General features: G+C 41.6%; 1 protein-coding gene across 1 annotated transcript; it reads left to right on the top strand.

The window, feature by feature from the left end:
• Positions 1-91,825: 91,825 nt before the first annotated feature.
• On the top strand, positions 91,826-212,182 carry LOC109870713 (melanophilin). Its single transcript, XM_020461325.2, has 15 exons — positions 91,826-91,902; positions 109,252-109,423; positions 130,007-130,228; positions 135,168-135,307; positions 137,286-137,327; positions 144,834-144,889; positions 152,313-152,411; positions 163,352-163,523; positions 164,553-164,791; positions 178,491-178,574; positions 180,392-180,676; positions 189,785-189,931; positions 205,889-205,960; positions 206,330-206,378; positions 209,709-212,182. The coding sequence occupies exons 2-15, from the start codon at positions 109,296-109,298 to the stop codon at positions 209,756-209,758; spliced, it is 1,785 nt and encodes a 594-aa protein (XP_020316914.1). The 5' UTR covers positions 91,826-91,902; positions 109,252-109,295; the 3' UTR covers positions 209,759-212,182.
• The last annotated feature ends 1,291 nt before the right edge of the window (positions 212,183-213,473 follow it).

Genomic DNA, 213,473 nt, shown 5'->3' with positions numbered 1-213,473 from the left:
TGGCATGTGGTTTTAATGTGACGTACCCCTAGCGATTCCCTCTCATTTAGCCATGCTAAATGGAATGACAAGGCTCTTTGAAACTTGGGACAGAGTCTTACCTCTGGGTCTTGGTTCAGCTGGTTCTCGCTCTGTAACAGAGAGAGGGTGAGAGGGATAGGGAGAGAGAAGAAGAGAGAATAAACAAGTCCCGTGCTGTGAAAATCATTCCAGGGCCATTGACTGTGCACAACATCTCAGAATGTGGATGGATGATTTGTTGGTCTGCCAAGACCTTGGTTTGGAGACCCCACAAATTAGATGATTACACTTGCTTAGTGTCAAGATGTTCTTCAGGAATGTGCAAGACAGTGTTGAGCACTAATGAAATAGTTTGGCACCAGATGGAAATGCAATACTGCTGCTAGTGAAAGTCTGCTAAAATAACCATACAATGCCATGGAACTAATTAAAATACAGTCATATACTGGTACACAAGTCCCCGATAATGCTTTGTAAAGTTTTTGTTGCAACTTCTTGAAACGACCTGTGCAGAACCTCCAGGGCCCCATTTTGACAATTTAAAAAAGACTGCAATACTCCAAATACTATTTTATAATTTATTCTAACCTCTAATTCTGGGAAGTTTATGCAGGCTGCCAATAATTCATGCAAGGTAAAAGTGCATATACAAAATACATGATATAATGTAACTGCTTTAATTTCACTCTGAACTGAATTTAAGCAATTCACAACATCCCAAAAATGTACGAAATGTTAAAATCTAAGCCAATGAGAAGAATGGCTGCAGAAAAAAAGCCTAAAAGAGTAGCTGTAAGTAGAGGCCGCAGCTGTCACAACGCCTGAAGTGGTGGGTGCGGAGTCAAACGCAGAGAGCAGAGGATACTGGGAAACCGGACTTTGTTTCGGTTTCCAATGCCAACGCCCGTAACAACAGGCGAAATAATCACCAAAATGTCCAACCCAACACAGGGCACAAACGGACAGGAACACTACACGCACAACCTGACTAACAGAAAACAAGCCCACACAAAAACAGGCGGGCCTAACGGGCTTAAATAGTACTGAATCAAAAACAAAATAAGATGCAACTAATAAGACAAAACAAACAGAAAAGGAAAAGGGGATCGGTGGCAGCTAGTAGACCAGTGACGACGAAAGCCGAGCGCCGGCCAAACAGGCAGGGGACCAGCCACCACCGGCCTGAGGAGAGACACATGAAACGAGGGGTTAATATGATAGTAAGAAGGAAACTGTAACCTATTACACACCTTGTTTATCCTCCTCAGGACTTTAAATGGCCCCACACACTGCGGCCCCAGCTTCCGGCAGGGCAGGCGGGGGCAGGCGAAGGTTTCGGGTCGAGAGCCAGACCCGGACCCCGGTGCGAACACGGGGGCCTCACTGCGTGAGGCCTCCTCTCAGCATTCCTCTTGTGCCGTCCACCAGCTTGTTTCAGTGATTCCTGGATGGCTCTCCAGGTCTCCTTCGAGCGTTGCACCCATTCCTCCACTGCAGCAGCTTCGGTCTGGCTCTGATGCCATGGGGCCAGGACCGGCTGGTAGCCCAACACGCACTGGAATGGTGACATGTTAGTGGAGGAGTGGCGGAGGGAATTCTGAGCCACCTCCGCCCATGGGACGTACCTCGCCCATTCACCAGGCCGGTCCTGGCAATACGACCGCAGAAACCTACCCACATCTTTGTTCACTCTCTCCACCTGCCCATTACTCCCGGGGTGAAAAACCGAGGTCAGGCTGATCGAGACCCTCAGACGTTCCATGAACGCCCTCCAAACTCTGGACGTGAACTGGGGACCACAATCAGAAACGATGTCCTCAGGCACCCCGTAGTGCCAGAAGACGTGGGCAAACAGGGCCTCTGCAGTCTGTAGGGCTGTAGGGAGACCAGGCAACGGGATGAGACAACAGGACATAGACAACCGATCCACAACGACCAGGATCGTGGTGTTTCCCTGAGACGGGGGAAGGTCGGTGAGAAAATCCACCGACAAATGCGACCACGGCCGTTGCGGAACGGGGAGGGGCTGTAACGGGGAGGGGCTGTAACATTGGACTAGTAACCGGAAGGTTGCAAGTTCAAATCCCCGAGCTGACAAGGTACAAATCTGTCATTCTGCCCCTGAACAGGCAGTTAACCCACTGTTCCTAGGCCGTCATTGAAAATAAGAATTTGTTCTTAACTGACTTGCCTAGTTAAATAAAAGGGCAAATAAAAATAAAATAGGCAGGTGTCGAGGAGCCTTGCTCTGAGCGCACACCGAGCAGGAGGAGGCATAAAACCTCATGTCCTTGGCCAAAGTGGGCCACCAGTACCTCACCCTAAGACGCCGCACTGTCCTCTCATTACCAGGATGACCCGAAGAGGGTAATGTATGGGCCCATCGAATCCAACGATCACGGACACCAAGCAGCAGGTACTGAACACCCACTGGACACTGAGGAGGTGCAGGTTCCAACCGTAATGCCCGCTCGATCTCCGCGTCCACCTCCCATACCACCGGTGCTGCCAGACATGAAGCTGGAAGGATGGGAGTAGGATCGATGGACCGCTCCTCGGTGTCATAGAGACAGGACAGCGCGTCAGCCTTAGTATTAAGGGAACCTGGCCTATAGGAGATCATGAAACGAAATTGGGTAAAAATCATGGCCCACCGGGCCTGACGCGGATTCAATCTCCTAACTGCCCGGATATACTCGAGATTTCAATGGTCAGTCCAGATGAGGAAAGGGTGCTTAGCCCCCTCAAGCCAGAGCCTTGACCAGAGCTAACAACTCCCGGTCCCCCACGTCATAGTTCTGCTCCGCCGGACCGAGCTTCCTCAAGAAGAAGGCGCAGGGGTGGAGCTTCGGTGGCATACCCGAGCGCTGTGATAGCACGGCTCAGGCAGTTAACCCAACCCCAGCCTCGGACGCGTCCACCTCCACTATGAACACCAAAGAGGGGTCCGAATGAGACAGCACGGGAGCGTCGGTGAACAGTTCCATCAGACGACTGAAGGCTCTGCCCGCCCCTGCCTCCGCTGACCAGCGCAAGCGCACCGGCTCCCCCTTCAGCAGTGAGGTAATGGGAGCAGCCACCTGACCAAAACCCCAGATAAAGCTCTGGTAGTAATTTGCAAACCCTAAAAACCACTGCACCTCATTTACCGTGGTCGGAGTCGGCCAATTATGCACGGCTGTAACGCGGTCACACTCCATCACCACCCCAGAGGTGGAAATGCGATAACCCAGGAAGAAAACGGCTTGTTTGGAGAACACAAATTTCTCAGCCTTGACGTACAGGTCATGCTCCAGCAGTCGCCCAAGTACCCTACACACCAGAGACGCATGTGCGGCACATGTGGCAGAATAGATCAGTATATCATCGATATACACCACCACACCCTGCCCGTGCAGGTCTCTGAGAATCTCGTCTACGAAATATTGGAAGACTGGAGCATTCTTCGACCCATACGGCATGACGAGGTACTCATAATGGCCAGATGTGGTACTAAACGCGGTCTTCCACTCATCTCCCTCCCAGATACGCACCAAATTATACGCACTCCTAAGGTCCAGTTTTGTGAAAAAAACGCGCCCCTTGAAATGATTCCACCACCGTGGCAATGAAAGGTAGCGGGTAACTAAACCCCACTGTAATGAAATTTAGACCTCTATAATCAATGCACAGACGCAGACCTCCCTCCTTTTTCTTCACAAAATAGAAGCTCGAAGAGACGGGTGACGTGGAGGGCCAAATGTACCCCTGTCCCAGAGATTCAGTGACATATAGCCACTCTCTCCTCCTGGGACAACGGGTACACGTGACTCCTGTGAAGTGCAGCGTTTACCAGGAGGTTTATCACGCAATCCCCTCGTCGATGAGGTGGTAATTGGGTCGCCGGTGGAGGGCTCTCTCCAAGGGTGGTCAAAGGAGTGTTCAGGTAGGTGCATAGAAGTTTCCATCTGTGCGACGACGGTGGAGAGTCCAGACCAGGTTTCCACTGTGCGCATTCCCTCTGAATATGCAGATTTGGCGAAAAGCGATAGCCAAATCGGCATATTCAGAGGGAATGCGCACAGTGGAAACCTGGTCTGGACTCTCCACCGTCGTCGCACAGATGGAAACTTCTATGCACCTACCTGAACACTCCTTTGACCACCCTTGGAGAGAGCCCTGTCTCCATGAAATCTCAGGATTGTGATTAATCAGCCAGGGAATCCTTAGCACCACTGGAAATGCAGGTGAATCAATAAGGAAGAGACTAATCCGCTACTTAGGATCAGCCTGCGTTACCTTGTCCAGTGGAACCGTGGCCTACCTGACCTTAAGGGTCGGCTATCTAAGGAGTGCACGGGGAAGGGTTGGTCTAGCGGCACCAGGGGAATCCCTAGCCTTAACGCGACCAGCGCCTTATGCTGTAGAGAGGGAGAAAACTCAGAGAAAGAAATTAGTAGGAACATATGACCAACAGGGAGCTCTGGGTTAGTCTGGTGCTGACTCACCTGGGGTGAACGAGGAGTGCTCTGCCTGCCCTCCCGACTCCCAGACGACCTCCTACAGCACCGATCGGTAGTGTGTCCTCTCCGACCACACCTGGTGCAGGAGGAGCATCCTCCTCTGGTCCCCCTCGATGTGGCCTCCCCTAACTCCATGGAGATTGGAGTCGGAGGGCCGGGAGGTGGAACCAACAGGGCCCGTTCTGGACGCCCGCGGGCAGCCAGCAGGTTGTCTAGTCGGATCAACATGTCAATGAGTTCACCGAGGGACAGGGTGGCGTCCCGACATGCTAGCTCCCTGCGGACGTCCTCCCGGAGGCTATAGCGATAGTGGTCAATCAGGGCCCTGTCGTTCCACCCCTCCCCAGTGGCCAAGGTCCGGATCTCCAGCGCAAAGTCCTGTGCGCTCCTCGTCTCCTGTTGCAGGTGAAACAGCCGTTCACCTGCCGCTCGGCCTTCCGGTGGGTGATCAAACACGGCCCGGAACCGGCGGGTGAACTCGGGGTAGTGGTCCCTCGCTGAGTCTGGGCCATTCCATACTGCGTTGGCCCACTCCAGGGCTCGACCTGTCAGACAGGAGACGAGGACGCTCACCTCCCCCGAGGGAGTCGGACGAACGGTAGCCAGGTACAGCTCAGGCTGTAGTAAGGACCCCTGGCACCCAGACGCCGTTCCATCGTACTGCCTGGGGAGCGTCAGACGCAGAACACCGGATCCGAACGCCGTAGGAGGGGTAGGTGGTGCTGGCGGAGGAGGAGCTGGGGGTGAGGTAGGGAGGCCACTCCTCTCCCATCGGTCCATCCTCTCCATCATTTGGTCCATTGCCGACCCGATACGGTGGAGAATGGCCGTATGATGGAGGACTCGCACCTCCATGGATGGGAGAGGAGGGGCAGCTGCTCCTGCTGACTCCATAGTATGGTGCGGGCTTCTGTCACAATGCCTGGAGTGGTGGGTGCAGAGTCAAACGCAGAGAGCAGAGGATACTGGGGAAATCAGACTTTATTTCGGTTTCCAATGCCAACACCCAAAACAACTGGCGAAATAATCACCAAAATGTCCAAGCCAACACAGGGCACAAACAGACAGGAACACTACACGCACAACCTGACTAACAGAAAACAAGCCCGCACAAAAACAGGCAGGCCTAACAGGCTTGAATAGTACTGAATCAAAAACAAAATAAGACACAGGTGCAACCAATAAGACAAAACAAACAGAAAGGGAAAAGGGGACCGCCGAGTGCCGCCCCAACCGGCAGGGGAGCCACCTTCGGTGGGAGTCGTGACAGCAGCATGTTTCTGAATATGAGCAAACCCAGGCGTTCTCCCAGTTGTCACTGCACTGTTAAATTAACATTTGTTCTTCACATTCATTTTAACATTGCTGAAAAGTTCTACAAGCTATAAGCTAAGAAAAATAAGAAATTCCCTACTCCAGCAGGCAAAATCAGGCACATATCGTGATGTAACTTTCTGGTTGTTAACTGGTTTTCTGGTTGAGAGGACGTCACCAAATTACCAACCCGATAAAGACATAATTTTCTGGTTGCTTAAAAGACATTTACAAAACATAGATTTACAACCAGTATAAAACCTGACCATGACGTCATGAGATCATTACAATCTGTTTTGCCTGCTGGGACTATGCTAACTGCCTGGAAACCTTCAAAGTCTGTCTACTCTAGAGTGCTCCATGATGTGTCTGGGTCCCTGTGCTGTGCTGCAGCCTGTCTGTAAGGTTTTACTAGCACCCCCCAATATGTCCTGCATTGCGTTACACTGTTATGATGGTGCTAGGCAACAGCTTCCCAGAAATGTTGTCGTATCCCACTGAGTTACAAGCTGTGTTAAATTCAGACACAACATGCATATTTGAGTGTGCTATACAGCTAGCTAAACTGAAAATTTTACAATAATGAGGGGTGGCTACATTCTTATAAATTATTTCAACTTTTTTGTTGATTATAAATTGTTAAAGTGCAGTTCAATGTATTAACTGTCCGTGACTTTCCATGTATGCTGTAAAATAGGCCTAGTTGAAAGTCGGTGTTTAATTAAATTCTTCCTGGTTCATCATCTATCACAGCCAATGTTGTCACCATATATTGCATTACCGACAACCATATTTCTATATTAAGATAGAAAATACTAATGTGAAGTTCGTGGCCTAATTGGTGCCCCATGTCTCTCTACATAAAGACCAAAAGGTCTCGGAGCAAAAGGAAACATGTCTTACAGATTTCACGGCTCCGATGTGGCAAGCACTAATGATTGTTGCACACTATTGTTGTTGCACGTCTCCCTCACAACTTTAAGCAACTGACCACATGTCAAAGCAGAGCTCAGCTGACATCTGTGCAAAGCTTCTCATTCAACGCATGCCACCTAAGTGACTTAATTTGGGTGGATAAAAGCATTCTGAGGGTATACACATGGTGCTTTTCAGCTCGTTGCGTTCTATAATGAGAGCCAGCTTTCAGATGTAATACTAACAAGCAGGTTGCTGACACAATGCAGACTATGGGACTGATTATTTTCAACTCTACAATGGACAAGGATGCCATTTTATTTAGCATCCAGAGGATTCTCATCCTGATGATTCTATGGGTGTGGTTCAAATGGTGTTCATTGCCTATATGGAAATTATGAAATGGAAATGTTGTTCTTATTCCTAGTCAAGCCGCAAAGATATGCTCAGTGTGCTAGTTTATTTTCTATTCATAAGCAACAGCATACTGTCTCTGTCATAACCAAAGTATTCACGCTAGTCTTCCTGTTGGTGCCTCTCCTTGCCTTCCCCCATAAACACATTATCAAAAGGAAAAAACTGTTCAATGACCGCCTTTTGGCTTTCAACGGGAAATGTATGTGTCAGTTATACCAACATGTGTATTGCCCGTTGGAGTGGAAATGAATAAAAAGGTGGATATGGGGTTGTCTCAGTGTGCTCACAGCATGTCTGAAATATCTTGGCCACTGGAGAAAGTATTAAGTACAGCAGTTATGATGGACAGAAGGCTCTGCAAATTGACACATTTAAAGTATCCAACTTGGTTCCATCCTTTCTCTTTAAAGCTCTTTTATCTCATGCTCGTGCTTATCATAATGTGTTAACTTCTGATCGTAAAGAACACATCCTTATAAGCCAGTGGAAAAAATGAATACTCTGATAAATTAGGCTATCCAATTCACCACTCAGCTACAATGCCCTCCGTAATTGTCTTCTTTTGGCTCTATACTTCACATTTTTGGATTTGAAATCAAACAATAAATATGAGGTAAAAGTGCAAATTCTCAGCTTAATTATAGGGAATTTTCATTAATATCGGGTGAACTGTTTAGAAATTACATCACTTTGTGTACATAGTCCCCCAATTTTAGGGGAGCAAAGGTATTGGGACAAATTCTCTTATGTGTATTTTATTTTTATTAGGATCTCTTTTAGTCCTCATTTGGACTAATCATCCAAGAGTCCTTAAACATTAAAATACAATTTATAATAAGACCACATTTTCACATATAACACATAACACACTGTTACAAACAGACAATACACTGACATATTGATCAGATAAATACTCTTGAAGTCTGAAAATATAGATCAATTCCTTCATCTATCATAGTCCCGCACAACCTTCCAATTGATTAGATTTAAATGGTTCTAAAGCATTGTTTGAATGTATATATTGAAAGGTTTCTTGTTTTCTCAGGTAAATTATTCAGTTTCTTTATTGCTCTAAATCAAAATGTTATTTTGCCTATTTCTCTTTTATGTCTGGATAACACAGATGGTGGACAATCTATTCCTGGTATTTACTGAATATCTGTATCTTTTTAACTGAATACTGTTGTGAATAGAGTTTGGCAGTTTTAAATAGTGTTCATTGTTAAATAAAATAACCATGGTTTTTTTCAATTATCTTGTTGATTGATGACCAACCAAGAGCATTGAGCATGACTACAACAGAAGAACCATATACCCACCATAAAACAATCCTTGCTGCTTTGTTCTGTGCAATCTGCAGCCTCCTACATTAACTTGCTGATGCTTAGGTTGATTGCTTAAGAATCTTTCCCTGCAAATATTTAGCTATCCTTCTGATCATTCATGCATTTTGTTTTTTACATAGATGAGTTGTTTGAGACGACCATGATAAGCAGTTGTCCAGCTGCACCCTTAGTAGTTTGATTTCTGCCACTTACCCAATTTGTACTCCCCCCATACTTAATTGTATCCCATGCTATGTTGGCCATTTCCTGGTGGAACAGACCAACAACCTTGGTTTTCAAAACAAGTTTGTTCCGACAAACCCACTCCCTGATATTTCCCAGATCTACTTGTAGAGCTTGCTGTACCTGTTGAACCGATTGTCTTGCTGTATAATTTGTAGTATCATCTGCAAAATTAGCTTGAGTTTCAGACAAGGCATAAGGAAGGTCGTTGGTATATATTAAGTAAAGAAGTGGCACAAGGCAGCTTCCCTGCGGTATTCCACAGTTTAAAGCATGAGGGGAAGAAAACGACCCCTTGACTGTTTCCTGTCAGTTAGATATGACTGTACCCAATTAAATGCTGCCTCCTTAAACCCATGATGCAATAATTGTGTCAAAATTATTTCATGATCCACTAAATCAAATGCTGCACTAATATAAAATACATGTACACCCACAAACCTTCCATTATCCAGAGCATTAAGGCTCTGGTCAGTCATGTCAACGAATGCAGTGGTAGAGGAATGTTTTTGCGATAAGCATGCTGATTGGCTGTAATCAGAACATTCTTTTCCATGTACTCCCATATTTGTCTACTCACAATTCTCCAATATCTTACTGAGTGAAGGGAGTAGACTGATTGGTCAACTATTGGCAGGAATAATGGGTTATTTGCTATCTTTTGGGATAGGACACAGTTTAGCATGCTTCCATACATTTGCAAATATACCCTTTTCCAGTGGTGCTGCAATCTTGGGAGCAGCAAATCAATGTACCAAATATTTACCATTGGGTAATAATTTAAATTGGGTAATAACACCTCTTCTACTGACACCATTTGAAGACTAGAAGAGCACGTTTTTTTGCTCATAATATGATCATCAATCCATTGAACAATAGTTTGTTTGGAAGAATGGGTGTTTACATTATCGCTCAGTAAATTACTTTTTCCTTTGTAAAAAAATAGCAAAATGATTGTCAATATCAGCTGGTTCTGTAACTGTTCTCCCGTCAACCTCCACACTAGGTGGCCATGATGAAATAGATATAACAAGTAAGTCCTTAACTGTATTCCATACCATTTTAGAATCATTTTTGCGATCAATATAAGCATTTTTATGTTGTGTTCTATAATTCTGTTAACCTGTTTGGGATAGGGGGCAGCATTTTCATGTTTGGATGAAAAGTGTGCTCAGAGTAAACTGCCTGCTACTCAGTCCTGCCTGCTATTAGTAGATTTGGATGGAAAACACTCTGTGAGTATGACAGAATATGTATGTCTGTGAGTAACAGAACTCATATGGCAGAAAAAATCCAAACAGGAAGTGGGAAATCTGAGGTTTGTAGTTTTTCAACTCTTGGCCTATCAAATACACACGGGGTCAAATTGCACTTCCTAAGGATTCCACTAGATGTCAACAGTCTTTAGAACCTTGTTTGATGCTTCTACTGTGAAGGAGGGTGAATGAGGGATCTTTGAGTCAGTGGTCTGGCAGAGCGCCACGAGCTGGTGACGAGCATTCACGTGAGATTGCATTTCTGAAGACAAAGGAATTCTCAAGTTGGAACATTATTGAAGATGTATGTTAAAGCATCCTAAAGATTGATTCTATACCTCGTTTCACATGTTTCTACAGACTGCAGAGGAACTATTTGACTTTTCATCTGCTCCTAGTGATCGCTCGTCATGAATTTGGATTACTGGGCAGAGTGCGCTAACAAAAAGGAGGTATTTGGACATAAAGATGAACTTTATCGAACAAAACAAACATTTATTGTGGAACTGGGATTCCTGGGAGTGCATTCTGATGAAGATCGTGAAAGGTAAGTGAATATTTATAATGCTATTTCTGACTTCTGTTGACTCCAACATGGCGGTCATCTGTTTGGCTTGATTTGTTGTCTGAGCGCCGTACTCAGATTATTGCATGGTTTGCTTTTTCCGTAAAGTTTTTTTGAAATCTGACACAGCGGTTGCATTACGGAGAAGTATATCTTTAACCAGTTATGCATTAGGGGGCGCTATTAAAATTTTTGGATGAAAAACGTTCCCGTTTTAAACAAGATATTTTGTCACGAAAAGATGCTTGACTATGCATATAATTGACAGATTTGGAAAGAAAACAATCTGACTTTTCCAAATCTGCAAAGATATTATCTGTGAGTGCCACAGAACTGATGCTACAGGTGAAACCAAGATGAAATTTCAAACAGGAAATGCCCCAGATTTTGGAGGCTCTTTGTTCCAATGTCTCCTTATATGGCTGTGAATGCGCAAGGAATGGGCCTACACTTTCTGTCGTTTCCCCAAGGTGTCTGCAGCATTGTGACGTATTTGTAGGCATATCATTGGAAGATTGACCATAAGAGACTACATTTACCAGGTGTCTGCTCGGTGTCCTCCGTCGAAACTATTTGCGTAATCTCCAGGTGCGTGCATGTTTCCATTTTGAAGAGAGGAGAAACTAAACTGCCACGAGTGACTTATCATTGAATAGATATATGAAAAACACCTTCAGGATTGATTCTAAACAACGTTTGCCATGTTTCTGTCGATATTATGGAGTTAATTTGGAAAAAAGTTTGCGTTTTAATGACTGAATTTTGGGGGTTTTTCTCAGCCAAACGTGATGAACAAAACGGAGCGATTTCTCCTACACAAATAATATTTTTGGAAAAACTGAACATTTGCTATCTAACTGAGAGTCTCCTCATTGAAAACATCCGAAGTTCTTCAAAGGTAAATTATTTTATTTGAATGCTTTTCTTGTTTTTGTGAAAATGTTGCCTGCTGAATGCTAGGCTTAATGCTATGCTAGCTATCAATACTCTTACACAAATGCTTGTTTTGCTATGGTTGAAAAGCATATTTTGAAAATCTGAGATGACAGTGTTGTTAACAAAAGGCTAAGCTTGAGAGCCAATATATTTATTTCATTTCATTTGTGATTTTCATGAATAGTTAACGTTGCGTTATGGTAATGAGCTTGAGGCTATAATTACACTCCCGGATACAGGTTTTTTTCTTAGCCAAAAGTGATGAACAAAACGGAGCGATTTCTCCTACACAAATAATATTTTTGGAAAAACTGAACATTTGCTATCTAACTGAGAGTCTCCTCATTGAAAACATCCGAAGTTCTTCAAAGGTAAATGATTTTATTTGAATGCTTTTCTTGTTTTTGTGAAAATGTTGCCTGCTGAATGCTAGGCTTAATGCTATGCTAGCTATCAATACTCTTACACAAATGCTTGTTTTGCTATGGTTGAAAAGCATATTTTGAAAATCTGAGATGACAGTGTTGTTAACAAAAGGCTAAGCTTGAGAGCCAATATATTTATTTCATTTCATTTGTGATTTTCATGAATAGTTAACGTTGTGTTATGGTAATGAGCTTGAGGCTATAATTACACTCCCGGATACAGGTTTTTTTCTTAGCCAAAAGTGATGAACAAAACGGAGCGATTTCTCCTACACAAATAATATTTTTGGAAAAACTGAACATTTGCTATCTAACTGAGAGTCTCCTCATTGAAAACATCCGAAGTTCTTCAAAGGTAAATGATTTTATTTGAATGCTTTTCTTGTTTTTGTGAAAATGTTGCCTGCTGAATGCTAGGCTTAATGCTATGCTAGCTATCAATACTCTTACACAAATGCTTGTTTTGCTATGGTTGAAAAGCATATTTTGAAAATCTGAGATGACAGTGTTGTTAACAAAAGGCTAAGCTTGAGAGCCAATATATTTATTTCACTTCATTTGCGATTTTCATTAATATTATGCTCAGTTATGCTAATGAGCTTGAGGCTATACTTAAGATCCCGGATACGGGATTGCTCGTCGCAACAGGTTATTAATTATGTGAATAACAGCTGTGTCTTTTTATCAATGTTTATTATGAGTATCTCTGTAAATTGATGTGGCTCTCTGCAAAATCACTGGATGTTTTGGAAGCAAAACATTACTGAACGTAAAGTGCCAATGTAAACTGAGATTTCTTTATATAAATATGCACTTTATTAAACAAAACATACATGTATTGTGTAACATGATGTCCTATGAGTGTCATCTGATGAAGATCATCAAGGTTAGTGATTCATTTTACCTATATTTCTGCTTTTTGTGACTCCTCTCTTTTGCTGGAAAAATGGCTGTGTGGGTTTTTGTGACTTGGCTTTGACCTAACATAATCATATGTTGTGCTTTCGCTGTAAAGCCTTTTTGAAATCGGACACAATGGGTAGATTAACTTCTTAGAGACAGGGGGCAGCATTTCCACTTTTGGATAAATAGCGTGCACAATTTCAACTTCCTGCTACTCATGCCAGGAATATATTATATGCATATGATTAGTAGGTGTGGACAGAAAACACTCTGAAGTTTCTAAAACTGGTTCAATCATGTCTGTGACTATAACAGAATTTATGTAGCAGGCAAAACCACAAGGAAAAACTGTCCAGACTACCTTTGCTTATGCTCAAGGACAGTTGGAAAGAAGTGCAGAAGGTGACAAGACCTATTATGACAAAAAGGCCTCACACCAGGCGTTTGAGGTCAGGGATAAGGTGTGGTACTACATATACACCAAACCCGCGGACGTCGCAACAAAGTTCCTGCCCCACTGGACGGGGCCACAACTGATGTTTTCCTCTGACAGTTCCCTCAGTTGTCTTTGCCAAGGGAAATTAGATAACGCCCATTTTACAGTTCCTACGACTTCCACAGGATGTCACCAGTCTTTGGAATTGGGTTGAAGTTAATCATTGGTGAAACGAAGAAGAGGCAGATCCTGGAACAACGTTACACTGTTGAGAGTTACGCAAGAGGGAAAAAGGGGCATGTTTTGTTTACTTTCTCTATCGAATACAGTTTGCCCCGTCTACAATTTGATCGATTATTAACGTTTAAAAATACCTAAAGTAGTTTGAAATATTTTGGCAAAGTTTATAGGCAACTTTTGAAATGTTTTGTAGTGACGTTGTGTTTTGGAAAGCTGTTTTTTTCCAGATCAAACCTGCTTTATAAATGGACATTTTGGGTATACATGGACGGAATTAATCGTGATGTTTATGGGACATATTGGAGTGCCAACAAAGAAGCTCGTCAAAGGTAATGCATGTTTTATATTTTATTTCAGCGTTTTGTGTAGCGCTAGCTACGCTAATTATTTGGTTTACAACTCGTTCAGGTGGTTCAGGGGGGGTGCATGCTATCAGATAATAGCTTCTCATGCTTTCGCCGAAAAGCATTTAAAAAATCTGACATGTTGGCTGGATTCACAACGAGTGTAGCTTTAATTGAGTACCCTGCATGTGTGATTTAATGAAAGTTTGAGTTTTATCACGTTTTATTTGAATTTGGCGTATGCATTTCCCGAGGCTATTGGCCACTTGAGACGCTAGCGTCTCACTATCCCTAAGAGGTTTAACAAGAAGTGTCTCTTTCATTTGGTGTATTGCACCAAAATGTATCAAAGCTAGATATAAAAATAAATAAAAAATTGAATTTCGCACGCTGCCTTTTCAGAGGAATGTTGTCGAGGGGTGCTCGTTTTCTACCAGCATGTTAAATGTGCAACCAGAGGGGAAAAAAACTCAAGACCACCTTTACTCCACACTCAGAGACATGTACAAAGCTCTCCCTCACCTTCCATTTGGCAAATCTGACCATGATTCTTACAAGCAAAAACTAAAGCAGAAAGCACCAGTGACTCAGTCAATAAAGAAGTGGCCACAGGACTCTTTTGCTAGCACAGACTGGAATATGTTCCGGGATTCTTCTGATGGGATTCTTCTGACCACATCAGTCACTGGCTTCATCAATAAGTGCATCGATGATGTTGACCCACAGTGACCATACGTACATAACCCAACCAGAAGCCATGGATTACAGGGCAACATCCGCACTGAGCTAAATGGTAGAGCTGCTGCTTTCAAGGAGCGGGACTCTAACCGGAAGCTTATAAGAAATTCCACTATGCCCTCCGACGAAGCCTCAACCAGGCAAAGCATCAATACAGGACAACGCTCGAGGGATGTGGCAGGGCTTGCAAACTATTACAAACTAAAAAGGGAAGCACAGCCGAGAGCTGCCCAGTGACATGAGCCTTCCATATGAGCTAAATTACTTATATGCTTGCTTCAAACCATCACTACTTCCCAGAGAACGTGTGTCTTGAAATGCCGAGATTTTGTAGATGGCTGTTCTTACCGCCATCTAGACCACTTGCAAGCTGGGGTGGGATTGGTATGGCACAATGATATTCCGTGCAAACCACTTCAATTTCAGCTTGGCAACAAGAACAGCCAGTTTGCAGAAGTGGCTGGCGTGCTGATCACCCTGCAAACGGCGGTGAAACACAAATTGTCAGAACTGGTGATCTGCACCGATTCAAACTACATGAGACTCTTCTTATGCCACTTGCCATTTTGGAAACAAAAGCACATGACTACTTCAAGTGGTAAAGGGGTGAAAAACAAAGAGCTCATCCTAGCTTGTGATGACCTCATCACCAAACCAGACATACAGGTGTATTGGAAGAAAGTCGCATAGCCATGTAGCACCACAGAAAACGTCTTTGCACAAACATATTGTGTTGCTAACGCATTAATTCCTGAATAGCGATCTGGTAGCAATGCAACACCAAGATGTGTCCCGCGCCACTTTGATGGCGTTCCTGTTGGATCCTGTCAACCACCCAGTGTCCGAACTGGCTTTGGCAGGTTCACACGACTTGCGTTCGCTGTACGCAACTAAACAGCACCTCACACTTGTAGATGACCTATGTTTCAGAAACCAACACCGCTCAAAGGTGGGTGGTTCCTAAAACACAGAGGGGGATGATGATAGCCCATGCACACGACGAGCCATGTGGAGGCCATAGGGGGGTCAAGGCTGTGTGTCAAGGCTGTGTGTCAAGGCAATGTGAAACATTGCGACAAGTGGCCTACTGGCCTCATTTGGAACAAGACGTGGCACAATACGTGCAGGGGTGTCTAGTTTGCTGCCACTTTCAACCCTACTAGCCACTTCACAGAGCACCCCTGCAACGCATGGGTGTGTCTTACCCCTGGAGCTCGATCCAGATTGACTGGGTCGGCCCAGTTGAAAGGTCAGCCAGAGGCGACAAGTATCTCCTCACAGTGACTTGCGCATTCACAAAGTGGGTGGAGTGCCTGCCGGCGACTAATGACACAGCGGAAACCACGGCCGTTCTCTTGCTAAACCACATTTCCAGTTGTTTCGGCCTGCCAGGAGAAACCGTGGACAGCAACAGAGGAACCCACTTTTCGGCAGCTGTAATGACCAAACTGTGGAGGCTTCTGGGAATCAAAGCTAAACTCCACATCGCATACCTCCCTAGGAGCTCGGGCAGGGTAGGAAGGAGCAACCAAACAATCGTCAGAATCTTGAGGAAGTATGTGGCAGCCAACAACAAAGATTGGGACCTCAAACTCCCATTGATACTGATGGCGATCAGAGCCACACGCAACAGGCTACAGGAATAACACCCTTCGAGATGATGACGGGCCGGCAAATGACGCTTCCACTGCATCTCCTGTACCAACCGGGAGATGTCGCCGCAGCCACCGCCTACACGGCTCATCAATACGTGACCGACCTGCGGAACCATCTCCAGACTACCTTTGCTTATGCTCAAGGACAGTTGGAAAGAAGTGCAGAAGGTGACAAGACCTATTACGACAAAAAGGCCTCACACCAGGCGTTTGAGGTCAGGGATAAGGTGTGGTACTACATCTCTGATTATCTCTGATTATGCATTTCTGTAGGATGGAGTTCCTTTGGCTGATCCTGGCACTCTGCGCCCTGGTCAAAACCAACCCGGCAGACGTAATCACGAACGGACCCCCTACGGGAATCGTTCTCCGCGACGACCCAGGACTCCTCATAACTAACTGCAGAGTACACACACAGAGGGTGTATGTCCGCCTAGATGCAGAGAATGTGTACCGCCAACACATTCCACCTGCGGCACATTTGATTTGGGCCGGGACTGACTGGACCAGCCAGGCAATTAAGCACGCCCAGCTAGACACTGCCCATATGTTAGCCCAACTCCAAAAGTTCACAGTAGCCCAGTCAGAACTAGCCGAGCCCAGGCGAGAGATACGATTCGTCTGGGCGCTACTATCGATAGGGGCAGCTGCAGGGTCACTATTTACCCTAGGTACCACTGCCGTTAACGCAGTCAGTCTAGCCACAGTCAAGAAGAATGTTAGGAAGATTACTGAAGAGATGCCACTTATCCAGCAGCAGATGAAGGCACAGGCCCTCAGGTTGCAACATGTGGGAAAGTCTATCCAGGACACTATTCTGGTGGTCAACACACACGCTACTCTCCTGAACAAAACTATCCTGTTTGTAGGAAAGCTAGCAGAGGTCATGAACCATGACTATGCCCATGTCCAATTGGTTTGATTGTTACTGGAGGATTTTCTCTGTGAAAGTAGCTCTTCTATGGACCACTTGGCCATGAATAGAATCCCCTCATATCTAGTGCCCCTCTCAATGGTGCACAACATATTGACCTCAGCTACTTCAACCACGATAAGGCCATTACAGTCACATTTGGACAATAGTCTGGGGTCGGCCATCCCAATACACGTTGCTGTTGATCGTTGTGAAGTGGGATTTCTACTGACGCTGCCGGTTGTTGAACTGGAGAATATCTACAGATTGAAAACAGTTCTCAATGTAGGATTTTGGCGCGACAGTACCCACTTAAAGATTGCCACGCCCCCAGTTGTAGCTTACCAGGAAAACAACACAGATTTCTATCTCACCCCTAAACTGTTAATGTGTACTCTAACCAAAGATGTCCACTACCAATGTCCTAGCAAACCAGGGATAGCACTGAGCATCTTTGTGGTATTAAAGATATCACCAGCCAAGAACGCTGTAGAGCCAAACTAACAGCCAGGGATGGGGCCACCACCGCACAAGTGGAGGTGGTAGGGAACCGATGGTTGGTCAACACACCGTTCGTGTCCGCCACTATGACTTACGAACGCCATGACTCCATTACCCAATTGAACCTCCCCAACCAGACTGTTTTTGTTAAGGTACCAAAGGGGGCGATTATTCACATAGACGACCTCGCTCTATACCAACTTCCCGATGACAGGATAGACACAGAGATTGAAATGCCAGACGCTTTTGCTAAACGTTCCCTTGAGTTACCACAAACCATTCAAAACCAAATCCAGTACGAGGGACCCATGACTGTTGATCTTAGCGTATGGGATGAGGCACTTTTAGTTGACCCGGTTGACTACAGACCAAAAGATTGGTCTGTCGCCCGCTCTTGGACGGTGCCGGACAGTATCCTGACTGTTACCTTGATCCTTGGTCTTATTTCACCTGTGTACGTAGTAGGTGCACACGTGCCAAGGAAGACCTAATGAGGTCTTATACTAGGATCACCTGTGGAACGGAAGCGATCCCGATTTTTGTAAAATTGGCAATAGCTCCTGAAACCCCCTAAGGGGGCCCAGTCCCAGCCTCCTCTCCCGAACTCGTTAGGTCAGCCCAGTAATGTGCCCAATGTAAGCTTTGACCTTCAGGGGCCAAGTGCCTTAACTACCCATCTGCAAGTAGGATCACCCTAGACATGACCTTAGAGACAGTGCCATGATAGAGTCATTTAGCCAAGACCTTGGACATATATAGAACACAGTCCAAATTAGATGATTAAGGTGTGGTAGACACATTTTGTATACTTTTATGTTTTTATTCCATTATTTTTCATTTAATTTCCTTTGACACTTAGGAAGCAGTAGAGCCCAATGCCGCTCGTTTGGGGAGGAAATGTAATGATGTATTGCCTGAGTTTTGTGCGTTATTAACGCCTGCCAAGTTACTGCCTAGGTCCACTAGCCGGGATAACCGGACAACGGGCCGGAACACAGAGCCACTGCCGGACCTCCCAGGTCCATTCTGGTGGTGGTCCGCAGCTTGCAGAAATCCTACCAGGGTGAACCACCAAAACGGGAGGGGGACTGCTATGATGATCCACAAACCAGGATATCCGATGTTCATTCTTATGGTGGGTTGCAACATGCAGAATCATTCCAAGTTGAACCTGCCAGAGGGGGACTGTCATGACTGTCCTGATCAGGTCTGGTTACAGGAGACCACAACCCTACAGATTATCTCTCAACACCAACAGAGGAGGAGAGATCTAGGGGTCTGAAGATGTGGGGTTTTTATGAACCCTCACGCCCCTGGTAAATCTCAGGCCACAGACAAATTCCTTTGTCCTGTTACTATGGAGAACCAGCCTCAGAACATTAAACATGAAATAAAGGGACTTAGGAACAATGGTTTCCGTCAGCCACAATGGTGGTCATGACGATAGATGGAATATGAAAATGTATGTCATTTTTGTTTTGTTATTAAAGGTTAATAGATGACGTTATTACGAAAACATTGTAACGTGAAGAGTTTTCCGAGTATATGTTTGATGTTTATACATTGTACATTGTATGGAAAATATCCAAATCAAAGAGAATGTTTTGGGGAAGATGAAATGTGAAGTTGTCTAAAATTGGATTTGAGTGTGTCATCTGCATAGCAGTGAAAGTTAACATTATGTTTTCGAATGACATCCCCAAGAGGTAAAATATATAGTGCAAACTATAGTGGTCCTAAAACGGAACCTTGAGAAACACCGAAACAGTTGATTTGTCAGAGGACAAACAATTCACTGACCATAGTTTGCTTTTTATGTTTCTATGTTTTGTTTGGTCAAGGTGTGATCTGAGTGGGCATTCTATGTTGTGTGTCTAGTTTGTCTGTTTCTGTGTTTTGGCCTGATATGGTTCTCAATCAGAGGCAGGTGTTAGTCATTGTCTCTGATTGGGAACCATATTTAGGTAACCTGTTTGGTGTTGGGTTTTGTGGGTGATTGTCTCCTGTGTCAGTGTTTGTACCACACGGGACTGGTTTCGGGTTTTCACATTTATTGTTTTGTAGTTTGTTCATGTAGTATAGTTTTTCTTATTAAAAAACCATGAACTTCAACCACGCTGCATATTGGTCCACCTCTCCTTCGACGGAAGAACCCCGTTACAATGGTGTAGAGTACAATATATACATGAGATGAGTAATGTAGGATATGTAAACAAAAGTGGCGTTATTTAAAGTGACTAGTGATACCTTTATTAAGTCTGTTGATTTAAGTGGCCAGAGATTTGAGTCTGTATGTTGGCAGCAGCCTCTCTATGTTAGTGATGGCCGTTTAACAGTGTGATGGCATTGAGATAGAAGCTGTTTTTCAGTCTCTCGGTCACAGCTTTGACGCACCTGTACTGACCTTGCCTTCTGGATGATAGCAGGGTGAACAGGCAGTAGCTTGGGTGGTTGTTGTCCTTGATGATCTTTTTGGCCTTCCTTTGACATCGGGTGCTGTAGGTGTCCTGTAGGGCAAGTAGTTTGCCCCCGGTGATGCATTGTGCAGACTGCACTATCATCTGGAGAGCTTTGCGGTTGAGGGCGGTGCACTTGCCATACCAGGCGGTGATACATTCCAACAGGATGCTCTCGATTGTGTATCTGTAAAAGCCTGTGAGTGTATTAGATGACAAGACAAATTTCATAAGCCTGCTGAGGTTGAAGAGGCGCTGTTGCGCCTTCTTCACTATGCTGTCTGTGTGGGTGGACCATTTCAGTTTGTATTTCAGTTTGTCCGTGATGTGTACACCGAGTAACTTAACTTTCCACCTCCTCCACTACTGTCCCGTGGATGGGGGTGTGCTCCCTCTGGTGTTTCCTGAAGTCCACAATCATCTCCTTTGTTTTGCTGAAGTTGAGTGAGAGGTTATTTTCCCTCACCTCCTCCCTGTAGGCAGTCTCGTCATTGTTGGTAATCATGCCTACCATTGTAGTGTCGTCTGCAAACTTGATGATTGAGCTGGAAGCATGCATGGCCACGCAGTCATGGGTGAACAAGGAGTACAGGAGAGGGCTGAGAACACACCCTTGTGGGGCCACAGTGTTGAGGATCAGCGGGGTGGAGATATTCTTTCCTACCTGACCACCTGGGGGTGGCCCGTCAGAAAGTCCAGGACCCAGTAGCACAGGGCAGGGTCGAGACCCAGGGTCTCGAGCTTAATGACTAGTTTGGATGGAACTATGGTGTTAAATGCTGAGCTGTAGTCAATGAACAGAATTCTTACACAGGTAGTCCAGATGGGATAGGGCAGTGTGCAGTGTAATTGAATTGTCAGTGGACCTATTGGGGCGGAAAGCATATTGGAGTGGGTCTAGGGTATCAGGTAGGGTGGAAGTGATATGGTCCTTGACTAGTCTCTCAAAGCACTTCATGATGACAGAAGTGAGTGCAATGGGGCGATAGTCATTTAGTTCAGTTGCCTTAGCTTTCTTGGGAACAGGAAGAATGGTGGCCATCTTGAATCATGTGGGGACAACAGACTGGGATAGGGATTGGTTGAATATGTTCGTAACCACACCAGCCAGCTAGTCTGGCTTGCTCTGAGGACACAGCTAGGAATGCTGTCTGGGACGGCAGCCTTGCGAGGGTTAACACATTTAAATGTTTTACTCATGTTGGCCACGGAGAAGGAGAGCCCACAGGAGGCTTTGGTAGCGGGCCGTGTCAGTGGCACTGTATTGTCCTCAAAGCGAGCAAAGTAGTTGTTTAATTTGTCTGGGAGCAAGATGTCAGTGTCAGCAATGGGGCTGGTTACCTTTTTGTAGTCCGTGATTGACTGTAGACCCTGCCACATACGTCTTGTGTTTGAGCCTTTGAATTGTGACTCTACTGACGCTTTGCTTGTTTGATTGACTTGCGGAGGGAATAGCTGCACTGTTCATGTTCGGTCGTGTTTCCGGTCACCTTGCCATGATTTAAAGCAATGGTTTGCGCTTTCAGTTTTGTGCGAATACTGCCATCAATCCACGGTTTCTGGTTAGGGAAGGTTTTAATGGTTACAGCGGGAAGAACTCCTGTCTATAGGCTTGGAGCAACCAAATGGAGGCATGGTCAGATTTGGCAAAGGCAATCACGGAAGTTCGAGTAGCAGTGATCCAGAAAGTTAGCAGCAGCTTTGGGGTTTTAGGCTGGGTTTCTGTATAGCACTTTGTGACCTCTGCTTATGTAAAAAGGGCTTTATAAATACATTTGATTTAAATTCATTGTGAATAAGGATGAGTGAGAAAGTTACAGAAGCACAAATATCACACCCCCCAAAAATGTAAACATTCCCAGTTATTGTAATGGTGAGAGTTTAGCATGTCTTGGGGTATGATATTTGTATCTTTATTTTTCACAATTTATTCAGGATTATCTGTAATCATAGTATCATCCACATTAATGTAGAAGTGTTAAGAAACATATTATATTCTTATTTTTAAAAAGTGACATTATTTACCATTCATTTCTATTGGGCACAAAATAATCATTGAACAACCAAAACAAAGATCTAATTTATTCAACAAATGTGCAGAATCAAAAGCTTGATGTAGTCATTGTGTGCTATGAATATGGGACCAAATGCTTAGCTTTTTACTACTTTAATACATATAAGTGAATTTGTCCCAATACTTTTGCTCCCCTAAAAGGGGGGGGGGGGGGGGGGGGGGGGGGCGCGGCTATGTACAAAAAATTATGTCATTTCTAGACTGTTCACCCGATATGGATTAAAATACCCTCAAATCAAATGTAACCTCATAGTCATTCTTTGATTTCAAATTCAAACTTCTGAAGTATAGAGCCAAAAGAAGAAGAAATGCTTCACTGTCCCAATAATTATGGACGGCACTGCATTTAGATGAAGTCGGCCTAAATTTCAGGTTCTGTTTCTCTCTTGTTTATCTCATGCCCTGCTTATCATAATGTGTTATATTGTGTGATCCTAAAGAACAAATCTCTATAAACCAGAGTAAAAAGTGAATACACTCTTCTACACTGTGTTAGCCTATCCAGATCACTCGGCTATTTAGAGGAAGTGTGCCTACATTCCAGCTGCAGTGCAAGGTATTTACCTCAGATTTAATAGTTATTACTAAACATGCATCCTTTGCTTTGTGGTCTCTCTAATACCACAGTTTCTCCACAACAAGCAACATTGCCATACTCACACAAGGTCATACGAATCTGACAGGGCTAGTGCATTAAAGGTGGTTCTGGCACCACATCACACCAATGTATGTGATGTCACAGGCAATTATGGTCTTTTATTCGATTGATGTGTGTTGATTTTGTGCCTTCTTGCAGTGTAGACTTTACTTTTTGTTCACAGTCAGCTGGCCAAGCTGCAGCCTCTCGGGAATCAACAAAAATGACCCTTATATAGCTGTTTTCTCTTCTGTGGATTTGGGGCAAATTTACGATTTTCCCATGAGCTTCCTTAACTTTGGCCTTGCCTGAGACCTTGTTGAGCCATAGACTCTTAGAAAAAAAGGTGGTATCAACAACCTGAAAGGGTTCTTCAGCTGTCCCCAAAGGATAATATTTTCTTTGCAGGTAGAACATTTTTGGGTTCCATGTAGAACGCTTTCTACAGAAGGTTGAACCAAAAAGTGTTCTATGTTGTAACAAAAAGGGTTCTACCCGGAACCAAAAAAGGATTATCCTATGGGGAAAGCCATAGAACCCCTTTGGAACCCTTTTTTTTCTGAGAGTGTAGAGTCTGCGATTCTATAAGCAACAAAGCCGCCTCCCCACCATTTATTTTGATATACAGCTAAGGGATGGGGCTAAGGAAATCTATCCCCTTTCAAATTCAGTGCTCTAGATGCAGGGACTGACAATCCATTACATCCAAATGATAGTTTTAACCATGTTTTGAAACTAGATATGTTTTACAAACAATGGAGTAAAACAAGCTTATATTTGGGATTCTGATGGAATAACAGTTGCACTTTGCTCATGAGGTATTTATATGTTATATTCTTTAAGAATCAGTAGTTATATATTAGTAATTAGATTTTTTGATGTACCAATTCAAGACTGTAGCTTTAAAGTAGAGAACATTATGAAAGTATCTCTCCGCGGATCCAAGCTGCAACCACTCATGAAATAACAACATTTACCGTTAATTTGTTTGAACTGTTCTGATATCTTCTTTGGATCTTGGGGCAAATGTAAGACATTCCCATGGTCTTCCTCACATTTGGCCTCACCTGAGGCCATTTGATCAAGCTGGAAAGGACTAAAAGTCAGTGTGCACTAAAGTAGGGGCAATCCCTGTGAGTTCAGATGTCACATATTGCATTTTAGCTTGCTAGCTTGTTCAAAGATATGAACCCTGTACAACCCTTTAGGGCTCTCCTGAACTTTGAGGCCCCAACTGGGGAAAGGAGTGATGAGGCCCACTGCAGTAGAGGTGGATTCTCACGGGACACATTAACAGCTGACTCTCAACACACTGCTCAATGCCACATTTTGAAAAGATGGCTTCCCCCGCCCCCCTCTGAAAAACAGATGAAGTCATACAATTATTTTCCCACTCATTTTTTTTTGCACATTCTCAATGTTTCTGTCTTCCTGCCTCTCAACCTCAGTCTCTCAGTTCTGAGGAGAGAACGATCAGCTCTCAGGAAAAGGAAAGATACACAGAAAGATATGTTTTGGATTAATGAAGTGAGAGAGAGAGAGAGCGAAAGAGAGAGACAAACAGAGAGAGATCGCATTTTGTAAGGAAAGTGGTACACTAACTCTGACCAAATTATGAGGTCTCTATGGTGGTAAAACATAGAGGGCTAATCACCACAGCATAGGGAAAACTTTGCTTGTTGTGGAGAGACCAGCAATGTGGAACGCTCCACATGCGTTCCACATGCACAGCAGTAAAATGGTCCATTAATTTATGTGGTTTGTATGTTATGTTCTGTGGTTTGTATGGTATGTTCCTGTAGGTTTCAACACATTAAAAAGGCTCATATGCTGTTGTTTCCGCAACCACCAACTGAATAAATGCCTATGAGTCAGAGGTACCTGGGGGGAGGGGGTTCCAAGTTGAAAATTCCAACAATATGTAAGAGGGTGACATGACATGATAGACACTACCGTTCAAAAGTTTTGGGTCACTTAGAAATGTCCTTGTTTTTGAAAGAAAAGCACATTTTTTGGTCCATTAAAATAACATCAAATTGATCAGAAATACAGTGTAGACATTGTTAATGTTGTAAATTACTATTGTAGCTGGAAAAGGCAGATTTTAAATGGAATATCTAAATAGGCGTACAGAGGTCAATTATCAGCAAACATCACTCCTGTGTTCCAATGGCATGTTGTGTGTTTTTTTTAAAGGGTGGATCAGCTTAATATTGCGGAAATATTGTTGCTTCCATCAATTATTTTCTGCCTCATTCCAATCCCCCATCAGTGTAGAGTCCCAAACCCTACCACCCTTCCCCCAATTGGAGTAAACTAATAATCAATAACACTTAAGCTTCTACCTACAGTATATACATCTTAGACACATTTTACAGACACAATCTATTTTATAATAGTTATTTTTTGTTTGTTTTTAGTCCTTCCTCTATTTCCATCCAGTTCTATTTGTAATTGTGCTATTTCACAAAATTTCAGGAACCTATATACATTTTACAGACCCAGTAAGTTTTACATTGGTTCTCTTGTTATTAGTACCACCCTTCAGGTCCATTCAACCCCTCCCATCTATCTCTCAACACCATCCATTTTGGATTTCTACTTGCCAGATATTTTCAACTGCGCTGTGATGCTTGACAAAAGTACTGAACCTTTCTATTCTCATAGCTTCTAGAGATTGTAAATGAAAAATAAACATTTTTGCTAAAATAATTATTATATTATTGATTGGTTGACTATGGCTTTTCAAATCACCCAGTATTGCTATCTGCAGTGTTAGTTCTAGGCAAATGTTGCAATTCTTCAGCCATGGACAGTACCAAAATATATGATCTAATGACTCTGCCTCCTCACAGCAAAATCTGCAGAGCTGGGAAGATTGTATCCCCCATATATATAACATTCTATTGGCTGCAAGAATTTTGTATAGTAATTTAAATTGAAAAATGTGAAGTTTTGAATCGGGCGTTGTTTTGCGTATCAATTCATAAACCATGTGCCATTGAATGGGTACATCGAAAATCTCTTCCCAATTATTTTGCAGTTTTTTGGTCCTTAAATGAAATTGGTATATGTTTTTATTCATCACACTTTTCTTTAAAACATTTATGTACTTTAATACAGGGCAGATATACAAGTTCCTTACTTCTACTTGCCTCTTCCATTTTTGTGGTATTGCTGCAATTAGTTGGTTGTAATTTTGGGTAGAGCAGACATTTCCATATGTGTCACAACTCCGACCGAAGGTGGCTCCCCTTCCCGTTCGGGTGGCGCTCGGCGGTCGTCGTCGCCGGCCTACTAGCTGCCACTGATTATTTTCTCTCCCTCCTTATGTGTTTATTGATTACACCTGTTTTGAGTTGGTTGTAATTAGTTGGGCTTTATTAGTCAGCCGGCCCGCCCGTTTCTTTGTGCGGGATTGTTTATTGTAACCCTGGTGTTTGATACAGACGAACGTGTTGGTGTATGTTCGTATATAGTGCTGGACTGTTGTCGTTCCCCGTGTCTGGGGCATTTTGGTTTTGAGCACACAGTGTTTTGTGGGGTGGCCGTGGTTCACCGTGTGTACATTAAAAGAGCACTATATTGAACTCTGTTTCCCTGCACCTGACTTCACACTCACGACACCCAGTACGTTACAATATATCTGTGTTAGCTACATGTGTGACATAACTCCACCAGTCCTATTTATGATATCATTAACAAAAATACCTTTTTATAACATTTCTTTAAAAAATACATTTTTTATCAATTACTATATTTGACTTTAACCACAATATTTGTTGTATTATTTGTTCTGTCTTTTCAGGTGGATTAACCTGAAATTGCAACCAAATTTCTAAGGCTTGTTTAAAACATATTTTGGAGATAATTCAAACAACCTGAAGTGAGCAGGTGTAATCTGAATAAAGGGAAAAGGCCATTATTGAACAAAGGATGAGACATTCCTACCAATTTACTAGAGAACTAGTTTGTGTGACTGATGCCTTTAGTGAGAAGTCTAATGCTTTAATATTTAATCATTTCTGCCCTCGAAATCATATTCGTTATATAAATAGGTCCTTTTATTTTTGTCTGGCTTGCCATTCCAAGTTAAATGTAATATTTTTTGTGCATATAATTTAAAAAGCATGTCACTAGGTGTAGGCAAAACCATAAGCAAATAGGTCAAGTGTGATGACTAATGAGTTAATCAGGATGATTTTTCCACAAATAGACAGGTATTTTCCTTACCATGGTAGCAATATTTTATCTATTTTTGCTAACTTTCTATAAAAACGTATTGAAGTGAGAATTTCTTTCTTTTGGGGTTTGTATACCGAGTATGTCCACATCTCTGTCAGACCATTTAATTGATAAACTACACGGTAATGTTACATTTGCATTGTTTTGTGATCCAATGCGTAATATTGGTCATAATTTGATTTGAATCCAGAGAGGATAGCAAAAGTATCTAGATCCTCTATGAGGCCGTGGAGAGATTCTAATTGTGGTTTAAAAGAAAACTTGAATCTTCAGCGTGCAATGACACCTTAGTTTTTAAGCCATGGATTTCTAATACCTTAATATTACTGTTTGATCAAATTTTAACAGCTAACATTTTGATGGCAATAATAAATAGATATGCCAATAGTGGACAACCTTGTTTTACTCTAGATAGTTTTAAACTTTCTGAGATGTAGCCATTATTTATTATTTTACACCTAGAGTTACTATACATAACTGTAACCTATTTTATAAGATATTCCCCAAACTTGAAATATTCTAGGCATTTAAATATAAACTCCAGTCGTACTTTATCAAAAGCCTTTTCAAAATCAGCTATGAAAACAAGGCCTGGTGTCCCTGATATTTCATAGTATTCTATTGTTTCCAGTACTTGTCTTATATTATCTCCAATGTATCGTCCATGTAAAAAACCTGTCTGAGTAGGATGAATAATATCTGACAATACTTTTTAAATTCTATGCGCCAAGCATTTTGCTCAGATTTTTTCATCATATCACTGAAGTGCAAGAGGTCACCAATTTTTTTTAATGGACTGGATCTTTATATATACCACTTGGGTCCTGTTTCAGTAATAATGATATCAGACCTTCTTGTTGCGTGTCTGATAATCTATTGATAATCCAAGTTTATCATTTTAAAAGGCTAATTGATCATTAGAAAACCCTTTTGCAATTTTTTACCACAGCTGAAAACTGCAATTTTATTGCTTCTTTAGACTAGTTGAGTATCTGGAGCATCAGCATTTGTGGGTTCGATTACAGGCTCAAAATGGCTAGAAACAAAGAACTTTCTTCTGAAACGGGTCAGTCTATTCTTGTTTTGAGAAATGAAGGCTATTCAATGTGAGAAATTGGCAAGAAACTGAAGATCTCGTACAACACTGTGTACTACTCCCTTCACAGAACAGCGCAAACTGGCTCTAACCAGAATAGAACGTGGAGTGGGAGGCCCTGGTGCACAACTGAGCAAGAGGACAAGTACATTAGAGTGTCTAGTTTAATAAACAGACGCCTCACAAGTCCTCAACAGGCAGCTTCATGAAATATTACCTGCAAAAAAACAGTCTCAACGTCAACAGTGAAGAGGCGACTCAAGGATTCTGGCCTTATAAGCAGAGTTCCTTTGTTCAGTGTCTGTTTTCTTGTGCCCATCTTAATATTTTCTTTTTATTGGCCAGTCTGAGATATGGCTTTTTCTTTGCAACTCTGCTAAGAAGGCCAGCATCCTGGAGTCGCCTCTTCACTGTTGAGACTGGAGTTCTTAATGTTTTGTATACTCAGTGTATGTCACATAAGGAGGGGCTGCACATCATGTTACCACATCCATTGGGTTTAAGCAGAGGGCACTATTTTGAAGCCAGGTGGGAATTTAACAAACACTCCCTCACCACTGTTAATTTCCCTAAATCCACTCAACTTAAATGGCCAAGATACATCTGAACAAGCTTGTGACACCCGGGCTTCAGCATGAATATGTCGCACTGTGGTATGATTCAGTACCCTTTGAGCCTTTGCCTCTATAAACCAGTAGATTAGGAGTTTCATTTGTTGGGACTAGGAGTGTGCCAAAACAGAAGCTCACCTCACATCTTGATGGGTGGGTAAGGGTAGTGCGAGCTGGGATGGGAATAGCTCCCAAGGACGTATAGTTACAAATAAACTTTTTCAATTTTCAGCAAACTTAACATGTGTAAATAGTTGCATGAACATAACAAGATTCAACAACTGAGACATAAACAAAACAAGTTCCACAGATATGTGACTAACAGAAATGGAATAATGTGTCCCTGAAAAAAGGGGGGGGTCAAAATCCAAAGTAACAGTCATTATCTTGTGTGGCCAAAGCTGTGTGGCCAAAGCTCTTCACTAAGCTAAGGACCCTGGGACTAAATACCTCACCCTGCAACTGGATCTTGGACTTCCTGATGGGCCGCTCCCATGTGGTAAGGGTAGGTAACCACACATCCATAATGCTGATCCTCAACACGGAGGCCCCTCAGGGGTGCATGCTCAGTCCCCTCCTGTACTCCCTGTTCATTCATGACTGCATGGCCAAGCACGATTCCAACACCATCATCAAGTTTGACGATGACACAACAGTGATAGGCTTGATCACCAACAACGATGAGACAGCCTATAGGGAGGAAGTCTGAGACCTGGCCGTGTGGTGCCAGGACAACAATCTCTCCCTCAACGTGATCAAGACTAAGGAGATGATTGTGGACTACAGGAAAATGAGGACCGAGCACGCCCCGTTCTCATCGGCGGGGCTACAGTGGAGCAGGGTGGGAACTTCAAGTTCCTTGGTGTCCACTTCACCAACAAAAGATCATGGTCCAAACACACTAAGACAGTGGTGAAGAGGGCACGACAAAGCCTATTCCCCCTTGGGAGACTGAATAGATTTGGCAAGGGTCCCCAGATCCTGAAAAGGTTCTACATCTGCACCATCGAGAGCATCCTGGTTGCATCACTCCCTAGTATGGCAACTGCTCGGGGTCTGACTGCAAGGCACTACAGTGGGTAGTGCGTATGGTCCAGTACATCACTGGGGCCAAGCTTCCCGCCATCCAGGACCTCTATACCAGGCGGTGTCAGAGGAAGGCCCGAAAATATTCAAACTCTAGCCACCCTAGTCATAGACCGCATGGCACGCGGTAATGGAGCGCCAAGTCTAGGTCCAAAAGGCTTCTTAACAGCTTCTACTCCCAAGCCGTAAGACTCCTGAACAGCTAATCAAAGGGCTACCCAGACCCCTATTTTACGCTGCTGCTACTGTCTATTTATTATATATGCATAGTCACTTAAACTCTGCCTACATGTACATATTACCTCAATTACCTCGACTAGCTGTACTGGTACCCCCTGTATATAGCCTCGCTATTGCTATTGTTATTTTACTGCTGCTGTTTAATTATTTTTACTTTTATTTTATTTTTTACTTAACACGTTTTTCTTCCTAACTTCTTAAAGCAATGTTTGTTAAGGACTTCTATGTAAGCATTTCACTGTAAGGTCTGCACCTGTTGTATTCGGCGCAGGTGACAAATAAAATGTATGTATTTGATTCGACCAGCTAGCTAGCATAGCTTGGTGATAGCTGCAGCTGGCTATCCTATTTAGATGATATTGCTCTGTCAAATCAGTTATCGCACGATAGCAAGAGCCAATGTCTGCAATGTGTTTCATTTGACACTTGTTCGACAACACTTTGCTACGAAAGAAGCTTACAACATTTCATCAAGTCATGTAAATACATGTTACTGCGTAAACGGTATCAACTGCGAGTTGGATGCCCGGTCTTGAGTCAGCTCTCTGGGTGAAATTCTGTCTTCAAGTCTCCAGTGGGTGATGAAGTCCCTTCCATCGATGTAATGTTTTACAGGTTATGGACAGGTGCAGTCAGTGTAGCAGGAGGGGTGGAGTTCCTGACACTCCATCCTGGATATGACAGAGTTTGTCTCATGGGTCCAGCAGGCAGAGATCAATAACTACAGGCAGATGTGAGGTACAGGAGGATGTCACTCTTCTCATACTGAGTAGCCTACAAAGAAATATGAGAAGAATGCAATTGCTGAACTTTTGTAGATATTCTAAACAATGTGTTTTAATAATTTTGAAGTGTAACAGTTCCATGTAGAATAAACAATCCTTCACATAATAATGTAGAGGCACTGTTCTGCTAATATAACAATGTGCAAATATTACTCGTCTTTCATCATTTACTGTCATTCACAGCCGATACAGATACTGTACCTATCAACATTTTGTTTGGTGGTGCTGGGACTACCTTGCCAAACATGTCAGTCGTGAGACCTTCTTGTATGGTGTCCAGTATCTGCCCACCATTGATAGTACCATTCGATTTAATAATTAAAAAGTTATAGATGTGACTTGCATAATTATAATGCTGATTTCAAGGTCTCTCCCTATTCAGACATCAGTATCAACCTCTTTCCATCAGAGGACTCCCATGAGCAAAGCTTCTCTCCTGTCCTCCATCTGTTGAAAAATTAGGTATAGTTGATGAATGACACATAAAATGGGTATTGTTATCTTGTCCATGTATATTCAGTTTGTCTGTCTGGAAATTCTGTATATTGTGTCAGCACTATTTCACTGAGTCAAATTTCTCTACATGTAAAATTATTTGGAGAATAAAGGTGATTCAGATATTACTCAACACTTGTGATGTCCTGTCTTAATAGTAATCACGTTTTGTCCCTTCTGAGGTGTTTGCCAGCGCAAGTAGATCAGCTACAGGCCACTCTCGTCACAGATACTTGTCATGAAGGTGCCTGACCTACAGATCCAACCCAGCTTCTATCACAGAGAAAGAGAGGGAGGGATGAGAGAGAGAAACTGTCACCATACAGTCATGGAAGCCAACAGTATATACACGGTTGAACATCAGATATTATGATTCCCAGCTAATTCACAAGGGACATGTGGTTGGCATTAGTCAGCCTGGCCCAGGAGTAGTCCATTGTAGCACCATGGGATGGTAGGTCCCTTCTTACAACATACAAGACACAAACAGAACTGATTACATTGTCAATGGGGGTTATGTCCTCCATTAATCTAAAACATGACTGGTGTCTGGCCAATGCCTCCTTATCTGGTGATCTGTCATCATTATTGTTGCCCTAGAATATACACTATAATGTTGTTGCTTGTTGGCATCTTTTGGGGGGTTAGCTAATTAACTATTTAGTGTCCTTGATTATTTAGCAGGGATCTTACAGTAGTTAAAACTTCTTCAGGATTGGTGGGTCCCCTGCGGGATGGTTGCGCTAACATGGGCTAATGCGAATAGCATGAGGTTGTAAGTAACAAGGACATTTGCCAGGACATAGACATATCTGATATTGGCAGAAAGCTTGAATTCTTGTTAATCTAACTGCACTGTCCAATGTACAGTAGCTATTACAGTGAAATAATACCATGCTATTGTTTGAGGAGAATGCACAGTTTTGAATATGAAAAGAAAGTTATTAGTGAACAAATTAGGCACATTTGGGCAGTCAACATTTTGAACAGAAATGCAATGATTCATTGGATCAGTCAACAACTTTGCACATACACTGCTGGCCAATATCTAAATTGCACCTGGGCTGGAATAATACATGATGGCCTTTCTCTTACATTTCAAAGATGATGAAACTGTTTTTTTTTCTTTGCATTATCTTTTACCAAATCTAATGTGTTATATTCTCCTACATTCCTTTCACATTTCTACGAACTTCCGTGTTTCCTTTCAAATGGTACCAAGAAAATGCATATCCTTGCTGCAGGGCCTGAGCTACAGGCAGTTAGATTTGGGGATGTCATTTTAGACGAAAATTGAAAAAAATAGGCCAATCCTTTTAACTCATCACACTTACTGTAAGGGATCTTGTGTTGACACTGCCAGGATACAGTTGTGAGAAGTATGTATGGAAGTGATGCAATATGTTACAAAGTAATGTGCAGTAATGTGGTATGCAGTTTGGTGAGCCCATGACTGTTATACTCTCCAGTGTTTAATCTGTCCTCCTCAATGAGACTACTTCCTGACTGGGGAGTCTGCTGTCTCCATTATACACTGGAAATGGTCTCTTTGGGCACGTTCCCCTTATAACAACATCCGGAATATGGGGTGTGTGTGTGCTTTTTCTTTTCCTATCCTTGTGGGGACCAGACGTGGGGACGTTTATCTGGTTCCCACAAGGAAAAAGGCTATTTTAGGTTTAGGGGTTAGGTTTAGGGTTAGAATTAGGGTTAGGAGATAAGGTCAGGTTAAGGGTTAGGGAAAATATGATGTTTAACGGGAATCAACTGTTTGGTCCCCACTGGGATAGTAAAACAAACGAGTGTGTGTTTGTGTGTGCGTCTGTCTGTGTGTGTTTGTGTGTGTGTTGACTGACACTGATAGCCCACAGTCCAGGGAGGAGTTCTCACAGGGACAAAGTGTGCTGAAACATAGACAAAATCATAACTGATTCAAGCACGGACCCCTGAAAGCGTGGAAATGGCAAACACAGCTGACAGGTTTTACACTGTGTGTGTAAGTGTGTGTACATGTGTGAGGGGATGCTAAGTTACAAGCCACAGGAGATTACAAAACTATACAGGCGATTTCCATCGCAGGGCCAACCCAAACCCCCAGTACAACCTTAAAATGCCATTGGTGGAGCACTCAGCTCATCATACGGTAGATCTGTTTAACTTAACTGTAATTATATGTGGGTTTGTTATCATTTCGTTAAAGATCAGAGATTGTTGGGAAGCGAACTGCACAAGCTCTAAACCAGAGAGTCATCAAGGCAAACAAATATGCAACTAGACATGTTCCCAACTTATCTATGATATTGTATTTTCTGAGAGAGGGGAGGAATTACGTGGTCTTTCAATTGAAGAGGCGGTCCACTACTGTCAACCATAAAGAGGAAAGAATGGGGCTTTGATGCATATAGATTGTCCTTGAACCCCCTAAAATGAAAGACAAGCTCATAAAAAAACATTTACAGTGCCTTCACACACCTTGACTCTTTCCACATTTTGAATTTAAAATGGATTAAATGGAGATTTGTTTATCACTGGCCTAAACACAATATCCCATAATGTCAAAGCGGAATTATGTTTGTAGACATTTTTACAACTTAAAAATGAAAAGCTGAAATGTCAATAAGTATTCAACCCCTTTGTTTTGGCAAGCCTAAATAAGTTCAGGAGTGAAAATCTGCTCAACAAGTCACATAATAAGTTGCATGGACTCACTCTGTGTGCAATGATAAAGCTTGTCTGTCGAAACGTTGGATATTAGATTATTAAATTATTGCATCTGAGCTCCTAGAGTGTGCCATTCTCCTTTTCTTTTTTCAATATGATTTTTGAATGACTACTTCATCTGTGTAACCCACGCATACAATTATCTGTAAGGCCCCTCAGTCGAGCAGTGAATTTCAAACACAGATTCAAGCACAATGACCAGGAATGAGTTCCAATGCCTCGCAAAGAAGGGTATTGGTAGATAGTTAAACACAAAAATCAGACATTGAATATCCCTTTGAGGGTGGTGAAGTTATTAACTACACTTTGGATGGTGTATCAATACACCCAGTCACTACAAAGATAATACCCCTCTAACTCAGTTGCCGTAGAGGAAACTGTTCAGGGATTTCGGCATGGTGACTTTAAAACAGTTACAGAGTTTAATGTCTGTGATAGGAAAATCTGAGGATGGATCATCAACACTATAGCTACTCCACAATACAAACCTAATTGGAAGAATGTAAAGAAAGAAGCCTGAACAGAATAAAAATAGTTCAAAACATGCATCATGTCTGCAACAAGGCACTAAATGAATACTGCAAAAAATGTGGCAAAGAAATTCACTTATTTTCCTGAATACATAGTGTTATGTTTGGTGCAAATCCATACATAGCTGAATACAAAGCTGAACACCGCAGCTCAATCAGGTGTAAGAACACTGACTATGCAGTAGCAGCTGACTTTGTGGAAGCTAACCACCCTATCTCCTCCCTCAAATACACAGGCATTGAGCATGTTACTCTACCATGGAGAGGAGGTAGCATTGGTATTCTACTACTACAGTGTGCATCCTACTGGATTTCCTATCGTAAAACAGGAAATCCTATTTCTCTTGGAAACAATTAAATATATATGTGAAATTAAATGAAACAATAATGTATGTTGATGGTAATATTATGTACAATATCTAATCATGTTTCCATGATAGCAATAGCCTAATGCATTCTATGTGCTGTAAACAATTGTCCTTTAAGAGTTTCACTCAATTAATTCTGATCAATATAATAATTATGACACACCCTCACTATTGTAATTGGTTACACTAATTGTTGCATGTTGCATTTATATTTTTGTTCAGTAAAAATCTGCTTGAAAATCTATGGCAATACTTGAAAATGGTTGTCTAGCAATGATCAACAATCAATTTTTCATTATGGGGTGTAGATGGGTGAGAGACTTGTTTTTATTTGATCAATTTTGAAATCAGGCAACAAAATGTGGAATAATTCAAGGGGTATGAATACTTTCTGAAGGCACTGTAAATGTTCCATTATCCAGTAATGTTAATGATTCACTTACTATATTTAGTTAAAATCCTTTTGGAATTCCAACGGTCGTAAATTTGACGGAAGGAAAACCAAAGCTAGCCCATCATATGCATCTTTAAGCAAATAACAATGAAGTCTCACAATGACTGTGAATCTCCAAAACTTCTCTTAGTAGGAGTAAATGCTACAGAGCTTAGTGTAGGTGAAACTGACCAGTTTGCTATTTTAATGGCATCCTGTCGTCTCTAGGGTGCCCAAGTAAGGGAGGAATGTTTAAAAGAAAAATACTAAATGGGAAGCAGACATCCCTGACAGCCATCCAAATTTAAAAAGAGAGAAGGCGGAATAAAAAAGAAAGCTCTTGGGCCCAAGAGGACGAATAAGCTTGAAATGTGCTGCGCACATGGGAAGCACAGGCACAGCTGCAAGCCATCTCTCAGTGAACCCATTTCCTTTGATTCCCCTCATTCTTAAAGGGATTAAACATTGATATTTTGGAAAGACACCAGGCCCTCCAGATGATCCGCGGCGGTGGACAGATGAGTGACTCATCTGGGTCTCACACCTGGAAGTCAGAGTTAGTCTATAGAAACAGTCCTTTCGCTTTCAAAATCTGGGTTTGCTTTTGAACTCAAAATTACTGCATTCAGTTAGTGGGTTTGATTGAGGTGTGTGCATGGGTACGCTGGCAATGTCAACACAAGAGCCCTTACAGTAAGTGTGATGAGTTAAAAGGATCAGACCCTTTTTTAACATGTTCACCTAAAATGACATCCCCAAATCTAACTGCATGTTGCTCAAGACCTGAAGCAAGGATATGCACATTCTTGATACGATTTGAAAGGAAACACTGTGAAGTTTGTGGAAATGTGACATTAATCTAGGAGAATATAACACATTAATGGCTGTGACAGGAAAACCACCTTTGAAATGCAAGAGAAAGGCCAATATATGACTAGGGATCTAGGCGCAATATTGATTTTGGACACTGGATGGAAGCAGTGTATGTGCAAAGTTTTAGACTGATCCAATGAACCATTGTAGTTATGTTCAAAATGTTGTATCAAGACTGCCCAAATGTGCCTAATTGGTTTATTAATACATTTTCAAGTTCAAAACTGTGTACTCTCCTCAAACAATAACATGGTATTATTTCACTGTAATAGCTTACTGTAATTTGGACAGTGCAGTTAGATTAACAAGAACTTAAACTTTCTGCCAATATCAGATATGTCTATGTCCTGGGAAATGCTTTTCTTACTTACAACCTCAAGCTAATCACATTAGCCTACGTTAGCTCAACCATCCTGCGGGGGAGGACACCGATTCTTTAGAGGTTTAAAGAGGGGCTGCCATGAAGGCAACTCGTAATTACACTATGGGTGCAGGTGAGATTTTCATAACGCATAAGCAATTCATAACATCTGACATGATCATTGAACAGACTTCATTAAGCTTTTAAATTGATGGCTTTGATGATCTGCTTCCAATGTGCCTACCAGACTGGTTGAACATATTAGTTTGTTTGAAAGAGCGATTAACTTTTTTGTTTACATAATAACAAGTGACAAGACCGTGATCAACTTGGCGTTGATGACTCATTTGGATCCCACAGCAACTTCTATCTGTTGTTAGTTACTGAGTCCAGCACATAAACTCTCCAATACTGGAGTACCAAGTGTGAATCACCAGTATATGGGGGTTCATAGAGAGGAAACGGAAACCTGTTGGTCTCAAAAGGAATGCATTTCACTCCTCCACTGTGGCGCCTTCTTTTTCCCCACTAATGTCACTAATCCTTGGTTCTGGACGACTGTCAGTAGCACCTGTATTTTTTTCAACGTTTTTTTGCTGTATATTTCAAGGGTTTGCATGACCAATTTAGCTGCAGAAAAGCCCAAAGAATGTGTTCCACCAACTGCTAGGTTACAGTCTGGAACCAATGGCCCACTGATAATGGATGTCCGTACTGATGCCTTGCATCCAGCCAGTTGTTGGCATCCGTTCAAAACTGTGATTGATCAGATTTGTTGTAATGGGTAAACAGTACAAACCAGGGTCAATAGTGGCAGACAAAGTTAGCAAGACGCAGCCATCACCTTATATGAAGCAAGGGTGGCCCCCAAATCAAAACATTGAAGGCCCTTTCTAAAAGAAAAACTCTTTAGTCTTAGCCACAGACAGTGCCAACTCAAACAATGTTACGTCACCAGCGGCCATATGAACCTGAAGCATCATCATAGGGTTATTTTTGAAAGTTACACCGTTTCATCATCCCATCAAAGGGGATCACACCCACTGGGCACCGACATCAGTTCAACGTCTATTTTTGATTTACATGTGGTTGAGTTGTCATCTAATGTGAATTCAACATGAAATCAACAAAAAAAATCACCATGGCATTGGAATTAGGTTCAAATTCCTTACATGGATGACTTTTTGCAAATCCGATCAGTTTTCCACATTTTTTTCTAAAAATGTTGTGGAAACAACGTTGATTGAACCAGTTTTTACCCAGTGGGCAATGTGTTTCGATAAATTCACACATGTGCAAGAAGCCTGCATGCATGTACGCACAAACGCACCCACACACATCCGTACACACATGCACGGACACACACACACGCACACATACAGATGGGCACAATCTGGCCCTAATTGCATCCCATTTCGTATGTGAAGAGCAGGAATTGAAAACATGCTTCATACTCTTGATCCAGGATTGTTTTCAGATTTTGAACATTAAAACCCAGAGGTGGGACCAAGTCATTATTATTAGAGTCACAAGCAACTCTGAAATCATGAGGTCTGAGTCTCGAGTCAAGTCCAAGTCGTGCATTCTAAGAATAAAAATAAATAAGCAAATCTAAACATGCAATGACTTCTTCAACTTTGTCTAATTATTGAGACTATCAGAAAGCCCTTTTCGTTATTTTGATTATCTAGGCCTAATTGTAAAATAGGGACCTTGTAGCAGTCGTAAGGGCATGAAATCAGTAGAAGGCAAGGTATGTTGACGTGCTCAGAGTGTAGATTTATTTACAGGTTTTGGTGATCCAATGGTGAAAGCGCCAAATCAAACAAAATATACAAATAGATATACCAAATATACACGACAATAGCACAAAAGCAATAGCCTCTATATCAGGCTTAACCTGTCCAATCTGAAAGGACACAGGTAGAGGACAAGACTGCACAGCCTCCCCTTGAGGCAATTACAACCTATAAATTGGTCCTGAATTAGTATATTTGTCTTAATACAAACTTAATGATTACTAATGATATTTCATCACCATTCATACAATGCCTTGTAAAAGTATTCATTCCTCTTGGTTTTTTTCCTATTTTGTTGCATTACAACCTTTATCTGGATTTAATTAATATAATGGACATACACAAAATAGTCCAAATTGGTGAAGTGAAATGAAAATAAATATTTTTAAAAATTAATTGAAAAGTGGTGCGTGTATATGTATTCACCCCTTTTGCTATGAAGCCCCTAAATAAGATCTGGTGCAACAAATTACCTTCAGAAGTCACATAATTAGTTAAATAAAGTCCACCTGTGTGCAATCTAAGTGTCACATGATCTCAGTATATATACAGTACACCTGTTCTGAAAGGCCCGAGAGTCTGCAACACCACTAAGAAAGGGGCACCACCAAGTAAGCAGCACCATGAAAACCAAGGAGCTCTCCAAATAGGTCAGGGACAAAGTTGTGGAGAAGTACAGATCATGGTTGGGTTATAAAAAATATCCAAAACTTTGAACATCCCACAGAGCACCATTTAAATCCTTTAATAAAAAATGGAAAGAATATGGCACCACAACAAACTTGCCAAGAGAGGGCCGCCCACCAAAACTCACGGACCAGGCAAGGAGGGCAGTAATCAGAGGCAACAAAGAGACCAAAGATAACCCTGAAGAGCTGCAAAGCTCCACAGTGGATATTGGAGTATCTGTCCATAGGACAACTTTATGCCACAGAGCTGGGCTTTACGGAAGAGTGACCAGAAAAAAGCCATTGCTTAAAGAAAACAATAAGCAAAAACATTTGGTGTTCGCCAAATGGCGTGTGAGAGACTCCCTAAACGTATGGAAAAAGGTACTCTGGTCAGATGAGACTAAAATTGAGCTTTTTTGGACATCAAGGAAAGCGCTACTTCTGGTGCAAACCCAACACCTCTCATCACCCCGAGTACACCATCCCAGCATCATGCTGTGGGGATGTTTTTCATTGGCAGGGACTGGGAAACTGATCAGAATTGAGGGAATGATGGATGGCGCTAAATACAGGGAAATTCTTGAGGGAGACCTGTTTCAGTCTTCCAGAGATTTGAGACTGGGACGGAGGTTCACCTTCCACCAGGACAATGATCCTAAGCATACTGCTAAAGCAACACTCGAGTGGTTTAAGGGGGAACATTTAAATGTCTTGCAATGGCCTAGTCAAAGCTCATACCTCAATCCAATTGAGAATCTGTGGTGTGACTTAAATTGCTGTACACCAGCGGAACACATCCAACTTGAAGGAGCTGGAGCAGTTTTGCCTTGAAGAATGGGCTCGGTGGCTAGATGTGCCAAGCTATTAGAGAAATACTCCAAGAGACTTGCAGCTGTAATTGCTAGAAAAGGTGGCTCTACAAAGTATTGACTTTGGGGGAGTGAATAGTTATGCATGCTCCAAAAAATCTTGTTTGTTCTTCAATTTACAATTTTACTTACAGGTTGTAAGGCAACAAAATAGGAAAAATGCTAAGGGGGGGGGGGTGAATACTTTCACAAGCCACTGTACATGAAAATGTTTCTCTTATTCAGTTTACTGACTCTGTTCAAAAGGCCATTCCTGTGCACGTGACTTTCCCCACAGTCCCGTTAGGGTGATTTCTGAGCTTCTCAGCTGCCTATAACAGCCTCCTTGATTCCACCAATCAGAGTGCCTGAATGCATATTTGGAGTTGTGGGTTTACTGTTGTGGGTTTTATGCTGTTAGCAATGCTCAGTCACCTATAGTTACCTTCTTACATTTATAACTGCGCATACAGTACTGTTTGTAACATGCAGCTAATGTACGTGTATATTTCAGATATAACATCTGCATGTTTTTTTATATTTTCTGTGCCAACATTGCCTTAATTGCATGAGTATTTATGCATAATATGTTAGTTTATTGTATAGCCTTAAGTTTATGCACATGCTATCACTGCACATTCATAGTTCGCGCTAGTACTATGCCATGGCGAGTTTCTAGAACCTAATAGATATTTCAGATATGGGTCTTGGAGCTAGTACATGAGCAAAGTAATTTACAACCATGTGGCGCCAGGACAGTTTAGATAAGATCTCCACCAGTCTGGATAGAGAGGGCCATAAATCTAGCCTGTCAGAGTAATTAGTTTCTCCCTCTCACCAGAGAGAGGTTTATATACATATGTTTTTGTTGATGTGTATATGCTGCTATGTTAATATAATTTTAATTCCTGTTATATATTCCAATTGCATGTACAAATATATTGTCATATGTACTGTATACTGAACAAAAATCTAAACACAACATGTAAAGTGTTGGTCCCATGTTTCTTGAACTGAAATAAAATATCCCAGAAACGTTCCATAAAAAGCATAAAAAGCTTATTTCTCCAAAATGTTGTGCTCAAATTTGTTCATAATAAAAGGCCACTCTAACTTGTGTTGTTTGACAAAACTACACAATGCCTCAGATGTCTCAAGTTTTGATGGATCGTGCAATTGGCATGCTGACTGCAGGAATGTCCACCAGAGCTGTTGCCAGATAATTCAATGTTAATTTCTCGACCATAAGAATCTGTACTGCCAACGTCGTTTTAGAGAATTTGGCTGTACTTCTAACCGGCCTCACAACCGCAGACCACGTGTATAGCGTTGCGTGGGCGGGAGGTTTGCTGATGTCAACGTTGGTGACGGTGGGGTTATGGTATGGGTAGGTATAAGCTACGGACAATGAACACAATTTAATTTTATCAATGGCAATTTGAATGCACAGGGATACCGTGACAAGATCCTGAGGCCTTGTCGTGCCAATCATCTGCCAACATCACCTCATGTTTCACAATGATAATGCACGGCCCCATGTCACAAAGATCTGTACACAATTCCTGGAAGCATAAAATGTCCCTTTAGAACCACAAGTGGAAATGTGAACAAAGGAAACCATACATTGAATTAAATAAACTTCTACCTCATGAGTCTTGTGAACATTCACGTGCACAAAAAACACATTGCGCCCACTCAAGAGGGAAAGAAATGGGAAATTAAAATGTATCGTATAACTTGTTATAGCTGCAAACCCGATATCGGGATAAGTGTCGTCAACAACCGCTGAATAGCATAGCGCTACATACAATAAATATTACTATAAATATTTATATTCCTGAAATCACAAGTGCAATATAGGAAAACACAGATTAGCCTTTTGTTAATCCGCCTGTCGTGTCAGATTTTGAAATTATGCTTTACAGCGAAAGCAATCCAAGCGTTTGTGTAAATTTATTGATCGCACGATAAAACATTTGTTTTATCTGGTAGCTTTTCATCAGGTAGCTCAGTCACGAAAATCAGAAATGCAATCAAATGAATCGTTTACCTTTGATGATCTTCGGATGTGTTCACTCACGAGACTCCCAGTTACACAACAAATGTTCCTTTTGTTCCATAAAGATTATTTTTTAGATCCAAAATACCTCCGTATGTTTGTCGCGTTATGTTCAGAAATCACACGAAAGAGCGGTCATGACGACAAAAATTCCAAATAGTTTCCATAATGTCCACAGAAACATGTCAAAGTTTTTAATAATCAATCCTCAGGTTCTTTTTGAAATATATAATCGATAATATATCAACCGCAAATGTCTTTCACAGTAGGAGAGGAAAAAGCAATACCTATCCAAATTCTGTTGAGCGAGCAAAACTCATGTGACCACTTGACGCGATGTTATCGTTCTGGCTCATTTTCCAAAATAAAAGCTTGAAACTATGTCTGAAGACTGTTGACACCTTGAGGAAGCGATAGGAAAAGGAATCTGGTTCATATCCCTTTAAATCCAGCAAAGGGGGCTATGGAACATGGAGTTTTCAAAATAGAAGCCACTTCCTGTTTTGATTTTCCTCAGGGTTTCGCCTGCAATATCAGTTCTGTTATACTCACAGACAATATTTTTACAGTTTTGGAAACTTTAGAGTGTTTTCTATCCAATACTAATAATAATATGCATATATTAGCAACTGAGACTGAGGAGCTGGCTGTTTTCACCTTTTCATCCAAGCTACTCAATACTGCCCCTGCAGCCATAAAAAGATAACACGAAAGAGTTTTGCAATAAAAGGTACGGATGGAATGATGAAACGCTAGCAATTATTGTAGGATTATATGGAATACAGTATATACTGAACAAAAATATAAACTCAACATGTAACAATTTCTAACATTTTATTGAGTTACAGTTCATATAAAGAAATCAGTCAATTGAAATAAATTCATTAGGCCCTAATATATGCATTTCACATGACTGGGCAGGGGCCCAGCCATTAGTGGACCTGGGAAGGCATAGACCCACCCATGTGAGAGCCAGACCCAGACAATTTTCCCCTCAAAAGGTCTTTATTTCAGACAGGTATACTCATCAACAACTGCTCCTCCCCCTCCTCAGATGATCCCGAAGGGGAAGAAGCTGGATGTGGAGGTCCTGTGCTGGTGTGGTTACACGTGGTCTCCAGTGGCCGGTTGGATGTACTGCCAAATTCTCAAGAATGACGTTGGAGGCGGCTTATGGAAGAGAAATTAACATTTAATTCTCTGGCAACAGCTCTGGCATTGTGTTGTAAAAAACTGCACATTTTAGAGTGGCCTTTTCTTGTCCCCAGCACAAGGTGCACCTGCGTAATGATCATGCTGTTTAATCAGCTCGTTGATATGTCAGGTGTATGGATTATCTTGGCAAAGTATAAATGTTTACTTACAGGTTGGAAACAAATTTGTGCACAAAATTTGATAGAAAACACTTAACATGTTCCGTTTATATTTTTGTTCAGTATAGATCTACCACATATGCATTTAAACGTGTGAAAGCAACAGCAAACATTTCAACAAGAGAACAAAGCACAATCCACTGGTGGGAGTTTGGAGAGTGCAGGTGGAGAGACGTGCCTATGCATCATCTTAGGCAAGGTAATAATTCATTTTAACAACAAATTCCAAATGGAAGCTTAAATTTATAGCAATTTTGACGTGACAAAAGACAAATAGGCCTGTGCTAGTACTTGTTGCTTGATGCCCCATTGCTGGTGAGCTGAAGACAGCTTGGCTGTCGAAATGTTGGTAATTACATTTTTGCATCTGAGCTCCTAGAGTGTGCGGCTCTCTTTTATTTTCGAGTGTGCAAAGTAAACAGTTCATATTCTTGATCACCAAACAATTTGTGGAACTGCAGATTTAATATGGCAATCCTCTCTTTCCTATAATTTGATGTTTGTGCTGCACCCGACCCTATAGCTGTACAGCAAATCAGCAATCTAATCCCTAGCTCACCCAACCTGTGATGATTGACAGTTTGCTGGTCCAATCACAGGGTCAAGTGTGAGTTTCACAAGTATTTTTTTCTTCCTAGGGCGGCGCTGCGTCTCCTCGGTGCTTTCAAGACAATATCTGCGGAAAAAAACAAGGTCAAATCACGACATTGGCGATCTTCATGTCAGAAAGTCAGAGCTCTAGAAAGAGTTGGATGACCGTTCAAAAACAAAATCCAGTTGGAGTTCGTTTTTTTTTGTTGAGTTCCCAGTTGTTCTGAATGAGGCATCAGTCTCTGGCTGTGTGGGGAGTAATTCACAGAGACTGCAGACTTTGTGCCAGGAAATTATTGAGAAAGCATTTCAAAACCTGCCCAGATCATTTCATGTTATCAATCTCAAGTGGAAATGTTATGTTTGTGCTTTTCTATTTACCAATTTTTGTGTTCATGCAAGTGACTGATTGAATAAATCCTTACTATCAGTATATACAATTTGGCAGTATGGCCAGACCCTTGTTTTGAGAATGAAAACAAAACCTGTTTTCCTTGAAGTTTCAAGGTCTCAGCTTTGAGAGAAGAAGCCTCGTGAGGTATTGGTCTGTCACTTGCATGACCCTGTATTGGTCGGTCACATGAATGAAAAAAACGTTAATGATCAATTAATTATGAATAATGACTAAGCTAAATCATGCAAATATTACTTTCGGTGTAAGCAGTACTTAAGAGAACTAACGGGATTGCCCCTTTAGAGCTCCTGATCGACATGTGTACTTGTTGCATTGAGTTGGTTGGAACCTCTCCAGTGTGCTCATAATAAAGAATTATTCATTTAGGATTGACTTTGTGTCCCTGTGTAGAATTTCCACAACAATTTGGCATCAACGAACAGGATGATTGATTCTGCCTGCGGAGCATTCCAGTGGGGGTCTGCGAGGAAAGCCAGTGGCGCATTTGATGAAGCATTCCCATCAGATGGAAATTCCCATCTGACCAAAAGAGGATGAGACCCGCCCAGACCAGACCCTTATTGTGAGCTGCCCAGGAGGAGACACATCATCCGTGAACAATTGAGGGACACGGCAACTGATTTCAGCAAATCAATTTAAATGAATTTGTATGAAAATAGAAAAAATATATAAAACCAATAAAACTAAACATAAAAATAGAGGAGTACCACTAGTCCAATGTCAAGTAATATCACAAAGTGAATGTGGATGTAAGGTGTGTGAGTGTAGTGTATGTGAATGTTGTGTGAGTATGGAAAGTATTAAGCTGATTGAAATTGGTATAATAACAGAATTGAAATCACTTAACTAAGAAATATTAGTTAAGTGATTGAAATGTGGATAATAAGCTGATTGGAATTTGGATAAAAAGTACTGAGTGAATGTGTGAAATTGTGTGTGTTATTCCAAATGCTGCAAGACTATACAATCTATAGGGAACATAGTATTTATGACTATATAAACTACTGAGACTATAGATACGTGGACTATTGATACTATATGGTATAGATACTGTAGAGACTATGGCGACTGTTGAGACTATAGAGAAACCGCGGCAGTGATACATATGACAGCAGAAGGCTGGAGCTAGTCTTATAGAGAAGACTAGAGTGAGGACAAGTAATGGTGCCATGGAAAGCCCCACTGACAACTGTCTGTAGGCATTTATTAGAGACATGTCTACATGGTCTGCAGCCACTGATAATAGCACACGTTGCAATTCCATATGTATAAAAAGGCACATATGGTGCATAGGAAGTAACGACAGGAGAATTGTTGAAGATGCACATGGGGTAATAAGGGAGATTACCAAGTGTGCTTGGGAATAGTGCTCAGTGAATGTGGATGTGAGAGTTGTGTGAGCGTGAAAGAGGTGCGTTTCTGAAAGAATACCCCAACCAGTTCTGTGAGTTTTTTCATCTACAATGATATCTACGGTTATTATATATTTACATGAAGTAGCAGCAAGCTAGTCTTAAGAGAAGGCTAGAGTGAGGGCAGGATGCCTCACTGATAATTGTCTGTAGGCATTTAAAAGACAAGTGTCTACGTGGTCGGAGAATCACTGGAACTGTTGAAGATACATATGGGGAATGCCTAAGAAGTGTCTGCGTGTGTCTGCAGCTTCTACTAATTGCACGTGTGTAAAAATAGTCTGTGGTCTGAGAACCACTTATAATAGCACAAAGTGTTATTGTAGGCATTTAGAGTGTTTGAAGATGCACATGACTGGTGTGGATGTCTGTAGGCATTGATGATCTATAACATTATAAAGGGATTCTGTATAGAGATTTGAAAGAAGAGAGGCCTATTCCTGAATATGCTGATAAGTAAAACACTAAAGTGAAAATTTAAAACCCTGTATGAATAGAACACTGGTGTAGAGAAGGAATGTGTGTGATGTAACACAAATGTATAATGGGTTACTAGAGTTAAAGTAACATAATATTTAGTATAATGGGTTCCTAGAGATCTGATGAAGTAACAATACAATATATATATATATATTGCATCAGTCATGGACAGAAACTTCTGAGACACAGTATTAATGATGAACACCCGGAGGTTCACTGGTAAGACACATTTGCCTCGGGATCCATTTGCCTCGGGATCCCAGTTGGTATTCTGTGCCCACTCGTGGTATTTCTCTTTGGTTACACATCCTTGGAATAGCAGAACAGCATAACGGTCCGGACAGCCATTGCTGTGCCTGGTGGGCAGTTGGTCAAGTTCTGTTGTCAGAAGAGGAATGGAAATGTCACGGTGAACCGACGACCTGACGAACCCGCCAGGTAGGTTGACTCTGCCTTTTATCATTATTTTATTAACAATAGCATAAAGATGCCAAGATTAGTTACATTGTTTTAGTTTGAATGTTTCCCTAGTCAGTGCCATTATTAGTGAACTGCCCCTTAAAGTGTTTCCAGTGTGGCGTTGTGGGGGTCTAAATTAATAATAATAATAATTGCTTTGTTTAAAAAATAACAATATTTTGGAGATGATTTCATTTTCAAATAAGGTAAAATTAGTGATAAAAAGGCCATTCTTGAACATGGGGTGAGACATTGTCGCCACTCTGTTATTTAGAATGATTTATTTCTGTTTTTAGAGGGAGAGAAATCAAAAACGTACAATCTTCTCATGGGTCTCCCAGTTGAGGGCAACACAAGTATTGAGCCGGCATCAGTAGTAACATAGCTTGCACTGCTATGCAGTGTCTTAGACCGTTGCACCACTCAGGCACTGTATAATGAGCCCGGTCGGGAGTGGCCTACAGTACTACTGTAAGAGCAAAATATTAATGATACTATCATTCTGTATATGCATGGGTTTATCAAAACTTCTTGCCCAAGATGCAGTAAACTCGATTAAGATTATAATTTTTTTAGGACTGATAAAGATGTTTATTTTCTTTCTTCCAGGATTTATGGAAGGTCCGCTACCAAGTTTTTCTTATGTTTGCCAATGGTTCTGTGTCTCTCCCTTTGAGGGGCTTCCTTAGGCAGGTGCCTTAGGAGAGCAGTTATTGTCACTGTGTACTGTCCAGTGTAAAAGTGTCTGGATCCAGCTGTTGAGGGAGCTCCCATATTTGTTTGTTTCTAACCTACTGACCTCTGTTCTTACTTCCTGGTGAGACCTGATCACCCTCACTACAAAGATTAGAGACATTGGTGAGATTTAAATGGGCTATGTAAACACTAATAATTAGAAAAAGTTTATAATTTAGCAATAGTCCTATGTGTGATTCGTACCACGAGAAGGACAAAGAGAGAGAGGGTTCTGCTCCTGAATGATGAACACCTGTCTCTAGACAATTCCTTGAATTACCTTATGGGATACAAATACATGAAGATGGAGACATCAAGGTTTGTAATTCAAATTGTATTTTTTATTTTTATTTAACCTGTTGTTACTACCCCCTACTTTTTCGAACATTCTGTTAAAAATCACGCAACATTTCAGCGCCCTGCTACTCATGCCAGGAATATAGTATATGCATATGATTAGTATGTGTGGATAGAAAACACTCAGACGTTTATAAAACTGGTTAAATCACGGCTGTGACTATAACAGAACGTGCGTTTCATCGAAAAGTGCAGGAAAATCTGATCACTGAAAATGGGAAAATATATCCATGCGCCACTTGAACCCATTGTTAAACGTGAACCACATTAAATGGGGCCGAGGTTGCAATACCTACAGCTTCCACACAATGTCACCAGTCTTGTCATTTGCCTACGATTTGTTTCTTGGTCAAACGGACACGAGGCAGCACATTTCTTCCGGTCTCCGACCGGATATTTTGGTTGAGATTTACCCTGACATTATTTCCAGAAGTACAGCTATAGAATATACATCGCCTCGTGATCAATTTGATCGCTTATTAACGTTTACTAATACCTAAAGTTGCATTACAAAAGTATTTCGAAGTGTTTTGTGAAAGTTTATCGTCAACTTTTTTAATAAAAAAAAATGACGTTAAGTTATAAAACGCTATTTTTTTCCTTGATCACACAGTCTTCATAGATCGATACCTAGGCTATATATGGACCGATTTAATCAAAAAAAAGACCCAATAGTGATGTTTATGGGACATCTAGGAGTGCCAACAAAGGAGATGGTCAAAGGTAATGAATGTTTTATATTTTATTTGTGCGTTTTGTGTAGCGCCGACTATGCTAATTATTTTGTTTACGTCCCCTGCGGGTCTTTTGGGGTGTTACATGCTATCAGATAATAGCTTCTCATGCTTTCGCCGAAAAGCATTTAAAAAATCTGACTTGTTGCCTGGATTCACAATGAGTGTAGCTTTAATTTGCATTTCCAGATGTCTAGATGGGACGCCTGCGTGTCGGGTAGGAGCAAGAAGTTTTAACCTGTTGCGACTCTAGCGGCAGTATTTTCATTTTTGGAAGAATTTTTTTTATATAACAGGATATTTTGTCAGGACAAGATGCTAGAATATGCATATAATTGACAGCTTTGGAAAGAAAACATTCTAACGTTTCCAAAACTGTAAAGATATTGTCTGTGAGTATAACACAACTGATGTTGCAGGCGAAAGCCTGAGAAAAATCCAATGCGGAAGTTCCCCAGGTTTTGATTGCGCTGCATTCCAATAAGTCCCTATTCAGCTGTGAATGTGCCATCAACGAGCTTACGCTTTCTACGTATTCCCTAAGGTGTCTACAGCATTGTGGCATACTTTTACGCATTTTTGTTGAAGAATAGCCGTAGGCGGCCACATTGCGTAAGTGGTCACATGGTGGCTCCGAGAGAGTCTCTCGCGTAGAATACAGAGGTAGCCATTACTCCAATCGGTCCTACTGAAAAACGAATTGTCCCGACGGATATATTATCGAATAGATATTAGAAAAACACCTTGAGGATTGATTCTAAACAATGTTTGCCATGTTTCTGTCGATATTATGGAGCTAATTTGGAATCTTTTTCGCAGTTTTCATGACTGCAATTTCCGGTCGATTTCTCAGCCAAACGTGAAGAACAAATGGAGCTATTTCGCCTACAAAAATAATATTTTGGGAAAAAATGAACTTTGGCTATCTACCTGGGAGTCTCGTGAGTGAAAACATCCGAAGTTTATCGAAGGTAAACGAAGGTTGCTTTTCTGATTTGTGACAAGTTTGCCTGCTGCTAGCAAGGCATAATGCTATGCTAGGCTATCGATAAACTTACACAAATGCTAGTCTAGCTTTAGGTTTAAAACATATTTAGAAAATCTGAGATGACAGGGTGATTAACAAAAGGCTCAGCTGTGTCTCAATATATTTAATTTGTGATTTTCATGAATAGGAATATTTTCTAGGGATATTTATGTCCGTTGCGTTATGCTAATTAGTGTCAGGCGATGATTACGCTCCCGGATCCGGGATGGGGAGTCACAAGAAGTTTTAACAGGCAGTGTTGTTGTTTTTTTGGATGCATGAATCACAATGTGAGTCATGTGTCCAAAGGGGGAATTACCAGTCCCCTGGTGCCCTTTGGTAAATATGCAAATCGATTTTCTTCACATGCCTGCCTGTATAAAAGGAAAAAATATATGTTGGTAATGGTTGACCAGTAATCCAAAGGGATTGAAGTTTTCCCCACCTCTAGTTTATATGAAGAAGTGTATTGCTGTTGTTGTGTTGTTTGTTTGTTTTTGTCTTGCTTCAATACAAATCTCATTAGATTGGGTCTGCTGGATGGTTGGGATTTCTCCCTAAGGATTAGCATTCTGACTCCCTGACCCTGTAACTCTGCGGTGAGATGGCTTCTGCTCTTACACCTTTTTTAAAACTTTTGTAGTCAAGTGGATCTCTCTCTCTCTCAACGGGCACAGTAGTAATAAAAATGGACTTGAAATACTGCAGTTTACAATGCTGCCTATAACACTTAATGTGCTATTACCGTAATATCAAAATTCCCCTGCGGTAGAACTTCATTGCCCCCTAGCGGTCATACAACGCACAATATGATTCCACGTGAAATTGAATGAGATTAAGATTTTTTTTCCATTTTTCACATCCCTATTATGAACGAAGCACTACACTTAGGTTTGTACCTGTTTAGATCTCTCATAAACCAATGAAAATTTTGTCATGAAACTTAAGTCATAAGTAGTGTAGTACCACTATCATCCACCTGACAGTATATTACATACTATTGAGAAGAACAGCATTCACCCGTTTCGACTGGTATGTTTTGAGTTTTATTCGATAAGAATAAATACATTAAAATGGCCTAGTTCCCGATTTTCATGGCACCAGTGATAACTTCTGTGATAAACTTTATGTAGAATGATGCAACACATACTTCATGTTGGGTAGGCTAATATAAAATCAGTCTAAACTGGTGTTGTTTATTTTTATTTACTTTTTATATAGATGAAAGGATTACTTATGCATTAGAAAATTCAAACAGTCAATAGTCAGGGAATAATCAAGATCAGTCCAAAAATCATTATTCCACTTTTTCTCTTTGAAACAAATTCAGTTGGATTTACAATGTTTCTTTGGTGAAAAACCACTTCAACAAAAAAGCTTTCTAACACAGCCAAACACGTGATGGACACATTTTTCCATATCCATTTGGGTTTGGAGGCCGTTTCTGGAATATTCCTCTGAGCTTTCCCATGGCCAACCCCAGGCACTATTACACCTCTTCCTGCATTGCATCAATGAGGATCATGACCGCACCTCCCCCAAAGACAACCCGTGCATGATGAGGAGACATCACAAAGCAGTTTTAACAGTTTGGTGAACTCAATATGTCAGTACCGCAATGTATTAGCCAGCTAACTTAGTGGCACGGAGGTATTGTGAAACAATAAAACTGTTGTTTTTGATTGTTTACATTGTTTTAGCTCGCTTACTCATTAACCCTGATTCATTTACCCCCTGGTAGGCCTAACATTGACAGAAAACCTTTTGTAAGACATTTCTTAATGTAGATTTGCATGAACCTTTCGTACATTTTGTAAAACCACCCGTCCAAGTAACTTTTTGGGCTCTTGCATAAAACGAGGCTGGGACATACAGTTTTTCCAACAGTAATTGCTGTACTGTAACTAGCGTCTGGTGTATCATACTCTCTCGTTGCTAAGTGAAGCTGCGCAGCCTCCCACCCCTGGTGGTTCTTTGACTCTCCAATCGGACTGAACAATGCCCACCATTGAAATCTCAATGGTGTCTTTAATGGTGTCTTTAATTGGCAGCTGGAAATCATTAATGCTGAGCCTGGTAGCCATAGCAACTCCACAATAACTTTGTCATCCATATTCATGAACTAAAAATATATTTTAAGCCCGGTGCAATGGAACTAAGATGGAAAAATCAGACTTTGTTCGGTGCAGCCCGTGCACAGTGACTAAACAGTCTAAACAGCCTTGAAAAGAGGCCCTTCAGTGTTTCAGCATGTTTTGTAGCTGAGTCACTCGCCTTTTCCACCCCTGGTTGCTATTTACCTTTAGGAGTTATAATTTCCATGATTTGGATAAATGGGGCAACTGGAGTACATCTGGTAACCATTTTGTTCATGAGGCTTATAAGCTTGTTCTCTCTTCTTCTGTATGTCATGTTAGGGTACTGTACTGTAAAAGGAGGGAAGACAGAGTTTGCTCCCTCAGGAGAAATTGATGATGAATTGTACTGGATGTTTCCAAACCTCTTCTGGTTTTCAAAAGTGAAATAAGCTGCTTCATCACAATATTGTGTTATTATTTAATTATTGAAGTAAACAACAATTTATTCAAAATCAACCAACACGACACAGAATGAAGTTCCATTGAACTTGTCACATGAAAGACTTTACAGTGGAGAAGACGAGAAGTTGATTCAGCACTTGTGGCCATTGTGAACTTCAGATCACTGATATCAACATCTAGGACTCACCATCCCATACAAATATATACACTAAAAGTATCTCATTCCAAAATCATGGGCTCACAAACTATTTCTGTATGGACCTCGCCTGGTGCACGGGGGCCTTGTCATGCTGAAACAGGAAAGGGCCTTCCCCAAACTGTTGCCACAAAGTTGGAAGCACAGAATTGTCTATAATGTCATTGAATGCTTTAGCATTAAGGTTTCCCTTCACTGGAACAAAGCAGCCTAGCCATGAAAAACAGCCCCAGACCATTATTCCTCCACCACTTTTTCACTGCTCCAGAGTCCAACGGCGGTGAGCTTTACACCACTCCAGCACTCCAGCCGACGCTTGGGATTGTGCATGGTGATCTTAGGCCTGTGTGCGGCTGCTCGGCCGTGGAAACCAATTCCATTAAGCTCCTGCAGTTTTTGTTCTGACGTTGATTCCAGAGGCAGTGTTGCAACCAAGGACAGACAATTTTTACACGCTACGCGGTTCAGCACTCGCCGGTCCCGTTCTGTGAGCTTGTGTGGCCCACCACTTTGCTGCTGAGCCATTGTTGCTCCTAGACTTTCCACTTCACAATAACAGCACTTACGGTCGACCGAGGCAGGTCTAGCAGGGCAGACATTTGACAAACTGACTTGTTGGACAGGTGGCATCTTATGACAGTGTCACATTGAAAGTCACTGAGCTCTTCAGTAAGGCCATTCTACTGCCAATGTTTGTCTATGGAGATTGATGGCTGTGTGCTCGATTTCATACATCTGTCAGCAAAGGGTGTGGTGAAATAGCCTAATCCACTCATTTCAAGGGGTGTCCACATACACTATATATATAAAAAAGTATGTATCAAAATATTTGCTACTGAAACTCTGATATTACATATTGATCCTGGCAGAAATGGTTTACACTTGGCTTTCGAGCTAAATTAAATGGTGTCTTCAAGACCTTGGACCTCCTGCAATTTTACTGGTTTACTGCACTGGGCGAGTGTTACTTGTGTGTGTGTGTGTGTGTGTGTGTGTGTGTGTGTGTGTGTGTGTGTGTGTGTGTGTGTGTGTGTGTGTGTGTAAAAGAGAGAATGGTTACAACATTGTACAACTGACAGAAACGGGCTGAATTGCGATTACAATTTACATGAAAGCAAATATTATACCCCACACTTTTCACAAAAATGGTTTGCTCCTACAGACAGTGAGTCTGGTGTCCATCGCTATATAAATCAGTCAGACAGGCATCGAGGCATTCAGTTACTGTTCAATTGAACATTAGAATGGGCAAAACATGTGACCTAAGCAACTTTGAGTGTGGTATGATCGTCAGTGCCAGGCACGCCGGTTCTAGTATCTCAGAAACGGACAGCTTCCTGGGCATTTCATGCACTACAGTATCTACGGTTGATGGTGGGACGAACAAAAATGTCTGGTGGGCAAAAACAGCTTGTTGATGAGAGGTCGAAGGAGAATGGCAAAAATCGTGCAAGGTAACAGGCGGGCCACAAATAGGCAAATAACAGCACAGTACAACAGTGGTGTTCAGAATAGCATCACGGAACGCACAACTCGTCAGTCCTTGTCACGAATGGGCTATTGCAGCAGACAACTACACCAGGTTCCACTCCTATTAGCTAAACACAAGTAAAAGCAGCTCCAGTGGGAATGTGACAATTGTGACCCGATTCATTAAACTAGGCGTATGTCGACAAGTCATGACTTTACAGGAGAGCCGTTTGAACGTAAAAAAATATTTTTTAAATCAAAATGTGTTTTTTGGCGGAAATGCCTTCTTGAACATGTGAACTTACATGTGCCTTAATAACACACTTGTATGCCTTCTGTAAATACAAATAAAATTGTTAAATTATGAGCCTTGTTGGTTAAGCCACAGAAAAAAATAGCCACCTTCCCACTAACCATGATTGGCTAAGATAATGAGTGGGCTAGACATGCTGAGAGAGGAGTTCGGATTGGTCTCCTATATTGAAGGCTTCTGTCTATTTGAGCTCATCAGTCTGTGTTGGTAATCCTGTCAAATGCGACTTTAAAAAAAATGTATTGTGTAGTGGAGCTGCTTAAGTGTTGCTCTCCACTTTCTGGAGGATCAAGTTTTGAAATCAGTGGAATTAGAGTATGATAGCTAAAGAGATGGAGGAAACACCTGTCTCTGGATTACATCTTCAAACTAAGGACGTGGCATGACATTCCTGATAGGGAGACACGTCCATCATGCATGATGATGTACAGTGCCTTGCGAAGGTTTCGGCCCCCTTGAACTTTGCGACCTTTTGCCACATTTCAGGCTTCAAACATAAAGATATAAAACTGTATTTTTTTGTGAAGAATCAACAACAAGTGGGACACAATCATGAAGTGGAACGACATTTATTGGATATTTCAAACTTTTTTAACAAATCAAAAACTGAAAAATTGGGCGTGCAAAATTATTCAGCCCCCTTAAGTTAATACTTTGTAGCGCCACCTTTTGCTGCGATTACAGCTGTAAGTCGCTTGGGGTATGTCTCTATCAGTTTTGCACATCGAGAGACTGAAATGTTTTCCCATTCCTCCTTGCAAAACAGCTCGAGCTCAGTGAGGTTGGATGGAGAGCATTTGTGAACAGCAGTTTTCAGTTCTTTCCACAGATTCTCCATTGGATTCAGGTCTGGACTTTGACTTGGATATGGATATGTTTATTTTTGAACCATTCCATTGTAGATTTTGCTTTATGTTTTGGATCATTGTCTTGTTGGAAGACAAACCTCCGTCCCAGTCTCAGGTCTTTTGCAGACTCCATCAGGTTTTCTTCCAGAATGGTCCTGTATTTGGCTCCATCCATCTTCCCATCAATTTTAACCATCTTCCCTGTCCCTGCTGAAGAAAAGCAGGCCCAAACCATGATGCTGCCACCACCATGTTTGACAGTGGGGATGGTGTGTTCAGGGTGATTAGCTGTGTTGCTTTTACGCCAAACATAACGTTTTGCATTGTTGCCAAAAAGTTCCATTTTGGTTTCATCTGACCAGAGCGCCTTCTTCCACATGTTTGGTGTGTCTCCCAGGTGGCTTGTGGCAAACTACGACACTTTTTATGGATATCTTTAAGAAATGGCTTTCTTCTTGCCACTCTTCCATAAAGGCCAGATTTGTGCAATATACGACTGATTGTTGTCCTATGGACAGAGTCTCCCACCTCAGCTGTAGATCTCTGCAGTTCATCCAGAGTGATCATGGGCCTCTTGGCTGCATCTCTGATCAGTCTTCTCCTTGTATGAGCTGAAAGTTTAGAGGGACGGCCAGGTCTTGGTAGATTTGCAGTGGTCTGATACTCCTTCCATTTCAATATTATCGCTTGCACAGTGCTCCTTGGGATGTTTAAAGCTTGGGAAATCTTTTTGTATCCAAATCCGGCTTTAAACTTCTTCACAACAGTATCTCGGACCTGCCTGGTGTGTTCCTTGTTCTTCATGATGCTCTCTGCGCTTTTAACGGACCTCTGAGACTATCACAGTGCAGGTGCATTTATACGGAGCCCTGATTACACACAGGTCGATTGTATTTATCATCATTAGTCATTTAGGTCAACATTGGATCATTCTGAGATCCTCACTGAACTTCTGGAGAGAGTTTGCTGCACTGAAAGTAAAGGGGCTGAATAATTTTGCACGCCCAATTTTTCAGTTTTTGATTTGTTAAAAAAGTTTGAAATATCCAATAAATGTCGTTCCACTTCATGATTGTGTCCCACTTGTTGTTGATTCTTCACAAAAAAATACAGTTTTATATCTTTAAGTTTGAAGCCTGAAATGTGGCAAAAGGTCGCAAAGTTCAATGGGGCCGAATACTTTCGCAAGGCACTGTATACAGGTAAGATTGTTGAATGTTAGCTAGCTATATTTTCAGATATTACAGATATTTCTAATTTTCACAGAAAGTGGTTTAATTTCAAGCTAAAGTGTACTGTTAGCTAGCTAACATTATCTGGCTGGTGATGTTATTATTCGTATCCCAGAGCCGTTTGTTAGCTGGCTGGCCCGTGACGTGTGGGATCTTGTTCATTGTTTGTCTTAAACTAAAGTGTATTGTTACCTAGCTAACGTTATCTGGCTGGCTCCCTAGTGGACATTATTATTAAAGCGTAATGAAATTGTTGCCAGTAGAGCTGGTTAGGCTGTTTTCATGTTAGCCAGAGGTAAACAAATCATTGGACAGAGCGTGAAGTGTGCCCTCCGAGAGCGAAACTAGATGGGTGGGGCTAAAGGGTGTGAACGATGCTGAATGAGTGCAGACAAAGAAGAGCTCTTCACCAGATACCAACACATTCATTGGCGTATTTCTCAAAAGTTAATCAACTTTCAAAGCAGAATTACTTTCCCATTGTTCCTCAAATGCAGTGTGTGCGCTACCATTTTGTAGCTCGGAGTCTCTACTTTTATCCAATGTAAGAAACTCCTTTTCACATTTTGCTACATAAGACCGAATCCAGGTTGTGAGTCACAAATGAGGAGTGGAAAAACATAGCCTGATCCGACAAATCTCGGTTCCTGTTGCGTCATGCAGATGGCAGAGTCAGGATTTGGGGTAAGCAGAATGAGTCCATGGCACCATCCTGCCTTGTGTCAATGGTACAGGCTTCTGGCGGTGGTATAATGATGTGGGGAATGTTTTCCTGGCACTTGTGCAGCCCTTGATACCAATTGAGAGAAATGTCAATGTCCCGAAGAAGTCAGGCTGTTCTGGAGCAATGTAACTAGCTAGTAATGTTCATCATACACACGCCAGGAGCTCTTTTTAAGGACGCCTTACTGTCTCGGACATTCACCTTTTCTCTGTAGTAGCTGCTCCTAGGTATCTAGTCCCCCATGGCCGAAAGCGTACCACCCACTTCACAAGAGAGCTGCAGTCTGAAAGTGCATTTTGATTACCTCCAGCTGGTTCTCAGTAGGGCTGTTATGATGACTGTATTACCGCCACATTGGCAGTAAGGAGTCATAACCACAGTCAGATTCCACGTGATGGTTTAGTCATGGTAACAAGGCTTCTCCAAAACGGTGCTCTGATGCCTCTGATGGTCATTAGTAGCCTACCAAAGTCACTATTGCGCTGCGAGAAAAGCGTCCTCCATTTGTTATTCAAGTGCATATGGATGAAATATTTTTTTACCCTCCCACTGTTCCAACAGGTACATGATAATTGACCATTCTAAATCAAAACTAATTTCACACATATTATTTAGTATATGTAAAGGCAAGATTAAGTTGAGAATAGTCAGAATGGTAAGAATATTATTATATTATTTTTTTGCAACTTTTTCCAATCATAGTCACATGCATCATGTTGCCTGGCCCATAAAGCCTATATGTTTTGCCAAGGTTTGTATCACAACTAAAGTGGCCAAATAACTCAAAACAGCCTATAGGCCAAAGACCCCTGAAACATGCTTGGAGAGCCCATAGCCTACAGAGCTTAGTGAAACGTGTTCTTATAAGTCGAGTCATTGCACAATTGCATGTGTAAACCAGTTTTGATTGGCCACTATTTAAAAGCTTATCTCAGCTTTCTCGTACTGCTATATTTATTTCTAAATTCTTAAAAATTAAGCACATTAATTGGCTTTACAAATGTTGTAGCCTACCTGGCATATTAAAAAAGTAACTGCACATAACTTCCATTCGCTATTGAAGTACAGGCTATGGATTACATTTTTTTAAAGAGCCTTTCTAAATAAAAAATAATTCCACTCTTTATTGTAAAGACCAGTTGGAGAAATTAGAGAATACTGGTTGAGAAAATGGTCAAATTGTGAATCAGAGACTGATTAAGTGTGTGCAGCGGGCATTCATACACATTTTTTCAGGCTGGCTGTCGCATCAGCCAGCCTTAGAATATATTAGAAATCAAAACATATAACCTAACGTTTGTATCAAAACTAAAGTTGCATAAATAACTCTAAATAAACCATATATACATGGACCTGTTTCTTTGTTAACTGTTCAACACAGAATTAAAAAAAAAATCATCATCTGTCGCATCAGGCAGCCTTAGAATATATTAGAAATCAAAACATATAACCTAATGTTTGTATCAAAACTAAAGTTGCATAAATAACTCTAAATAAACCATATATACATGGACCTGTTTCTTTGTTAACTGTTCATCAAAAAATAGCCGCATGTGCACGCACTCCCTCGAAAATAGTTTGCGGAAATATATCCATTGTCATTTCTTCAGCTATGTTCCATTATTGATCTTACTATACAATAGTGTAAAATAATGCCACAGGAATTATAAGCAAATATTGCCTGCTAAATGAACTAGTGTAGCTCACTGCCATAGGGCATAGACAGTTGAGGTCCTAACATAATGACGACTCAGAATATGCTATTCTGTTCTTCTGAAATAGGGTAGGTTTCTTTAGACCTGCTTAAAATAAATAATGGATTTATTGTGATGGTGTAGGCTATATTAAATGTATTTATTAGACTTTTTAAAATGTAGATGTTCCAAAAGGTCAGCATCAGTGGCTTGTAGGCTATGCGTGGAAGACGGAGATGCTATGTTATGCTGAACAAAAATATAAATGCAACATGCAACAATTTCAACAATTTTACTGAGTTACAGTTCATTTAAGGAAATCAGTCAATTGCAATAAATAAATTAAAATTAGGCCCTAATCTATGGATTTCACATGACTGGGCAGGGGCGCAGCCAATCAGAATGAGTTTTCCCCCACAAAAGGGCTTTATTAAAGACAAAAATACTCCTCGGTTTCATCAGCTGTACAGGTGGTGGTCTCAGACAGTCCCTCCGGTGAAGAAGTCGAATGTGGAGGTCCTGAGCTGGAGTGGTTACACGTGGTCTGTGGTTGTGAGGCCGGTTGGACGTACTGCCAAATTCTCTAAAATGACGTTGGAGGTGGCTTACGGTAGAGAAATGAACAGTTAATTATCTGGCAACAGCTCTGGTGGACATTCCTGCAGTCAGCATGCCAATTGCATGCTCACTCAAAACTTTAGACATCTGTGGCATTGTGTTGTGTGACAAAACTTCACTCTTCAGCGTGGCCTTTTATTGTGCCAAGCACAAGGTGCACCTGTGTAATGATCATGCTGTTTAATCCGCTTTTTGATATCCATACCTGTCAGGTGGATTGATTATCTTGGCAAAGGAGAAATGCTCACTAACAGGAAGTAAACCAATTTGTGAGAAGGGAGAAATAAGAGAAATAAGCGTTTCAATGCGCATGGAACATTTCTGGGATATTTTATTTCAGCTCATGAAACATGGGACCAACACTTCACATTTTGCAATTATATATTTTTTTAGTATAATTAAAAGTAAATTACAGTGAGACCGGCAGTTATTTGAATGACAATCACCGCCTGATAAAATGTCATGACTGTCACAGCCCTAGTTCTGAGCACATTCAACGGCTAAAAATAGCACACAAAACACATTTAACATGCAGGCTCTATAAGATAACATTCCAACATTTCACTATGACAGGGCCTTTAAAATAGATCAAGACAGCTCTCTTACTCTGTTGATCTGTGCTTTTGGTGTAAGACTGGAATGCATTATAGGTGGGCTCTTACCTTTCACCACGGCAATTATCAATTGGAAATTGGGAACTATATGTCATTACAGTCCACTAATGAACATTATTGTTATTAATCACTTGAAATTAAGCTAAGCTTAAGCTTCAATAAAGTGAGGGAAGGGAAGTGCAACTATAGTTTTCCTTCACAGAAAATACATTAGTGCAACACATTTTACAGAAAATTGCTTAATGCTCATCAGATGATAACATACAGTTGAAGTCGGAAGTTTACATATACCTTAGCCAATTACATTTAATCATAGTAAAAATTCCCTGTCTTATTTTAAGAATGTGAAATGTCAGCATAATAGTAGAGATAATTATTTCTTTCAGCTTTTATTTCTGTCATCACATTCCCAGTGGGTTTATACTCAATTAGTATTTGATAGCATTGCCTTTAAATTGTTTAACTTGGGTCAAACGTTTTGTGTAGCCTTCCATAAGCTTCCCATACAAAGTTGGGTGAATTTTGGCCAATTCCTCCTGACAGAGCTGGTGTAACCGAGTCAGGTTTGTAGGCCTCCTTGCTAGCACATGTTTTTTCAGTTCTACCCATAAATGTTCTAGGGGTTTGAGGTCAGGGCTTTGATGGCCACTCCAATATCTTGACTTTGTTGTCCTTAAGCCATTTTCCCACAACTTTGGAAGTATGCTTGGGGCCACTGTCCATTTGGAAGACGCATTTGCGACCAACCTGATGTCTTGAGATGTTGCTTCAATATATCCACATAATTTTACCTCCTCATGATGCCATCTATTTTGTGAAGTGCACCAGTCCCTCCTGCAGCAAAGCACCCCAACAATATGATGCTGCCACCCCCGTGCTTCACGGTTGGAATGGTGTTCTTCAGCTTGCAAGCCTCCCCCTTTTTCCTCCTAACATAACGATCGTCATTATGGCCAAACAGTTCTATTTTTTGATTCATCAGACCAGAGGACATTTCTCCAAAAAGTACAATCTTTGTCCCCATGTGCAGTTGCAAACCGTAGTCTGGGTTTTTTATGGCGGTTTTGAAGCGGTGGCCTCTTCCTTTCTGAGTTGCCTCCCAAGGATGAACCAGACTTGTGGAGGTCTACAATTTTTTCTGAGGTCTTGGCTGATTTCTTTTGATTTTCCCATGATGTCAAGCAAAGAGGCACTGAGTTTGAAGGTAGGTCTTGAAATACATCCACAGGTACACCTCCAATTGACTCAAATTATGTCAATTAGCCTATCAGAAGCCATGACATCCTTTTCTGGAATTTTCCAAGCTGTTTAAAGGCACAGTCAACTTAGTGTATGTAACTTCTGACCCACTGGAATTGTGATACAGTGAATTATAAGTTAAATGATCTGTCTGTAAACAATTGTTGGTAAAATTACTTGTGTCATGCACAAAGTAGATGTCCTAACTGACTTGCCAAAACTATAGTTTGTTAACAAGACATTTGTGGAGTGGTTGAAAAATGTGTTTTAATGACTGCAGCCTAAGTGTATGTAAACTTCAGACTTCAGATGTATAACTTTATGTGCTTGATTGCCTGTCTTTGCAATTAGTTTATTTAGGCTGAGCTTGTTATCATATGTAGCTAGCAGCCTCCATTGAAATTTGCCATTACTTGTTCTAATTTTGTTAGCATCCTGGTAATAGACGTCCAATGGGCTTTTTTGTTGTTGCTTTTTTTGGCGCCCCCTTGTGTAGTAAGCCGGTAGTAACGTATAGCCTGGTATGAGAGGACAGAATTATGTTATGAAAATCTGGATACTGCCCAACCCTACTGGCAAGTAAGCATTTAACTAGGGGTCCATTTGAAGAAAACAAAATCTATTCCACTCACTCTTTCACAGTCTCAACGGCTCACAAACACATGTGCACAGACACATACATGCACGCAGGCACACAGTAAACCAACTTCATATGCTCTCATCTATAGCAGCGCTCACTCTCACTCAGAAACAGAGCTGTTCAGTTCAAATAGTATCATTTGTAGGAGCAAAAAAGTTGCCACTCCTATGTTCTCATGCAAAACCAAATGACTTGCACAAGGAAACTAAACTAGTATTCATATTGCTTTGTCCTCCAAGGTTTGGAACATGTGATGTTGCAAATTGTCCCTTGAGTAAGACAGTAGTCAAACAGATTCTATAAAACGTTTGTCACTTTCTCAAGACTGCTGTAATTGAGTAAAAATGTGCCGTTAATAGCCAGCAGTGCCTAGCTGGGTGTGTGAAAGGAAAAGCCACCCAACACCAAGCTCCATAACTTTAAAGGAGGGATTCCCATAAAAACGACTATTTCTACCATCTCGAGACAAACGCTCCCCTATGCATCAAACCAAGAATTCTGGAATGTTGGTTGCTAACAGTGTTATTAAGTCTATGGTTTACTGACAGTCAGCAACAGCAGTAAAACCAAGCCATATCTATCCTACTAACAAGGAAATCACAACCGTATGAGACTTATATTGTCAAACATTTGTCTTCAAAAATGTCTTCATCATTTAAAGGCCTATTGTATATTAGCAGGTGAATGGACATCTGTGGATGACATCATCACCACCAGCGGCGTGTTTCTGATGTGAACACGGATGTTGATCTGACGTGGGACAGCCAAGCCAGACCAAGTGCTCAGTCAAACTGTGAGAAATATACACAATTTCACTGTGGGATGTCCCTTTAATAGAGGAGGACTTTAATGATGTGAGGCTTGGTGCACTGCCCGACTTTGGGACCCAGTGAAGGAATGTGACCATTTCCTGCTGTTTTTGCTGACATTGATAGGCATCGCTTTCTGGTTTATCACTACGCAGCAGAGAAACCAGGCCCTCTTCCTGCTTTCAGTGATTACCCGGAGAAGGGTTCCAACATTTCAAGGGCAGAGCAGGAAATAACTCATTAACAACTCCACAGGGGTAACCTAGATGATCATTAAGCATTTCAAGAAGTAATTTTCAGTACTGTATAATTGGCATATTAGTGCATTATGTGTGCAGGGTGAGTGTACTGCAACAACCACACAAGCTATAATAGGCATTGTTGTACTGTGAATCCAAGTTAAGTCAAAAATAAAAGTCTGCCAGCTAACAATACCTTCAGTCTTTGTGGTTAGGCACATTTACATGCTGTATGATGTCAAATGCAAAATTCAAAACAATTCTAAAACTAATCTCAGGGCCTTCAAGGCCCCCCTCTACTATACTTAAACCCAAACTCACTTTATATAATGTTTACATACCCTACATTACTCATCTCTTATATAAATACTGTACTCTATGCCATCGCTCATCCATATATTTATATGTACATTTTCTTATTCATCCCTTTACAATGTAGTTGTTGTGAAACTGTTAGATGACTTGTTAGATATTACTCCATTGTCGGAACTAAAAGCACAAGCATTTCGCTACACTCGCATTAACATCTGCTAACCATGTGTATGTGACCAATACAATTTGAATTGATTTTTACTCCAAACTCTTGTGCATTGCAATTGCATTGCTGGAGAATGCATTATTTTGGAGACAAGATTGATTTACATTTCTACCAGATCAACATTTTCATACAGAGTGCTCATCTTACCAATAGGGGGAGACCTAAAGCAGACCTACAACCAATGCCTACAATCCAATGTACCTCTGTATAATTCAATGACAAATGTGCACTGTTGAGTTATTGGCCATTGCAGTTCAGAACACCAGTAAGCCATTTGGTGTATTTATGTACAGTACCAGTCAAAGGTTTGGACACACCTACTCATTCAAAGGTATTTATTTTTTATTTTTACTATTTTCAACATTGTAGAATAATAGTGAAGACATCAAAACAATAAAATAACACAATAATCATGTCGTAACCAAAAAAGTGTTAAACAAATCAACATACACTACCGTTCAAAAGTTTGGGGGTCACTTAAAAATGTCATGTTTTTGAAAGAAAAGCAAATTTTTTGTCCATTAAAAGAACATTAAATTGATCAGAAATACAGTGTAGACATTGTTAATGTTGTAAATGATTGACTATTGTAGCTGGAAACGGCAGATTGTTTATGAAATATTTACATAGGCGTACAGAGGCCCATTATCAGCAACTATCACTCCTGTGTTCCAATGGCACGTTGTGTTAGCTAATCCAAGTTTATAATTTTAAAAGGCTAATTGATCATTAGAAAACCCTTTGCAATTATGTTAGCACAGCTGAAAACTGTTGTTCTGATTAAAGAAGCAATAAAACTGTCCTTCTTTAGACTAGTTGAGTATCTGGAGCATCAGCATTTGTGGGTTTGCTTACAGGCTCAAAATGGCTAGACACAAAGACCTTTCTTCTGAAACTTGTCAGTCTATTCTTGTTCTGAGAAAAGAAGGCTATTCCATGCAAGTAATTGCCAAGAAACTGACGATCTCATACAGCGCTGTGTACTACTCCCTTCACAGAACAGTGCAAACTGTCTCTAACCAGAAGAGAAAGAGGACTGGGAGGTCCTCTGAGCAAGAGGACAACTGAGCAAGAGGACAAGTACATTAGAGTGTCTAGTTTGAGAAACAGATGCCTCATGTCACGTTCTGACCCTAGTTCTTGTGTTATTTCTTTGTTTTAGTTGGTCAGGACGTGAGTTGGGTGGGTATTCTATGTTTTGTGTTTCTAGGTTGGGTTTCTTGTTTGGCCTGATATGGTTCTCAATCAGAGGCAGGTGTTAGTCATTGTCTCTGATTGGGAACCATATTTAGGTAGAATGTCATCTGTTGGGGATTGTGGGTGGTTATTTTCAGTCTTTGTGTGTCTGCACCAGATAGAACTGTTTCGGTTGTCACGTTGTTGTTTTGTGTTTTTGAAGTGGTCAGTTTTCCATTAAAAAGATTAACACGCTTTGCGCTGCGCTTTGGTCCTCTCTATCTCCAGACGACAACCGTTACATCTCACAAGTCCTCAACTGGCAGCTTCATTAAATAGTGCCCACAAAACATCAGTCTCAACATCAACAGTGAAGAAGTGATTCTGGGATGCTGGGCTTCTAGGCAGAGTTGCAAAGAAAAAGCCATATCTCAGACTCGCCAATAATGTAAAAGATTGAGATGGGCAAAAGAACACACACTGGACAGAGGAATTCTGCCTAGGAGGCCAGCATCTTGGAGTCGCCTCTTCACTGTTGACATTGAGGCTGGTGTTTTGCGGATACTATTTTGTGACCCACTACACAGGAGAGCCGTTTGAACGTAAAACATATATTTTTAAAATCAAAATGTGTTTTTCTTTTGGCAGAAATGCCTTCTCGAACATGTGAACTTTCTTGTGCCTTAATAACAAACTTGTATGCATCTGTAAATACGAATACAACTGTTAAATTACGAGCTTTGTTGGTTAATTCACAGAAAAATGTAGCAACCTTCCCACTAGCCATGATTGGCTGAGATAATGAGTGGGCTGGACATGAGGAGAGAGGATTGGTCTGCCATTTTGAAGGCTTCTGTCTATTGGAGCTTGTCAGTCTGTGTTAGTAATCATGTCAAACGCTGCTTTAAAAAAAATGTATTGTGTAGTGGAGCTGAATAAGTGTTGCTCTCCGTTTTATGGAGGGTCAAGTTTTGAAATCAGTGGAATTAGAATTTGATAGTTAAAGAGATCGAGCAAACACCTCTCTCTGGAATACATCTTCAAACTAAGGGCAAACGTGGTATGGCATTCCAGACAGGGAGAGGCATCCATGATGTATGTTGATGTATGCAGGTTAGATAGTCCAGCGTTAGGTAGCTACATTTTCAGATATTACACGTTTCTAATTTTGACAAAGTGGTTTCATTTCAAGGTAAAGTGTAGTGTTGGCTCCCTAGCTTTGTTTCCCAGAGCTGTTTACTTTTATAGTTAGTCTAATGTTAGGTAGCCATCATTGGACCTGGTTGGTTGACTCCCAGCACTGTGGCATTGTTGGCACTTTGTTCATTGTTGTTTAAGTAGCTAACATTAGCTGGCTGGCTCATTAGCTAAATTGTTGTCAGCAGAGCTGGTTAGGCTGTTTTCATGTTATCCAGAGGTAAGCAAATCATCGGCCAGAGGGTCAAGTGTGCGCTCCGTGAATGAAACGAGATGGGTGGTGCTAAAGCTTAAGAGGGTGTGAGCGATGCTGAATGGGTGTAGACAAAGTAGAGATACCACTAGATATCAAAACATTCATTGGCAATTTTCTCAAAAGTGAGTTTACAAGTTGATCAACTTTCAAAGCAGAATTCATTTCCCATTGTTCCTCAAATGCAGTGTATGATATACCACTTTGTAGCTCGGAGTCTCTACTTTTATCCACTGTAAAAAAAAATATATAAAAAAAACACCATTTCACATTTTGCTACAAAAGTCACATTTGAACTACTGTTTACACTTATGGTATCCAGCCAATCTCAACTGGATATCGTTGTCTCTTTCAATTTAACAAGAAAGTTAAATTGCCGAACAAACCTTCTCATGTTGATCATTTGGATAAGGTCCAAATTGATTTGTTTCAACCAATGAGACATTTGTGACTCTTCCACATGAACCTAGATACAGCGATGCTTTCAGGATAATTAAAGTTTAATTCCCAGAGCCTATACAGGTGCGATTAATCAGTAACATTGATTCATCAATTAAATTGCTATTGCAAATTCATTCACGTCCAACTCTCACATTACTGATCTAGTATTGATGGTTCATTAACGTATATAAATAGATTAAAATAGTTTTCAGCTTCCAATGACTCAAAACCCAAACTTAAAAAAATTTAAATAATGTGCAAGCTATCATGTCCCCATTCCCCTGCTAATTAGTGAACCTTCACCCATAAAAGTATTGATCGCTGACCCCAGCAGCGATAAAACCCTAACTATGCCATTAGCGGAAATCCAGCAGAAATTGCGACAAACGCTCTCTAAATTCAACCATCGGGTGCAGCTCTTGAAAAGGTTCTCTTCAGTTTAGCCCTGATGTATGGTCTCTATCAGAGATTGACATGGGTGCAGAATCGCAGTGCACAGCAGACGCACGAGCAAGAAACGGTTCATATGAAGGGAAACTGCAGAAGAAAAAAAACATTCTGCTAGGCGAGGAACTCCGTTTGAAAATTGAACAATTAAAAGTAATTGCAGCAAATACTTATGACGAAGATTTTGTGCTTGATCTTGATCAACAACAAAATCGTTATCTACAGGAACAACTTGATTTAGCCAAAACTAAATATGAAGAAGTCCACGCCAAACTAGATATATCGGACGAGTTATCTACAAAAAGGAGTGCACAACTTGATTATATGCATGCTGTTTTGATGAACGTTACTCAAAGAAATAATATTCTAGTCCAAATGCTGCAGACCAAAGACAATCAGTTAATGAACACACTGACCAAGTTGGATGACAAATCAGCAGAACTTATTGAAGTCACTGACCAAATGAATGATGAGTGAACTCAGGTGATGAAGATGGAAATGTTAATTTCTTAGCAAGTGGAGGAAATCTCATCACTGAACTTCTTGCTCCGTGCTCAAGACCTCAACCTGCAAACCAGTACACAAAGGTACACAAAGGAGGGAAGACGACAGAAGGTTTCAGACTTTGCCTCTCTCAGGTGTCCCTCAGTGTTCTACTCTTGGCCATTCGGCACAGAGTAATATGCTTGGCTTCTCCTCTTGGCCTTTCGGGCCTCAATTTCCCCACAGGATGAAGCCACCACTCTCCGCCCACTTGGCACGGAACACTGTGACAAAATCGTCAAAAACGTCTGCACCTTTGAACCCGTACCAGGTAAGCCAAACAGCACTGAGACATAAAGGATGTCTTGGATGGGTAACCAAATGCTACTGGTTCTGACAGGCACCTGTTGATGTGAACGGCGAATAAACACATGACCAGGTTCATTCCTCTACAACAGCAAAACCTGCAAAAACAACTACGCTAAACTTGCCACAGCTTTGAAAATAGAATTCAGTGGTTCTGAGACTCGCTGTCAAACAAGCTCGGAATGAAGACTCATAAGCTTACAATCATAGGCTTCGTTCAGCCAACTTTGGCCTACTCACTGAAACAGGAATGGAAGAGCTATTGTAATTCAAACAAATGTGTCTGTCGAACATGTATCTCAACTTCATTACCTACTTGGGCCCTACAGCCCACACTGGTTTGCAAATCTCAGAACTCAGAGAATTTTGGAGCACAGTTTTGAGGCATCAAAAGTGTGCAGCACTGAATGCCTGATATCCTGGTTTTGAAGTTTAACTGCAGCATTCACTCCAGTTAGAGGGTGCATTATCCGGTATTGGAACATTGAGAGATGACGCCCACAACGGTTTCTACCACAAAACCAAAATACCAATACCCACCGCGGTCAAAATAACAAAAGTACGTTGCCAGCGAAATGACTACCATCACAATCAACCTGATCAATACGATCCTGCACCCAACCCACACAAAGTGTCAGAACACAAGGGTAAAAAGCGCCACAAAGAGTTTGACGATGATCAAAACGTAGACCGATGCTCTCTAGATGTTCTTCTACATGAAGTACTAAAGCAATAAAATGTTGATAAAGGGGAAAAAGACAAGTTACTATGACTAGATGTGGAATTGCCGGACAAGACATCCGCCAGATTTAGCACCCGTTGCCTTCACCATGAACACAAATGACATATCACGTAGTTGCGAACAACCACTCCACTTTGTGGGGAATATGACCAAAAAACAGAACTCAAACAGCCCATACCTGAAAACAGTCCTGGAGGACTGCTTATCCTGTGATGCGCTAATTATTTCAGGCGCGACAATGTCGCTAATTTCTGAAACGTTTTTCAATTAACTCAAAAGTGCTTTGAAGCCAGCTAAACGTTGGTTAAAAACAGAACGATGCAACACTACACTTTGAGGTTTCACTCAGACTACCTCACCTTGAGACTCATGCTGAAACTACACTTCCAGCACATATTGCTTGTTCACCCTGTGTATGTTACCAGCCTCGAATCTGAACCCCTGCGATTCGGAGCAGACTTGATGGATCGTTTACCTTCACTAATGGAAAACCAACCAAGTATGGTCACAGGTCACAGTGCCGTCTCCACTGACCACACCATCTTCTCATGACGCTTGATGCAATGCAGTCCTCCATGAGGGGTATCTGTCGCCAGCACCCTTTGGGAAAAATGCATTTTGAAACCTCTTGGTGAAGAATCTGACCCAAGGAGATATTACGATATCTCGTCACATTTAATCAGCAAACCTGATTGACCATTATTTTCATGATTTCGAGCCAGCTGTCTCTGTGAATGAGAAACCTCCATCCTCCTTGGAGTCATGCAATGCTGTAGCTGACATTAACCTCTCTTGTCTTTCGGACACTTCTGCAAGTACTGTGGCCATTTTAGGAATAAAAGCATCGATAAGCAGAGTGGACTGTGCTTCCATTGATACGTGTTCCACTTTGAGGGGGACTGAAACCTCTTACAATGAAACTAACGCCAGTCCCGCAACTGACCCAATGACTCCCACGAGACCACGTACAACACTGTACGAAGTCGTCCGAGCAGGAAACAAATCTAGTTGTCAACTTCCCTACAAGAACAGGGATGAGTGGACAAGCTCCTCGACGGGGATAACCTTAGAATACATCTGAGATATCACTGTTGTGTACCACACTGGTCGTAAAAATCCAGTACTCTTTCCACCTCCAAAATCAAATGGTAACAATAATCATTCCTTGCATTGTGTAGTCTCAACTACAATGCAACTAGTATAATGCTATAATCATGTATTCCAGTAGGATAACATTTCAGGATAAACAGGTAGGATAGCTGGTCCCTTTGGGTAGCAGTACCAATGCCAGCAACAGTCAGCCCAGGTATCATCAGTAAGAAAGTTAGAGACCTAACAGGTCAAATTGGGGCGGCCTTCTGAGAATTCCGAGGTGAATGCGTAAACCCCCAATGCCATCCGTTCTATTGGCCAACGTGCAATAATTGGAAAATAAAATTGATGGCCTACGATCAAGATTATCCTACCAACGGGACATTTAAAACGGTAATATCTTGTGTTTCACCGAGTCGCAGCTGAACAACTACACGGATAATATAGACCTGGAGGAACTTTCCATGAACCGGCAAAACAGAAAAGCTTAATCTGGTAAGACGTTGGGGGTGTGCAACCAGAGGAAAAAGTGCATTAACTTCTCTAGGGTCGGAATTTTGGATGAAAAGCATGCCCAAATTAAACGGCCTGCTACTCGGGCCCAGAAGATATGGTATGTATATAACTGGTAGATATGGATTGAAAACACTCTAAAGTTTCCAAAACTGTTAAAATGGTGTCTGTGAGTATAACAGAACTGATTTGGCAGGCGAAAACCTGAGAAAAATCCATTCAGGAAGTTTCTTTGGGGGGTTTTGTAGTTTTCTATTCAATGCCATTACAGTATCCATTGATTTAGGACTCAATTTGCAGTTCCTATGCCTTCCACTAGATGTCAACAGTCTTTAGAAATTGTTTCAGGCTTGTATTCTTATAAATGAGGGAGTAAGACCAGTCTGAATGGGTGGACCCTGACGTGTCACAGAGCTTTTTCATGCGTAATCCCGAGAGTGCATTTCTTGTTTCTTGTTTTATATTGACGACGTTATTGTCCAGTTGAAATATTAGGCTAAAAACAACCTGAGGATTGAATATAAACATCGTTTGACATGTTTCTATGAACTTTACGGATACATTTTTGATTTTTTTGTCTGTCTGTTTTGACTGCGTTTGAGCCTGTGGATTACTGAAGAAAACATGCAAACAAAACTGAGGTTTTTGGATATAAACAGACTTTATCAAACTAAAGGAACATTTATTGAGTGCAACCATCTGCTGATCATCAATGGTAAGGGATTCATTTTATCTCTATTTCTGAGTTTTTTAACGCTTCTGCTTGGCTGGTTACTGTTTGATAATTTGTCAACTGGGCTATGTTCTCAAAAAATCGTAAGGTATGCTTTCTCCGTAAAGCATTTTTAAAATCTGATTGGTTGGGATTCACAAGAAGTTCATCTTTAAGCCTATGTAAAATATGTTTTGTTTACTGAATTGTTATAATGAGTATTTCTGTATTTGAATTTGGCGCTCTGCAATCTCACTGGATGTTGGCCAGATGGGATGCTAACGTCCCACATACCCTACAGAGGTTAACAACGTTGTCCTCACAGTGACCTTAAGTACATATCCCAACCAGAAGCCATGGATTACAGGCAACATCTGCATTGAGCTGAAGGCTAGAGCTGCCGCTTTCTAGGAGCGGGATACTAATCCGGACACTTATAGGAAATCCCGCTATGCCCTCAGATGAACCATCAAACAAGCAAAGCGTCAATAGATTATTAAGATTGAATCCTACTACACTGGCTCTGATGCTCGTAGGATGTGGAAGGGCTTGAAAACTATTGCGGACTACAAAGGGAAACCCAGACGCGAGCTGCCCAGTGACGCGAGCCTACCAGATGAGATAAATGCCTTTTATGATCGCTTTGAGGCAGGCAACCCTGAAGCATGCGCGCACCAGCTTTTCCGGACAACCGTTTGATATTGCTCTCGTTAGCCAATGTGAGCAAGACCTTTAAACAGGTCAACATTCACAAAGCCGCGGGGTTTGACAGATTACCAGGACGTGTACTCAAAGCATGCACGGACCAACTGGCAAGTGTCTTCACTGACATTTTCAACCTCTCCCTGACCAAGTCTGTAATACCTACAAGTTTCAAGCAGAACACCATAGTCCCTGTGCCCAAGGAAGCGAAGGTCACCTGACTAAATGATTCCCGCCCCGTAGCACTCACGTCGGTAGCCATGAAGTGCTTTGAAAGGCTGGTCATGGCTCATATAAACAGCATCCTCCCGGATACCCTAGACCCACTCCAATTTGTATACCGCCCCAGCAGATTCACAGATGACGCAATCTCACTCCAAGCTGCTCTTTCTCACCTGGATAAAAGGAACACCTATGTGAGAATGGTATTCATTGACAATAGTTCCCATGAAGCTCATAACTTTATTTATTTTATACCTTTATTTAACGAGGCAAGTCAGTTAACCATTCTAGGGTACGTGGGACAGTAGCGTCCCACCTGTCAACAGCCAGTGAAACTGCAGGGCGCCAAATTCAAAACAACAGAAATCCCATCATTAAAATTCCTCAATTACACATGTATTTTACACCATTTTAAAGATACACTTGTTGTAATTCCAGCCACAGTGTCCGATTTAAAAAAGGCGAAAGGAAACCAGGTCAGAGCCAAGTCACAGAAAAACACAGCCATTTTTCCAGCCAAAGAGGAGTCACAAAAATCAGAAATATAGATCAAATGAATCACTAACCTTTGATTGTCTTCATCAGATGACACTCATAGGACATCATGTTACACAATACATGTATGTTTTGTTCGGTAAAGTTCATATTTATATCCAAAAATCTGAGTTTACATTGGCACGTTATGTTCAGTAGTTCCAAAACATCTGGTGATTTTGCAGAGAGCCACATCAATTCACAGAAATACTCATAATAAACATTGATAAACGATACACGTGTTATTCACATAATTAAATATATAATTCTCCTTAATGCAACCGCTGTGTCAGATTTCAAAAAAACATTACGGAAAAAGCAAACCGCTAGTTATCAAAGTAAGTGGCTGAATTAATAAGGTGATGGGGAATTATATTGTGTTGGCTTTCTACCATGTTTGAGAAGTTGAAGTCTTTTGGATGAGTTGTCTGTACAGCTGCCACTGCTATTTTTTTTATTTCCTTGGGTTTTTTCTTCTCTCGGGTTCTCAGCCGTCTGCTCCACCCCCATCTTCTCTGAGCAGAGTAGACAGGCCATTGCCCTTGCGACTCCAGGATCCACATGTGTACACATGCTGCTACAGACCTAGTACTGTTCATTTGCACAATGTCACTTGTAAATGTGACCCGTTTCAGGAAGCTAGGCATATGTCACACGTCACTACCTCACAGGAGAGGCATTTTAATGTAAACAATATTTTTGGGAACATGTGAACTTTAATGTGCATTATTAACAAACTGGTATGCCATCTGTAAATACGAATAAAATTGTTAAATTACAATCCTAGTTGGTATAACCAAGGAAAAGGTAAGGAACCTTCCCGCTAGCCATGATTGGCTGAGATAATGGATGGGCTGGGCATGCCGAGAGATGAGTTCAGATTGGTCTGCCATGTAGTATGCTTCTGAGCTGCTCAGTATGTGTAGATAATCTTTGCTACCGTGGCTTTTTTGAAAGATATCTTGGAGAACTGCAAAAGTGTTGCTACTGCTCTCAACAACGTAGCTGGCGTGAATTTAGCAGGCGCTATCAACAAAGATAAGTGGGAAAAAGTTATGATGAACTACTTTCTGGTGGACGATCATACCTTGCTGACTCTCTCTGACTGTAAATTAATCTTACGATAAAGAAATCCCTGATATTAGGTAAAAACATTTTAATTGAACCAGACATTGTAGTCTTCTGATGACAGTAATGGGGAAGAAACAGTGATACGAATAATATTACTATCTCAGAAATCCATTTGCCTTGCTAGTTATAGCCTAATGTTAGCCAGCTAGCTAACATTGAACCTAGTTGGTTAGCTTTAGCTTCCTGCAGATTCATACTGCAGCATTTCATGCATGGTGACTAGTTATGACAATCCGTTTGTACTGCATGGGCTGGGATTATGGTTCATTATTTAGCTAGCTGCTTGTCTAAATAAAAGACTCTACTTTGCCATATGATTGCATGACCCATCAAATTAGCGATGTGTTTGGGATTGTTTACGGCCCTCTATTGTATTTCATAAACTTGTGTACATGTCTAGACAATAGTGTCCCATCCACTTAGCTCGATGTGGCGGGGGGTGGTTTTCTTTCACAGGAACCATCAATTTAGACAAGCGTGTCTGGGTAAGCATCATCTAATAATTATACTGAACAAAAATACAAAACGCAACATGCAACAATTTCACTGAGTTACAATTCATAAAAGGAAATCAGTCAATTGAAATAAATGTATTAGGCCCTAATCTATGGATTTCACATGACTGGGCAGGGGTGCATAGGCCCACTCATTTGGCAGCCAAGCCCACTCGCTGGGGAGCCAGGCCCAGCCAATCGGAATGAGCCCCCCCCACACACAGGTGAAGTAGCCGGATGTGATATCCTGGCCTGGCGTGGTTACACGTGGTCTGCGGTTGTACTACCAAATTCTCTAAAACAATGTTGGAGGCAGCATATGGTAGAGAAATGAACTTTACATTTTCTGACAACAGCTCTGGTGGACATTCCTGTAGTCAGCATGTCAATTGCATGCTCCCACAAAACTTGAGACATCTGTGGCATTGTGTTATTTTTTTTGTCAAAGGTGGAATTTTGAAGTGGAATTTTAAGTTCCCCAGGACAAGGTGCACCTGTGTAATGTTCATGCTGTTTAATCAGCTTCTTGATATGCCACACCGGTCAGGTGGATGAATTATAATGGCAAAGGAGAAATGCTAACTAATGTTGTGCACAACATTTGAGAGAAATAAGCTTTTTGTGCGTATGGAATGTTTCTGGGAGAGAACAAAAATGGTGCTTTTCTATTTTTGCTCAGTGTATAAAATATTTATACAATATTTTTATCTGGACACTTTCTATTTTTGATATTGCTAAAATGAAAATATGCTAGTAACCATTTCACTATGCCATTTACACCTTCTGTATCCTGTGCATGTGACAAATAAATCTTGATTTGATATAGTGTGTATTTACCAGAGACGGTAATGTGAAGAACAACATGACCTGCCTCACAGTTAGATTAGGATTTAGGCCAAGGACTAGATACTGTATTTTACCTGGAGATTTTCCCTTATTGTAGGCTACTACTTTCACCACTTTTAGTCTTGACATTTTGGTTGTTAACTACACTACCTTATTCACTCTGTTTAGCACATGGCCTCACATATGAATCCTTAAAGTGATGGTTGGGGCTAAGGCTTAAGAGGGTGTGAAAAATGCTGAATAGGTGAAGACAAAGAAGATCTCTCCAGTAAGTGTACCAAAACATTCAGACATTTTGTAAAAAATTACGTTACAAGTTGATCAACTTTCAAAGCAGAACTACTTTCCCATTGTTCCTCAACTGCAGTGTTTGATATACCATTTTGTAGCTCTGAGTCTGTACTTTTATCCAATGTAAATGAACACAATTTCAAATGTTCCAACATAAGACTAAATCGAAGTGGTCGGTCACATATGATGGTGCGTAGGACCCAACCACACATGCTGTAATGTGATTTGTAATATATGAGACGTTTGCTGCTTTGAACCCAGTCGTGCATACAGTAAACGTGCCAAAGAGTGTCTGACCCAAAGGCCGAGTGTAATATGAATGGCCACCACATGCATGCGTGTCACTAGAAACGTGCCAACTAAAGTAGATATTGATACTGTAGCTATGGTAAGGAGCCATTGCTGAGGTGATGTCAAATAGATTGGGTCTATCATGTGAGGTGTATTTGTGTCACAACTTCCGCCTGAAGTCGGCTCCTCTCCTTGTTCAGGCGGCGTTCGGGGGTCGACGTCACCGGCTTCCTAGCCATCCCCGCTCCAATTTTCATTGATCCATTTGTTTTGTCTTGTTCCCTGCACACCTGGTTTACATTCCCCATTTGTTTTGGCAGGGTATGATTCTCAATCAGGGACAGCTGCCCATCATTGTCTCTGATTGGGAATCATACTTAGGTAGCCCTTTTTCTCTCCTTTCAGTGTGGTTTGTTAACTTTGTTTGTGGCACTTAGCCCTGTAAAAAAAATGGGCGGGGGCACACAGGGAGATTGTCGGAGTTTAGACCTGAGCCAACTCCCCGTGCTTACCGTGGGGAGCATGTGACTGGTCAGGCACCGTGTTATGGGGGTGATGCACACGGTGTCTCGAGTGAGCATTCACAGGCCGGTGTGCTCTGTGCCAGCGTCCCGCATTTGCCAGGTGGAAGTGGGCATTCAGCCAGAACGGGTCGTGCCAGCTCTACGCTCGAGACCTCCAGTGCGCCTCCCGGCCCAGTGTATCCGATGCCCGCCCCACGCGCCAGGCCTCCTGTGTGTCTCTTCGGCCCGGTGAGTCCTGTGCCTGCTTCAAGGACCAGGCCTCCTGTGTGTCTCCCCAGCCCGGTGAGTCCTGTGCCGGCTGCACGAACGAGGCCTCCAGTGATGATCCATGGCAAGAAGCCTCCAGTGATGATCCATGGCAAGAAGCCTCCAGTGATGATCCATGGCACGAAGCCTCCAGTGATGATCCATGGCACGAAGCCTCCAGTGAGGAGTCATGGCACGAAGCCTTCAACAACGGCCTCCAGTCCGGAGCCTCCAGTGACGGTCTCCAGTCCGGGGCCTCCAGCGACGGCCTCCAGTCCGGGGCCCGCAACTAGGGTGCCCAGTGCGGGGCCCGCAACTAGGGTGCCCAGTGCGGGGCCCGCAACTAGGGTGCCCAGTCCGGGGCCCGCAACTAGGGTGCCCAGTCCGGGGCCCGCAACTAGGGTGCCCAGTCCGGGGCCCGCAACTAGGGTCCCCAGTCCGGGGCCCGCAACTAGGGTCCCCAGTCCGGGGCCCGCAACTAGGGTGCCCAGTCCGGGGCCCGCAACTAGGGTGCCCAGTCCAGGGCCCGCAACTAGGGTCCCCAGTCCGGGGCCCGCAAGGAGGGTCCCCAGTCCGGGGCCCGCAACGAGGGTCCCCACACCAGAGGCGCCACCAAAGCGGGGTGAGCCAGAGGTGGAGCGGGGTCTACGTCTTGCACCTGAGCTGCCACCGCGGATAGATGCCCACCTGTACCCTCCCCTATAGGTTCAGGTTTTGCGGACGGAGTCCGCACCTTTGGGGGGGGGGGGGGTACTGTCACGCCCTGACTCTAGATCCATTTTATTTCTCTAGTTAGGTCAGGGTGTGTGGTGGGTGGGCATTCTATTTTTTCTTTTCTATGTTTCTTTATTTCTATGTTTTGGCCGGGTATGGTTCTCAATCAGGGACAGTTGTCTATCGTTGTCTTTGATTAGGAATCATACTTAGGTAGCCCTTTTTCCCTCCTTTCAGTGTGGGTGGTTAACTTTGTTTGTGGCACTTAGCTCTGTAAGCTTCACGGTTGTTTCTTTCGTTTGTTGTTTTGTTGGCGACATTTTTTAATAAAATAAAATGTACTCTCACCACGCTGCACTTTGGTCCACTTATTTTGACTGCCGTGACACAATCAACCTGTGCCTTATTTTTAACCAAATGTAATTGTGTTATTGTGACATGGTAGGAACCAGATTTTAGTTAAGTGTTTCCTAGGGGACCCATTGTATGTTCTCTTAGCTACTTCATGCTTTGCATATTCCTCTTTGATTTAGAAGATACTGTTGCACAAACAACACGCTGATTTAAGTCTACACCATCACTGGTATTATCGGACTGTATAGGTAATTACATTTGCTCCGACTCAGTACATTTATTATTAGCTAGCTAACCAGTTAACATGAGATTAGCATTCGCAGCTAACAGAATTTAGGCCCAACTTGCTAAGAAAAGACAAACTAGCAGTTTGTAGATGTAAGAAACACAAACTAATAGTGTAATTATAGAACACTAGTGGATTTAAATTGAGACAATGTGAAAACAGCATCGTTGTCATCAACATTTTGTTGAATGTGCTGCATTGACCATGCAGACTGAACGCAAGTCTCTCAGGGTTGAGGAACAACAAATGCACTCCTTGAGTGACAGGGGGAGAGGCTAGGTCTGTGTGGAAAACTGCATAGGGAGAGAGCAGAACATTAATCACTGCGTCAACCACCCAGTACTATGCCCTATGTACAGTGCATTTGGAAAGTATGAAGACCCCTTCCCTTTTTCTACATTTTGTTACTTTATGGCTTAAATAAAAATAAATGTCAGACTACACACAATACCCCATAATGACAAAGGGAAAATTGAATTTACCACAGGTGGACTCCAATCAAGTTGTAGAAACATCTCAAGGATGATCAATGGAAACAGGATGCACCTGATCTCAATTACAAGTCTCATAGCAAAGGGTCTGAATACTTATGTAAATAAGGTATCTGTTTTTATTTGTAATAAATGTGAAAAATGTCAAACTGTTTTCGCTTTGTCATTATGGGGTATAGTGTGTGGATTGATGAGGAACACTTTTTATTTACTCCATCGTAGAATAAGGCTGTGGAAAAAGTCAAGGGTTCTGAATTACTTTCCAAAGGCACTGTATATACAGTGGGGCAAAAAAGTATTTAGTCAGCTACCAATTGTGCAAGTTCTCTCACTTAAAAAGATGAGAGAGACCTGTAATTTTCATCATAGGTACACTTCAACTATGACAGACAAAATTAGGAAAAAAGAATCCAGAAATATCACATTGTAGGATTTTTTAATGTATTTATTTGCAAATTATGGTGGAAAATAAGTATTTGGTCACCTACAAACAAGCAAGATTTCTGGCTCTCACAGACCTGTAACTTCTTCTCTAAGAGGCTCCTCTGTCCTCCACTCGTTACCTGTATTAATGGCACCTGTTTGAACTTGTTATCAGTATAAAAGACACCTGTCCACAACCTCAAACAGTCACACTCCAAACTCCACTATGGCCAAGACCAAAGAGCTGTCAAAGGACACCAGAAACAAAATTGTAGACCTGCACCAGGCTGGGAAGACTGAATCTGCAATAGGTAAGCAGCATGGTTTGAAGAAATCAACTGTGGGAGCAATTATTAGAAAATGGAAGACATACAAGACCACTGATAATCTCCCTCGATCTGGGGCTCCACGCAAGATCTCACCCCGTGGGATGAAAATGATCACAAGAACGGTGAGCAAAAATCCCAGAACCACACGGGGGGACCTAGAATGACCTGCAGAGAGCTGGGACCAAAGTAACAAAGCCTACCATCAGTAACACACTACGCCGCCAGGGACTCAAATCCTGCAGTGCCAGACGTGTCCCCCTGCTTAAGCCAGTACATGTCCAGGCCCGTCTGAAGTTTGCTAGAGAGCATTTGGATGATCCAGAAGAAGATTGGGAGAATGTCATATGGTCAGATGAAACCAAAATAGAACTTTTTGGTAAAAACTAAACTCGTCGTGTTTGGAGGACAAAGAATGCTGAGTTGCATCCAAAGAACACCATACCTACTGTGAAGCATGGGGGTGGAAACATTGTGCTTTGCTTTGGGGCTGTTTTTCTGCAAAGGGACCAGGACGACTGATCCGTGTAAAGGAACTTTTGTTATTGACCAAATACTTATTTTCCACCATAATTTGCAAATAAATTCATTAAAAATCCTACAATGTGTTTTTCTGGATTTTCTTTCTTCTAATTTTGTCTGTCATAGTTGAAGTGTACCTATGATGAAAATTACAGGCCTCTCTCAAGGCCTCTCTCATCTTTTTAAGTGGGAGAACTTGCACAATTGGTGTCTGAATAAATACTTCTTGCCCCACTGTATTTATATTCCGGACTCTGACTTTGCTCATCCTAATATGCCTATATTTCTTAAATCCATTATTTTACTTTTTAAAATGGTCATGTAATGGTTTGTATTGTTAGATATCACACAATGGGTGGGTCTAATCCTGAATGCTGATTGTTTAAAACCGCATTCCAGCCAAATCAAATCAAATTTTATTTGTCACATACACATGGTTAGCAGATGTTAGTGCGAGTGTAGCGAAATGCTTGTGCTTCTAGTTCCGACAATGCAGTAATAACCAACAAGTAATCTAGCTAACAATTCCAAAACTACTACCTTATAGACACAAGTGTAAGGGGATAAAGAATATGTACATAAAGATATATGAATGAGTGATGGTACAGAGCGGCATAGGCAAGATACAGTAGATGGTATTGAGTGCAGTATATGCATATGAGATGAGTATGTAAACAAAGTGGCATAGTTAAAGTGGCTAGTGATACATGTATTACATAAGGATGCAGTAGATGATATAGAGTACAGTATATACGTATACATATGAGATGAATAATGTAGGGTATGTAAACATTATATTAGGTAGCATTGTTTAAAGTGGCTAGTGATATATTTTACATCAATTCCCATCAATTCCCATTATTAAAGTGGCTGGAGTTGAGTCAGTGTGTTGGCAGCAGCCACTCAATGTTAGTGGTGGCTGTTTAACAGTCTGATTGATGGCCTTGAGATAGAAGCTGTTTTTCAGTCTCTCGGTCCCAGCTTTGATGCACCTGTACTGACCTCGCCTTCTGGATGATAGCGGGGTGAACAGGCAGTGGCTCGGGTGGTTGCTGTCCTTGATGGTCTTTATGGCCTTCCTGTGACATCGGGTGGTGTAGGTGTCCTGGAGGGCAGGTAGTTTGCCCCCGGTGATGCGTTGTGCAGACCTCACTACCCTCTGGAGAGCCTTACAGTTGTGGGCGGAGCAGTTGCTGTACCAGGCAGTGATACAGCCCAACAGGATGCTCTCGATTGTGCATCTGTAGAAGTTTGTGAGTGCTTTTGGTGACAAGCCGAATTTCTTCAGCCTCCTGAGGTTGAAGAGGCGCTGCTGCGCCTTCTTCACGATGCTGTCTGTGTGGGTGGACCAATTCAGTTTGTCTGTGATGTGTACGCCGAGGAACTTAAAACTTACTACCCTCTCCACTACTGTTCCATCGATGTGGATAGGGGGGTGTTCCCTCTGCTGTTTCCTGAAGTCCACAATCATCTCCTTAGTTTTGTTGACGTTGAGTGTGAGGTTATTTTCCTGACACCACACTCCGAGGGCCCTCACCTCCTCCCTGTAGGCTGTCTCGTCGTTGTTGGTAATCAAGCCTACCACTGTTGTGTCGTCCACAAACTTGATTGAGTTGAGGCGTGCGTGGCCACGCAGTCGTGGGTGAACAGGGAGTACAGGAGAGGGCTCAGAACGCACCCTTGTGGGGCCCCAGTGTTGAGGATCAGCGGGGTGGAGATGTTGTTGCCTACCCTCACCACCTGGGTGCGGCCCGTCAGGAAGTCCAGTACCCAGTTGCACAGCGCGGGGTCGAGACCCAGGGTCTCGAGCTTGATGACGAGTTTGGAGGATACTATGGTGTTAAATGTCGAGCTGTAGTCGATGAACAGCATTCTCACATAGGTATTCCTCTTGTCCAGATGGGTTAGGGCAGTGTGCAGTGTGGTTGAGATTGCATCGTCTGTGGACCTATTTGGGCGGTAAGCAAATTGGAGTCGGTCTAGGGTGTCAGGTAGGGTGGAGGTGATATGGTCCTTGATTAGTCTCTCAAAGCACTTCATGATGACGGAAGTGAGTGCTACGGGGCGGTAGTCGTTTAGCTCAGTTACCTTAGCTTTCTTGGGAACAGGAACCATGTTGGCCCTCTTGAAGCATGTGGGAACAGCAGACTGGGATAAGGATTGATTGAATATGTCCGTAAACATATCAGCCAGCTGGTCTGCGCATGCTCTGAGGGTGCGGCTGGGGATGCCGTCTGGGCCTGCAGCCTTGGGAGGGTTAACACGTTTAAATGTTTTACTCACCTCGGCTGCAGTGAAGGAGAGTCCGCATGTTTTGGTTGCGGGTCGTGTCAGTGGCACTGTATTGTCCTCAAAGCGGGCAAAAAGTTATTTAGTCTGCCTGGGAGCAAGACATCCTGGTCCGTGACTGGGCTGGTTTTCTTTTTGTAATCCGTGATTGACTGTAGACCCTGCCACATACCTCTTGTGTCTGAGCCGTTGAATTGCGATTCTACTTTGTCTCTATACTGACGCTTAGCTTGTTTGATTGCCTTGAGGAGGGAATAGCTACACTGTTTGTATTCGGTCATGTTTGATTAAAAGCAGTGGTTCGCGCTTTCAGTTTCATGCGAATGCTGCTATCAATCCACGGTTTCTGGTTTGGGAATGTTTTAATCGTTGCTATGGGAACGACAACTCGCTCACCGAATCAGCGTATTCGTCAATGTTGTTCTTTGACGCAATACGAAACATATCCCAGTCCACGTGATGGAAGCAGTCTTGGAGCATGGAATCAGATTAGTCGGACCAGCGTTGAACAGACCTCAGCGCGGGAGCTTCTTGTTTTAGCTTCTGTCTGTAGGCAGGGAGCAACAAAATGGAGTCATGGTCAGCTTTTCCAAAAGGAGGGTGGGGGAGGGCCTTATATGCGTCGCGGAAGTTAGAATAGCAATGATCCAAGGTTTTACCAGCCCTGGTTGCGCAATTGATATTGTGATACAATTTAGGGAGTCTGGTTTTCAGATTAGCCTTGTTAAAATCCCCAGCTACAATGAATGCAGCCTCAGGATATGTGGTTTCCAGTTTGCAAAGAGTCAAATAAAGTTTGTTCAGAGCCATCGATGTGTCTGCTTGGGGGGGAATATATACGGCTGTGATTATAATCGAAGAGAATTCCCTTGGTAGATAATGCGGTCAACATTTGATTGTGAGGAATTCTAAAATCGGGTGAACAGAAGGACTTGAGTTCCTGTATGTTGTTGTGACCACACCACGTTTCGTTAACCATAAAGCATACGCCCCGCCCCTCTTCTTACCAGAAAGATGTTTGTTTCTGTCGACGCGATGCGTGGAGAAACCAGCTGGCTGCATCGACTCCGATAGCGTCTCTCGAGTGAGCCATGTTTACAGTCCATGATGTCCCTCTGGAATGCTACCCTTGCTTGGATTTCATCAACCTTGTTGTCAAGAGACTGGACATTGGCGAGAAGTATGCTAGGGAGTGGTGCGCGATGTGTCCGTCTCCGGAGTCTGACCAGAAGACCGCTTCGTTTCCATCTTTTACAAAGTCGTTGTTTTGGGTCGCTGGCTGGGATCCATTCCGTTATCCTGGGTGGAAGGCAGAACACAGGATCCGCTTCGGGAAAGTCATATTCTTGGTCGTACTGATGGTGAGTTGACGCTGCTCTTATATTGTAGTTCTTCTCGACTGTATGTAATGAAACCTAAGATGACCTGGGGTACCAATGTAAGAAATAACACGTGAAAAAAAAACGGCATAGTTTCCTAGGAACACGAAGCGAGGCGGCCATCTTTGTCGGCGCCGGAAGGCGCCGGAAGGTCCAGTTATGATTGGAGTCACCTCGTTAGACCTCTTGGTCCAGTGCATCAATTGGAAAGAACATGTTGGGAGAGCTACACCTCACGTTAGCTGTGGTGTAATTTACAGCTCAACCGCTTTAGTTAGCCAAAGGAAGCCTGAGGTTTGAGTTTTCCCCTGTTTGTTTTGCTCCATATTAGTTTTACTCCCTATCCTACGACATATTTTGTCTTGTGGGAACTTAACAAAATTGGAGCTCGTCTGGGATATTGTTTCCAATTAGTATGGTAGTCACTATAATCACCTACTCTGAAGCTCTACTGTGCCCTGGTATGACTGTTTAAATAATGCTTTCATTGTAGAGCTTCTGCCACTGACAACCAACATTGTGGTTATAAGATTGGTGAAATCGGTTTGAAAATTGCATAAGTACACAGGATTTTGGTTTGGAAGCATTTGTGGAAAACCCTACTTGGGAAATACGAGATGAATGTACGAATACGAATCCGATCATTATTGCAAAGCATTATGACGGTGTGACTGCTCAAGGAGTTGCTTGATGCTGCTTTGGCGGAGAAGGAAATCCTTCAGGAGAGTGAAGCTGATGAAAAGGGCGCTTCGGGTAGTAGGGTAAACCCCATTAGACGTGCAATTGCGGGAGTTAAAACTAAAGGCAAAATTAGAGCAACTGAAATTAGAGATTGAGTACAGGAAAAGGGAACTTGAGTAAGAGCACATAGAAAAGGAATGTGAAGTATGTGACTAGCCAGAATAGTACAAGAAGAACGTGCAGCAAAGGAGAAAGAACCTGAGCATAAACCATTCGATTAAAAGAGAGATCTGGTAGCATTACAACGAGATATATCTGTACAATTTTCCGAATCCAGTCAGGCCATCCTGCACCTTCAATAGAGTTTGACCTTGGTTCGACCAAGATATTTTGCTCTGTTTGAGTGGATTGCCACATCCCTAAAATGGCTACGCAATATCTGGTCACTGCTCCTCCAATGTGTTCTTTTGGGAAACAATTACCACTTGCCGCTTAATCTCTTGATCAGAGTTATATATAACACTTGAAGTTGCTGTCCTTGGGGATTATGAGTTGGTCCCAGAGGCATACAGGCAAAAGTTCCGTAAATTGCGAAAGACAGTCGCACAGTCATGTTTAATACGCAAGGAAACAAGCTTCTCTTTTTGATCGATGGTGTCCATCTCAAGAAGTCAAGGACCTTGTGGATTTAAAGACACTCTTGAGCAGTTCAAGAGTGGCCTTCACAAAAGGGTTGCTACCTTCATTCATGAGCAGAAGGATCTCACTCTTGAGAAAGCTGCAGTCCCTGCAGATGAGTTTATGTTGACTCATAAATCTACCTTAAAAAAAGCACCAAGTACTTATCCCTACACAAAACACTATCCAGAAAAGTAACTTCCCACGACGAGATTTCAGTCTTTTTCCTCAAAGGCAAGGTTTGGCATCGTATTCACCATTTTGTTATTACTAGCGTGACAAAGGCAGACTCTTTCTACTGACTCTGAAAAACACCAAAAGAAAGATGCCCAAGGTCCCTGCTTATCTGCATGAACGTGCCTTAGGCATGCTGCAAGGAGGCATGAGGACTGCAGATGTGGCCAGGGAAATAAATGAGGCTTCTACTATGTTGTGGGGCTGAATAAGAGCTGAATGGTCACGCGCATTTCATATGATATCAACCTGCGTTCCATGGCTTCTCTAGACACAAAGGAATTCGCCGGTTGGAACTTTATTGAAGATTTATGTTAAAAACACCATAAAGATTGATTCTATACTTAGTTTGAAATATTTCTTCAACCTGTAATATAACTTTTTGAAGTTTTTGTCCGAAGTTATGCTGGACCTGCACGAGCATTTTGATGTGTGTACCTAATGCCCTAACAAAAGTAGCTACTTAGACATAAATAGTGGACATTATCGAACAAATCAAGCATTTATTGTGGAACTAGGATTCCTGGGAGTGCATTCTGATGAAGATCATCAAAGGTAAGGGAATATTTATAATGTGATTTCTGGTTCCTGTTGACTCCAACATGGCGGAAAATTGTATTTATTTTCTGAGTGCCGTCTCATATTATTGCATGGTTTGCCTTTTCCTTAAAGTAAAAAAAAAAAATTACACAGCAGTTGCATTAAGGAGAGGTATATCTATAATTCCATGTGTATAACTTGTATTATCATCTACATTTATGATGAGTATTTCTGTTGATTCGATGTGGCTATGCAATATCACTGGATGTTTTTGGAACTAGTGAACGTAACGCGCCAATGTAAACTCCGATTTTTGGATATAACTATGAACTTTATCAAACAAAACATACATGTATTGTGTAACATGAAGTCCTATGAGTGTCGTCCGATGAAGATTATCAAAGGTTACTGATACATTTTATCTCTATTTGTGCTTTGTGACTCCTCTCTTTGGCTGGAAAAATGGCCGTGTTTTTCAGTGGCTTGGTGATGACCTAACATAATCGTTTGTGGTGCTTTCGCTGTAAAGCCTATTTGAAATCGGACACTGTGGTGGGATTAACAACAAGATTACCTTTAAAACGGTATAAAATACATGTATGTTTGAGGAATTTTAATTATGAGATTTCGCCCTGCACTTTCACTGGCTGTTGTCATATCATGCCGTTAACGGGATTTTCGGGCAAACAATGTAAGCAATTATACATAATAAAAAAACGAATACTGCATAGTTTTCTAATGACTAGAAAGAAGCAAGGTAACCCTCTCTGACGGTGCCATCTTGCTCAGTAAGTGCACTACGTCATCATGAACAGCCTTTTATACGCAAGACAGTTTGATGGAAACACATCTCTGGTGGGAAAATGCGCATTTAAGTTTAGGCAGATTTGTGAAAATTCGCATGAAAATCTGTCTGCGATTGGATGGAAGCCTAGCGATTGTCCTAAATTGAAACAAAAAAAACTGAGCCCTCCAGCCCATTCAAATTCTTAGAGTTTATTGATGCACCCATGCATCAATCTAATTAACATAATAATAAAACATCCTCATCAAAATCCGCCAGTTTAAGCTAAAGATATGTTTTTATTGCATGGGCTGTGTCTCAAATACCGCATACGCCTATGTCGGGCTTCAATATCTGCGGTAGAAAGTGTCTGTTTGGGTCTGGTTTATCTACTAAACACGATTTTGGATCAGATTTGTATGAACCCTTTGTTTCAGATGGGTCCGTGTCTCTGCGGAGTGGTGATGCTGTTAAGCAGCCTGTGAAGATACTGCGGGACACTGGGGCAGCCCAACACTTCAGCAACTGATTACAGTGTGTTAGTTCAAGGTGTGGAGATGGGCTGCATGGATGTTCCTTTGTGTAATGTGGAACTTGAGTCTGATCTTGTTTCTGGTCCTGTGGTCTTTGGAGTGAGGCCTAGCCTACCTTTGAAGGGGGATGAATTCATTTGTCAATGATTGCTGTTTGGAAGGATGTGCTAAATCTTGTCGTTTATAAGGTACCCAGAGTAGAGCAACCTGATGGGTTATCAGAGATATTCCCTAGAGCAGTGGTTCCCAAACTTCTTATAGTCCCGTACCCCTTCAAACATTCAACCTCCAGCTGCGTACCCCCTCTAGCACCAGGGTCAGCACACTCTCAAATGTTGTTTTTTGTCATCATTGTAAGCTTGCAATACACACACTAGACAAAACATTTATTAAACATAATGAGTGTGAGTTTTGGCACAACCCGGCTTGAGTATCAAGTTGAGTATCTGGAGCATCAGCATTTGTGGGTTTGATTACAGGCTCAAAATAGCCAGAAACAAAGACCTTTCTTCTGAAAATCGTCAGTCTATTCTTACAATAGTCATTTACAACATTAACAATGTCTACACTGTATTTCGGATCAATTTGATGTTACTTTAAAGAACCAAAAATGTGCTTTTCTTTAAAAAACAAGGACATTTCTAAGTGACCCCAAACTTTTGAATGGTAGTGTATACCTGCACTTTCTATTTGTCTGTTGCCAGTTCATCTTGTCTTTGTTAGGTCGTACCAGCATGTTTTTTCCTGTTCCTTAAGTTTTTGTTTTTAGTCTTCCCGGTTCTGACCCTTCTGCCTGTCCTGAGCCTGCCTGCCGTGAAGCGCCTGCCGTGAAGCACCTGCGTGATTCTCCTGGATTACGAACCTCAGCCTGCCCTCAACCTGCCCTTTGCCTGCCCCGTGTTATAATAAACATTCAAGTTATCCAGCTCCTTTGTCTGCATCTGGGTCTTATCCTGAGCTGTGATAATTTAACTGAATCCATCTAATCTGCTAAAGCCATGACATAATTTTATGGAATTTTCCGAACTGTTTAAAAGGCACAGTCAACTTTATTATTGTTATTTTTTTCCCCCCGTTTTCTCCCCAATTTTGTGGTATCCAATTGTTTTAGTAGCTACTATCTTGTCTCATCGCTACAACTCCCGTACGGGCTCGTGAGAGACAAAGGTTGAAAGTCATGCGTCCTCCGATACACAACCCAACCAAGCCGCACTGCTTCTTAACACAGCGCGCATCCAACCCGGAAGCCAGCCGCACCAATGTGTTGGAGGAAACACTGTGCACCTGGCAACCTTTGTTAGTGCGCCCAGCCCGCCACAGGAGTCGCTGGTGCGCGATGAGACAAGGATATCCCTACCGGCCAACGCCTCCCTAACCCGGGCGACGCTAATTGTGCGTCGCCCCATGGACTTCCCGGTCGCAGCCGGTTATGAAAGAGCCTGGGCACGAACCCAGTCTCTGGTGTCGCAGCTGGCACTGCAGTACAGCGCCCTTAACCACTGTGCCACCCGGGAGGCAGGCACAGTCAACTTAGTGTATGTAAACTTCTGACCCACTGGAATTGTGATACAGTGAATTATAAGTGAAATAATCTGTCTGTAAACAATTGTTGGAAAAATTACTTGTCATGCACAAAGTAGATGACCTAACAGACTTGCCAAAACAATGTTTTTTTTTACAAGAAATTTGTAGAGTGGTTGAAAAATGAGTAGTAATGACTCCAAATTAAGTGTATGTAAACTTCCGACTTCAACTGTATGTGTGGTCCTGACTTTGGTAAACCTCCGGAGTTGACCTTTCCTTTGGTAAACCTCCGGAGTTGACCTTTCCTTTGAAAACCCCAAAGGTGAGTGAGTTCGGGGGACCTCTGAAAGAAGAGAGAGTCCCTAAATGGTCCTTAATTAAAAGTAAAAAATAACAACAAAAAAACTTTGTCTCGGAAGCAGCTGATTGTGGAGATATGTCCAGAAGAGGCGTTTGATTAAGTTTGTGTGGGTTGCTTTGACATAGATGTGTTTCTGATGACGAAATTCCTACGCCACTTCTGGTCAAGATGATTGGCCCAGTGTATCTTAAGTTGTTGTTACAGTTACACTCTGACAAGAGATACTGATGTTGGCTCACAATGGTAGTATGGCACGCCATCTTGGGGTCAACAATACATATGACCGTATCTTGAGTAAATAATTCTGTCCAGGTCTGAAAAAATATGTTGGGGTTTACCCTAAATCCTGTCATGTTTGTCAACTGACAGGTAAACAAAAACAAAATGTGCCGGTTGCACCTTTGCAACCTATAACTGCTTTTGACTAAACTTTCAGCAGGGCTCTGGTGGACTAAGTTGGTCCTTTGCCCAAATTTCAAGAGTGGTAAGCAATTTATCTTAGCCATCATGTGTTCTTCCACTCATTTCCCCAAAGCCATTGCTCCCTGTATTGTTAAGGCCCTTGTGAAATAATTTTTAATGTTCGGGCTTCCGCAGTGCAGTCAGACCATGATTCAAAAGGTCTTCAAGCAAGTGTTACAGCAGTTGGCAGTTACCCATTGCCCCTTTAGTACCTTCCACCCAGACTCTCTTGAGAGATTTCATCAGACTTTGAAGTCGATGTTGAAAGCTTACTGCTTTGAGTTAGAAAAAGACTGGAACTCCATTGAGAGTTTGTTGCAGGACAACACCTCAAAGCAAATCTGTTGGAGCATGTTTGCAAAACTTTTTATACAGATTGCACCACCTCTGTGAGTTTGCCAGTAAGAATATGGAAAAAAGTCTGGTATGATTTAAAGTTGCACTTTCGATGTGGGTGACCCAGTCCTAATTTTGTTGCTCGTTCTGCGGTCACCGTTGTAAGCTCTCTTTTCAGGCCCTTACCTCAAGTAAATCAGAATGACTTCATCACGCAGAAAAAAACACAGCTGCTTCATGTCAACATGTTGAAGCCATACTTATCCCATTGATTCTTGGGGATGGTTTGCTGCTACCGGGCATTTTGAGAATGTTGCCCCACTTATGGATTTGACCAATCCCAAAGTCACTTTCCGTTGGACTGTTAAGTGGTTATTGAAAAGTCGAAGGCCCTTTTAGTCTCAGCACCGGTGCAGGTGCTGTGATCCTACAGCAGGACAACAGCGATTCTGAGCACCCTGTGGGGTACGTTTGAAGAACTTGGCCTCCTACCAAAAACACTAATCAACCATTGAGAAAGAAGCCTTTGCTTTGATACTGGCTCCTCAGCACGTTGAGCTTTGTGTTGGGCCTCTACCCCGCTATGTCACGTTCGTCATAACGAGGAGACCAAGGCGCAGCGTGATAGGAATACATTCTTATTTTATTAACAAAGAACACTAAACAAACTAACAAAACAAACGTGACGCTATAAAGAACGAGTGCTGACATGCAACTACACATAGACAATAACCCACAAAACCAAAATGGAAAATAGCACCCTAAATAGGATCCCCGATCAGAGACAACGATAAACAGCTGCCTCTGACAACAATAAACAGCTGCCTCTGATTGGGAACCAATTCAGGCCACCATAGACCTACATTTACCTAGACAAACCAAAACCCCATAGATGTACAAAAAAATGTTATTAAATAGTACCCTCAAAACACCAGTCTCAATGTCAACAGTGAAGAGGCGACTCCGGGTTGCTGGCCTCTTGTAAGGGATTTCCTCCTCTTCTTCCGAAGAGGAGAGGTGAGAAGGATTGGAGGACCAATATGCGGCGTGGTAAGTGTCCATGGTTCTTTTAATAAGAAATACTACACATGAACACGACTGAAATACCAAAACAATAAACTTGGAACGAACGAAACCCAAAACAGTACCGTGTGGTGAAAAACACAGACACGGAAACAAACACCAACAAAACAAACAGTGAAACCCAGGCTACCTAAGTATGATTCTCAATCAGAGACAACTAATGACACCAGCCTCAAATTGAGAACCATACTAGGCCGAAACATAGAAATCCCCAAATCATAGAAAAACAAACATAGACTCCCCACCCCAACTCACGCCCTGACCATACTAAATAATGACAAAAACTACGGAAATAAAGGTCAGAAAGTGACACCTCTAGGCAGAGTTGCAACGAAAAAGCCATATCTCAGACTGGACAATGAAAATAAAAGATTAAGACGGGCAAAAGAACACAGCCACTGGACAGAGGAACTCTGCCTAGAGATAGCTAAAATCATATTGATGGTGAGGGCCTTTAGGTAACAGCTTTTTAAGGGAAGGTGGTCAGTTCGGTCATCTGGCTGGTCTTGTAAGATAGGAGAGGGGTGGAAAAGGGGCCCTAACCATTTGCTAGTGCACCTCACATGCTCCTCACATGCCCGTCCTACATCGTGCGCAAGTTGATTTTGTTCACCCACACTAGAAGTGATCATGACACACAGGTTGAAATATCAACACAAACTCTGAACTAATTATTAATTTGGGGACAGGTCAAAAAGCATTAAACATTTATGGCAAATTAGGTAACTAGCTTGCTGTTGCTAGCTAATTTGTCCTGGTATATAAACATTTGGTTGTTATTTTACCTGAAATGCACAAGGTCCTCTACTCTGACAACTAATCCACAGATAAAACGGTAAACCAAATTAGTTTTTCGTCATATCTCCTCCTTCAGGCTTCTTTTTCTTCTTTGAACTTCATATGGCGGTTGGCAAACAACTTTACAGCATTACTACAACTGACCGGAGTGTGGACTTAAGTTCATATTTCAATCACCCACGTGGGTGTATGCTCCTAAAAACCAGTGAGGAGATGGGAGAGGCAGGACCTGCACCGCTTTGGTCCTGATCGCCTTAATGATGAAGTGTCTTCCAGTTACACCTTGAAACACCCCACAGTAGGCAGTCACGTAAATACTAGTGGTGAGATGTTGAAGTTCAAGTGTTCTAGATTTCCACGAGACCTGTCATTATAACCTGGAAAGTGAGGATCTGTTGAGAGAGCTATTGTTTTGCCTTTCAGCTGTGTACTGAGTGTTTTTCTTAAGTTAATTTGAGAGAAAGTAACAGGAAGTCCTCCTGCTTTCCCTAATACCTTGCCTCCATATGTTATATGTCCTGAAATGCCAATGAGGGAAACATTCAAAACACTTTGACACATTGTATTGAAGCACAATCACTAATACCACACACTCACTCACACTCAGACTTGAAAAAGAGATGTCAATCTCAATTGTGATTTCCTTGGTTACATAAAGGATAATTACAAGTTTTGAAAAAAATATACTCATGGCCCAAATATATTTTGATATTTTTGGCCATATTGTCTAAACTGAATCAATATGAATAACTTTTTAGGAAGTTTTTCATATTATTTATATTTATTTAAGGCTTATTACGGCTTAATAGGGCCTACCTTTTATGTCGACAATAGAGACAAATCCAAATAGCAATCAACATCATACAAATTCACGTAAGGATTTAGTGAGTATTATTGAGCCTGACCTTTTGAAGTTAGTGCAGGGAGGCGGAGACTTTCTTCTCTCTTGTTAACAAGACATGTGATTAACATTTCTGGATTTGCGCCCTATGCAGTCGGTCTGTCAAGTTCTCTCAAGGGAATGTGCCACAGGGAAGGCTACGAACGAAGTTAGCGCGCAGGTCAAGGTAAGTGTAATATTTTACAGCGTTACTGTGCTAATAATAGGCTACATTACCGCTTTGTAGAAGTATAGGCCTATAGTAATGGCCCTGGAGTAAAATAGGTTAATACCTTTTGCCTTCTACATTCCCAAATGTAACATGAGGGATGGCGTGATATGGTCCCTGTTTTGAGTCCTCTCAGTATTCCTTTTGCAAGTGCAACTTTGATCATTTCTCCATAGTTTTTTAAAAGTTTTTTTTTATATAGCTGTGCATTCTTGCCAATAAATATTAATTCACTGATTAACGTAGTTTATGCGGCATTGAGCCAAATTGTATTTTGAGAGATTGAGTATAGTTTATAATGACTCATTTCCCATAAGTGCAAATATATGTTCACCTCAAGTTTTGCAAACTCATGCTTTTTGCAAATAGTGAATAGTGAGCACATTTAGCTTATACACCTGTTACATTCTGCTGCAAGGCCCAGTGTGGAAACCATTATTATTGGTGTGACAAAGTATGCTTGTTTCCCCTCACACAATTACTTGTCTGTCTGTCTGTGGGCATGAGTGCAAGTTGCCTCATTTTCAGCTTATCTCAATACATGTATTGTGATGCCTGGGTCTGGGAAAATGTGCACAGGCTAAATTGCATGGAGTCCAGACAGACTGGCTATAATCTGCTCCACTGGAGAGTGATGTGATGGTTCTGAGTTGTGCCAACGCTAGGTCACATGATAGTGCTGGCGCAGCAGACAGAGGAACCTTTCACCACAAACAGAATCATGGAGGAAAATACTATTTAAAAAATATAGAGGAATGAGGTGTGATTATGATTAGTGTTGGACACCAATATTGATACATATATGATATGACTGAAGCATGTTGTGATATCGTTTAATACTTATTTTACCCACCTTCTACAATCTTTTCAAAAAAATAAATAAAAAAATGCGGCGCTAGGCGGATAGCTAAGTAATAGCATGGGTTCATCAATGCGACCAGCTTGCTAGTTCACCCAAATTACAAAATTACATTAGTTTCCTTACCCTTTAAGCAGTCTTTCGACAAAGTATGACAGCTATCCATGCTATTGTTTCGTTACCCTGGCACCGTTTCCACATGCTAACATTTTAGAATTTGTAGCACAAATTCCATTTATGTCATGTGACCGATAATAGCATTTTATTTTGCACATCAGATCCAAATCACCTAAAAGTGTCCACAATTGATTGTGAAGCTCAACAAAGACACTTATAGATGAACATGATGTAATATAGACATTTCTGCTAATATATTGAAAATGAAATACAGAAATATCTTATTTATATAAGTGTTCACATCCCTGAATCAATACATGTTAGAATCACCTTTGGCAGGGAGTAAGCAACTCCAGTGTAGATTTGGCCTTGTGTTTTAGGTTATTGTCCTGCTGAAAGGTGAATTTCTCCCAGTGTCTGTTGGAAAGCAGACTGAAGCATGTTTTCCGCTATGATTTTGCCTGTGCTTAGCTCTATTTTGTTTATTTAAAAAATACACTCACTAGGGCCTCTTGATTGACACAGCGTTTTAAGGCACTGCATCGCACTGCTAGAGGTGTCACTACAGACCCGGGTTTGATCCCAGGCTGTCGCAACCGGCCGTGATTGGGAGTCCTATAGGGCGGCGCACAATTGGCCCAGAATCATCCGGGTTAGGGAAGGGTTTGGCCGGGGGGGCTTTACTTGGCTCATCGCGCTCTAGCGACTTCTTGTGGCTGGCCGAGCGCCTGCAGGCTGACCTAGGTCATCAGTTGAATGACCTAGGTCACATTGGTGCGGCTGGCGTACGGATTAAGTGGGCGGGTGTTAAGAAGATCGGTTTGGTGGGTCATGTTTCGGAGGACGTATCACTCGATTTTCGCCTTCCAAACCCGTTTGGGAGACAAGATGGAAATTGGGGATAAAAACATCCATAGACCTTTTCGATGACAAGCATACCCATAACATGATCCAGCCACCACCATGTTTGAAGAGTGGTACTCGGTGACGTGTTGTGTTGGTTTTGCCCCAAACAAAATGCTTTGCATTCAAATTTCTTTGCAGTTTTACTTTAGTGCCTTATTCCAAACAGGATGCATGCTTTGGAATATTTGTATTCTATACAGGCTTCCTTCTTTTCACGCTGTCATTTGGGTTAGTATTGTGGAGTAACCACAATGTTGTTGATCCATCCTCAATTTTCACTTGTCACATCCATAAAACTCTGTAACTGTTTTAAAGTCACGATTGGCCCCATTGTGATATCCCTAAGTGGTTTCCTTCTGCTCCGACAACTGAGTTAGGAAGGACACCTGTATTTTTGTAGTGACTGGGTTATTGATACACCATCCATAGTGTAATTAATTACTTCACAATGGTCAAAGGGATATTCAAAGTCTCTTTTTTTTTACCCATATACCAATAGGTGCCCTTCTTTGCGAGGCATTGGAAAACCTCCAGGGTCTTTGTGGTTGAATCTGTGTTTGAAATTCACTGCTTGACATTCACTGCTCAACTGAATTTCCTTGCAGATAGAGGTCGTCCGATTAATCGCAATGGCCGTATTTTTGGGCGCCGATTTGCACATTTTTTTATTTGATTTGTTATACCTTTATTTAACTAGGCAAGTCAGTTAAGAACACATTCTTATTTTCAATGACGGCCTAGGAACGGTGGGTTAACTGCCTTGTTCAGGGGCAGAATGACAGATTTTCACCTTGTCAGCTCAGGGGACCCAATCTTACAACCTAACAGTTAACTAGTCCAACGCAATAACGACCTGCCTCTCTCTCGTTGCACTCCACAAGGAGACTGCCTGTTACGAGAATGCAGTAAACCAAGGTAAGTTGCTAGCTAGCATTGAACGTATCTTATAAAAAGCAATCAGTCATAATCACTAGTTAACTACACAAAATTGATGATATTACTAGATATTATCTAGCGTGTCCTGCGTCGCATATAATAATAAAGGGGCTGAATAATTTTGCACGCCCAATCTTTCAGTTTTTGATTTGTTAAAAAAGTTTGAAATATCCAATAAATGTCGTTCCACTTCATGATTGTGTCCCACTTGTTGTTGATTCTTCACAAAAAAATACAGTTTTATATCTTTATGTTTGAACCCTGAAATGTGGCAAAAGGTCAAAGTTCAAGGGGGCTGAATACTTTCGCAAGGCACTGTACTTATAATAAACATTGATAAAAGATACAAGTGTTATGTGTGGAATTCTAAATATACTTCTCCTTAATGCAACCGCTGTGTCAGATTTCAAAAAAGATTTTGGGATAAAGCACACCATGCAATATCTGAGTTCAGCGCTCAGACACAAAAACAAGCCATACAGATACCCGCCATGTTGTGGAGTCAACATTAGTCAGAAATAGCATAATAAATATTCACTTACCTTTGATGATCTTGATCAGAATGCACTCCCAGGAATCTCAGTTCCACAATAAATGTTTGTTTTGTTCGATAAAGTCCATAATTTGTCAAATACCTCCTTTTTGTTTGCGCGTTTAGCCCATTAATCCAAATGCATAATGCACTTGTTCAGACGAATTGTCAAAAAAGTTAAATTACGTAGAAACATGTCAAATGATGTATAGAATCAATCTAGGATGTTTTTAACATAAATCTTACAATAATGTTCCAACCTGAGAATTTCTTTGTCTTTAGAAATGCAATGGAACGCAGCTACCTCTCACAAGCGTGATCAGCTCATGGCCTTCAGTTAGACCTCTGGTTGAAACAGCTTTCATTCTCTCCTCCTTCACAGTAGAAGCCTCAAACAAGGTTCTAAAGACTATTGGCATCGAGTGGAAGCCTTAGGAAGTGCAATCGTACCAAATTTACACTGTATCTTAGATAGGCAAAGAGTTGAAAAACTACAAACCTCAGATACCTCAGGTTTTTGCCTGCCATATGAGTTCTGTTATACTCACAGACATCATTCAAACAGTTTTAGAAACGACAGAGGGTTTTCTATCCAAATCCACTAATAATATGCATATTGTAACTTCTGGGCCTGAGTAGCAGGCAGTTTAAACTGGGCACCTTATTCATCCAAGCTATTCAATACTGCCCCCCCAGCCATAAGAAGGTAAATAAAGGTAAAACAAATATTATTTAAAAAGCATGCGTGGACCAACTGGCAAGTGTTTTCACTGACATTTTCAACCTGGCCGAGTCTGTAATACCTACATGTTTCAAGCAGACCACCACCAGTCCCTGTGCCCAAGGAAGCGAAGGTTTTTAAATGTTTTTTTAAATTGAACCATTATTTAACTCGGCAAGTCAGTTAAGAACAAATTCTTACTTACAATGACGGCCTACCGGGGAACAGAGGGTTAACTGCCTTGTTCATGGGCAGAACAACACCTTGTCAGCTGGGGTATTGAATTCAGTAACCTTTCGGTTACTGGCCCAACACTCTAACCACTACCACCTGCCGCCCCTAAAGGTAGGTAACCTGCCTAAATGATAACTGCCCTGTAGCACTCACATCGGTAGCAAAGACAAGCTTTGAAAGGCTGGTCATGGGTCACATCACCAGCATCATGCCGGATACCCTTGACCCACTCAAATTCGCATACCGCCCCAACAAATCCACAGATGACGCAATCTCAATCGCATTCCACACTGCCCTTTTCCACCTGGACAAAATAAACACCTATGTGAGAATGCTGTTCATTGATTACAGGTCAGCGTTCAACACCATAGTGCCCACAAAGCTCATCACTAAGCTAAGAAACCTGGGACTAAACACCTCCCTCTGCAACTGGATTCTGAACTTCCTGACGGGCGCCTCCCAGGTCATAAGGATATAGGCACCAACACATCCGCCACGCCGATCCTCCACACTGGGGCCCCTCAGGCGTGCATGCTTAGTCCCCTCCTGTACTCCCTCTTCACCCATGACTGCGTGGCAAAACACAATTCCCAATACCGTCATTAAGTTAGTTGACAACACAACTAGGCTAGTGGTAGGGGACTACAGGAAAAGGCGGGCCGAACAGGCCCCCATTAACATTGACGTGGCTGTAGTGGAGCGGGTCGAGAGTTTCGAGTTCTATGGTGTTCACATCACCAACAAACTATCATGGTCTAAACACACCAAGACAGTTGTGAAGAGGGCACGACAACACCTTTTCCCCCGTAGGAGACTGAAAAGATTTGGCATGGATCCTCAGATCCTCAAAAAGTTCTACAGCTGCACAATCGAGAGCATCCTGACCGGTTGCATCACCACCTGGTATGGCAACTGTGCGGCATCTGACCGTAAGGAGCTACAGTGGGTAGTACAGCCCAGTACATCACTGGGGCCAAGCTTCCTGCCATCCAGGACCTATATAGTAGGCACTGTCAGAGGAAAGCTCAAAACATTGTCAAAGACTCCAGTCACCCAAGTCATAGATTGTTCTCTCTGCTACCGCACTGCAAGCTTTACCGGAGCGCCAAGTCTAGCCATAAGACTGCTCAACAATTAATCAAATGGCCACCCCTACTACTTGCACTCACCCCCCTCCTATATTTGCTATTACACTGCTGCTACTCTCTGTTTATTATCTATACATGGTCATTTCACCCCTACCTACATGTACAAATTACCTCGACTAACCTGTACCCCCACACATTCACTCGGTACCGGTACCCCCTGTATATAGCCTCATTATTGTCATTTTATTGTGGTGCTTTTAAGTTTTTTACTTTTCTTTATTTGGTAAATATTTTCCTCTCTGGTACATGTGGGACGCTAACGTCCCACCTCGACAACAGCCAGTGAAATTGCAGGGCGCCAAATTCAAAACAACAGAAATCCCATAATTAAAATTCCTCAAACATACAAGTATTTCACACCATTTTAAAGATAAACTTCTTGTAAATCCAGCCACAGTGTCCGATTTCAAATAGTCTTCACGGCGAAAGCACACCAAACGATTATGTTAGGTCAGCACCTAGTCACAGAAAACAATACAGCCATTTTCCAGCCAAGGAGAGGGCTCATAAATGTCAGAAATGGCGATTAAATTAATCACTAACCTTTGATCTTCATAAGATGGCACTCACAGGACTTCATGTTACACAATAAATGTGTGTTTTGTTCGATAAAGTTAATCTTTATGTCCAAAAACCTCATTTGATATGGGTGTGTTATGTTCAGAAATGCATTGTGTAAAACAAACATCCAGTGAAAGTGCAGAGAGCCACATCAAATAACAGAAATACTCATCATAAACATTGTTAAAAGATACAAGTGTTAAACATACGAATACAGATAAACTTCTCCTTAATGCAATCGCTGTGTCAGATTTGAAAAATGCTTTATGGCGAAAGCACACTTTGCGATTTATTTTAGGTCAGCACCAAGCCACAGAAATCCATATAGCCATTCTCCAACCAAGGAGAGTGTCACAAAAGTCAGAAATGGCATTAAAATTAATCACTTACCTTATCTTCATCTGGTGGCACTCCCAGGTCTCCATGTTAGACAATAAGTAATAATAAGTTTGTTTTGGTCGATAAAGTAAATCTTTATTTCTAAGTACCTCCGCTTTGTTGGTGCGTTTTGTCCAGAATGTAGTCCAGATGAAAAGTTTTTAAAAAGTACAATAAAAGTTAGTAGAAACATGCCAAACGATGTTTAAAATCAAGCCTCCGGTTGTTTTTGTCATAAATAATCAATAATATTTCAACCGCACAAAAGCTTTGTCAATAGGAAAGGAGAAACAAGAAAGGCGCGTTCCGGATCAGGCTCATGGCTGATGAATGGATATTTCCACTTGGCCACTGATTGAAAGTGCTGTATCTCCCTCATTTTTCAAAGAAAAAGCATGAAACATTGCCTAAAGACTGCTCACATGTTGAGGAGGCCATAAAGCTCATGAACTGGGTCCTACGTCTTTGTATGGTGGATAGGCTTTCAATGGAAAAACAGCCTTTCAAAATAATCGTACTTCCTGGTTGGATTTTCCTCAGGTTTTCACCTGTCATATCAGTCCTGTTATACTCACATACATTATTTTAACAGTGTTGGAAACTTTAGAGTGTTTTCTATCCAACTCTACTAATTATCTGCATATCCTATCTTCTGGGCCTGAGTAGCAGGCAGTTTAATTTGGGCACACTTTTCATCCAAAATTCCGAATGCTGCCCCCTACCCTAGTGAAGTTAACTCTTTCTTGAACTGCACTGTTGACTAAGGGCTTGTCAGTAAGCATTTCACGGTAAGGTCTAATACCTGTTGTATTCGGCACATGTGGCAATGTTTTGTTTGATTATCTACACTATACTTGCTTGTTTTGTCACATAAACTATTCTAATTTTAGCAACCAGGAAATGGCGGAGTGATTTCCCCATAGTGCATCTTTACAGGACATTTATTGTCCTTCTCTGCTTCAGTTTCATCCACCTGATGTAATGGTGATGAATGTAAATGGTAACTTAAAAGATTACTGCAGTAAAAGTCATGATGAAATTGGTGCCTCTTTGGTTAAATCAGCACTGGATTTGTACCATATCCTGACAACTTCTGAATCCAGATTTGTATTTTAGACATACACAACCGTTCAAAAGTTTGGGGGCACTTAGAAATGTCCTTATTTTTTAAAGAAAAGCATATTTTTTGTCCATTAAAATAACATCAAATTGATCAGAAATACAGTCTAGACATTATTAACGTTGTAAATGACTATTGTAGCTGGAAACTACAGATTTTTGATGGAATATAGAGGCCAATTATCAGCAACCATCACTCCAGTGTTCCAATTGCACGTTGTGTTAGCTAATCAAATTTGATCATTTTAAAAGGCTAATCGATCATTAGAAAACTCTTTGCAATTATGTTAGCACAGCTGAAAACTTTTGTTCTGATTAAAGAAGCAATAAAACTGGCCTTCAGACTAGTTTATTACAGTCTCAAAATTGCCAGAAACAAAGACTTTCTTTTGAAACTCATTAGGCTATTCTTGTTCATAGAAATGAAGGCTATTCCATCTCGTAAAACGCTGTGTACTAATCCCTTGACAGAACAGAGCAAACTGGCCCTAACCAGAATAGAAAAAGGAGTGGGAGGCCCCGGTGCACAACTGAGCAAGAGGATAAGTACATTAGTATCTAGTTTGAGAAACAGATGCCTCAAGTCCTTAACTTGCAGATTCATTAAATAGTAACCGCAAAACACCAGTCTCAACATCAACAGTGAAGAGGCGACTCCGGGATGCTGGCCTCTAGGCAGAGTTCCTTTGTCTTGTGTCTGTGTTCTTTTGACCATCTTAATCTTTTATTTTTATAGGCCAGTCTGAGATATGGCTTTTTCTTTGCAAACCTGCCTAGAAGGCCAGCATCCGAAACATGCCCAAACCCCCGCTTCTTTACACCCGCTCGCTTAACCTTGAAGACAGCAGCACCAATATGGTGGAGGAAACACCGTTCAACTGATGGCGCAGCCTGCAGGTGCTTGGCCTGCCACAAGGAGTCGCTAGAGCGCAATGAGCCAAGTAAAGCCCCCCCTGCTAAACCCTCCCCTAACCCGGACGACATTGGGACAATTGTGCACCGCCCTATGGGACTCCCGATCATGGAGCCAGGGATCTAACCTGGATCTGTAGTGATGCTTCTGACAGCTACACATGGCTACGCATGTATCATATTGAAATTATACTGTGCAGGAGACTTAAACTGTAAAAAGTACAATAAACTATTTAGAATACCAAACATTCATTAGATACTTAAGCAATGCTGTATTCCCTCTTTTGCAAAATTTATTCAAATAAATGTACATTGTCTTTCATGAATAAGCCATTATAAATTATATACAGTGGGGCCAAAAAGTATTTAGTCAGCCACCAATTGTGCAAGTTCTCCCACTTAAAAAGATGAGAGAGGCCTGTAATTTTCATCATAGGTACACTTCAACTATGACAGACAAAATCAGAAAAAAAATCCAGAAAATCACATAGTAGGATTTTTAAATTAATTTATTTGCAAATTATGGTGGAAAATAAGTATTTGGTCACCTACAAACAAGCAAGATTTCTGGCTCTCACAGACCTGTAACTTCTTCTTTAAGAGGCTCCTCTGTCCTCCACTTGTTACCTGTATTAATGGCACCTGTTTGAACTTGTTATCAGTTTAAAAGACACCTGTCCACAACCTCAAACAGTCATACTCCAAACTCCACTATGGCCAAGACCAAAGAGCTGTCAAAGGACACCAGAAACAAAATTGTAGACCTGCACCAGGCTGGGAAGACTGAATCTGCAATAGGTAAGCAGCTTGGTTTGAAGAAATCAACTGTGGGAGCAATTATTAGGAAATGGAAGACATACAAGACCACTGATAATCTCCCTCGATCTGTGGCTCCACGCAAGATCTCACCCCGTGGGGTCAAAATGATCACAAACACGGTGAGCAAAAATCCCAGAACCTAGTGAATGACCTGCAGAGAGCTGGGACCAAAGTAACAAAGCCTACCATCAGTAACACACTACGCCGCCAGGGACTCAAATCCTGCAGTGCCAGACGTGTCCCCCTTCTTAAGCCAGTACATGTCCAGGCCCGTCTGAAGTTTGCTAGAGAGCATTTGGATGATCCAGAAGAAGATTGGGAGAATGTCATATGGTCAGATGAAACCAAAATATAACTTTTTGGTAAAAACTCAACTCGTCCTGTTTGGAGGACAAAGCATGCTGACTTGCATCCAAAGAACACCATATCTACTGTGAAGCATGGGGGTGGAAACATCATGCTTTGGGGCTGTTTTTCTGCAAAGGGACATGGGCGACTGATCCGTGTAAAGGAAAGAATGAATGGGGCCATGTATCGTGAGATTTTGAGTGAAAACCTCCTTCCATCAGCAAGGGCATTGAAGATGAAACATGGCTGGGTCTTTCAGCATGACAATGATCCCAAACACACCGCCCGGGCAACGAAGGAGTGGCCTATAGCCAGTCTCCAGATCTCAACCCCATAGAAAATCTTTGGAGGGAGTTGAAGGTCCGTGTTGCCCAGCAACAGCCCCAAAACATCACTGCTCTAGAGGAGATCTGCATGGAGGAATGGGCCAAAATACCAGCAACAGTGTGTGAAAAACTTGTGAAGACTTACAGAAAACGTTTGACCTCTGTCATTGCCAACAAAGGGTATATAACAAAGTATTGCGATAAACTTTTGTTATTGACCAAATACTTATTTTCCACCATAATTTGTAAATAAATTCATTAAAAGTCCTACAATTTGATTTTTTTTTTCTCATTTTGTCCGTCATAGTTGAAGTGTACTTATGATGAAAATTACAGGCCTCTCTCATCTTTTTAAGTGGGAGAACTTGCATAATTGGTGGCTGACTAAATACTTTTTTGCCCCACTGTATGTTTTTAAATGCTGAAATGCTTATTTAGCCTAATAAAACCTACATATACTATAAATAACTAGTTTATTATAGTATTAGCCTACTGTCTGTTCACTCCTCAGATGAAATTAATTACCCAATTCCTTGGAGGCCTTACACTGCTGTAGTCCAGAACGTTGCTATTAAACTCCGATTTTTTTACACAATCTGTGGGGATTTATCACCACCTTTAATGGTAGCAATTAAAAAATACTGTCAACTATATGACTGGTTTGGCATGGGGATACAGTGGATATGTGTGGTTATACAACGGGTGTGTCTAATCCTGGATGCTGATTGGTTAAAACCACATTCCAGCTGGTGTTTCCTCCACAAGTTACCACTGTAAGTCTATGATGTTGAAATGCCTATTTACTCTGTTCCATCTGACTGCACAATCCAATGTCTCATCAGCTCAGCCAGACAATTCATATACTAGAGCTACGCTGTAAAAAGCATGAGGACATTTCTTTTAGACTAGCATTTGGGTTTCAACAGCGGAGATCTGTAATAACATTGTTGTCTGTCTATCTGACATTTGCAACATTGTTTCAATATTGAAATTCGATCTCCAGCTGTACTATGGTAATGAACGTGTCAGGAGGCAGGATGAGACAGACAAGCTTTTCTCAGCCAATCAAAATCATGAATGAGCATCATTTTTATGTATATATACAATGAAATGCCAATAGAAAAACACGAAATGCAGCTAGTTTGCTGTCATTCCAGCTTCAGTTTGAAGTGATTGTGTTAGCTGTGTAGTTGACTATCTCTTCTGAACAGTGGCCTGGTGAGAGAGCAAATGTTCTATGCCAGGTGAAATCACACATCAATAGCTCATTGTTATGGATGTTTCCCAGAAAAGCACTAGAAAACAGTTAAATAAACACAAATGCAGCTACTTTGATGTTATTATGGCTGCACTGTCTGACATGACTGTGTCAGCCAAAGTTGGCTAGCTAGCAAGTAAGGGATGATAACGTTGCCAGCCATCATGGCAATGGAACATTTAGAACGAACACATCTCAACCTAAATTTTTCTGAGGAGTCTGCGTGAATCAGACCTTCATGGTCGAGTGTCTGCAAAGAAACCACTACTAAAGGACACCAGTAAGAAGAAGAGACTTGCTTGGGCCAACAAACTCGAGCAATGGACATTTAGATCGGTGGGAATCTGTCCTTGGGTCTGATGAGTCCAAATTTTTGATTTTTGGTTCCAACCGCCATGTTTTTGCGAGACGCAGAGTAGGTGAACAGATGTGTGGTTCCCACTGTGAAGCATCGAGGAGGAGGTGTGATGGTGTGGGAGTGCTTTGCTGGTGACACTGTCTGTGATTTATTTAGAATTCAAGGCACACTTAACCAGCATGGCTACCACAGCATTCTGCAGTGATTCACCATCCCATCTGGTTTGCGCTTAGTGGGACTATCATACATTTTTCAACAGGACAATGACCCAAAACACATCTCCAGGCTGTGTAACCCAATTGACATGGTTTGAGATGAGTTGGACCAGAGAGTGAAGGAAAAACAGCCAACAAGTGCTCAGCATATGTGGGAACTACTTCAAGACTGTTGGAAAAGCATTCCTCATGAAGCTGTTTGAGAGAATGCTAAGAGTGTACAAAGCTGTCATCAAGGCAAAGGTTGGCTACTTTGAAGAATCCAAAATATAACATCACTTTTTTGGTTTCTACATTTCTATATATGTGTTATTTCATAGTTTTTATGTCTTCACTATTATTCTACAATGGAGAAAAACCCCTGAATGAGTAGGTGTGTCCAAACTTTTGACTGGTACTGTATGTCAATCAATATTTTAATATGTAACAACACGGTGCCAATATTTTCTCTAAACACCGGCTTCCCGGGCATTATCACTTAAACACATGAGGCTGCACTGGATTGGGAGAAGGCAACTTAGCAAGACTTGTAAACTAAGTGTTGGATTGCTTGAATGATTATGCTTTTGACAATTACAAAAACAATTACTACCCACCTCCCTACTGAACATTAAACTCAAGATGAATACATTTCCTTTGTCATTCACAAATGGATTTGAATAACATTGCAACACAATATTAATAACATAAATATGATTGCATTCAAAGCATATCAAATGTGTACATTTCCGGTGGGGCTATCTCACCCTCACCAAGTGATGAGGAAAAGGGAAATATAGGATGGGTAGACCTAATGTTGCAGTATTCTAGAGTGTGACAGGTTCCCCTGATAATATGTATTTTATGTACCTTGTTTACGTTGGCTGTTTTGCATTTAGTCAGTCCAAGGAACTGCTTCAGGTAAAATAGAAGCAAAGTGGACAAAAATGAAAGAGCCCCCAAGTCCTCCACCCAATTTGGGTTATTTGGTAACCCAGCGCTGGGTAAATATTGCGTGAATAACCCAACATGTTGGGTTGTTGGAATTACTCAAACATAGGTTAATTTAACCATCAGTTGGGTATTTTTTACTTTTATGCTTGGTTGACCTAGCAGCTATGTCTTTTTGAATGTAAACCTTAGGTTATTTTCAGGAGAAGTGTCTTATTAGGGGTGTGGCTTTCAGATAGATCTAATTGGCCACCCATGAGAGTAAATGTGACCGACCGGCTAAAATCGGCCTTATGTAGAAAAATCTGAAATTGTGTTGGATAAATGTAGACACTCAGAGCTAGGGTTGGACATTTTGGGGAATATTCAGAGGGGGAAACTTTCCGTGTGATTTAACGGGAATATATGAGAATTAACGGGAATATGGGAATTAACAGAAATATATGTAAATTAATATTAATACCATTTAAATGTAGATGTTTTTTGCATTGGATATTACCATATCATATGGAGACAGAAATGGGTGTGATGTGAGGGTAGGACTCCTCCACTTTGGAACAAGCCACCTTCATGTTCACAGCATTGTCTATCACCAGTGCAAATCTGTGGTCCAAGGTCATTGATGACTGCCTTCAGCTCATCTGCAATGTAGAGACCAGTGTGTCTGTTGTCCCTTGTGTCTGTCCGTGTCTGTGCTCTTGTAGAATACTGGTTGAGGGGTGAAGATGATGTAGTTAATTATTCCTTGCCCACGAACATTCGACCACCCATCAGAGATGATTGCAATACAGTCTGCTTTCTCTATGATTTGCTTGACCTTCACTTGAACTCTGTTGAACTCTTGATCCAGCAAATGAGTAGATAAAGCATGTCTTGTTGGAGGTGTGTATGCTGGGCAAAGAACATTCAGAAATCTCTTCCAATAAACATTTCCTCTGAGCACCAGAGGTGAACCAGTTGCATACACAGCTCAAGCAAGACATTCATCAGTATTTCTCTGACTACATTCCTCCATTGAGTAAAACAAACTACTTATTCCAGGAGGACCATGAGCTGTTGCTATCGATAAGGTGTCTGACTCATCATGTTCACCTCGAATAGAAGTAGAGGGACTTTTGTCAGAGGTTGCATGTTGTGAGCGCTGAGGGAACTTTATGGACTTGGCCAGATGATTCTGCAGATTTGTTGCATTCTTCACATATGATTAGGCACAGTATTTGCAAATGTACACAGCTTTTTCTTCTACATTAGGTGCAGTGAAATGTCTCTACACATCAGATAGTGCCTGTGGCATTTTCCTGTAAATACTTGAAAAAAAGAGTAAAAAAATCAAATACAATTCCATGTACAGATAAATAGTTAAATTAATTAACTCATTTGTAAGATAAATGTTTTAAAATGAAACATGCATGGAAACAGGTGAATTACCACTCCTCAGTTAGCAGGCTCAAGCAAGCTAAAACCCACATGGTAGCAAAAACGAACTAGCATAAATTGTTAAGTTAGAAATTATTGAAACTTTTTTTAAACTTTTTATTTTTATCTAAAATCAAGTTTATTTGTCACGTGCGCTGAATACAACAGGTGGAGACCTTACAGTAAAATGCTTACTTACAGGCTCTAACCAATAGTGCAAAAAAGCTATTAGGTGAACAATAGGTAAAGACATAAAAACAACAGTAAAAAGACAGTGAAAAACAGTAGCGAGGCTATATCCAGTGGTGAGGCTAGAAAAGTAGCAAGGCTACATACAAACACCGGTTAGTCAGGCTAATTGAGGTAGTATGTACATGTAGATATTGTTAAATTGACTGCATATATGATGAACAGAGAGTAGCAGTAGCGTAAATAGGGGTTGGCGGGTGGTGGGTGGCGGGACACAATGCAGATAGCCCGGTTAGCCAATGTGCAGGAGCACTGGTTGATCGGGCCAATTGAGGTAGTATGTACATATGTATAGTTAACAGATAAACAGAGAGTAGCAGCAGCGTAAAAGAGGTGTTGGGGGCACACAATGCAAATAGTCCGGGTAGCCATTTGATTACCCGTTCAGGAGTCTTATGGCTTGGGGGTAAAAACTGTTGAGAAGCCTTTTTGCCCTAGACTTGGCACTCCGGTACCACTTGCCATGCGGTAGTAGAGAGAACAGTCTATGGCTGGGGTCTTTGACCATTTTCAGGGCCTTCCTCTGACACTGCCTGGTGTGGAGGTCCTGGATGGCAGGCAGCTTAGCCCCAGTGATGTACTGGGTCGTACGCATTACCCTCTGTAGTGCCTTGCGGTCGGAGGCCGAGCAATTGCCGTACCAGGTAGTGATGCAACCAGTCAAGATGCTCTCAATGTTGCAGCTTGGCAAGTCAGTTAAGATCAAATTCTTATTTTTAATGACACCCTAGGAAAAGTGGGTTCACTGCCTTGTTCAGGGGCAGAACAACATTTTTTTTACCTTCTCAGCTCAGGGATTCGATCTTGCAATTTCTTGCAAAAAACTATTTACTAGCAAACAAAAAATGATGTATGTCATATAAAATATATTCACCCCACCCAGTATTGTAATCAAAAGCATGTAGTCCTTGGCTCAGACAGTGTAGTAGTGTGGGCTCAATAGCATCTCATTAGTGTGCAAGATCTTGAGAATCAGCTGTACATGTGATGGAAAAGTGCACTGCACATGTGATGGAAGAATGCACTGTGCATGCAGAGGGTTGCAATTCCATTGAATGGAGGATAGTTTAACCAAAATGTGCCACAAGACCTAGAATTGCCTTATGTGTATCCCACATAAAATGGTTCACTATTGTAAGCTAACTTTTTTTATGAATTTGAGCTAAATTCCCAGGCTTTACTGCCCATGGAAATTTCTGGAAAAATTCAGTCAATTTATCGGACAGTTTCTGACCCTTTGCAACCCTACACAGAGCAACCAAATGTTATATCATACACTACAGTTGAGGAACAATGGGAAGTAATTTTGCTTTGAAAGTTGATAAACTTGTAAACTCACTTTTGAGAAAATTGTCTTTGAATGTGTTGGTACTACTACTGGAGAGCCCTTCTTTGTCTACACCCATTCAGGATCTCTTAAACTTTATCCCCACCCATCTCTTTAAGGGTTGATCCGGGCGTTCTGTACACACAGCAGTCAATCACCCAAGCTAACTTGCTAGCTACTTCCAGACACAAATGAGAGAACAGCACACTGAACTTGCCCTAGCAGAGCTGGTTAGGCTGTTATGTTATCCAGAGCGTTGGTGACTGCAACTGTGCTGTCAGATTGTCCGTTAGTAAATTCAGAGCATTTCACTCTCAGAGAGTTCAGAGCGTGCAATGGACACACAATTCTGCACACTGGCACACTCAGACAATATAATTTTTTTTAAACATGTAGCTAGGAAGGTAAACAATGAACCATAATCCCAACTCATGATGTTACTACCCTGCATGAATCTGCAGGTAGCTAACCAACCAGGTTCAATATTAGCTAGCTTAGTCAAGCTAATTTCTTTGAGAAACAAAGAATAAGGTCATACACATAACATTAGCTAGCTAGCTAGCGAGCCAGCCAGCTAACGTTAACTTGAAATGACTACTTTCTGTCAATTTGAAATGTGTAATATTTGGAAATGTAGCTAGCTAGACTATATTACACATATACATCATGGATGGATGCGTCTCCTGTGCCAAAAAATGTATTTTGATAAAAGTAAAAAAAGTTTACGTTCAAACGGCACTCCTGTGAAGAAGTTACCTGCGACATACGCCTAGTTTCCTGAAACGGGTCACAAATGTCATTCCCATTCATCATGTTAAGTTTACATATAGCAAATGTAAAATGTTAAGCTTTTTACACATTCTTCTAGAATTTGAAGATAATTTATTACATGTTATAATAAGGTGGTATCTAGCCCAACAATGGGATTTACATAGGCTTTAAGGGACCTCGTACATTTCTGTAAGCCTCATTGATCAACAAAAATGTCAATGTTCAACCTTAATGTGACAACTATACAACAGAACAGATGAACAGGAATGACATTTACTCTCACAAGTGGGTAAAAAGAATAATCTGAAAGCTACACCCCTACTAAACTACATGACCAGTCTTCTGATCTGACACGCTAGGTCATATCTCAATAACCCAGCACCAATAACCCAGTATCAACAATGGAACCTTTCTATCTAGAAAACAACCCAACTAAGTGACCCAACGCCTGCAAACCAGCTGTTGGGTCAACCAAACAACCCATAATATTTTAGTGGACTGCATTCCCTTACCTCCCTCATGTTGTTTTGTCCGTTACACTGACTGCAAGCTTTTGTATTACTTTTGTTGCAAGATAAAAACAGACATTTTCATGACAAGAAGTGAATTGCAGCAAAGCAAAGCTTGCAATTATCTTCCTTCTAAAATTGCTATAGCTTTACTACTCCATTCAGCTGTATCAAACATTGACTTTGGAACATCAACTGTAGTGTTTTATGTAGTAGTTATTAGGGGATTTGGCTTTTCTTCGTTGAGTTGTTGACACTGTTGTTTTGTATTATAATGGTTTTGAGTAAACATTTGTCTTGTATCTTTCTGTTGCACTATGGTGGCAATCTAACTGGTTTTCTCTCCCACTTCTTGCAGTCCAATATAAAGCAGTGAATGGTCCCCGGGTGCCCAAGGTGAACATGATGCCTACCACCGCTGTGGGGAAGAAGCTGGATCTCTCCACACTGACAGAGGAGGAGGCCCAGCACGTGTTTCAAGTCGTCCAGAGAGACTTTGACTTGAGGAAGAAAGAGGAGGACAGACTGGGGTAGGCATCCTTTTCATTTGATATATTATTGATCCTTTTGTTTTTCCTTTTATTTGAACATAGAGGTTTGTTGGTTCACAAAAAAACACATCTCTACTTTGTTGAAATTAAAGCAAAAATTACCAAGAGCTGGACTCATACAAAGGCAGGGGCCTCTTATATGTTTCAATTTAAGAAGTTTGTTGTTGCCAAATTATTTGTTTGATTTCAGTATGTTATATTGAAGTAGTATGCAAATATTATGCATATTTCTATATATTTGCTATTTATCACTATTCTGTCTACCAGTGACTGATCTCTCCTAAGAATTAACAATGTCATATCTTAGTAACAATCTAATTGAGTTACCGGATAGGTTGAAATGTCAGAGGTTTACTGCTCTGAAATTTGGAACAGCAACTTTAAAGATCACTTACCATGCAGGATCAATCAGTTATTCTTTATTCATTTCATGTCATTATTTTGATACATTTGACTATATATCGGAGTCTATAGACATTACATAAAATTTGAATAGGGATTATCATTCGACTTTGTTGAGGGAATCATTCCTTTCTACCCAGAGAATAGCAGAGTTGGGTCCAGCTGACAAAGGCTACTTTTGAATATATCCACCATTGAATTTACACTGTGTGACCACGTGGATTAATAGTGTAGATTAGTGCAGATCAGGATATTTAGTTGGTTCAGACGACTCTCCAGGAGACGTGTTAATCCGTCTCATTTTAATTGCAGTTTTCTGTAGACTGGGATTAGAACTGACCTCAAGGTTCACATCAGAGTCAAATGCATTATACAGTACATACTGTACATACTTGTTGTTCCTTTAACTCCGTCTGATGATGTCAACCAAGTGTGTTAGACTAACGTGAAATTAACTAAAACCTTGATGCCTGTGATGGCCTTTGATTTCAGGCAAGACCAAAACTGAATTCTTCAAATCCAGTTTGATTTCCATGTTGATACAATGTTAACAAGACGTTAAAGCAATGTCCTTTCAACCTGTTTGTACCCAGTGGGTAGGTATGATAGTGAACAATGATAGAGGGCCTTTATATATCTAAGCTCTACTGGGATGCCTGGTAGTGAGCCACAGATCACATGACCTGTACTGTAGCCCAGGCGTGTAATGCCAGATAATTGGCACATTCCTGATGCCCCAGTGTGTTTTTCTCTGGTAGAGATGGAGTCTACAAGTCAGCTGACTGGGCAGTTCATGATATTATTCCATAAAGGCAAGGTTGCATGATACAATTGTGGTTTGACACTCACATTTGTTGTATGGTTTGGCGTTAATTAAACAAAATATGTCAAACACCTTAGAACATTTGACAAAAATGCCCTCATAAAAAGCTAATCAATTGGTAAAAAATAGATATTTTTTAAAACTTGTGGTAAGATGCATTGATTCTCATAGGAGTCAGGTCAGAGCTAGCAATGTTATGAAGAGCATTGACTCTCCCTTCTCACGCTGTGTGGGTTTCTAGGTAATGAGTCTCAGGACTATCTGTGCCATGCAGGAGTCAGCAGACGATGTGGACTATGTCCAGACTCCGGGATGCACTGCTCGACCTAGCCCGGCCATCACATGACTCTCTGGAGCGCCTCTGATGGTAGGGAGAGATAAGCATGATGGGATGAGGATAATGGGACCTTCCCTGGCTGTGTCATGGATTTAGTTCTGCTGGGTCAATATCTTGCTCATCCAATATGCAGAATTGGACAAAGTTCCATGTAACCGCTGGTCCAGGGTCAGATTTATTTTGATCCTCGTAATGGTGAAGGTTAGGATCTGGGGTTGAATAATCGGTTAGTCAGTAGTTTTGAATCTAATGAGCTACTAATTGCATGAATTTGTTACTCAAAGGGATGCACAGTGCTTATGATGTGTTCAAACGCCATGCAAGATGGATTTATGCAACGGGTTTATGCAACAGTATTGACCTACCTTAGATTTTGCTTAATGCCTTACCTTTGTTTCTTTACCTCTACCAATATGCAGTATGCAGATCCTAAACCAACCACTTGGATTTACACTTTTTGACATCACATCTAAGCCTCTGATGGAGTATATACCATGTTGGATTCCTACGTGACTCCAGTTGATCAGCAAACAATCAATCCTGATCATCCGTGGATCACTATCACTTAGTAGCCTAATATAATTGTAGACAACATGCTATGTCTGATCACACCAGAGAGGTATCCTACAAAGCAAGCTAGATCTACTCAGGGTTTTCTAAAGCTAACCAGCTTCACATTCCAGCTCCGGCTTCATCCATACTATGACAGTGGATATTGCTCGTCCGCCTGCCTCTGACTCTAGCAGGTTTGTAACTGTGCGTGCATGTTGCACATTGCTAGTCGAACACCAAACTCTTCATTGAGACAATGTCGAAACGTTAATCCAAGGGAGAATCAGTGCCACATTTTCATTTGTGCAGGCTATGGTGTGAAATAGGCTTTTAGAAGTGCTGTCTTTATTTTATTACTTATCATCTTTGGTGTACTTATCAATGCACAAGCACATCGATACAATTATTTTATTAAGTCATACAAAAGTGTTACTGTGCGTGAAGTTTAAAATACATTGTCATTGGATATATTTTAATACTAAAACATTTTAACACAATTATTTTATTTATTAATAAAATATTCAATCAGTCGTCTTCCTCAAATGACGCAATCTTTGCAAGAGGGAGGGAATCTGATTTCATTGATCCTTAATTTATGGTTTAGTCATTTCATTCAGGATTAAGTGGAGTTCAGTGTCGTTTAAAATGAGCATGGCCTTATTTCTATTACAGCATATTGGATGACTCATTCATATTCCATTCACCCAGTTCAATGTAACAGCAATAGGTTTAGGCTACTACATGATACTCAAATTTTCCCTATACCCATCATTAGGTTGCTACAATCTAGCCTATGAATGAAAATATACAACGCAGGTGAACACAGGTCGAGAGACTAATTTGATGTGCTTTCTAAATGTTCCATTGCCATACTGGCTGGAAACGTTCTTGTCCCTAGCTTGCTAACTAGCCAACTACAGCTAACTTACAGTCACATCAAACAGTGCAGACAGAATAACAACAGTAGCTGCATTTGCATTTGTTTTAGCTGTTTTCTAGTGATATATCCATACAATGAGCTAATGAGGGCAGGCGATTTCGCATAGAAAATGTGCTCTCTCGTCAGGAGAGTGTTGTATTATAGGAGCTAGTCAATAACACAGTTTACACAAACAATAATGTAATTATTAGTCCAACAGTTGCAAACAAGAGTTTCTATTGGACAAATTCAGGTCTTTTTTATCCCCGTTTTGTTCCGTTTGCTTCCGTTTTAAGAAATGTTTTTCAACAGAATCGGAATGAATACACCCCTGATCACGCGTAAACAGTTTCCTTTCAAAACAGCCACATTGTGTTCCTTCTTTTCCCTTCGCTTGCGGTCTTCAATGCACGACAAATCAAAACTGTAGTTTTGGCAAGTCGGTTAGGACATCTACTTTGTGCATGACACAAGTAATTTTTCCAACAATTGTTTACAGACAGATTATTTCACTGTATCACAATTCCAGTGGGTCAGAAGTTTGCATACACTAAGTTGACTGCCTTTAAACAGCTTGGAAAATTCCAGAAAATCATGTCATGACTTTAGAAGCTTCTGATAGGTTAATTGACATTATTTGAGTCAATTGGAGGTGTACCTGTGGATGTATTTCAAGGCCTACCTTCAAACTCAATGCCTCTGCTTGACATCATGGGAAAATCAAAAGAAATCTGCCAAGACCTCAGAAACAAAATGTAGACCCCCACAAGGTCCATCCTTGGGATGAATTTCCAAACGCCTGAAGATACCACGTTCATCTGTACAAACAATAGTATGCAAATATAAACACCATGGGACCACGGAGCCGTCGTACCGCTCAGGAAGGAGGCTCGTTCTGTCTCCTAGAGATGAACGTACTTTGGTGCGAAAAAAGTGCAAATCAATCCCAGAACAACAGCAAAGGACCGTGTGAAGATTCTGAAGGAAACGGGAACAAAGGTATCTATTCTACCCTGCCTTTCTAAGGTCTTCGAAAGCCAAGATAACAAACAGATTACCGACCAGTTCGAATCTCACCGTACCTTCTCCGTTATGCAATCTGGTTTCAGAGCTGGTCATGGGTGCACCTCAGCCATGCTCAAGGTCCTAAACGATATCATAACCGGTAATGATAAGAGACATTACTGTGCAGCTGTATTCATCGACCTGACTAAGACTTTCGACTCTGTCAATCACAAACATTTTATTGGCAAACTCAACAGCCTTGGTTTCTCAAATGACTGCCTCGCCTGGTTCACCAACTACTTCTCTGATAGAGTTCAGTGTGTCAAATAGGAGGGCCTGTTGTCCGGACCTCTGGCAGTCTCTATGGGGGTCCACAGGGTTCAATTCTCGGGCCAACTCTCTTCTCTGTATACATCAATGGTGTCGCTCTTGCTGCTGGTGTTTCTTTGATCCACCTGTACGCAGATGACACCATTCTGTATACCTCCGGCCCTTCCTTGGACACCGTGTTAACAAACCTCCAAACGAGCTTCAATGCCATACAACTCTCCTTCAGTGGCCTCCAACTGCTCTTAAATGCAAGTAAAACCTAATGCATGCTCTTCAACCGATCGCTGTCCGCACCCGCCCAACTAGCATCGCTACTCTAGGCGGTTCCAACTTAGAATATGTGGATAACTATAAATACCTAGATGTCTGGCTAGACTGTAAACTCACCTTCCAGACTCACATTAAGTCTGCCGATAAGAATGCGCTGATTGACAGAGTCGAAAGCCTTGGCCAGGTCGATGAAGACGGCTGCACAGTACTGTCTTTTATCGATGACGGTTATGATATCGTTTAGGGAATAGGGTGCCATTTTGGACGCAGTCCTTGTTTTTATTCCTCTATGTGAAATGTCCTTGTTACGTAACCCATTGTAAATGGATTAGCTGCTGGTTCCCATGTGTTCATAATGAATAAAAAGTTATATTTAACATGATAAATGCCATGTCTGGTTTTTAAATTTGCATGTCACGTATATTTTAATTTAAGCATTTAAATGATTGGAATTCTTCGGTAGTAACATGTAGGATGATTAATCACAGATATATTGATGTTCTACAGGTGTTTGCGAATGCCTGGGTTGTGCGTGTGTGCACACATATGAACTGTACATGTGCCTTTGTGCATATGGCCTTATTGGTGTGTATGGTTGGGTTTGAGAGAGAGAGACAGAAAAGCAAGGAACATAGCAGAGAAAGAAGCACCAGTTTGGCACACGCCCTGCCCTTTGGTCAGAAATCTAACCTGATCTAATCAACCAATCATTCCTGGCATACTCAGAGCTCTTTTGCTGATTTGCAGAAATCCCCCAAGTTCCCCGATGCCATGATGCTGACCTCTGCTGCTCCACATGTCTCTATAACTTAATATAGACAAAATACAAAAATACACAGATGCACAGTAGCAATAAAACAGGACTAACGGTCCATTTTGTGTCCAGATTAAACTCCCATGTATCCATATTCAGTGTGGTTGTTTGTTGTGGTTAGAAAGCTTTAGCTACAGTCACAGCTATACAGTGGCCCTAAGCATGCTTGGTTGCAGTTGCTGATGGTCTATGTTGTCTAGGCCATGAGTGTCTCTATGGCTCTGTAATGTACGTGGAATTTTCTTTCCTTTGTAGAGAGGAACACAGCCATGTCACAGTCACAAGGCCAATTTTAGCCAGACTATTTCAATCTCTGAATGAAAAACAAGATTCTCTCTCTCTCTCCTCTCCCCTCTCCTGGTCTGTATCTTTCCCAAAACACAAACAACTCACTGTCTCCTCTTCCTTTCCAAATTCTGCCACACACTTTGCCAACGTCTTGATCCAGCTATTTATTCTCTGTGTTCTATGTTAAAGTTAAAGCTGTTTTTGTCATGATGCTTGTTGTTGATTAAGTCCATTAACTAGTGGAATCTGGACACATTGTTACTCATGTGGATTCAATCAGTTTTAGGCCTAGTCTCTTAGCACTGAATAAGACATCGAAAAATGGCGTTTGAGAGATTGGTGTACTGGTGTACCTCTGCTCTCTTTGTGAAAATAGTCTATTGTGAAGAATATTAACCACAAATCATGGAGCTTATAACAATGGAGCTTATTCATCACTGGCTTACTGTCCTTAACCCTCTAAGGTCGGTGTCCGTGCCCCGCGGAAATCTAATTAGCATAATAAGAACATTAGAGTCCATCAGCTCGAGATATGTTTTTTTTTGTTGCATTGGATGCATCTGCAGTGAAAGAGCTAGAGCGATGTATGTCAGACCATCCCGAAAAAATCTGTCTTCTCACAAAATTGTCTGTAGTGTCCTAACGGTTTGTCCTACAAAACGAATATGACCCCTCTGTGTAAAGGTGACTCTCACGAACACCTACTTGTCTGTTGTTTGGTTATAGGAAGCCCACAGGCCTCACAAGACTCGTCTAAAAGTCCCCCAGTACCAGTCAAAACAATTATGGAAGTATACAGTATATGGAGGCGGTTTAGTGACAATTACAGTGGGGCAAAACAAGTATTTAGTCAGCCACCAATTGTGCAAGTTCTCCCACTTAAAAAGATGAGAGAGGCCTGTGATTTTCATCATAGGTACACTTCAACTATGACAGACAAAATGAGAAAAAAAATCCTGAAAATCACATTGTAGGATTTTTAATGAATTTATTTGCAAATTATGGTGGAAAATAAGTATTTTGTCACCTACAAACAAACAAGATTCCTGGCTCTCACAGACCTGTAACTTCTTCTTTAAGAGGCTCCTCTGTCCTCCACTCATTACCTGTATTAATGGCACCTGTTTGAACTTGTTATCAGTATAAAAGACACCTGTCCACAACCTCAAACAGTCACACTCCAAACTCCACTATGGCAGAGACCAAAGACCTGTCAAAGGACACCAGAAACAAAATTGTAGACCTGCACCAGGCTGGGAAGACTGAATCTGCAATAGGTAAGCAGCTTGGTTTGAAGAAATCAACTGTGGGAACAATTATTAGGAAATGGAAGACATATAAGACCACTGATAATCTCCCTCGATCTGGGGCTCCACGCAAGATCTCACCCCGTGGGGTCAAAATGATCACAAGAACGGTGAGCAAAAATTCCAGAACCACATGGGGGACCTAGTGAATGACCTGCAGAGAGCTGGGACCAAAGTAACAAAGCCTACCATCAGTAACACACTACGCCGCCAGGGACTCAAATCCTGCAGTGCCAGACGTGTCCCCCTGCTTAAGCCAGTACATGTCCAAGCCCGTCTGAAGTTTGCTAGAGAGCATTTGGATGATCCAGAAGAAGATTGGGAGAATGTCATATGGTCAGATGAAACCAAAATATAACTTTTTGGTAAAAACTCAACTCGTCGTGTTTGGAGGATGAAGAAAGCTGAGTTACATCCAAAGAACACCATACCTACTGTGAAGCATGGGGGTGGAAACATCATGCTTCGGGGCTGTTTTTCTGCAAATGGACCAGGACGACTGATACGTGTAAAGTAAAGAATGAATGGGGCCATGTATCGTGAGATTTTGAGTGAAATCCTCCTTCCATCAGCAAGGGCATTGAAGATGAAACATGGCTGGGTCTTTCAGCATGACAATGATCACAAACACACCGCCCGGGCAACGAAGGAGTGGCTTCATAAGAAGCATTTCAAGGTCCTGGAGTGGCCTAGCCAGTCTCCAGATCTCAACCCCATAGAAAATCTTTGCAGGGAGTTGAAAGTCCGTGTTGCCCAGCAACAGCCCCAAAACATCACTGCTCTAGAGGAGATCTGCATGGAGGAATGGGCCAAAATACCAGCAACAGTGTGTGAAAACCTTGTGAAGACTTACAGAAAACGTTTGACCTCTGTCATTGCCAACACAGGGTATATAACAAAGTATTGAGATCAACTTTTGTTATTGACCAAATACTTATTTTCCACCATAATTTGCAAATAAATTCATTAAAAAATCCTACAATGTGATTTTCTAGATTTTTTTCTCATTTTGTCTGTCATAGTTGAAGTGTACCTATGATGAAAATTACAGGCCTCTCTCATCTTTTTAAGTGGGAGAACTTGCACAATTGGTGGCTGACTAAATCTTTTTTTGCCCCACTGTATATGGGGTTAAATAAAAAATAACTAACACATTTCCTGATATTTCTTATAGCTTTCAAATATAAACTCAGCAAAAAAAGAAATGTCCTCTCACTGTCAACTGCATTTATTTTCAGCAAACTTAACGTGTAAATATTTGTATGATCATAACAAGATTCAACAACTGAGACATAAACTGAACAAGTTCCACAAACATGTGACTAACATAAATGGAATAATGTGTCCCTGAACAAAGGGGGGTCAAAATCAAAAGTAACAGTCAGGTTCTATTGTGGCCACCAGCTGCATTAGGTACTGCAGTGCCTCTCCTCCTCATGGACTGCACCAGATTTGCCAGTTCTTGCTGTGAGATGTTACTGCACTTTCTGGGGGAAATGGCCCTAGCCCTCACCCTCCGATCCAACAGGTCCCTCAATGGAATTGAGATCCGGGCTCTTCGCTGGCCATGGCAGAACACTGACATTCCTGTCTTGCAGGAACTCATGCACAGAATGAGCAGTTGGCTGGTGGCATTGTCATGCTGGAGGGTCATGTTAGGATAAGCCTGCAGGAAGGGTACCACATGAGGGAGGAGGATGTCTTCCCTATAACGCACAGTGTTGAGATTGCCTGCAATGACACAAGTTCAGTCCGATGATGCTGACACACCGCCCCAGACCACGACGTACTCTCAACCTCCAAATCGATCCCGCTCCAGAGTACAGGCCTCGGTGTAACGCAAATTTATTTGACGATAAACGTGAATCCGGCCATTACCCTTGGTGAGACAAAACCGCGACTCGTCAGTGAAGACTTTTTGCCAGTCCTGTATGGATCAGCGACAGTGGGTTTGTGCCCATAGGCGACGTTGTTGCCGGTGATGTCTGGTGAGGACCTACCTTACAACAGGCCTACAAGCCCTCAGTCCAGCCTCTCTCAGCCCATTGCGGACAGTCTGAGCACTGATGGAGGGATTGTGTGTTTCTGGTGTAACTCGGGCAGTTGTTGTTTCCATCATGTACCTGTCCCGCAGATGTGATGTTCGGATATACCGATCCTGTGCAGGTGTTGTTACACGTGGTTTTCCACTGCGAGGACGATCAGCTGTCCGTCCTGTCTTCCTGTAGCGCTGTCTTAGTCGTTTCACAGTACGGACATTGCAATTTATTGCAATTTTATGGCCACATCTGCAGTCCTCATGCCTCCTTGCAGCATGCCTAAGGCACGTTCACGTATTTGAGCAGGGACCCTGGGCATCTTTCTTTTGGTGTTTTTCAGAGTCAGTAGACAGGCCTCTTTAGTGTCCGACATTTTCCTAACTGTGACCTTAATTGCCTACCGTCTGTAAGCTGTTAGTGTCTTAACGACCGTTCCACAAGTGCATGTACATTAATTGTTTATGGTTCATTGAACAAGTATGGGAAACCGTGTTAAACCCTTTACAATGAAGATATGTGAAGTTGTTTGGATTGTTATGAATTATCTTTCTTTTTTTGCTGAGTTTAGGATAGACACTTCAGAACAACCCTTCTTGCGATTTGTTTTTTGGCCAGACTGTTTTCCATGTAGTGAATCTGTTATTCAATGCGTTTGTAAGTGCTCATAGCATTAAGGCCAAATAATACATGTTTTCTTAAAATATTTTATATATATATGCTTCCATTTATACACGTCGTTGACAAACGTCAAGGTTATGTCAGCACGGAAAACAAAATGATTGATAGGCTACAGTCAGATAAACCTATTTTTTGCATCATTTTTCATCTGAACACTGTAAAAGGTTATTTTAATTAAAGTGGAACTGCATTTTAACTACTTTGAAGATGAAACAAACAGACAATCATAATATCAGTAAAACATATAAAATCCCAGTTTATGCTACAAAACCAAGGTTTTAAAAATAGGTCCTATTTGATTCAAAATAGCATAATGTAGAGTAAGGCATTGTTGGCAGATTAGATGGATTCAGTTAAATTATCACAGCTCAGGATAAGACCCAGACGCAGACAAAGGAGCTGGATAATTTGAATCTCAGAATGTTTATTATAACACGGGGCAGGCAAAGGGCAGGTTGAGGGCAGGCTGAGGTTCGTAATCCAGGAGAATCACGCAGGTGCTTCACGGCAGGCGCTTCACGGCAGGCAGGCTCAGGACAGGCAGAAGGGTCAGAACCGGGAAGACTAAAAACAAAAACTTAAAGAACAGGAAAAAACATGCTGGTACGACCTAACAAAGACAAGATGAACTGGCAACAGACAAATAGAAAGTGCAGGTATACACTACCATTCAAAAGTTTGGGGTCACTTAGAAATGTCCTTGTTTTTTAAAGAAAAGCACATTTTTGGTTCTTTAAAATAACATCAAATTGATCCGAAATACAGTGTAGACATTGTTAATGTTGTAAATGACTATTGTAAGAATAGACTGACGATTTTCAGAAGAAAGGTCTTTGTTTCTAGCTATTTTGAGCCTGTAATCAAACCCACAAACGCTCCAGATACTCAACTTGTCTAAAGAAGGCCCATTTTATTGCTTCTTTAATCAGAACAACAGTTTTCAGCTGTGCTAACAAAATTGCAAAATGGTTTTCTAATTATCAATTAGCCTTTTTAAAATGATTAACTTGAATTAGCTAACACAACGTGCTATTGGAACACAGGAGTGATGGTTGCTCATAATGGGCCTCTGTACGCCCATGTAGATATACCATTAAAAATCAGCCGTTTCAGGCTACAATAGTCATTTACAACATTAACAATGTCTACACTGTATTTCAATGGACAAAAAATGTGTTTTTCTTTCAAAAACAAGGACATTTCCCATTGACCCCAAACTTTTGAACAGTAGTGTAAATACACTGGGGATAATGGGGAAAATGGGAGACACCTGGTGGGGGTGTGTGGACAAGCACAGGTCTACAGATCATGGTGTGACTTCAACGAATTAATAATGTCATTTATATTATACATTTCTTGGTCATCCAACAAATATTGCTATCAGGTTGTAAATCACACCTGGCCTGGTACATTGTTTGCTCCCGCCACCCATTTGGGATGCACTGTTTCAGTTTTAATGCCTCAATATTTTGGACAAAAACACATGAATGTAACCAAGGCTGGGAATGTTAAAACAATCAAACTGCAAGAGCAATGATCACTAGTCAGTCATAACGGTGTTAATAGGCTAGTTTATCTGTTCAGGTGGGCCTTCATGCTTTTGAAAACAAAGCAATGGAGGGGTGCTCAACAAAAATCACAAGAATGGCTTACGAAGAAAAGGCTAGCTTATCTACGGTTGAAGTCAGAAGTTTACACACACTTAGGTTGGAGTCATTAAAACTTGTTTTTCAACCACTCCACACATGTCTTGTTAACAAACTATAGTTTTGGCAAGTCTGTTTTCTATTTCTATAGTTTTGGCAAGTCGGACATCTATTTTGTGCATGACACAAGTCATTAAACCAACAATTGTTTACAGATTTTTTCACTCTATCACAATTCCAGTGGGTCAGAAGTTTACATAAACTAAGTTGACTGTGCCTTTAAACAGCTTGGAAAAATTCCAGGAAATTATGTCATGACTTTAGTAGCTTCTGATAGGCTGATTGACATCATTTGAGTCAATTGGAGGTGTCCCTGTGGATGTATTGCAAGGCCTACCTTCAAACTCAGTGCCTCTTTGCTTGACATCATGGGAAAATCAAAAGAAATCAGCCAAGACCTCAGATTTTGTTTTTTAGACCTCCACAAGTCTGGTTAATCCTTGGGAGCAATTTCCAAACACCTGAAGGTACCACATTCATCTGTACAAACGATAGTACGCAAGTATAAACACCATGGGACCACGCAGCCGTCATTCCGCTCAGGAAGGAGACGCGTTCTGTCTCCTAGAGATGAACGTACTTTGGTGCGAAAAGTGTAAATCAATCCCAGAACAACAGCAAAGGACCTTGTGAAGATGCTGGAGGAAACAAGTACAAAAGTATCTATATCCACAGTAAAACGAGTCCTACGTCGACATAACCTGAAAGGCCGCTCAGCAAGGAAGAAACCACTGCTCCAAAACCACCATAAAAAAACAGTCTACGGTTTGCAACTGCACATGAGGACAAAGATTGTACCTTTTGGAGAAATGTCCTCTGGTTTGATGAAACAAAAATAGAACTGCTTGGCCATAATTACCATTTGGCTTTCAAGCCGAAGAACACCATCCCAACCGTGAAGCACAGGGGTGGCAGCATCATGTTCTGGGGGTGCTTTGCTGCAGGAGGGACCGGTGCTCATCACAACATAGATGGCATCATGAGGCAGTAAAATTATGTGGATATATTGAAACAACATCTCAAGACATCAGTCAGGAAGTTAAAGCTTGGTCGCAAATGCGTCTTCCAAATGGACAATGACCCCAAGCATACTTCCAAAGTTGTGGCAAAATGGCTTAAGGACAACAAAGTCAAGGTATTGGAGTGGCCATCACAAAGCCCTGACCTCAATCCCATAGAACATTTTTGGGCAGAACTGAAAAAGCATGTGCGAGCAAGGATGCCTATAAACCTGACTCAGTTACACCAGCTCTGTCAGGATTAATGGGACAAAATTCACCTAACTTATTGTGGGAAGCTTGTGGAAGGCTACCCAAAATGTTTGACCCAGGTTAAACAATTTAAAGGCAACGCTACCAAATACTAATTGAGTGTTTGTAAACTTCTGACCCACTGGGAATGTGATGAAAGAAATACAAGCTGAAATGAATAATTATCTTTACTAATTTTCTGACATTTCACATTTTTTAAATAAAGTGGTGATCCTAGCTGACCTAAAACAGGGAATTTTTACTAGGATTAAATGTCAGGAATTATGAAAAAATGTGATTAAATGTATTTGGCTAAGGTGTATGTAAAATTCCAACTTCAACTGTATTTATGTAGCTATTTATTTAGCAAGCTAAAAACAAGGAGCCTAGTGTTACCTATCTGCTGGGAGGATGTTGTCATTGGAAGAGTGGATGATTTGCCAACTTCTCACCCCCATATTATTTTTATGTGGCTACAGCTAGAGATCCAGGTGTCGTTTGGTTAACTAGCAAGAAATGTGAATGACTTTGTTAGCATGCTATTGCTGACTGTTTACATAACTCTTAGTTGTCAATCAAGTGTATTTGGCATCAATCAAATGGGTTCCCATTCAGTCGTCAAAATGTGGTTTTGGACAAGCATGCATTGGCAGACAAGCTGCTGACGGGTGAGCAGGTTATTATTCCCCATTGTTTATAACTGTAAACACACAGTCCAGTTCAAAGTGAATAATGATAGGCCCGTGTAGGTAGCTGAATGTGTCGCTAGAAAATGTTACCAATTAAAGTCGCTGGAGAGGTCTGAAAACCCACTAAATATTGTTGGTAACACTGCCCATGTGGCAAAGGGCTTATTTGCATATAGGCCTGCTGTAGCTCTGATTGGCAATGGCACACCGGTCTGTTTCGACTCCGGTCCTAGACAAGACAGATGTATAATTTACTGAAGTGTCTATTAACTGTCCAAACGCACGGCTGCGTTTCCACTCTTTTATTTCTATAGAAGTTTCACAAATGGCTTACTCTACGTCATTCCCAAACATTCTATGAATTTAATAACATTTTTAAATTACCCTATCTATTTGCTTGCTTGTCAGATGTTTTTTAAAGGCTTCATATTCTTCCTGGGGGTGTATATTGAGCTGATTTTAAAAAGATTTCATGTTGCTAAAACGCTGTCAGTTCCACTTTTAAACTCAGGCCATAACCCTCATTAGAGGTTCATTTGCATTTGAGAGGGGTTACATTTTCTTAGGCCCATCTGTCAGCTGTATTTTTTTATATTTTACCCTTATTTTACCAGGTTAGTTGACTTAGAACACGTTCTCTCATTTACAGCAACTACCTGGGGCATAGTTACAGGAGAGAGGAGGGGGGATGAATGAGCCAATTGTAAACTGGGGATAATCTGTATACCAAAACAAGTGGCGGGATGGCCATTTGGTTGTTTTTTGAATCCCAGAATGAAGCTTTAATTTAATAATATTATAATAACTGATTGCATTTATATATAGGAGAGGTGAGGTGTGATACTATGTGACAATTAGGAACGAAGGGGTAAGTGGCCATGATGGAAATGGGGCTAAATTGGGAATTTAGCCAGGACACCGGTGTTAACACCTTACGATAAACACTCTTACTCTTGTATATATGCATTCACATTGATCCGCGCATTATGTAACTGTAATGTTGAAACCGGTCCATTTAGCAGAACTGTTTGGCCAAAGATTTATCAAATCAAGCTGAGGTTTTTGGGATCGAAAGGGAAAATGGCTCTTAATGCTTAGTAGTCTGCTCTGAACCGTGGGTTGCTTTTCCGTCTCTGGAAACTATTATGTTATGGTTTTATAATTCTCTCTTCTCTCTCTCACTCCCCTTAACTTAATGTGGGCTATGAAGGATGTGTGGGGGGAGGGGGACTGGTGTTGATGGGCATCCAGGAGATATCCTTGTATGGGAACAGTCTGCTATATTGGATCTTCCCAGAATGTGGATGTCTGGCTCCCATGCCAGGACACCCAAGGAGTGCCAGCTAAGCAGAACTTTCTGGTTTAAGGTCATAATCAATTTAGTTTAATGTAATCCTACGGACATGCTAATCCTGTGTATTTTATGAAACCTCTCAAATATCTGTCTACTTGTAAAGTTATTTAATTTTTAGAACCCTTACACAGACTCAAACTTGGCTCAATCTGTCTACACTAAAGATCACATTGAAAAGAAAAACATAAATATCTACTGTATCTATTGCAGGCTACAATTGAAGTACAAAAAGATCATGTGCAAAACATGTTTTTTTGTTTGCACAAAATAAAATTCCAAGTTAAATTGCTTTTATTGACATAGCATATTAATGACAAAGATGATTTTGATCATACATATTTTTTTACATTTAAGAACATGTTAACACTTGCACATGTCACATCTAGCCTTCATTGTAAGGTATTTTTTCCAGGTGCGTATCTTCCGGATCTCTAACCAGAGGGGTCTTGAATGGAACCTTGAGAGACGATGCTGCCACACGCCTCCATGCAACTAGCTAGGACTTTGCCCATGGTGCGGATATCCTCGCTATTCAAATCAGGAAGGCACAGGATATATACCAAGTCCCTGGGATTTGGGCTTTCAGAGGAGGACAGATTTAACAGATATAAAATGTATATCACATTGCTAATGCCTCACAGCTGTACTGCTGTTTCTCTGAGGCACCATCTTGCTGACCTGGGCATAGCTACTAAGCAGTAGCCTTCCTATTCTGACTCCTGAGAACCGTGCACAGTTCGAAAAGCATGACCCCATATCATGGCATAAGTCTGTTAACCAGGGGTGTATTCAGTGAAAGGTTCAGAACCTTGCAGACCTGGGATATCTATAGTTTTAAATTAAATTTAAAAAATGGGAGAACAAATATTTACTTTGGAGGTGACTACTACTATTTGACTAACGATCTCAGAAAGTAACTACTTTTTAAAAAACTATTTGAATACATATCTGAGAAAGGTACTACTTAAAAAAACATTTGAAACAGATCTCAGGAAGCGACAACATTTCAGAAACTGTTGGATTGGCTGTGTTCAACTAATGCAAAAGGCAAACTGTCCAAACAGATCCTCAAGGAAGGTGGATCCTTTTAAATATGCTATTGGACCAAAAACAGATTTAGCTAATTCATCTATATGGTCCAAATAATGATGATCCACAATTCTTAGAAAATATCTATATAATAATCTATTGAGCTCACAAGCAACAAATTACTCAATTATTATGGTGGGAGATTATAATACGGTTTTAAGTACCACAATGGACAGTAAAGGAAATCACACTAAAACCTATCACCGTCATACAATTAGGGAAATTACAAATATCATGGACACATTAGAACTAGTGCCTTCGGAAAGTATTCAGACTCCTTGACTTTTTCCACATGTTGTTAGGTTGCAGCCTTATTCTAAAATTGATTTAAAAAATGTTTTTGTCAGGTCAGGCACAGCAATTGTCAAGTCTCTCCAGAGATGTTCAAGTCTGGGCTCTGGCTGGACTTGCTGAGGATTTTTTAAATGTATTTAACCCATTTTAGCAGCACGGCCAGTCCACCTGGCCGTGCTGCTGCTCCAGTTTAAACTGTTCTGCCTTATTATTATTGGACCATGCTGGTCATTTATGAACATTTGAACATCTTGGCCATGTACTGTTATAATCTCCACCCGGCACAGCCAGAAGAGGACTGGCCACCCCACATAGCCTGGTTCCTCTCTAGGTTTCTTCCTAGGTTTTGGCCTTTCTAGGGAGTTTTTCCTAGCCACCGTGCTTCTACACCTGCATTGCTTGCTGTTTGGGGTTTTAGGCTGGGTTTCTGTACAGCACTTTGAGATATCAGCTGATATACGAAGGGCTATATAAATACATTTGATTTGATTTGATTTTAGGACAAGGCAGTAACTTAACAAAATGTGGAAAGAGTGAATGGGGTCTGAAAACTTTCCGAAGGCACTGTATGGAGGCTTAAAAATCCTGACCTAGTGAGATATTCAATACCAGTCCTAAGTTTGGACACACCTACGCATTCAATGGTTTTTCTTTATTTTTACTGTTTTCTACATTGTAGAATAATAGTGAAGACATCAAAACTATGAAATAACACATATGTAATCATGTAGTAACCAAAAAAGTTTTAAACAAATCCAAATATATTTTGTATTTGAGATTCTTCAAAGTAGCCACCCTTTGCCTTTGACAGCTTTGCACACTCTTGGCAATCTCTCAAACCAGCTTCACCTAGAACGCTTTTCCAACAGTCTTGAATGAGTTCCCACATATACTGAGCACTTGTTGGCTACTTATTCTTCACTCTGTGGTCCAACTCATCCCAAACCATGTCAATTGGGTTGAAGTCAGGTGATTGTGGAGGCCAGGTCATCTGATGCAGAATGCCATCACTCTACTTCTTGGTCAAATAGCCCTTACACAGCCTGGAGGTGTTCTGGGTCATTGTCCTGTTGAAAAACAAATGATAGTCCCACTAAACTCAAACCAGATGGGATGGCGTATCACTGCAGAATCCTGTGGTAGCCATGCTGGTTAAGTGTGCCTTGAATTCGAAATAAATCAGACAGTGTCACCAGCAAAGAACCCCCACACAATCACACCCCCTCCTCTGTGCTTCACGGTGGGAACCACACATGCAGAGATAATCTGTTCACCTACTGCGTCTCACAAAGACATGGCGGTTTGGAACCAAAAATCTAATTTGGACTCATCAGACCAAAGGACAGATTTCCACCGGTCTAATGTCCATTGCTCGTGTTTCTTGGCCCAAGCATGTCTCTTCTTATTATTGGTGTCCCTTAGCAGTGGTTTCTTTGCAGCAATTTGAATGTGAAGACCTGATTTATATGAATTCACACTACTTGTTTCTAAACCTTGTAAATTATTGCATTTGTTTTAGCATCTACTGTATACAGTTTAAACGTTTGCATTTTATGTACGATTACAAATTTTCCATGCTTACACATTACTGCTCTTCCATTTAATTCAATCACTAAAACGTTTTATCAATGTCTTTGATGTACACATTCAGTGTTTATATGATTTGCTGGTCTCCAATTTTATCCCTGATGTCCTTACACAGCTCTCTGGTCTTGGCCATTGTGGAGAGGTTGGAGTCTGTTTGAGTGTGTGGACAGGTGTCTTTTATACAGGTAACGAGTTCAAACAGGTGCAGTTAATACAGGTAATGAGTGGAGAACAGGAGGGATTCTTAAAGAAAACTAACAAGTCTGTGAGAGACAGAATTCTTACTGGTTGGTAAGTGATCAAATACTTATGACATGCAATTACATGCAAATTAATTACTTAAAAATCATACAATGTGATTTTCAGGATTTTTGTTTTAGATTCCGTCTCTCACAGTTGAAGTGTACCTATGATAAAAAATTACATACCTCTACATGCTTTGTAAGTAGGTAAGCCTGCAAAATTAGCAGTGTATCAAATAATTGTTCTCCCCACTGTATTATTGGGTCCTTGAGATCAAGGACAATTTGAGTTTATGTAATGTACCATTGAAGTCGGAAGTTTACATACACTAAGGTTGGGGTCATTTAAACTATTTTTTCAAAAAGGCTTGGTGGCAAATGGGTCTTCCCAAATGGACAATGACTCCAAGCATATTTCCAAAGTTGTGGCAAAATGGCTTAAGGACAACAAAAGCAAGGTATTAGAGTGGCCATCACAAAGCCCTGACCTCAATCCTATAGAAAATGTGTGGGCAGAACTGAAAAAGTATGTGCGAGCAAGGAGGCCTACAAACCTGACTCAGTTACACCAGCTCTGTCAGGAGGAATGGGCCAAAATTCACCCAACTTATTTTGGGAAGCTTGTGGAAGGCTACACAAAACGTTTGACCCATGTTAAACAATTTAAAGGCAGTGCTACCAAATACCAATTGAGTGTATGTAAATTTCTGACCCACTGGGAATGTGATTGAAGAAATAAAAGCTGAAATAAATTATTCTCTCTGCTATTATTTTGACATTTCACATTCTTAAAATAAAGTGGTGGTCCTATCTGACCTAAGACAGGGAATTTTTACTAGGATTAAATGTCAGGAATTGTGAACAACTGAGTTTAAATGTATTTGGCTAAGGTGTATGTGAACTTCCGACTTCAACTGTATGTCCAATGTTAGATTTCAGCCATTATGCATACATGGAACTTTTCTGTCAGATTCTACTAACTCTACATGTCCAGTGCAGTTAAGGTACTGTGTCAATATGCATGGAAACCTCCATGTTTCCAGCTGCTACCGAGAACTCCCATGCAGCCAGCAGCCAGTTGTGAACGAATCGGCTTAATGCATGTTAGAGCTAAACAAGTTAGCTAAAAGTCCGTTTTCAATCAAGAAGCACATTATGACATTTACCATTCCCTTACCATGGATTGTAAATATGCTACGTTTGTCTTTTATTGTTACAAGCAAGCAAGGCTTTGATATTTGGCAAAAAATAAATAAACATATGGTACCGCTTAATGGAAGCAATAATGCTTAGGTTTTCATCTGCAAAGTGATAGCTTTTTAGCCTTTGGGCTAGTCATGTTGCTGTTTATGAGATGGCTCACATGGCCTCATGGACTTGTTTCCCGGGGCCATGTTTGCAGCTTATGTAAAATATATGTAACCACAGATATGAGCCGTGCCTCTCGGGCTTCATAGAAAGCCTTTATAGATACCAGTGCACCTTCATTACTTTGGATAGCCCGAGGATACGCCTGCCTTGGTCCATCCCTGAACATATTACAGGATAGGAAAGGGACTGATTGCCGGCTTACAGAAAAATTGGGCCATTGTCTCCTGTGACTGGTATAGAATAATCAATCTACTGTCTGTCCTATCTACTGTCAGTTTGTCCCTCCATTGGCCTTTCCTATGTCTATTCTTCTGTCTTTACTTCTGTCTGTCTGTCCATCCATCCATCCACTACAGCAGGGTTCCCCAACTGTGAATTTTGCCCGCAGGTGATTTTATTTGGCCCCATAAGTTTTCTGGGCCCCAAAAATTATAGCTTTTTTGGGGGTGTGAAACCTATGATCTCTTATTGATGTCACTTGTTAGATCCACTTCAATCAGTGTAGATAAAGGGGAGGATACATCTTAAACAAGGATTTTTAAGCCTGGAAACAATTGAGACATGGATTTTGAATGTGTGCCATTCAGAGGGTGAATGCGCAAGACAAAGTATTTAAGTGCCTTTGAACGGGTGTGGTAGTAGCTGCCAGGTACACCGGTTTGTGTCAAGAACTGCAACACTACTCGGGTTTTAACGCTCAACAGATTCCTGGGTGTATCAAGAATGGTGCATCACCCAAACGACATGCAGCCAACTTGACACAACTATGGGAAGCATTGGAATCAAAATGGGCGAGCATTCCTGTCCCAGTGCCCAGCTGTAGAATGCTTTCGACACCTTGTAGAGTCCATGCCCCGAACAAATTGAAGCTGTTCTGAGGTCAAAAGCAGTGGTGCAGCTCAATATTAGGAAGTTGTTCCTAATGTTTGGTATACTCATTCTATGTGATTGTATACAAATTCAAGCAAGGTTTGAAATTATTATGTTTTAGTCTAATATTATATCTGTTTAGGCTTCTTGCGGTCAATTTGCAGACTACAAATTATTTGTAACTATTTTCCGTCCCCCTGACCATCCTCTCAAGAATAAATCAGCTCTCGGCTGATTCTAGTTGATAATCCCTGCACTCTATAGCCTCTCTGCCAAGCTATCCATCATCTTCTGTTTATATTTATCTGTCAATCAATTTATCCATCCATCCTTGTGTATTTTGCAGGGAGCTAAAGACGCAGCTAGAGAAGGAGGACACCAAGAGAGAGCTGTTGGGCACTGGGACCAGCCTGACAGAGTCCCACTGCATCCGCTGCTTGCAGCCCTTCAAGTTCCTTGTCAACAGCAAGCGCCAGTGTCTGGATTGCCAGCTGTACGCCTGCAAGGCCTGCAGCCGCTACAACAAGAAGGAGCGAGGATGGGTATGCGACCCCTGCCACATGTCCAGGTGAGCTGGAGAAACATACTAATACTAACATCTCGGTATAACAAACTTCACGCTAAAATATGCTGACATGCTAGGGCCTGAAGCCTCTACAACAAAAAGTATGTCAGCTGGGTGTGCGACTCCTGCCATATGACCAGGTGAACTGAACAAACATGCTAAGGTTAGGACATTAGCACAACAACTGTAATGCTAATATATAGTGCCTTCAGAAAGTATCCACATCCCTTGACTTTTTCCACATGTTGTTGTGTTACAGTCTGAATTTGAAATGGATTGTTTGTAGAATTTTCTTGAAATGAATTAAAAATGAAAAGCTGAAAATGAAAAGCACTTATTCTACCTCTTTGAAATGGCAAACCTAAATAAGTTCCGGAGCTCAAATTTGTTTAACAAGTCACATAATAATGTGTATGGACTAACTCTGTGTAATAGTGTGTACCGTGATTTTTGAATAACTACCTCATCTCTGTGTCCCACATACACAACTATATGTAAGGTCCCAGTGAATTTCGAACACAGATTCAACTACAAAGACCAGGGAGGTTTTCCAATTCCTCGCAAAGAGGGGCACCTATTGTTAAGATGGGTGAAAATAAAAAAGCAGACATGAAATATCCCTTTGAGCATGGTGAAGTTATTAATTACACATTGGATGGCGGATCAATACACCCAGTCACTACAAAGATTCAGACGTCCTTCCTAACTCAGTTGCCGGAGAGGAAGGAAACCACTCAGGGATTTCATCATGAGGCCAATGGTGACTTTAAAACAGTTACGGAGTTGAATAGCTGTGAAGGGAGAAAACTGATGATGGATCAACAACATTGTGGTTACTCCCCAAAACGAACCTAAATGACAGTGTGAAAAGAAGGAAGCCTGTACAGAATAAAACATATTCCAAAATATGCATCATGTTTGCAATAAGGCACTAAAGTTTAAACATCATGCTTGTGGCAAATCCAACACAACACATCAATGAGTACCACACTTCATAATTTCAAGCATGGTGGTGACTGCACCATGTTATACAGTTGAAGTTGGAAGTCTACAAACACCTTAGCCAAATACATTTAAAATCAGTTTTTCACAATTCCTGACATTTAATCCTAGTAACAATTCCCTGTCTTAGGTCAGTTGGGATCACCACTTTATTTTAAGACTGTGAAATGTCAGAATAATAGGAGAGAATGATTTATTTCAGCTTGTATTTCTTTCATCACTTTCCCAGTGGGTCACAAGTTTACATACATTCAATTAGTATTTGGTAGCATTGCCTTTAAATTGTTTAACTTGGGTCAAGCCTTTTGTGTAGCCTTCCACAAGCTTCCCACAATAAGTTGGGTGAATTTTGTACCATTCCGCCTGACAGAGCTGGTGTAACTGAGTCACGTTTATAGGCCTCCTTGCTCGCACACATCAATATATCCACATAACTTTACCCTCCTCATGATGCCATCTATTTTTTGTGAAGTGCACCAGTCCCTCCTGCAGCAAAGCACCCTCACAACATGATGCTGCCACCCCCGTGCTTCACGGGTTTGGATGGTGTTCTTCGGCTTGCAAGCCTCCCCTTTTTACTCCAAACATAACGATGGTCATTATGGCCAAACGGTTCTATTTTTGTTTCATCAGACCAGAGGACATTTCTCCAAAAAGTATGATCTTTGTCCCCATGTGCAGTTGCAAACCGTAGTCTGATTTTTTTATGGCTTTGGAGTAGTGGCTTCTTTCTTGCTGAGCGGCCTTTCAGCTTATGTCGATATAGGACTCGTTTTACTGTGGATATAGATACTTTTGTACCTGTTTCCTCCAGCATCTTCACAAGGTCCTTTGCTGTTGTTCCGGGATTGATTTGCACTTTTCGCACCAATGTATCTTCATAGGAAGATACATTGGAAGATACATCTTCATAGCAGACAGAAGGCGTCTCCTTCCTGAGCGGTATGATGGCTGCGTGGTCCCATGTTGTTTATACTTGCGTACTATTGTTTGTACAGATGACCGTGGTACCTACAGGCATTTGAAAATTGCTCCCAAGGATGAACCAGACCTGTGGAGGTCTACAATTTTAAGCTAGTTTTAATGACTCCAACCTGAGTGTATGTAAACTTCCGATTTCAACTGTATGTATGCTTGAAATTTGCAAGGACTAAACAAAATTAAAGATATCAACAGAATAGAGCTAAGCACAGGCAAAATCCTAAAGGAAAACCTGGTTCAGTCTACTTGCCAACAGACACTACTGATATTTGTTCCCATAGTAATTTATTTTGGATCCATAACTAAATCAACATTGCATTTTGAAAGAGTATTTGTATCATTATTTTATTAATGAAAGCATAAAGGTGCTGATGAAGAAATACAGTACTGTACAGTATATGCTTTTATATTTGGATTATAAAGCATTTAAAGCATTTTGAAAATATAAGCCACCTGCATTTGTTTATTAGGCTACTGTGCAGTCTGACAAGTAAACATGGGGAAGTGCCTAATTCCTTTCATAAGGGAGAGCAGGCCATGTCCAGACTTTCTTGGTGACCTCAAGTACCTTCAATAATGGCTGTACTAGAGAATGCGGGCACGCGGGAGACCGGGGTTCAATTCCCTGACTGGGAGTAAGGAGTAGGCTGTCCTTGTAAATAAGAATTTGTTCTTAACCACTTTAGAGGTCTTTAGAGGTTAACCTCTAATTCCATGTGTTATTTCATAGTTGTGATGTCTTCACTATTATTCTACAATAGAAGAAAGAAAAAATTGGAATGGTTTCTGTTAGGATGGAACGGGAAATATGGCGTTGTACAACGTGATGGTCGGCAGTACAGTACTGGGCTATTTAGCTAAAGAATCCCCATGTCTTGCAGGAAGGGCACGCAGGAGACCGGGCTTCAATTCCCAGATGGGGAGGAAGGAATAGGTTGTCCTTGAAAATAAGAATTTGTTCTTAACTGACTTGCCTTGTTAAATAAAGGTTACACTAAGAGCATAACATTTCTGCACCCTATTTTTTTTATTCTAGTCTAACCAACCTTATTCACCCAAACAGTGATTAAGTGAAAATAAAAATCTCATTGATTTCTCAAGACCAGTCCGCATGCTTGTTTCAGAGCAGAGCAAAACAGTGCTAAAATAGATTTAGGCTATTGCTTCAAATCCTATTGCTTCTAACTTCATTATGCTCTTTAATTAAATAAATAAGGCCTACAGCACATTACTCAACACTATTGAGTATCATGTCGCCTATGGTAGGCCTACAGTATATCGAAAAATATGACGTGACACTCCGCCAATAATTACATATAGAGGATTGGAAGATTCTAAATTAAAAACAAATGCCACCATGGGTCTCCCTGTTGCGGCTGGCACGGGTATCGAACCTGCATCTGTAGTAACACAGCTTGCATTGCTATGCAGTGTCTTAGACTGTTGCCCCACTCAAGCGCTGTACAACATGACCGGTTGGGAGTGGTCTACAGTATTACAGTAAGAGCAAAATAATCCTAACTAAATAAAATAATAAAAACCTTTGTGTAACAACAGGTTTAGTAAGTAATGCTGAAGTCGTGCAGAATTATCAGTTTCTATTTAGGTTTATGTCGCCCATTCATTGTCAGTTAGAGAGACAGTAGGACCCAAAAGCATAATCAGTGCTCTAACTCCCCCTTGCGCTGTTCTAAAGCAATGAATTGGTGACGCAGGGTACCGTACTAAACCACAAATTACCTCTAAGTCCTGCGGCGTAAGCTTGCAACTTTTAAAGGAGGAACCACTGTATTTTTCATATAAAGTTCCTCTCCCAATTCCTACTCAAGGTCTGAGGGCATTCATCCATCCCTCTGACAAATCTCCCACACACCTGGTCTGATGCATTTTGCAAACTCGCATACTGTATATCTAACATACTGTGTGTGATCCAAGTACTGAAATGCTTACCCTACTGACTTGGGAGAGTGGGGTAAAATCAGCCTAAGGGTTTGTTGAGACACCCCTTGTTTCTAGGAAACTATACACAAAATGTATAATGTGAACAAATATTTAGGAAGAGGTCATAATTTCATGCATTCTGTGAAGGAAAAAAATCACACAGGAAAAAGTGGTAAACAAGTCCAGGTCCAAAGAACTGATTTCCACCATCAAATGAATTATTTGGGGTACAGGTTTCATGATTCTTTTATGTAAACCAAAGAACATACTGTAGTTTTGTAAACTGTTCTATACATCAGTTGGTGTATCTATAAATGTCAATATGAATTCCTAAACATAACATGAAAGTGCATCCTTCTAGCTTTACGGGCTAATATAGTAAAAAAGCTTGCTGTGGGGCAAGTTGAGCCAATGCTTGAGCCAATGGAAAGTTGAGCAAATTGAAGTTTTTTCTTCCCAGGTTTGAATTCAAGGCATTATCACTGGGATATGAGGTAACACCAAGGCCTGGCCTATGTTAAAAGTGTTAAAACAGTACAAGTGTTTGTTAGGTGTTAAGCCTATGTTAAGTTTTAAACATGTGTTAACAGATGCTTAAAATTACTAAAAGACAAAGTGGTTCTGATTGTGTTCAATTGTGTTTGGGAAATAAAGATAGACATGGGTTTTAAAAAGGTTGTGGTAATATTTGATTCAGTATATACATTTGGAGGCGTGCTCAACTTAGCCCATACCCAGGATAAGGTATGTTTTAAAAACTATTATGTAGATATCTTTGTTAGAAAGGATACTATATTTCCCTTGACGTAGTGATGCGTTAATGTACAACACCAAAAAAAGGCTCAATATATACCTCAAGAACATACTCCTAGAATAGCTGCTTCAGATTTAAACCTTGGAGCCATACAGTAACTTACAGTGTTTATCTATTAAATCTATCAATGTCTGTCCCTGCTCTGTCCATCCATCTGTCTGTATAGCCAGTCATTATTGAAGTCCTCTCTCTCTCTATCTCCAGGGTCCTCAAGATTGGCACTTTGGAGTGGTACCATGAGAATGTGCGCTCCCGTTTCAAGCGGTTTGGCAGTGCCAAGGTGATGCGCTCGCTCTACAAGAGGTTGAGTGGTGATCTCAGCGCCTCCCAGAGTGACCTGAGAGGTGGGTACTATGGGTTCCATGCCCACACCCGAACAAGCCCTTAGGAGACCCCATCACCCCTGTATAAACTCTTAGGAAACCCGGTAGCACACGGCAGCAGTGCTATAGAGCCCACTAGGTACAGTAGGGAGTTTATTGTTGCTCAAGATCTGCGGAAGCTTATTGTTCTAAATACACAATAAATGAAAAGCTTTATACAGTGGCTGGATGTTAATAACCTCTTGTCATGGTGGATGGAATGTATTTACTGTAGGCTGCATCTATGATATAGAAAATATCACCCAAAATGATTACAATGTCAGGCCATGTCAGGTCAGTGTTGTGGTGTATGCATCACCATGTTAACTCTGGAATCGGAAATTATTTAAATCACTGGTCGTCATTTTTTGTAAACACAACTCATAAAATGATGGTGTTTATAACAGCCTATGCAGGCATTTTAAATGACACCAAAGCACATTTTAAACCAATTCCCTTCTCAACTTACCATTTACACTCTATAAAACCAACATTTGCATGATATCTAACACGGGAGCTTTTGTAATCTGTTAAAGTAATATTTTACCCATCTCTGCATAGTGCTTTTCGGGTGTGTTGAAGATTTACATACAAACTTGACTGGAGTGATACACATGACTAATTTGTCCCACTCTGTGAATTCTTAGGAAATACGTTTTTCTTTCTTTCTCTCTTTTCAGTCAGTAAGCCCTTCTCAGGGAGCTGCCTGCCAAATAGGACAGAGGGACTTAATCTTTTCCATCTTTTCTGTTTTTCTGGCTTCCTACAACTGTGTGTGGAGCCGTGTTAAGAGTACTGGAGCACAAAGGCCTGGATTCAGTCTAAATGTCATGCCATTTTATCCTCCACTGACCAACCATGTTAGAGAAACGTTGCTTCCGTTGGTCCCTATATGACTCGGTCAGTTCCGGACGTTGCCTACGTTACCAGACTTGTTGACATAGCAATGAAACGCTTTGTGTATGTTTGTCTGACATGTTTAAAGTTTAACGCAGTGACGATTGGGTTTAATCAAAGCAAAACTGACATGTTATTTGCCTGATGTTAACTATACAATGGAGCTTACCTGCTAGCAACACCCAAGGCATCTTTAAAACGATGAGACCTATGATGTATTGGCCCTGACGAGTTTGTGACATTGCTTAAAGGAAATGGAAATCATGCAAATATGAATTAGAGGGAAAAGAGCTAAGTCACTATGGAAGATTGTTGGTAGGATGAGGAGGGAGCTGGTTGGCTGGATCCAGCAGTCTGTGTGATTGCATGATCACGTCTTGCTCTGTGTCTGAAATGTCATGTCTTTGGTTGATCCAATCCTACAGGATTCAATTGGCCAGATACAGGGCAAAAAGAGAACAGACACCGGTTTTGCTTTTTTGTTAAATTAGTAACACACATTTAGGCAAATGTACATGTACACATGTAAAGATATACACAAACACCCACACCTACAAATACATATACAAACAGCTGCATACACAGTCTATACAGAGTCCACACGCAAGCACATACCAATGTGAACATATTGCTTCACACACACATGCTGCATACGCCAGAACAGTGTGCATGTGCACAAACACACAATCCTTTCTGACAGTGGTCCATGAGGCCCCCAAAGCTCAGAGGGTGTCATCCCCACACCACTGTCTTCTGGTGTACAGAGAGACTATTACAAAAACTTATGCTGAGACTTTCCATTCTGTTGAGGAGCAAAACTACATAAGGTTTCTTAACACATGCACAGTACAAGTATCATTCTTCACATATGAGCACACATTGAAATTAGCAGCTATAGCAACAGTGTATCCTTACATTTTATGTTATGTCATCAAGATTGTCTCTGATTCTGCATATATTTACAAAAGGACCATCACTACTGATGACGTCAGGGGCCTTTCTTTTGAATTGTTTGATTTGACCTCAGATAGTTAGTCTTTCTCCCTCTGTCTCTCCCTCCCAGAGCCTCGTGAAGATGACACACACAGCATGCCCGAAAGCCACAGTAAGTAGAGCTCTGTGTCTGCACAATTCTCAAGCACAATGGCTTTGTCCAGTGTCATTCCATAGACACTCTACACTCTAACGGCTTGTCTCACTGATCACTCACTCACTCCATTCACATACAGTAAAGAATGGGCTTTTCAGACTTTGGAATCTGATTTCTTGTGAAGCACAAACATATTTACCCTAAAACCTATTAGGTCATGTTTAAAGTGGATGTATTTTTATCGTTTAGATAAGGGCAGTCTGACAGACATAGATATTAACCAGCTCGCCAGAGCACAATTTGGTTATGGCTTAGGAAATCTGATTAAGGTAAAATATTAAATACAACTTAATTTACATTTATTTGATTGAAAAAGACAGCTGCTCTAGGCAGAGCCGTGGGCATTGTAGCTTGGCCACTTACCAAGCGCCCTTTGGGTTGGCTGGCACATAGTTAGCCTGTCACACCCTGACACATTGGCAATGGTGGAAAAAGTACTCAATTGTCATACTTGAGTAAAAGTAAAGATACCTTAATAGAAAATCACTCAATAAAAAGTGAAAGTCACCCAGTAAAATACTACTTGAGTTTTAGTCTAAAAGTATTTAGTTTTAAATGTACTTAAGTATGAAAAGTCAATTGAACTGCTAAAATGTACCAAAAGTAGTAGTGCTGATGTATCAAAAGTACAATAATTTTTTATTGACAGATAGCCAGGGGGATGTGCCAACACTAAGACATAATTTACAAACGAAGCATTTGTGTTTAGTGAGTCCTCCAGATCAGAGGCAGTAGGGATGACCAGGGATGTTATCTTGATTAATGTGTGAATTGGATCATTTTCCTGTCGAAATGTAGCAAGTACTTTTGGGTGTCATGGAAAATGTAATGTAGTACAAAGTCAAATATTTTCTTTAGGAAAGAAGTGAAGTAAAAGTTGACAAGAATATACAGTTGAAGTCGGAAGTTTACATTACCTTAGCCAAATACATTTAAACTCAGTTTCACAAATCCTGACATTTAATCCAAGTAAACATTCCCTGTCTTAGGTGAGTTAGGATCACCACTTTATTTTAAGAATGTGAAATGTCAGAATAATAGTAGAGAGAATGATTTATTTCAGCTTCTATTTATTCCATCACATTCTCAGTGTGTCAGAAGTGTACATACACTCAATTAGTATTTGGTAGCATTGCCTTTAAATGGTTTAACTTGGGTCAAAGGTTTTGTGTAGCCTTCCACAAGCTTCTCACAATAAGTTGAGTGAATTTTGGCCCATTCCTCCTGACAGAGCTGGTGGACCTGAGTCAGGTTTGTAGGCCTCCTTGCTCGCACACGCTTTTTCAGTTCTGCCCACAAATTTTCTATGGGATTGAGATGGCCACTCCAAAATCTTGACTTTGTTGTCCTTAAGCCATTTTGCTACAACTTTGAAGTATGCTTGGAGTCATTGTCCATTTGGAAGACCTACTTGCGACCAAGCTTTAACTTCCTAACTGATGTCTTGAGATGTTATTTCAATATATCCACATAATTTTCCTACCTCATGATGCCATCTATTTTGTGAAGTGCACTAGCCCCTCCTGCAGCAAAGCACCCCACAACACAATGCTGCCACCCCCGTGCTTCACAGTTGGGATGGTCTTCTTCGGCTTGCAAGCCTCCCCCTTTTTCCTCCAAACATAATGATGGTCATTATGGCCAAACAGTTCTATTTTTGTTTCATCAGACCAGAGGACATTTCTCCAAAAAGTATGATCTTTGTCCCTACGTGCAGTTGCAAACCGTAGTCTGGCTTTTTTATGGCTTTGGAGCAGTGGCTTCTTTCTTGCTGAGCGGCCTTTCAGGTTATGTCGATATAGGACTCGTTTTACTGTGGATATAGATATTTTTGTACCTGTTTCCTCCAGCATCTTCACAAGGTCCTTTGCTGTTGTTCTGGTGATTGATTTGTACTTTTCGCACCAAAGTACGTCAAAGTGCGTCTCCTTTCTGAGCGGAATGACGGCTGCGTGGTCCCATGGTGTTTATACTTGCGTACTATTGTTTGTACTGATGACCGTGGTACCTTCAGGCGTATGGAAATTGCTCCCAAGTATGAACTAGACTTGTGGAGGTCTTGGCTGATTTCTTTTGATTTTCCCATGATGTCAAGCAAAGGGGCACTGAGTTTGAAGGTAGGCCTTGAAATACATCCACAGGTACACCTCCAGTTGACTCAAATTATGTCAATTAGCCTATCAGAAGCTTCTAAAGCCATGACATAATTTTCTGGAATTTTCCAAGCTGTTTAAAAGGCAGTCAACTTAGTGTATGTTTACTTCTGACCCACTGGAAATGTGATACAATGAATTATAAGTGAAATAATCTGTCTGTTAACAATTGTTGGACAAATTACTTGTGTCATACGTCCTAACCAACTTGCCAAAACTATAGTTTGTTAACAAGAATTTTGTGTAGTGGTTGAAAAACTAGTTTGAATGACTCCAACCTTAGTGTATGTAAACATCTGACTTCAACTGTAAGTAGTAAAGTACAGATACCCCAAGAACTAGTCGTTTAAAATATTTTTACTGAAGTACTTTACACCACCGCACATTGGTATGCCAACAGAGGTATTCGAGTCCGGGACGTCTTAGGTCAATTAGAGTGTTGTGGAATTTATTAGAGGGTAACTTGGTGTATTTTTTTTGTGTGTGCACGTGCATGTGTGTGATAGCATGTGTGAGCATGTGCATGTGTGGTTTAAGCATCTACTGTGCCATTTGTTTGCTGCACGGCCCCATTACTTAATTTGCACGATCTTAACTTTTACTATCTTTCAGTTTTTAGTTGTTTATTTTTTTGCTGAGCAGAGCAGCTGCTCATCCTTAAATCTTCTTCCACTTAGCATCTCTTTTTTTCCCTCGCTCTCTCTATTCCTCTCTCTCTCTCTCTCTCTCTCTTTTCCTCTCCCTGTCTCCTTGTGTCCTGTGATTCAATAAGTGCAGGATCCAGTAGAACAAAATGTTACTGAGCAAAGCAAGTCACTCATAAACACACTCATAAAAAGAGACTGAGAAACACATTGTGTGCTCGCACTTTACCTACTTGTGCTGCTTTCGTGCTGGCAGACAGAAGCACCATATGATTTGCTCTCTGACGTGTGTTTCTTAAAAGTTCACTTAGCTCCTGCATTTCCATTACCTATTTAGAGAGCAATAAAAAGAAACAAACACTATACAGCTACAACATAGAAAAGAAAAGCTAATGCTAAATTAGTCTTTGCTAATATGATAATGTTTTTTGACGTACAGTAGCGCTGGACGATATGGCCAAAATGTAATATCCCTATATAGGTCATTTCATAATCCGATAACGATACGTATCAAATCAACTTCCGGCGCCGACAGAGATGGCCGCCTCGCTTCGGCATTCCTAGGAAACTATCTAGTATTTTTTATTTTTTTACATGTTATTTCTTACATTGGTACACCAGGTAATCTTAGGTTTCATTACATACAGTCGGGAGGAACTACTGAATATAAGAGCAACATCAACTCACCATCATTACGACCAGGAATATGACTTTCCCGAAGCGGATCCTGTGTTCTGCCTTCCACCCAGGACAATGGATCGGAGCCCAGCCGGTGACCCAAAACAACAACGTCGTAAAAGGGGCAAAGGAAGCGGTCTTCTGGTCAGGCTCCAGAGACGGGCATATCGCGCACCGCTCCCTAGCATACTACTCGTCAATGTCCAGTCTCTTGACAACAAGGTTGATGAAATCCGAGCAAGGGTAGCATTCCAGAGAGACATCAGAGACTGTAACGTTCTTTGCATCACAGAAACATGGCTCACTCGAGAGACTCTATCGGAGTCGGTGCAGCCAGCTGGTTTCTTCACGCATCGCACCGACAGAAACAAGCATCTTTCTGGTAAGAAATGATTAACGAGACGTGGTGTGATCATAACAACATACAGGAAATCAAGTCCTTCTGTTCACCTGACTTAGAATTCCTCACAGTCAAATGTCGACCTCATTATCTACCAAGGGAATTCTCTTCGACTATAATCACAGCCGTATATATTCCCTCCCAAGCATACACATCGATGGCCCTGAACAAACTTTATTTGACTCTATGTAAACTTGAAACCACATATCCTAAGGCTGCATTCATTGTAGCTGGGGATTTTAACAAGGCTAATCTGAAAACATGACTCCCTAAATTCTATCAGCATATCGATTGCGCAACCAGGGCTGGTAAAACCCTGGATCATTGTTATTCTAACTTCCGCGACACATATAAGGCCCTCCCCCGCCCTCCTTTCGGAAAAGCTGACCACGACTCCATTTTGTTGCTCCTAGCCTACAGACAGAGACTAAAACAAGAAGCTTCCGCACTCAGGTCTGTTCAACGCTGGTCCGACCAATCTGATTCCACGCTTCAAGACCGCTTCAATCACGTGGATTGGGATATGTTCCGCATTGCGTCCAACATCAACATTGACGAATACGCTGATTCGGTGAGCGTGTTCATTAGAAAGTGCATTGACGATGTTATACTCACAGCAACGATTAAAACATTCCCAAACCAGAAACCGTGGATTGATGGCAGCATTCGCGTGAAACTGAAATCACGAATCAGTGCTTTTAACCAGGGCAAGGTGATCGGAAACATGACCGAATACAAACAGTGTAGCTATTCCCTCCGCAAGGCAATCAAACGAGCTAAGCGTCAGTATAGAGACAAAGTAGAGTCGCAATTCAATGGCTCAGACTCAAGAGGTATGTGGCAGGGTCTACAGTCAATCACGGATTACAAAAAGAAAACCAGCCCCGTCACGGACCAGGATGTCTTGCTCCCAGACAGACTAAATAACTTTTTTGCTCACTTTGAGGACAATACATTGCCACTGACACGGACCACTACCAAAACCTGCGGACTCTCCTTCACTGCAGCTGACGTGAGTGAAATATTTAAACGTGTTAACCATCGCAAGGCTGCAGGCCCAGGCGGCATCCCCAGACGCATCCTCAGAGCATGCGCAGACCAGCTGGCTGGTGTGTTTACGGACATATTCAATCAATCCTTATCCCAGTCTCCTGTTCCCACATGCTTCAAGAGGGCCACCATTGTTCCTGTTCCCAAGAAAGTTAAGGTAACTGAGCTAAACGACTACCGCCCCGTAGCACTCACTTCCGACATCATGAAGTGCTTTGAGAGACTAGTCAAGGACCATATCACCTCTACCCTACCTGACACCCTAGACCCACTCCAATTTGCTTACCACCCAAATAGGTCCACAGACGATGCAATCTCAACCACATTGCACACTGCCCTAACCTATCTGGACAAGAGGAATAGCTATGTGAGAATGCTGTTCATCGACTACAGCTCAGCATTTAACACCATAGTTCCCTCCAAACTCGTCATCAAGCTCGAGACCCTGGGTCTCGACTCCGCCCTGTGCAACTGGGTACTTGCCTTACTGACGGGCCGCCCCCAGGTGGTGAGGGTACGTAACAACATCTCCACCCCACTGATACTCACATCACTGGGGCACCACAAGGGTGCGTTCTGAGCCCTCTCCTGTACTCCCTGTTCACCCACGACTGCGTGGCCATGCACGCCTCCAACTCAATCATCAAGTTTGCGGACGACACTACAGTCGTAGGCTTGATTACCAACTACGACGAGACGGCATACAAGGAGGAGGTGAGGGCCCTCGGAGTGTGGTGTCAGGAAAATAACCTCACACTCAACATCAACAAAACAAAGGAGATGATTGTGGACTTCAGGAAACAGCAGACGGATCACCCCCATATCCACATCGACGGGACAGTAGTGGAGAGGGTTTTGAGTTCCTCGGCATACACATCACAGACAAACTGAATTGGTCCACCCACACAGACAGCATTTTCTGTAAATTCAATGAATAAATTGTTTATATAAAATGTGGTCACATGTAAAGGCTTAGTTCTTATTGCATTTTGAATTATACTCAACAAATAAAAGGTACTAAGTCATATTTGATTATTTCTCCTTTTATTTAAACATTTTGTGCACATTTTCAATTAAGCATGTAACAAAATATAAAATATGAATGTATAAAATCTAAAAAGGTAAATAGAAAACACTTCATCTACAGTTGCAAACAAAATAAATATAGGCCAAACATTTTTTTTGGGGGGGGGGGGTGGTGTTATTCACATATCAATTTGCATTTGGTACCTTGGGTCGAGTGTTAGCACCAACTCACGAAACCCCCGTTTCTCGACTGTGTACATTGAGGCCATGTCTTTGCAGATGTAAGTTGTAACGGCAGCTGTTCTCTCCTTCCATCTTTGTGATTCTTTGCCATATGGTGTGCTGCGGGCAAAAGCCTCTTGCATGTCTGAGTCTGTCTCGCAAAGAAGGGCTCCTATTGGTAAAAAAAAGCAGACATTGAATATCCCTTTGAGCATGGTGAAGTTATTAATTACACTTTGGATGGTATATCAATACCCCCAGTCCCAACAAAGATATAGGCATCCTTCCTAACACCTGCTGGAGAGGAATGAAACCCCCCCAAAAATCAATATTTAAACAATTTTGAATTGAGGATCTATCAACAAAATGTGGAATAAGTCAAGGGTATGAATACTTTCTGAAGGCACTGTACGTTAGGGCTGGGCAATATGACGATATATATCATGTGATGATAGAGCATAATCTAAAACTATAGAAATTTTTCTATCATTTATTTTGTTATGTCGCAAATCACACTACGGCAATATTTTTAGTCAATTGGACGACGCTTTGCTTTCTTCCACACCTCCCGTGTATAAGGAAATTTGCAACACAAACAAACATTGACGAGAGTGAACGTGACACATGACACGGAGCTCGTACCTAAAAGAGGGGCTACTTCGGTCGCATGGACGTGGTTTAGGCATAAAAAGTCTGACACCGACCAGAAACCGTCCTCCCGACAACAGGCTCAAACATCACTAACCTCTTTTACCACGAAAACCTCCCTGGTCTTTGTGGTTGAATCTGTGTTTGAAATGTCCTGCTCAGTTGAGGGACCTTACAGATAATTGTATGTGTGGGGTATAGAGATGGGGTAGTCATTTAAAAATCATGTTAATCACTATTAATGCACACGGAGTGAGTCCATGCCACTTATTATGTGACTTGTTAAGCGCATTTTTATTCTTGAACTTATTCATGCTTGCAATAACAAAGGGATTGAATACTTATTGGCTGAAAAAACATAATTCCACTTTGACATTATGGGGTATTGTGTGTAGGCTAGTGACACCAAATCTAAATGTAATCAACGTTAAATTCAGGCTGTAACACAACAAACTGTGGAAAATTGAATACTTTCTGAAGGCACTTTATTATGTAATGTGTGTATGCATGTGCCTAATGTATTAAAACGTGCACTGTTTTGCCCAGCACAGTTGCTTCTTGAGAGATAATTGAAGTCTTATGGAATTGAATCAAATAAAAAAAATGTAACTCACACGAGACACTTCTCCCTCCTCATCAGATCTCTATGATGAGAACAACATGGACACCGTGGCAGATGGACGACACTACAGAATGGTATTGCCCACTCTCAATTCCTGACTTCCTGAATTACAGTCTTACCTTTTTTACACTACCGAGCCAAGCCAAACTATACTGGGCTGGCCTGGGTTCACATACACCAAAGTTGCTGGAACTGTTCGCGAAAGGACAATGTAAGAGAAAATATCAGAGCCAGCACAGTATGGTTCGGGTTGGCCCTATAGTGTTAATCAGTCAATTGTGTCCTTGACTGTTTATGTTGGTGGGTAGAGGACATCCCTCTATGGCAGTGTTTCTTAGCTTGGGTCCTCGGGTGTGCCCGAGTGTTGCACATTTTTATTCCAGCCCTGCAATTCAACTATCAAAGGGTCTTGAGGAATAGTGGAATAGTTGAGTCGGTTGTGCTTGTGCTGGGCTAGAACACACATGTGCAACCTTACCCTATGAACAATTATGGGAAACGTTTATTTGTGTTATACAGTACGTTCCATATCCATAAAACAAACACAAAATGTAAAATGAACAGTGACTCATTAGTGTGCATACAGCAGTATATCATTTTAAATGTGGCTGGGTCTTCTCAATGGTAATCCATGCTGAAGCATTGAGACCTTGACTCATAGTAACATGTATACACAAATGAAAACCTAGTTTCTCTACAGTACCTGCTTTATGTCTTATACGTTTTATATGTTTGTTTTAACCCTCATACTACAGACTGGAGGTTTTGACCCCAGAGGCATATTTTTTATCATAGCCCAAAGATGGTTTATCAATTCTTCCAATATTTCATGACTTTGTCAATCAACTTGTTCTTAACGAAACTAAATCATTGTTTAGTGTTTCTATATTCAAATGGATTAGAAAGAAGAAAGAAAAGTCCTTTGGGGTAATTTTGTCCCCAGCCAAAAACACCTAATTCAGCCTATAGTAATTTGGTAAATAGGACCTTTATTTGAATCTAAGTTTATCTGGGGATATAATTACCAGCTACCCTCTAAATGTACACATAGTGCTGTATTGGGGCGGCAGGGTAGCCTAGAGAAGTGTTGGACTAGCAACCGGAAGGTTGCTAGTCCAACACTTCTCTAGGCTACCCTGCCGAGCTGACAAGGTACAAATCTGTCGTTCTGCCCCTGAACAGGCAGTTAACACACTGTCATTGAAAATAAGAATTTGTTCTTAACTGACTTGCCTGGTTAAATAAAACTACAATATAGAATATTAGCCGAAATAAGTCTGTTTTGGTTATTCTTTATTTCTGATAAAATTATTTCTAATTATGTTTTTAGAAGAATGAAGTTGATATTTGGCTATGATTGTTACTTTTTCAAATAGTTTCTTCTTGGGGTCAAAATGATCCCAGTTGGTAATCCATGTATGTATAATATGTTGGTAGTATGAGGGTTAAGTTGCTTGTACAGGTCTTCTTGAGTGTTTGAGACACCTTAGTTCATGTTTATGGTTGAGACATCCCTGTGTGCAAGTAAAGGCGAATTCAGACTTCAAAAAGTGGACATGTTTGTACAGCCCCTTATAACATTTCATCCTTTCAACCATAAGTCATCCTTTCAACCATAAGGCTATCAACCATAAGTCATTTAATTGGTCCTACGTGAAAGCTATGTGGTCCTGTATGGCTCAGTTGGTAAATCATGTCACTTGCACTGCTAGGATTGTGTGTTCAAATCCCAGGATAACCCATATGTAAAATGTATACAAGCATGACTATAAGTTGCTTAGGACAAAAGCATCTGCTAAATGGCATAAATATTATGTAGCAGCTTCTGTATCATTGGCCTAAGCTAGGCGATCTAAACCATAGAATCAACTCATCTTTATTTATATAAAAATACAAAAAATTAAATCCTCATTTATATTATTATTTTTATTAAACAAAATGTTTACCCCCTTTTTCTCCCCAATTTCGTGGTATCCAAATGGTAGTTACAGTCTTGTCTCATCGCTGCAACTCCCGTACGGACTCGGGAGAGGTGAAGGTCGAGAGCCGTGCGTCCCCCGAAACACAACCCAACCATTGCTTCTTGACACAATGCCCACTTAACCCGGAAGCCAGCCGCAACAATGTGTCAGAGGAAACACCGTGCCATGTCAGCGTGCACTGCGCCCGGCCCACCACAGGAGTCACTAGTGCGCGATGGGACAAGAACATCGTTGCCGGGCCTAACCCGGACGATGCTGGGTCAATTGTGGGTCTCCTGGTCACGGCTGGCTGCGACAGAGCCTGGACTCGAATCCAGAATCTCTAGTAGCACAACTAGCACCTCGATGCACTGCCTTAAACCACTGTGCCACTCGGGAGGCCCCTTCATGTTGTTTAACAGTTGACCAGATATATAAATCATCTCATTTTTGCTGACCCTTAACCCTGATGAGCAGCTGGTCAGGGTTAAGGCATTGCAGAGTCAGCGCTGGCCCGGTGCATTATTGGTAAATAAATACCAGGCTGTCATAGATCATGACACACATTAAAGAGTCCCAGGTTGTATCCCAAAAACCCTTCTTTTAACCGAAGCCCTTTGGGCCCCGGTTAATAGTAGTGCACTACATAGGTAATAGGTTGCCTTTTGGGACGCAAGCCCCAGAAACGTCAAGTGTATGAGAAAGTGTGAGAGAGACCTTGAAGTGTCTCCTGCTGGTTTTTGTTATGACTGTTGTACAGTCTAGATTGGTTGTTTAGTTCCAAATCACAATGAATAACCAAAACGAAGCACTTTCTCTCATTGTTGTCTGCTGACACAATAATCCTTGGCTCGTATTTACAGTGTTGAGTAGGAGTGCTTATCTAGGATTAGTTTTGTCTTTTAGATCATAATGAATAAGATCACATGGACAGCGGGGGGCGGCGCACGAGCCCATATCCACGAAGCATCTTAGTGTAGGATTGCTGATCTAAGATCAGTTTTTCCTTTTAAACAATAATTAATTATTAAAGCAGGGGACCTGATCCTAGATCAGCACTACTACTCTGAGATGCTTTGTGAATATGGGCCAACATTTAGAAATGTAATACCACATATCAAATCAAATGTTATTAGTCACATGCACCGAATACAACAGGTGTAGTAGACCTTACAGTGAAATGCTTACTTAAGAGCCCCTAACCGACAGTGCAGTTTCAAAAAATATGGATAAAAGTAAGAAGTAATTAAGAGGAGCAGTAAAAAAATATATATATATATGCTGGGGGTGCCGGTAGAAAGTCAATGTGTCACCGGTTAGTTGAGGTAGTATGTACAGTTATGTACAGTATGTAGAGTTAATTAAAGTGACTATGCATAGATGAAAACAGAGAGTGGCAGTGATGTGGAGAGGGGAGGGGGCAATGTGAATAGTCTGGGTAGCCATTTGACAAGATGTTCAAGAGTCTTATGGCTTGGGGGTAGAAGCTGTTTACCAACAAACAAGCCTGCTTGCCGTGTGGTAGCAGAGAGAACAGTCTATAACTAGGGTGGCTGGAGTCTTTGACAATTTTCATGGTCTTCCTCTGACACCGCCTGGTATAGAGGTCCTGGATGGCAGGAAGCTTGGCCCCAGTGGTGTCTGTAGTGCCTTGCGGTCAGAGGACGAGCAGTTGCCATACCAGGCAGTGATGCAACCAATCCGGGATGCTCTCGATGGTTCAGCTGTAGAACCTTTTGAGGTACTGGGGACCCATGCCAAATCTTTTCAGTGTCCTGAGGGGGAATAGGTTTTGTCGTGCCCGCTTCTTGACTGTCATGGTGTGCTTGGACCATGTTAGTTTGTTGGGGATGTGGACACTAAGGAAGTTGAAGCTCTCAACCTGCCCCACTGTAGCCCCATCGATGAGAATGGGGGTGTGCTCTGTCCTCTTTTTCCTGTAGTCCACAATCACCTCCTTTGTCTTGATCACGTTTAGGGAGAGGTTGTTGTCCTGGCACCACATGGCCAGGCCTCTGACCTCCTCCCTATAGGCTGTCTCATTGTTGTCGATGATCAGGCATACCACTGTTGTGTCATCGGCAAATTATTTTTTTATTTAAAAAAAATGTCACCTTTATTTAACCAGGTAGGAACAAGTTCTCATTTACAACTGCGACCTGGCCATGATAAAGCAAAGCAGTGCGACACAAACAACAACACAGAGTTACACATGGAATAAACAAACGTACAGTCAATAACACAATAGAAAAGTCAATAAATAGGCGTAGTGGCGAAGTAATTACAATTGAGCAAATAAACACTGGAGTGATAGATGTGCAGAAGATGAATGTGCAGGTAGAGATACTTGGGTAAATAAATAACAATATTGGGATGTACAGGTAGGCTATGTACAGGTGCAATGATCTGTAAGCTGCTCTGACAGCTGATGCTTAAAGTTAGTGAGGGAAATATGAGTCTCCAGCTTCAGTGACTTTTGCTATTCGTTCCAGTCATTGGCAGCAGAGAACTGGGAGGAAAGGTGGCCAAAGGAGGAATTGGCTTTGGGGGTGACCAGTGAAATATACCTGCTGGAGCATGTGCTACGGGCGGGTGCTGCTATGGTGATCAGTGAGTTGAGATAAGGCGGGGCTTTACCTAGCAAAGACTTATAGATGACCTAGAGCCAGTGGATTTGGGGACGAATATGAAGCGAGGGCCAGCCAACGAGAGCATACAAGAAGCTTGAATTGTTTGAGCACAGATCTGGATAGTAAGACAGAACTCTGCTGGCTATCTCTGTAGTAGATTGCAACTCCGCCCCCTTTGGCAGTTCTATCTTGTTGGAAAATGTTATAGTTAGGGATGTAAATTTCAGGATTTTTGTGGCCTTCCTGAACCACGATTCAGACACGGCTATGACATCCGGGTTGGCAGAGTGTGCTAAAGCAGTGAGAATAAAACAAACTAGGGAGGAAGCTTCTAATGTTAACATGCATGAAACCAAGGCTTTTACGATTATAGAAGTCAACAAATGAGAGTGCCTGGGGAATGGAGTTAGGCGCTGCAGGGCCTGGATTAACCTCTACATCACCAAAGGAACAGAGGAGGAGTGGGATAAGGGTACGGTTAAAGGCTATAAGAACTGGTCGTCTAGTGCGTTCGGAACAGAGAGTTAAAGGAGCAGGTTTCTGGGCGTGGAGGAATAGATTCAAGGCATAATGTACAAATAAGGGTATGGTAGGATGTTAATATAGTGGAGGTAAACCAAGGCATTGAGTGACGATGAGAGTCCATAGCATCAATGCCTTCCTCTTGCAGGAACTGCTGACACACTCCAGCCACATGAGGTCTAGCATTGTCTTGCATTAGGAGTAACAGAGGGCCAACCGCACCTGCATATGGTCTCACAAGGGTCTGAGGATCTCATCTCGGTACCTAATGGCAGTCAGGCTACCTCTGGCGAGCACATGGAGGGCTGTGCGGCCCCCCAAAGAAATGCCACCCCACACCATGACTGACCCACCGCCAAACCGGTCATGCTGGAGGATGTTGCAGGCAGCAGAACATTCTCCACAGCGTCTCCAGACTCTGTCACGTCTGTCACATGTGCTCAGTGTGAACCTGCTGTCATCTGTGAAGAGCACAGGGCGCCAGTGGCGTATTTGCCAATCTTGGTGTTCTCTGGCAGATGCCAAACGTCCTGCACGGTGTTGGGCTGTAAGCACAACCCCCACCTGTGGACGTCAGGCCCTCATACCACCCTCACGGAGTCTGTTTCTGACCGTTTGAGCAGACACATGTACATTTGTGGCCTGCTGGAGGTCATTTTGCATGTGAAATTTATTGTCAATCAGTGTTGCTTCCTAAGTGGACAGTTTGATTTCACAGAAGTGTGATTGACTTGGAGTTACATTGTGTTGTTTAAGTGTTCCCTTTATTTTTTTGAGCAGTGTATAAACAATATATACGAAGAAAAAATATATATACACGGGACACGACAAGACAAAGATGTTTGACTGCTCCGCCATCTTGGATAAATGAATGATGGTGTTGGAGTCGTGCCTGGCCATGCAATCATGAGTGAACAAGGAGTACAGGAGGGGGCTGAGCACGCCCCCCTGAGGGGACCCTGTGTTGATGATCAGCTTGGCGGATGTGTTACCTACCCTTACCACCTGGGGGCAGCTGTCAGGAAGTCCAGGATCCAGTTGCAGAGTGTGTGCAAAGTGTTTAGTCCCAGGGTCCTTAGCTTATTGATGAGCTTTGAGGGCACTATGGTGTTGAATTCTGAGCTGTAGTCAATGAACAGCATTCTCACATAGGTGTTCCTTCTATCCAGGTGGGAAAGGGCAGTGTGGAGTGCAATAGAGACTGTATCATCTGTGGCACTGTTGTGGCGGTATGCAAATTGGAGTGGGTCTAGGGTTTCTGAGATGATGGTGTTGATGTGAGCCATGACCAGCCTTTCAAAGCACTGCATGGCGACAGACTTGAGTGCTACGGGTCGGCAGTCATTTAGGCAGGTTACCTTTAAGTGTTCTTGGGCACAGGCACTATGGTGGTCTGCTTAAAACATGTTGGTATTACAGACTCGGACAGGGAGAGGTTGAAAATGTCAGTGAAGACACTTGCTAGTCCATGTCCATTTAGCCTATGATTTAAACCTGATTTTGTTGTTGCAATTGAAGTGATAGTGAATACTTCTGTTTTCATGTTTATGACCACAGCTTTAGCATGGTCTTACCAGCATTTCCTGCTTTGGTTATCTTGGGAAAGATAGAGAGGGAGAGCACCCTCAAGTGGTGTGAGCAGAACAAGTAATTTGAATGACTCAGGGAGACATGAGCCAGTGTAGTTGGGTGAAATGTTTTTTCTGCTTATGTACTGTTAATTTCTGAAACAACTCAAATCCAACCTTCAAGAGCCTCAGTTTAGCATATGGTGATCCTTTGTTATTCCAAAAAAGGAAATGTGACACCATCTCCCATAAATGACCACAGTAACAAACTTATGGTGATATTTCCATCATATAGTGATATTTACTCAGGGAACGTCGTCCTCATTGTCATTCAACGTATGGCAGCCCACCCAAAGCCATGGGAATAATGCATTTGCATGGCCTGTATAATATCCGTCATTTAGCAAACACTTTTATCAAACCCATGTCCTTGGCATTGCAAGTGCTGTGTTCTACCAACTGAGCCTTATTGAATCATACAGTATTGGAAAGAAGAACAAACATCTGTTGTCACATTCAGTAAAAGGATCATCTTCCTAAAAAACATGTCAGCATGGTAATGCTTATTGGACCAATGCTAACCCCACGAGGGTACACATTAAGAGGAAAGGTTGTATTCCAGGTATAAGGTTCTCGATCTTGAGCTCCCTCAAGAGCTCTGGAGGGGACCAGAGCTCTTGAGTGTGTCTCAGTAGTTCTTATTAGTGGACAGTTGCCACTACTCACCGCCTTTACCCATCTTTGGTGTCCTCCCTGTCTCCTCTCCGCTCTCCTGGTTCTATGTGTGATGATGTCTTTATCTCTACTCTTTTGAAGATGAAAACGACCAAGCGACTGCTCACTGTGCACCCCGTCGACTTCGGTCTGGACCTTAACTACTCCACCCACTCTCTGTCTCGACAAGAATCCTGTCAGGTACTGACTGGAAGAGAAAGTCCTCTGTCTCCCTTAGACTCTCTCATAGCCCTAGCTTGTAAAAATAAAAAGGTACACCCATATAACCACACAATGCATACGTAAATACATACACAGACACACATGTTTGTTTTGCTATCCTTGTGGGGACCAAACAATTGATTCCCATTAAAAAAGGCCTATTTTCCCTAACACTAATTGTAACCCTAACCCTAATCCCTATGCCTAAAATAGTTTTAATTTGATTTGTTTTACTATCCTTGTGGGGGCTTCTGGTCCCCACAAGGATAATAAAACCAAACACACACACACACACACAGTAGTGTCTTTCTTGGCATTAACTTTAATCCAGTAACTATATTAAATTGGCCTTATTTCTATATCTATTGTTTTATTCATGCAGTCTAGTCAGCATGGTTCCTCTGGTTTCGCTTTCAAAGTGGACAATCATTCTTAACTGTGAATGTTGAGTTGCGCTATCAAGTCTGGAACACATTTGAGCTTGATTCAATAAAACGATCACATTGTACCAGCCAGATACCCTAGGGGAGGCTCAAAATATCTCCAGACCAATCTAAACTACTTGACTTTATGTGCTAGGGCTAACATGGCATTTTTGTGAGCAACAGGTCTGCACTTTGTAAATACAAGGAATTGTAAGAAGGTACAATATCCGGACTGCTTTAGTTTATTGTCAATTAGTTATCGTAACTGTTGTTAATAGGCTTGGGCCGTATACCGTATATATCAAATCAAATGTTATTAGTCACATGCACCGAATACAACAGGTGTAGTAGACCTTACAGTGAAATGCTTACTTAAGAGCCCCTAACCAACAGTGCAATTTCAAAAAATACAGATAAGAGATAAAAGTAACAAGTAATTAAAGAGGAGCAGTAAAAAATAACATTATATACAGGGGGGTGCCGGTACAGAGTCAATGTGGAGGAGCACCGGTTAGTTGAGGTAGTATGTACATAGAGTTAATTAAAGTGACTATGCATAGATGAAAACAGAGAGTGGCAGTGATGTGGAGAGGGGAGGGGGCAATGTGAATAGTCTGGGTAGCCATTTGACAAGATGTTCAGGAGTCTTATGGCTTGGGGGTAGAAGGTGTTTAGAAGTCTCTTGGACCTAGACGTGGCGCTCCGGTACTGCTTGCCATGTGGTAGCAGAGAGAACAGTCTATGACTAGGGTGGCTGGAGTCTTTGACAATTTTCAGGGCCTATATACCTGGGTATTTGAAATAGCCAGGGGATGGTTTTTCAATAACATTAAAAGTTTTTATTTGAAGTTGTTCAATATGTTGTTGTATTTGTAGCTACTTTTTAAGTAAATACCTGGTGTCAACTTGTGCAATACATTAGGAGATAAAGCAGATCACATTCTTCATTTCACCTGTCACATTATTTTACATTATGAAGCTTACCATAATTCCCCAGAACAATTGAACCAGTCATATGTTTGTAAATAGCCCAAAGGGTGAAAGCGTCCAGCTGTGTATTGGCAGGGGACATGATTTATATTGAGTCAACAGTGTTTTTTTTGCTTCAATAGACTGATCAGGAAAGTGCAACTATAGTTTTCCTTCACAAAAAATACATTAGTGCAACACATTTGACAGAAAACAACTTAATTTTCATTAAATGACAACAGAAGTGCAAAGTTATTTGGCTGGCAGCCACACATGTAGCCTAATTGAGCTTGCAAAAACGATGCATGGCCATAATTTTTCTGTTTATCATAGAAGTAATGTAGCCAGCTGCATGTCCTAATATTTTGTTTAAAGTTCATCAGGAATTTTACCAGAGAAAAGTAGGCTGGCTACACCGAGAAAAAAGTAGGCCTACCAAGTAGAAGATAAAAGCTACAAAACCAGTCTGAGCGTGCTGTCTGCTGATAGAATGCCCATTCAGTGAATTCTCATCCAAGTGGGGAGAAGTGCAACAGATGCACAAAGTTAAGAAATTACAATAAGAAGCATTTTAGATCAGCGTAATGGATTTCTTACTCGTTTTATATTTTTTCCCGTGTGAAAAATTAAGAATTATGCATTAACACAACTCCTAAGTTTAACTTGCTAGTTATCTAAGTAAGTTACTGACTGAATAAGGGGATGGGACATCATATTGTGTAAGCTTTCTCCTGTGTTTGAGAAGTCAAAGCCTTTTGAATTAGTTATCTATACAGCTGCCACTGACATCTTTCGATTTGCTTGCCTTTTTTCTCTCCATTCTCAGCCTGTCTATTCCTCCCCCATCTGCTCCAAGCAGAGCAGGCAGGCCCATTGCCCTAGGGACTCCAGACAGACACAGAGTGTACACATGTTACTTCAGAGCAGATCAGCTTGCTTCAAAACTTTGTTAATTTGCACAATGTCTTTTGATTACATTCGCTTGTAAATGTCCAAATTCAGCAAAAATGACATTCGGCAACTCTTACCTATATATGTACAACTTTATGAGCTAGATTGCCTGTCTCTGTAAATAGTTTATTTTCGTTTGTGCTCATTAGCAGCCTCCATTGAAATTCTATATTACTTGTGCTAATTTTGTTAGCATTCTAGGAAGGTTCCCAAAGGTATTTTTAGTTTTTTGGCGCCCCCTTGTGTACTAAGCCGGTAATACCATAAATCTCAGAATGAGATGCATGTCGATTTAAACTGAAATGTGATTAGGTGAATTCAAAGACTTTTGGTGCCACACTTCACCTAATCAAATCGAATGAAATTGTATTTGTCACATGCGCTGAATACAACAGGTTAACCAACAATAAGAAAAATACATGTTAAGCAAGTATTTACTAAAATAAACTGGGGAGAAAAAAATTATATATATATATTTATATATAAAAAAGTAAAGAAGAAAAATGACAAATAGTTAAGTATCAACAATAAAATAACAGTAGGCTAAATACAGGGGCTGTATACAGGGTGTACCGGTACAGAGTCAATATGCGGGGGGCACAGGATAGTCGAGGTAATTGAGGGAATTATCCATGGATAAACAGATAGTCTTAGTGCTCTACACTGAACAAAAATATAGTTATAGTTCATGTAATGAAATCAGTCAATTGAAATAAATTCATTAGGCCCTAATCTATGGATTCACATGACTGTTGGTCACAGATACCTTAAAAAAAATCTGAAAATAGTTAGTATCTGGTGTGACCAACATTTGCCTTATGTAGCACGACACATCTCCTTCGCATAGAGTTGATCAGGCTGTTGATTGTGGCCTGTGGAATGTTGTCCCACTACTCTTCAATGTTTGTGCGAAGTTGCTGAATATTGGCAGGAACTGGAACACGCTGTCGTACACGTCTATCCAGAGCAAACAGGGCATGGAATAACTGGGACATTTTCAGCTTCCAGCAATTGTGTACAGATCCTTGCGACATGGGGGCGTGCATTATCATCCTAAAACATGAGGTGATGGCGGCGGATGAATGGCATGACAATGGACCTCATGATCTCTTTGTGCATTCAAATTGCTATCTATAAGTAATTGTCCATAGTTTATGCCTGCTCATACCATAACCCCACCGCCACCACTTGTTCACAAAGCTCTTCAGTTGGTGGGCCTGGCTGCCAAGGGGCTGCACCTCTCCCAGTCATGCGAAATCCATAGATTAGGGATCTGCAGTGAAGAGAATCGTCGCGTTACAACTTTGTCAATTTGGGATTTTATAAGCAAAATAGAAAAGGACATTCTTGAAGAGACTCAACTGGCTAAAAGTATTTCAATGGTACTCGTTGAGTAGATGTCAAAAGTTTGGACACCTACTCATTAAGGGTTTTTCACTATTTTCTACATTGTAGAATCATAGTGAAGACATCAAAACTATGAAATAACACATATGGAATCATGTAGTAACCAAAAAAGTGTTCTTATGAGCAGGTGGGACGGTAGGGTCCCACCTGGCCAACATCTGTTGAAATTGCAGAGCGCCAAATTCAAAATACAGAAATAGTCATAATAAACATTCATAAAAATACAAGTGTTATACATCGGCTTAATGATTAATTTCTTGTTAATCCAGTCGCTGCTCAATAAATGTTTGTTTTGTTCGATAAAGTCCCCCTTTATGTCCCAAAAACTCTGTTTTGTTGGTGCGTTTTGTTCAGTAATCCACTGGCTCACAGGCGGTCACGACATGCAGACTAATACATCCTAATAGTACCGGTAAAGTTTGTCGAAATGTTTGTCAAATGATGTTTAGAATTAATCCTCAGGTTGTCTATTGTCTAAATAATCGATAATATTTCAACCGGACAATAGCGCCTTCAATAGAAAGGAAAAACAACGAACGGCGCCCAATCGTTCATGCGAGCAAACTAGCTCTGGTTAATTCTAGAGTCCACATAGAAAATGGTCTCATTCTTCCTAATTTTTCATAACCCAAGCCTGAAACAATGTCCAAAGACTGTTGACATCTAGTGGAAGCCATTTCCTTCACTCTGCAGTCCAACTCATCCCAAATCATCTCAATTGAGTTGAGGTCGGGTGATTGTGGAGGCCAGGTCATCTGATGCGGCACTCCATCACTCTCCTTGGTCAAATAGCCCTTACTCAGCCTGGGAGTTGTTTTGGGTCATTGACCTGTTGAAAAACAAATGATAGTCCCACTAAGCCCAAACCAGATGGTGTATCGCTGCAGAGTGCTGTGGTAGCCATGCTGGTTAAGTGTGCCTTGAATTACAAATAAATCACAGACACTGTGACCAGAAAAGCACCCCCACACCATCACACCTCCTCCTTCATGCGTCACGGTGGGAACCACACATGCAGAGATCATCCGGACACCTACCCTGCGTCTCACAAAGACACCGCAGTTGGAACCAAAAATCTCAAATTTGGTCTCATCAGACAAAAGGACAGATTTCTTGGCCCAAGCAAGTCTCTTCTTATTATTGGTGTCCTTTAGTAGTGTTTTTTTGGCAGAAATTTGACTATGAAGGCCTGATTCACGCAGTCTCTGAACAGTTGATGTTGAGATGTGTCTGTCTGTTACTTGAACTCTGTGAAGCATTTATTTGCGCTGCAATTTCTGAGGCTGGCAACTCTCATGAACTTATCCTCTGCAGCAGAGTTAACTCTAGGTCTTCCTTTCCTGTACTACATTTCAGAATTTGACAAATAAACAAACATTCTTTGGATATCTGAATGTCTAGCATCTGTTTGGTGCTACGGAACCCTGTAGCATATATTATGTTAATCCATGAGGGCAGACAGATTTCAAAGACTTGGAATATGGAAGAGATCCATATAAATTTTATGGTGGTATTAAACCAGTGCTCTCAAACCCTTGTTCCTGGAAAGCTACCTTCCTGTAGGCTTTCAATTAGCTGGTTGATAAGCTGACCAGGTTACTTACAACAACGGTTGGAGCGAAATCCTACAGGAGGGTAGCTCGCCAGGAACAGGGTTGGAGATGCCTGTTCTACCACAGGAGGTTTGTGGCACCTTAATTGGGGAGAACGGGCTCAAGGTAATGGCTGGAGCGGAATTAGTGGATTGGTATCAAATACATCAAATCTCATTCCATTTGCTCCGTTCCGGACATTTATTATGAGCCGTCCTCCCCTCAGCAGTCTGCTGTGTGTTCGACATTGTCTTAAGCTGAGCCACACTGGCTGCATTTACACAGGCAGCCCAATTCTGATATTTTTAACACTAATTGGTTTTAATTTGTAGGGCTGTCCCCATTGATATCTTTTTATTTGAGTAGTGGCTAATATATTTATAAAAATTATGACACCTGCCTGATTCACGCCTGTCTGAGTGGACTAATCTCTTGCAGAGGCCACGTGGATGGCACACCAGTCAAATCAAATGTTATTTGTCACATTCACCTTACAGTGAAATGCTTACTTACATCCCTTAACCAACAATGTAGTTAAGAAAAATACCTTAAAAAATAAGAAATAAAAGTAACAAATAATTAGTGCTGCTAGTTTGCCTGTCCCGGTCTGCTAACTGCTAGCCCCTGCTAACTGCTTGCTTGCAAACCCGGTCTGCTAACTGCTAGCCTGCCAGCCCCAGTCTGCTAACTGCTAGCTTGCCGGCCCCAGTCTGCTAACTGCTAGCTTGTTTAGCCCCGGCCTACTAACTGTTAGCTTGTTAGCATCGGCCTGCTAACTGTCTGAATCTCTGTGTCCCCAGTCAGCACAACCACTCACTGGACCCATATGTTCACTTGGCTACGCATGCCTCTTTCTAATATCAATATGCCTTGTTCATTACTCTCCTGGTTAGTGATTACTGTCTTATTTCACTGTAGAGCCTCTAGCCCTGCTCAATATGCCTTAGCCAACCATGTTCTTCCACCTCCTACATATGCGATGACATCACCTGGTTTAAACGTCTCTAGAGACTATATCTCTCTCATCATTACTCAATGCCTAGGTTTACCTCCAATGTACTCACATCCTACCTTACCTTTGTCTGTACACTATGCCTTGAATCTATGCTATCGTGCCCAGAAACCTACTCCTTTTACTCTCTGTTCCGAAGGTGCTAGACGTCCAGTTCGTATAGCATTTAGCCGTATTTAACCGCTAACTATAACATTTTCCGCCAAGATAGAACTGCCAAAGGGGCATGTGTTGCAATCTACTGCAAAGATAGTAATACAGAACTCTGCAGGCTATCCAAGTCTGTACCCAAACAATTCGAGCTTCTACTTCTAAAAATTCACCTTTCCAGAAACAAATCTCTCACTGTTGCCTCTTGCTATAGACCTCCCTCTGCCCCCAGCTGTGCCCTCGAATACCATATGTGAATTGATTGCCCCCCATCTATCTTCGGAGTTCGTGCTACTAGGTGACGTAAACTGGGACATGCTTAACACCCCAGCCATCCTACAATCTAAGCTTGATGCCCTCAATCTCACAGAAATTATCAAAGAACCTACCAGGTACAAATCCGTAAACACGGGCACCCTCAGATGTCATCCTAACTAACTCGCCCTCCAAATACACCTCTGCTGTTTTCAATCAAGATCTCAGCAATCACTGCCTCATTCCCTGCATCCGTAATGGGTCTGCGATCAAACGACCTCCCCTCATCACTGTCAAACGCTCCCTAAAACATTTCTGCGAGCAGGCCTTTCTAATCGACCTGGCCAGGGTATCCTGGAATGACATTGACCTCATCCCGTCAGTAGATGATGCCTGGCTATTCTTTAAAAGTGCCTTCCTCACCATCTTAAATAAGCATGCCCCATTCCAAAAATGTGGAACTTGGAATAGATATAGTCCTTGGTTCACTCCTGACCGGTCTGCCCTTGACCAGCACAAAAACATCCTGTGGCGTTCTGCATTAGCATCGAATAGCCCCCGTGATATGCAACTTTTCAGGGAAGTTAGGAACAAATATACACAGGCAGTTTGAAAAAGCTAGCCTTAGCTTTCCTAAAATAAATTTGCATTCTGTAGTACTAACTCAAAAAAGTTCTGGGACACTGTAAAGTCAATGGAGAATAAGAGCACCTCCTCCCAGCTGCCCACTGCTCTGAGGCTAGGAAACACTGTCGCCACCGATAAATCCACTATAATTGAGAATTTCAATAAGCATTTCTCTACGGCTGGCCATGCTTTCCACCTGGCTACCCGTAACCCGGTCAAATGCCCTGCACTGCCCACAGCAACCCGCCAAAGCCCCCACCATTTCTCCTTCACCCAAATCCAGATAGCTGATGTTCTGAAAGAGCTGCAAGGACCCTCTCTTTCTAAAATGATCTGCCGAAATTGTTGCAACCCCTATTACTAGCCTGTTCAACCTCTCTTTCGTATCGTCTGAGATTCCCAAAGATTGGAAAGCTGCCGCGGTCATCCCCCTCTTCAAAGGGGGTGACACTCTAGACCCAAACTTCTACAGACATATATCTATCCTAGCCTGTCTTTCTAAGGTCTTCGAAAGCCAAGTTAACAAACAGATTACCGACCATTTCGAATCCCACCATACCTTCTCCGCTATGCAATCTGGTTTCACGGCTGGTCATTGGTGCACCTCAGCCACGCTCAAGGTCCTAAACTACATCATAACTGCCATCGATAAGAGACATTACTGCGCAGCTGTATTCATCGACCTGGCCAAGGCTTTCAACTCTGTCAAACACCACATTCTTATTGGCAGACTCGAGAGCCTTGGTTTCTCAAATGATTGCCTCGCCTGGTTTACCAACTACTTCTCTGATAGAGTTCGGTGTGTCAAATCGGAGGGCCTGTTGTCTGGACCTCTGGCAGTCTTTATGGGGGTGCCACAGGGTTCCATCCTCGGGCCGACTCTCTCTTCTGTATACATTAATGATGTTGCTCTTGCTACTGGTGATTCTCTGATAAACCTCTACGCAGACGACACCATTCTGTATACTTCTGGCCCCTCTATGGACACTGTGTTAACAACCTCCAGACGAGCTTAAATGCCATACAACTCCCCTTCCATGGCCTCCAACTGCTCTTAAACGCAAGTAAAACTAAATGCATGCTATTCAACCAATCACTGCCCGCACCTGCTCACCCATCCAGCATCACTACTCTGGACGGCTCTGACTTAGAATACGTGGACAACTACAAATACCTAGGTGTCTGTTTAGACTGTAAACTCTCCTTCCAGCCTCACATTAAGCATCTCCAATCCAAAATTCCTGGCTTCCTATATCGCAACAAAGTATCCTTCACTCATGCTGCCAAACATACCCTCGTAAACCTGACCATCCTACCGATCCTCGATTTCGGGGATGTCATCTATAAAATAGCCTCCAACACTCTACTCAACAAATTCGATGTAGTCTATCACAGTGCCATCCGTTTTGTCACCAAAGCTCCATACACTTACCCACCATTGCGACCTGTATGCTCTCATTGGCTGGCCCTCGCTTCATACTCATCGCCAAACCCACTGGCTAAAGGTTATCTACAAGTCTCTGCTAGGTAAAGCCCCGCCTTATCTCAGCTCACTGGTCACCATAGCAGCACCCACTCGTAGCACGCGCTCCAGCAGGTATATCTCACTCGTCACCCCCAAAGCCAATTCCTCCTTTGGCCACCTTTCCTTACAGTTCTCTGCTGCCAATGACTTGAACGAACTGCAAAAATCTCTGAAGCTGGAAACACATCTCCCTCACTAGCTTTAAGCACCATCTGTCAGAGTAGCTCACAGGTTACTGCACGTGTACATAGTCCATCTATAATTTAGCCCAAACAACTACCTCTTCCCCTACTGCTATTTATTTATTTTTGCTCCTTTGCACCCCATTATTTCTATTTCTACTTTGCAAATTATTCCACTGCAAATCTACCATTCCAGTGCTTTACTTGCTATATTGTATTTACCTCGCCACCATGGCCTTTTTTTGCCTTTACCTCCCTTATCTCACCTCATTTGCTCACATTGTATATAGACTTATTTTTCTACTGTATTATTGACTGTATGTTTTGTTTATTCCATGTGTAACTCTGTGTTGTTGTATGTGTCGAATTGCTATGCTTTATCTTGGCCAGGTCGCAGTTGCAAATGAGAACTTGTTCTCAACTAGCTTACCTGGTTAAATAAAGGTGAAATAAATAAAAACATTTAAAAGAGCAATAGTAAAATAACAATAGCGAGGCTATATAGGGGTACCGGTACAAAGTCAATGTGTAGGGGCACCGGTTAGTCGAGGTGATTGAGGTAAAAATGTACTTGTAGGTAGAGTTATTAAAATGACTATGCATAGATGATAATCAGAGAGTAGCAGCAGCGTAAAATGGGGGGGGGGGGGGGGGGGGGGGGGGGGGTACCCATTTGATTAGATGTTCAGGAGTCAGTATCACCAGTAGTAGGTTTACTGTGAATTACCATAATTTTTAAGCTACAATGTTTGTTTGGTTATGGTTATTTATGTTAATGCATTCAATATATTATTATGTTTTATTTTTTATTGTATATATTGTTTGTATGTTTTAGTTTTTTGTGTTATTCTTAGACTCGTCTTTGTGCTGTGTTTTGAGAATCGGCAGACAGAAGAATGAGGTGGTTGTGACATTACTATTGTAGTCTTCATTTTATACCTTTCAGTGCCCCTTGAGAACTGCAAGGTGTGTCCGCTCCCTCATGCTTGTGTACCCAAAATGCCCCCACTTTGGGGTATTTTTTAGCAGGGCACTGTGGAATGACTCCAGATAACGTGATTTTTACAAAAAGAAAGGGTAAAAAACCTAAAACCCCAAACAGCAAGCAATGCAGGTGTAGAAGCACGGTGGCTAGGAAAAACTCCCTAGAAAGGCCAAAACCTAGGAAGAAACCAGGTTATGTGGGGTGTCCAGTCCTCTTCTGGCTGTGCCGGGTAGAGATTATAACAAGATGTTCAAATGATGTGGCCAAGATGTTCAAATGTTCATAAATGACCAGCATGGTCATATAATAATAAGGCAGAACAGTTGAAACTGGAGCAGCAGCACAAACAAACATGTTTAATCTGCTGAAGGTAGCTAACAGTCTAGCAATGACTAAATTACCAGTATCATGGCATAAGCTACCTTGATTGACTGTGTATGCCAAAAGATATCTATTTGATTTAACTTAGCTGATGGCTTTCAGAGTTTAATACAGGATGTTAAGTTAGCTAACTGACTTACCCAGCTAGGCTAGCAAGCTAGCTAACATTAGGTTGTTACATCACTTCAGAGCTGGAAATTGATTTCCCATCAGCCTGCAAATCCCTCTGATAATCTTTGGTCGCTGCATCGTTTTTGATAGATGCAGGCCACTAGCAGAATCGCAGTGAAACTCTGGTAGAACGGTTAAAGGTAGCTAATTTTCGTGCTTGTTTGTAATTAGCACAGCCGGGCTCAAAACACCACAATGGCACGATGACAAAAATTTGTGAAAAACAAATGTTTTCTAAAATAATCTTGCCTAGAGAATTACTGACATGGTGGTGGTGATGTCTCCAGAGTCCACAGAGCAGTCTGGAGGGCGGCACACGGGAGTCCCTGACAGCCGAGGCCGACATGGCCTGCATGTTCCAGCAGATCCTGGAGGAGCAGGGTGAGAGACACTCCGAGTTCAACACGGAGGTCCTCCACAGCCGCCGGATGAGTCTGCTGGACAAGCCGGCCCGCTTCGGTGAGGACTACACCATGTGTGTTAGACGTACACCCCCACTAACATACATTAATATATACAATAGAAGAAGTGTATGTGCTCATTGATATTAGGACACAAAGTACATACATACAATGTAGCCAAGGGTCAAGCCTAAATGCCTTAGCTGTTCTCAGGGTTGCAAAGGGAGGGTATATTACTGTAACTTTTTAAGTTTACCATTACACTACCAGAACTTTGGTAATGTTCAAGTTTTTCAAATTCATTTTAACAGATGACATCTAGTGGCATTTTCGGGTACTTCAGATTATCACTTCTGATTATCTCTGGCCCTCTGTGTGGCCACGTAAAATATATAATTTAATACAATTTGATGATTTTTAAATTTAAAAAATGAATGACAAAGCTGTAAAACATTATCCTAAATATAAACCATAATTTTAGTGAACACCATTGGTGTTTAATATTAGGATTTCAACATGAAATATTTACAACCAATGTTTTGGTGGCAAACTGGTGGCAGTTGTGAAAAAAGTCAATACATTGAAGTGATGCATCTCATTGAAAACAATGCCATTGTTTATTAGAGGCTTTTTTAATTAATTAGGCAATTTTTTCTTGAACCAAAACTCATGGACAATATGAACATAGATATAAAAAATGAATACAATATATGAATAACTTTTAAAAATTGTTTTATTTAAGTACAAATGACCAAAGTTACCATAGATTACTTTGATAAATTACTGGTAGCTTTGCAACCCTTGCTGTGCTTGATTGAGCTTTCCTGGAGCAAAATAGAATAGTCCAAAAAGTGCAAATCCAACCTATCTTGCACTCAATATGGTATTCCAGTACTCCAAATCTATTTGAACCAAGAATGCACTCTGGCAAGAACGCACTCTGCTAGAAGTAGAATATAACGGATCACCCAAAAGGTACACATTATTACACTAGGTACAACATCTCTTGCTCTTTCCTACATGAACATGGATTCCGTAATAATAACTTCACTAGGCCCCCCCGTCTATGAACTTTCTATCCGGACAGACGAGGTGCCGTACCCAGAGAACTGGATGATGCGGGCACGATCCTTGTCCAGGATGAGCCAGTCTTCGTGTGGCAGTGCCAACAACGGGCACCTTCGCAGCAGCGGACAACTGTATGGCCTAGAGGACTCGGAGGAAGAGGAAGAGTACCAGCGCCAGTACCAGCTTCTGGCGTCGCGCCGACGTAGTCACGGCCACTTCTCCTCACAGGAAAGCCTCAACCACGGGGCACCACCACAGGTAAAGGACACAGACACACGAAGGGGCTCTGCTCTGCCAGATGTATAGGACATTGGAAATGACACACCCACAAACACCATGGGACTCCAACTAGGTTTGCAGGATGTCTATAATGAATAGTTAACCATCCATTGAGACCAACCGTCTTGCCAGGATAAGTGTATGTAAGGCTGTGTCTACACAGGCAGACCAATTCTGATATTTTCCCACTAAATGGTCTTTTGACCAATCAGATCAGCTCGAGTCAATAATTGGGCAAAATATCAGATTTGGACTGCCTGTGTAAACACAACCTGAGTGTTTTATCTTGCATAATCGTTGAACTCTTGTCCTTAGAGTGGATGTTGGTTCTGTAACATAGACAGGAAGTGATCACTTGAGCTGAGTTAAGTTGAGACTCTCATGCAAGCATTCACCCAGGGTCCCCACCAACACAGGGAACAACATCATTGTGACACATGGAGTGGAGACACAGCTGTTAGAAGGGAGATATGGAGAAGAGGATATTGCATCATATTCATATGTTACTACTGACTCCAACCTTTACAGTGCCTATCATAAATATTCACCCCCCCTTGGATTTCTTAACATGTTATTGTGTTACAAAGTAGGATTAACCCTATCAGACCCAAGACTCGACATTTCATTTATCTGCATGTCCAACCCCTGTTTAGCCTCACAACTAAGTTTTCAGGACAACCAAGGCTACAAGTAGAACACAAAACAATTTGACATAAACAGTTGCATTCATCTGTTTTATTGACAAATGTGTCTGGATCTCTCAAGTGTGCTATAAAACCGACATTCCTAATTCAAAGGATATTTTTTCGGGGGGGGGGGGGGCAGAAACGCCTTATTAAACATGTGTACTTTTATATGCCTCAATAACAAACTCAGGTGATCTGTGAATATGAATGAAAAATAAATTGTTACTAGCTAGTTTTATTTTTCATGGAGAAACAAAGGATTCTTCCTGGCTAGCCTTGATTGTTGAGAATGTTGTGATTTACTTCTTTCTGGAGGAAGACGAGCTGACTCTCTAAGACTGAAAATGAATCAGATGATGATTAAATCCTTGACTTGGGTAACAAGAACATTGTCATTGAACCAGACATTGCAGAGTTGTCTGATAGTGATGGTACACTGTCAGTGTGAACTGGAGTGAAATGACACAACTTCCCAAGAAAACTGAGCAGAAGAAACGCAAATAACAGAATACCTTTTACTTAGATGTACTATAGAGAAATTGCTACGCCATTTGCTGTTTGCTAAAATTAGAATTGTTTCCTGGTTGCTAAAATGTTTTGGTAAACCTACTGGAGAGCTCTACTTTGTTGACACCCATTCAGCATCGTTCACACCCTCTAAAGCCTTAGCCTCACCCATCTCTTTAAGGATTCACATGTGAACTTGGACACTGTCTCATTGGCCTAACGTTATATCCTAATTTGACTTTAGTGCAGGTCATGTTCTTCACATTACCGTCTCTGGTAAACACATACTATATCAAATAAATCTATGTTTATTTGTCACGTGCACAGGATACAGAAGGTGTACTGAAATGGTTACTTGCATAGTGGAGTCTTTTCTTTAGACATTTAGTTAGCTCGCTAAACAATGAACCATAATCCCAAATCATAACATTACTACCCTGCATGAATCTGCAGGTATCTAACCAACCATGTTCAATGTTAGCTAGCTAGCGAACATTAGGCTTTAACTAGCAATGCAAATGGCTCTAAGATACAAATAATATTACTCCACAGATCATACACGTAACATTAGCTAGCGAGCCAGCCAGCTAACGATAGCCAGCTAGCTAACAGTACACTTTAACTTGAAATGAAAATGAATACCTGACAAAGTTAAAAGGTATAATATCTGAAAATGTAGCTAGATAGACTATCTTACCCGTATACCTGGATAGACGCTTCTCCCTCTCTGTGACGGATGCCAGGGATGCCCTTAGTTTGAAGATGTAATCCGGAGACAGGTGTTTCATACAACATCCTTCAGTGTTCTCTTTTTGACTCCGTCTGCATATTTGCAATCAAACACCAGAATCTCCTTAGCTATCATACTCTAATTCCAATCGGCATTCCTCTGATTTCAAAACTCGGTCCTCCAGAAAGTGGAGAGCAACACTTTTGCATTTCTACTACGTCACGTAGTATCTTTCAAAAAAGCAGTGTGGGTTTTATGGCAGACTACAACCCCAAAATATGTATAGCCACCACCAGCTGGACTGGTTGAAAAACCAAAACAATGTAAAAATAAAATCCGTACGTGATAGCGAAACTTAACTAAATCCACCCAAATAAAAATAGTACATTGACAAAAGCAAAAACTCACTCTTCTTTCTTCTTTCAAATCTCCATATCTCCCTTCTCAAGCTCTAGGGCCTGAGAGGGTGGTACAGCTTTTTGGCAATATTCCATGTAACGCCGAGAAATGTTTCAGTCCCAGGAACCGCTCAGCCGCATCCACAATGATATAGATTTTCCTGGACCTTCTCTCCACGTTGACAGTGCCATTAATCACCATAGCTACAGTGCCTTGAGAAAGTATTCGGCCCCCTTGAACTTTGCGAACTTTTGCCACATTTCAGGCTTCAAACATAAAGATATAAAACTGTATTTTTTTGTGAAGAATCAACAACAAGTGGGACACAATCATGAAGTGGAACGACATTTATTGGATATTTCAAACTTTTTTAACAAATCAAAAACTGAAAAATTGGGCGCGCAAAATTATTTGTCTCTGTACTGACATTTTGCCTGTTTGATTGCCGAGGCATAATTAGACTATTTGTGTTCAATCATATTCCCAGTCACCTTGCCATGGTTAAATGCAGTGGTTCACGCTTTCAATGCTGCCATCTATCTATGGGTATTGGTCAGGTTTTAATCATCACAGTGTGAACAGCATCCCCTGTACGCTGAAGTCACTGTGTCAGTGTATACGTTAATGTTATTCTCAGAGGCAACCCGGAACATGTCCCAGTCCTCGAGATCAAAACAGTCTTGACTAGCGTTGAATAGACCTTAGCACGGGTACTTCCTGCCTATGGGAAGGGAGGGGCAAAATGTAGTCGTGAAGGGAGGTCGGGGGAGGACCTTGCGGCCATCCCGGAACAGAGAGTAACATAGGTTGAGTGTTTTTGAAGTGTGAGTACTGCAAGCAATGTGTTGATAGAACTTTGGTAGCGTTTTTCTCAGATTTGCTTTATTAAGTCCCCAGCTGTACGTTACCACAATCACGCCATGGGTAGTTAATCATGAGACATACAACTCTGCCTTTCTTCTTCCCAGAGAGTTCATTATCCCTATCCGCACAATGTATTGAAAACCCTGCTGGCTATATGGATGGGGACAGTATATCTGGAGAGAGCCATGATTCTGCGAAACAGAGCATGTTACTGTCCCTGATGCCTCTCTGGAAGGAGATTCCTCGCCCTGAGCTCTTCAACTTTATTGTCCAGGGACTGAACATAAGCGAGTAATATACTCGGATGCGGTGGAGGGTGTGCACGCCTCCTGAGTCAGACTAAAAGTCCACTCCGAATACTTATTTTCCGGCGGCGTCTGGGATAAGTTCAATCGCCTTGGAACGTACAAACAAAGGTTCCAATTTAGGAAAGTCATATTCCTGGTCAAAATGCTGGTGAGTTACTGCCTCTTTGATATCCAAAAGTTTTTTCAGGCTGTATATAATAATACAAAACAAAATTCTGGGCTAATAACATGAGAAAGAACATTTAAAAATAATACTATAAAGTTGCTACAAGAAACAAGGCGGCCCTGTCTATCGGCCCATCTTCACATCTTTTTTGTTGTTATATATATAGTGTATAGTTTTATATATATATATATATATATATATATATATATAGTGTATTTACCAGAAACAATGTGAAGAACAACATGTTAGGATATAGGTCAAGGACTAGATAAAGTGTATGTTTACCTGGAGATGTACCTTCTTTTAGGTTACTACTTCAACCACTTGTTTCCTACACTACCTTAATCACTCAGTTTAGCACATGGCCTGACGGGAATACTTAAAGAGATGCGTCGAACTAAAGCTTAAGAGGGTATGGACGATGCTGAATGGGCTTACTCAAGAAAAGAGCTCTCGAGTAAGTGTGAAAAACTTAAGGGGGTTTTCTGGTACTTGTCTACAAGGTGGAATAACACGTTTATCACATTTTAAATAAGCATGTTTCCCCCAACTGCAGTGTATGATATTTAATGTTTAAGCTCTGAGTATGTACTTTCAGAAAATGTACAAAAAAACAATATTGGAAATGGTATATCAAATTCAAATGGGAAATGTAGTCACAAACGTCAATACAAAAAAAATAAGGTCATCCAACGCAAAAACCTGACAAATATTAATTAATATGAATGCTGTAAGTACAGAAATTGTTTTCTCAGAGATTAATATCCAACCAGTTAGTAAAACATTTGTAGAATTTGCAGTTTGTGACAGCAACTATGTGAGCTTAATTCAGTATTATAGACACTAAGTCCTGGGATCTCCAATGCTCTTCTATATAGAAGCACCCCTTCTAATGACTCGTGTAGCTTGTGAGCGTCATAGAGCAAATTGTGCATGTTTGTGAGAGTCTCAGCTTTTCATAGATAGCAGAAATATATATTTTTTAAAGACCCGGACCGGAAACCTTTGGGATCCACACTTGTCTCACAAACACCTCTTTAGCTCAGCCCCTGTTAACCACACAGACTAATTGTACAATGGATGCAGAAGAAATAGTTTAATCCAATGATACAGAATTATATATCTCAAACACAATGTTTTAAGGTGTTATCTCAGCCAATCATGGCTAGTGGGAAGGTTGCTAGCTTTTTCTGTTCACATGTTCGAGATGCCATTTCTGCCAAAAACCACATTTTGATTTAAAAAAAAGTTTTTACGTTCAAACGGTTCTCCTGTGAAGTTGTGACTTGCGACATATGCCTAGTTTCCTGAATCTGGTTTCAAATGTTATGGGATGCATTTTCTCCATTGCTTTTGATGGTAGGCCACTCTGGGTGGCCTACGTTATGATCAAATATCCACAGTAGCCTACATTGCCACTGTTAAAACTGTAACTTAAAGTGGGTACAACCTCAGTGTTCACAGTAAACGCGCGCAGGAAGTTGCACAGAATTTTTGCAATGTTCAAGTTTGTGCTCAGAACACATGAAATCTGCTCAGTGCGCAAAAAAATGAGGGAACATTGCATGGTGGGTTAAGACACTTTGCTGATTGCTTTGCCAACTTTCAGACACCATTTTAAACCCATTCTGTTTTTATGTAGTTGTCAAAGTGACTAATTTGTTAGATAATTTTTCTGTTGAGCGACAACATCCAGGTTTGTCTTCAGGATACGTAACTAATTAGGGGCTCGTCCGGGATCTTTTTTTTCCAAGATTATAGTAGTTGCAGTATTGTTGTAGTCACTCATGACTTACTCTGAAGCTCTAGATATGTGTTCAAACAACACTTTTGTTGTACAGTTTCTGTTACTGACAAACAATGTAGGTGTTATAAGATTGGTGAAATCAGTTTGAAAGTTGCATAAGCAAATAGCACTTTGGGTGGCCATAGTGCTATTTGCAGTTCTGGAGAATGTTCAGGAGTCTCAGTTTCAATCCGAATTAGCTTGTTTGGACATTATGTCAGAGGTCCGTTGGAGCACATTAGCACTTTTCAATACAGATTGAACCGCTCCTTTGAGTTTGCCAGTGATCGTATGGAAAAGACGCAAATGAAAATGAAAGTCCTGTATGATCGAATGGCCTGAAGTCGCATTTTTGTTGCCTGTTCTGGGGCAAGCTCACTTTTCAGGCTCTTACCCCATTGAGAGAACAGTTCCCTAAATTGCTGAAAGACTGTTGCATAGGAACAAGCATGTCTTTTTGGTGGGGTGCTTCTCAAGAGGTCAAGAATTAAAGACACTCATACTGCTCTAGTAGTTCAAGAATTGCCTTCAAGAAAGAGTTGCTACCTACATTAATGAGCACAGTTCTCGCAGATGAATTTGTGTTGACACATACAACTACCTTCACAAGCAAGGCACCAAGTACTTATTATCCCTACACAAAAAAACTATGCAGATAAGTCACCTCAAACTACAAGTTTTCAGCAGTCTTTTTCCCCAGTGCCCAAAGACAGGGATGGGCAGAAAACTGGTTCTTCGTATCATGATGTGGTAGTATTTACTGCCACCTGGCCAGAACACCTTCAGGATATTATGGAGCCGATTTGAACTATTTGCGTCTGCCAACTTGACAGTTAACCTGTCAAAGAGTAAAATACCAAGGAAAAGTGGTGGGCCAAGGAAAAGTTGACCAGTCATGGCAAAAGTGGAGGCCATCAATAACCTTCCTGTGCCAACTTCTCGCCAGGAACTGTGACGATTCTTGGAGATGGCTGGCTACTATCAGGCATTTTGAAAGAACTTTGCACAGGCTGTTTCCCGCTTACGGATTTGACCAGTACCAAAGCTCAGACTGTCAAGCTGTGTTTTAGAAGACGAAGGCCATTTTAGTCTCCGCACCGGTGCTTACTGCTCCAGATGGCCGTTCTCCATTTTCTTTGTACACATGCCATTAATTAAGGAGAAGGTACTGTGTTTCTACAGCAAGACAGTGAAATTGAGCACACTGTGGGGTACTTTTCAAAGAAGTTAACCTCCCATCAAAAACACTACTCCGTTCGCTTTGATCCTGGCTTTTCAGTTCTTTGAGGTTTGTGTCGGCTTCTACTCTGCAAGTTGTCTATACTGATCACAATCCTCTCATATTCCTGCAAAAGACTAGTTCCACAAAACGCTGACTCCTTTCACTGGCGTCTGATGTTGCAGGAGTTCTCCCATGAAGTTCGGCGTGTCCGTGGTAAAGACAACCCTCTTTCGAGGGTGGGCAGTCAATATGATTTTTGTGTTCTGTGTTTTGCCAGTAAGTAGACCTGGTGCACATTTTGGTTTGGCTGCACGTTTTGCTGTATTGTAGATGTAAGTTTTGTTTTGGATTGGCTCGTCCGGGGGAATAAGTATAATAGAAAAATAGAAAATGTTTTAAAAAGTTTTGTATTGGGTTTTCTTTTTGTTGGTTGTGAGAATTTCTTGTGTTGGGGTTTGCACAACCACAACTTCTACAGCCTCAGGTTCCCTCAAAATCAGACCCTTCTCCACCTGTATCTCCCTGAGAAATATATGTTTGTGTGATGTTACCATACTGAATTTTATAGCTAGATTCATTTTTGGAGTGGTCCTGGGCTGAAAATGCTGCAACCACCTAGGTAGTTAGCATTATCTACAAAGGAAATGCACTATCATGTCAGCAATCTGCATATTTAGCTTTAGCTAGTTGAAATAAAGCATTGTGCATCTTGTGGGGTTTATGCAGTGTAGCTACATGATGCTATTGTTGGATTCATTTGAATACAAAACAGTCAGAATACAGAAGTTAGCTAGCTAAGTAGACTTGTTAGCTAGCTGAACATTAAACACACTAAGGTTAGCAACTAACGTAGCTAGCAGGCTAAAAACTGAACTGTGAGAACGTGGCCATTTTGGCATCACTCTTCCACCTTTAAAAATGCATAACAATGTTTTTCCGGTTTATGGATAGGTCATGAGCAGTCATTCTCGTTTCTTTTTCTCTTTTGGGGTCGAGTTGACTCAGATCCAAGAACAGAGAATGATGCTTGTTGGCTTCGTCTGCTCTGTTTGTGTCTGGTGGCTGTAACATAAGGTTGCAAGTGACTTTCACTTCCTCTCCAGCAGGGTCATTCGAGTGCCCAAGAACACTAAGGTAACCTGCCTAAATGACTACTGACACGTAGCACTCACGTCTGTAGCCATGAAATGCTTTGAAAGGCTGGTCATGGCTCACATCAACACCATTATCCCAGAAATCCTAGACCCACTCCAATTTGCATACCACCTCAAAAGATCCACAGATGATGTAATCTCTTTTGCACTCCACACTGCCCTTTCACACCTCATCACTAAGCTAAGGACCCTGGGACTAAACACCTCTCTCTACAACTGGATCCTGGACTTCCTGACGAGCTACGCCCAGGTGATAAGGGTAGGTAACAACACATCGGCCACGCTGATCCTCAACACGGGGGCCATTCAGGGGTGCGTGCTCACTCCCCTCCTGTACTTCTTGTTCACCCAGGCACGACTCCAACACCGTCATTAAGTTTGCCGATGACACAACAGTGGTAGTCCTGATCACCGACAACGATGAGAAAGCCTATAGCGAGGAGGTCAGAGACCTGACCATGTGGTATAAGGACAACAACCTCTCCCTCAATGCGATCAAGACAAAGGAGATGATTGTGGACTACAAGAAAAGGAGGACCGAGCACGCACGCCCCCATTCTCATCCATGGGGCTGTAGTGGAGCAGGTTGAGAGCTTCAAGTTCCTTGGTGTCCACATCACCAACCAACTAACATGGTCCAAGCACACCAAGACAGTCGTGAAGAGGGCACGACAAAACCTATTCCCCCTCAGGAGACTGAAAAGATTTGGCATGGGTCCTCAGATCCTCAAAACGTTCTACAGCTGGACCATCAAGAGCATCCTGACGGGTTGCATCACTTCCTGTTATGGCAACTGCTCGGCCTCTGACCGCAAGGCACTATGAAGGGTAGAGCGTACGACCCAGTACATCACTGGGTCCAAGCTTCCTGCCATCCAGGACCTCTACCAGGCGGTGTCAGAGTAAGGCCATAAAAATTGTCAAAGACTCCAGCCACCCTAGTCATAGACTGTTCTCTCTGGTACCGCACGGCAAGCATAAGACTGCTGAACATCTAATCAAATGGCTACCCAGACTATTTGCATTGCACACCCCCTCTACGCTGCTGCTACTCTCTGTTATTATCTACGCATAGTCACTTGGGGCGGCAGGGTAGCCTAGTGGTTAGAGCCTTGGACTAGTAACCGGAAGGTTGCAAGTTCAAACCCCTGAGCTGACAAGGTACAAATCTGTCATTCTGCCCCTGAACAGGCAGTTAACCCACTGTTCCTAGGCCGTCATTGAAAATAAGAATTTGTTCTTAACTGACTTGCCTGGTTAAATAAAGGTAAAATAAAAAACTTTAATAACTCTACCTACTTGTACATATTACCTCAAATACTTCGACACCGGTGCCCCTGCATATTGACTCTGTACCGGTACCACCTGTATATAGCTACGCTATTGTTATTTACTGCTGTTCTTTAATTATTTGTTTGTTATTCTTTAAAACTGCATTGTTGGTTAAGGGCTTGTAAGTAAGCATTTCACTGTAAGGTCTACACTTTTTGTATTCTGCGCATGTGACAAATACAATTTGATTTGATTAGCGCAAAGACACACCTTGCCCAGAAGGTCAGCCCAAAGCAGCTCATGGCTCAACCCCCCTTGTTTTCCTTCAAAGTGAAAACACTGCACAATAAGTGGGGCGGCATAGGTTCGCCCACGACATGCAGATTTCATTTGGAAAGGAGATGTTGGGAGAGCTACACCTCACATTAGCTGAGTTGCGAGCTACAGCTCTTTCAATTTACATAGCCAATCAAAGCCTGAATCTGGCGTTTACCCCTGTTTAGTTGGTCTATATTCATAGTTTGTTCTTTCTTACTCACTATCCTCAGTTCATGTGGGGTTTTCCTTTAGTTTGTCTTTTCTAAAGCAAATCTAGTGGGCATCCATGGTGGGTGTCAAGGTGACTCCTTTGTTAGTTATTTTTTCTGTTGGGCGACAACATTTAGATTTGTCTTTAGAGAACGTAACAGTTCTTACCGAGGCATTTGAAAAACTCCATGGTCTTTGTTGTTGAATCTGTGCTTAAAATTCACTATTTGACTGAGGGACCATACAATTTTCTTTTCACTTTGACATTATGGAGTATTTTGTGTGGATCAATGACCAAAAACAAAAATCAATGAAATCCTTTTAATTCCCACTTTTAATGCAACAAAATGTGACAGAATCCAAGGGAGGTGAATACTTATGATAGGCACTGTACATGTACAATTATTGACATGGTCATGTTTATGTCTGTCAATCAAGCAAAAACACTCAACTAATTAGTTGGTCAGTTTATCATTGAATCAATCAATCAATGTCCTCTCCACAACATAAATATAGCTTATTTCACTACTTGTATCGAGTTATTTATCGGAAGATAGGAGACATAACACAACATGTCTTTGATCGTTTTTTCCAGAAACGATCAGATCATCTATCACTGAGGAGGGGATAAGGCCAGAGAAAAGAACAAAACAAAAAGGCATTACGACAGTCGTCTGTCGCAATATCAAAGAGCTTTATCTTCTCAATCCCAGCTGTACTCTCTTATTCCCACCTTAGAAAATATTGAGATATCCTGTGTCATGCTAAATTAGTCTCATATCTGGGCAACACTAGGGCAGTTAGGGAGATGTTGAGAAGAAGAGAGCAGCTCAGTCAAACACAGAGCAGACAGCGGAGCAACATGTGTTTGTCAGAGATCAAAAGAAGCCATGACATCAATCTATGCATCAGTCTCCAAACTCTTATCGGCAGCCAATGGCAAGCCTTTCTCAGTGTCTATGTTAGCTCATCTGGCATATGATGTGTCTATTGTGTACTGCTAGACTAGGCATTCATCTTGTGTTTTCAAATTCAGAGCTGGATTCAATCAAACTGGTGCTGTAGATACACTAAATATACACAAGAGTATGTGATCACTCCTTCAAATTAGTGGATTTGGCTATTTCAGCCACACCCGTTGCTGACAGCTGTATAAAATCAAGCACACAACCATGCAATCTCCATAGACAAATATTGGCAGTAGAATGACCTTACTGAAGAGCTCAGTGACTTTCGACGTAGCACCGTCATAGGATGCCACCTTTCCAACAGGTCAGTTTGTCAAATTTCTGCCCTGCTGGAGCTGCCCCGTTCAACTGTAAGTGCTGTTATTGTGAAGTGGAGCAACAACGGGACCCCAGAGTGCTGAAGCACGTAAGCACATAAAAAATCGCCTGTCCTCCGTCGCAACACTCACTACCGAGTTCCAAACTGCCTCTGGAAGCAACTTCAGCACAAGAACTGTTTGTCGGGAGCTTCATGAAATGGGCTTCCATGGCCAAGCAACGCACACAAGTCTAACATCACCATGCGCAATGCCAAGTGTCGGCTGGAGTGGTGTAAAGATCGCCACCATGGACTCTGGAGCGATTCTCTGGAGTGATGACTCATGATTTATATCTGGCAGTCCGACGGATGAATCTGGGTTTGGCGGATGCCAGGAGAACGCTACCTGCCCGAATGCATAGTGCCAACTGTAAAGTTTGTTGGAGGAGGTATAATGATCTGGGGCTGCTTTTCATGGTTCGGGCTAGACCCCTTAATTCCAGTGAAGGGAAATCTTAACTCTGCAGCATACAATGACATTCTAAATTATTCTGTGCTTCCAACTTGGTCAGGAGTATTTCCATCTGTAATAAAGCCCTTTTGTGGGCTTTATTACAGATGGATTTTCCTTATGGATGGATTTTCCTTATATGAACAGTAAAATCTTGGAAATTGTTGCATGTTGCTTTTATATTTTTGTTCAGTATACATAAAATGCAGATAGCATTGTGGATCAAAATAGCACCCATTTATTAAAATTGAAAGGAATGCAGTTTTGGACCTCTCAATAATTGTGGAAGTGTTTTTCAGAATTTATTGGTTTGGGTGGGAACCCACTGCTTCAGATACAGTGCCTTCAGAATGTATTCATACCTCTAGATTAATCCCACATTGTTGTTTTACTGCTTGAATTAAATGTTTTATATTTTTTCTCACCCTTCTACACACAATACCCCATAATGACAAAGGGAAACAGATTTCGAAATGTTTGCTAATTTATTGAAAATGAAATACAGAAATATCAAATTTACATAAGTATTCACACACCTGAGTCAGTAAAGGTTAGAATCACCATTGGCAGTTGTGAGTCTTTCTGGGTAAGTCTTTAAGAGCTTTGCACACCTGGATTGTATAATAGTAGCACATTATTCTTAAAAACATTATTCAAGCTCTGTCAAATTGGTTGTTGATCATTGCTAGACAGTCATTTTCAAATCTTGCCATAGATTTTAAGTAAAAAATGTAACTAGGCCTCTAAGGAACATTCAATGTCATCTTGGTAAGCAACTACAGTGTATATTGGACCTTGTGTTTTTAGCTTATTGTCCTGCTGAAAGGTGATTTTTGTCTCCCTGTGTCTGTTGGAAAGCAGACTGAACCAGCTTTTTCAGTAGGGTTTTGCCTGTGCTTAGCTCTATTCCATTTATTTTTTATCAACAACAAAAAACTCCCTTGCTGATGACAAGAATACCCATAACATGATGCAGCCACCACCATGCTTGAAAATATGTAAAGTTGTACTTGCCCAAAAAACAATGCTTTGGACTCAGGGCATCAAGTTAATTTCTTTGCCTAATATTTTGCAGTTTTTCTTTAGTGCCTTGTTGCAAAGAGGATGCATATTTTTGAACATTTTTATTCTGTATGTGCTTTGACTCTGTCATTTAGTATTGTGGAGTAACTACACTGTTGTTGATCCATCCTCCAGTTTTCTCCAATCACAGCCATTCAACTCTGTAACTGTTTTAAAGTGTTTTCCTTCCTCAGCGACAACTGAGTAAGGAAGAACAGCTGTGTCTTTTTAGTGACTGGATCCAAAGTGTAATTAATAACGTCACCATGCTCAAAGGGATATTCAATGTATGTTTTATATATACATATATATATATATATATATATATATACGTACACAGTACCAGTCAAAGTTATTTACTATCTTCTACATTGTATAATAATAGTGAAGACATCAAAACTATGAAATAACACAAAAAAAAACGGTTAAAATCCAAATATATTTTATATTTATATTGATTCAAAGTAGCCACTCTTTGCTTTTAAGACAGCTTTGCACACTCTTGGCATTCTCTCAATAGGTGCCCTTCTTTGCGAGCCATTGGAAAACCTCCCTGGTCTTTGTGGTTGAATCTGTGAATGAAATTCACTGCTTGACTGAGGGACCTAACATATAATTCTATGTGTGGGGTACAGAGATGAGGTAGTCATTAAAAAATAATGTTGAACATTAATTATTGCCCACATAGTGAGGCAATGCAACTCATTATGTGATTTGTAAATCACATTTTTATTCCTGAACTTATTTAGGCTTGCTGTACAAAAGGGGTTGAATAATTATTGACTCAAGACATTTCAGTTTTTCAATTTCTATTAATTTGTACAAATTTCAAACAGCATAATTCTACTTTGACATTATGGGATATTGTGTGTAGGCCAGTGACACAAAATCTAAATGTAATCCATTTTTAAATCAGACTGTAACACAACAAAATGTGGAATAAGTCAAGGGGTGTTCTATGTTCTAGTATCATAGATTCAAGGTTACTGGTATTTGAGACAAAAGTCTCTGTTCCCTTGTTCACAACTGGATTGGTACATTAAGCTCAAGCTCAGCATGTTTGGAATGACCCACAACCCATGGCTGAAGCTTGTGCTTTAATTTTATACACAGTGCAGGGTTTTACACTACAACACATACCATACAGTCACAATGGGTATTTTGTCTTTCTGTCTCTCCTTTCCTCCCTTGTCTCTGTGTGTGTCTCTCTGCTGCAGATAACTGAGCTGAACAGACGCATGTCAGTCATTGAGAAACTACTGAACCGTCTGGAACAGAAAGTGACATCCCCCTATGACCAGGTAAAGGGCCTTACCCCTAGAGACTGTACAAATAACAGAATTTTTGGGACAGTGCTCTACACCAGTCGGTTCTAAAGCTCTATGTTTTTCACTTATTGGTATGCTCAAAAGCTCTTTTGTCTCATGAATGTTATACCTGAAAGCAGGTTCACTCTAACCCTTTGTTAATGAGAGAAGAGGAGCCATATACAATAAAATCTTATGATTAATGGTTTGTCACGCAAGTCTGAGATCATTTTTGCATCGACACTTCCGAGACCTCGTGTCCAAGCCGTCAGTTGCCAGGGGAAAACCAGCAGACCTTTGAAAATGTGTATTAAGTTAAATTCAAAAAACTTCACTATAAACAAGGCAGGCTTTGAGCTTGATTGCTCATTCTTTTTTGCTTCCAAAACAAATCATGCTTTGCCTTTTTGTGGCTAATGCGCTATTACATTAATTATCGTTCAGTTAACATTTTTGTGAAAGCAGGATCTACAAAGCATCTGTAAAGCATCTCCCGTACAAAGTCAAGAAAACATTTGGACATTTGAAAAATGTTGGCTTCTGGTTACACAACTATAGAATATTATTCATCCCTATAAACATCTGTCAAGAATTGTTTGTAAAATAATAAATCTGCAGTAGGCCTATGTTTATGTAGTTATTACAGTAGTCTATCTGTTCAGCAACCCTCTGATAAATTCAATTTTCCTTGACAAAAGAAAAGTCAAAAATATTTGCTATGATTTATTTAAGACTTTTAGTTTGTACTATTGTTATGGTAACAGTGTCTTCACCTTTAAAAGCAGGATTTTATTGTATTAATAAAGGGGGTTCATACAGTAAGTTTGTGTAGTCCATTGCTCTGTCAGACTGGATTACATTTAATTACTTTTGTGTCTCTGCTTCTTTTTCTATTATTATTGAATTATTTGCGATGCTCAACTCTAAACAAAAATATATAGATGAGTTTTTGACTGGTATAGCAAGTAGAGCAACTTCAAACAAGGCAACTGTAACCATGTCGTGCCACACGAATGATGCAGCGCCCAGGGACTTTGTTTTGAGGGGGGGGAAAGTTAAAGGTTAAAAAAAAACATAAAAATATAATCCATAGATGACAGTTCGCATTCAAGTCAGGACTTGCAGCCATTGCTAGTGTACCCATGAGTTTAACAGTCACATTGCGGGAGTAAGAGGTTCCAAAAGCATTCTGAATATTTGGCACGCATGCTGCCCAAACTGCTGCCTTTCCGACTGTAGGCATACCAGTAACTGCCAAAATAAAATAAAATCACTTGAGTAAATGAGTGATACAAAGTATATGTTATGGTGTGGGGTGCATTTTCCTGGCATGGTTTAGGTCCAGTTGTACAATCTATGCCAAGAATTTATCCCAAAATCTATCCCCAAATAAATCCAATTAAAAACGCGCATTGAAGCTGTTGTGACAGGAGAGGGACCTACGTACCAAATTTCACGACTTTAGGTAAAACGGGGTGAGAGGCGTGACCTTTCAAAGTGAGCATTTTCAATCACTTGTTATAGAGCCATCATCTGGCCAATCAGTGTAATTTTGTAAATGCCGGATCTCTATGTTCAGACGCATCATTCACCCAAATGCCGTCAAAATTGGTCAGTGCTGTCTGAGATATCACATGTGACGAACGTACTAATAGACGGAGACAGGTCCTCGGATCCTCGGATCCTCTGTCCCCTCATCCCCTCATCGTGGGGATGAGGGGATGAGGGGACAGACATTAATGAAATTAAACAAACAAAATAACCATATTTATAAGTGATGACTCATTTCTCCCCATTCTGTGTTTTCCTAGGGCCAGTCTTGTACTTCTCCCCTGCCCCAGTGGGAAGAGGTGGACCTGGAGGAACTGCAGCTGAGGCAGAAGCTGGACCAGCTGACGGGCAACATCAGTGACAAGGGTCTGTCCTCGGAGGAGGATGAACCCAAGAGGCCCCCATCCCCTAAGGAGAGCCCAGGGTGGGGGAGGCGCCTTAGGGGGGACGTGAGCCCATCCGGGTCCCTCTCCAGACCCTCCTCTAGACCGGGCATCATGATCAGCCCACCCATCGATGAACTGCAGGAGCCCTCTGAAGTACAGGTAGAGAAACGCAAGGGTGACCGCCTGGGTTTGCCCTCAGTCATCTGTGGGCCACAAGATTGTTAGCTTTAGCTCGACGGGCTAAGGTAATAGCTCAGGGAGCTAACGCAAATCTTTAGGTCTCAAGCAAGGTTACTCATCATATTATTTCGTGCTATGTGTAACACACTATGCTGGATAGATACATTTTTCAGGATGAATGAAGTCTCTTTCATGTCTTAGAATTTGTCTTATCCACCTGTAGCCTTTGGTGAGCAAGTCTAATAGCGCAGTTTCTCTTAGCCAGTAAGTGAATAGAAAAATAATCATTTGCTACAGGTAGGACATGTACATGTACAAACAGACCAGCTATGACTTCCATAAGGCATTCAGAAGCAAAGCGACAGTACAGAGACAAAGAGGATTCGCAATCCAATGGCTCAGACATAAGACTCATGTGGCAGGGACTCCAGACAATCACAGATTATAAAGGGAAAGCCAGCCATGTCGCGGACACCAACTCCTCTCTCCCGGACAAGCTAAACACCTTCTTTGCCCGCTTTGAGGAAAACAACAATGAACCGCCAACGTGGGCCCCTCCGTTCACGAGGACCTTGTGTGCCGGATCTCTGTGGCCGACGTGAGAAAGACATTTAAGCGTTAACCCACTCAAGGCAGCCGGCCCAAACGGCATCCCATGCTGCGTCCTCAGAGCATCTGCAGACTAGTTGGCTGGAGTGTTAACGGACATATTCAATCTCTCCATATCTAAGTCTGTTGCCCCCATTGCTTAAAAATGTCCACCATTGTTCCTGTACCCAAGAAAGTGAAGGTAACTTAAATAAATGACTATCGATCCATAGCACTCACTTCTGTCATCAAGGTTAAAGGTTAAAGGTTAAAATATGTTGTTCTGCCCCTGAACAAAGCAGTTAACCCACTGTTCCTAGGCCGTCAATGAAAATAAGAATTTGTTCTTAACTGACTTGCCTAGTGAAATAAAGGTTAAATAAATAAATACAATTAAGTGTGTTGAGATGCTAGTTAAGGATCATATTACCTCCACCTTACACCCTACACCCTAGACCCACTACAATTTGCATACCGCCTCAACAGATTCACGGACGACGCAATTGCCATTGCACTGCACACTGCCCTATACCACCTGGACAAGAGAAATATCTATGTAATAATGCTGTTCATTGACTACAGCTCAGCTTTCAACTACATAGTGCCCTCCAAGCTCATCTCTAACCTCAGGGCCCTGGGTCTTTTTTTATTTATTTTTTTATTTCACCTTTATTTAACCAGGTAGGCTAGTTGAGAACAAGTTCTCATTTGCAACTGCGACCTGGCCACGATAAAGCATAGCAGTGTGAACAGACAACACAGAGTTCCACATGGAGTAAACAATTAACAAGTCAATAACACAGTAGGAAAAAAAGGGGAGTCTATATACATTGTGTGCAAAAGGCATGAGGAGGTAGGTGAATAATTACAATTTTGCAGATTAACACTGGAGTGATAAATGATCAGATGGTCATGTACAGGTAGAGATATTGGTGTGCAAAAGAGCAGAAAAGTAAATAAATAAAAACAGTATGGGGATGAGGTAGGTAAAAATGGGTGGGCTATTTACCGATAGACTATGTACAGCTGCAGCGATCGTTTAGCTGCTCAGATAGCAGATGTTGGAAGTTGGTGAGGGAGATAAGTCTCCAACTTCAGCGATTTTTGCAATTCGTTCCAGTCACAGGCAGCAGAGAACTGGAACGAAAGGCGGCCAAATGAGGTGTTGGCTTTAGGGATGATCAGTGAGATACACCTGCTGGAGCGCGTGCTACGGATGGGTGTTGCCATCGTGACCAGTGAACTGAGATAAGGCGGAGCTTTACCTAGCATGGACTTGTAGATGACCTGGAGGCAGTGGGTCTGGCGACGAATATGTAGCGAGGGCAGGCCGACTAGAGCATACAAGTCGCAGTGGTGGGTGGTATAAGGTGCTTTAGTGACAAAACGGATGGCACTGTGATAAACTGCATCCAGTTTGCTGAGTAGAGTGTTGGAAGCAAATTTGTATATGACATCGCCGAAGTCGAGGATCGGTAGGATAGTCAGTTTTACTAGGGTAAGTTTGGCGGCGTGAGTGAAGGAGGCTTTGTTGCGGAATAGAAAGCCGACTCTAGATTTAATTTTAGATTGGAGATGTTTGATATGAGTCTGGAAGGAGAGTTTGCAGTCTAGCCAGACACCTAGGTACTATTGTAGGTCGGAACCATCCAGGGTGGTGATGCTAGTCGGGCGTGCGGGTGCAGGCAGCGAACGGTTGAAAAGCATGCATTTGGTTTTACTAGCGTTTAAGAGCAGTTGGAGGCCACGGAAGGAGTGTTGTATGGCATTGAAGCTCGTTTGGAGGTTAGATAGCACAGTGTCCAAGGACGGGCCGGAAGTATATAGAATGGTGTCGTCTGCGTAGAGGTGGATCAGGGAATCGCCCGCAGCAAGAGCAACATCATTGATATATACAGAGAAAAGAGTTGGCCCGAGGATTGAACCCTGTGGCACCCCCATAGAGACTGCCAGAGGACAGGACAGCATGCCCTCCGATTTGACACACTGAACTCTGTCTGCAAAGTAATTGGTGAACCAGGCAAGGCAGTCATCCGAAAAACCGAGGCTACTGAGTCTGCCGATAAGAATATGGTGATTGACAGAGTCGAAAGCCTTGGCAAGGTCGATGAAGACGGCTGCACAGTACTGACTTTTATCGATGGCGGGTATGATATCGTTTAGTATCTTGAGCGTGGCTGAGGTGCACCCGTGACCGGCTCGGAAACCAGATTGCACAGCGGAGAAGGTACGGTGGGATTCGAGATGGTCAGTGACCTGTTTGTTGACTTGGCTTTCGAAGACCTTAGATAGGCAGGGCAGGATGGATATAGGTCTGTAACAGTTTTGGTCCAGGGTGTCTCCCCCTTTGAAGAGGGGGATGACTGCGGCAGCTTTCCAATCCTTGGGGATCTCAGACGATATGAAAGAGAGGTTGAACAGGCTGGTAATAGGGGTTGCGACAATGGCGGCGGATAGTTTCAGAAATAGAGGGTCCAGATTGTCAAGCACAGCTGATTTGTACGGGTCCAGGTTTTGCAGCTCTTTCAGAACATCTGCTATCTGGATTTGGGTAGAGGAGAACCTGGAGAGGCTTGGGCGAGTAGCTGCGGGGGGGGGGGGGCGGAGCTGTTGGCCGAGGTTGGAGTAGCCAGGCGGAAGGCATGGCCAGCCGTTGAGAAATGCTTGTTGAAGTTTTCGATAATCATGGATTTATCGGTGGTGACCGTGTTACCTAGCCTCAGTGCAGTGGGCAGCTGGGAGGAGGTGCTCTTGTTCTCCATGGACTTCACAGTGTCCCAGAACTTTTTGGAGTTGGAGCTACAGGATGCAAACTTCTGCCTGAAGAAGCTGGCCTTAGCTTTCCTGACTGACTGCGTGTATTGGTTCCTGACTTCCCTGAACAGTTGCATATCGCGGGGACTATTCGATGCTATTGCAGTCCGCCACAGGATGTTTTTGTGCTGGTCGAGGGCAGTCAGGTCTGGAGTGAACCAAGGGCTATATCTGTTCTTAGTTCTGCATTTTTTGAACGGAGCATGCTTATCTAAAATGGTGAGGAAGTTACTTTTAAAGAATGAACAGGCATCCTCAACTGACGGGTTGAGGTCAATGTCCTTCCAGGATACCCGGGCCAGGTCGATTAGAAAGGCCTGCTCACAGAAGTGTTTTAGGGAGCGTTTGACAGTGATGAGGGGTGGTCGTTTGACTGCGGCTCCGTAGCGGATACAGGCAATGAGGCAGTGATCGCTGAGATCCTGGTTGAAGACAGCGGAGGTGTATTTGGAGGGCCAGTTGGTCAGGATGACGTCTATGAGGGTGCCCTTGTTTACAGATTTAGGGTTGTACCTGGTGGGTTCCTTGATGATTTGTGTGAGATTGAGGGCATCTAGCTTAGATTGTAGGACTGCCGGGGTGTTAAGCATATCCCAGTTTAGGTCACCTAACAAAACAAACTCTGAAGCTAGATGGGGGGCGATCAATTCCCAAATGGTGTCCAGGGCACAGCTGGGAGCTGAGGGGGGTCGGTAGCAGGCGGCAACAGTGAGAGACTTATTTCTGGAGAGAGTAATTTTCAAAATTAGTAGTTCGAACTGTTTGGGTATTGACCTGGAAAGTATGACATTATCTACCTCTGGCTATCTCTGCAGTAGACTGCAACTCCTCCCCCTTTGGCAGTTCTATCTTGACGGAAAATGTTATAGTTGGGTATGGAAATCTCAGACACGGCAAGGACATCAGTGTTAGCCGAGTGTGCTAAAGCAGTGAGTAAAACAAACTTAGCGAGGAGTTTTCTGATGTTGACATGCATGAAATCAAGGCTTTTTCGATCACAGAAGTCAACAAATGAGGGTGCCTGGGTACATGCAGGGCCTGGGTTTACCTCCACATCACCCGCGGAACAGAGGAGGAGTAGTATGAGGGTGCGGCTAAAGGCTATCAAAACTGGTCGCCTAGAGCGTTGGGGACAGAGAATAAAAGGAGCAGATTTCTGGGCATGGTAGAATATATTCAGGGCATAATGCGTAGACAGGGGTATGGTGGGGTGCGGGTACAGCGGAGGTAAGCCCAGGCACTGGGTGATGATGAGAGAGGTTGTATCTCTGGACATGCTGGTTGTAATGGGTGAGGTCACCGCATGTGTGGGAGGTGGGACATAGGAGGTATCAGGGGTATGAAGAGTGGAACTAGGGGCTCCATTGTAAACTAAAACAATGATAACTAACCTGAACAACAGTATACAAGGCATATTGACATTTGAGAGAGTCATACAGCGAAGCATACAGTAATCACAGGAGTTGAATTGGGAGAGCTAGCTAAAACAGTAACTAAAACAGTAGGTGAGACAACAACAGCTAATCAGCTAGCACAACAACAGCAGGTAAAATGGCGTTGACTAGGCAGGGAGGGTCGGATTAACTACACACAGAGCCTGAGTGCGGCTGGGGCCGACAGATAAAACATAAACAAGCAGAATGGAGTACCGTGATTAATGGACAGTCCAGCATGCATCAGCTATGTAGCCAAGTGATCAGTGTCCAGGGGGCAGTGGTGGATGGGGCAGGGAAGCTGGACTGGCGAGTGTTATCCAGTTTTTTTTTTAACTGTCCGGCTGTGCAGAAGGTAAAAGGTAAAAGCCGCTAGCAGTGGCTAACAATGACTAAATAGCTTGTAGCTAGTTAGCTGATTAGCTTCTGGAGGTTCTTGAGTGTGTTCTAAAAATTTAAAAATAATAGCGATTCCGTATCACATTGGGTGAGGTAGGTTGCCGGAAGGTATAAACAAATAAAAAATCGAAAAGAGATTGAAAGTAAATATGGGTCCAGTGAGTGTTTGGGGCGCGGCGATTCAGACGGTTAGCAGGCCTGTGCTAACAAGCTAACAGTTAGTAGGCCGGGGCTAAACAAGGTAGCAGTTAGCGGACCGGGGCTAAACAAGCTAGCAGTTAGCAGGCCGAATTAGCAAGCAAGGAGATAGCAAGGGCTAGAAAATTAGCCTTTGGGGGGCGTCGCGATGGGGTGAGTCTGTTTATTCCTCTTCATGCGGTGACATCGATAGACCGGTCGTGGGTCCGGATATTGTAGCCCAGGAGTATGCTTCGGTGTTAGCACAGGAGCTCTGGCCGGGCTAGCTTCAAGCTAAGTGGGTGGAAACGCTAGCCAGGAGTAATCATCCGGGGTTGCGGTTAGCTAGTTAGCTAGTTGTGAAGATCCAGCTGAAAATGTTCCGTCTGAACCCCTCCCTGTGCAACTGGCTCCTAGACTTCCTGACAGGTCGACCCCAGGGGATGATGGTAGGCAACAACAACTGCCACGCTGATCCTCAACACACGTGCTCAGTCCCCTCCTGTACTCCCTGTTCTCTCATGACTGCGTGGCCACCCACGTCTCCAACTCAATCATCAAGTTTGCTAACGATACAACAGTGATAGAATGACTATAGTGGTAGCTAGCTAGAGGACTCCTAATTTCTCCAGGTATGATTTAGACAAACATTTTACTTATCTGGTGTTGTCTTTGTCTATTTGCTAGCTAGGGCCATCTACTTAAATGCTGTGTCTTTCCAGTACTTGCTGTGTGGACTGCTCATAACTTGCAGATGATTGTTGACACATCAATCAGGATTAAGTGGAAGGGCAATTTGTGACTGTTGTTTTTGTAATCCGTGGCTGTATTGGAGGGGGAGTGGTTTCCCCTTTTTTAGGTAATCAGTAATTAGTGGGAGGTGTGTCCTTCACCTCTGTAAAGCAATTATCAATTAGTGTCCCATGTTTTCTCAGTGGCAGCTGTAGGCGGCAGTCATGTCAGTGGAAGTCTTGTCGCAAAACTAAGACGGTTCTGCCAAGTTGTTCTGCGGAGTGGTTCGAGGAAGCTCCACACCACTCTCTCAACACACTAGTTATTTTCTGATGATCTCATTTAGCTCTTTTGTAGCTTTGGCAACTGTGTTTGTTTTCTATACCTGTTTGTGCCTCTCCCTGTAGGCTTTACAGATGCTCCCCACCCCTTGCAACCCTTCTAATTTAGTGTACCCTCCACTCACAACCCTTGTGGAATTCCTGGTCTCTGGTAGCGTTTGGAACTGCCAATCTGCGGTCAAGAACGCCAAGTTCATCTCAGCTATGTGTACACTTCAGTCCCTTGACTTCTTGGCCCTGACGGCGACATGGATCACCCCTAACACCACTGCTACTCCATCTGCTCTCTCTTCATCTGACTACGTTTTCTCTCATAGTCCAAGAGCATCTGTTCATAACAGTGGTGGCACAGGGCTACTCTTCTCTTTACTCTCTCACTCACCTGTCATTTCCTCATTTGAATTCCATACTGTCACTGTCAATTGTCCACTCAAGATGAACATTGTTGTTATCTATTGCCTGCCAGGTGCTCTTAGAGTTCCTCAATGAGCTTGACACCTTGATAAGCTCATTTCCTGTCGATGGCTTACAGCTCGTTGTACTGGGAAACTTCAACCTCCCGACGTCTGCCTTTGATTAATTTCTTTCCAACTCTTTCTTTCCCCTCCTCTTTTGACCTCACACTTTCCCAGTCCACTCCCACTCACAAGGCAGGCAATTTGCTTGTCTTCATCTTTACTAGAGGCTGACCTGGTCTCTGATCACTATTTTATTTCCTTTTCTGTCTCCTCCAACCCTAGCCACTCAGCCCCTACCTAAATGGTCTTGCGCCGTCTTAATCTTCGCTATCTCTCTCTGACTACTCTCTCCTGTTCTATCCTGTCATCTCTCCCTTCTGCTAAATCCTTTCCCCTCCTTTCTCCTGATTCAACTCTTCAACACTACTCTCTTCCCTTTCTGCATCCTATGTCTCGCACTATCCCCTTTCCTCCCGGACCGGCTCGGCCCTCCCCTCCTGCTCTGTGGCTGAGTGAGTCATTGCGAGCGTACAGAACAGGGCCGTGGGCAACTGAGTGAAAATGGAGGAAAACTAAACTTCCTGGAGGACCTATCATCCTTTTACTCCCTTCTCTTCCTCTGTATCTGATGCTAAAGCCACTTTATATCACTCAAAATGTCAAGCTTCTGTCTCTAAACCTAGGAAACTATTTTCCTCTTCTCCCTCCTTAATCCTCCACTCCCTCTCATCCTCAGAGTGGGAGGAGGATTTGTCAACCACTTTGAAAAGAAGGTTGATGACATCCGCTCCTCATTCACTCAGCCTATTGAGTCCACTGGTCCCACTCACACAGAACTACCCTACGCCTTGACCTCTTTCTCACCTCTCGCTCCAGATTAAGTTCTGCAACTAGTGTTGTCCGGCTGCCCGACAACTTCCCGCTCGACCCCATCCCCTCCTCCAGACCATATCTGGAGACCTTCTCTCATTCCTCTCTTCCTTCATCAACTAACCACTGGCTGCGTCCCCTCTGACTTCAAAATGGCCCAAGTTTCCCCTCCTCAAGAAACTAACACTTGACTCCCCTGATGTCAAAAACTACAAACCAGTATGTTCTTGTTTCTAAAACACTTGTGTGCTTTCTCTGACCAACTCTCTTGCTATCTTTCAGAACTACTGTCTTTCTCTCTTCTTGACCCTAATGACCCAAGATGGGTCATTCAACAGGGATTGCTGTTCTGTGTCAAAGAAGCTTACAGAGGCCCACACCGCAAAGCTGATTGCCTCCTCTGTTCTCATCCTCCTAGATCTATCCACTGACTTTGACACTGTGCCCATTCTAACGTTCTATTGAACGGAGTGGTCCAGAAGCTAATTCCCTGAAATTCTATCCATTTTGCATTGGGGTTTTATACTTTGTATCGACAGCTCATTCTAATATTTCTACTGCCGTACATTGCATTTTAGTTACACTGTTTATACACACACCGTATATTTATTTATTTTGATATGTACTGCTGTACATATTCTTAGCATATCTTGTGTAAATTCATCCAGTGTATATAAGCATAGATTGCATTTGATTACTGTTAATGCAATTTGGGTTGTTAATTGGATTCGTTCTGACATTTTTTGATTTCTTGTCATTGTTTTTTAAAATTATTTGTGTACTTGTTTGACATTTTACTGCATTGATAGGAGCTAGTAAGATAACAATTTTGCTGCACCCGCTATAACATCTGCTAAACTGTGTACGCGACCAAACATTTTTTTATTTGATTTTGATGTAGAGTAGTAAAAGGCGCTCAACCAACGTGTTATGTGATAAAATTGTATGAGCACTGAGAAGGAAAAAGAGCAACTCTCACAATTAAAAACATGATACTTTATATATACACAACTATTAAAAACAAGAAGTTTCAGCCGTCAATGTCCTCTATAGATGTGCAGATGTATCAGAACATGTTGCATAGATGCAGATTGGTTAATCATTGGCAGAATTGTGTACATAATGCATGTTAAAAGATAACAATTACGAACAACTAATTCCAGTACAATTAGGTGGTGAACATAGCAAGGCCTTCGTGTTAAAGTGGATTTTAGGGTAGCCTAAGGTTATATTCATTTTACATCATTCATTTAACGTCCCAATCTTTCTCTGTAGGCCTATTTTTCAACAGGACATTCCAGGAGCCTCCGTGAGGGCAGTTCTCTGCCCCGCTACCGTCCCACCACCACCACCACAGAGCTGTTTGAGCTGGAAGGCAAGGTGGCGATGGCTGCTGCCACAGTACAGAGCACAGTGAGCGAGGTAAGGGTCAATTTACACTGAGGTCCAAAAGTATTTGGACAGTGACACTTTTTTTGTTGGTTTGACTCTGTACACCAGCACTTTGGATTTGAAATTATACACCGACTACAGGGTTTAAGTGCAGACTGTCAGCTATAATTTGAGCATATTTTCATCCATATCGGGTGAACCATTTAGAAACCATGCATGAAATCAGCAGAATGCAAGGCAAGTTGACGTGCTCAGAGTGTAGATATATTTACAGGTCTTGGTGATCCAATGGTGAAAGAGCCATATAATACAAAATATACAAGTAGATTTACCAAATATACACACGGGCAATAGCCTGAAATAAATAGCTTGCATCAGGCTTAAAACCCTTTCCTATCTGAACGGACACAGGTAAATGGCAAACACATTCGCAGGGAGTCAGGCAGAAGGTGATTTTCATAATGAAACAATACAAAATAACAAACATGAGAAGCATACTGAACGTGAGAGAAATCAATACTGCCTGATGACTGAGGCTTACTGATGTCACGTTCTGACCTTTATTTCAGTTGTTTTGTCATTATTTAGTATGGTCAGGGCGTGAGTTGGGGTGGGCAGTCTATGTTTGTTTTTCTATGATTTCTGGATTTCTATGTTTCGGCCTAGTATGGTTCTCAATCAGAGGCAGGTGTCATTAATTGTCTCTGATTGAGAATCATACTTAGGTATCCAGGGTTTCACTGTTTGTTTGTGGGTGTTTGTTTCCGTGTCTGTGTTTTTCACCACACGGTACTGTTTTGGGTTTCGTTCGTTCCACGTTTATTGTTTTTGTATTCAGTCGTGTTCATGTTTAGTATTTCTTATTAAAAGAACCATGGACACTTACCACGCCGCATATTGGTCCTCCGATCCTTCTCGCCTCTCCTCTTCAGACGAAGAGGAGGAACTCCATTACAACTGAGGGCTATGTGAAGGGAGAGTAATCAGAATGGTGAAGTCCAGGTTTGCTTAACGATGGGGAGCAGGTGTGCGCAATGATGGTTGCCAGATGTGCGCAATGTGGGTTGTCAGGACCGGTGGTTAGTAGACCGGCAACATCGAGCACCGGAGGGAGGGAGCAGGAGTGGGAGTTTGGAGAAAGTCTATGGTGCTTCTTCGCCACAGTAATAATTCATTGTAACAACAAATTCCAAATGCACGCTTAATACTTCAAGTAAATGAAAAATAAAATGATACATTTCTGTAACTTTTGACATACCAAAAGACCAGTAGGCGTATGCTAGTAATTGTTGCTTGATACCCCTTCGTTGGTGAGCTTGCAAAAAGTTAATATTCTTGATCACCAAAACTTTTTGGAACTGCGTATTTATTTATTATGGCAATACTATCTCCCTAGAATTTGACGAAATCAGCAATCTTTTCGCTAGCCCACCCGACTTAGGTAGAGTGAAAGGTTTCGGGTTCAATCCATGGGCCAATATTTTGCAAGATTTTTTGCAATGGCGATGCTACGGCTACTGTGTCTGGCTGCTGCGTGGAGAGTAATCCACGTTGCCACAAAATTTGTGACAAAACGGTACAAAACCTGGCCAGGTCAATTCAAGTGATCAGTCTCAAGTTAGTCGAGTCTTGATGCTCCAAATTAAGTCTCAAGTTAATAGAAAATAAAATAAATTGAGTCTCAACTCATCATATTTGTGACTCGAGTCAAAGTCATGCGACTTGAGTCTTACAACTCTGTATTTATGCCTCTAACTTCCTCACTCATTAATTAGGATTCATTCATAACATATTCTATTACTTATTTATATAAAAGTGACTCAAATTCCTCAATATTATTTACCATTTACCAATTTATATTGGGCACAAAATAATCTGAAACACAACCAAAACAAACTGCAAATGCTTGTAGAGTTAGAAGCTTGATGTAGGAATATGGGACCAAATACAACACTTTTGACTACTAACCTGTTGACACCCTCTGGTGAAATGTTCTAAACACATAATATTGTATAGTACCCTCAAAGTACATTTTGGTTTCAAATCTACAAGTCCTACAAAGACATGCTTTGAACTGTGGGAAGGCTCAGAAATAATGTGAATATTACAGTTGTCAAACGTTGAGGGATAAGAGATTTGAAAGTCTAGCACCTTGGGCAGCGATTACAGCCTCGAGTCTTTTTGGGTATGACACAACAAGCTTGGCACACCTGTATTTGGGGAGTCTTACCCATTATTTTCTGCAGATCCTTTCAAGCGCCTTCAGGTTGGATGAGGAGCATCACTGCATAGCTATTTTCAGTTCTCTCCAGAGATGTTAGTTCGGCTTCTATTCTGGGCTCTGGCTAGGCCACTCAAGGACGTTCAGAGACTTGTCTCTAAGTGACTCCTGCGTTGTCTTGGCTGTGTGCTTAGGGTCGTTGTCCTGTTGGAAGGTGAACCTTCGCCCCAGGTTGAGGTCCTGAGTTCTCTGGAGCAGGTTTTCATCAAGGATCTTTCTGTACTTTGGTCTGTTCATCTCTCCCTCGATCCTGACTAGTCTCTGAGTCTCTGCCGCTGAAAAACATCCCCACATTATGATGCTGCCACCATCATGCTTCACCATAGTGATGGTGCCAGGTTTCCTCCAGATGTGACGCTTGGCATTCATGCCAAAGAGTTCAATCTTGGTTTCATCAGACATGAGAATCTTGTTTTTCACGGTCTGAGAGTCTTTAGATGCCTAAATTCCAAGTGGGCTGTCATGTGCCTTTTACTGAGGAGTGGCTTCCTTCGGGTCAACCTACCATAGAGGTCTGATTGGTGGAGAACTGCAGAGTTGGTTTTCCTCCACAGAGGAACTATGGAGCTCTGTCAGAGTGACCATCGGGTTCTTGGTGCACCTCCCTCTAGGAAGAGTCTTGGTGGTTCCAAACTTCTTCCATTTAAGAATGATGGAGGCCACTGTGTTCTTGGGGACCTTCAATACTGTAGACATTTTTTGGTACCCTTCCCCAGATCTGTGCCTCGACACAATCCTGTCTCGGAGCTCTACGGACAATTCCTTTGACCTCATGGCTTGATTTTTGCTGACATACACTGTCAACTGTGGGACGTTATATAGACAGGTGTGTGCCTTTCCAAATCACGTCTAATCAATTGAATTTACCACAGGTGGACTCCAACCAAAGATGATCAATGTAAATAGGATGAACCTGATTTCAATTTCGAGTGTCATAGCAAAGGATCTGAATACTTACAGTTGGGCAAAAAAGTATTTAGTCAGCCACCAATTGTGCAAAGTTGAAAAAACTGACCCTACGTTACATCGTGACATGTCATGCCGTGACGTACAGCACGCATAAAGCAACTATTTCTGTCTTACAATCTCTCTCCACCAGGTGTAGCACTTCTCTCATCGTTTAAAAACAAGAAATGGACAGTGACAGGGGTAAGGGGGGATACCTAGTCATATTTTGCATCGTCACTGCAAGCGATCACGACTCTCAAAAAAACTGTTTACTTATGTTTACTCAAATTCGACACAAACCTTCAAATGTAATCACACATTATATAAAGTCTTTATAGTGTTTTATTTACATTTTAGCAGCGATAAGGTGATAAGTTGGACAGATCGAGTGAAACAAAGCAATTTTCCCACACATCTCTCCTTCTTACTATCACGCATTAGTTTCACTTCCCCACCCGCCATTTTTAAAAAGAAGGTAGGAAAACCTGCAGTGTATCAAATACTTGTTCCTCCCACTGTATGTCCTAGTGCTAACTGAGGAAAGATTGACCAAACACAAGCGGTCATATTTTCTAACTCTCGGCTGACAAACTACAATATGAATTAGCTAATAGCAATTACTGTGTAAATTTAATCATATCACGAATTTTTTTTTTTTTTAATTGTACCTTTATTTTACTAGGAAAGTCAGTTAAGAACAAATTCTTATTTTCAATGAAGGCCTAGGAACAGTGGGTTAACTGCCTGTTCAGGGGCAGAACGACAGATTTGTACCTTGTCAGCTCGGGGATTTCGGTTACTAGTCCAAAGCTCTAACCACTAGGCTACCCTGCCTCTGAGTGAGCTCATCATTGATCAAAATAATTGAGTAAAACACTTTCTAGAAATCAAAAGTAATCCAATGATGATTCGTTTCAGCACGCAGTCATACTTTTTTTCCTCACAGAAACCAAAGATAATAAGAGAAGACCAGATGAGTTTGGTCTGTTTAAAGTATGCATGTTGAAGGGGTGTGTCATCTACCATCGTTCACATCCCACCATTCACTTCTTGAAGTCAAAAAATGTGTGGACCCTTACTCACCTCATTTTGTTATAGCATCTTTGGTCCGACAGATCACCGGTAATTGAAAAATGTGAATAAAATAGTAAATATATCAATAATACCACACAAAACATTTTCTGATAGTGATTTACTGATACAAATGGCGCGTGCAGGCAGTCAATCACGTAACCTCTCACTCTGAGCCATTCACTGTTGCTGTTTATGTATGTAGCTAGTGAGCTAAGCTGTAGCATTAGCAATGTTTTTCAAAAGGAGACAACTCACAAATGAAGAAATTCTGGAGATATAAAAAAATTCTGACAATGAGTCTGAAAGTCAGGAATCAGATTCTGACAGTGACAGTGAGGAGCTTCCCCCCAGCCCGTGAGAACCCTGAATCTGAGGACCCCTTGTCCACTGACGAATTCCCAGTTCCCTTTGAAGTCTACCTGGCCATGCTGCTGCTCCAGTTTCAACTTCCACCTGACTGTGCTGCTGCTCTAGTTTCAACTGTTCTGCCTTATTATTATTCGACCATGCTGGTCATTTATGAACATTGAACATCTTGACCATGTTCTGTTATAATCTCCACCCGGCACAGCCAGAAGAGGACTGGCCACCCCACATAGCCTGGTTCCTCTCTAGGTTTCTTCCTAGGTATTGGCCTTTCTAGGGAGTTTTTCCTAGCCACCGTGCTTCTCCACCTGCATTGCTTGCTGTTTGGGGTTTTAGGCTGGGTTTCTGTACAGCACTTTGAGATATCAGCTGATGTACGAAGGGCTATATAAATAAATTTGATTTGATTTGATGCTGGTGGTGATGGAGGCAGACCGACAGTGGATAAAGTGCGGGAGTTCTGTGGTAGCTGGAAGGCTGCCAGCCATTTCTCCCCCCCCTGGCCCTGCTGTTTGCTTTGATGAGTCCCAGTCTGAGTGCAACGGCCCTTGCCATTTCCATCTGAGGCAGTGCTTCAAGTTGTTTCTGACAGAGGAGCTGGTGGGAGAAATAGCAGAGACCAATCACTATGCCTTGGAGCTACAGGAGAAGAGAGAGCCAGGAGTGGGGGGGACAACCACAATTAGTGAAATGTATACCTTCCTGGTGACAGTCCTTCTCATGGGGATAGTAAAGAAGAACTCCCTAAGAGAATACTGGAGCACAGATCCTATGTTTGCAACTCCCTTCTTTGCCACCCTCTTCCCAAGTCTGCTTCCAGGTTCTGCTGCGATGACTGCATTTCATCAACAACGCTACTGCCATCCTAAATGACCCGTTAAACAAAATAAGAAATGTCAACAGCTGGCAGTAAAGTGGCAGGACAAAGGAGACGTCCATGTCCTCTCCACTGTCCATACAGCAACCATGTCAGCCATAGGGAAGGTGGACACTTGATGGGAGAAAGAAATATCAAACCAGACTGCGTGTTTGACTATAACCTCAAAATGGGGGCAGTGGATAAGGCGGACATGATAAACAGCTTTGAGGAATGCACTCAGAAAACGACCAAGTGGTATAAGAAGATATTTTTCAAGTTCTCCAGGGTAGCTTCAAAATACAACAAGCCAATACTTCTGATGCAATTAGCATTATTTTACAGAGCTAATATAAGATTGTAGCTACATAAGCACGATTGAATATAACACCATAAAGGTTATGAAATTAGTAACGTTACCTTGCGTGTCCGCGGTTATAAGGAATATACACAAATATATTATGCTCCATACACACAGTGAGCTACAGAAGAAACAGTATAACATGACACACAAACTATTATAACATAATAAGGCACTTACTTTGATAGAAACGCAGTCTGGATTTGAACATGGGTGTCTGTAGTGACGCCTCTAGCACTGAGACGCTGTGCCACTTGGGAGTCATAAGGCCAGGGTAGCTTCAAAATACAACACATGCTAATACTTCTAATACTTTTCCAGAGCTAATGGGAGAATGTAGCTAGCTAGCTAAACATTGAGTATAACACCATAAAGGTTATGAAATGAGTAACGTAACCTCGTGTGTCCGCGGTTATAAGGAATATACACAAAAACATGCGACAGTAGAAACAACATGCAGAAACTATTATAACATAATAAGGCACTTACTTTGATAGAAATGCACACATTTCCAAAGTTATTATTGGTAACAAAAACAACTATGATTGCGATGCAGGCAACAGATAGAAAATGTGAACACGTGTGTGCAGGACGGGAGATGAGCAAATGTAAAAGTAAAAATGACTACTTTTATGTGAATGAATGAGGTGGAACACACCTCAATAATTTAAAATTGACAAGTTGAAAACAGCCTATAAATAAAAACAGGGATTATGCGTGCGTGCTTTGGTTTGAAATGTACTGTTGCGTAACAATCACATTCTGGAATGAAGAGAACATTCTAACATCACGTGCATAAAAAAACTCACACTGGGGTGACCATTAGAGATATTTGGAACTCACGCATGAAAGGGTTAAAGAGATGGGTGGGTCTGAAACTTAAGAGGGTGTGAACGATGCTGAATGGGTTTAGACAAAGAAAGGCTTAACAGGAGTAGTACCAAAACATTCAAAGGCCATTTTCTCAAAAGTGAGTTTACAAGTTTATCACTATCAAAGCAGAATTACTTTCCCATTGTTCCTCAACTGTAGTGTATGATATACCATGAGTCTCTACTTTTATACAGTGTAAAAAAACACTATTAAAAATGTTGCTACATAAGACCGATTTGAGCTGGTCGATTTCTACCTATTTATTGATGTAAATATATCCCCTGTCTGATTCCCAGTTTGTCCACTAGTACTAAGTAGGAGATCACATGGCGTCTCTTGGCCACTTGAAACCAGTTACGTCTGGTTTGGGTAGTGAGTCACTGTGCCAAAGTGGCATCTTAAAATGACCCTAGCAATCAGAGCTTCAAGAAAAAAAAACACAAGACAGGTGAGAACTTTGGACACCTACTGATTCAAAGGTTTTTCTTTATAGTGTTAAATCCAAATCTATTTCATATTTGAGATTCTTCAAAGTAGTTACAATATGCCTTGATGTCAGCTTTGCATACTCTTGGCCTTCTGTCAACCAGCTTGATGAGGTAGTCACCTGGAATGCATTTCAATTAACAAGTGTGCCTTGTTAAACGTTCATTTGTGGAATTTCTTTCTTTCTTAATGTGGTTGAGCGATTCAATTGTGTGGTGACAATGTAGGGGTGGTATACAGAAGATAGCCCTATTTGGTAAAAGACCAAATCCATATTTTGGCAAGAACAGCTCAAATAAGCAGAGAAATGGCAGGCTATCATTACTTTAAGACATGAAAGCCAGTCAATATGTAACAAGCGCTATGTAATATGTAACAAGAGCTATGATGAAACTGGCTCTCATAAGGACCACCACAGGAAAGGAAGACCCGGAGTTACCTTTGCTTCAGAGGATAAGTTAATTCGTGTTACCAGCCTCAGAAATAGCAGCCCAAAGAAATGCTTCACAGAGTTCAAGTAACAGACACATCTCAACAGCAACTGTTCAGGGGAGACTGCGTGAATCAGGCCTTCATGGTCGAAAGATGGTGCCCGGAGGGGATGGCTGCCGTTTTATGGGCTCTTGATCAACCGTGCTATTTTTTTTTTTTCTCACATTGTTTGTAACTTATTTTGTACATAATGTTGCTGATATCGTCTCTTATGACTGAAAAGAGCTTCTGTACATCAGAACGGTGATTATTCACCTTGAACTAGACAAATAATGTTTCTTTAATGAGTCAGACGAGAGGGATTTACTCCAGACACCAGACAAGGCCCTCATCCCCGTCATTAGCAGGAGAAAGAGACAGAGATATCGCGGAAGGAGATCGGGGTGCCTTGTAAGGATCCGGCGACGAGTGGCTAATCTGCCTTTACCATCGGTACTATTGGTCAATGTACAATCGCAGGATAATAAAGTCGACAAACTACAAGCACATATATCTTACCAACAGGACATTAAAAACTTGTTAAGCCTATGGGTTCCCCTACAGGAACTACACCCCCCACCGTTCAGCTGAAACGGTGGCGCAGGGAGTGCAAAAATATTCTTAGAAATATTTAACCTCCACACATGAACAAGTCCAATACCTCAAATGAAAGATAAACACCTTGTTCATCTACCCAGCATGTCAGATTTTTTTAATGTTTTACGGCGAAAACACAGCATATATTTATGTTAGACCACCACCAAAACAAAGAAAAAATTTGGCCATTTTGTACAACAAAAGATAAAATGACAAAAGCAGGATAATTTTTTTTTTTTAAACACTAACCTCTTGAAAATCTTCATCAGATGACAGAGATATGACATGTTACACAGTACATTTATGTTTTGTTCGATAATATTCATTTTATATCCATAAATCTCGCTTTACATTGACGCCATGTTCAGAAAATTCTCCAAAATGTCCGGAGGAATTATAGAAAGCTACGCCAGATAACAGAAATACTCATCATAAACTTTGACTAAAGATACATGTTCTACATATAATCAAAAAGATACACTGGTTCTTAATGCAACCGCTGTGTCACATTTTTTTTAATGTTATGGAAAAAGCCTAACATTGCAATAATCTGAGACGGCGCTCAGACGTAACAATATTTCTCCGCTATGTTGGAGTCAACAGAAATACAAAATTACAACATAAATATTCCCTTACCTTTGATGATCTTCCATCAGAATGTAGTGCAAGGAGTCCTAGTTCAACAATAAATCTTTTTGTTTCATAATGTTCAATTCTAGTGTCCATGTAGCAGCATTTGCTACCACTTTCAGCTCAAATGCCCCAAAAATGACTTCTGGTCCAGGATAATTTTGCATCAAAACTTCTAAATTACATATTACAGGTCGACGAAACTGGTCAAACTAAGTCCAGAATCAATCTTCAGGATGTTATAATCATACAAATCGAATAGCATTCCAACCGGGCCATCCTAGTTCATCTGGGGCTGATTGGAACAGACGAAGCACTCCAATGCATACGCGCCTTCAAGCACCTGAATCTTTTGCGACACTGTAGTAATTTCCTTCCCATTAGGTCAATGTTCACAGCAAATGCTCCATTACACTTTCTACTGAATGAGGACATCTAGTGGAAGACATAGGAAGTGTTTCCAGATCCATAACTTGTTGGGAAGGAAGGGGGCAATGACGTCAAAGTTGCCCCAACTTTCAGGATTTCAAAACTAGTTTGCAAGATTGCCTGCCCTGTGAGTTCTGTTATACTCACAGACATAATTCAAACGGTTTTAGAAACTTCAGAGTGTTTTCTATCCAATATGAATTATAATATGCATATATTAGCAATTTAGGACAGATTTTGATGCAGTTCACTATGGGCACGCAATTCATCCAAAGGGGAAATACTGCCCCCTATCTCTAACAGGTAACAGTAATATCTTATATTTTACCGAGTTTTGGCTGAACAACGATATGAATAACATACAGCTGGCGGGTTAGACACTGTATCGGCAGGATAGAACAGCAGCCTCTGGTAAGACAAGGAGTGGCGGTCTCTGTATATTTGTAAACAAGAGCTGGTGCACGATATCTAAGGAAGTCTCAAGGTTTTGCTCGCCTGAGGTAGAGTATCTCATGATAAGCTGTAGACCACACTATCTACCTAGAGAGTTTTCATCAATATTCTTCGTAGCTGTCTATATACCACCACGAACCGTTGTTGGCACTAAGAACGCACTCAATGAGCAGTATACGGCCATAAGCAAACCTTCCGACAGCATTGAGGAATACACCACATCAGTCACTGGCTTCATCAATAAGTGCATCGATGATGTTGTCCCCATAATGACTGTACGTACATAGCCTAACCAGAAACAATGGATTACAGGCAACGTCCGCAATGAGCTAACGTGAAGAGCTTCCGCATACAAGCGAGCGAGACTCCGCATACATACGAGCGAGACTCTAACCTGGAAGATTACAAGAAATCCGGCTATGCCCTCCGATGAACCATCAAACAAGCAAATACAGGACTAAGATCAATTCGTACCACACCGGCTCCGATGCTTGACGGATGTGACAGGGCTTAAAAACTATCACAGACTACAAAGGGAAGCACAGCCGCCAGCTGCCCAGTGACACGAGTTTACCAGATGAACTAAATAGCTAAATTATTTCTATGCTCACATCGAGGCAAGTAACACTTAAACATGCATGAGTGCATCAACTTTTCCGGATGACGCTCTTCATTTTTTTTGTGTTTTTGGTGAGCAGTTTTTCGAGGGATTCTTACTCCTAAACAGGTTCTGTTATAGCCACAGACACGATTTAACCAGTTTTAGAGACATCAGAGTGTTTTCTATACACACATACTTATCATATGCATATACTATATTCCTGGCATGAGTAGCAGGACGCTGAAATGTTGCGCAATTTTTAACAAAAAGCTGCGAAAATTCGCAGCCTCCTTAACAGGTTTTAAAGAAGAAGTTACAGGTCTGTGAGAGCCAGAAATCTTGCTTGTTTGTAGGTGACCAAATACTTATTTTCCACCATAATTTACAAATAAATTCATTAAAAATCCTACAATGTGATTTTCTGGATTTTTTTTCTCATTTTGTCTGTCATAGTTGAAGTGTACCTATGATTAAATTACAGGCCTCTCTCATCTTTTTAAGTGGGAGAACTTGCACAATTGGTGGCTGACTAAATACTTTTTTGCCCCACTGTATATGTTATTTCATAGTTTTGATGTGTTGAAAATTGTAAAAATAAAGAAAAACCCTTGAATGTGTATGTGTGTCCAAACTTTTGACTGGTACTGTACAAGGTAATGTTGATGGAGAAGAAAAAGCATTGCTTAACAATGGGTTAACCCTTTCCATGCATACTAAATGTTTGCACTTTTGGTGACTTGACCTACATCGCATACTCTATGAATATCACCATTGCGCATTATTTATGGCCTTTATGGGGCGGGCATGATTCTAATGATGTTGCCAGCAGTAAGATTTGATTTTGATTTCCCAAAAAAACAAATGCTCTAGCTTTCAAATGATATGTTCTATATTTTCTGACCCAAAATGTTTGGGGGGTACCTCCTAAACTCGCTGGACCTGTCTTAAACAAACGCTCAGAGTTAATTTAGGGCTGACAGTCTGCACTTTGACTTCATAGTCATTATATAATTTAAAATCCAAAGTGCTGGAGTACAGAGCCAAAACAACAACAATATGTCACTGTCCATATAGTTTTGGACCTCACTTTATATACCGTAAAACTGTCATTTGAGTTGTCAAAGTCAGACATTTAAGGGGCGCTTTCCCAGACACAGATTAAGACTAGTCCAAGCCTAAAAAGCATTTTCAATTGAGATTCTTAGCAGGGCCGGCTCTAGCCTTTTGGGGGCCCTAAGTGAGATTTGGTTGGGTGGTCCTTCACCATCCGCAGCAAAACATTTTTGTGGATTTCCTCCTGATGGTGGAGAGACAATTCATTTCAGTGTTCATTTCCTGCAATTCTTCCAATTTTGCCATGGTGTATAGAAAGATTTTGCAATTTTACAGCTAATTTCCTGCAATTCTGCACATTTTGTAATGACTTATGCCAATACTAAGATGATATCTGAATGAGAGTGACTATCAAAATCAATGTGGGCCCCTTGGAGGTCAGGGCTCCTGGGCACGTGCCATGCGTGCCCGGTCAGTATTCAGCCATTATTACTAAACTCAGCAAAGAAATAAACGTCCTCTCACTGTCAACTGCGTTTATTTTCAGCAAACGTAACATGTGTAAATATTTGTATTAACATAACAAGATTCAACAACTGAGACATAAACTGAACAAGTTCCACAGACATGTGACCAACAGAAATTGAATAATGTGCCCCTGAACAAAGGGGTGGATCAAAATCAAGTCACAGTCAGTATCTGGTGTGGACACCAGCTGCATTAAGTACTGCAGTGCATCTCCTCCTCATGGACTGCACCAGATTTGCCTGTTCTTGCTATGAGATGTTACCCCAGTCTTCCACCAAGGCACCTGCAAGTTCCCGGACATTTCTGGGGAGAATGGCCCTAGCCCTCACCCTCCGATCCAGCAGGTCACAGACGTGCTCAATGGGATTGAGATCCGGGCTTTCCGCTGGCCATGGCAGAACACTGACATTCCTGTCTTGCAGGAAATCACACACATAACAAGTGGTATGACTGGTGGCATTGTCATGCTGGAGGGTCATGTCAGGATGAGCCTGTAGGATGGGTACCACATGAGGGAGGAGGATGTCTTCCCTGTAATGCACAGCGTTGAGATTGCAGGCAATGACTGCAAGCTCAGTCCGATGATGCTGTGACACACCGCCCCAGACCATGACGGACTCTCCACCTCCAAATCGATCCCGCTAGAGGGTACAGGCCTCGACGTAATGCTCATTCCTTCAACGATAAATGCGAATCCGACCATCACTCGTCAGTGAGTGAAATGAGAGTGCCAAATTCAAATACAGAAATGCTCATTATAAAAATTCAGAAAACAAAACATATTTTACAAAGGTTTAAAGATTAACTTCTTGTGAATCCCACAACGGTGTCAGATTTTTTAAAATTCTCTACAGCGAAAGCATAGCATACGATTATTTGAGAACATAGCCCGGCAGACAAATCATTACAAACAGTAACCAGCCAAGTAGAAGAGTTACACAAGTCAGAAATAGAGATAAAATGAATCCTTTACTTTGATTATCTTCATATGGTTGCACTCAGAAGACATTCTTTTACTCAATAAATGTTATTTTTGTCAAAAACCACTGTTTTTTTCACGCGTTTTCTTCAGTAATCCACAGGCTCAAACGCAGTCAAAACAGGCAGACCAAAAAAATCCAAATTGTATCCGTAAAGCTCATAGAAACATATGAAATTATGTTTATATTCAATCCTCAGGTTGTTTTCAGCCTAAATAATCGATAATATTTAATCCGGACAATAACACCATCGATATAAAAGGTAAACAAGAAAGGCACTCTCTCGGGATTGCGCATTAAAAAGCTCTGTGTCACGGCAGGGTCCACTCATTCAGACTGGTCTTACTCCCTCAATTATAAGAATACAAGCCTGAAACCATTTCTAAAGACTGTTGACATCTAGTGGAAGGCATAGGAACTACAATTTGAGTCCTAAGTCAATGGATACTGTAATGGCATTAAATAGAAAACTACAAAACCAAAAAGAAACCTACTTCCTGAATGGATTTTTCTCAGGTTTTTGCCTGCCAAATCAGTTCGGTTATACTCACAGACACTATTGTAACAGTTTTGGAAACTTTAGAGTGTTTTTTTATCCAGATCTACCAGTTATATGCATATCATCTCTTCTGGGCCCGATTAGCTGGCAGTTTAATTTGGGCATGCTTTTCATCCAAAATTCCGAATGCTGCCCTAGAGAGAAGTTAAGGCACATTCATGCAGATGAGCGGGGACCCTGGGCATCTTTCTTTTGGTGTTTTTCAGAGTCAGTAGAAAGGCCTCTTTAGTGTCCTAAGTTTTCATAACTGTGACCTTAATTGCCTACCGTCTGTTAGTCTCTTAACAACCGTTCCACAGGTGCATGTTCATTAATTGTTTATGGTTCATTGAACAAGTATGGGAAACAGTGTTTAAACCCTTTACAATGAAGATCTGTGAAGTTATTAGAATTTTTACGAATTATCTTTGAGACAGGGTCCTGAAAGAGGGACGTTTCTTTTTTTGCTGAGTTTACAAGTTTAGATAGTTAGTCTAGCCAGCTATGTCGCTAAAAATTGTTAGCTGACATGGCTAATTCAATGACAGCATTTTCTACACCATCAATAACATATGCTAAATACAGTGCATTCGGAAAGTATTCAGACCCATTGAATTTTTCCACATTTTGTTACGTTACAGCCTTATTCCTCATCAACCTACACACAATACCCCATAATGACAAAGCGAAAACAGGATTTTAAACATTTTTGCAAATGTATTAACAATAATAACAGATACCTTATTTACATAAGTATTCATTCCCTTTGCTATGAGACTCAAATTTGAGCTCATGTGCATTCTGTTTCCATTGATCATCCTTGATGTTTCTACAACCTGATTGGAGTCCACCTGTGGAAAAATTTATTGATTGGACATGATTTGGAGAGGCACACACTTATCTATATAAGGTCCCAAAGTTGACAGTGCATCCCAGAGCAAAAACCAAGCCATGAGGTTGAAGGAATTGTCTGTAGAGCTCTGAGACAGGATTGTGTTGAGGGACAGATCTGGAAAGGGTACAAAACAATGTCTGCAGCATTGAAGGTTCAAGAGCACAGTGGCTTCCATCATTCTTAAATGGAAGAAGTTTGGAACTACCAAGAATGTTCCTAAAGCTGTCTACCCGGCCAAACTGAGCAATCAGTTGGTCCTTCTCGCTGATTGCTCAGAACACGATGGCCACTCTGACAGAGCTCCAGAATTCTTCTATGGAGATGGGAGAACCTTCCTGAAGGACAACTATCTATCCAGCACTCCACCAATGAGGCCTTTATGGTAGAGCGGCCAAACAGAAGCCACTCCTCAGTAAAAGGCACATGACAGCCCGCTTGAAGTTTGCCAAAATGCACATAAAGGACTCTCAGACCATGAGAAACAAGATTTTCTGGTCTGATGAAAACAAGATTGAACTCTTTGGCCTGAATGCCAAGCGTCACGTCTGGGGGAAACCTGGCACCATCCTTACGGTGAAGCATGATGGTGTCAGCATCATGCTGTGGGGATATTTTTCAGTGGCAGGGACTGGGAGACTAGTCAGGATTGAGGCAAAGATGAACGGAGCAATGTACAGAGATATCCTTGATGAAAACCTACTCCAGAGAGCTCAGGACCTCAGCCTGGGGCAGAGGTTCACTGTAAGTACACAGCCAAGACAACGCAGGAGTGGTTCGGGACAAGTTTCTGAATGTCCTTGAGTGGCCCAGCCAGAGCCCACACTTGAACCTGATCAAACATCTCTGGAGAGACCTGAAAATAGCTTGTAGCGACGCTCCCCATCCAACCTGACAGCTTGAGAGGAGCTGCAGAGAAAAATGGGAGAAACTCCCCAAATACAGCTGTGCTAAGCTTGTAGCATCATACCCAAAAGTACTGCGTACAGCGTAAAGAGTCTGAATAATTATGTAAATGTGATATTTTAAAAAATATATATCTTCATTTTTTATAAATTTGCAAAAATGTCCAAACTGTTTTTGCTTTGTTGAGGGGGGGAAAACGATTCAATATATTGTAGAATAAGGCTGTAATGTAACAGAAAAAGTCAAGGGGTCTGAATACTATCCAAATGCACTATGTTTATGCGAACAATACAATTTGATTTGATTTTTGAGTTGATTGTCAGTGACTAACATAACAAGAGAGAAACTGCTGATGCACAACCAAATTGCACCTGGTGTATTCGATCAGGACCTAAGCAACCGATTATGCAGCTTATGCCTGGATCCGCCACTGCCCCTTAGTGTAGTCAAGCGTTAGAGATGGGCAACCAGCACATCTCAAGCCATACACCTCAAACCAAGGAGGGACATTGTTCAGAAAGGTCTTTAAAAATCATCTGTTCCTGGACTAAAAAAGCACTTTCTATGGAGATGTTTTATTGAGCTACCTTTTTAGTCCAACAGCAGGCTTAATCTGGGTCCAGGAGACACAGGCCCATTGAGTAAATGTCCTTTTCCCCTGAAGGTGACAGACATCGAGAACAAGATCGCTGCCCTGAGTGCTGCTGGGATGTCTGTGGATATGACCAGGAGAAAGGTAAGGTGGGCAGAGCCTGGGACCTGTGAAAATCACATTTGAGTATCTCTGTACTTACTCATGATTTTGATGAAAACAGGACCCTCATGTGTAGATTGCGTAATACTATGGAAAACAAAACATGGTGTTGTGTATTTTTCTTAAAGTGACATTTTCAGCCATATAGGCTGATTACAAGGCACTCTCCAAGAGATGAAACAAGCTTTTTTACTTTTTTACAGATCAACTCCCATGTCACCATAACAGAGCATAGACAGAGCGTGGAAAGTCTCAGTGTCTAATTTGAATCAGACTACTGCTGAGTCTTCATGTGCGTCCAGGGTCATCTTCACAATAGCATTATTTTTTATTCTCTCTTGTTTCTTTTAGTCAACAGTCCCTCCCCAAAGAAGGAGAAGTGCCTATGACCTTCCAACAAGTAAGAACCGAAAATGCTGCGCTTGCAGAATCTACAGGGGCTCATAATCCTAAAGTCTTAAACCTTGTTTCACTTAGAACATGATAGGATTGAGAAACATTGCAGAGCTCATTCCTGAGTGTACCAATTGGCCAAGAAACTTTGGAACACTTCCCATGCTTTTGACAGTCATAACCGTGTCATACATTGTTACAGGTTTATAGTATGTCAATTATCATGTGTTTCTGGTTGATCGTCATAATACGCTTCACTACATGACATTATCAAATGTTTATGACAGCACTATGTCAGAGTGAGGGCTATAGTTGAACTAAAGTGTCACCAGGAACCAGATCTGTTTGTGCTGTCTTGCTAACTCCTATGGTGATTGAAGTTGGCAGGACAGCACAAACAGATCTAGAACTATGCTACCAGGAACCTCCCTACATGAGAAAATACATACTTGTGGGGGACCCCAAAAACACTTTATAGAGAGGTTGCAAACAACTTTATACGGTGGTTGCTTTCTAATAATCTCATGAAGGAAAGTGCACTTGTTCACTTTCCTTCATGGATTTGAAAGGAAATTAGTGGTATATGGAAACTCACTTTAGCCCATGCCGGCACCAATCCAATGTTTTAAACTTGTTGGGAGTAGTGAACGAGTGCACACTTCAGGAAGGAGACATTGGGACGCAACTTGTGTGTTCCAACTTCCAGGTGAAGAGGAAGAGTTTCAGAGGAAGTCAGTCAACAAGGGCTCCCTGACTCAGTGGGAAGGCCTCAGCTCCAGGGCACCACATCCTGTGGGGTACGACCCAGTCTCAGGGTGGCTGGTGATGGGTTCACCAGTGGTTGGTTACACTGGGCTTATACAGGCTGGGTTGGCTTGCCTGTTGTTGGTTTGTGGTTGCTCTCAGTGCTTAATTTGTGCCAGATCCAGCACCTCTGTTTCTGACTGTATATTGTTTCGGATCCCATTTGCCAGGATGTGGTACAGTACCTTTCATGGCATGAAAAACAATCAGTTTTCAATGTAAAAATTATAATAAATGCTATTAAAGTTAATTCAAGTTGACTCCTCTGTAATTCTCCTGTCCCCTAAAAAACGTATACAAAGAATTGATTTGTGTTGGGCCGGCCCGGGTTTAGCCTATGGTTTGCGTAACATTGTGGCCTATGTAGACCAACGGGTGGCCATTGCTGTGGTGAGAGAAGCGCATCTGTGTCTCTCACAGAACTGAAATGAGATTCACTTTCTATAATCCATCTCCCTCTCTCTGCTCTGATAGACATGAGCCTGCAACTCTCATCTCTCCAGTGTTGCACTTCATTTATTTCTTTATAGAATCAAATCCATGGAAGGGTGCTGGAGGTGCCGCAGCACCCATGATAAATTGAAATACATTTGCCACAGTTATAGAATTAATGCTGCCTGTTCAGAAAGAAATGAAATAATATTGAATACTACACCAGAAGTAAACCTATAATTTAGCCACAGCTGCGCTGTGGATTGTGTGTAGGCCAATCTCTAAGCATGCCTACAGTCGGGAATGCTCAGCAGAATTGTCAGTGAACAGCTTTTTTTTTTTTTTTTAATGCCTAGCTGTGGATTATGTGTAGGCCAATCTCTAGGCATGCCTACAGTCGGGAATGCATGACAAAATTGTCAGTGAACAGCATGCAGCCAAAACAGGCCTTTCGCAATAGTTCAAATACAATCGCGGGAAAACAGGTTGGAAAACAAATGCACCCTGCTGAAAAGAGAAGATTAATCTGTCTGTAGACTACCAAATTATCACCTTCCAACTCGGCATATTGTGCGGACAACATTGTTTTACAAAGTAAAACGAGAGAGATAAGCTTTGGGCACGAGCACGTCAGCCATCAGCGTTGAGTGAGCTGTGCATCATTGGGTGAGTCAGTGAAATGGAAAGGCTTTTTTAGGACTATAATTTCCACCTCATATTGTAGCCTACAATATGTGTCTCCACCACACACCTAGGTCTAGGCTATTGATGGACTCAAGACAAGGTTGTTTTTATTGATCTCAGATTCTCAGTATGTCAGTGTCAAAGTAGCATGACATATTTATCATTTGTGAGGTATTAAAAAATATTGTGCTAAAGTCTCCAGTCATCTAAAATGATGTAGAATTGCATGAAATGTGTTTATAAAAGGCCACATTTTTCCCGGACTCCAAAATGTTAGCCAATGTGTGCAACTTTTGCAAGCCCTCTACTCTACAGCTCTATGCCAAATTAAGCACTGGTTGCTCTGTGTGGTGTTTCTCTTGTTGGCATACTCCTTCATACTCTCTGGGTTTATTCCACATGTGGTTGGTTTTGGTTAATCTGTGTGTTGATTGGGTTTCTGTTGTTTGGGTACATTGGGTAATTAATTCATTACCGGAGCTCATAAAATGGTGTGGATCTAAGAATCAAAACATTGTTTCTCTTGTTTTGGGCTCCAAATGGAAGGCTGCAGAGGTATAATCATGCTCTTATTTCTACATTGCATAGTCATTAGAACAGGGTGGTGAGGCTTGGAGTCATTCTGGCTGAACCTTTGTTCACTTTTTTTCATCGTCAGTTGCCTGTGTAGTCTCTAAACACTTTGATGCACTCAACGACATTCTCTATCCCATAGATACTCCCATAGAGAAATCGACCTTGATTGTTTTGCACTGCCGCCATTTCAGTGACACATGCTTTGAACGCTGATAAGAGGAATATGATGAGAGACAGAGAATAGGGAGGGATGAGGAAAGAGGCGAGCAAGAGAAAGTTGTTTGTGGTGCTGTTCAATGCCAAAATGTATTTCTTATTCGTGTTGATTTAAAACGTGGTTACACCCCTAGTTCGGTTTAAGAGGGTTCTTAGTGGAGGATTACTTAATGCGTTGAGTTGCCAGACTTCTACAAGAGTTTTATGAGAGCGCTGTATGAGTGTGGGAGGAATACTGCACGCACACAACACTTTCTCATCAGCCCCTTAGGTAATAGTTAGTTATTCAGCCTATTTTAGTAGGCCCTAAATTATATTAGTTATAATCATCGGTATGATTTACAATTTGTGGTCCCAGTCTTTTCTTTTCAGCTGACCTAACAACTAAGCATCAAAGGTATTTATGTGACACATTTTGAACTATTCTTGTGTCCCAATGTCCCAGTTTTATAAGTCAGTCATGTTTGGGATAATCATCCAATCACTCTCAAATGGAATCAAAGCATTCTCTCCCTCTCCTCCCCATTTCTCTCTCTCTCTCTCTCTCTCTCTCTCTCTCTCTCTCTCTCTCTCTCTCTCTCTCTCACTCTCTCACTCTCTCACTCTCTCACTCTCCATTCTGCAGAAACCAGTAATGGCACAGGGTCATTGAGGAGGAAGTTGAGCATCTTGTAACTGAGTACAGTGATTCTTATAACAGAGAATCTGCTGGAGCAAGAGTCCATTTTGTGTCAAGTTCTTTCATTGGCTATACGTTATTGTGAACTGAACCTAATAATGCCATTATCTCTCTGTTTGTTTATTACATTTACCCAATATTATTTCTAATATTATTTATATTCAAGAATGTGAAATGTTATGCTTCATGTTACAATGACTTAATGCATTTGTTGAACAGTTTAAAAAAAAATAGCAATGATGTAACTGCCAACTTTATTAAAATGTACTTATGACTAGACTTAGACATCCATAGTACATTAACTGTAATCTCATGTTTGTACTATTATTGAATGAGCCTGTTGAAAAGCTTTCTTAACTTCACTATTAACAGTTAACACAATTATATGTAGGGTTTTCTCCAGAGAATTGCAGCTGTTTCTCATATAGGCTTCATTCCATAGGGTTCATGGGGAACACTTTGTAGAAACCAAATCTCAGTGGTCAATTGATAAACCAATTCCAGGAGGCACATATGGTTCTCCATTGGGTTCCAGTCTATATGCTTTCTGACATCAAGGGACAAGAGGTTGAGTGATGGTCTGTGTCCAGACCCGGCGCCAGAACGAATCATTTGGACTGCCTTTGCTTTCCATAGGCGGGCCCGTTTTTTCACGGGACCTCATGCGTGTGCACATGCTTGCGCGTTCACATTTTTTTTATTTTATTGGTGTAATAGTAAAGCCCATCCGCAGCTCGTGGGTTTCAAGTTCGGGGAAGCTTACTATTTATCCTACCATTTTCTGCGTGACAGTTCTGATTATTTTTATACGCACATTTTCAATAATAACGTTTTCATGTGTCAAAATCAATTACTTTGATTATCGAGGCTGGGAGTGTTGGGAAGATTTTTCAAACACTGACAAACAATCATTCGCAATGGATGTTAAAAAAAAATAAAGACTTTGTTGACTTGTGTGAGACGAAGAAAAAATGTGTGGTGTAACGTTACGTGGTGATTTAATCAGAAATAAGGCATTGTCAAATAGGCACTATCCTATATATGCATGTATTCTGGAGAGAGACGTACCATATTTTTGCGACACGACCCTTACCATTTTTCTTGATGCAGTATTTTAAATTATACTTAAGACACATTATCTTCACACATATTTTAGACGCTTTTCACTGACAGCCGCAACTCAATCAGCTAGACCTATTGCCACGCACACTACACAAATTGTGGGCTTCCCAAACACACTTGTAATTTGAACAAATCCACAGCAATTTTTTTTAAAGAAGCTAATTATCCTCTGTGGCTAAAACATGCTCCCTGGTGAAGTGTTTTGAATTATTTTATTTACACAGGAGTAATTATATAATTTGGGAGAAACATGCATTTACTTTAGGGCAATCCAGCATCTTAACAGTACACTGTGCACACGCCAACTTTCCTTACCAATTAGCAAGAGGCTGAAACCAGAGATCTGTATATAATGACGAGTTGCTCATGTCTCCAACCTAACAATGGGTATTCCCATAGAAACGCATTGAATTTATACTGGACAGATTATGCCAAGAGTGAGCCCTCACGCTTCGCCACTTCCTCTCTGCTGAAGCTGTATCACAGGAGAAGCATCCGAGCGAGCGAAACAGCGCCCCTCTATATGTTGCCCATGTATCTGATGCTCTGTGGCCAGAAATAGTATGACATGCCATACTCTTTTGGTCCAGATAGCATCAGATACATGGTTTACACGTACTGAGACAGAGAGGCGCTGTTTTGCTCGCTCGGATGCTTTAACTGAGATCGATGCGTCGTTCTGTCGGTGTTCGTCTCGGTCAAATAAATAATCAGTATTTCAATATTTTATTTGGAAGGGCCCTCCCATTACGCCGGGCCTTTCTGCATCCAAATGGCAACCTATTTCCTATGTAGTGCACTTATTTTGACCAGAGTCCTATGGGGTTACAGTCAAAAGTAGTTATTTTAATTTTATTTATTTAACCCTTAATGTAGTGCACTATAAAGGGAATAGAGGGACATTTAATTATGTCGGTGTAGGAGACTATTCAAATAGATACAGCAATTTGATGCTGGAATATTAGGGCATATATTCAGGATATACACAAAAACATGGGTGCGTGAATGATGCAAGAGGTTAGAACTGATTGCCGCTATTGTACTATGTTAAACAGTAAAGTATCATTCATGTAGTTTTTAGTATAATAGACTTAATACTGCTTTTCTGCTACTGAATTTGTAGTCATCTGAATTAATTAATTTGAATGAATTTGTATCTGCATGAACCATTAATTGCTATTTTATATTTATTAGTAGATATCCTAGTGTGAACATCACTACAAAGTATGTGAACCATGTTTCCAATACTATAGTGCCAAGTAACACCTTTGACATTGTACTAATTAAAATGTAAACAAAGTCAATGGTTTTGTGTTTGTCTTTTATTCACGCCTCCACTTTTGTAATTAATGACTCAATAAATTTAAGGTCAATGATATTTATTTCAACAACTACTTTTTCCTCCCAACATATGTTTCCTCATCGGTCTTATTATTCAGCCACAGGTTTACACACCAATAATTATTTGTAGCCTTGTAAAGTTTTTGTATTTCTTGAGGATGGAGTCTTATCTCATCATAATTTAACCATAGACATAGGATTCATTCCGTCTATAAGAAAACATGGCGATATTTTGATCATTTCCTTTGACATAGGGACGGAATCAGATACTCTTAGGATATTAGTTTTCTTCGGGTTGCTGCTTATTGAAAAGTATGCCACGTGCCCGGCCATTGCCTTAGCGAAAATGATTTTTTTTCTCTCTCACTAAGATCCCTCTGAAAGGTCTCGCTGAGGTCCACTGGTGTGAGACTAAGATGTTTTCCATGTCGTTATCACCAGCCTTGTCATGAAATGGCCTCTGAACGAGCTGAATGCCTGTTGCGAGTGCACGTAGACACACTGCAGGGATTCCATTACAGATAACTACCACACATTACTCTGCGCAACACATACTGTTTCACTCTTGTCCTATCTATATGGGACCACCCATTATGGTCAAGAGAAAATCCGCACAACCCACATTGCACTTGTGTGGCCTGGGTGGTCAACAGCACTCTCTACTCTATCCAATAAAACATACAATACAGAAGGAGTGGGATTGCACAACTCATTCTATTAAATAAACCCTTAAATACATTATGGAAGCTCGTCATAATGTAGTTAAATAACATTAATAACTCTCCTAATCCCCTTGCTGGACATAAAATATTCCATATACTGCGCCCCTCCATTTTCTCACCCCTTATTCCAAGATTTAAAGTAGGACCATGAATGGAGGATTGTGGTCATAGCTATTTACAGAAAGCAGCATACCTTGCCTTTTAATAATTCATTTATTCAGACCATTGTATAGTTTGTGCATATTCATGGTTTTGTATGTATATCTTGTTAATTTCAGATGATGCAGTTATAGGTGTCACTGAGGATGTGAGTCATCTATGTGCTCATGATTGGCTTTGTGTGAATGTATGAGAATATGCATGTGTGACTTGACCTCTCAACCAAACATTACATTTAACTTTTTTTTTTGCTAAACTTTCATTTATACCCATTTATAAAACTGCAACATGCAGCAAGTGGTTAGGGTAAAGTCGATCATTTTATGAATGCTAACGAGTGGTTAGGGTTTGTTAAGTGGTAGGGTAA

This window comes from Oncorhynchus kisutch, linkage group LG26 (genome assembly GCF_002021735.2).
Source record: "Oncorhynchus kisutch isolate 150728-3 linkage group LG26, Okis_V2, whole genome shotgun sequence".
NCBI classification, from domain to species: Eukaryota; Metazoa; Chordata; class Actinopteri; order Salmoniformes; family Salmonidae; genus Oncorhynchus; species Oncorhynchus kisutch.
The sequence above is the reverse complement of the archived record's forward strand: the minus strand, read 5'-3'. Positions and strand labels throughout refer to the sequence as shown.

Coding starts and splice junctions, on each gene's coding strand:
- LOC109870713 (XM_020461325.2), top strand. CDS start 109,296: ATGATGCCTACCACCGCTGTGGGGAAGAAGCTGGATCTCTCCACACTG. Junction 109,424..130,006: donor AAAGAGGAGGACAGACTGGG/GTAGGCATCCTT, acceptor TGTATTTTGCAG/GGAGCTAAAGACGCAGCTAG. Junction 206,379..209,708: donor TGCCTATGACCTTCCAACAA/GTAAGAACCGAA, acceptor TCCATTCTGCAG/AAACCAGTAATGGCACAGGG.